We start from the raw sequence: 250,078 nt of genomic DNA, 5'->3' as shown, positions 1-250,078 counted from the left end.
TTTGGCCAGGACCATTCAATCGATTTTTATAAATATCGAACATGTGTTGCGGGGGTGTGACCCGCTCCCCATGTACAGTATCTTTGGGCTTGGGGATTGCTGGGGTGTCCCCTGCTTCCTCAGAATTGGAGGCAGGGGACAAAAAAAAAAAGAAAATGACTTAAAAGGGAGTCAGAACCGGCGAACGTTAGAGAGACGGATCTGACACCGCAGGGTTGCAGAGGGGAAGCGGCAGCGACCAAGCAGTTAAGTAGGGGAGGGGAGTGAAAGGTACATTTTGGGTTGTTTGGCTGAAGTGTGAATCAATTTGCGGTGAAATTGACTACAGTCAATTCTGCCGCAATTAATCACACCTCGGTCAAACAACCGAGAACCCTATTCAAGGCAGCTGGCGTGCGCACAATATGCACTGCAGCTCAAGCTAGTGGAAATGCGCCGGTCACCTTTGAGAATAAGGTGGCCTGCTCATTTCCAAAAATGGGTTGTCTAAAAATAGCATATCCTCGGCTCTATTTTTAAAAGCCCCATTTTTTGAGGATCTGCGTCAAAATGTACATTTAAAAACAATGAAAAAATTGTCACACTTTGAGAGGGAAAGGAGAGAGAGAGAGAGAGGGAGAGAGTGATGGTTGAGATGTGAAGTGAAAGGCATGAAAGCAGAGGGAGAGCAGTGGGTCATAGGAGGAAGCGCTGCACAAGAAGTAGTGATGCGGTGGGCCAGAATTCTGAGAGCGAGCGGAGGCACAGAAAGTAGTGGGAGCATGTGGTCAGTGTCACACCGCGGCCGTGGAAACTCTGGGCAAGATGGAGGCGGTATTAAGCCTCTCTACAGGTCCGCTTGACGCTCTAGTCGTTTTGGGCTGGCAGGTATATTAGGAGGCCACGCCCCCTGCGACTCGCGTTGCAACTTGCATTCGTCGGTCTTCAGACTTTCGCTTTGCTGCAGTGCCCCACTTCAGAGTTTTCCTTCGTAACTTACCTCCTCTTAACCCTGGTCTTCCCCTCTCGTGCAGGTCCTTTTGTCTCCTGTTCAGCTTCTTTTACGGTCTTCTCGTTCCTTCGGTCAGCCTCTCCACGGCCGTTTGTTTCCCGACTAGACTACACTTCGATTGTGCTTTCCGGTGTCGGTTTCTTGATATTCTACCTTGGGGTCTAGTGGGCTCGATTTCCCTTCCGCTGTATCTACGGAGCGGTCACCTTCTTTTCCGTGTTTCACCAACGTTTCTCTCTCTCTCTCTCTCTCTCTCTCTCGCTCCCTTTCTCTCTGGCTTTCTCCGGTACACTCTCGTGCTTGGTATCTTCATCTTATCGTTTCCTCCAGATTTCTCTGTGTGGCTATCTCTACTTATTCAGCCTCCTGCAATCTTACCTGTTTTCCTTCTGTTTGGAACAGTTCCTTAATTTTCAAGTGTGCAGCCGATTCCCCATTCTCATACAGAGCTTTGCTTAGAGCGAACCCTTATCCAGGAGGATCAGTCCTTTATCTGACTTTTCTGTGTTCTTGATACAAGACTATACCAGCCTCTCCAATCTTCACATCAGGATCGGCCAATACCATCTGCCAATACACAGGGTTTTTTCTGCCAAATCTGGCTTTTTCCCTGTTTGAAGGGACGGACTCCCCTGGGTTCACCTGACTGCCAGATCCATAGGCGGGCAAGGTGGCCTCGGGGGGAGACCGTCCCTATCTCTTCGAACGCAAGAAGGGAAGAAGGACTATCCAGTCAAGTGACGAAGGAGAGAATCCCACAAAGGGAAAAAGAAGGAGACCGAGGACACCAAACCCCACTGAAGACCCAGGTGAGGACTCTCAGGGGGAAGGAACTTCCGCATATTCTGACAGATTGCAACGCCACCCAACCGGCATGGCCTCCTTGGAACAATACCAGGAGATGGTGACTGCTATTCAGGGCCTTCAGGCCGAGGTTCAGAATCTCCGAACCGAGAACATTAACCTACGCCAACAAGTAGCGGCACGAGAAGATTCCCGAGGCGATCTACCTCCCCTGACCTTTTCATTCGGGAAGTATGATGGCAATCCGAAACTCCTAAAGGAATTCCTGAACGCCTGTATGATTTATTTCACCTTTCGACCAAGGGCATATGAACTAGATAGAGCTAAGGTTGGGTTTCTTGTTTCCAACCTTACTGGCAACGCATTGGCTTGGGCAACTCCGCTGATAGCACACTCAGATCCTGCCATAACCGATTACTCTGTTCACTCAATTGATGCGTTCTAGATTTGAGAGACCAGAAGTCCAATATTCTTCCTATGAAGCCCTTCTAGATTTTCGTCAAGGCAATCAAGATGTACAGACATATGCCTCTACATTTACCAAATTGGCCACAGACTCAGGATGGCCAGACTCGGCACAACAGACCCTTTTTCGTCGAGGCTTACATGATGAGCTTAAGGATGAGCTAGCCAGGATGGCGCGTCCTACTTCCTTTCAAGAGTTGGTTACGTTGTCCCTGCAATTGGAGTACAGACTGCAGGAACGGAAGTTAGAAAGAAGGAGGTTCAGACTTCATCCCTCAGGAGGGATTCCCACTGCAAGTTCTTCAAACCGAACACAACCGGAAGAGCCTATGCAGATAGGGACAACCCGAGGTCCTTTGACCCCCGAGGAACGCAAGAGACGCCGAGACCTGGGTCTCTGCATGTACTGCGGATCTTCGAAACATTTGCTTCGGAATTGTCCAGAAGTACCCCCGAGACGCTCGGGAAACGCGCCTCCCCGGTCTTGAGCAGGGAAAGGAACCGGGCAGAATCGACGAATCCCTGCAATTCCACCCATCAGGATCCTTCTGCTGATTCTCATAGCCTTATGGTGTTTACTGTGCGCCTTACATTTGAATCCTCTCCATCTGTAGAAGTCTTAGCAATGCTGGATTGTGGTGCGGCCGGAAACTTCATTGATATCCAGTGGGCTCAAGAACAAGGCATACCCCTGCGTCAGAAGGCCTGCCCTTTGCCTGTAGAAGGGGTAGATGGAGCACCCCTTTCCTCCGGTCCCATTATTAAGGAGACAGTCCCGGCTAACATGTCCTTGTCTCAGCACCAAGAACAGATCATTTTTGATGTTATTAGAGCAGCTCATTTCCCAGTCATCCTGGGCATTCCCTGGCTACGTAAACATAATCCCAGGATTGATTGGTCGGCTAATACTGTCTGTTTTTTATCACAGTACTGCTCGAAGGAATGTCTACCACAAGCCCCTCCTTTCATGAGGAAGGGGGTAGCACTCTCGACTTCGACGGCAGTGGCCAAACGATTCCGCCGTATTATCAAGAGTATGCTGAAATCTTCGAAGACAGACTACCCCGTACTTTACCTCCACATCGACCTGAAGACTGCAATATCGATCTAAAGCCTGAGACATCTGTTCCTTTCGGTCGTATGTACCCTATGTCACTTCCGGAAAGAAGAGCTTTGAAGGAGTACTTGGATGCCAATCTTCAAAACGGTTTAATTCAAGAATCCCATTCTCCGGCAGGGGCCTCAATGTTCTTCATCCCTAAGAAGGGTACCACGGAATTGAGACCGTGTATAGACTACCGTGGGTTGAACAGCCTGACTATCCGGGACAGGTACCCTATGCCCCTCATAAAGGAGGTACTTGAAGCAGTGGAAGGAGCCTCAATCTTTACCAAATTAGACCTTCGAGGTGCCTATCATTTGTTGAGAATAAGGGAGGGAGATGAGTGGAAAACGGCATTTAGAACTCCTCTGGGACACTTTGAGTATAGGGTAATGCCCTTTGGACTTGTGAATGCTCCTGCCGTGTTCCAACGTTTTGTAGACAAGATCTTCTCGGATATGTTATATAACACAGTGGTGGTCTATTTAGACGATATTCTGATCTTCTCTTCCTCCCTCTCTGAACATCGCAGGCATGTCAAGCAAGTCCTTCAAAGGTTGAGAGAACATCAACTACTGGTTAAACCCGAGAAATGTGTTTTTGAAGCCTCCTCAGTATCCTATTTAGGGTTTATTCTTTCTAAAGAGGGGGTGCAGATGGATCCTGAGAAGGTGAAAGCAGTTCTTCAATGGCCCACTCCAAGAAATCCCAAGGATATACAGAGATTTCTGGGACTATCTAACTTTTACAGAAGATTTATTCCTAGCTTCTCGGAGATTGTTTTACCAATCACCCGTTTGCTTAAGAAAGGTCAGAAGTTCGAATGGGATAAGGGGGCAGATCAGGCCTTTCAACTACTTAAGAGGACATTCACCACCGCTCCCATCCTAGGGCAACCTAATCAGTCTCTTCCTTTTGTGGTGGAGACGGATGCTTCCGGAGGTGCCATTGGAGCTGCTCTTCTACAATCAGACAAGGAGGGAGCAGAACATCCGGTAGCATATTATTCCAGAACTCTTACACCTAGTGAGAGGAACTACTCTGTATTGGAACGGGAATTACTGGCGATTCGTCAGGCATGCATTGAATGGAGGCATTTACTGCAGGGGGCTGCCCATCCTTTTCTGGTTCGCACAGACCACCGGAATCTTAAGGTTTTGCAACAGATGGAATGTCGCAATTCTCGTCACGCCCGATGGGCGTATTTTTTTTCCCAGTTCGACTTTGAGATAACCTACCTTCCAGGAAAGGAGAATGTCCTAGCGGACGCTCTGTCCCGCAGTCTGGAGCCCGAAGACAATCAGGGCCTGGGTGAGATACTCTCTGGTAAGAGAATCCTAGGAATGGTCAACTCCTTCATACAAGAAGTAGAGCGCTCTACCAGTCTCTCTGAAGTCTCTCCAGACCATATACCCCTCATGGAAAGGAGAGGGAAGCTATACTTTCATCGAGGATCACTGTATTTACCATCTGAGAAGCTCCAGACGCAAGCCTTGTTCTGGTGCCATGACCTTCCGTCGGCAGGTCATAAGGGCCATGGGGCAACACTACATCTGATCTCCAGATATTTCTGGTGGCCGACTATGGACCAGGACATCAGAACGTATGTAATGGCTTGTCCAGTATGTGCGGCTAATAAACCCGTTACTCATCGACCCATGGGCCTGCTCCAACAAGAACCTCTACCATCACAACCCTGGGAACACATTTCCACTGATTTCATCGTGGATCTCCCTCTCTCTATGGGGTCCACGGCAATCATGGTTACAGTGGATACATTGAGCAAGATGGCTCATTTCTCTCCCTTGTCTGGCCTGCCTTCTGCACCCGAAGCAGCCGAAGTATTCCTGAGAGAAATAGTGAGATTGCATGGTCTACCTCGGACCATTGTTTCCGATAGAGGGTCCCAATTCACCTCCCGATTCTGGTCAGCTTTATGTAGTGCTTTGGGTATAAAGAGAGCTTTATCCTCAGGTTATCACCCCCAAAGCAACGGGCAAACAGAACGCCTAAATTCCACTCTCGAACAATATCTCCGTTGTTTTTGTCATCAGGAACAAGATAAGTGGAAGTCCTTTCTAACTTTGGCAGAATTCACTTACAACAACACCAAACATTCGGCAACTGGCTTCAGCCCCTTCTACTTCACCTACGGATATCATCCGAGACATATACCTCTCTTTGGGGTTCCTCCAACTTCAGTCCCTTCGGTAGATCAGCGCCTGTTTGATCTATGTTCCATCCAGAAGGAGGCTACTCAGAAACTAGAAGCAAGTAGGATTCGATACAAGAAGTATGCCGATAAGAAGAGATCTCCTAACCCCAAATGGGAAGTGGGAACTAAGGTCTGGTTGTCAACCAAATATCTCCCACGTTGGGTCCATCCTGGTAAATTCTCAGCCCGCTTTATAGGCCCATTTCCCATTTTATCTCAAGTAAACCCGGTGGCCTTTCGATTACGACTGCCATCCAGTCTGAAAAGGATACACCTTGTCTTTCATACCTCCCTCCTGAAGACCTTTCACCCAGATCCCATGGGCCGTCGTATACCCTCCTCCTCTATACTCCAAGATCCCGAACCGGAAGAATATGAGGTGGAGAGGCTGGTTGATTCACGTTACAGGCATGGCACTGTACAATATTTGGTCCAGTGGAAGGGATACTCTGTTGCAGAACGATCTTGGGAGCCCAGATGTCATATCCACGCCCCGCGACTTTTAAGACAGTTCCATCGCCTACATCCGGGAAAACCCGGGGGAGAGTCTATGAAGAGAGGGCATACTGTCACACCGCGGCCGTGGAAACTCTGGGCAAGATGGAGGCGGTATTAAGCCTCTCTACAGGTCCGCTTGACGCTCTAGTCGTTTTGGGCTTGCAGGTATATTAGGAGGCCACGCCCCCTGCGACTCGCGTTGCAACTCGCATTCGTCGGTCTTCAGACTTTCGCTTTGCTGCAGTGCCCCACTTCCGAGTTTTCCTTCGTAACTTACCTCCTCTTAACCCTGTTTCTTCCCTGGTCTTCCCCTCTCGTGCAGGTCCTTTTGTCTCCTGTTCAGCTTCTTTTACGGTCTTCTCGTTCCTTCGGTCAGCCTCTCCACGGCCGTTTGTTTCCCGACTAGACTACACTTCGATTGTGCTTTCCGGTGTCGGTTTCTTGATATTCTACCTTGGGGTCTAGTGGGCTCGATTTCCCTTCCGCTGTATCTACGGAGCGGTCACCTTCTTTTCCGTGTTTCACCAACGTTCCATTCTCTCTCTCTCTCTCTCTCTCTCTCTCTCTCTTTCTTTCTTTCTCTCTCTCTCTCTCTCTCTCTCTCTGTCTCTCTCTCTTTCGCTCCCTTTCTCTCTGGCTTTCTCTGGTACTCTCTCGTGCTTGGTATCTTCATTTTATCGTTTCCTCCAGATTTCTCTGTGTGGCTATCTCTACTTATTCAGCCTCCTGCAATCTTACCTGTTTTCCTTCTGTTTGTAACAGTTCCTTAATTTTCAAGTGTGCAGCCGATTCCCCATTCTCATACAGAGCTTTGCTTAGAGCGAACCCTTATCCAGGAGGATCAGTCCTTTATCTGACTTTTCTGTGTTCTTGATACAAGACTATACCAGCCTCTCCAATCTTCACATCAGGATCGGCCAATACCATCTGCCAATACACAGGGTTTTTTCTGCCAAATCTGGCTTTTTCCCTGTTTGAAGGGACGGACTCCCCTGCGTTCACCTGACTGCCAGATCCATAGGCGGGCAAGGTGGCCTCGGGGGGGAGACCGTCCCTATCTCTTCGAACGCAAGAAGGGAAGAAGGACTATCCAGTCAAGTGACGAAGGAGAGAATCCCACAAAGGGAAGAAGAAGGAGACCGAGGACACCAAACCCCACTGAAGACCCAGGTGAGGAGTCTCAGGGGGAAGGAACTTCCGCATATTCTGACAGTCAGTGAGCCAGAAAGCAGAGAGGAAGTGGTTGGCCAGAAAAAGTCAGTGAGCTGCAGATTGGGAAAAAGAATGAGGGAAGAGTGCCTTAGAATGGAAGAAAGGATGCAAGATGCAGAAGCAGCACAAAAGAATGAAGGACTGTATATTGCTGGAGGAAATGAGTGTAAGGTGTGAGTTGGGAGTATGATTTGAAGTGTGGCAGGGGCTGGGGAGTGCAAATTGTGACTTGACAGTGACATAGCACGTGAGTATTTGTATGACAGAGGTTCAGGAATACAAGTTGTGATGGGGAGCTGGTGAGCTGTGTGTTGATGAGAGAGGTGTGTTGGTGTTTGGGGGATTGGAGAACATAGAAGGGGAATATTTTCAGCATTTCAACTGATAATGATCAATTTAGTTAATACTATTAAATGGGCATGCTTTCATGGCCACTGGTCATGGGCCAGTTACTTCACATCCTGCAGGGTCCCAATGGACCCAGTCTTGGCGCCTATGGCACCAAGCTCATTACACTGCACACAGAATAGGGAAAACATGTGCATCTTGCCTGGGCGGGGCCCTACCAATGCATGGAAGGCACGTGCAGAAGACAGGAGGAGTGGCAAGGTGGGGCCACAAGGCAGGGCCTAAGGGGAGTGGCTGGTGCCAGGTTATAAAAACCGGCCCACCCGCATGCTGGCGCTTCACGTTAGTCTGCTAGAGCAGCGTAATGCTTACCGCCATTCAGTAGACCCTTACCTGATTCAGCCCGAGCATCTTCAGTCTCCGGAACCCTCCAGCACCTTACCTGAATTCAGCCACGCCATCACTGGAAGCATTGCTATCTGCTTCCCCCTCTGCAGCTACCGCACGCATCTTACCTCGAGGTAAGCCACACCATCGCTGGAAGTTCAGCTACCTGCTTCTAACTCTGAAGTCTACGCGCGCATCTTACCTGAGTCAGCCACGCCATTGCTTGAAGAACTGCTATTCGCTTCCGACCCTGCAGCAGCCGCACGTATCGTATCTGTCTTGTCTGGTCCTCCGCGGGTGCCGCCTAGCATCCTTACCAGTCCCGAACTCCCATCTACACAGGACCTTCTTCCGACACAACATCTTCGCGAATCTTCATCTCCGGCAGCCTGCAGGAGTTTGGAAACCGCTCACCAGCGAACACTGACTAGCTGCACCTGCAAAGGGAAAGGGAAACACAAGGTTTGCAATTGCATAGACTTTAAAACGCTAAGCAGCGCAACTCACGAACGGGGGTGTAACTTCTGGAAAGTCTACTTACCACTAGTAGGTCCTCCAGAATAGATTTTATCATCACGCGCTCCTGGGCCATCTTCATACCTCAGAGAGAGAAAGGACAATATAAGGTTACGGACAATAATCATTGAGGAAAATTATCACGAAGAATAAGGACAAGAATCATAGTTATGAAAACCCACCTTCAAGACGGAATGTTCGCAGCCGGTCTGGACCTCCACGTTAAGGATCAGTGACACAACTAGGTCCATCCACAGCGCCCCTGCTGAAGAAAACAGGACTGAGAGCTCATCCTTACATCAAAACAGGTGAGCTTGCATGGGCAAACTCTTGCTCACTACTTTTTGGCACGAAAGGGTTGAGGGGAATCCCGACGCCACCACGCCATTCTCACAGTCTCACATCTTCTCTCAGGAACAGTGCCGGCATCCGGGGTCAACAATAATGCAGCGGCTGGGGGAGAAAGTCGATCCAAGGGAGCCAGGTCCTGGGAGGGCTCCAACTGTGCCCCAACGTCCCCGCAGAGACCAGGTGAGCGTAACACATGCTCATTAAACAAAAAATGGAGCCAAATCAAACACTGTTCTGCCAAGCCACAGACATCTGGGACTCCTCCTATTAAATGAATACAAAAGATACATAATAATGATACCCTGGCATGCTTTTAGCCTTGCACTCTGCCTCGTTCCTGCAATGTGGCAATCTTAAACCCTCTAGTTAATAAAAAATGTCCTGCAAAAATCCTGCAATAAAGATTTGTGCCGCAAAATTTGCCATTTCATGTCGCAAAATTTGCCATTTCATGCCGCAAAATCCTGGAAGGTCTGTTTAATACAAACTGCCTTACCAAGTTCTGATGACTACTGATGGTAATGTGTTGAGCATTTCTCTAAACTGATATGGTTAGTATGTCAAACTGCTTTAGTAATATTCATGATTTATCAATGTAGACAATACCGGCAAATATGATACCATTTAATAAAATACATAATATTTATTACACTTCAGAATTGCCTTTTGTCGCTTCAAGACATACTAGACCATTTGTTATTACATTTTATAAAATCAATGTTCTTACTGTTGGTGTCATTCATTACACATACATCCTCACTTTTAGATATGTACAAACAAGAAGGACCAGGCATAAAATACAGGCTGTATATTTATAAACCAGCACTTTCTTCAGGGCCCAGCTTCGTGGCCATTACACTGAGTGCATAGAACGTAGGCATTTAGCCCATCATTCGCCCTATAAGCATTCTCGTATTCTTGCATATGAAGGAATTGTTAACACTAGCATTAGGAAAGGTGACTCGCAGCCCCTTCTTTCATATTACAAAGGTATTTTAGCACACCCAGGGCACCGCTTTACATGCTAGTATACCAATAACTTCCTTTCTTATAAATGATAACCTCAGGCACATACTAAGGCATAGTGATCATTTAAAATATTTAAAGGGAGAAGAACGGTAAAGAAGGTAATTCATCAATTAGACATCATAAAACACGCTTACATAATGGATGAAGCGAGACATTTTAAGAAAATGAGGACAGAGGCTACCCCACATGTCTGACACTTGCCCGGGATGGATCCAGCACACTTTTAACAAAACACAGTACGTGGTCTGTACATAAGAGAGCACCCAAGCTGCATGTAGTACAATATCAACTTTTTATTTTTGTGAATTAAAATAGCAACACAAGGCTATCATCAAAAGACTTTTCCCTGCCCGTGGTTGCCAAGGACAAACACTGTTTAAGCTATTACATGAACCTCTATACAATTTTATAAACAAAACCTCATCAATTGATTCTTTACATTCAAATTTTCCGCAGCGTGAGTTACTACACAAGGTGACTGGCAATGTGGTCGTTATGACCTAACGTCTATCTAGTCTAGTATACAAGGTGATTGAGAATGTGGTCATGGTGACCTAACATCTGTCTGGTCGACACACAATGGTGTTTCTGGCACATAGTGGTTGCTGCTGGTCTAGTGCCGTCTTCAAGCCAATTGCAGTAGACTGTGTGGTGTCACGGCTGTACCGTAATGTTGATACATCTAAAATTAAGAAAGTAAATTAAAATCAGAACGTTGGATGGGTCTCTTTAGGGACATAAGTACCTAGTGGGTGTGTGTGCTGTGCATGATCCTACCTATAGCATTGTTTTCAGTGTCACAGGCTGTGCAAGAACATCCGGGTCTTCACAGAAAGCGCCTTCAATGCGCTTTGTATCATTAGATCTCGTGTTGCTTGGATCTGATCTTCAGCTGAGTAGCTGTTAAAGGAAAAAATAATTATCAGGCTGAGCAGTACCAACTTATCTGCGCATCTATTGTGTGTGCATGCAGCGCCAAAACTGTCTATGGTGAGAAAGTACTAGAGCCATAGATTATCATAGATTATCAGGGTGAGGAGTCTCTGTATATCTATTTGGAGTACTTCTACTGCCAATGGTGGCCGTGGGAGTGAGTTACCACTCGAGTGTGCTATAGGGATGTGGTTTATTAGCAGTACCTATGGGTCTAGTCCGCTGGTCGGCTCCAGGCGGTGTACGTGCTTCGTACACCGTAGCTACTTCGTGCGCGCTGTGTGGGGTGGAAGGACAACACCGTGAGGGATGCCTGCACTGGTACTCCATGTGCATAGAAAAAGTGCTCCCTCTAGTTCCCGCTGGGTGTTACTCTCGTATTGACAGAGGACCGCTTGGGAGAGCTGTAGTCTTACCTGCGTAAATGCCTAGCAACTGCTCGCCATGGAACTGGCAGTGTTAGTGGCTCTGCACACGCGTGTTAGCTATTTAAGTTCGCGTAGATCGTGTCTACGCGACCGTCTATGTATTGTGCGTGCGTGATTAGTGTCACTGTATTAGGGAAGAGAAGCGTCTCAGCCCGCTGGATGTGCGAGGATGCCTCAATTTGTGTGGACGTCTGTACTCAATGTGATACTGAGTGAAGAGAGCATGTATTTAGCGATTGTGATATACACTCTTAATTGTCATCGCACTGTTGGCAATTATTTATACTGCCGTGTTTTGTCATTGATGAAATGGTTAGGCATTAATTGTTCACATTTGTAAACAAAGCACTGTACCGCCCCACACACCGTGCATGAAGTAGCTATGGTGTACAAAGCACGTACACTGCCTGGAGCCGACCAGAGGACTAGATTTATAGATACTGCTAATAGACCACATCACTATAGCACCCTCGAGTGGTAGTTCACTCCCACAGCCACCATTGGCAGTAGAAGTACTCTAAATAGATATACAGAGACTCCTCACCCTGATAATCTATGATAATCTATGGCTGTAGTACTTTCTCACCATAGCCAGTTTTGGCGCTGCATGCACACACAATATATGCGCAGATAAGTTGGTACTACTCAGCCTGATAATTATTTTCTCCTTTAACAGCTACTCAGCTGAAGATCAGATCCAAGCAACACGAGATCTAATGATACAAAGCGCACTGAAGGCGCTTTCTCTGAAGAACCCGGATGTTCTTGCACAGCCTGTGACACTGAAAACAATGCTACAGGTAGGATCATGCACAGCAAACACACACACCCTGGGTACTTATGTCCCTAAAGAGACACATCCAATGTTCTGATTTTAATTTACTTCCTTACTTTTAGATGTATCAACGTTACGGTACAGCAGTGACACCACACAGTCTACTGCAATCGTCCTGAAGACGGCACTAGACCATCAGCAACCACTATGTGCCAGAAACACCATTGTGTGTCGACCAGACAGATGTTGGGTCACCATGACCACATTCTCAGTCATCTTGTGTACTAGACTAGATAGATGTTAGGTCATAACGACCACATTGCCAGTCAGCTCTTGTACTAACCCACACTGCAGAGAATTTGAATGTAAAGAATCAATTGATGAGGTTTTGTTTATAAAATTGTATAGAGGTTCATGCAATACCTTAAACAGTGTTTGTCCCCGGCAACCACGGGCAGGAAAAAGTCTTTTGATGATAGCTTTGTGTTGCTATTTTAATTCACAAAAATAAAAAGTTGATATCGTACTACATGCAGCTTGGGTGCTCTCTTATGTACAGACCACGTACTGTGTTTTGTTAAAAGTGTGCTGGATCCATCCCTGGCAAGTGTCAGACAGGTGGGGTAGCCTCTGTCCTCCTTTTCTTAAACTGTTATTACCCCTCATGACACAGGCCCCCCTCATCAAAAAAGAGTGCCACATACACCCCTTTGTTTCAGACATGAAGCGGGACATTGCAATTAATTCTTGACTGAGTGAACATCCGAGCATCATCACATACCTCGCTATCGTTGCATTCCCAGGCACATCAATCAATTCCCCTTAACAGTGAATTTACGCTGGCTCCAGCTATCATTTTGTTACACCTATCACACTTCAACCACAATTATTTCTTCTACATATTGGCTGGATTGTCACTGAATGCAACATATCTTCTTTCCACTGCTTCTTTTATTTGGCCAGATGTTCTTTTCTAAAAACCCATTTGCATTTTCTGGGCCATTTGCACCCATTTGAAAACGTGTGGCTTTTTCTGTATGTTATATACCAATTTTATATATCCTAGAGAAAGAAAGCTTTATCAGAGGGTACTGCATCCTACTTACTGTAACATATACCTCCTTAAGTCTATCCTAAATCGCGGAACTATCAAGCACTACCATAAAGGTGGGCAATAATGTTAGACAGTTTTGAAGGTTCTGACAATAGAAGATTGACAGAGATGCATTCAGTTGCAAAATGAGCTCCTAGCGAGGCCAGTACTCGTTAGATATTGACAGGACGATGCTTCAGTATTTCTGAAATGCTGAAGGTTCAGAGTGGAAGAAAATTCCAGTGAGTGTTTTCCCATTTGAGGAACATTTAGGGGGCATACTCAATCACCCTCAGGCCTACTCAGTGTTAGTAACATTGGATAGAATTGTGGTCACTGGTGGATAAAATGAGTTTCCTTCTCACTAAAGTGTTTTGCCACATTTAGTGCACTGAAAAGCTTTATCACTCATATTTCGTCTCTGGTGCAAATACATCCCCCCCTCTTGGTGGTCAACAAATTCAATAGCCATGTCCTCAGGCCTTCTCAAATTTTCCAGTGGACATGAATGCACCTCTGTTCTTTAGTATGGTATCAGAACAGTGACATGGGAGTCAATTAAAATTTTCCAGAAAAGATGCATTTTAACCAGCAGCATTTTCACTGAATTCAATCAGCAGTGATTTATTTAAAAGGCAATTGAAGCATGCTCCACGCGTTGCCAATGGAAAGTATGGAATGCTGGGGATATAAGGTCTTCATGGGGTGTTCTGCTCAACAGCTTTCCCAATATCAATCTTATTACTATTAGAAATAAGAGGTACCTCCTCACTAAAGCCTTTTCTATTCTCAGGGCAGATGTGGATTTCCACATATGGTTTCTGGTGATAAAAAAGTACCCCTCCTCACTGAATTATTTATTGCTTTCAGTTTATCGGTGAGGATTCATAACTAAGGGCCTCATTACACGGTAGGCGGTGAACCATGCCGCTATTAGCGCCATGGTTCATGCCGGTAAAATACCAGCACCGCCCTGGTGGAAAGGGGAATTACCGCCCTGTTCCAAGGTTGGCAGGGCGGTAATTCCCCTTCCCCATTCCCATTTTTGCCCCATTTGGCATAATGGGAATGGGGAAGGTGCTAATTACGGCACCGCAAAATTGCGGTACCGTAATTAGCTCCCTGGTCCCTTTGCGGGTTGGTTTTAACGCCTGCAAAAAGCAGGCGTTAAATTCCCCAACCCGCAAAGGGACCTCGTAGTACGGCGGTAAGGGTTAACGGTCACCGTTGCCATTAACAGTGACCGTTAACCCTTACCGCCGTCCGTGTAATGAGGCCCTATGTGTTTAAAGGTTAAGTCCTTTCTGACTGACACATTTCCCACATTCAGTTCAATGGTGAGGTTTCTCATCTGTACGTGTGCTATGGTGATGAATAAGAGTTCCCTTTCCAGGAATCTTTTCCCAAATGTAGCGGCTGATGTTTCTCACCTGTATGTGTTCTCTGGTGAAGAACATGATCACCATTTTGTCAAAAGATTTTTCAACATAGAGAACACAGATTTGAAGTCTCATCTGTACATGCCCTCTGGTGATAAATTCGAGATCCGCTCTGGTTGAAGCTTTCGCTACATTCAGCGTACACATAAGGTTTTCCACCTGCCTTTTCTGAAATAAAATCACTGAAGTTTCTCCCACTTTCAGTGAATTTATGAAGTTTCTCTCCATTATGTATTCTCTTGTTTGAAAAAGAGTTGTCTTCTCATGGAAGCTTTTACTGCATTTAGTGCACTGATGTGGTTGTTCACCTGTGTGTGCGCTCTGGTGGCAAACAAATGTTTACTTGCAACTAAGGGTTTTCTTACATTCAATTCACTGATGAGGCTTCTCACCTGTATGTGTTCTCTGGTGGCAAATTAAATGTCCTTTCAGACTGAAGCTTTTCCCACATTCAGTGCAATGGTGAGGTTTCATACCAGTATGTGTTCTCTGATGGTAAATAAAAGTTACCTCAGTCTAAAGCTTTTCCCACATTCAGTTCACTGATGAGGTTTCTCACTGGTATGTGTTCTCTGTTGAAGAAGAAGATGACTTTTCTGACTGAAGCCTTTCTCACATTCAGGGCAATAGGGAGGTTTCGTACCCGTGTGTATTTTATGATGATTTTTTAGATCTTTTACAATTTAATCTTTTCGAACATTCAGTACACTGATGAGGTTTCTTACCGGTATGTGTTCTCTGATTGTAAATAAAAGTTCCTTCAGACTAAAGCTTTTCCCACATTCTGTGCACTGATGAAGGTTTCTCACTAGTATGTATTCTCTGGTGCTGAATTTATTTATTACATTTGTTACACGCCCAGACCCTGAGGTATCACGCCGTGGTTACAGACAGCTTAGTCATCGATAGTCAGGTAATTGCATGCAGTTGGACAGTAATGCAAAGACTTTATAATGAGAATTTACAAACAAAGGAGCAAACAGTGCGAGCATCATTATTTATATGTTCTAGCAGTTAATAAAATTGGTTGAATAACCAGGCTTTTAGCAGTTTTTTAAAGCGATGAAAAGATTCCTTTTTTTATACTGAGAGGGAGGGAGTTCCAATGTTTAGGGGCCAAAAACTGGAAGCTGCTGCCCCCAGCTCTGGTATTTTTGTACCGGGGTATATCCATGTGCCGATTGACGTTGGATCTCAATGATCTGGTGTATTCTTTCTTAACTATGGCATTTTTCAGGTAGATGGGTGATTTTTTTTATAAAGGCATTTGTAGGTGATGCATAGTGTCTTAAAGATAATTCTGGCTTTGATGGGCAACCAATGGGAATCCGTCCTAATCTTAGTGATATGGTATGATTTTTTTTATTCCTAATGCAGCCCATAATGCTTTATTTTGCATTAGTTGCAGTTTGTTGGTGTTGGACGTCCCTAGTAATAGCACATTACAATAATCTAACTTTGATCAAATCAAGGCCCTGGCCAAGGTGATGCAGTTGGTGGGTGTTAGAAATTGGCGGCTCAAGGCAATGAATTCTGAGGTATAGGAAGTGGATGAGGATAGAGCACTTATATGTTTGGCCATTGTGAGGTTGGCCTCTAGGTAAACTCCTAGGGTTTTTACTTGCTTGAGTACTGGTATCAAAGTGCCATCAATGTTGATAGCGGAGTAGTTCGAGTGGAGGGCACCTATTTTGACTAGGGATCCCACAATGATGATCTCTGCCTTCTCATCATTAAGGCAGAGGCTATTCAAGCCATCCTATTCTGAATAATGGCATACGTTTTCTTGATGGTCAGTGTATCCTGGGCATCGTTTCCTTAAATGGGTATGAGGTTCTGGGTGTCATCTGCAAAGTTGGTGTAGATGACAACCATGTCGTCTAATACTGAGAAGAGAAGTTTCGTGTAGGCATTATAGAGGGTTGGCGAGAGACACAAACCTTGGGGTACCCCAATAGGGACTGGGATGGGATCAGCAGCTTCTTTCCCTATGGAAACTCTAGAAGTACATTCGGCTAGGAAGAATTTCACCCACATGGTGGCATCTTTGGAGAAGTTGAAATCGTTAGCTAGAGTAGTGCACAGTTTGTCGTGATCCACAAGGTCGAACACGGCAGCCAAGTCTAACAGCAGAAGGATGCAGAGTTTTGTTTTCTTGAATCCCTAATAGTATCCATCTGGATTTTCAGATCAAGGAGAGCCGTTTCTGTACTGTGGTAGGGCCTAAAGCCAGATTGTCTACTTCCCAGGAGCTGGTTTTGTTCCAGGTGAGCTTGCACTTGTGTGTAGGCTATTTTCTCTATGATTTTGAGCGGGAACGGGACCATGGTTATTGGTTGGTAGTTCGTGGGTACACTTGGGTCCAGCATTGGATTTTTAAAAGCGGGGTGACTCGGGCTTCTTTGATGCTGGCTGGAACTATATTGGTGTTAAAGGAGGCATTGATAAAATTGGTTATAATAGGGGTGAATAAGAGTTTTCTCCTCTAGGAGGTTTTTCCCACATTCAGTGCAATGTGGTTTTTCACATGTGTGTGTTTTCAGATGAAGAGTAAGATTACCTATATGGCTAAAGCATTGCCTGCATTCTGTACATTGGTTTGGCTTATCACCTGAATGTGTTCTCTGGTGGTAAATTAAATTTCCTTTCCCACTGAAGCTTTTCCCACATCCAGTGCACTGATAGGGTTTCTCTACAGTATGTATTCTCTGGTGGTGAATAAGAATATCCTTCTCTAGGAAGCGTTTACCACATTCATTGCACTGATGCTGTTTTTCTCACTGGTGTGTGTTTTCTGATGACGAATAAGATTACATTTCTGACTAAAGCTTTTTGTGCATTCTGTACATGGGTAAGGCTTCTCACCTGTATGTGTTCTCTGGTGGAAAACTAAATGTCCTTTCATACTGAAGGTTTTCCCACATTCAGTGCACGGATAGGGTTTCTCTCCAGTATGCATTCTCTGGTGATGAATAAGAGTTTGCTTCGCTAGGAAACTTTTACCACATTCAGTGCACGGATGAGGTTTCTCACCTGTGTGTATTTTGTGGTGAAGTACAAGATGTGTTTTCAGACTGAAGCTTTTCCCACATTCAGTGCACTGATGAGGTTTCTCGCCAGTATGGATTCTCTGGTGATGAATAAGCGATTTCTTCTCTAGGAAGCTTTTCTCACATTCCGTGCACTGATGAGGTTTTTCTCCAGTATGTATTCTCTGGTGATGAATAAGCGATTTCTTCTCTAGGAAGCTTTTCTCACATTCCGTGCATTGATGAGGTTTTTCTCCAGTATGTATTCTTTGGTGATGAACAAGAGTATTCTTCTCACGGAAGCCTTTACCACATTCAGTGCACTGATGAGGTTTCTCTCCAGTATGTATTCTCTGGTGATGAATAAGATTATTCTTCTCGCTGAAGCTTTTCCCACATTCCGTGCACTGATGAGGTTTCTCTCCAGTGTGTATTCTCTGGTGATGAATAAGAGTTTTCTTCTCTAAGAAGTTTTTATCACATTCATTGCAGTGATGAGGCTTCTCACCTGTGTGTGTTTTCTGGTGAAGAACAAGATTACCCTTTTGACTGAAGCATTTCCCACATGCAAAACATTGATGAGGTTTCTCTCCGGTGTGTGTTCTCTGGTGGTAAATTAAAGTTCCTTTCCGACTAAAGCTTTTCCCACATTCAGTGCACTGATAGGGTTTCTCTCCAGTATGTATTCTCTGGTGATGAGTAAGAGTTTGCTTTGTTATGAAGCTTTTCCCACATTCAGTGCATGCATGAGGATTCCCACCTGTGTGTGCTGTCTGGTGAAGAATAAGGTGTCTATTCTGACAATAGGATTTCCCACATTCATTACACTGATAAGGTTTCTCACGTGTATGTTCCCTTTCGTGGTACATACTTTCATTCTTACTGAAATATGTAGCACCTTCAGTGCAAAGAAACTGCATTTTACCCATTTGAAGTCACAGGGATTTTATAAAACCCTTTCCAAACATTTGCATTCTAATCAATGTATGATCACTTAATATCACTGAATGTGGTCCATCATGAATAGCATGTTAAATAATTGGCTTTGCTTACAGTACTTATATAATGACAGTAGTTTCCTTCACTGTCAGTTTGACATACATCTTTACGTTCATCTGATTAATCCACGACTCTATATAGTTATTGTTTCTCTGAGCTGTAGGTCTCATATTCAGTAGATGGCTTCAATCCAAGTTCCTGAGTACTCTGCAGTGGAAAATGGCTTCTTGAACTGCAGCCTGAGATCTGAAGAAATCACTTTATCCACCAATGAATCTTTGCACTGTTGTAGTGCTTAATACATTTTCACAGAATCAATGTTAAAATCACTGTTGTTGCTTTTCAGGTCATCAACCACCTATTGAAAGACAAGAAGATTCACATTATTAGTTGACACATGTAAACATATGAATTGGACGCTGTCTGGGGCCTTTGAATAAGTGGATTGGACTTAAAATGTTAGTAGAGTAGTTCTGCCCCAACTGGGAAATGTAATTTAAAAGTGATAGGGAGCAGATAATACGAATTTCATTTTTATTTACATTCTACTTTTACTATAAGCAATCATGATGAAGGGTAAAAGAAGAATTAATTCCAATACAGACTGAAAGAAATAAAAACAGCATTCTTAGGGAACACTTCATCAATCAGGAGTAAGCATTTAAACTCTGCAATTTTATTTTTTGACAATGCACAATCACATGAATGAAAGATTTGAGTGCCAATGATATACAAAAAAGAACAGATACTCTGCACTTGGTCAGCAGTACAGCAGTCACTACACATACTTTGAACGTCCCATCATGTCAGCGGCTAAGTGATTACCTACCTATGAGAAATGTACATTGCTCAAAACAGCACTGGCATCCTTATTGAAAGACTGATTTGAAGTTTAAAGTGAAAGCCATTCATCTCCCTTTCAGTGAGCACTGTACGGGAAATCTTGAATTACCATTGCCTATAATTTTAGTAATGGGACAGCATTACAGAGGACTGATAATACAGTGAGCTTCATTACTAGTTTGGTGGTAATCCGCCGGTGCTACCAGCGGTGTTGCCGCCAAACTCGTAACACTGTGTCCACCGCTTGATATCCCGTTGCCACCAGGACATTACACTGTCAGGCGAGGGAAAGTGTAAGTCCCCATTCCCATGGAGTCCAAAAAGACTCCATGGGAATGGGCACATGGAAGCACTGCTAAAGTTGCTAACAGTGTCAATGCTTCCATGACAAGTCTGCCTGCCGGGACCGTTGCGCCTGTCAGACCAACCTGCCGGATGCAAAGGCCCCTGCAGGCAGACTTGTGGTGTAGCAGTCCGGAAAGTGTGTCAGTACATTGCTTCCGGCACACTTATTTCTGGACTACCACACTTGTAATGAGGCCCAATGTATTTAAAGAGCCCCAATGATTCAACATGTAAACACTGTGACAAAATGTCTCCTGATCTGCATGAGTACAGGGATGATTATTGATACCTAAACACTTACTCAGCCCGACAATACTACTAAACCAGCAGTGATCTCAATCATAAACAGGCAGACGATGAACGATACACATCCTTCACAGTAGCATGGGCTACAGACAGGGTAAACTTGTCATCAGTGGTGTGAGCAAGCAAGAAAACATAAAAACAACAAAATTTACTTTTATACGCAAAATAAACAAAATGCCCAAACAAGGTTTTATAAAACAGAGTGGTCTATAATCAATTGAAAAATATAAACTATAAGCTTCAAAAACTAACAGCCCACAACTGTAAGAATACACAGAATCTGCAGACTTGTCGATGTAAGGGGATATTTAGGTATGAAAACAGTGGTGTTTGGGCAATTGTCCATGCAGCAATATTTCATTTCAAAGCATACTTCATAAGGAAATGTCTGCAGGACCCTTGAAACCATGCCAAGGGGACAGTACTACTAAAAGTACATTTTGGTCTTTTTCGGTGGAGGGGAAGCATGGGGGAGGGGGCTTGATAGCACTGGGCAAAGCTTTTAGTTGCTTTTGACTGGGTCGGATCAGTGTCAAGTACGAAGTGTCAGGGGTTTACCAATGGTGGAGTCCATATAGAGACGGGGCTGCCAAATGGGCCCAGTCGTCATCAAAATGGTTCGAGGAAATTGCTTACAATGGGTCGAGTTGTGTTCAGGTGACTTGAAAATGGCATAAAGATATTCAAAGGGCATAGAGGAACACTCTGTTGTTCTAATGTCAATTCCGGTAGGAAGGAGTTAATTTCTTTAATACCCTGCCACAATATGTTGCGTATGCATTCCATGTGCAGTCAGTCTCTCACCGTTTTGCTATGCAGATTTCTACATAGATCTGATTCGCCACACGCAGAAGGTGTGTACTAGCAGGTCAGTGCACGCTTACGTTGCCTTCTGCCATTGCTCAAGCTGTGACATGCATGTGGTGTTTTCAGTATGGCACTCGCAGAACAGAGTCACCGAATATGAAGTTTCTTTTCATTTCACTCATCAGCACTGCAATCTGGTCTGGTTGTGCATTGTCACTGGGTATAATGTGCATTGTACATAGCTGGGACTTGATTTGTTGTATTTTCTAGTCAACAGGGTTGTTCAGTCCATTATAAATTGAACTGCAGGTCTTTTTTTCAGACTCAACTGTTGCAACCCGTGACCTCAGATGGGGTGTTTTTGTTTGGTTTTCTGAATATGTGAGAACTTTGTTTGAATACCAAAAGTATATTCTACAAGGAAAAGCCTTGAGATTTTACTCTGTTCAATTAAATACTTGTGTTCTTGGATATAAGCAGATTTAGTCTACACATGGAAGCCATAAAGTATGGCACTAAACAGATCTTTGTGTTTTAGTCATTTGTTTACAGGACCTCTTGAAAACCTCCACTTGTCTTCTTTCATCAAGACATGTTTTTGTGGCCCCGAAGAGGGCTTGGATTTATTTACTAACAAGGCATTTACAAGTTGAAACTCTAGTTGGAATCCTTTTCCATTGAAGGCATTATGTCAATTGATCCATCAATACCACTCCATGCTTAATTCCAGAGGAGATTATAGCCAGATTTGGGCCCAATGATCATATTTAACGTTAATACAATGAGACGTGTGTCTTCGAGGGTGAACACATGAGAGTGACACTAGGTTTAAACTCTATTAGGAGTGCAAGAATTGCGTCCAGTCTGTTTCTTTTTGTGCATGATCTCTATTCACTCACCATTTTCTCTTTTGTTCACACAGTGATGGTCTTATTGTTCACGTAAACTCTTTGGAATTAGTCTTCTTTCCTCTATCTATACATACAGTTGTGATTTCCCTTTTTTGAAAATATTCAGAGTATAGATTATTTGTTTGTTTCCAACATTTTATGCTTTCTCTACAGTTTGTTTTAAACATTTAAATAATGATTGTTTTCAAATAAACTGTATATTAGATTAACATATCAAATATACATTTTGTTTTAAAAAATGGATGACTGTAATTAATGATATTACGTTACGTACGAGACTGCATCATAGGAATCTAGGACCTGGTCTACTTTTTTGGTAGATACTCTGTTGTCCTAAAGCAGAGCGAAAAAACTCAAAAGTGGTTGAGTCTGCTGAAAACTGGTCAGAGCCCACTGATGTATCTTAAATCCTGGGTACCTGGGGCCCTTTGCAAGGTCTCATAAAATAATGTATCATTCTTTAACCATTCCAAGCCAGGAAGATAGCCAGGAAGGTTGCCAGACAGTATTTGTAGAGTCCTAGGTAGCAATGTCTCAGCAGCAAGCAAGCCTCGTCCAGCACCAGGTCACTTCAGATGTTCCTCTGAAGTATTGTATAATGTTTTTTATTGATCTAGCTGATTACATTAACTTTTCGATAACATTTTTTCAGTAAAACTTTACATATATATATATATATATATATAAGAAAAACATAGAAAACAGAAAAACATGGTTGGCTTAGTTAGCATCACAGTATATGTTGGCAGCAGCCATTTTACAATACTATATATCCTCCTTGCTGTCTATATATTGTTTAGCTGTACTTACTAACTTGGCATATACACATATATATATATATATACATATATATATATATATTCCTAAAAATAGGGGTCTTATTGCACATCTACTTGATTATAGAAGCACAAGGGGTGCAAGTTAAATCAGTTAAAATGAGTGGAAAATGCAATAAAATTGAACAAGAAGGAAATAAGATTGCATGCAGAGCAATTCGATTGCATGTACATTGATTCATCTCATAGTCAGTTATACAATTATCATAAAGCTTTTTACTCTGTCAGTTTTTACTTTTACTTCAACTTCAAATGGCTAATAAGTCTAATTTGGTCTACGATTAAGAGCCGGATTAAACTGGCAACTCACCTTGATTACAATTCAGTGCTTCCAAGTAATTCATCACAGCTATTCTCACTTGCATTCTATCAGTTGCAAAGATTAAAGACCAAAAGGTGTCTACATCTAAAGTTAGGTTGTAAGTACAGCAATCTAAATTACAAGTTACATTTATCACTCAGACAAGGACATTCTGCTATCAGGTACTTCAGCCTCTCGACATTGCCCTGACTATGCTAATGGCAACACTCGTTATTGAGCAATGTTAATTTGCATCTATCCACAGGTACACAATTAACTGCTGGTAAAGCATCTTGATACCCCTACCGCCACTGCTGAAGCCTACGGCAATGCTGAGATGCCTTTCTCTATATATTGTTTATATACACATTACAATGACGTTAGCGAATATATAATTTAGTATTTGTCTACAGGTACACATTAAATGTGTTACATCGATACATACAGATTCTGATCATGTATGGATGACACCACCCAGATGGTGGTCCTACTATAACGTTTGATGCAATTGCACGGTAAGTTTAGAATTTCCAATCTCTTTATAGATGTAACTCATCCACGCAGCTGAGCTTACAATTACCTTTGTCCCGGCCACCTGACCCTAATATACCTCTTCATTCATTTGTAGATACATATCAAAAGCTGTAAGGAATCCATACCACAATTCACGTTCTGATGAAGGCTGTCATATTGAAGCTATTCAAAATGCAAATCGGCCAAAACACCATAGTGTTGACTTCTTTGTTTTGTTTACTGTACTATACCAAGATGGCAAAATGCACCTGATGTTTCATTCCTTGTCTTCTCACTGTAACCTTGTCCGATCACATGGCTGTGCAATTCGCCACTAGAGTTTTGTAAAATGTATCAATTATGATAACTGTGTATTCTAGGTTATGGATGTGTAAGATTCAATATACGTTGTCTTGATATACTATATACTTTGAAAAAATACACAAGAATCATTCTTTTTGCTCAAAGTAGATATGTCAGTGCGTTATTCAGTGGGGTTCTATTCGGGTTCGCCCTGACCAATTGTATTTTTATATTTCCTGGATTGCCTGGTACGGTCAGGGAATAGCCAGCTCCCATTATTGCTATCTTTATTTTGACAAGACACCAAAAAGACTGCCTTATTTTTCATTTGATGGATGAAGCTTGCTCCCACCTTAGATTTATGTTTAGATTAGGCCTTTTCCAACGTACATACTGTATAAATAAACACCCTTCAATCGTGATCACTTGTGTCTGTCTTTACTGTTGCCACCAGGAGTTCCTTACAGCAGCCATGACAAAGCAGGGTTTGTGAACACAGGACTCTCTTAGGATTTGCATGTGAAAGCTGCTTTCCTCTTTCTCCCTGCGTCCCTTAAATGAACACACTTCCTCATGGACTGCCAGCCTTGTGCTCCTCTCCTTCTGCTACTATTGCCAGCCTTCTGGTTCCTGATCCAGCTCCATTCTCCGTCCTGCTGCAGCTTTTTATGCCTCACAGGTGGGGCAATTAAGTTCAGGTGCAGGCACCTAGTGTTAATTGCCTGACCTTGGCAAAGGCTGTCAGGCCTACTTGTCTGCCCTTCATTTCTATACTATAAATGAATCTAGCAACAGAATATTGTAAGGCCAATTGTGTACGTTGATACTTTCAAACGCTGTAACTCCATTTTGTTTTTAACACATCACAGAAAGAATCTTTTGGAATCACTGGTGCCATGTGTCACTGTCTGTTTCCCTATAGAAAGCGCTAACATTTCCCTCAAGAATTAAGGTTGTCCCTAGTGTACAAATCAGTGCCACCTATCTAGAAAAGTGGATAGAAGAAACATGAATCCACCTTTTAAAACATCATGTGAATATCTTTAAGCAACCAGTGCTATCATAACCCAAACATTTGAGAGAAAAAAAGGATGGAACAGCAAGGATAATGTGCCCTTTATTGTTCCTTTCTCTGGGGCCATCAATAGTGGATTAAAAACATCAAAACAATTTTTTAATTTATTTTTAAAATTGTGTTGTGGTGGCAACAATGTATGGAACTGATTCTCCAATGGTATCACAGCTTAATATTGGATATCCCTCGAATATCTGTTGACCGGTTTCAGTAATATGTTATTGTGCCACTTTCTTCAGGGTGTGCTACTAAGATGTGTGGCAGCATCTGAATTCGTTTGATGGTTAAATATGCCATGATTATTTCCGTGAGTCACGCAGTGTGGCATCTTTATGTCTGAAGGAGAGACAGAAGAGAGAAAAAAGGGTTTCTTCTCTAAGCGAACATTTATATAACATTATTAAAGAAACACGTATTCTTCTTCTTGAATATTATAAGAGAGGCATGGGGGCAAAGTACCTGCCCACCTATTGTGGGTTCTATGTCGTAATAGCACGATTATTTGTCATCCAACAGCCACTGCGTTGGAGAGACAAGAGGAGAAGATGAGGGGAGAATTGATATTAGTAAAATGCCAACGTGTGTAGGCAACAGACAGTTGGACTTAACACATACTATTATTACCTGGAGGTGACAATCAAAGAGGCTTCTTGGCTCTGTGGTAGAAAAGGCTAGGTGTTTTCACTGCAGACACTGCTATTTAGTATTTTATAAGTTTCGTAAGCATATGTTCAGGCCGCCTGCCTGTGATGATGTCACTACGTGAGGCCATATGACTCCATTAATTGGGTCACCATCTTAGCGTGGTGCCGTCTGTGCCAAAACTGAGGAGTGCCTTCATACAAATTATAAAATCTCTAGTTGGAACAAAATGCTTACATGGAGAACGTACAGTCTTTTTTGATAGTATAAACGATGTTTGAGGGCACTAAAGGTCAGGTGTTTCAGTCACGGCCACCATTAATTGGTATTATGAGACATTCAGGAGACAAAAGCGGTCTGCCTCTGTTTGATGTCACCACATGGAGTCGCAGGACTCCTGGTGAAGCTGCATCTTACAGTCTCCATCTTAATGTGGTGACGTACACTGAAAAATCAGTGTTTGGTTTATGATTAATATAGGAAACACAGATGATTTTGGAATACATGACTGTTATTTAATAAAGAACATTTTGAGCGGTCCTGTCTTTTTTTCTTTTTAAAAGGGGCCCATGGGGGTCAGGTGTGTGCGAGTTCCTTTTTCCAACTACCAAGCCTGGAACTGAGTAAGACTTTAGTTCTTGGAGTTGAAGGGGGAAAAAAGGTTCTTTTCTCATAAAGCAGCCAGATGGTGCCATGGGATGCCCTCATTCAGACCATATAGATCAGATTTTAATCTGAAGATCTAGCGTTGTTCTCGTCTTAAAGGTATAGTAATGATATCTCCTGCTCTTCCAAAACTGTTTATTTGAAGATTCTCTCTGAATGTTTTTCTTTCAGGAAATGTTCCACCATTGGTGCGTAATATTTCCCGGTCTGTATGTAGGATTTACGTTCAATTATCTGCTATTTTACGGGTCTATTGGTCATGCTTATGTACCGGAGGCCACATGGACCCCCAATGAGGTCAATTACAATGTTGGAGTTGCATTTTGTAAATGTTTTTTTGCATTCATGGTGTTTTCCAACCTGCATCAACCATTTTGCTTTGGCATGTTTCTTTGCAGACTGAGCAGGAGCCACAAGGCAAGGACTATGCCCTATGCCCCATGGAAGAGACCAGAGTCTGTATTGGTCATTTGCCTGTCAAGGGTTTCCTTGACATGAGTGAACTATAGCATTTTATAGATTTTCTGCCTTCTTATAGCGATTCTTGATTTGTAGATCTGTGTGGACCCTACATTGAGAATTGACAATTTTTTATTTCTCATTTGATCTTATTGAATATATATATTCATTTTTAAAAATGGATAGCTACAATTTTTGGGATAACACAGGTTGTTTAAATACATAAAGGGGCTCATTATGAGTGAGCCGGTCCAGTAGAAAATGCCATAATACATGCTGGTAAATCCTGCGCAGGCAGTTCTACTGGAATGGCTCACTCCAGGTCTGCCGGTACGGGCTGTGATCTACCGGCAGGCCCGACCTGAGAGCATCAGGAGTAATCTCCCCATCACAGTAGTGATACCCAGAGAGCCAGGAGTCACAAGTACATCGGGACTAATCTCCCTTGTTACAGTAACCCAAGTAAGATTAAAGAGGATACTAGACAACAAGAGCTGTCTGGAAGACATTTTTATAAAGTTACAAGACAGGGAAGCATTTCTGGAACTTTAAAGAAAGCTTTCAAAGGCCCTTGGGAGGAAGTGAAAATACTTTTGAGGACTATTGCAAAAGACTATCAGAGACAGCCCTCAACTGTGCAGGATAGGCAAGGAGAAGGGAGTCAGTTTCCGGACTATACTCTTTGTTGAATCAGAAACTAGTACAAAGGATTGTTGGAAAAGAGATAAAGACTGGGCCAGTTCACCAGTTTTCCTGGTACTCTTCTCATTTCGATGCTGAACCCTTTTGTAGATTAGTGGTAAGGTAAGAGGACAGGATGGACATTTTTGTTTGGACAAATATCCTGATAACGAGCACCCAAGTTCATATTTGTTTAGATAGGAATAACCCTTTAGAAACAGGGAGAGGTTGTTTTTTTTTCTTTATTTCTTAAATAAAAATGTGTTGAAACATGCCACCCCTTTGTCTGACTCCTTACTCCACCACATCACACAATGCAGTCCATGGAAAAGAAGCTCACCAAATGGAGACAACAGGACCACACGATTCAATAAAATAACCATTGATAAGCGAGCTACTATTAAAGACGGATGTGTAACATATGTGTATCTGACTGACAAACCTTTTTGAGAAGTCATCACAATATCGGAAGTGGCTGAGAACAAGTTTGAAATCAGTGCAGCTTGCCACAAAGAACAGACAGCACGGAACGTGTGTAGGTCCTCTTCTATAATCGGATCGGCCATACCACAGAGCTGTAGGTCAGCAGTGTACCAGGGACCAGGGTGCCGAGCCTGGAGAGGTTTTTGAAAATCCTGCTGAATCCAGTGGAGCCTCGTTGGAGCAGGCGTTGCAATGGTGGGGGATGACAGGAGGGTGGGTATTCAGGGGTTCTCCGTGGGCTGTTGAAAGTCAGGTTGCTTTGGAGGAATGATGATTGAGTCTTCTGGCCTGGCCCTTCTTTAGATCATCACAACCCTAGGTCCCCTAGACTCCGTTTATTATCCATGTTTCGTGTTCCTTTTAGTGTGCTTTTAAATTTCAGTTACCAGTCGGGAAGGTTTTTGGTATCTGTACAAGTCAGTGCTATACTGATTTAGTACTGCTAAGTAAAGTGTGGTTGAGTGTGAGCCGAGTGTGGAGGCAGTCATCGGCAGTCTGCGGTAGGAAGTGGTGCTCCAGTTTGTGTGAAGAGTGCGGTTCTCTAAGTATATCCAAAAAGTGATTAAGAGAAACAGAACGTTTCAAAGCATGAGTACGCTTTGAGCAGAGCCACACCAGAAATGTCTCATTTGCCAGATGTGCTTTTGGGGATGCAAGTGACTAACTCTTTATAATCTATGCTACCATCAGAAGGGGTGGTGAAGGAGCTGGTGACCAAAATACCATCTGCCAGTGAAATTACATTAGCAATGCCATGTGCAACCATAGAAACCGATATCTCTTTAGGTGACTGACAATTCTATGTTGGAGGCTGTGACAGATAGAATACAGGGCAATAAATTGACGCAATTGCTAATCGAACTGGGAGAAACCCATATCCAAGCTTCATAAGAACATGTGCCTGATAATACTATTGTATCAGGGTTTCTTACTTGAACTGGTCATTCACGAAGGTCAGACTTCTCCCATCCTCCTTCCCTTTATGCCTCAGAGCACAAAGCTCTTTACATCATCAGCTTTCTCTTATCAGCCAACACCACTGCAACGACTGATAGATCATTTAAATTCATCACATGAGGGAGGGGCATCAGACTCCAACTCAGCTATGAATGCACTACATTTTGCTTTAACATCGCTAGTAAAATTATATGAGATTAGAAGAGCAGATTTTAAATCTCAGGTGCATACCCTCACATCATGGCACAGTGGACCTTTTTAGAGTGTGTGAGACAGACCTTGTATCAAGAGAGATGACACAGACAACAAAGGTATATTTAAACCAGGTTTTATTAATTATCAGGATAGTGTAACGCCTAACTAACCTAATGCTATGGCAGGATTATCCGGCCTAAAGAGATCTAAGGAAAGTCTGTCTTCCAAGTCCAAAGCAAAAGTCTGTCTGTGTCAAAACCATGTGCACAACTATAGCACAACTAGTGGGGGAAATAAGTGTTCTAAAATAAATGTTCTACAATTGGTAAAGAGTTCTGATTCAAGCTCAATATAGTTCCAACATAACCTTTTCTCACTGACTGATCAAGCTCTGTTGCCTTCTTCAGATTAACCAATATCAGTTTTCATCACTTAAACTATCCCTCTCCCCGTCGCTCTCACACAGCTTCCTAATAATCTACAGACCCCCTGGCTACGATAGACAATTCGCAAACAACCTCTGCAACTCTATTGCCACACTTCAACTAAATCATCCCAATCTCACCCTTCTTGGAGACTTCAACATATGGCTCGACATCCCCACCAACCCTATGACACACTCTCTGGTTGACGGTTTAGACGCAATGAACCTCCAACCCCACATAAATGGCCCGACTCACTATAAAGGACACACTCTTGATGCCATCTTTGGTTCCAACACCTGGATTCATTTAAACCCACCCACCCCTAACATCTGGTCCGATCACTTCATTCTCTCTTTCACCATTCGCTCACCTGACCCCCTTTGCGTACTCGAATCCGAACCTCCGAATCTACGCAAATGCTGGAAAAAACTAATAATCGTGCCGGACCTAGCCAATGCCCTCGTCCAGTCTCCACCACCTACCTACCAACTCAATAAACAACTAACCCCTGACGCCTTTGACTCGTGGCTCAATGCATCTCTGATACGGCTCACTCCCTCTTGCAAACCATCAACACGCCTTGGCCTTTTCCCCGGATGGTTCACTCCGGAGCTGAAGACCACTAAACAACTATATAAATACCTAGAACGCAAATAGCAGAATAACAAAACCCAGGAGAGCAAGGCCACCTTGGCCAGACACCTCTATCAGTACAAGGACGAAATCCGGAAAGCAAAAAAAGCCCACTACAACTCCCGAATCCTAAACTGCAAAATTCCAAGCAAAGAACTCCACAAAATCATCTCCGAATTCACCAAACCCCCTTGCACCACCACCGTCCCGACCCCCTCCCAATCACTGTGCGACTCACTCTCCCTCCACTTTTACACCACAGCTCTCGAAAGAACAAATACTCTAGCCAGCAAGCTAGCTCTCTTACATCCACCAGACAATAGTTCCCCCATACCGCCCAGTCCATCGGCTGCGACCACTACCCGACCAACGTTCGAATCCTTTAGTCCAATATCGCCAGAGCAATTTCTCAAACTTCTATCTGCCCGCAAACCATCCGGCTCTCCACTGGACCCTTGCCCCAGCCACAACCCCCAAAGAAATTTTCGCTTCCACCTGCGCAGGTGAACACGCAAGATCCATCATAAATGCCTCCTTATCCTCTGGTATCTTTCCTGACGCATTCAAAACGGTTCATGTCAAACCTCTAATTAAAAATCCTTTGCTCAACCCTCTCAAGCCCAAAAACTACCGCCCCATCTCAAACACCAGGTTCCCTGCCAAACTCATTGACCGAACCGCCTACTCCCAACTAAATGCCTTTGTTGAAGCCAACAACCTCCTTGATCCCGCACAATCAGGTTTCAGAGCCCGTCATGTAACTGAAACCACCCTAACCTCAATCTGGGATGACCTTAAAATGACAGCAGACTCTGCGGGATGTGCTGCACTAATCCTTCTTGACCTATCCACCGCCTTTGACACAATCAACCACTCGTCCTCCTAGACCGCCTCCACTCCCTTCATTTCTCAAAGATAGGTACCAAATAACAATACTCTCCACCTATACCTCCGAAGCCAGACCAGTCGACACAGGAGCCCCACAAGGAGCATGCCTATCCGCCCTCCTATTCAATCTCTACTTGATCACCCTCCCACCGATAATTCGTTCACACAACATCCGGTGCTACAACTACGCTGACGACACTCAACTAATTCTAAAACTCCTGAACTCAAAACCCAACTCCCGACCTGACCTGGCATCCTGCCTCCTTGACATAGAACTCTAGATGTCCCAAAGCCGCCTCTTGTTAAACCCCTCCAAAACGGAAATCATGGTATGTGGCAACTCAGAACTTCTTCCGCACCCGCTACCCTGGCCATCCGCCATGGGCAACTCACCGACCCCCTCCAACTCAGTGAAAAAACTTGGAGGCACCCTTGACTCTGAAATGTTGTTGACTTGGCACGAGAGTGTTAGATCAAAGTCCTGCCACTACCACCTTAAAACCTTTAGCTGCATCTTTCCATATCTCTCCTTTCCAAACAGACTCTCCGCAGTCCAATCAATCGTTATATCAAGACTGGACTACGCAAACCCCCTATACCTCGGAGTCCACGCGTACCAACTGAATAAACTCCAAAGGGCACAAAATGCAGCTGCCAAATTGCTACTTGCGCTCGGCCCAAGCGACCACATCTCCCCAGCCCTTACGATGCTGCACTGGCTCCCAGTAGCCCGAAGGGTGACCTTCAAAACCATATGCATCTCCCATCGAGCACTGCATAAAACTGTACCTCAATATCTTCATGACAAGCTAAAACCCTATCACCCCCCCCTCGCACCCTCAGATCAAGCTCAGCCGGCCTCCTGGTCATACCAAAGACAAACTCAGTCAGGTTAGGTGGATCATTATTCTCAGCCTTGGCGCCCTCGCTATGGAACTCACTCCCATCCCACATCCGCCTAACCGAGGCTTTAACGTCTTACCGCAAACTGCTGAAAACCTGGCTCTTCCCCTAAAAACCATCCTGTACCAAATAACCCAAACAGACTAACAGCAACTCAATGACACCAATCCAACAAACTACCTGATGCAAGAAATTGACCGCCAATAATCCCCAATATAAAATAGAACGACAACCAGAATTAAACGAATAAAGTAGATCAAAGCAGTGAAATGGTTAATAAGGGTAAATCTTACGGAATCAGTAACGAGATTTAAACTCCTGAAATGGACAGAATGCATGACGAGTGAACAAAGTGAATGGCATGGATGAAACAGTTAGAACAGATGAAGCAGGTGAAACAGATGAATGCGCTGAGTGGAAGAATGCATGAATGGAAGAACAGATAAGGAACAAGTTACTTACCTGTAACTGTTGTTCTCCAGCATGGGTCTGGCATGGATTCACATGCTCATGAATATTCCCCGTCGTCAGGCTGGGAATCCTCGGTAAAGAAAAAATCAGTATCAGTTTTGTTTCTGATCTGTCTTTCGTAGTAGTAACCAATCACTGATCTCTGCGTCATACTGACCACAGCCAATGACTGCCCTCTACCTAAGCCCCGCCTCTGGCAGCCATCTTCAGATTTGGCAGCACGTGAAGAGGCAGTATGACCAAGCGAAGAGCCGCAGAGGGGTAGGCGGGAGGGTTCGCATGTGAATCCATGCCAGACCCATGCTGGAGAACAACAGTTACAGGTAAGTAACTTGTTCCTTCTCCAGCATGGGGTCTGGCATGGATTCACATGCTCATGAATATAAGAATAAATAGCAGGACACACATGCACAACCACGGGGGGTGGCAAAAGGCTCAACATTAAGCAATACAAAAAAACTCAACATTAAGCATCTCTTACCTCCTCACCAGGCTCACCTTAAGCGAACAGGTTGCGCAGCACTGCTTGGCCGACCCTGGACTCCTCCCTGGAATCCCGATCGACGCAGTAGAATCTGGTGAAGGTGTGAGTCGACCTCCACGTAGCAGCCCTGCAGATGTCCAGCAGGGGCACACCAGATAAGAACGCCGTAGTAGCAGCGATCGCTCTGGTCGAATGGGCTCTCGGACGGCCTGGCAGCGGTCGGTTAGCCAACCAGTGGCAGTGCATGATGCAGCCGGAGAGCAATCTGGAAATAGAAGACTTCGAGAGAGCCTTCCCTTGATTCACAGGTCCAATGTTTACGAACAGCTGTGATGTCCTACGGAAACTCTTTGTGCGGTCCACGTAGAACTTCAGCGCTCTAGCCACATCCAGCGAGTGCAAAGTCCTCTCCGCCGGCGACAAAGGAGACGGGAAGAAAACAGGTAACACCAAGGGCTCGTTAAGATGGAAGTCCGACGGCACCTTGGGCATAAAGGAGGGGTGTGTCCTAAGCACCACCCTCGAGGCATGGAAAGTAATGGCCACCAGGAATGCAGTCTTCCACGACACAAACTTCATCGGTGTGGAGTGCATCGGCTCGAATGGGGGCCCCATGAGCCTGGTCAGCACAACGTTAAGTTCCCACGCTGGGGCCGGGGCCTTCACCGGCAGGAACGACCGGAACAGTCCTTTCATAAACTCTTTTACCAGTCGATGGGACCACAGGGACGTCCGTCCTGTGGTTCTGGTATATCTGGAGATCGCCGCCAGTTGAATCTTAATGGAGGCATGGGCTAGCCCAGCCTTTGCCAGCGATAGCAGGTACGGCAGCACTTGAGGGGCCGTAATCCGTAGGGGGTTGATCTTCTGTGCTCGGCACCAGATAGAGAACCTCTTCCACTTATGACCATAGCATTTGAGAGTCGAGGACGCCCTGGCCTTTGCAAGAACCTCTCTGCAATCGGCCGTTATATCGTAGCCTCCAAACTCTAGCGCTGCAGGTGCCAAGCCTGCAGGTTCAGCGACGCCGGGTCGTGGTGGAAGATGGTGCCTCCTTCTCTGGAGAGTAGGTCCGCGTCTGCCGACAGCTTGATGGGAGGGGACGTTGACCGGTCCAGAAGGTCCGGGAACCAGATCTGCCTCAGCCACGCCGGTACGACGAGGATCATCCTGCACCGGGACCTCTTGAGCTGGCTGATGAGTCGAAGCAGCAACTGCAACGGAGGGAACGCATACAGGTATAGGCCGTCCCAGGGGAACGAGAACGCATCGCCCATGCTTCTCGGCTGGGGAAACCTGCTGTCGAACCTCTTGCACTTCGAGTTCGTCGCTGTTGCGAACAGGTCGATTTGGGGTTTGCCCCATCGTCTGAAGAGTTGATCCACCTGATCCTGGCGCAGTTCCCACTCGTGACACGTGCGCAGCTCCCTGCTGAGCGAGTCGGCGGTGGTGTTGCTTTCTCCTGCCAGGTGGAAGGGAACCAGGAACATCCCCTGTGTGACAGCCCAGTGCCACAGATCCTGTGCCTCCTTGGATAGGGCTGGGGATCTGGTGCCTCCCTGCTTCCGTATGTAAAACATTGTCGTGGTGTTGTCCGTGAAGATCCGCACCACCTTGCCCATGAGCGACGGGAGGAACGATTTTAGAGCCCAGAACACAGCTCGGAGTTCCAGGACGTTGATGTGCAGGAGCCTCTCCTCCGGGAGCCAGAGGCCTCTTGCATGGAGATCTCCGGTGTGGGCGCCCCAACCTTCCAGGGAGGCGTCCGTCGTCACCGTCTCCTGGTACGCCAGCGTCTGAAAGTCCTTGCCCGCCGTGAGGTGCGCTCAAACGCCCCACCACTGAATCGCCCGCCGGAACAACTTGTTGAGGGGGACCCTGTCTTCGAAAGTGCCCGTCGCCTGCATCCAACGGGCGTCGAGAAATTCTTGAAGAGGGCGCATCCGTAGTCTGCAGAGGCGCACCAGGTAGATGCAAGAGGACATCATCCCCAGGAGGGACTTGATGGACCTCACCCTGGCCACGTCCGTGGCTAGCAGGCGCTGCACTTTGCCTAGAATGGTCTTCGTCCGTTCTTCCGACGGGGCCACCAGGCGCCTCACTGTATCGAGCTTCGCTCCCAGAAACAGGGCCACCTGCGACGGCACCAGGTGGGACTTTGGGTAGTTTATGGCAAATCCCAGGTCTGTGAGTAGCTGGACGGTCCTCGCAGTGTGTTCGACGGCGAGTTCCCTCGTCCTTCAGCAGATGAGCCAGTCGTCCAGGTAGGGGTAGATGTGAATCCCCTGCAGGCGCAGCCGCGCCGCCACTGGTGCTAGGCACTTGGTAAAGACCCTGGGGGCCGACTTCAATCCGAACAGCAGTGCTCTGAATTGGTAGTGGAGTCCCTGGACGACGAACCTGAGGAACTTTCGGTGACTTTTGAGGATGGGAACGTGGAAGTATGCATCCTCCAGGTCCAACGACGATAGAAAGTCGCCTTCCTCCAGCTGTCCCAGTACGTGCTGGAGGGTGACCATCCTGAACTTTTGGGATCTGATGTATTTGTTCAAACGACAAAGGTCCAGGATGGGGCGCCAGCCGCCCGTCTTCTTCCTGACGAGGAAGTACCTTGAGTACACCCCGGAGCCTCTTCGGGACAAGCTCGATGGCGCCTTTCCTGAGCATTGCCCGTACTTCCAACAGCAGTTGCGGGACGTGATTTTCCTTCCTGGCCACAGGTGGGAGGTGAGGGCACTTCTTCAGGAATTCGATAGAGTGTCCTCTTGCCAGGGTATCCAGCACCCAACGGTCGGTGGAGATGGACTTCCACACGCCGATGAAATTCGTCAGCCGGCCTCCCACCGGGGTGCTTCGGTGGGGGCCCGAGACCACGGCCGGTTCAGTCCTGCTTGGAGGTGGTGGCCTTGCCGCCCTGGCCACCTTGCCGAAGGCGGCGAGGCGCTCCCTGCTTGCCGCGACCCCTGTAGGCCTCCTGAGATGAGGAGCGTGCCACCTGGCGGTAGGACGACGAGCCACCGCTGGATCCCTTGGAGGCACCCTGTCTGGCTCCGGAGCTCCGAAAGGGCCGTCGTTGCTGAAGGGCTCCTAGGGCGCGGGCCGTCTCCGTGTCCGTTTTTATGGGTTGGAGGGATTCGTCCACCGCCTTCCCGAACAAGTTGCTGCCGTCGAACGGCATGTCCAACACCCTGGTCTGGAAGTCCAGACGGAAGTCGGTCGCCCGGAGCCAACCCCGTCGTCGCAGGCAAACACCGTTGCCCAGCTGGCGGAACCCGGTATCGGCAATATCGGTTGCCACCGTTATGGCGTGGTCCGACGCCACCTCGCCCTCTTGCAGTATTTCCAGGGCCTCGGACCGCTTGTCGTCCGGCAGGAAGTCCAATATGGGGGCCAGCTTAAACCAGAGCTCCCTGTCGTAACGGGCCACGATCGCCAGGGCATTGGCCGGTTTGATCGTCGTCGCCGCCGACGAAATGACCCGCCGCCCCATGGCGTCCAACTTCTTTCCCTCGCTGTCTGGCGGGGAATTCGACGTTGAGGCTCCCGATCCCGCCGCTTTCTTCTTCGCCGCCGCCGAGACAACCGAGTCTGGCGTTGGCTGGGCCCTGAGGCACAGGGGAGCGGTTTCGGGGACCCGGTACTTCTTCTCGTACCGGTCCCGTTTGGCTGGTGCCGTGGAGGGGTTTTTGAGAACCGACAGGCCCTCCTCCCAGATGTCATCGATTAGAGGCACCGCGATGACAGCCTTCCTCTTGGCCTCCCGGCGCTGATAGAGGAAACCTTCCTTTTTCTGCTCCTCCGGGCAGAGCTGGAACAATTCGGACGCCCTGGCGATCATGGCGGGGAATGAGCCAATCTTGTCGGGCGGCGAGGCCTGTGCGACGGGAGACGGGAGACCCGTTCCGTCGCCCTCAGAACCCGTCGTCGAGCCCAACGCACCGTCATCTCCCGACTCGTGGGAGGATGAGGAGGGAACTGCAGGCCTTACGGGGCGAGCGGAGGAGAGGGTTGGGTCCTCCGTATTTTGTTCTGAGGACTTCCCGACGGGCCAGGTTGCGGGTCCTCCGGCCTGGGCCGTGGGAATCTCGTCCTTATCTCAGAGCATAAGGACTGGATCGCAGACAAAATGGCCGCCGAGCCATCCTGAGCCCTAGGTTCCGGCTGCGCCGGAAGGGAAGGCTGCTCTTCCTCGCCATCGTCGTCTTCCTCGGTTATCTCCCGAGGATCTTCCTTACGGGATCGAACCTTCTCGAATTGGACTTCGAGGTTCCTCATGGCCTCGGTCAGTTCCTCCTCCGAGGCTGACTCCGAGCTCGAGGAGGCTACCGTGCCCCCCCTCGCTTCTTCCATCATGGCGGCCACGACGATGGGCTGAAAAGAGGATTCCCTCCTTGGCGGCAGGGAAACTGTAGTCCCGGAGGCAGTCTCCGCTGGCGGGGTCTCTGCCGGCTTGGCCAGAGTCGCCGCGATCGCCTCGATAGAGGCCTTTGCCTGCTGGGTAGGGGCCTTCACCACCTTAGGTGTGTCCCGGGCCTTCTCCTTCGGGGGAGGGGCGACGCCTCGCTCCCCCTCTTCCGAGATCGGACGGGGCTTCTCCGGAAGCTTACCCGGGGTCTCGGACTTCCTCTTCCCCGAACCGGAGCGCTGGCTCGTGGTTGACGGTGCTGGGGAAGGTGCGCCCTGCCTGGCGACCGAAGAGCCCGACCTTTCGGCGCTCCCGGAGCCAGCGGACTCGCGCCGCTTGGCCTGGTGTTGGGCCCCCATCACCGGGACGCCCGCACAGGACTTAGAAGCCCGCTCGGACACTTTCTTCTTCTTCTCACCCGTTGAGCCCTTCTCCAACCAACTGGCGAGACGGGATTGACGGTCCCTCATGGTCCGCTCCGACAAGTTCTTGCAGAACTGGCAGTCCTTCTCTACATGAGTCTTGTCCCCATGAAGACAGTAGAGGCATCGCGAATGTTCGTCTTCCTTAAACACATTCTGCAGCCCGCATCCAGGGCAGCTGCGAAACAGCTTGGGTCCGGGCGACGAACTCGCATCCTGGGGCATCTCGAAGTAGGCCGCAAATCTTCTGGAATCCTCCAAGAAGTTGATTCGATGAAATCTTCACCCTTGAGGGGCGTAGGAAAATCCTGCAACGGGTAGCCGTTAACGGGAGTAGAAACGGTGGAGCGTGAGGCTCTATTAACCGAAAAAATGTGAAAATTCACCTGAAAAAGCGCGAAACATGCAGTAAAAGCTCGAGAGCTAAGCACGAGGACTCCCAACACTTGAACGTGCGGTAAAAATCTGAAGATGGCTGCCAGAGGCGGGGCTTAGGTAGAGGGCAGTCATTGGCTGTGGTCAGTATGATGCAGAGATCAGTGATTGGTTACTACTACGAAAGACAGATCAGAAACGAAACTGATACTGATTTTTTCTTTACTGAGGATTCCCAGCCTGACGACGGGGAATATTCATGAGCATGTGAATCCATGCCAGACCCCATGCTGGAGAACTATATAGTTCGAATGAATGTGGAAATCGAATGAAAATGTAGATCGGATGAGTGTATAGAATGGATATACTTATTTAGCGGACGAGCGTGTAGAGTGGATAAGTGCGTAAACACAGTGAAGCGAGTAGAACGCAGGAATACGTAAGCCTGATGAATGTGGAGAACGGATGAGCGTAAACTGGATGAGTGCATAGAACAAACGTGTATGTGGGGCGGATGAGTATGTAGAGCTCACAAGTATGGATAGCGGATGAATACGGAAGCGTGGAGTGTGAAGATAGCCGCAGCAGATGAATGTATAGGACGGCTGGGTCTATGGGGCGCATGGGTGTATGGAGAAGATGAAGGTATAGAACAGATGAGTATATGAGATGAATATATAAAACAGGATATTGCTGCTGGTTACGTGAAAAACACGAGTTCTTAAAGCGGATGAGTGCGAGATGGGATGAGTGCGCTGAGGGGGTGAGTTTGTACAGAGGGTGTACAGAGGGCGTGAGTGTGTACATAGGGCGTGAGTGTGTACAGAGGGGTGAGTGTGTACAGAGGGGATAGAGAGGGGGAATGTGCAGCGCGGATGAGTGCGTAAATCTCAGAGAAGTGAGTAGAATGCAGGAATGCGCAATCCAGACGAATATGCAGAACGGATGAGCGTAAACCGGATGAGTGTGTAGAACAGATGAATATGTGGAGTGGACGAGTATGTAGAGCCCACTAGTGTGGATAGTGGATGAATGCGGAAGTGCAGAGTGTGTAGATCGCCGGAGCAGATGAAAGTACAGACCTGATGAATGTATAGAGCACGAGTGTATAGAGCACATGAGCATATGGAGCAGATTAGGGATGTAACGGTATTACGGTATACCGTTAAAGATACCGTGAACCACTTAATTGAACAATAATAACCGTCACATTGTTTATACCGGTATACCGTTCATACCGTTAAGTGTACTTTTCAATCTGATTTGGAAAGGCTGCAGTAAGCAAGTGCTGTGCAGTCTTGGTCTTGCAGTCTTGGATGTGCCGTCTGCCAAGTAGTTTCAGTTGGAGCAATTTTTAAATGCCATTCCATAAACCACACGTGCCTGACACAAAATCAATAGGTTAGCAATAGGAAGAATAAATACAGTGCCAAGAAGGAAAAGGGTTTATTTTGGGTTGGCGGCTTTGCGGTTTATATATTTATAATGGATAAAGTTTTCTAAACATATGACAATGGGGGATTTCCCTGGTTCCATCATTGAATTTACATATAATAAGTCACACTGCGAAATTTATCTCTGTGGGTATTCCCTGCTGCCATACCAAGGTGTAACATGTCAGTGATTACTGAACACCAATTGGCCCGCAAGTAAACTAAAGGCTGTAACGTAAAGAGAGAGTGCGTGTTCGTGTGTATGCGCACAAGCGTATACTACCATCAGACTCCATTGATCTGTGGCATGCAGGTTATCAAAATGGCAACATGTTCACCAGTAGCCAGTGGGGGGGGCTGAAAGCCTAAATGACCACTTAAGAAAAGCCATTCAGTTTGCTTTGCCAGTCGCAGCAGGGCTCCCCCCGCCCCTCCTCCTCTCCACACATGTGTTTGAGTTTGGTGGAAGCAAGGGGTGGCATTTCAGTGGAAAGTATATCGAAAAGCCCAATTCAGGCCCTGGGTGCCTGGTTTTGTTTGTGATGATAAATCTGACAATGTATGACCTTTTAGAAAATATTGGTTAAGATTAGTTAACTCCACCTGCTATACCGCGATAACCATGATATACCGTCATTTGGCAAGAAGGTTATTGTATCGTCATAAAACTAATACCGTGACACCCCTAGAGCAGATGAGTGTAGGGAGCGGATGAGTTTATGGAGCTGTTGAGTTTATGGAGCTGTTGAGTGTGCACAAGAGGGCATGCGTGCAGCAGACAAGAGGGCATGCGTGGGGTGGACAAGAGTGCACGTGCGGGACAGACTAGAGTGCGCGGGGCAGACCGGTGTATTGGATGGACTGGAGCACATAGAATTGCATGACGTATATAGTATGGCTTAGAATGCAGAGAGCGTTTAAAAGAGCATATAACCCCTCATATCACACCACCACGCTTACTCTTGCCTTTACATCACCGCTCAACTAGAACACAGAGATACTATGACACCATTCGGTATAACTGTTCTCATACCAACATCAGCCGCTCACTGCACATCATTCTAAGTAAACGCTGCTGGTTTCACACCCCCCCCCCCCCCCAGCCAGGCGTTCTCCTCAGGCCTGACGCCACAGCCGTTCTGGATAAAACCCGCCAGAACTAACACATTCTCCTGATCTCTCAACCACCACACCTACCGCTAAGAAGCAGCTATTACACGAATATAGCACGAGCTGCACACATACCCGGTGCTCACATGCACCTTTGACTCTTTCTACTGATCTGAACTTCGGTTCCCAAGGGCGTTCAACCTACCAGCGCCTTCAGACCATACCAATGGTATATAAGGCGCTATATAAGTGCAAAATAACATAACGTAACTTGCTGGTCTCAGGTCTCCCTTCCCAGAGTTTGAAAGGGTAATATAGTTCTCACAACAATGTGAGCTTGGGCTTCCCATCCCCCAAGAGAAAGCACACAAAGTTCACACAATTCGGTGGTCCTGGGAATCCCTTCCCCAAGACAAAGGCAAAAAGTTTCACACAACACTGTGGTCTTGAAGTTCCCTTACCCAGGAACAACTTTCAACCATTGAATTGCTCTCCTCTGCTTCACAAAAAACCTCAGGTCTACTTGAGCCTTTCTTTGGTTATCTTAACCAAGGATTCACTCCTCTTTGCTGCTCTCTGACTTCTGGTTGCTTTCGGTCTAGGCGCAGTTAGCAGACAACACGATCCATCCATTACAGGTCACACAACCAGCAGCCACACATCCTCCTTGTGCTTTAAATCTTGATGTTGAAACACCTGCACTAGGAAACTTCCTGGTCTAGGCACAGTTGACAGACCACGCGCTCCACCCATTACAGGTCACACAAGCATAGGTTTCCCCAAAGCTGGTGCTGAATAGTTTCATCAGACCATGATTTCAATCCACTGAAGGATTTTCATATAACTAAGTGCTGGCTGACAATGGGGCACTTGCTTTCCCCAAGATGTGATTATGATTGTTATTACTTCACAGCTTCCCCTTGAGTAACATCTTTCTTGTCATTCACTTGGTTTCAGTTATATCACACTTTTCCCATGGTTCAACATTCAATATATACACAGCTTTGTGTGAGCTTAGTTTCACTTGGTTCAGGCTCAGCAGCCTCTTTCAGAGTTCAGAATTCAATAATGGTGGATTTCACTTTGTACAGGCACACTAGCGCGTTTGGAGCACCCAGAGCCCTTCCAGAGCATTACTGGGTTGCTGCGCTTCACTCGGCGGCTTCTCTTTTACCGTGGAAACACTGCTCGCCGGTTTGCCGGATGCTTACCTCCAGGTAGGCCGTCCTTTGGCTTCGCTTCTCCACGGTGCCTGCTCGCCACCTTCCCTCACAGAGGGCTCCCGGTCTCGTTTGCTTCACTAGGCAGGACCCCCGGGATTCTCAGCAGCATCTGGCCATATTGCCCCTCAGCACGGCCATATCCTGGTCTTCTCCTCGCTCTGCTGCACCTGAACCGCTCGTACCTCTCTGCTGTCACTTCGGACTTCCAACTTCTATACTCTTTTTCCATTCACAATGGGCTGCAGGTGAAACAAGGTATCTCCAATTGACTATTAGTGTGACATGCCCAACCTCTTCTTTGTTTCAGTACCAGAGTGGTACTTGCAATAGGAAATCTATATTGCTCCTAGTTGACTCTTCCTCTCCTTGGTACTTAAAAGAAAGGCATATGGGATAATGGACTGAGACTGACAATAGCCCATAAAGGCGAATGGAGGGTAGGTCAGTACTAGGAAAGGGGGGGAGAATACCATGTCTTGCCTAGAGGTACCTTCTCTCCAATCTCCAAAGACCCCCCCACTCAGGTAATCCTCCCTCGCTTGTCCACCCCCAGGCTCAGGATCCAAGAGGATGACATTTGCCTGGCCACCTGAACAGAGGATACCAGGGGAGTAGACGTGAGAGTACCCTCGGGTTTCTCACAAGGGTTATATCTATGTCAAATCTAATGAGAGACTGGACTTGGTTATGGAGAGTGTTGGACTAAGAGAAATGGGGCATGAGGTGATTTCGGCAGCAATGTCTCGAGAACCTTCTGTTATAATTGTGGACACTGTTCATTCTGCTGCAGTGGGTTCCAATGTCTATACTGCAGATGTTAATGGAGTGGCAGTGACCGAATTGTCATGAACTAGCTGTTTTACCAGTTTAGCTTGATTCTCCTACCCTGCTCCCCCTGGCCCCTCTCCAGCCGTCTTCTGCAGGAGTCTGCCCTAATGCATTCCGGTTTTTCACCATCAATGCTGGATTTGACTTTTTATGGACTTCATTGATTCATAGTGTGTCACCCTTTCTTATGGTGGACCTGAATCATGCTGTTCCCATCTTCATCTTGTATCCAGGCTTGCAACATTATGTGTTACTACTGACTTCTGCAATTGTATTCGCTCTCCCATCTTGCTTCTCCACTATTCTATGCACTTACTCTATCAGAATTGTCCCTGGTCCTAGTATGATAGGAACCTCATTGGGGTTCTCCCCCCTTCCCTTAATTCCCCCCCCACACTATCTGAAATGTCATCAGGCCTAGTCACTTGTTTTGTTCCTCCCCTTCCTTTCTGCACCCCTCTCCCTCACCTTTTGTTTTCTCCAGCTCTACCAGAAATGCTGTCAGGCCTAGTAGGGTAGTCGCCTGTCTGTTTCCATTTCCTTCCCACTCTCCCTCTCCTTCCTTATCTATGTCTTAGCTCTTGCACTAACTGAAACGTCGTCAGGCCGAGTACGATAGTTAATTTCACATCCTTACTGTTCATGGCCTGTAAGAATGTCATTGGCCCTCATTACGAGTCCAGCGGTAACCGTGCCAGTAAAACCGGCAGGTAGCCGCCAGACCCGTAATGAATTGCTGCCGCCTGACTTGCCAGAATAACTGGGGCATTACAGCCCCGGCGGTCCGGTTAAGTCAGGCAGCAGCAATTGTTACTCCCCATTCCCATTTGAGTCCCATAGGCTTCAATGGGAAAGGGGAGGGCGCAAGCACCGGCACTGTAAATAAAAGTGGCAGTGCTTTCGTCAAAGTATACGGGTGGTTGCCATACCGGCCGTCATGTCATCTGGCGGGCGGGACGGCACCTGCCTGCAGAACACGGAGTGTGCTGGTCCAGTAACAATGGTGCCGTTAAGCTTACCGGCGCCATTGTTACTGGACAGGCATGCTCGTAATGAGGGCCATTCTATTTTCCCTTGTTCCTTCACTTGCCTTGAAGCGCTTTGATACACATTGTGTATAGGCGCTATATAAATAAACTATCATATCATATAATTAATGTTCGGTGTAATAAAAAGAAAATAGAACAATTTAAAAAATTGTGTTAAACCTAGGTTCAAGGACATTTTTAAGAAGACTAAAAGCTTCATTATTTAGGACAAATAAGGACCCTGAAGCGCTGGAAAGAGAGAAATAGGAAATGGAATCACAGTAGAGGAAAATGCTTCTCAACTGGCACTGCATCCTAAAAGGAAAGAAACATGGAAGGAAAGCAGAGAATAAAGGAAATAAAGTATGGAAGGGGAAAAATGTGATTATACATTTCCCAGTCGGTCAAGAGAGAAATGGATGAATGGAACTGGGTCGTAGCCTGTTGACAGTACATTCATGTGAAATGCTGGAGTCTAATAGGGGCAGGATTACAGAATGATGATGTCCAGGAAGAGGCCCCTGGGGTGGTGCAGGGGGTTGGAAGTGAATTATATATGAGGGGTTCTTTGGGGATTCGCAAAATCTGCTTAACCACTCACATAGTTGATTAGATTTTATGAAGGGTGAGTACCATCTGCAGGGGATGTTTGAATCTTTTATGTAACATTTACTTTGCTTTCAATAAAGTGCAAATGTTGCACTGCGAATGGATGGCCACTGGGTGGCACCAGTGTGCCAAACAAAGACTATTTTTGGCGACATGTGCCATTTTACTGAAAGGGCATTTACATTTTGTTGTCATCCGTTACCATGGGTCAAGTGCATTTCTCTTAGGTCGAGTAGGTAAACTAAGTTACTCGATTTGCAGGTTTAGGGGAATTTGAAGGCTTGGCTCATCTCACTATCTTATTACTTCAGCGGTACACAAAAATGCTGTATTGATGCTCATTTTATGTCATGGGTACAAATACCTTCTGGTGACATTACAAATACTGCTAATCAAATAAGGTTGTTTGCTAATCCAGAAACATGTAATTGTTAAACTCTGCTCATCAATTTTTTAAAACAAATTTTTGCCTTGGAAATAGTTGTCGGCCATTCTCTTTGAGTATTTGCTACAGAACCTCAGACTTGTCAGGCCATGAATAAGGGATCTTCAGCCTCTTATATTTTTCTGGAAAGAGTCTTTGATGAGCGTAATTCTCCTCTAAACATACAAAATATGTTGCCACTGTTTTATGAGATACCACGGTTACGCTCTATTGTATCTCAGGGTATAATACAAGTGGAATTTATATATGAACAGTACTTGGGGTTAGTGAGACTTGCTTTGATATCTAATATGGCACCCTGCCATCCAGACCTGGCTCTGTGCTGTGAACCTCCAGGGCTTCAAACCCCGTATGACACCTGGCCAAGTCGACAGACAACTCCTTCAAGGATCACATAGCAAGGAAGAAACAAATGATGTGGTACCAACTTTCTCTCCTGCAGAAATTCAAGCCCTTCATCTCAGTAAACAACTTCAGGTCGGCTGTCCTAAACATCGTCCCCTCCCACCTGGATGGTGGCAATGCCCTCTTGCAAGGCCTTCCGGTGTCGCCCCCTTGTACCAATGAGATATGTCCTGTATGCTGCAGCATGATTCAAATGACTCCACAAATGTGACCACATCGCCCAGACCCTCATTGAACAGCACTGGATTCCCCTGCAAGCCTGTATCATCTTCAAATCCTGCTTCATCATCATCTATAAGTCCATCGGCCTCAAGTACCCGAGATACCTTGCTGAGAAACTCAAAAACTCCAGAGGTCTACGATCCACCAGAATGAAGGAGATGAGCAGACTTAAACTCTGCCGATCTGGAAGGGAAAGAACCGGAAGTCATGCCTTCTCTGTCTGCTCCCTTATACTTTGGAACTCCTTTGTCAGTCCCAGACTCGCCCACTCGCTTCTACATTTAAGGCACAAACCTCAAGACCCTCCTCTTCAAGGAATGGCTTCTCCTTAACACCTTGCTCCACACCTTCTATATTTCCTGCTTTAGCCGAAACTGGGCGATCTGCACCCAGTTTCATCCCCTGGTTGATTGAAAATTCCTATCTTTCAAAGTGCCTGCCCTCCCTCATTGTTATCACCCCAGTGCCCTGTATGGATCCCTTGCAATCTGCATCCCTTGCCGTGCACTTCCAGCAATAACTTGTAAAGTGATCTGTTTCTTCCCAAAGCTAGGTCAATGCTCAATAAATACCCCAATGATGATAAGAAAAATTCTAAGGGCCTCATCACGAGTTACGCGATATCTGGGCGTAATTACCATCGAGCGTTATTAGCATTAACGTCAGGATTAATTGCGCCAAAAAAACGTTGTATCATGAGTCATCGGACACGTGCACTCGTCCCCGGCATTAACACTAATACTGCTAGACCCAATTAATGCTAGTCGCCGAAATACCAGCTTAAATTGCGATAGCGCCATCTGCACTGCATGTTAGCACTGCACGGTAAAAGCGTGCATGAAATGCGTCACCACCGGAACAGGAAACGCTGCGGCAGCCAATTTGGAAATCACAATCCATAAAAAATCAGAACCCCTGGTAGCCATCCAAAGAAACTGAATCACAAACATGTCACAGGAGTGTGCAAGGGGCAAGTCAATCCAGGATTGGATCCGTAAACCAAACTTTATGGAGTCTGGGCTCTATGTCCTTGTGGAGGAGGTGGTAGGCCATTATGAGGATCTGTACAGGGCCTAAAACAAAATAAAAAAAAGTAACTCCAATTACTGCAACCACATCTGGGGCGCCATCCGCAAGAATGTGTCTGCAGTTGGCCGTGTCCCCAGGGATGGGGAAGACTGCATGCCTTGCTGGGGTGGTCCTCCTCCCTCCTCGTGCCCTGTGCCCTGGTTGTCCAGCATCTGTAGCTCCAGGCGCAGCATATGGACTGTTAGGGAGAATTCTCCAGAACGGCTAATTTGCCTTACCTTTTGAGTCCCTCAGCAGCTTTACTGGATTTCTAGGATTCATTTTTTTCACCTGGTAAGAGTGTGAGCCTTTTTTCCCCACTCTTACATGTGTTTTGTTGTGTGTTGTACATTTTTGTGCTCATGGACTATGGAGTCTCACCCACTCCATTAGCATTATCTTTTTACTGTGTGTCACACAGCACCTTTAGTGCAGTGACAAAGGGTTGTCTTTTTAGACTTCCCACTTTAAACTCCATTTTCTGGGACTGACTACTGTCTCCCAGAACATGTAAAGTTGCCATTGACTTTACTAGTCTTTTTAAATCTACAGACCCAGTACACCCTATATTCCCATAGAGTACTGGAAGGGTTAAAAGTTATCCCTTTTTGTCTGATTCTCGTGGAACATTTTGTTCCCCTTTCTCTAAGTTTGGCTGGTGGCAGTGGTATCTACCTTTTTATTTTACCGCGAGCTATGAAAATAGCCTCAGTATTGTTAGAGGCTATGGTGGTAGCCTCCAACTGTAACCCTCTGGACCGCTTTTAATTTTATTTGGTTCCGGTCGAGTTTATTCGCCATTTCTTTTTGTAAAGGTTTTCTCGTATTTTACTCTGCGCACCACACCAGGTTTGGTTCCTTTGTTCGCCGTCCTTTTGGTGGGCTTCTGCACAGAAGCTCTCTTAGGCGTCAATGTCTAGGTGGACAGGATGTGAGGGAGGGGTTTGAGGCCCTCTGCACAGGGTCTCCTTGGAGACCCAAGTCGCACTCTAGTTTGATTGGCTAGGTGGCTGTCCTTTTAGGACAGCCACCCTGCTGTGTGATTGACAGCCAGGCTGTTTGAATGGGAGAAAACTGCTTAAAAGCAGGTCTCTGGGACTTGGAAGGCAGAGTTGCCATTGGAACAAGAGAACCAACGAGGAGCTGAAGGAAGAGGAATGCTGCAACTACTGGACATCCCCGTGAAGCCCTGCTGCAGGTCTACATCGCCCAAAACTCCGACGACAGAGAATATCTGCAAGGAATCTTCTTACCTTGCGCTTGGTGCGACCAACCGGCTCGCCAAATACCAAACACCGGCCTCCTTCTTCTGGTGGTCGAATTTTCCGTACATTGCTGCAGTGAACCGGATAGCCAGGAGGAACGGAACCTGTTTGGGTTTTAAGGAGCGCTCCTTTTATTCGACGCTTTGCTCTGCTGCTGGCTTCTTCTCTGGGCAGTGCAGGACCCTCCAGTCTTCCTCCTTCCCCTCACCTCGACAGTCGCTTCAGGAACAGTGAGCCTGCAGGAACAACTGCATCAGCTACAGCATTCTTCTTCATTTAAGGTACTGTGCAAATCCAGTTGTTCGTCCCGTCCAACCGCAATGAAAGTGTTTGAAATCTTTCGCCAATCCGAGGGCTTGTCCTTCTCTTCTCCTATGAATAATTTTTCTACTGACCAACTTCGTTTTGAACTCTTGGCAAAGACTTAACCGCGAACTACTCTGAACTGTGAGATCCTCTGCGAAGACTCTGAACCATTAACATTGGCCCAGGCCTATTGACTTGAATCCTAGTTGTATTAGCCTTTACTAGATTGCCCTGCCTATAACTTGTTGGTGCTGATTGATTTTGAATAACCTTGTCTCCCCCCCCCTCTTTAAATTGCTGGAGTGCCATTTTGCTCACTCTTCATTTTGAGCCTAACTTGTCCAGAATTGACTGGGTGCTATTGTAGTATATTAAGATTGTGATTTTCTGCTCCTTTATATTAGTGAACTGTTTTATAACTGATGGTGTAAATAAATGTATATTCTTTTACTCAGAAACCTTGAGTCAGTGTCTGGGGTTTCTGTTGGTACTCTTGTTCAGAGGAGAATTGCCTAGCATTTCGGTGCTGGACTGCCCCAGGGCAGGACAAAGACTGATATGTCTGGGATATTTCTTCTTTGTGAAAGATAGTGAGCTAAAGACTCTGGGTAAGTCTCTCGTAACCAGGACTAATGTCTGGCAGAGGGACTCCCAGGACCCCCCTTGTTAATCTGCATATTTAAGTAACTTTGGGTCTCACCCTAAGTTACTAGGGGAATCCAGACGTGGACCCCTTGCTCACTATTCTTAGAGAGGCACAGATCCACCCTACTGATGAGGTCCAACCAGACCGAAACATGTGTCTGGGGTTTCTGTTGGTACTCTTGTTCAGAGGAGAATTGCCTAGCATTTCGGTGCTGGACTGCCCCAGGGCAGGACAAAGACTGATATGTCTGGGATATTTCTTCTTTGTGAAAGATAGTGAGCTAAAGACTCTGGGTAAGTCTCTCGTAACCAGGACTAATGTCTGGCAGAGGGACTCCCAGGACCCCCCTTGTTAATCTGCATATTTAAGTAACTTTGGGTCTCACCCTAAGTTACTAGGGGAATCCAGACGTGGACCCCTTGCTCACTATTCTTAGAGAGGCACAGATCCACCCTACTGATGAGGTCCAACCAGACCGAAACACGTGTCTGGGGTTTCTGTTGGTACTCTTGTTCAGAGGAGAATTGCCTAGCATTTCGGTGCTGGACTGCCCCAGGGCAGGACAAAGACTGATATGTCTGGGATATTTCTTCTTTGTGAAAGATAGTGAGCTAAAGACTCTGGGTAAGTCTCTCGTAACCAGGACTAATGTCTGGCAGAGGGACTCCCAGGACCCCCCTTGTTAATCTGCATATTTAAGTAACTTTGGGTCTCACCCTAAGTTACTAGGGGAATCCAGACGTGGACCCCTTGCTCACTATTCTTAGAGAGGCACAGATCCACCCTACTGATGAGGTCCAACCAGACCGAAACACGTGTCTGGGGTTTCTGTTGGTACTCTTGTTCAGAGGAGAATTGCCTAGCATTTCGGTGCTGGACTGCCCCAGGGCAGGACAAAGACTGATATGTCTGGGATATTTCTTCTTTGTGAAAGATAGTGAGCTAAAGACTCTGGGTAAGTCTCTCGTAACCAGGACTAATGTCTGGCAGAGGGACTCCCAGGACCCCCCTTGTTAATCCTCAGTGTTTGTTTGAACCATAATAATTACTGTCCTTTGTGTAATCTCTTGTACTGCTCACTTTACCCTTGAGATAAATCTGGCTGCTCAGCCACCGCTACCAAATTTATGTGTAGTACAGGCTTGTACCAAAGGTGATTTTGTACTTAAACTTGTAGTCTTATTGTGTGTAGTGTTCCTAAGGGTACTGCATATGATTCTGCCTAACAGGAACCGCATGTAAAAGCTCCTAGAAGAGAATGGCAGCATGGTGTTGAAGTGTGCTTGGGGCCTGGGTTGGTCTTTTGTAGCCCTCTGGTCTGCACAGTATGCACCTGTAGCTTTATTCTTGGCACTGGTTTCATTTACCTCCAGCTGGAGGAATTCCACCTGCATTATTGCTGGTTTTCGCGAGGTAATACTGCTGGAAATGGGGGGTGGGGTGATAGGTCTATGAATTTGCGCTGTATTGGCAGCTGTAATAACATCGGCTGTGATACCGCCAGCTGCATGTGGCCGGTCCCTTTTGGGTTTGGCGATATTTTTGGAGGGTTGTGATCGGGCGGAGCGGTATTCCAGGGGGTAATACTGTTACGGCTGCATTTAAGGGCTGCCACCCAACTTGTGATGAGGATCTAAGTGTTCGAAATAATTACTTTCTGTCCAATATGGATTTCTTAATGAACTAACAACTGTTTTATCATTGACTGAGTGCCAGTGATTAATATGATAATATTAGGTTGTGTTGACCAGTATTGTGGTCATTGGAGAGCTTAAGGAATGTCAGGGTCAGTACATTTATTTATGACGAAATGTAAATGAATGATTGGCCCTTACCATATACATAGATAATGAGACCCATGCAGGAAATGATTCACAGAAAAAAATGGATTGTGGGTAATTTTGAGTTTACTGGCCCATTATGCAGGATTGGGTACGCCTGGAGAGCTCATGGGGATGTTTGGAGATTGGCCATAGGGGGAGATAAGTTGGGTAGTTGTGTGAGACTGTAGTAGTATGACTCAGATGGCCAAAAAACGACAGATGCATCTTCCAAATTACAATGCTGGCATGTATGCATGGACTGGGTGTCCCACTTACCCACAGACACAAAGACTCCGGTATTCAAAGAGAGCTCAGTGGGTTGTCCGGGGCAGTAGTTCAGTAGGTTACCAGATCTATCTGCCTAGATACCCAAAGAGGCTACTGAGCCTGTTATGTGGCCAGGCCCAATGACCTCTTTAGCCCTTGCGGTAGGTAGACCACTCACCGAGATCTGTATGGCCTGGCCCACTGGCCACTGTATCACCACTGTAGGTCTGTAGGCCACTAGCCATGGCCTGTAAACATCGCCAGTGGGCACGTTGCTTAGGCAATGTTCTGCAATATTCTAGGTCATACAAATCCACCCAAAGTGAGCAATGGGCCACTGTGGATCCATGGCTAGTGCGCACTTTGCCCAGGGCATACCCACATTGTAGGGACATGGGCCACTGGTTATGACCTGCAGTGATGGCGATTGGCTACTATTCAAACACAGTCAGGTGCAATGGCAACTTCAACCCTAAACCTGGTCTATCTGCCACAGGACATCACCCCCACCCACTTGCCCAGGGGCATGGCCTTCAACCATGCCTCAGACCTCACTAAGCCTCCCAAAGTACATGGAGGACAAGGTTCTGCTAATGGTGTGAAGAAAATACGTCATTAACATTGAATTGAACCTCTCCCACCATAGGTAACCCTACATCTAAAATAACTAGTAAATGTGTTCGTTTTTCTTTAAGCGAACATTAACAGGGAAGAACGCAGGAAGGCTGGACTGAGCAGGTACCTGTTGTAAATTTGTACGCTGAACAAAAAAGAAAATATTACAGATAATGTTATGCTTCAACTCTAATGAATGCCTTGAATTACTTCTGAGCTGCAAGGCAGTCGGATAAGTGTTCCAGACTATCTAGCCCGACATCCATAGCCAGGTACATATGGGGGTCCTCCTCATATGATTGACAGCCCAAACGAAGGAGCTACTGAGATGCAAGGGACAGTGCATATTGATATTTCCATCCAGAGGGCACAGGAGTGTCTCCTCCCTCGTTTACCCCAGCTCCAGCAGTATAGAATCCCTGCTGGGCCCCACTGCAACAAAGAACATTACATGACCAAGATTCGTATTTTGTCTGAGGACCTGGAGAAGCTGCCTCGAGGGTGTGCCCGGCCCCACGACGAGCTGATGGGCCAGCTGGTGTTAAACTTCTTACCACTCTGACCAACACTCCCAGGTTCAACTGGGGTCCTTCCTCTCCACTATCTTTTTCTCCACCTGTGGTGTCCCCCAGGGGTCTAACCTCTCTCCCTAGCTGTTCAACCAATACCTGGCACTCCTTGCCCACCGCATCACCGCTCTCTGCCCCAACTTTGAGTGCTATGCAGATGACACCCAGCTCATTTTCAGGCTACCCTCGGCCTCCTCGTCTCCTTCCCTCATCTCTGACTGATTGTCCGCTATCCAGGAGTGGGGTGCCGCCAATGACCTCTGCCTTAATGCCAGTAAGACTGAGATTCTCCTCATCGGCACACCCGCTCCCTCCTTCCCTGTATCTCTCTGGCTGGCCTCTCTTGGTCCCTCTTCCTGCTCCCACCTGCAAGGCTAAAAACTTCAGGGTCATCTTCGACTCCACACTCTCCTCTCCTCACATCTCTAAGAAGTCACACTACCAACAGCACCTCCTCAGAGGTATTCTTCCTTTCCTCTCCTTCCCCCAGAAGCTCAGTCTCCAGAGCTCTGGTTCTCTCTAGGCTGGACTATTGCAACAGCCTCTTTCTAAATCTGCCTGCTTCTATTCTCCGCCCTCTGCAACTTATCCAGAACAGGACTGCGAAACTTGTCCTTGTCCTCAAGCCCAGGGATCGTATCTCTCCAAGACTGAAATCTCTGCACTGGCTTCCAGTGGTTGCATGGATTAAGTTCAAAACCCTCTGCATCATCCACAAGGCTTTCTGGGGCATGGGGCCTCAAATCCTTCAACTCTCTCTTCCAAAATATCTTCCTTCTCAAGCTCTTCGCTTATCTGCCTCAAACTCCCTCGGGGTCAGTGCCTTCTCCAAGCAACAAGTTGGTGGTCGATCTCTTTCGTCGGCTGGTGCCTCCCTCTGGAACAGCCTCCCTTAAACTTGAGGAGAACCATCTCCGGTTCCGGAAGCACCTCAAAACCTGTTGTACAGCCAAATGCTACTACTGTTCTGCCAATTGATACTACTGCTATGCCAATTGATGCTACTGCACTGTCAAATGTTATTACTGCTAGGCCAAATGCTACTACTGCTCTGCCAATTGATACAACTGCTTTGCCAAATGCTATCACTGTTATGCCACATGCTAGTATTGTACCCATCCCCACATCCAATGGCAGTACTACAACTCAGCCAAAAGTGATTTCTGCTGCATTTTCCAACATTCGCCATCCTGCCATGCCCATTGCAAGTAATACAGAGGGCACAGGAGTGCCTCTTCCATCCCCTTCACCAGCAGCAGAGACCCTGCTGCCCCACCCTAACTACTTACATCTCCCACAACTCTCTGCAGTGCTCCCTCTCTTCAGTCTCCCACAACATCAACCTTGCTCTTATCAACGCACATGCCCTTAACATCCCCAATCTACTCACTGTGAACAACCTAGATGCTCTACCTATCACCTAAACTTGGTTGCACACCACTCCCAGCCCCTCACTATCTCTCGCTATCCCCTGAGGGTATAAAATCCTTAGAAGCGACAGACACAACACTAGAGGAGGGGGAGCGGCCCTTATTGCCAAAGACCACCACTCCATTACACAAGTCCCCTCCGTCCTGAACAATAACAGCAACATCCTCTCAATCAAATGGTCCACCTCCTCCCCACCTCCAATACGGTCACCATTCACCTCATCTAACGCCCATCAGGATCCACCCTCAACTTTGAAGAGGACCTACTTCTCCTTCAAACGAACAGCCTCAAGCCCACATCCCAGGTAATACTCTTGGGGGACATCAACTTCATGCTCCCCTAGCTACATCGCTAGCCACTGCCCTGTCCGATCTTGGCTTCGGCCAATGTTTCTGCGGCCCCTCGTATTTAAAAGGACAATCGCTAGACTGGATCGCTTACGCTAAGTGCCACATTTCTGTCAAAAGTAACTCCCCATGCCCATGGTCAGACCACCACATGATCTCCTTCTCTCTACCAGCATTCCCACCTGTCCAAACCTCTACAAGCTTCCATCCCCCTACTCTTGCCCGTAGCTACCGCAAACTCACCAAGGAGAACCTCACCCCATTTCTCAGCGCACTCAACCCTGACCGACTGGAGACTAACGACCCGGAGGCCTTACTACTACACTACTACCCTCACCAATGCCGTTGCCACAATTGCCCCCCTGACAGCGAAAAGAGCCAAACCAACTATCCACACCAATAACTGGTACACCACTGAACTCGTCACACTCAGAGTGGAAAAAAAGACTAGCAGAATCTAGATGAAGCAACAACCCCTCCCTATCTTCTAAATAGGCCTTTTCTACTCAGTCTAAGTTATACAAGAATGTCATCATTCACGCCAAGGCCGTCTCCTTCGTCACCAGAATTGCTAATGCCAATTCTGACTCAAAAGACCTATTCACTATTCTCAAGGAACTAGAGAATACTATCCTCCATGGGTAACACTCCACAAGCACTTGACCTGGTGCAACTCTATTCAAACCGCCCTACTGCACAAAATCGATAAGGTACAAGTGAAAATCCAGGAGGAAAAAGTCTGCATTCAGCAACAATCATTTCCCGTGCACATGCCTATCAAAATCAGCGTCGATGCCCCACTGTTTAACTTCAAGGAAGTTACCACCCAATAAACGTGCTGAATCTTAGAGTCTAAAGCCCTCTAGATGCAAAGGGGATATATGCCTGGTAACCTTAATTGCTGCTCCCTTGAGATTGCCCCTTTTATCACGTCGAACATCAATGCCTCCTTCAACTCGGGCGTAGTACCCATTTGCATCAAGGAAGCATGGGTCCTCCAGCTATTGAAGAAACCTACCCATGACTCCACCATAGCGAATTGCTACCATCCCATCACCACTGTATCCTTCCTCCTTAAAATCCTAGACGGAGCCGTCTACCAACAAATTCAATGCCATCTAGAAACCAACCTGATCTTAGGCATACGCCAATTGGGCTTCCGCCTTGGACATGGTACGGAGTCAGCACTCCTTGACATAAAAATCCAGCTGGACTCTATCAGGGATGAAGGAAAGTTGGCGATGTTCCTTCTCCTTGATCTGTCTGCAGCCTTCGACTTAGTCGACCAGAACATCCTATGTCACCTTACCTCTGCTGCGGCCTGGATAGCCTCCTTCCTCAAAGGATGAGTGATGGAAGTCTTCTCCGACAGCGCTTGCATGTTCTGCTCTCCCCCCCCTCCATAAGCTGTGGGGTCCTCCAAGAATTTTGTGTCCCTCCCACGCTTTATTACATCTTCAAAAAGCACCTCTTCCACCTCCTGGACGTCCTCAGCATAGCTTACACTAACGATGCCAATGACACACAGATACTCCTCCCACTCTCAGGCTCCTACCACATTGACTCTGCCAATCTCAACTCCACATATAGCACATATGGCGACCCATGGACTGTGCCTCAATGATGAGAAAACTGAACTTCTCATTGCTGGTCCATGAGCTGCCCTCAAAACACTTGACTCACTATATTCTGTAAGAGGATTCAATCCAGCACTACATCTAAGTCAATGCCTAGTCTGGGATACTGAATGGAAACCCTTATTGATATATCTTTATGTCCAGTTCATGAGTTCTGGATGACTACCCCTATATAACACCCCTCTCTTGGAACCCCCCTGACCCCACTGAGCCAAGAAGTAGTTCTGTTTTGCAAGTTTAAACGGTTTATTTGAGAATGTAAACAATATATATATATCACACTTTATAATAAATTAATAATTAATATCACACTTCAGAACATGAGCAGTTAACAACAATGGGTAATGTTCTACTAATAAACTGATTTGATTACCAAGGAGTAGTATAAAGGATGAGGTAGCACGCTTGGGAATAGGAACAGAAGAATAAGGTGGTAGAGAATGCTTTATCTAGTTTCAGATGGATGCAATGTTGAATGAAAATGCAATACAGAAAATACTCAATATGATTTCAACAAAACAATGTAATCACTTTTCTCTGGCAATCCACTCCCCCCGTTATGCAATGTAAGGAAATGAAGAGGAGAGCACACAGTTCTTAGAAATGCAATCAAATGTAATTCAGTTCACCCCAGCAAGCTTAGACTACAGAAGTTTGAAACACAGGCCCACAATGCTTTTATATGCGCTGGCAATGAAGTGAGGAATATGCTGAAAATGGTTTTAATTCCCTCTAGGAGGTTCAGGGTGAGTGAAATATACTTGGGATGAGTTCAGGCTTACTTTAGCAAGGATCTAGGAGTAACTAGCAGATTAAATGAATTTTGGCAAAGGAAAGCAAGGAAGCTGCTGTTTTCACACGTGGCTGGATTTTTAACCAAATCGCGAATCGCGGCAAAATTCACGAATGCGTGAATCACGATTACGGCAAAAGTATAAGGAGTAGCAAGTCGGTTCTAAGCTTGTTGAAAAGCTGAGATTCTAAGCTTTCAGAGGAAAGTTAAACCAAGTTCCAAACGGTTCCAGAGATACGGACGATTAAATAAAGGTAGTTTTTCGGATTTGAAATTTTAAAAGTTCAAAGCGACAGGTTACAGCTTGCAGCTAGAAAATGACAGGTGACAGCTTTGCAAATGACAGGTGACAGTTAGGAGGCAGTTCTGGTTAGATTAAAATAGATTGAATTATATTATTTTAACTAAGAGATTGGTTCTGCACAGTTCTGCTAGGTACTCACAATGTATTTTGAAATAGGCCTCCCCACGGATCTGGTCAGGTTTTGGACTGGACTCCGGTTCTGGTCTCGGCACTTCACAGTGATCTGGGTCAGCTCTCTGGTTCTGCTAACAGCGGTCTGGGTCACTCTGGATCTCTGGCCTCTGGTTCTGGATACTGCTCTGCTTTCTCTGGGTACAGCACTGCTTCTGGATCTTTCTGGCACAGGGTTTCAGGCCAGAATCAACACCTGGGTCCGGCTGTGAATAGCCTGCAAATGATTTTTGGGCCTGCTGACAAATACTTTTGCTTGCAGTGGGCCTTCTTGGTTCAAAGTTCTGTAGTCTCTGTTTAGCTTGGAAGTCTAAGTTTAGGATCTCTGGATGTGAAGTCGTCGGTCAGCATGCTCCGCAGCAAATGGAATTGAATGTCCCTACCTGTCCCAGCAGTCTCTTTTTATGTGTTTTGAAAGTGAGTGGAGAGGCTAGCTTTCTAGGCCCAACCCCTTCAGAGTTCTGATAGGTTGGAGAATTCTTTGCGTTCTCGCTGGAGAGCAGGATTGTGTGTCAGAATGATGTCATTTAATGGCTTGCAGAAAGGACACTCCCCTGTCAAATTGCACACAAATCTATATTTGTTCAAAATACACATTTCTCAAATACATAGTGGTTTGTCATTGCATGTACATATTACCTATCACATGAGGTATACTCTGTTGAAACTCTGCTCTTCCTGAGGGCTTGCATTCAAAAATGGCAACTTATTTTCGATTTTAGTGGGTTATGCAACCTTGGTTCTTCATTAAAAATTATACACATATACACGGCCTGTCCTTACATACTCCAGTAAATTCCCATGTCTCTAGCTTAAACACAGAGTCTGTAGTATCCATAAATAGCGGGGTTTTGCCCCAGAACATCACACAAATTCCCAACGCGTCTTAAAACGTGCACAGAAAATTCACAAGAATGATGGTATCATTTAAATAATTTTGACAAGTCCGCACTGTGAGTTATACATCTTTCTTAGAATCATATTCTGGCCAACAGGGGTGTGTCTTTTCAGGTCACATGGTGTAGAAACCAGTTTATCCAGTTTCTGCCAAGCTCAGAGACCCTGCCCCTCCCAGCTTCTGCCAAGAGGAAGCTATTTTACGGTCCCCCTAATAAACCATCTGCCTGGGCCCTGGAAGGCCCATTGTTCAAGAGGAAGCCATTTATGGCCTCCCCCCAATAAACCCTCTGCCTGGGTCCTTTGTTTAGTCTCTAGCAGTTCCTTGGTAATTCAATCAGAGAGGGGTAACCTCCCCTCAGAATGCAGCCAGGCCTGAGAACTGCTGTGGATCCAGTTTCACTCCAATTGGGGGGAAGTTGTCGGGCAGAATCCAGTTCCTTAAGCCAGGCCCCAGCTACTGTCACTTTTAGTTACCCAGTTTTCTGCATTCAAATAAAACTAACAATTTTTACACATGCAGCTGGAATGCTGATTCTAAGTTCAAAACTATGACATTTTAACAGTGACAAACTATGTGGCAGTCACAAGACTGTCCCTCAGTTTATTTACACATTTCGATTTTTGGTAATTTTAAATCCAGTTTCAGTTTAAGCCGCTGCAGACCTGCAGAGCTCAGCCAGTCTTGTTATAAACCTTCAAGTCACTTCAGAATATAACTTTACATTGTATCCACCTCTTAGTAAGTCTTTCTTTGGCCTGCTTTGGGTTCATTTATTCAGTTTTACACAAATGTCTGGTGTTGTTTTAAAACGCCGGCTTTCTGATAGTGGTGAGTACTGGTAATGCAACCATTTTTGGGATTTAAGAAAATGAATTCCCCACAGTTCTAGGTTGCTTTTGGCAATCAGCATTGCCATTCCCTATGGTTTCAGGCTACTGTGTGAGTAGCCCATGTTGGTTTTAGGCAGTGCCCTTCTGTGCCCATAACATCGGCAAAAATGGGTGGCAGCCTATTCTTCATGCATTTCTCTGTTCATTTTCTGGGAAGCTCTGGCCATCATGATGTTTTCAATGCCAGTAATGCACAGTTTTTTTTGGTAGGGCTCGGATGCATGGGTAAAAACATCCCACAAGCCCCCCTCTTGTAATGGCCATTCTGTTTCACTGATGGAACTCGCAAGATCTGGGATGTTCTCCTCATCTTCTTCCGGTAGATGGCACAGTTCAGCATCTTTTTCTCCATCCGGTCGGATCGATCGGTTCTCCTCGCCGGTCCTGATGGGAAGATTGGGCGTACCCCGGGCCCCTCGGATCGTCCTCCAAGTCTCCGGATCGTCCTCCTTGGCCAGTCTCCAGGTTTTCTTTCTCCTAGGACGACAAAGGAAGAGTGGCAATACCTATTCACGGACATTTCTCCCCCACCATTGATATAGTGGGGTGGCATATATATTTTAGAACTCAACAGATATGAACAGATATGAACATGCACATTTTTTTAAATTAAGAGACAGGAACACATAAACTTGAGAAACACAGAATTTGATAGGCTATATGTATGATCTTTTAGGGTTGGAATTGAATTACTCTGGAGCGGTACCCTCTGGGATTGCAGAGGACTCCTCCAGTTGCTGCAAAGTGTGCCTGGTTTATGTGGACCCACTTGTCTTCCCCCTCTGCCAAACCGCCTTTGGGGATGCGGATCTTGTAGGCCACAGGGGAGATCTTGTCTATAATCTCAAAGGGTCCCTTCCATGTAGGCAAGAATTTTCGCTGTTTTGCCTGGTTTCTTTGGAAGTTGTATAAATAGACCCGGTCCCCCACCTGATATTCCTTCCTGGAAGTTTTCAGGTCATAGTGGGTCTTCATACTCTCAGCTGATCTTTCTAGATTCTGCTGAGCATAGGCAAAAGCATGTTGAAGGTGTTAACTTAAATTCTCCACATACTCATGAGTTGTGGAGGCATTTATTAGTGTCTGCTCTTGGGTCCTGTAGAGCAAATGCTGCGGAAGCACCATCTTGCATCCAGTCATCAACTCGAATGGTGACATTTTGGTTGCAGATGAAGGGGTAGATCTGATGGCCATTAGGACCAGAGGTAATCGGATATCCCAACTTGGCCGAGAATCTGCCACAAACTTTTTTAATATGCTCACAATGGTTCGGTTGTATCTCTCAACTGCTCCAGAAGAAGCTGGCCTGTAAGCAATGTGTAGCTTCCTTTTAACCCCCAGTATCTCCCACATCTTTGTCATTACTTCACTGGTGAAGTGGCTACCCCTGTCTGACTCAATCCTTTGAGGTAGACCGAAACGGGAAAAGATGTGGTTAATCATCAGGGCAGCTGCAGTTTCTGCCTTGCAATTTGGGGCTGGGAGACATTCCACCCACTTGGTAAACAAGCATGTAACGGTCAACATGTACTTGTTTCCTCTAGTCGAGCGAATCACAGGGCCTACAAAGTCGATTTGCAAATCTGACCATGGCAGTGTCATCCCCCTCTTTTGGAGAGGCGCACGGTGTGTGAGGGATGATGGCTGACATTGTGCACACAGAAGACACCCCTTCAAGTATTGGTCGAGGTCCTGTCCCATGTGTGGCCAGTATGCAACGTCTCTTAAGATTTCCAGTGTTGTGTGAAACCCCCTATGACCGGCGGTGGCCGCATCATGGGCGTGACTTAACATCAGGCTTCGGAATGAGGTAGGAACCACCCACTGATCATGGCCAGCTTGGGATTTCCTGACCAGCAAACCGTCTTGGATCCGGAACATTTTTGGACATTTCATCAACACTCTTAGGTCCTCTTTCCCAATGTAATCGGTATCCGTCAGGGGAAAGTTCTCAGGGTCCTCAATGTGTTGGTAAAACTTACCAATAATTGGATCCCCCTTCTGAGCTGTAATCAAATCAGCATCAGGGGTCTCCTTGCTCCATTGGGCAGTTGAAAGATCACTGTGAGCATTTGTTTGGGACCTAGTGATAGCAGTGACCTGGATTTCCCCCAACAGGGACTCTATTTCTATTATATCCCCTTGGATGGCCCCGGTTTTGGCCAGCTGATCAGCTAAGTCATTTCCAGTTTTGTCTGGTCCTTCTACTTTGGAATGACCCTTGATCTTTTTCCAGTAGATGGTCATCCCATTCGATGTGACCAGATCATCAATGTTTTGGATCAACTTCCCATGTTTCAAGGGTTTGTTGTTAGCACATAACATGCCTCTGGTTTTCCAATTAACCAGGTGCTCCACGAACCCGTTCCGTACATAATCAGAATCTGTGATTATGACCAGTTCGTGGAGTTGATGCTGGACAGCAGTGAGGATGGCCTGATGCACAGCCATCAATTCTGCCACCTGACTACTTCGGGGACCAATTTTGTATCCAGCGGAGGGTTCTGGGGACTCATTCACCCATGCATTCCCTACGCCGGCCACCAGTTCTTTCTCCCTGTTGTTGTCAACATGGTAAGAGCATCCATCCACATAGACAGTGGGCATTCCCTCATACTTGTCCTCTTCAAAGACTTTGTGTGGGGAATTAAGGTATGCCTCCATGTTGTCCTTGATTTTTAGACTTTCGTCCTCGAGACAGTTTTCTCTGGCACAATCATGCAAGTCAGCCAGCCCTTGCGCGAGGGGACTCTTCTTGTTTTGGCCATATCGGACCTCTACAGGAAAGCCTTGCATTGACAGAATCCAGGAAGTAATTCGGGAATTACTCACATTTCCGGCCCGGATTCTGTCACTTTGGAGATATTGCAGAGGCTGGTGTGGAGTCTCCACTATGATGTGTTCCCCCTGGATAAACGGGCGGTAATTCTTCAATGCCCACACCGTTGCCAGGAGTGCCTTCTCACAATCGTTGAATTTTTCCTCCACAGAGGATAAAGTTTTGCTCGCATAGGAGATTACATTATTGACCTTGTCATGCTTTTGGTATAATACTGCCGTCAAGCAGGTATTAGAGAACCCCGTCTCCAGGAAGAACTCCTTGTTTCTGACAGGGTAAGCTAGGCAGGGCGCTTGTGAGAGGCTTCTTTTGAGTTGTCTTACTGCCTCGGCTTGTTCTGGACCCCATTCCCACTTGACCCCCCCTTCAGGAGATGAATCAGGGGTCTGGTGATCTCTGCGTAGCCCTCAATGAACTTTCTGCTGTAATTAGTCAGTCCAAGGAGGCTCCTTAGTTCCCGCAGAGTTGTGGGGTCTTTCAGTTTCTGAAGTGCTTCCACTTTCTTTTCCTGGGGACAGAGACCCTGAGGAGTAATCTCATGCCCCAAGAAATTAACACGGGTTCTACACCACTGTGCTTTCTGAAAGGAAAGTTTTGCTCCGGCGGCCCTCAACTGGGTCAGAACATAACGGATCTCCACTATGTGTTCCTCCTCAGATGAACTTTTGATGAGGACATCATCTACATAAGCCAGGTTACCCCTTGCACCCAGGTCGGGCATGGCCTTGTGTAGGAAAATGTTGAATTCATTGCCGGAGTTGAGGTATCCGAAGGGAGTCCGGGTCCATGTGTACTGCTGGCCCCCAAAGGTAAAAGCCAGCTTGGATTGGTCCTCCCTACTGACAGGCACAGTCCAGTATCCATTGGTCAGGTCTATTGCAGTGAATACCTGTGACCCCTGGATCTGGGCCAGCCCTTGGTCAATGTAGGGCAGAGGCCATCGGGAAGTATGGACCCGTTTGTTGAGCTCCATGAGGTCGGCGCAGAGTCTCCACTGGCCGTTTGGCTTCAATATTCCCAGCACCGGATTATTGAAGGTGCTGTGAACTGGACGGATTATTCCCCGAGACTCGAGGTTCTTAATTATTTCAGTAAGGGACTCCATGGATTCGAGAGGCAAACAATATTGCTTCACAAACACTGGAGTCATGCCAGGGTCCGTGGGGATTGTTGTTGTGTGGATGTCGGTGCGGCCACAGTCATATGAGTCTACCGCAAAGAGATCTTGGAAATCCAAGAAAACTTGTTTCAACTTTTGCTTTTGTTCCAGAGTCACACAGGCATCAGCTAGGTTGACTCTCTCTTCCACCATCTGCCTGAAGCCTGGAAAGACTTCTGGTTTGGCTATCTCAGCGGCCTCCTCCAGCTGGGTGGAAAAGTCCCTGGTCAGAGTGCTGATTTGGACTGGAGGCTTCAGGTGGGAAAGGCAACCCTCATGGACCTGGAAAATCACCTCATCCCTCCTGAAGTCACAAGTCACATCTTCCTTACCATAAGGGCAGGAAGTGTACACCAGGAAGTTCCCCCCATGCCGGGTACAAATCCTGTCTGGTGTTGTATTGTCCTCACTGTCACTGTCAAAACAGTCCTTGGGGATTGGTCCTAACAGTTCATTTCCTAGATCAATGGAAAAATGTTGGTCATCAACCGCCATTCCAATAATGGTGCCTGCGGCTAGAGTAATACTCTTTAAGTCGCTGTTATCCACCTCTATTGGAATGGTGTCATGTTCTATGTTCACTAATGGAGTTGGGTTTACCCCCAACCCTTGCTGTTGGAGAGAAGCATTTAGATGTATATGTCATCGGTAAATGGAATGACCTACCCACTTCACTAAAACTTGAACCTAACTATCTCATCTTCAGGAAAAAACTGAAAACCTTACTTTTTAAGTAAATCCTGGAAACACACTGTACCACGTTAAATTAATCCAGGTCTCTTCCGCCTAGTCCCGTCTTCATTCTTTGTTGTCCTGTCTATATGTAAGCGTTCTGATGCCCGTGGGCTTTAACGCTATATAAACAAATAAATAAATAAAATAAATAAATATAAGCATCAAGGTTTTGCAAATATTGTCCTCTTAACTTTCACTTCCAGGGAGAATTGTCGGGTCCTTTCTGGGATGGTGACTTCCTCTTTAATCTGAATTTCAACTGCATAAGGTAGCAATTGAGCTGACCTAAATGCTTTTTCTGTATCATCAAAGCCCATGGGATTATCCGCTAATCGGGACCAAGCTTTGAAGTTTATTAGGTCCAAACTAATGGCAAAGCGATTGAGAATGTCACTGCCTAAGTAAAAGGCGGCAGGGACGTCTCGCACGACCCAACAATTATGGACTATGCTCTTGTTGCCAATGGAGATTTTGAGCATACACCTGCTTGGCAGGAGCTGTTTGGAATTAGGTGCTTCCAGGTCCATTTCCCATTCGTCTATCAGTTTGAATGTGGGAATGGCTGGATCTTTTGGGAGTTGGCGGAACATGGCTTTGCTGATGAAGCTCTTACCGTTGTTCACGCACACTCGAGCGAGAACAGAGTCCTTCCCATCATTTAACTGAACAGGGATGAACAACTTCTCTCGAATTTGCTGAATATCAGCCAGGCTCTGAGCTGATTTCACATCTTTCTGGACTATAGGAGTGGGAGATTCTGATTGTGGATTAGTAAAGAATTTCAGGGTGTTTCCTTCCAGTGTGGAATACCACTTTAAACTGGAAGGAAGGTTGATTTTCAGAAATAGAGAGGACTCCCCATCACCAGTCTGTTGTCCTACTGCTATTACTGTCACGTCTGGAATTTGGTTGTTCTGGAAGTGAAATTGTACTTGGTCAGATTTTTGTTCAACCATGTGGCTGGTGCTGTTTAAACTAACATGGTTGACACTCTGTTTTAATTTTATCGGTCGGCTAGTCTGGGTCCAGAGGACCTTGTTTACACAATCTATTAGGGGTGACAACCTTCTCAGGAGGTCATTCCGTAGTAAACAAGGGGTGCCCTCTGGAGTCACTACTATGACCAGGTGTCTCACCTTGTGTCGCCCAATTTTAATGTCCAAGTCTGCAGTCCCCTCAACGGGAATTTCCTTCCCGTCAAAGTTCTGCAGTTGTCCAGGAAGAGAGGTGAGAGGAATTCGGTAATTCTCCCCCCTTCCTGCATTTAGTTCCTCAAAGGCCGTTTTGGACAGAAGGGTATCTTGGGATCCAGTGTCCACCAGTGCCAAAATACCCTGCCTCTGTACTTGTACCGGGGCATAGTATCTTCCCTCCTTCTCCTCAAGGGGGCACAGATAATGCACATTTTTGGACAACTGGTGGGCTAACTTTCTGGTTTTGGACATGGCGAGAGAAGAGATTTGGGCAGAATTCTGTGGAGAGCCTTGGGAATCTGAAAGAAAAAGTTGGCAACTGGAGATCAGAGCCATTGTGGGTTCCCCTGGTTCCGTTCTGGGCCGCCCCGCCCTTTTTGGAGGCAGTCATCAGGATGGGTTTGAACCAGGGGATTTCGGTATTGTGGGTTCTGGGATGAGGTGATGGGCGGCGGTAGCTCAGTCTCCATATCTCCCCAGTCTGAATTCACATCCCTTGGGACCCATTTTTCTTTGGGAGGAGTTCCCCCATCTCTGAAGGAGAAGATCCTTTTCCCAGGATCTTCTGAGGATCCCTCTCCCTCAAATTGGAAGACCTGAACCTCCTCCACAAAGTGGGTCTGTTTGGGTCCTTTGTTTCTCCTACCCCCCCTCTGCTCCTTGGGAGGCAGGCTTTCAGGGGCAGGAGATTTTGTTTCCGGTTCCTGGTTTTCCAGGGGCTGTTTACAAGTTGGGAAGGAAGCTTCCTCCAAGGCTTTACACCCCCCTTCCCATTGTGCTTCCTCCCTGGGAACCGGTGTGTTATCGGGGTGCTGCCCTCGTCATTGTTCTGGAGCACCAGGTCCAGAGTTTGGGGCATTCTGTGGTGGCATGCTCATCTGAGGGTTCTGTTGAGCCCTCAGTATGTGACCCAGATCTTGTGCCATATTTTGGACCTGGCGCTCAAGTTGTGAAACCTGCTCAGGCTGATACGGGGCTCTATTTTCTCCCCTGGGCTGATCCCGGGAAGGGTAGCTATCCCTTCTCTGGTAGTACCCCTGGTTGGGAAGATTTTGGTACCCCTCCACCCTTGGCCTCCCCTCTCCCGGATTAGGTTGTCTGGGCTCAGGGAATTGGGGAAAGAAGGATGGATGATTTTGGGGCTGGAAATTGGGCGGATACCTGGGGAAAAAGTTCTGCCCAGGATTTGGAGAATTTCTGCCCTCCTGGGGGAAGTTAGGAGGGAAGTTCCCCGGGTCAGGTACTTGGCTGGACCCCCCCCCCTTGGGCTGGAGGAGTCCACACATAACCCAGGATTGGTCGGTTTCCCTTGTAGCGGGGATTTACATAGTCAGGGGAGCGGGGGACCCCATTTGTGGGACTACCTCCTCTACTCCCTGTCTGTGACTGGCCCGAGGGATTTCTGGGTTTAGGATTATTAGGTGCAGGTAGATTTTTAGGCCCCCCCATCTCCAAGTCTAAAACGGGGGCAACCTTTACCTCTGCCACCTTGGCAGCAGCAGGGGTGCTGTTGGTTTTGGGGTTTTTGGGCGCATTATTTTTATTTTCTATGGGCTTCTGCACCTCATAGATCCGGGTAGCCTGTTCAATGACCCAGTCTAAAGATCTTTTTCTCGTGAAAATCGCTCACGAGCTGGGTCATTATATATTTAGGGAGAGCATGGAAAAATGTATTGACAAACTCTTTGCTGTCTGTGCGCACCCTTCTGGTGGTCTGCGCAAAATCACGCTTTAATTCTTGCACAAACTCTTGTGGGGCCTGATCCTCCCCACACTGCAAACTGTAGGCTGCCTTGCGAGCCTCTTGGGGATTTCTGTGAACAGAAAAATGTTTTAATATGGCCGCCCTATAGGTGGACCACCTTGAATGATTTTGGTCCTCCAGCCCCGCAACGAAACTGGAGTACTCTGGGGAGAATGTCCACTTTACATATTGGATACAGCTTTGGCTGTCCTTCAAATGAAAAGTCTCCATCATTTGCTCATAGAGCTCCAAGTGTTCCCAAACAGAGTACTTGGCGTTCTTATGATAAGGCGTGATGACACTCCTGATTGCCTTAATCTGTTTTAATGGGTCCTTAAACAAGGCCCTTTTTGCCTTATTGGCCTTTTTGGTTCGGGTAACCCTGGTCCATTCATCCTCTGACTCAGAGGCACTGCTCCCAGAGGTTCCTGTCTGATCTTCCAGGTTTTCCCGGATTCTGCGAGCCTGGGAATGGCTGGCAGAATGTGGGGACCTGGTCTCCTGTGTCCTGCGCCGTTCAGAGGAGTCTTCAGATTCCTCCTTGCTGCCAGGATTTGATGGGTACCCCCCCACTGACCTAACTGGGCAGAAGTTTTCAGGATGCCCTTAATGGGCCTATTCTCCTGGGGTTCCCCACTAAATTGCACTGTGCTTGGGTGCCCATACCCGGATGCCCGCCCATCCATTCCTGGGAGGTACTGGCCTATGAGCCCCATGCTTCTGGCTGGATAGTAATCTGCCATCCCTGTGGCCTGGTGCTCATGTGCGCCAGGGGACATGGGGGTGGCAGAGTCCAGGGACTGAGAGAGATAAAGGCCTCTGGTACTAGGGCTCCTGAGGTTATGCTCAGGAGTCTCCCTCTCCCAGCGAACCTGGTCTCTATCCGCCCCTGCTCCCTGTTGCAATGCAAGAGCCTGCACTTTCAGTTCCTCAGTTAAGGCCTTACTCAACTCTATCAGTCTCTCCTGCATCGCTACCTGTTGCTGGAGCCTATCATTGTGCTGACAGAGAGCCTCATTTTCTCTCTGTGCCTCCTGATTGGTCCTGGAGTACTGGGCCAGTCTTTGCTGCAGGAGGGTTACCTCCTGAGTCCCTTCCCTACTGGCCTGCTCCTTTCTTGCCAGAGCCTCCTCCACCCTCCTGGTGTGCTCTAGCAAGTCCTGGTGTTTTTTTTGGAGGTCACCTAGTCCCTGGTGGGCCAGGTGATTTTCTTCCATTTTTCTTTTTAAGTGGCAGACTTCCTGGCCTAAGGTGTCCCTTTCTTGACTAAGAGTCTGCATCTGTGCCGTCAGGTCGTCCCTTTGCCTTTGGAAGGCACCAGTTTTCTTGCGCTCCTGGTCCAACTCTGCCTGGGTATCCAGGTCTTTCAAAATCAGTTTATTGCTCTCTGCCTTCTCCCTATCTAGGTGGCTTTGCAGGGTGACTACCTGCTCAGCACATGCCCTATTGAAGTCTAACTGTTGCTCCAGCTTTTTCTGGCTCTGCAGTAGGGAGTCCAAACCTTCTTGGTACTCCTTCTGCAAGGCCAGAAATCTGGTATCCTGGTCCACCTTTTCCTGTTGCAGCACATCCATATCCTCCTTTATTTTAGTGATGTACCGTCTGCTGTCATTTTCTGGCTCCTGAGCAGCCTCTGCTCAGAAGAGTCCAGATCAGATTGGGCCTTCTGTAGTGCCAGCAGTTGCCTACTCGCCAGATCTTGGCCTTCATCACATTTGTCCTGCATGGCTCCCATATGTAAATATAAATATGCCGCTACCCTGGCAATCTTGTGGTGCTCATCCTTGGCCTTAGGGGCCATATATAGTTCACTCAGGGCCACATGTAGGGGACCCTGATCTCCCCATATATCTGACCCTGTTTCAGTGACATGTGGCGCGATTGCCTGCAACCAGACCGTTTGGTCCTGATGAGTCCACTCACCTCTCACAAATAGCTTATGTAAGAAGTGTTCTCTGGCTATTTTCATATCTACCAAGGTCGTCATTCTGGAATTGGAGTTCCTTCCTGACTTACAGAAGTTTGTATTTTATTTTTGCAAAACAGACCTTTTCCTTAGAGCGTTCCTTTGAGGAGTGCTTTACAGCGTAACACAGCGTGGTGATCCGACCGGATATGTGTATCTGGTCAGCTGGCACACTGTATTAATCTGCACAAGTGATAGATCTAACCCAAACGTCCGGCTCGAGCCCCCACTTTGTAAGAGGATTCAATCCAGCACTACAGCTAAGTCAATGCCTAGTCTGGGATACTGAATGGAAACCCTTATTGATATATCTTTATGTCCAGTTCATGAGTTCTGGATGACTACCCCTATATAACACCCCTCTCTTGGAACCCCCCTGACCCCACTGAGCCAAGAAGTAGTTCTGTTTTGCAAGTTTAAACGGTTTATTTGAAAATGTAAACAATATATATATATCACACTTTATAATAAATTAATAATTAATATCACACTTCAGAACATGAGCAGTTAACAACAATGGGTAATGTTCTACTAATAAACTGATTTGATTACCCAGGAGTAGTATAAAGGATGAGGTAGCACGCTTGGGAATAGGAACAGAAGAATAAGGTGGTAGAGAATGCTTTATCTAGTTTCAGATGGATGCAATGTTGAATGAAAATGCAATACAGAAAATACTCAATATGATTTCAACAAAACAATGTAATCACTTTCCTCTGGCAATCCACTCCCCCCCCCCTTTATGCAATGCAAGGAAATGGAAGGAAAGCACACAGTTCTCAGAAATGCAATCAAATGTAATTCAGTTCACCCCAGCAAGCTTAGACTACAGAAGTTTGAAACACAGGCCCAAAATGCTTTTATATGTGCTGGCAATGAAGTGAGGAATATGCTGAAAATGGTTTTAATTCCCTTTAGGAGGTTCAGGGTGAGTGAAATATACTTGGGATGAGTTCAGGCTCACTTAAGCAAGGATCTACGAGTAACTAGCAGGTTAAACACATTTTTGGCAAAGGAAAGCAAGGAAGCTGCTGTTTTCACACGTGGCTGGATTTTTAACCAAATCGCGGCAAAATTTGCGAATGCGTGAATCACGATTACGTGATAAGGAGTAGATAAATAATAAGGAGTAGCAAGTCGGTTCTAAGCTTGTTCAAAAGCTGAGATTCTAAGCTTTCAGGGGAAAGTTAAACCAAGTTCCTAGCCCAAACGGTTCCAGAGATACGGACGTTTAAATAAAGGTAGTTTTTCGGATTTGAAATTTTAAAAGTTCAAAGCGACAGGTTACAGCTTGCAGCTAGAAAATGACAGGTGACAGCTTTGCAAATGACAGGTGACAGTTAGGAGGCAGTTCTGGTTAGATTAAAATAGATTAAATTATATTATTTTAACTAACAGATTGGTTCTGCACAGTTCTGCTAGGTACTCACAATGTATTTTGAAATAGGCCTCCCCACGGATCTGGTCAGGTTTTGGACTGGACTCCGGTTCTGGTCTCGGCACTTCACAGTGATCTGGGTCAGCTCTCTGGTTCTGCTAACAGCGGTCTGGGTCACTCTGGATCTCTGGCCTCTGGTTCTGGATACTGCTCTGCTTTCTCTGGGTACAGCACTGCTTCTGGATCTTTCTGGCACAGGGTTTCAGGCCAGAATCAACACCTGGGTCCGGCTGTGAATAGTCTGCAAATGATTTTTGGGCCTGCTGACAAATACTTTTGCTTGCAGTGGGCCTTCTTGGTTCAAAGTTCTGTAGTCTCTGTTTAGCTTGGAAGTCTAAGTGTAGGATCTCGGGATGTGAAGTCGTCGGTCAGCATGCTCCGCAGCAAATGGAATTGAATGTCCCTACCTGTCCCAGCATTCTCTTTTTATGTGTTTTGAAAGTGGGTGGAGAGGCTAGCTTTCTAGGCCCAACCCCTTCAGAGTTCTGATAGGTTGGAGAATTCTTTGCGTTCTCACTGGAGAGCAGGATTGTGTGTCAGAATGATGTCATTTAATGGCTTGCAGAAAGGACACTCCCCTGTCAAATTGCACACAAATCTATATTTGATCAAAATACACATTTCTCAAATACATAGTGGTTTGTCATTGCATGTACATATTACCTATCACATGAGGTATACTCTGTTCAAACTCTGCTCTTCCTGAGGGCTTGCATTCAAAAATGGCAACTTATTTTCGATTTTAGTGGGTTATGCAAACTTGGTTCTTCATTAAAAATTATACACATATAGACGGCCTGTCCTTACATACTCCAGTAAATTCCCATGTCTCTAGCTTAAACACAGAGTCTGTAGTATCCATAAATAGCGGGTTTTGCCCCAGAACATCACACAAATTCCCAACGCGTCTTAAAACGTGCACAGAAAATTCACAAGAATTATGGGATCATTTAAATAATTTTGACAAGTCCGCACTGTGAGTTATACATCTTTCTTAGAATCATATTCTGGCCAACAGGGGTGTGTCTTTTCAGGTCACATGGTGTAGAAACCAATTTATCCAGTTTCTGCCAAGCTCAGAGTCCCTGCCCCTCCCAGCTTCTGCCAAGAGGAAGCTATTTTACGGTCCCCCTAATAAACCATCTGCCTGGGCCCTGGAAGGCCCATTGTTCAAGAGGAAGCCATTTATGGCCTCCCCCCAATAAACCCTCTGCCTGGGTCCTTTGTTTAGTCTCTAGCAGTCCCTTGGTAATTCAATCAGAGAGGGGTAACCTCCCCTCAGAATGCAGCCAGGCCTGAGATCTTCTGTGGATCCAGTTTCACTCCAATTGGGGGGGGAAGTTGTCTGGCAGAATCCAGTTCCTTAAGCCAGGCCCCAGCTACTGTCACTTTTAGTTACCCAGTTTTCTGCATTCAAATAAAACTAACAATTTTTACACATGCAGCTGGAATGCTGATTCTAAGTTCAAAACTATGACATTTTAACAGTGACAAACTATGTGGCAGTCACAAGTCTGTCCCTCAGTTTATTTACACATTTCGATTTTTGGTAATTTTAAATCCAGTTTCAGTTTAAGCCGCTGCAGACCTGCAGAGCTCAGCCAGTCCTGTTATAAACCTTCAAGTCACTTCAGAATATAACTTTACATTGTAGCCACCTCTTAGTAAGTCTTTCTTTGGCCTGCTTTGGGTTCATTTATTCAGTTTTACGCAAATGTCTGGTGTTGTTTTAAAACGCTGGCTTTCTGATAGTGGTGAGTACTGGTAATGGAACCATTATTGGGATTTAAGAAAATGAATTCCCCACAGTTCTAGGTTGCTTTTGGCAATCAGCATTGCCATTCCCTATGGTTTCAGGCTACTGTGTGGGTAGCCCATGGTGGTTTTAGGCAGTGCCCTTCTGTGCCCATAACATCGGCAAAAATGGGTGGCAGCCTATTCTTCATGCATTTCCCTGTGCATTTTCTGGGAAGCTCTGGCCATCATGATGTTTTCAATGCCAGTAATGCACAGTTTTTTTTGGTAGGGCTCGGATGCATGGGTAAAAACAGGCCACAATTCCAACTTTAACATCAACGGCTCTTTGATCCCCGTCTCCTCCTCCTCATCATCATCATTAAGGGGGCATGGTCTGCGCGCATGGTGTGAAGCCGCAAATCCGCCGTGCTCCTGCCCAAGGTCCTGAAGCCACCGACACTACGGTGGCAGAATCGAAATAGCAGCTATAAAAAATTAAGAGGCACATAGAGGAACCTTATTGCTCCACGCGGCCGAAATCCCAGTGGAAATCGGAGCTGGCAAAGAGGATAACGGAGCGTTTGAAAAAGCTCCCCTATGGCATCCAAGATGGCTGTGGAGGACCGCGAGGGCCGGACTGGGCGGAAGCAGATGAGATTGTGAACGTTTGCCCTCCGGATCGAGATGCACGGCAGAGACGCGGAGTCCTGGGCTGAGACCCCACGGGGTAGAGCGACCCCCGCCGGAAGCCTGCCGAGGAGCTGGAGCAAAGACGAGATAGACGGAAGGAAAAAAGCCTACCCCTTCGGCGCTGTGAGGCGAAGAAGATCGAGGTGACCGGGGTCAGTCGACTGGGGCGCCAAGATTGCTGGCGGCTGAGGAGTGGGAACGGGCAGGTACACGAGCAGTCCCGAAAGGCTCCACACAGCACAGGGTTCCCTATCACACACACACAACTGGGCCCTTACCTCGCACCTGAAGGGCAGACAGCGGAACTGGGATTAAGATTAAGACCTGCAGCCCGCCCTGTCCATCTGGAACCCTCCAACGGGGCCATGTCGCCTCCTAAGAACAGATCAAAGGCCGCCACGATGGACGCTTTCACAACTACATTCCCGAGGCAGCAACTACCGCATGAAGTAACCCCGGCGGCAGACCCGCCACCCTCGGCATTGGACCCTCGAGACGCTCAAACCTTGCAGGCAATTGCAGCGCTACGCACATCTATGGAAGGCATGATCGGAGAAATCAGGTCAGATATACAACTGATGAGACAAGATGCCCCCAACCTGATGGAAAGGGTAACTAGAACTGAAACGTCCCTGCAAGAAACCAGTGAAGACACACGGGAGCTAAAGGCGAAGGTCCAGGAACTGGAACGGACAGTGGCTAGACTAGAATCCCGCTCAGAGGACGCGGAGGGACGGGCCCGCCGCAGCAATGTCCATATCCTCGGGGTTCCGGAGGACATGGAAGGCCCAAACCCCACCAAATTCATCGAAACGCTGCTGCTTCAAGAAATTGGGGCAGGCTGACTTACCCAGGGGTTCTCAGTGGAGCGGGCCCACAGATCCCTCCAGAAAAGACCGCCGCCGGGCTCGTACCCACGCCCGACAATTGCAAAAATTCTGAATTTCCGTGACAGGGAGGTGATATTGCGGTTCTCAAGAGAAGGAGGGGTGATAAAGAGGAATGGCTCCGTAATAGTTATATACCCAGACTACACCCCCACGGTGCAACGATCGCGGAATTGCTTCATGCCTATAAAGGCCAGGTTACGGAAACTCAACCTGAAATAAATGTTGTATCCGGCGAGACTTAAGATACTATATAAAGGGAAGGCAGTCTTCCTAGAAACCCCGGCTGCCGCTAATATGTGGCTTGAGCATAATAACCTGGCCGACGACACCGAAGAACCTGAGAAGGGGTCCATATGACTAAGGAATGACTGAATCTATGGAAGGGACCGCACCAACAAGCTGGAGATAAGGTCAGCGAAACATCACTTAACGCTGCAACAAACTGAAGTCTTGATTGGGCAGGAGCACGAAGGCCCAAGCGCGAGACCGTCAACGACCCACCCCGCCTAGAACAGTGCAGGCCAAATGCCTACACGCCACCCGCACCGAAAGGCCTGGAGAGGCCCCCGAGACTCGGGAGCCCCTGAGCGTCGCGAGTTCAAAACGACTGCTGGGGGCAGTTACTTGTTTTGTTTTTCGGTTAATGCATCCTCCATGTTGGAGGATGTGAAGGTTAGTAAGTCTCCGATGGTTAAGCCTACGACAAGGGACGGGAGGACGGAAACTCTGAAGATATTGGACATAAGCCTATTACAAACGGGGTGTGATGGGGACACAGCCGCATCAGCATACAGCCCTTGCAGGAGTGGGATTGCTCCCAGACCCCCTAAGAGACTACCATGGTTGTACAAATTAAGATAATGACGTGGAATGTGCGGGGCCTGGGCACATATCTCCGCAGAAACAGAATCAAGTCCTACCTGCAGCGGAAGAAGGTGGACATTGCTCTACTACAAGAGACACATTGCTCTGCTGAGTTGGAGGCGAAGCTCAACGAACACTGAGTGGGACAGGGTTTTGGGGCCTCCTATTCCAGATTTGCAAGAGGGGTCTACACCTGGATCGGCCCCCACGTACCTTTTCAACTCACTAAAATGCATAAGGATCCTGAAGGCAGATATGTGGTACTATGGGGGACACTTGAACAAAGGGAAGTGTGTATAGTGAACTCATACTTCCCCAACAACAATATCCCACTACACCTGAAAGATCTGAGCTCCAAAATGCTACAGTACAGAGATGCCTTCTTTTTATGGGGAGGGGACTTTAACTGCGTCCATGATCCAATGCTAGACAGGTCCAGCCCCACAACGAAGGGCCCTTCAACTGCCACCACATCCCTGAAAACCACAACCAATGATTTGGACCTGGCGGACGTCTGGCGGGAGCTGCATCCAGGTGAGAGAGGTTACTCGTTTTACTCGTCTCCACATGCCCTCCATACCCGGCTAGATTACCTCTTTGTGGGCAGGGAACATTTAACTCAGATGGGGAGTGCGCAATATCTGGGAAGAACTATTTCCGATCATTCGCCACTGTTAATTGAATGGAATCAGACCGGCCCGAGACCACCCATCCCCATGTGGAGGATGCCTGCGGAGGCCTTGGGGGACCAGGCGTTTAAGGATGAGCTACACAAGTCCATAGACAATTTCATAACCGAAAACACTGGGAGTGTAGAACACGTCAGCACGCTATGGGACGCCCTGAAGGTAGTGGTGCGGGGGGAAGTCATTGCTAAAGCGGGCGGAATTAGGAGACTTCTGCGCAGCGAGCTAGACGAGGGAGAATTGAAATTCACGGCACTGGAGGCAGCCCCGATAGACACCCCAAAGAGAGAAGAAGATCTTAGAACTTTGAGGGAGAACTGCAACGATGCATGGAACAGGCTATCAAAATTCGATTTTATTACTAGAACCAATAGGACACACGCCGAGGCAGACAAACCCGGCCGACTGTTAGCTTGGCTTTGCAAAAAAGAACACGCCAGACATATAACCACTGTATTGAAAGACGAACTCGATGAAACTCACAACACTCAACAGGGTGTCAATGACACCTTTAAGAATTTCTACGAACAATTATATTCCCATGCGGGCCAGATCCCCCGAGATCAAATACAGGACACTTTAGATGAGATATGCTTACCCAAATTAACCCCTGCACGTTCTGAGGCTTTAGATGGGGACATCACACCCGATGACATTACGGAGGCAATTAGATCCCTGGCGACGTGTAAGACCCCGGGCAGCGATGGGTTGCCCCCAGAGTTTTACAAGGCATTTGAACCCTCCTTGACGCCACTACTGCTTGAAGTCTTCCGAGAATCCTATGAATGTGGGACCCTCCCCGTTAGCATGAGAGAAACTTTGGTTGTCCCCATACTTAAACCCGACAAACCCACAGATAGGTGCAACTCTTACTGCCCGATTGCGATGATAAATTACGATGTTAAAATACTTACGACAATCCTAGCCAACCGACTAGCCAGAGTAATTGGAGACTTAGTGCATGAGGACCAAAACGGTTTTGTACCCGGTCGTAATACGACCATGAACCTGCGTAGGCTCCAACATATAATAACCCATACCGACACAAGCAAAGAATGCTATGCACTACTGTCCTTAGATGCTATTAAAGCATTTGATTCAATATATTGGGTGTGGCTGGTGGTGGTCCTGGAGCGGTTTGGTTTCAGTCAGGGGTTCATTAGATGGATCAAAATACTGTACAATGGACCGAGGGCACGAGTAAAATCTGGGAGATATGTATCAGAGTCGTGGGACATCTGCAGAGGTACCAGGCAGGGGTGCCCACTCTCACCCATGCTGTATATACTGGGCCTGGAGCCCATCGCTCTCTTTTTTAGGCAGCAATTCTTAGATGCAGGCATTCGGGTTGGAGGGGTAGACCACATCATCTCCTTATATGCCGATGAAGTGCTGATATATGTCAATAATCCCCTTCTCAATGTACCAACAATGCTGGACGTTTTAGACAATTACGCCAAGGTCTCGGGCATAAAATTCAGCAGAGCCAAGTCCTGCTTGTTCCCGCTCGCGGGACTGAAGGGAAAGGCCATTACAGAACTTCCTCTGGTGGGCATAACCTGGCAGACCACTTCATTCCGATACCTTGGGATTCAGATTCTACACACCCCAGAACTAATGCACGATCATAACACTAGAGCGAAGATCCCAGCGCTACGTAAGTCCATGGGGTTCTGGTCTAAGCTGCCTTTATCCATGATGGGCAGGGCCTCCATAGTCAAAATGATTGTCCTCCCCAGGTTCCTGTATGTGTTCCAAAATGTGCACTTCTATATTACTAAACCTTTCTTCCGTTTGCTGGATACAATAATCCGGGATTTCCTATGGGGGAGGTGCAGGCACCGGGTGGCCCTGTCCACATTAGTCTTACCATACAAATCGGGTGGGATCCAACTGCCTAATTTAGAGAAATACTACCTGGCTGTCCAGTTGGGCTTTATATCAAAATAGTTAGCAGACGAGGTCACTTCAGAGACCCCTCTGTTGCAGTCCATGATCTCCCCGTTACGCTTAAAGGAATTGATCTGGGGCCCTCAGACCCTGATAAGCAACCCTCCCTTCCTGGTGACCATGGGTAGGAAAATATGGTACAGAACCTCAGTGATTATGAAACTAAAGCAAACATATTCCCCGGAAATGCCACTGCTCTCGGGGTTGAATAAGACCGATACCGATCTAAATGGTGTCAGGCTCTGGGAGGGAAAAGGAATCTACACGTGGGGAGACCTGTATGAAGGGGGGACCTTTCGAGAGTTCTCCGAGTTACAGGCGGAGTATGATATTCCCTCCAGTCAATACCTATGGTATCGGAAGATTAGACTGTTTGCCCGAACGAATTGGGAAAATTGGCCAGAGGAACCAGACATGAACCCCTTTATAACGCTGCTTTATAGTTTGGGAGAGGGTGGAAGAGTGGTGTCCCAAATATATGGCCATCTAAGTGATACACCTAACCCCCGAAGCGCAGAACTACGGACCACATGGGAAACTGATACAGGGCGGGAACTAACATATAGCGAATGGGACAGGGCACTGTCATTCTCTGCAGAGGTCTCTAGAAATCACCGATTTCGACTGATCCAGATCAACGTGTTATACCGCACCTATCTGACCCCGAGTAGATTGGCCAAATTCAATAACTATGTGCCGCCAAACTGCACTTGGTGCGGAGCTGATAACGCGGACTTAATCCACATGCTATGGACCTGCCCCAAGACCCAGACTTTCTGGTCCAAAATAAAACAAATGTGCGAGGAGGCGGGTCACACCAAGTACGAATGGACCCCACATGAGTGTCTCCTGGGCACCTATCCTAGGTTAGCTAAACTCAAACATTCAGTCAAACTAATGGATTTGGCATGCATAATGGCGAAAAGGACTATGGATATGTCATGGAAAAATCCTGCAGGTCCGATTTTCACAGTGTGGCGCAAAGAACTTGAGAAATGGGCAAACGCCGAAACAAAGGCTTGGGAAGAGAGCGTAACCAGGTCTACTGAAGACTCGAGTATGGCGCAGGTTGCATGGAAAGATACCATGACAAAACTGTTCCACTCCCCTGATGATAAACCTCCTTGAATAACCCGCAGGAAGCACACCCGACCACTGCGGAAAAAAGACACCAGCTTCAATAGGTCCATCGTGAGACACAATGACCCCCTGGTCTGGTCCATGTCCCCCCACCTTCCCACGACAGGAGCATCCGCCCTGTCGGTCATCAGTGAAACAGGACTTGGCTCGACACCGGAGACAGTTACTGTTCATTGTTGTTTGAACTTGTTTAACATGTTGCTGTATAAGCATGCATACTTGTTTATTGAGACTGAAGCTGGCACCAGAAAGAGGTGCAGTGTTTGTGAATATAACAAAATGCCAATAAAATCATCATCATTAAAAACACTGGGTGTCCACCTCAACACCACCCTCTCCCTAACACGACAAGTGCTATCTCCTCGGCTGCAGCCTACACAACAAAATTACTCACAACGAGGTCAGACCCTTCCTATCAACTGACAACTGCCTAACTGTTGCGTGGGCAGTTGTGGGCGCGAGGCTAAACTACTGCAACGTCCTCTTCGCTGGCACCTCAAATCGGAATCTAAAAAAACTCCAACCCATCCAAAACAATGCCTTATGCACTGCCCTCAATATCCCATATCCCATGGACAGATCACATCACCGCTGCCCGTAGAGCCACCCACTAGCTAGCCATTAATTCTCATTCACCCTCAAATGCATCTCTAACTCAGCCCCTCTTTAACTTACACAGAAAATTATCAAAGTGCAAACCAACAGGCCTATGAGAACACCCTACACTCACAGGCTGGTCCAACCCAGATTCAAATGAGCTAAAGCAGGAGGATCTAGCTTCCCAGTTCTTCCCAGTTCTGGCTACTAAGTACTAGAACGCCCCCTCCCCCCTGCCCTCAGAGCCAAAGAATCTTACTGGATCTTCCGTAAAACCTTAAAAACCTGGCTGTTCACCTAGTCCAACCCCTATGTACTTGGTATGTACATTGATGATGTTAATACTAGTACTTCTGTGTTGGAAATTATATCTATGAAATAATCTATGACTTGCCCTCCTACGGGCCCCCTGTAACTGGTAAAAGCGCTCTGATGCCCAATGGTTTGTGTGCGCTCCACAAATGGAAAAATAATTAAATAAATGGGTGACAAAATGAAACCCTGGGTTACACCACACTTACATATGTACTAAGAAGTTAAATGGCTCCCAAGGAGCAGAGCCGAAGGCCCTCTTTCGCAGGAAGGAAGAAAACCACCTCAGTGACACCAGGCCGCATCGATGGTTCTCCAAGAAATAGGACAATATGATGTTGCTCAACAGCACAGAATGTCACAAGGCTTTCTGCGGCCTGGGTCCAAAATACCTTCAACTCTCCCTCCGTGAATACCTTCCCACTCGAGCTCTTCGCTCATTCACCTCCAACTCCCCCAGAGTCAGTCGCTTCTCAACGAGTTGGGGGTAGGTCTCTCTCCTCGGCTGGGGCCTCCCTCTTGTACAGCCTCCCTGCCATTCTAAAACTTGAGGAGAACCACCTCCGGTTCCGGAAGCACCTCAAGACCTTCCTCTTTGCTTCTGTCTTCGCTCGCCCTCTTCACCCGCTGATCTGTCTGCTTCGGTACCCTGCATCTGGTTTACCCTCTGACTTCGGGCCCAGGTCCCTGCCGACCCATCCACTCAACCACACTGCCTCCTGGCAACCCCTGCACTTTGGTCTGTATCTGGAACACTACAGTCCCCTTACCGGCACTTATCAGACACCCCTGGTCTGAGTGTTAAACCCTAAACTGCCACCCTGCTCGCTGCACTATCAATTGTTGTTGTTTTGATCCCTTGCTTAGCACTTTCCACTTCGCCCTTCCCCTCTGCACTTTCACACTTCCCTCTCTGCTGCACTTGAGCGTTCTCAAGGTCACTGGCCCTTGTTTCCTCTCCCTTGCCCCGTGGTGCTTTGAGACACTTGTCTATGAGCGCAATACAAATAAAATATAACATATCAGGAGGGACCAAGAGCACCAATAAAGATGCCACCTCAGAAAAATCCCTGAACAATAGCTTGGACCCAAGCCTCAAGCAGGGCAGGTCCTGCACCATATCGAAGCCCAACAACTGACTGAGAAAGCCAGAGAAGGGGGTGTTCTCTAAGTTGACCTTGCAGTCCTACCCTTTCCCACTGCAAGGCTACAGCCTCCGGGGGAGAAAGCTAAGAGAGCGGTAGTTACCATGAACATTGGGATGAAGGGAAGATGCTAGCTCAGCACTTTATACACAGTGGTGGGCGCATCACAGCTTTGCAGCGAGCCATTACAGATATCCAATACATACAGGGATATGCACTCAGCACAAGACTGCAGAGCCCACCCGGAATCACATCAATGGCTGGGTCTGAAGTTTTCAGTTTGCTAAGGGCTTGAGCTAAAGCGGCTTCCCATAGGTTGGGGGTTAAGTGAAATCAGGGGGACAGGAATCCTTTCAGGTAATAAAAAGATTAACAGGTCCTGACTGAGTTGAGCAAAAACAAGAAGGAATTACTTTGTAATGGACGGACAAAAAATGTGTGTCAATGGCTGATCTTCTGAAATAAATGTACGGCAGCTAGAGGCTTCTATAGCTGCCTGGGGGCCACATCATCATAGAAGGAAGTGTGCAAATTTGAAACGTGCGGTTTTATGGTATTAGCATAACAACGCGTTCAATGTTTTAAGATGACTAAATAGCAGGTGATGTGAAATGCTACCACAGAAGTGAAATTATGTGCACCTGAGCTCATTTGCTACTCCACTGCAGAATTGTGACAACAGACATGCGACTCACACAGGCTGCCCCTTACAAGAAACCTGATAAGATGTGCTCAGGGACAGAATGAAGTCAACACTCTAGCTACAACCAACCTCCCAACTCCACTCACTCAAAACCATTACTGGTACCATTCACTCCATTCTGAAGAACACAGAGCAACGCTCCCACCAACCTCATTCCCTTAATCTGAAAACAGGCAACCACCACAGTACACTCTCAGTTTGGTTGCAGGCCCACAGCAGACACACTAAGGGAACCAGCCCAACCACAACAACTCACATCAATGCCACAACCTTCAAACTGAGTCATCTGTGGTGCGTTGAACTGCAACGCACCTCTACACCATAACAACACCAATGTAATTCAAAACAAATGCACTAGAGGACAGAGCACAGGCACCCACACCTTCCTGCCAACAGGCGGAAAGGACCATTCTCTTAAAGATGAAGTGTCCAACTCCACAGGAGCACGGGCTGGAACCCCCCCCCCCGAAGTGCGGGTGTCCACCACCCCAACTCCACTGAATGAAAGAGGTACGGGTCCAAGACCCCCCCAAAAGCCGGGTATCCAACACCCCGGACGGACCATGGCCAAGTCAGGCTCTACAGCAGGCACTGCACCACCAACATAACTCAGTCATGAAACTCTACAGTGGACATAGAACTGTAAAAACACAGACAAATAGGGTTGGGCCGCCACAAACCCTAACAAGTGGTTTGCTAGGCCACTAGTCGGGTTTACAACATAAGACGTACCACATATAAGGCCTCTCCCCAGACATATAGGCAAATTGAGCATTAAAGGCTTGGCAAACGAGGGAATCCTACTCTAATCGAGTCCAATGGCCCTGAGCTCCAAAGTCCTTTTACATGGGTGGTGCTGTGGAGACACAGATGTATGTAACAAAATTAAACATACATTATACAAACATTTCTGCCAGAATGGATGAATTTCTGATATTGCCTTTTACACTTTGGCAAAAAGAAATTACAGAGGCCACGACACACATGCTGAAGCTCACATCCAAAACCAAAACATATCATCATGGAAACAAACACAGCCAAATTCAATTAATCAGGCCTCGTATGACAATGCACTAATAACACAATAGTACTCAGAAGTTAAAATACCAAAACTGAATAACTTTTGTCTCACTGAGATGAAAACACATTTCCTCGCTCAGTCAATACACCAGGGGATCACAATGCCCAGCACAGTACATAACCTGGGCATTTGTCCATAATTACGCCAACATCATTGCTTATTCCATTTGCTACCCATGCCACCCTCTTTTGTAAAGGTGCAGTAGAAGACATCTTTCTTTTGTTGGCATAAAAGGCTGCAGATTTATTTTCACAACATTGTTAAAAACTACATGCTTCAAATCACTGCAAACCAAACTATGTGAAAATAGTTCTCAAGGTGCGGCGACCAGCCGACTGTTCCGTGTCCAAACCTTGCTTCCCACTTTTCCAACCAAGTCCCCTCTAGGCAAAAGCTCCCCCAACCATTCTTGTCTGTGTCCCACCTGCCAGGTGTTCCTGAGCTTGGCAAGTGCCGTTTTGCCGGGGGAAGCCAAGCCCTCGTCGATACCTCCAGAGCCCTTTCCGATAGGCCTCAAAGGGGTGCTGATTGCGAGAAGAGCGAAAACCCTTCCCGCTTTCCCACAGCTCGTTAGTAGTCTCTACAGTGCCACTGGTCTCAAAAACACTGCCCCGCCACAGCAGCGTCCACGCTCTCCGTGGCTCCCCCCGTCCTTGCTTAAAACTCAAGCAGCTTTGTGCACAGGTTCCAGAAGAACAGCTCCATGCCTGCCGGTGACAAATGCACACTGTCCCTCTCGTAGTACTCGGGTGACTTTAGGTTGATCAGGCCATGCCTGACCTGAGTGAAACCTCTGCCCCTGCAGAACATGGCCATTGCCCCATTTAACTTTCTCCTCGATTTCTCCATCGCTGCATGCCTTTCTGCTGCCCTCCAGTCTTGCCTTGGAATAATCTCGGACCAGATGATCTTCATGTCTCCCAACCGAGAGGCCAATTCCTGTAAGGTGCTCATTATTTCCCTCATTAATGACCCTCTGCCGAAGCTTGTCAGGTCACTTCCCCCTAGATGAATAATCAACATGTCGGGCCTGTGATGCCTGCTTAACAATTTATCCATGTGCCCTTGTAGCTGTGCCCATCTCATCCCGGGTGCCCTGTGCCACCAGATCCGATACTCACCGGCGGTCATCCTCTCGCTTTCCGTCATCCATTTAGCCTTGGCCACAAAAGAATGACCCACCACCCAAACAGACCGTCTCCTCCTTCGAGCTGCTGTTATTTGGGAGGAGATGAGAACGTGGTATAGTAACATCACATCTTGTTCGGCTTTATATACCTCTTGAAACAGCCAGACTTCCAACCCCCGTTTCTCCTTATTGCCTCGGGTCTCATGCCCAGCTCTGCCGCTGATGTGGCTGCTCCGATTCTAAATGAGTGGGTTCCAAAAAAAAAAAACTCTGTCAGTCCCATGGCTTTCAAAGCCATGCCCATCACGCATGAATTGGAACCTGCTCAAGGCCGACCCATCCCTGTGCAAAAATAAAGGTGACCCAGCCCCCGCAGGCTGCCTCTCTTGAAGGTAAGCAGATAGCCCATAGACCGGACAAACTGTGCTTCCCTGGATGCTATAGAGGGTGATCGCTCTCCCTTTCCCTTTTTGATTTGTCTTAGATCTCCTTGGGAGAATGTGCATACGATCCCCCCGTCAACTCCACATCCTCCAACCTCAAAAACCCCGAACCCCGGCCCTACCTATTCTCTGAGACCAGCTTGCTCACTCTGAAAGCTCCAAAGAAGACCAAGGTGAATGCTGCTGTGAACTGAACCCTCTCCCAATCACTCAGGCAAGTTTTAGGCAGAGTTCCAATTAAACGTGTAGTTTCAGAATATCTATGGGTTGCCTAAGATCGGGCCTCATCTCTGTGCGTTTCACCCAACCTTTCATTGCCATTGTGAAGTAATGATATGATATGGCATTTATAACAAGTGTTTAAATGCTCTTTTGTGGGGTCAGGCTTCCCCCCCCAGTTTGTGGCAGTGTCCAATGGCTGCCAAGTGATAAGCTATCCAGGATCTGGTTTTCCCGTTCTGCCAGCCCCAACTGACAAAGGCACATGTCCCCATTAGACCATTTCTCTTTTCTATAATAAGGCTTCTCCTCCTGTGCTTTATCCCTGCTTTCCTTTGCTGGCACCATCTTCTCAATGTGTCCTGTCACATTCACCTCGTCCCATGACATGGCCGGCCAAATCTGAATCTTTAACCTGAAGCCGCTGTCGTATTTTAACCATGTCTCCCTGCCATTGGTCAAATAGGCAGTCTTGATGTACTGCTCATATGCAAATAGTGCCCCTGCATGCTGCGGAAACTTCTCTATCATAATGGACGCCAGCATTCTGAAAGCCGTCAAACAATTGTGAATGTCTCTTCTTTCTTAACCCCCTCTTTATCCTTCTCTTTTTCTGAAATCTGCCGCAGGTCAATCCCCACTGGTTCTATCAAGCAAGGCAATAATATCAAAGTACTCCTTCTGCCAACTCCTCTGCTTGTATGCCATAGGGATATGCCACACTAATGCGTTCCACTCCGCCCGCACTGGTGCAAAGCCTGGCATCCCTCTCCCATACAGTATACCATAACACAAAAACATGCCTTGCCCCTGACTGCTGGCGGGCGTTGTAGTCGCCTGCTGCAGCTGACTGACCACCCCTAGAGAAATCTCTCTAGGCAAAGCGCTGGATTGCCCCTGAGTGCCAGGGCTCATGGCCCCCTCCAAACTGCTCAGCACCCTTCTCTGGACCTCCCCTGCTGGTGTACTGCCTCAGCATGCCTTGCATTGGCATTCTCAAATAACAATTGTCCATTGCCAACACTGGGCCAAGCTCGCAAGTACTGCATAACCATACCTTTGACTTGCTCCAAGGATGCAGGTCCCTATGATGCCACTGCTGCTGTGTTGCTGCATGCGTGCTGGGTCCACTGACGCTACACCTTGGATCCTCTGCAGGCAAGGCTGCCAGATTGGCAACAACCCCTGCTTCTTCCCTCTGTCTTTGTCTCCCCCTGCTGCTTTCTGTGTTTTGGTTGCTTCAATCTGCTGCCTATTCGCTTTGGCTTTTGCAGTCAATGTCCTTCTCCTTTTGGATACCGGCTCCTCTTCGTCAATGGTCCCAGTTTCCTCTTCCTCAATGGCCAATAGTTCCTGCATAGCCTCTTCTGTGTATGTGGGGAACAACAAAGGGGACTGTGACCTGTTGCTTGGCCCAGCCACTTCCCCATAGTTGCCACCTCCTACAGCCAATTTGCCCCATGCCTGGCAGCTGCCATCCGTGCCGTCTGCATGTCTTTCTCCGGGCAGCTTGCTCCTGGTATGCCTCCCCCTTGTGTGGATATCATGCATTCCTGCAGCGGCCCTTAAAGCACACGCACCACATAGGTTTGCTACTCATCCTTCTACTTCCAGTGCACGTCACACATACTGTTATGCAGTCCCTGCAGCAGCCTTTCAGGCACATGCACTGCGTACTTTCAATGCCACTACCTTATTTCATTTCCAATCTTTTTGCCTATTCCGCTGTGGCCTGAACCTATTTCCACAATGTAATATGCAACGGAACGGCCCCCTTATTGGCAGCTTCCGATCCATTTTGTATTTTCTTTTTCTTTTGTAAAATGGGCACTTTCCTCCCCACCGCAGCCCTTTGAAGTCTAACAGCTGAAATCAAGCTTTTTCACTGTCGCGGCCCGGATTGCCTGGTTCTTTTTTCAGTGGGAAGAGAGGTTTGCACCGTTCAAAGCAGGACACTGTCTCGCGATGCAGCTGTGCCGTGGCGAGAGGGGCGAGCGGTCAGCTGCTCTGTATCCCCCTTCCTCTTCCTCGCTCACCTCCACGTCCCGCTCCTGCTATCAGCTGCTAGCAGCAGCCTCCAAAATCTGCTCGCTACCTACTATCTTCCGGCGTCTTCTGGTGGCAACACTGATGCTGCCAGTCTCTGTGCTGTATTTATCCCCCCGGGCATGCTCACCTCCTATTGTTTGTCTTTTGCAGGCTTCCAGCCCCTTTGAGTCTTTCCCGGGATCACCCTCCAGCTTCCTGGGCTTTTGCCGCAAACTCCTCCCCCATAACCAGGGTGAGGAAGGAGGACGCTGCCCTGTTGTCTGGGTGCCTTCTCAAGGGTTCCACCCCGTCGACACCTCCATAACCAACAGATACTGGATGCCACCTGCAGCTGAAATGGACAGCAGAGTGTCTCTCAAGTGAAAACAGTTGTGTGATCAAAGTCGAATGATGGCACCAGCAGCATGGCACACCATTCCATGTAACTTAGCAGTGTGCACAGCGGCACTCCCCAAAATGTTCCGACCATGCCAGGGCACGCTGAAAGGAGGGCCTGTAAAAACTCAACCATACCCAGCAATGACACCGCTTCCCCCAGCTTAGCACCACAGTACCTCATTTCTTGACAGTTCTCTGAACGCTTGCCACAGTAACATGCCAGGATGCCACAGCACCTCGACCGATACGCCTTCCTTTCTTTTCATCATGCGACACCAGCCGCACTGCCCCAGACCCCGTGCGGCACAAAGTGCGGCACGATAGAGGGCCTGGGGGGTTAGGCGCAGGATGGGGGGAACCAAACGGCGTGAATAGTAAGGGGAGGGGCAGCCAAGCGGCGCCTCCACCCGCGGCATAGCCAAGGCAACCCAAACATTCAGGGGAAAGGTGTTAGAAATAACAACATGGGGGCAGGAGGAAGTCCTGCCCTCAGCAAGCACAACAATAGGCCACTGGGGTATAAATACCCCTGAGAAAGAAGGCCAACTACAGACAGGTAAGGAGCTCACCTACTACGGGTAGGCTCCCAGGGCCTGGATCAGGGGGAGAAAGGAACGTTTTTTCGTTTTGCCTCTACGGGCTTTTCCGGATTTCGTTTCTTCGTTTCTCCCCCTCTGCAGCGACGCTAGCCGGAGCCGCGTGGAGAAGACTGGTGTCGGGAGCCGGAGCCGTGTGGAGAAGAGGACCACGAGCGGACAGCAGAACAACGCCGGAGCCGCGTGGAGAAGACTGGTGTCGGGAGCCGGAACTGCGGGGAGAAGACTGGCGTCGGGAGCTGGAGCACAGCTACGAGTCGTTTGGAGCCGCGTGAAGTCATCAGGAGCCGCAGGTTTTCCAGGAGCCGCGGGCAGGACTCAGAGGGCTGAGAGCACTGACAGACCAACAGGAGCAGCGACGGGAAGACGACGAAGGTCCTCCAGCAGAAGCAGCAGCCGGCGGCAGCGGCCGCGGAGGGGCGGAGTTTTGCAACAAGACGAGTCGCGTCGGAAAGACGCAAGTGCAGGATTACAGGCGCCAGTCTCCGTGGCGCAGTCAGTAAGAGACCAGTGGCGCAAGTGATAAGTGCTTGAACTTGCAATGCAGGCGACCTGAGTTCTAATCCCACGATAGGTGTGTCGTTCTTGTTTTGGCCACTTTGTCACTTTGGGAAATATTTCTGCAGAAGCATGAGATTGATGCAGAATTGGCACTCACAGCTTTAGAGTTACTAACACAGGATTGCTCTTTACGAGGCACGAGCAGCTCGGTTGGAAGAGCATGTGACGGACAATCTAAAGGCCCCTGGTTCGATCCCGGATTGCGGCATGGGGTCATATTTGTGAAAGGCCCGGCGGAGCACCCATGCTATGCTAATAACCCCCGCTGGTTTTTTGTTAGGCACGCTGGGAGCAGGAAGTGTTTGGAAAAGGGGCAATTAGCATAGTGACCAACAGCCCGGGCAGGCTCCACACAGAAGAGCATCATTGAGAGGAAGATCTCAGGACAAAAAGAAGAGCAACATAGAGAGGAAGATCTCAGAACAAAAAACGTGCGAAGCAATGGCTGAAGCAAGGGCAAGAAGAGCGCAGGAATTTAGCGCATGGGCTAAAAAAGCAGAAAAGGAATATGGAGCACAATGGGTACTGGAGCTGATGCAGAAGGAGGAGAAGGCAAGGGCAATGTCGCCTTTGCTACTAGAGGTGTCCAGCAGCAGCGAAGATGAGGCAATAATACCACAAGGCCAGAAGCGGGCGAGAGAAGTGGCAGATGGGCCGCAGGAACAGCCGGAGGAGCCCAAGAAGAAGCAAAAGAAAACCAACAAAAAAGGTAAAGAAAAAATTGATAATAACATTGGTGAAAAAATTGTCAAAATGTTAAAAGAATGCATCACGGTTCAGGGTAAGTCGCCCAGAGCTCAAGAGGGTAAAGAGAAAAGACGCAAAAACCACAGGGCCGAGCAAACGGCAGTAACATCCGACGAGGAGGAGAGTAGCGAAGATGAGGAAAGAGAGCACTTGAAGGCTTGGGTGAGATGGAAGGGGGTAATACGCAAAGATAGGCAGAAGAAGACCAGGGCAGAAGGGGCTGGAGGCGGTCAGGGAGCTGATGGATCAGGCACAACAGGCAGCGAGGTACCCATCCCACAGGGGGATGGACAAGGGGTGCTACCAGGAGCTACCCCTCAGGGGGCGAACACCAGCATACCGGTGGCACCGACCGGGCTCACGAGCATAACAGTACAAGAACCTGCCACAGTAATGACAAAATATGGCAGGGCCATGGTTGGGAAGGACGCACAGGGACGTTCGATGAAGGCCCAAGCATGGTACATTAACGAGAAAGTGAAGGAGAAGATATGGAGGAAAGAATTTATAGATATCTTTTCATTGCTAGATGTACAGAAGAGAGGTCAGAATGTAGCACTGGAGGATATAAAAGAGGATGAGAAAGGATTACTGAGGAGGGCACCGGTAGCTAGGAATTTCGATAATTGGACAGCGGCTTTCCAAATTATGTCCACCATTATCCTGCAGAAATACCCAGAAGACGGGTTGTCACTGGTAACATACCAGCAGAGGGTGTTAAAAGTTTACAAAGCATTTGGGGGGGATGCATGGAAAGAATACGACCATGAATTTAGAAAGGAAATGGATTGCTTCCCAGACATAGTTTGGGACGAAGAGAATTTCAATCTGTACATATTTAATGTGCTAAAAGAAAAAGGGGACACCAGGGAGCAGAGCAGTTCGGGGGGTTATCAAAGGAGGCAATATTGGCAGAACGATTCTAGAAACGATTATAGATACGGTAACAGAAGATATGAGAGCAATTATGACAGATCAAGAGAGCAGAGTTTTCGGAGCAGGCAATACAACACACAGAGAAGTTGGCAGAACAATATATTGCCAACAGCACAAGGGGGTGGGAGAAGTACCAATGGGCCGAGTAGGACAGAGGCGGCACAATGTAGAAACTTTGAAAACGGGGTACCATGCAGCTGGGGCAAGAAATGCAAATTCAGCCACAGATGCGAAAATTGTAGGGGCGAACATAGTACAGCAAAATGTACCAGAACAACATGCAGCACACACAGGGTTCTGGAAAAACAGAGTTGAGAAAAACATGGAGAAAGGGGCCACACCAGTTAAAGTTGAAAGAATGGAAAAGTGGCTAGAGGTGTTCCCAGACAAAGAAATCGCAAAGACAATCAGAGGAGGCTTCCAGGAGGGCTTCAAGATACCTTTTGAGGGTCATGGTTCCCAGAATATCCCGAAAAACCTGAAATCCGCCTTAGAAAACAGAGTGTTAGTGGGCCAGAAGATCAGGAAAGAAGTAGAACTGGGAAGGATATGGGGACCATACAGGTCTCCCCCATTTGACCAATATATATGCTCACCATTGGTACTGGTCCCAAAGAAGGAACCAGGCGAGTTCAGGCTGATACATCACTTATCATACGCCCCTGGTGCATCGGGAAACAACGGCATATCAAAAGAGGCAGCATCAGTGACATATGCAGATTTTCAGGTTGCAGTACAGGTGGTCAGGAAAGCAGGGAAAGGGGCATTGATGGCGAAGGTAGATATAAAATCAGCTTTTCGCTTACTACCAGTCAACTGGGAATCACAAAGGTGGCTATGCATGCACTGGGAGGGCGAATATTATGTTGATAAATGCCTACCAATGGGTTGCGCTATCTCGTGTGCATATTTTGAGAAAGTGAGTTCATTCTTACAATGGTCACTCACAAAGGAGCTGGAGGAGTCACAAGTAGACCACTACTTGGATGATTTCTTATTCGTGGGACCACAGGGTTCCGAATTATGTAGGGCAACCTTAAATAAATTCATGACATTAACAGAGGAGTGGGGTTTCCCGCTGGCAGAAGAAAAAACAATGGGCCTGTGGGATGTTTTTATCCATGCATCCAAGCCCTACCTCAAAACTGTGCAGTACTGACATGGAAAACATCATGATGGCCAGAGCTTCCCAGAAAATGCACAGGGAAATGCATGAAGAATAGGCTGCCACTCATTTTTGCCGATGTTATGGGCACAGAAGGGCACTGCCTAAAACCACCATTGGACTACCCACACAGTAGTCTGAAACCATTGGGAATGGCAATGCTGATTGCCAAAAGCAACCTAGAATTGTGGGGAATTCATTTTCTTAAATCCCAAAAATGGGTGCATTACCAGTACTCACCACTGTCAGAAAGCCGGCGTTTTAAAACAACACCAGATTTTTTTTTTGTGTGTAAAACTGAATAGATGAACCCAAAGCATGCCAAAGAAATACTTACTGAGAGGTGGATACAATGTAAAGTTATATTCTGAAGTGACTTGAAGGTTTATAACAAGACTGGCTGAGCTGTGGATTTCAGCAGTTTAAGTAAATTTGGACTGAAAGACACTAAAAATCTAAATGTTTAAAAGAAATGAGTGACCTACTTTTGAGTGTCACATAGGTTGCAATTGTTTAAATGTCATAGTTTTGAACTTAGAATCAGCATTCTAGCTGCATATGTAAACATTGTCTTGACTTAAACTGGGTAACAAAAAGTGACATTAGCTGTGGCCTGGCTTAAGGAACTGAATTCTGCCCACCAGCTACCCCCGACAGGATATGAGACTTGCACAACAGCTGTGTTCCCAGGCCTATCTGCCTTTTGCTGCTCCCACCAAAAGGGATATGACACTTCCCTGATTGAATTACCTGGGCTCTGCAGGAAATTGAACAAAGCCCTGTCCTGACTCAGGCAAATGTTTTATTATGGGGGCCGTAAAAGTAGCTTCCTCCTGGAAGGAAAGGGGAGGAGCACTGCCTGTGAGAGCAAGCTGGCTTGGCAGAACTGGAAAAACCAGAAATTCAACCTTGTACTGGGGGGGAAACCACACCCCTGCAGCCAGAATATGGTTTTAGAAAAAGATGGATCATTCATAGAGCGGACTGGTGAAAATTATTTAAATGATACCATAATTCTTGTGATTTTTCTGCCCACATTTTAAGAGGTTTTTAGGACCGGTGGTATGATCTGAGGGCAAGCTAGCAGTTAAGAGGGTATTACTTAAAATGTATGCATGTTAAAAATCTGACACTTCATCAAGTAATGTCCATATGCCTTGCACACATTTGGGTAAATTTGAGTAAGAATCTGATATTGGTAACCTGACCAAAAAGTGAAATATGTTGCCATTTCTGAATGCAAGCTCCCAGGAAGAGCAGATTTGGACAGGGTATACCTCCTGTGATATGTGAGGGGTGCATGTAATTTTAAACAAATGTGTACCTGTGCAAATATGTCTTTCTGAGCAAATATAGATTGTGTGTAATTTGACAGGGGTGGGTTCTCTGTACCATAAACAGACCTCATCATGATGACACTTCATTTCATTCCCCCAATCAAGGGGAAGAGGATGAAGTGGCCAATGACAAGTGGAGAGGGGTAGAGCCTAGTGATGCTGCACACACACCCATTTTCAAAACACATAAAAGCAAACAGTCAGGACAGATAGGGACAGTCAATTCCATTTGCTGCAACGCGCTCTGCCGGACCATACCACATCCAGAGATCCAGACAGTCAATTCCATTTGCTGCAACGCGCTCTGCCGGACCATACCACATCCAGAGATCCAGACTTCAAATCTATCAATATCCAGAACCAGAGGCAGAGCAGAGCTGACCCAGACCGCTGTTAGCAGAACCAGAGAGCTGACCCAGATCACTGTGAAGTGCCGAGACCAGACCGGAGTACAGTCTAAAACCTGACCAGATCCGTGGCGAGGCCCATTCTATTTCTAAATATATTGTGAGTACCTAGCAGAACTGTGCAGAACCAATCTCTTAGTTAAAATAATATAATTCAATCTATTTTAATCTAAGTAGAACTGCCTCCTAACTGTCACCTGTCATTTTCTAGTTGCTAGCTGTCACTTGTCTTTTTTGAACTTTAAAATTTCAAATCTGAAAAACGACCTTTACCATATCGCTCATATCTCCGTGACCGTTTGTCCTAGAGACTTGCAGTAACTTTCATCTGGAAGCTGAGATCCTAGGCTATCCTAGGACCCCAAAACGATAGTGCTAGTCCTTGTAGTTCCTCTGTGATCGCGAAAAACGCACTCGCGAATTTGCCGCGATTTGCAAATTTCTCCACGTGTGAAAACAGAAGCTTCCTTAGTTTCCTTGCTAAAGATTCGTTTGCCTCTTAAGAACCATCCCTGAATCTTTGCTAGAGTGAGCCTGGACTAATATTCACTAGATACCACTCACCCTGAATCTCTAGAGGGAATTAAATGCATTTTAGCATATTTTTCACTTCATTGCCAGCACATGTAAAAGCATTTTGGGCCTGTGTTTCAAACTTCTGTAGTCTAAGCTTGCTGGGGTGAACTGAATTACATTTGATTGCATTTCTGAGAACTGTGTGCTTTCCTTCCATTTCCTTGCATTGCATAAAGGGGGGAGGGAATTGCCAGAGAAAAGTGATTACATTGTTTTGTTGAAATCATATTGAGTATTTTCTGTATTGCATTTTTCATTCAACATTACATCCATCTGAACTTATATAAAGTATTCTCTACCACCTTATTCTTCTGTTCCTATTCACAAGTGTGCTAGTGCCAGACTATCCATTATTGATTACTGATCAGATTAAGTGTGATATCCAATTATTAATTTATTATAAAGTGTGATATATATCTATATTGTTTAAATTCTCAAATAAACCTTTTAACTTGCAAAACAGAACTACTTCTTGACTCAGTGGGGTCAGGGGGATTCCAAGAGAGGGGTGTTATATAGGGGTAGTCATCCAGAACGCATGAACTGGACATAAAGATATATCAAAAAGGGTTTCCATTCAGTATCCCAGACTAGGCATTGACTTAGCTGTAGTGTTGAATTGAATCCTCTTACAAATTGGGGGCTCGGGCCGGACGTTTGGGTTAGATCTTTCACTTGTGCAGATTAATACAGTGTGCCAGCTGACCAGATACACATATCCGGTCGGATCACCACGCTGTGTTACGCTGTAAAGCACTCCTCAAAGGAACGCTCTAAGGAAAAGGTCTGTTTTGCAAAAATAAAATACAAACTTCTGTAAGTCAGGAAGGAACTCAAATTCCAGAATGACGACCTTAGTAGACATGAAAATAGCCAGAGAGCACTTCTTACACAAGTTATTTGTGAGAGGTGAGTGGACTCACCAGGACCGCATGGTCTGGTTGCAGGCCATCACGCAACAGGTCACGGAAACAGGGTCAGATATATGGAGAGATCAGGGTCCCTTACATGTGGCCCTGAGTGAACTATACATGGCTCCTAAAGCTAAGGATGAACAAGACAAGATGGTTAGGATAGCGGCGTACCTGTACCTACATATGGGAGACATGCAGGATAAATGTACTGAAAGCCAAGATCTGGCGAATAAGCGACAGATGGCGTTAGAGAAGGTCCAATCTGACCTGGTCTCTTCTGAGCAGAGGCTGCAGGGGAGCCATGAGTCAGAAAATGAGAGTAGACAGCACATCATTAAAATAAAGAAGGATATGGACATCCTGCAACAGGAAAAGGCTGACCAGGATACCAGATTTCTGGCCTTGCAGAAGGAGTACCAAGAAGGTTTGGACTCCCTACTGCAGAGCCAGAAAAAGCTGGAGCAACAGTTAGACTTCAATAGGGTATGTGCTGAGCAGGTAGTCACCCTGCAAAGCCACCTAGATAGGGAGAAGGCAGAGAGCAATAAACTGATTCTGAAAGACCTGGATACCCAGGCAGAGTTTGATCAGGAGCGCCAGAAATCTGGTGCCTTCCAAAGGCAAAGGGACGACCTGACGGTACAGATGCAGACTCTTAGTCAGGAAAGGGACACCTTAGGCCAGGAAGTCTGCCACTTAAAAAGGAAAATGGAAGAAAATCACCTGGCCCTCCAGGGACTGGGTGACCTCCAAAAAGAACCCCATAACTTGTTAGAGCACACCAGGAAGGTGGAGGATGCTCTGGCAAGAAAGGAGCAGGCCAATAGGGACACAGCTCAGGAGGTAACCCTCCTGCAGCAAAGACTGGCCCAGTGCTCCAGGACCAATCAGGAAACGCAGAGAGAGAATGAGGCTCTCTGCCAGCACAATGATAGGCTCCAAATAAAGGTAGCGATTCAGGGGAGACTGATAGTCTAGTAAGGCCTTAACTGAGGAACTGAAGGCACAGGCTCTTGCATTGCAACAGGGAGCAGGGGCGGATAGAGATGAGGTTCGCTGGGAAAGAGAAACTCCTGAGCATAACCCCAGGAGCCCTAGTACCAGAGGCCTTTATTTCTCTCAGTCCCTGGATTCTGCCACCCCCATGTCCCCTGGCGCACATGAGCACAGGGCCACAGGGATGGCAGATTACTATCCAGCCAGAAGCATGGGGCTCATAGGCCAGTACCACCCAGGAATGGAGGGGCGGGCATCCGGGTATGGGCACCCAAGCACAGTGCAATTTGATGGGGAACCCCAGGTGAGTAGGCCCATTAAGGGCATCCTGTAAACCTCTGCCCAGTTAGGTCAGTGGGGGGGGGTACCCATCAAATCCTGGCAGCAAAGAGGAATCTGAAGACTCCTCTGAACGGTACAGGACACAGGAGACCAGGTCCCCACATTCTGCCAGCCATTCCCAGGCTCGCAGAATCCGGGAAAACCTGGAAGATCAGACAGGAACCTCTGGGAGCAGTGCCTCTGAGTCAGAGGACGAATGGACAAGGGTTACCCGAACCAAAAAGGCCAATAAGGCAAAAAGGGCCTTGATTAAGGACCCATTGAAACAGATTAAGGCAATCAGGAGTGTCATCACGCCTTATCATAAGAACGCCAAGTACTCTGTTTGGGAACACTTGGAGCTCTATGAGCAAATGATGGAGACTTTTCATTTGAAGGACAGCCAAAGCTGTATCCAATATGTAAAGTGGACATTCTCCCCAGAGTACTCCAGTTTCTTTGCAGGGCTGGAGGACCAAAATCATTCAAGGTGGTCCACCTATAGGGCGGCCATATCAAAACATTTTTCTGTTCACAGAAATCCCCAAGAGGCTCGCAAGGCAGCCTACAATTTGCAGTGTGGTGAGGATCAGGCCCCACAAGAGTTTGTGCAAGAACTGAAACGTGCCTTTGCACAGACCACCAGAAGGGTGCGCACAGACAGCAGAGAATTTATTAATACGTTTTTCCATGCCTTGCCCAAATACATAATGACCCAGCTCGTGAGGGATTTTCACGAGAAAAGATCTTTAGACTGGGTCATTGAACAGGCGACCCGGATCTATGAGGTGCAGAAGCCCATAGAAAATAAAAGCAATACCCAGAAAAATCCCAAAACCAACAGCACCCCTGCTGCTGCCAAGGTGACAGAGGTAAAGGTCACCCCCGTTTTGGATTTGGAGATGGGGGGGCCTAAAAACCTACCTGCACCTAATAATGCTAGGCCCAGAAGGTCCTCGGGCCAGTCACAAACAGGGAGTCAAGGAGGTAGTCCCACAAATGGGGTCCCTCGCTCTCCTGACTATGTAAGTCCCCGTTACAAGGGTAATCGACCCATCCTGGGTTATGTGTGGACTCCTCCAGCCCAAGGGGGGGGGGTCCAGCCAAGCACCTAACCCAGGGAACTTCCCTCCCAACTTCCCACAGGAGGGCAGAAATTCTCCAAATCCTGGGCAGAACTTTTTCCCCAGGTATCCACCCAACTTCCAACCCCAAAATCCTCCACCCTTCTTTCCCCAATTCCCTGAGCCTAGACAACCGAATCCGGGAGAGGGGAGGCCAAGGGTGGAGGGGTATCCAAATCTTCCCAACCAGGGGTACTACCAAAGAAGGGATAGCTACCCTTCCCGGGATCAGCCCAGGGGAGAAAACAGGGCCCCGTATCAGCCTGAGCGGGTTTCCCAGTTAGAGCGCCAGGTTCAGAACATGGCACAGGAACTGGGTCGCGTGCTAAGGGCTCAGCAGAACCCTCAGATCGGCATGCCGGCGCAGAACGCACCCAACTCTGGACCTGGTGCTCCAGAACAATGACGGGGGCAGCACCCCGATAACTCACCGGTTCCCAGGGAGGAGGCACAAAGGGAAGGGGGGTGTAAAGCCTTGGAGGAAGCTTCCTTCCTCACTTGTAAACAGCCTCTGGAAACCCAGGAACCGGAAACAAAATCTCTTGCCCCTGAAAGTCTGCCTCCTAAGGAGCAGAGGGGGGTAGGAGAAACAAAAGACCCAAACAGACTCAGTTTGAGGAGGAGGTACAGATCTTCCAATTTGAGGGAGAGGGATCCTCAGAGGATCCTGGGAAAAGGATCTTCTCCTTCAGAGAGGGGGGAACTCCTCCCAAAGAAAAATGGGTCCCTAGGGATGCAAATCCAGACTGGGGAGATGTGGAGACTGAGCTACCGCCGCCCACCATCTCATCCCAGAACCAACAGCAAGAAAATCCCCTGGTTCAAACCCATCCTGATGACTGCCTCCAAAAAGGGGGGGGCGGCCCGGAACCGGAGCCAGGGGAACCCACAATGGCTCTGATCTCCAGTTGCCAACTTTTTCTTTCAGATTCCCAAGGCTCTCCACATAATTCTGCCCAAATCTCTTCGCTAGCGATGTCCAAAACCAGAAAGTTAGCCCACCAGTTGTCCAAAAATGTGCATTATCTGTGCCCCCTTGAGGAGAAGGAGGGAAGATACTATGCCCCGGTACAAGTACAGGGGCAGGGTACAATTTTGGGACTGGTGGACACTGGATCTCAAGCTACCCTTCTATCCAGAAGGGCCTTTGACAAACTGAATGCAGGAAGGGGAGAGAATTACCAAATTCCTCTCACCTCTCTTCCTGGACAACTGCAGAACTTTGACGGGAAGGAAATTCCCGTTGAGGGGACTGCAGACTTGGACATTAAGATCGGGCGACACAAGGTGAAACACCCGGTCATAGTAGTGACTCCAGAGAGCACCCCTTGTTTACTGGGGAATGACCTCCTGAGGAGGTTGTCACCCTTAATAGATTGCGTAAACAAGGTCCTCTGGACCCAGACTAGCCGACCAATAAAATTAAAACAGAGTGTCAACCATGTTAGTTTAAACGGCACCTGCCACATGGTTGAACAAAAATCTGACCAAGTAGAATTTCACTTCCAGAATAGCCAAATTCCAGACGTGACAGTAATAGCAGTAGGACAACAGACTGGTGATGGGGGGTCCTCTCTATTTCTGAAAATAAACCTTCCTTCCAGTCTAAAGTGGTACTCCACGCTGGAAGGAAACACTCTGAGATTCTATACTAATCCACAATCAGAAACTCCCACTCCTATAGTCCAGAAAGATGTGAAATCAGCTCAGAGCCTGGCTGATATTCAGCAAATTGGAGAGCAGTTGTTCATCCCTGTCCAATTAAATGATGGGAAGGACTCTGTTCTCGCTCGAGTGTGTGTGAACAACGGTAAGAGCTTCATCAGCGAAGCCATGTTCCGCCAACTCCCAAAAGATCCAGCCATTCCCACATTCAAACTGATAGACAAATGGGAAATGGACCTGGAAGCGCCTAATTCCAAACATCTCCTGCCAAGCAGGTGTATGCTCAAAATCTCCATTGGCAACAAGAGCATAGTCCATTATTGTTGGGTCGGGCGAGACGTCACTGCCGCCTTTTACTTAGGCAGTGACATTCTCAATCGCTTTGCCATTAGTTTGGAGCTAAAAACTTCAAAGCTTGGTCCCGATTAGCGGATAATCCCATGGGCTTTGATGATCCAGAATAAGCATTTAGGTCAGCTCAATTGCTACCTTATGCAGTTGAAATTCAGATTAAAGAGGAAGTCACCATCCCAGAAAGGACCCGACAATTCTCCCTGGAAGTGAAAGCTAAAAGAGGACAACATTTGAAAAACCCTGATGCTTACATACATCTAAATGCTTCTCTCCAACTGCAAGGGTTAGGGGTAAACCCAACTCCATTAGTCAACATAGAACATGACACCATTCCAATAGAGGTGGATAACAGCGACTTAAAGAGTATTACTCTAGCCGCAGGCACCATTATTGGAATGGCGGTTGATGACCGACATTTTTCCATTGATTTAGGTAATGAACTGTTAGGGCCAATCCCCAAAGACTGCTTTGACAGTGACAGTGATGACAATACGACACCAGACAGGATTTTTACCCGGCATGGGGGGAACTTCCTGGTGTACACTTCTTGTTCTTATGGTAAGGAAGATGTGACTTGTGACTTCAGGAGGGATGAGGTGATTTTCCAGGTCCATGAGGGCTGCCTTTCCCACCTGAAGCCTCCAGTCCAAATCAGCACTCTGACCAGGGACTTCTCCACCCAGCTGGAGGAGGCCGCTGAGACAGCCAAACCAGAAGTCTTTCCAGGCTTCAGGCAGATGGTGGAAGAGAGAGTCAACCTAGCTGATGCCTGTGTGACTCTGGAACAGAAGCAAAAGTTGAAACAAGTCTTCTTGGATTTCCAAGATCTCTTTGCGGTAGACTCATATGACTGTGGTCGCACCGACATCCACACAACAACAATCCCCACGGACCCTGGAATGACTCTAGTGTTTGTGAAGCAATATCGTTTGCCTCTCGCATCAATGGAGTCCCTTACTGAAATAATTAAGAACCTTGAATCCCGGGGAATAATCCGTCCAGTCCACAGCACCTTCAATAATCCGGTGCTGGGAATATTGAAGCCAAACGGCCAGTGGAGACTCTGCGCCGACCTCAGGGAGCTCAACAAACGGGTCCATACTTCCCGATGGCCTCTGCCCTACATTGACCAAGGGCTGGCCCAGATTCAGGGGTCACAGGTATTCACTGCAATAGACCTGACAAATGGATACTGGACCGTGCCCGTCAGCAGGGAGGACCAATACAAACTGGCTTTTACCTTTGGGGGCCAGCAGTACACATGGACCCGGACTCCCTTCGGATACCTTAACTCCGGTAATGAGTTCAATATTTTCCTACATAAGGCCATGCCCGACCTGGGTGCGAGGGGTAACCTGGCTTATGTAGATGATGTCCTCATCAAAAGTTCATCTGTGGAGGAACACATAGCGGAGATCCGTTATGTTCTGACGCAGTTGAGGGCCGCCGGAGCAAAACTTTCCTTTCAGAAAGCACAGTGGTGTAGAACCCGTGTTAATTTCTTGGGGCATGAGATTACTCCTCAGGGTCTCTGTCCCCAGGAAAAGAAAGTGGAAGCACTTCAAAAACTGAAAGACCCCACAACTCTGCGGGAACTAAGGAGCCTCCTTGGACTGACTAATTACTGCAGAAAGTTCATTGAGGGCTACGCAGAAATCACCAGACCCCTGATTCATCTCCTGAAGGGGGGGGTCAAGTGGGAATGGGGTCCAGAACAAGCCGAGGCGGTAAAACAACTCAAAAGAAGCCTCTCACAAGCGCCCTGCCTAGCTTACCCTGTCAGAAACAAGGAGTTCTTCCTGGAGACGGGGTTCTCTAATACGTGCTTGACGGCGGTATTATACCAAAAGCATGACAAGGTCAATAAAGTAATCTCCTATGCGAGCAAAACTTTATCCTCTGTGGAGGAAAAATTCAACGATTGTGAGAAGGCACTCCTGGCAACGGTGTGGGCATTGAAGAATTACCGCCCGTTCATCCAGGGGGAACACATCATAGTGGAGACTCCACACCAGCCTCTGCAATATCTCCAAAGTGACAGAATCCGGGCCGGAAATGTGAGTAATTCACGAATTACTTCCTGGATTCTGTCGATGCAAGGCTTTCCTGTGGAGGTCAGATATGGCCAAAACAAGAAGAGTCCCCTCGCGCAAGGTCTGGCTGACTTGCATGATTGTGCCAGAGAAAACTGTCTCGAGGACGAAAGTCTAAAAATCAAGGACAACATGGAGGCATACCTTAATTCCCCACACAAAGTCTTTGAAGAGGACAAGTGTGAGGGAATGCCCACTGTCTATGTGGATGGATGCTCTTACCATGTTGACGACAACGGGGAGAAAGAACTGGTGGCCGGTGTAGGGAATGCATGGGTGAATGAGTCCCCAGAACCCTCCGCGGGATACAAAATTGGTCCCCGAAGTAGTCAGGTGGCAGAATTGATGGCTGTGCATCAGGCCATCCTCACTGCTGTCCAGCATCAACTCCACGAACTGGTCATAATCACAGATTCGGATTATGTACGGAACGGGTTCGTGGAGCACCTGGTTAATTGGAAAACCAGAGGCATGTTATGTGCTAATAACAAACCCTTGAAACATGGGAAGTTGATCCAAAACATTGATGATCTGGTCACCTCGAATGAGATGACCATCCATTGGAAAAAGATCAAGGGTCATTCCAAAGTAGAGGGACCAGACAAAACTGGAAATGACTTAGCTGATCAGCTGGCCAAAACCGGGGCCATCCAAGGGGATCTAATTGAGATTGAGTCCCTGTTGGGGGAAATCCAGGTCACTGCTATCACTAGGTCCCAGACAAATGCTCACAACGACCTTTCAATTGCACAATGGAGTAAGGAGACCCCTGATGCTGATTTGATTACCGCTCAGAAGGGGGATCCAATAATTGGTAAATTTTACCAACACATTGAGGACCCTGAGAACTTTCCCCTGACGGATACCGATTACACTGGGAAAGAGGACCTAAGAGTGTTGATGAAATGTCCAAAAATGTTCCGAATCCAAGACGGTTTGTTGGTAAGGAAATCCAAAGCTGGCCACGATCAGTGGGTGGTTCCTACCTCATTCCGAAGCCTGATGTTAAGTCACGCCCATGATGCGGCCACCGCCGGTCATAGGGGGTTTCACACAACATTGGAAATCTTAAGAGAGGTTGCATACTGGCCACACATGGGGCAGGACCTTGACCAATACTTGAAGGGGTGTCTTGTGTGTGCACAATTTCAGCCATCATCCCTCACGCACCGTGCGCCTCTCCAAAAGAGGGGGATGACACTGCCATGGTCAGATTTACAAATCGACTTTGTAGGCCCCGTGATTCGCTCTGCTAGGGGGAATAAGTACATGTTGACTGTGACATGCTTGTTTACCAAGTGGGTGGAGTGTCTCCCAGCCCCAAATTGCAAGGCAGAAACCGCAGCTGCCTTGATGATTAACCACATCTTTTCCCGTTTTGGTCTACCTCAAAGGATTGAGTCAGACAGGGGTAGCCACTTCACCAGTGAAGTAATGACAAAGATGTGGGAGATACTGGGGGTCAAAAGGAAGTTGCATATTGCTTACCGGCCAGCTTCTTCTGGGGCAGTAGAGAGATATAACCGAACCATTGTGAGCATATTAAAGAAGTTTGTGGCAGATTCTGGGCCAAGTTGGGATATCCGATTACCTCTGGTCCTAATGGCCATCAGATCTACCCCTTCATCTGCAACCAAAATGTCACCATTTGAGTTGATGACTGGGCGCAAGATGGTGCTTCCTCAGCATTTGCTCTACAGGACCCAAGAGCAGACACTGATAAATGCCTCCACAACTCATGAGTATGTGGAGAATTTAAGGAAACACCTTCAACATGCTTTTGCTTATGCTCAGCGGAATCTAGAAAGATCAGCTGATAGCATGAAGACCCACTATGACCTGAAGACTCTCAGGAAGGAATATCAGGTGGGGGACCGGGTCTATCTATACAATTTCCAAAGGAACCAGGCCAAACAGTGAACATTTTTGCCTACATGGAAGGGACCCTTTGAGATTATAGACAAAATCTCCCCTGTGGCCTACAAGATCCGAATCCCCAAAGGCGGTTTGGCAGAGGGGGAAGACAAGTGGGTCCACATTAACCAGTTGAAGTGTTGCCATCCCAGGCACACTCTGCAACAACTGGAGGAATCCTCTGGAATCCTAGAGGGTACTGTCTCAGATTAATTCAGTTCTAACTTAAAATATCCTACATATCGCCTATCAAATTCTGAGTTTCTCAATGTGGGTGTTTTGGTTTTTGAATGCAAAAAGAAATGTGCATGTTCATATGTTTTACTATAAATATATATGCCACCCCACTATATCAATGGTGGGGGAAAAATGTCTATGAATAGGTATTGCCGCTCTTCCTTTGTCGTCCTAGGAGAAAGAAAACCTCGAGACTGGCCAAGGAGGATGATCCGGAGACTGGGAGGACGATCCGAGGGGCCCGGGGTACCGCCCAATACTCCCATCAGGACCGGCGAGGAGAACCGATCGATCCGACCGGATGGAGGAGAAGATGCTGAACTGTGCCATCTATTGGAAGAAGATGAGGAAACATCCCAGGTCTTGCGAGTCCCATCAGTGAAACAGAATGGCCATCGCAAGAGGGGGGCTTGTGGGATGTTTTTATCCATGCATCCAAGCCCTACCTCAAAACTGTGCAGTACTGACATGGAAAACATCATGATGGCCAGAGCTTCCCAGAAAATGCACAGGGAAATGCATGAAGAATAGGCTGCCACTCATTTTTGCCGATGTTATGGGCACAGAAGGGCACTGCCTAAAACCACCATTGGACTACCCACACAGTAGTCTGAAACCATTGGGAATGGCAATGCTGATTGCCAAAAGCAACCTAGAATTGTGGGGAATTCATTTTCTTAAATCCCAAAAATGGGTGCATTACCAGTACTCACCACTGTCAGAAAGCCGGCGTTTTAAAACAACACCAGATTTTTTTTTTGTGTGTAAAACTGAATAGATGAACCCAAAGCATGCCAAAGAAAGACTTACTGAGAGGTGGATACAATGTAAAGTTATATTCTGAAGTGACTTGAAGGTTTATAACAAGACTGGCTGAGCTGTGGATTTCAGCAGTTTAAGTAAATTTGGACTGAAAGACACTAAAAATCTAAATGTTTAAAAGAAATGAGTGACCTATTTTTGAGTGTCACATAGGTTGCAATTGTTTAAATGTCATAGTTTTGAACTTAGAATCAGCATTCTAGCTGCATATGTAAACATTGTCTTGACTTAAACTGGGTAACAAAAAGTGACATTAGCTGGGGCCTGGCTTAAGGAACTGAATTCTGCCCACCAGCTACCCCCGACAGGAGATGAGACTTGCACAACAGCTGTGTTCCCAGGCCTATCTGCCTTTTGCTGCTCCCACCAAAAGGGATATGACACTTCCCTGATTGAATTACCTGGGCTCTGCAGGAAATTGAACAAAGCCCTGTCCTGACTCAGGCAAATGTTTTATTATGGGGGCCGTAAAAGTAGCTTCCTCCTGGAAGGAAAGGGGAGGAGCACTGCCTGTGAGAGCAAGCTGGCTTGGCAGAACTGGAAAAACCAGAAATTCAACCTTGTGCTGGGGGGAAACCACACCCCTGCAGCCAGAATATGGTTTTAGAAAAAGATGGATCATTCATAGAGCGGACTGGTGAAAATTATTTAAATGATACCATAATTCTTGTGATTTTTCTGCCCACATTTTAAGAGGTTTTTAGGACCGGTGGTATGATCTGGGGGCAAGCTAGCAGTTAAGAGGGTATTACTTAAAATGTATGCATGTTAAAAATCTAACACTTCATCAAGTAATGTCCCTATGCCTTGCACACATTTGGGTAAATTTGAGTAAGAATCTGATATTGGTAACCTGACCAAAAAGTGAAATATGTTGCCATTTCTGAATGCAAGCTCCCAGGTAGAGCAGATTTGGACAGGGTATACCTCCTGTGATATGTGAGGGGTGCATGTAATTTTAAACAAATGTGTACCTGTGCAAATATGTCTTTTTGAGCAAATATAGATTGTGTGTAAAGTTGACAGGGGTGGGTTCTCTGTACCATAAACAGACCTCATCATGATGACACTTCATTTCATTCCCCCAATCAAGGGGAAGAGGATGAAGTGGCCAATGACAAGTGGAGAGGGGTAGAGCCTAGTGATGCTGCACACACACACCCATTTTCAAAACACATAAAAGCAGACAGTCAGGACAGATAGGGACAGTCAATTCCATTTGCTGCAACGCGCTCTGCCGGACCATACCACATCCAGAGATCCAGACTTCAAATCTATCAATATCCAGAACCAGAGGCAGAGCAGAGCTGACCCAGACCGCTGTTAGCAGAACCAGAGAGCTGACCCAGATCACTGTGAAGTGCCGAGACCAGACCGGAGTACAGTCTAAAACCTGACCAGATCCGTGGCGAGGCCCATTCTATTTCTAAATATATTGTGAGTACCTAGCAGAACTGTGCAGAACCAATCTCTTAGTTAAAATAATATAATTCAATCTATTTTAATCTAAGTAGAACTGCCTCCTAACTGTCACCTGTCATTTTCTAGTTGCTAGCTGTCACTTGTCTTTTTGAACTTTAAAATTTCAAATCTGAAAAACGACCTTTACCATATTGCTCATATCTCCGTGACCGTTTGTCCTAGAGACTTGCAGTAACTTTCATCTGGAAGCTGAGATCCTAGGCTGTCCTAGGACCCCGAAACGATAGTGCTAGTCCTTGTAGTTCCTCTGTAATCGCGGAAAACACACTCGCGAATTTGCCGCGATTTGCAAATTTCTCCACGTGTGAAAACAGAAGCTTCCTTAGTTTCCTTGCTAAAGATTCGTTTGCCTCTTAAGAACCATCCCTGAATCATTGCTAGAGTGAGCCTGGACTAATATTCACTAGATACCACTCACCCTGAACCTCTAGAGGGAATTAAATGCATTTTAGCATATTTTTCACTTCATTGCCAGCACATGTAAAAGCATTTTGGGCCTGTGTTTCAAACTTCTGTAGTCTAAGCTTGCTGGGGTGAACTGAATTACATTTGATTGCATTTCTGAGAACTGTGTGCTTTCCTTCCATTTCCTTGCATTGCATAAAGGGGGGAGGGAATTGCCAGAGAAAAGTGATTACATTGTTTTGTTGAAATCATATTGAGTATTTTCTGTATTGCATTTTTCATTCAACATTACATCCATCTGAACTTATATAAAGTATTCTCTACCACCTTATTCTTCTGTTCCTATTCACAAGTGTGCTAGTGCCAGACTATCCATTATTGATTACTGATCAGATTAAGTGTGATATCCAATTATTAATTTATTATAAAGTGTGATATATATCTATATTGTTTAAATTATCAAATAAACCCTTTAAACTTGCAAAACAGAACTATTTCTTGGCTCAGTGGGGTCAGGGGGATTCCAAGAGAGGGGTGTTATATAGGGGTAGTCATCCAGAACGCATGAACTGGATATAAAGATATATCAATAAGGGTTTCCATTCAGTATCCCAGACTAGGCATTGACTTAGCTGTAGTGTTGGATTGAATCCTCTTACAGGCCCCACTCAGAGAATACAATTTCTGGGTATAGAAATAGACTCACGAAAGGGAGTGTGCAGGATCCCGGAGGAAAAGGTAGCAGACCTCTTGAGAATAATCAAAAGCCTAAAAGGCAAAAACAAGGCCACGGTTAAGGAACTACAATCACTGGCAGGTAAACTAAACTTTGCTGGAAGGGTTGTACCAGAAGGCAGGATATTTCAGAGAAGGATCGAACAGCGAACAAGAGGGGCAAAAGAAGGTCACCACAGAGTCAGAATTGGCGGGGGAATCAAGAAAGATTTGGAAGTGTGGGGTGTATTCCTTAAAACATTCAACGGAGCGGTGATCTGGCGCTCACCACTAAACGAAGAAAGCAATAGGGTGCTATTTACAGATGCAGCCGGGGGTTTTGGTTTTGGGGCAATATTAGGAACAGACTGGTGCGCAGAAAAGTGGCCAAAAGCATGGCGGGAGGCATCTTGGACGAGTAATATCACATTACTGGAGCTGTTCCCTATCTGGGTAGCTCTGTGTGCCTGGAAGGCAGAGCTGAATAGCAAGGAGCTGAATGTGTGGTCAGACAATATGGCGGTAGTGCATGTAGTAAACAATGGAAGCACATCATGCCCGCTGGTCTTGGAATTGATGAGGGCAATTACATTGGAGTGTCTGAATAATAATGTGGCATTAAAGGCGAGGCATATCGCCGGGGAAGGAAATGTGGTCGCTGACGCCTTGTCTCGTTTCCAGTGGGACAAATTCCGGGAGCTGTGGCCGGACGCAACCAGGATAAAAACGCCCACGCCACTAAAGGCATGGGTCCCATTAGAAGTAATGGAGAAAAAACGGTCAGCTACAAGGTTGGCTCAGAAGAGGAAGTACAAGGCCAGGTGATAGAAAGATTGGCCAGGAACGCCATAACATACAAGACTGGTAAGCAATACAAGAAGAATGTAAATAATGTGTTAAAAGAAACTGGTTTACAAGATGTGTGGGAGATCAAAATCTCCAAAATGTGTGAATTCCTGGAGAAAGCATTTGCGCAAGGGAAAAGAAAAAGCTGGGCGGCAGCTCATTTGGCCGCTGTCACATATACCGCTAAGGTGGCAGGGGGGACAGACCCAACATGATGCCCCCGGTAAATACGTCCAGCCAAGAAGAGGGAGGGGCATCTACACATCCTGGACACGAAGTCCCCAAAAGCGAGTTAGTGTCATTTATTGCTTGTCATGTTATTATTGGTGCTATTTTCTGTAGAAAATAAAACAAGCCTACGGCCATAATTTTTCCACCAACAAAAAACTCTGTCTGTTTATTACTGCAGTATCTGGGGACCAGGGTTAGGGAATCTGAGCGAAGGGGAGCCCACACTACTCAGCCTAATGCCGTTTCAGTCCCACATCACTGGCATGAGTTCCTGAATGCGGTTCACTAAGAAAAGAGTACCCAGCTGCCTGCAATTTCATTCATGCAAACGTCGGAACGTTTACTGACGTTCCAATACGTCATCATAATATCCCTGTAACGGGGATGAACGCCACATTCATGGAACTTCAAGGGGCACTCAAACCACAACATTCCACCAGCTAACATTGCAGCATGCGTTCCATCAAGCACACATTCATGCAGGACCAGGGCAAGGGAGACACAAGACACAAACAACCCTTTGTGGTCTGCTTTTATTCTGGATGATGGCCTTACATGTTTCAGAGCATCAAAGGTAACGGAATCAACTTAGTGACAAGAATTCAGTAAGAAACATGCTGTGCGCATCCTCCCTTTGATGAGCTGGCCCCATGTGGCTGAATCATACACTAGGATCCTGTGAGCACTTGCTGCGTTTCCTGCAACTTCTCTCAGCTTGACTAGCTTTCTCTTTTAAAGGCTGTAGCTCATTGGTGAAGCGTGGATGGAAGGGGCCTTGCTACCTACTTTTTCTTGGACAGATTAGCATGTAGGCTGTGTAATTCCCCACTCTAGCTGATACATTCAGCCACTGACAGCAGGTACCATGGTAAAGTATTGCTGAGGAAGGAGTTGTATGCAGTGGTGGAAATGGAAAAAATGTGAAGGGGGATCCCACAAGGGCCAGGATGGGGGCGGCGTTTAGAGGAGGGACAGAGTTCCGAGGTGGCAGAGCACAGAGGGGGCGGAGCTGGCAGTTGAACTCTGATGGAAGGATGTTCGAAATTTAGCTTAAAAATTGTGTCATTTCTTTCATGGCTTGAAAAGTACACAGACCATAGTAAGATATGCACTATCGTACATTACTATTGTTTGCGCACTTTTCAAGCCATATTCAAGACTAAACATACCAGAAACTATTTGGGAAAGGCAAAGATCACTGCGGTATCGATAATGTAATCGGCTCTGTGTGCAGAGTGTGCTCGCACAGAGTAGATTACATTACCGAGCCCACAAATCTGGGGGTTCGGTGATCATTGCGTTTTCCAAATGGATTCTGCTGTGTGTGCACAGTGTGCGTTGTGCTCTGTAACAGGGTCTTTGACCCTCGGCGACCCTGGGGGTTGTCCCCAGCAGGGGAGTATCCAACATTGCAAGAATGGGGGGGGCAAGCTATGAAAAAAGTCCTCCTACTTTTACCCCTAAATGCAGTGGCACAATTCCATATGTCTCATTCTTACCCCCAAACCGGCCACCCTGGCCCCATTCTACATTTCTGGTAACATTAGTGGCAGATGGCAGTTTAACAGATAACAAAAGAAATAAAACTGCAGAATCATTACAGATGGAGGACACTCATCTATAGAGGGCTCTGTCCAGGTGCTCTGGGGCAAAATACATGCACAGCTACTAATTTGCATATGGATTGCACCAACAGAAGTGACTTTCCAGAAAAGGACATTGAAAGGAGCATCATCAATCGTTGATACTTGGAGGAACCATGGAAATTACTTTAGAATAAGTTGCCATAAGTAAGCCAAGTGGCAAATAACTTCATGGTGCAAAATATCTAATTTGCACTATTAGTATATATGGAGCACCTCTATAGTCATTAGGCTTTTTTTTATAATATCATGATATATTAATATAAGCTATGACGTGAATCAGAATCACTTTACAGCGCTGCAGATAAGACAGTGGGCCTCATTACGACGCTGGCAGAACGGGTTAAACAGCGCTGTAAAAGGCTGCGGCGCCGTTCAACCCGTTCCGCCACATTACGAGGTCCCCTCGCGGGACACGTTAAGCACGCCTGGGAAAACCAGGCGTGCATACCGGGTCCCGGAAGGGGAAGAGGGAGCAAACAACGGGCCATCTCGTAATGGCCCGTTGTTTACTCCCTCTCCCATTCCCATTCAGCCCTATTGGGGCTGAAATGGGAATGGGGATGAACCGTGTCCGTGTCCTCGAGTGAGGAATTACCGGGCCATCCGAACTCGGAATGGTCCGGTAAGTCCTCATTCCGAGGACACGGACACGGATGCAGTTTTGCCGGCAGCCATGCCGCCAATAGCGGCATGGCTACCGGCATACCTCGTAATGAGGCCCAGTGCAATTAAATGACTTGCCCAGGATCGCACATGGTGAAACCGGGATGTGGACAATTTAAAGCAAATGAGCACATCTTCCCAGGTTTAGCTGATATACTTATTTATTAAGGTTTTGCTTTGCATTTCATGTGCTTAAATAAAACTTTATAGCAATGCCTTAGAAGCAAACCACAATACATAATAAACTAGCCTTTCATAGTAAACTAACTATACACTATATACATTGTCATAGAAATAAGTTGAGCATTATGAGTATGGCTTTAGTTTTAGTCTCCCCCTCCTGCATTCAAAGTGAGCCTAACAAATGCCCCTTGGGTTTTAAAGCCAAAGTCATAATTTCATAAAGCATGCAACATTATTCACACTTATCCCTCCCCATTCACATTTCTAAAGACTAAAGTCCCTGCTAATAGTCCCACCTTCATTCCATCAGTGCCTAATAGCTCACATCTGTTTACACAAAGCAACGTGACAGCCCCTCCTCTGCCCGGAGCTCCTTGGGACATTTTCCTGGCAGCGGGACACCTCTCCAGTTCGCAAAGGTGAAGGTGTCCTGCCGCCAGGACAATGAATGCACTGAGCATGAATTGCTCAACACAGATTGCCCTGCCAGCGGGACACCTTTCCTGTTGGGCACCCCCATTGAGGTGCCCAACAGGAAAGGTGTCCCACTGAAACGTCCCACAGCTGCTCCCCCTCAGTTAGTCACTGGGCCTCCGTGACATAATGTGCGCTGTGCGAGCGCACTGTGCACACAGGGTCTGTGTGCACAGTGCGTTCGCATAGAGCAGATTAGATAACGTGCAAGCACACTGTGCACAGTTGTTTGTCAGGGCTGGGGCAGAGGAAAGCTGGCTCCCGAGATCTGGCTAGAGATCTATTTTTTTTTTTAAATGTATTTTCAATTTAAACATTAGAACATCACATCGATCAATTTAAAAATAACAGAACAACTATATACAAAATTACAGAGTAAAATATACACCACCCCTCCCCCCCAGTCACATAGTCCACATCGTATAATTCAAATGAATCAATATAAGGAAAGACATTTTCCCCAAATCATCTTAAAAATCATATTCTTGCCTTGTTTCCTGTATAAGGACTTTTCCATATTAGCTATTTTCCTATCATGGCACCCCTTAACAACCACTTCTTTTGGCATTGAGGAAGATCTTCCAAGGTCTCATAATCACCCAACACCAATGTTCTAAAATCAAACCCAATCCTTTCATCCAAACGCTTCTTGAAGATGGCACATATATCCATCCAAAAACCCTGCACCTTTCTGCAGTCCCACAACATATGTTCCAATGTACCCGTTTCATGAACACAAGCCCAACACTCTGGATTATCCTCCATAACCTGTCGGGTGTCCAATAAATCTGGTTTAGTACCTTAATCTGTCTCGCTCTTTCAAATTTTACATTTGTACACATTTTTGTCCATGACTCAACTGATATGTCCACTCCTCTCTCAACACATCATTGCCCTTATAGTTGTTCACAATCAATTTGTATATTCGACTAGCTAGTCCACCTTCCCCAACCATTGATGCTCTTGTGATTAGATCCAGATCCATTTTAGCTTTCGAATCAATCACACCAATAGCATTCTTTAATTTTCTATAGTCAGAGTCTTTGAAATTCTCAACAGTATATTGGTGCTGTATTTCTCTAGCATCCATCCATCCACCCATCCATCCATCTCCCTTCTTTAAAAAGATCAATCCAACTAACAGCTCCCAAAAACCACTCCGGCCAGAATAAAGTTTTGTTATCCATCTTAATGGATGGATTCATCCATATTGATGCACCTAGTTCTTTATATGTATTCACACCCAGCAATCCAATCAATTTTCTCCATGATTGTCTCAAACAGACAGTCAACAGATCTTTCACACATCTCTTTTTTGATTCTATGGTCAACATTGCTCTTGGCGCCAGAGGACCAGTTGTCTCTCCCACAACCTATTCATCTGGCCACGGTGCCAGGAACTTAACTACAAAGTCACAAATAAAGGCCAGATGAGAAGCCCTAAAGTTTGGCACTCCCAGCCCACCCTTCTCTAAAGGTAATTGTAGTTTCCACATTTTTAACCGAGGTGGCTTGTTATCCGAAAGGAAACCTTGGATACAAGTCTATCCAACTCATTCCAGTATTTAGTGTCAATATTTAGTGGGATCATACTCAAGATATAGTTGATTTTAGGGGCTGATATCATTTTGAATGCGTTCACCTTACCCCATAGTGAAAGATTCAGTAAAGCCCAACGTTCCAAATCATTTTTAAAAGTCATACAAATCGTATTCATGTTTGGCTTCACTAAATCACTGACTTTTGGAGTTATCCAGATCCCAAGATATAGCATTTTATTTGGACACCATCTAAACCCCAGATTGGTTTTAAACCGTTTAGCACAGCAAGGTACTAGGGGCAATGCCTCTGACTTTGTCCAATTTATTTTATAGCCAGAGGACGTGTGAAATAACGTCAAGATATCCATGAGAGCCGGTAAAGACTGTTCCAAGTCCCTGAGAACTACAAGCAAGTCATCTGCAAATAGCCACAATTTTTGTTGCAACCCCCAGCATGACATTCCTTGTATATTTGGGTCGTCTCTGATCAGAGCTGCCAGGGGTTCGATTGCAATAACAAACAATGGAGATGGAGGACATCCTTGTCTTTTCCCTCTCTCTAGCTTGAATGAATCTGAGCGTAGGCCGTTAGTGCTGACATCTGCTGTTGGTTTTGAGTAAAGTAATTTTATCCATGACCTAAATTCCTCCCCCAATCCCATTTTTTCCAGGACGGAAAAGAGGAAGTCCCAATCCACTCGATGGAATGCCTTTTCTGCATCCAGTGAAAAAACAGCAGCACCATCCAAAGGATCAGTCACCTTAGAAGTCGTGTGGAATAGCCTCCTAATGTTACTTGATGTTTTCCTTCCTTTCACAAAACCTGACTGGTTCTCATGGATCAAGCTTGGAAGAAGATTTTCCAGTCTTATTGCCAAGACCTTCGCGAGGATCCTATTGTCCGTGTTAATAAGGCTGATTGGCCTATAGCTTGCTGGAATCGTATCATCTTTCCCTTTCTTAGGAAAGACAGATATCATTGCATGTCTTGTAGTATTCGGCAATAGACCGTTCGCCAGAGAAGCCGTGTACATGTCCTTCAGTAATTCAAGGGCCGAATTTGGTAACAATTTATAGAATTCCATTGGAAAACCGTCATGACCAAGTGACTTCCCTCCATTTAGGGGCCGATTCATGGAACAAACGTGTGCCGGAAATCTACGCGCAAGCAGGCGCAAGCGGAAAAAAACAGGCGCATGCGCACGCGTGCGATTCATGGAAGTCCCTGCGCGTGTACACCCCGGGATGTGCGCCAAACCCGTGCATGGCGCACAAGTCACTGCAACATCCCGAAAGGCGTGCGCGACGCGCACAGTGAAAGCGCACAACCTCGGCACATACACCAGAAAGTGGGCGGGACATGGGGCGTAACGCGCGGAATGGGGAACAACGCGCAAAAATAAGGGCGTAACTGGGGATGTACTGCAGGGAAGCAGACGGAACGCCCACACGCACTCGAACCACACGTATTCATGGAATCGAATAGGGCAAAGCCACGCACAGCCAAAGACACGCACAAGCCGAAACACGTCCGCCACACGAAGGCAGGCGGTAGCGTCCCTGCGCATTACAAAAGTGGCAACATACAGCAATTGGGCCTGTGAGAGCGGGCTACGTGTATTTCAGGGGTTCGCGTGAACTTTTTCACGCGATCGGGCCTGGGGGAGCGGGCTACGTGTATTTCAGGGGTTCGCGTGAAGTTTCTCACACGATCGGGCCTGGGGGAGCGGGCTACGTGTATATCAGGGGTTCGCGTGAAGTTTTTCACGCGATCGGGCCTGGGGGAACGGGTTACGTGTATTTCAGGGGTTCGCGTGAAGTTTCACACGCGATCGGGCCTGGGGGAGCGGGCTACGTGTATTTCAGGGGTTCGCGTGAAGTTTCACACGCGATCGGGCCTGGGGGAGCGGGCTACGTGTATATCAGGGGTTCGCGTGAAGTTTTTCACGCGATCGGGACTGTGCGAGCGGGGCACGTGTATTGCGGGGGTGCGCGGGAAGCAACACACGCGATCGAGCGGGGTACGTGTATTTCGGGGGCGCGCGGAAAGTGACACACCCGATTGAGCGGGATACATGTATTTCGGGGGCGCGCGGGAAGTTACACACGCGATTGAGCGGGGTACGTGCATATCGGGGGTGCGCGGGTAGTTACACACGCGATTGAGCGGGATATGTGTATTTCGGGGGTGCGCGGGAAGTTACACACGCGATTGAGCGGGGTACGTGTATTTCGGGGGTGAGCGGGAAGTTACACACGCGATTGAGCGGGGTATGTGTATTTCGGGGGTGGGCGGGAAGTTACACACGCGATTGAGCGGGGTACGTGTATATCGGGCGTGCGTGGGTAGTTACACACGCGATTGAGCGGGGTACGTGTATTTCGGGGGTGCGCGGGAAGTTACACACGCGAATGAGCGGGGTACGTGTATTTCAGGGGTGCGCGGGAAGTCACACACGCGATCTCATCAGGGTACGTGTATTCCGGGGGTGCGCGGGAAGTTCCACACGCAATTCCATCAGGGTACGTGTATTACAGGGGTGCGCGGGAAGTTCCACACGCGATATCATCAGGGTACGTGTATTTCGGGGTGCGGGGGAAGTATCCCACGCAACATCAGCAGTGTACGTGTATTCCAGGGGTGCGCGGGAAGTTCCACACGCAATTCCATCAGGGTACGTGTATTACTGGGGTGCGCGGGAAGTTCCACACGCGATATCATCAGGGTACGTGTATGACAGGGGTGCGCGGGGAGCAGCACACGTGAATTGCACGTGTGGGTCCTCCCAGGTGTTCCCTCTACACCCTCCACGGCCCCTGCAGGTGGCTCACACCACAGGGGCCTACCCAGCACATGTCATGCAGGCACCCCATCCACCATGGCCATGCCCACCAGCCAACCCACATGTCAACTTGCACTACTGCCCACCAACGCATGTCCCCCTGCACCCCCAGCCACCAGGGGCACCCTCCACCAGGCCCCCACCCATGTCTCCCACTACCCCCCAGCAGTGCAGGGGCACCCTCCACCAGGCCCCCACCCATGTCTCCCATCACCCCCACCCCCCAGCACTGTGGGGCACCTGCCAGCAGGCCCCACCCATGTCTCCCACCACCCCCACCCCCCAGCCACCAGGGGCAGCCTCCACCAGGCCCCCACTCATGTCTCCCATCACCCCCACCCCCCAGCACTGTGGGGCACCTGCCAGCAGGCCCCACCCATGTCTCCCACCACCCCCACCCCCCAGCCACCAGGGGCAGCCTCCACCAGGCCCCCACTCATGTCTCCCATCACCCCCACCCCCCAGCACTGTGGGGCACCTGCCAGCAGGCCCCACCCATGTCTCCCACCACCCCCACCCCCCAGCCACCAGGGGCTGCCTCCACCAGGCCCCCACCCATGTCTCCCACCACCCCCACCCCCCAGCAGAGCTGGGGCAGCCTCCACCAGGCCCCCACCCATGTCTCCCACCACCCCCACCCCCCAGCACTGTGGGGCACCTGCCAGCAGGCCCCACCCATGTCTCCCACCACCCCCACCCCCCAGCCACCAGGGGCAGCCTCCACCAGGCCCCCACTCATGTCTCCCACCACCCCCACCCCCCAGCACTGTGGGGCATCTGCCAGCAGGCCCCCACCCATGTCCAACTCATGTTCCCCACCACCCCCATCCCCCAGCCACCAGGGGCAGCCTCCACCAGGCCCCCACCCATGTCTCCTACCACCCCCACCCCCCAGCAGTGCAGGGGCACCCTCCACCAGGCCCTCGCCCATGTCCCATCCATGCCCCCCTGCACCTGGGTCCCACCAATCCCCAATCATGTCCGTAATGGCCATCCTCCCCTGCCAAAAGGCCCAACCAACTATCACATCCACCCACATATCAAAGGCAATTACATGTAACACACCCAATGTAAATAATGCAAATGAACACATGTCTGTCACACACAATGGCTGCAAGCGAATGTTAAAACACCCAACATGACATGCATGAAAGCAATGCGATGATACGACACATTGAAGGATGAAAATATAAATGTATTTAAAATCAACTTGAATGGAAATGAAATGAGAAAAACCACAAAGCAAAACAAACAAAAGAAGATGAATGTCCATGAAAAAAATCAAAAACACACAGCACAATCAAAATAAATGGTGTCCAAAGTCACAGTCAGAAAAGAAATCCAAGGGTAAATAATAAACAAAAACCATTGCTCCATGGCGATGAAAAAAATCCATAAAAAAGAAAAATCCATTGAATAATATTCAAGATAATCCCGGGTCCATGAGCCCAACCAAATGAAACCTAACTATGACAACTAACTAAAAACTGAACTACATACAAAAACGTGGCGCATTGTCCAATAGCAACCAAATAAAAAAAATAAATAAAGGAAACCTAACACTAACTATATAACTATATACAAAGGCGGCAGGCAAGTCCAGCGGCTCACTCCGTGGTGTTCTGGGCCAGGGCATCATCGAACTCCTGTTCGATGTCCCGGAGGCGGTCCTGTTCCATGGCCCCGAGGGTCCGCAGGGACGACGCTGTCTCCTCCTCCAACACCCTGCGGATTGCCTCGAGGCACTCGGCCCGCCTCAGGGCCCACCGCATGGAGTTCTCCGCCCTGACCATTGTGAGCCGCGCCTCTTCCGCCCGACGCCGCTCCGCACCTATCTGCTGGCCCAACCGCTGCCACACAGAAGACACACCCCGTCCTGGGTCCACCTGCCCTCCGGCCGATGCCTGCCCCTCCGATGTCGAAGGCCCCGAGCCTTCATGGCTCCCACCATGTTGCTGCTGCTGCTGTGCCTCTGCCCGTGCACTGCCTCCTGCTGCCTGCACATCCTCCGCCGGCTGGGGTGCAGTTGTTGATGTGCCCACCCCTGCTGGACGTCCGACACCCGACTGTGGCAGGGATGCCTCCTCCACCAGCCTGGCCGCACCGTCAGAGGCAGCTCCACAGGGCACCCAGGTGACTGATGGGTGGGAAGATGGCACAGAGGACGACTGGCGCGTAGGGGGTCCAGTTGAGGAGGGGGTCGGAGCAAGCCCAATCAGACGGAGGAATCCGGCCTGGGTGACCTGTCCCAGCAGGCTGACGTGGTCAACGAGCCATTCGAGATGACTCGCAGTCTCTTCATGAAAAGACTGCAGGTCACCTCGCATGGCCCGTTGACGCAACGCCACACCAGCCAGGACAGGCTCAACCCGGACCTGGATAGCCACGTCCGCAGGCAGAGGAAGGCCAGTTGACGTGAGCTCATCCCCTGCCCGAAAACGGGTCTGGACGTCGGCATCCCTGCTGGTGCAAGATGATGCAGGGACAGGATCGGGGACAGGATTGCACACAGGCCCCTCTGCGGCGGCCTGTGCTGCCTCCTGTCCCTGGTCCTGCACTGCACCACTAGAACCAGTGGGATCCCCACCTCCAGACCCCGTCTCTGGTGCTTGCACGGCCTCCTCCTCCACCAAACCCCCCACCAACCTGGATGACTCCGTGCCATCTTCCCCAGTTGGGCCCTGTGGGGTCCCAGCTGCCCCTTCTGCTGCCGAGGAGTCCAACTCCAACCTCCGCCTCTTGGACCTCCCCCCGGCAGCTGCGGCCTGGGACGCGGCACCGGACTCCTCACTCCCCGACGAGATGACAACCTGGGAGGGGAGCCGGGCCTTGCGTCTCCGGCTGGCGGTCGGATCCCCGCCGCTGTGCTCCACAGCACCTTCTCCGCCCTCTTCATCAGTTGACGCTGCAGACAGGGAGAAACAAAACACAGGCATCAGGGCACTGTACAATGGACACATACACACATGACAGTTGTACATGAGTGGCATTGGCAAACCTCAGACATGTCATCACAATCCCCAAAACACATGTCATTACAACTCGCACACATGAGCCATACCACAGCCATATCGCAACTGCCACCACCATCCATACACATACAACAGCATGAGCAGCCAAAGGTGAGCCAGACATCACATGCAACACAGGAAGTGCACCACACATGTACACACACCACCACACTTGCATGCATGTGTACACCTCTGCCAAGTGTCGTACTGTTCAGACGGGCATCCATGTCACATCTGCCAATCAGGCTTCCACATACCGCTGTCACATGCATCCATGTTGCATCACTGTTGCACCCTTGTCAAATACACACACATGCACATGTACACAGTGCTGATACATGCAGCCGAAAACAACATACATGCGTGACATCACGGACATGTCTACTTACATACACATTCATCCAAACATGTGTGCCCACACAACTGCATATGGCATGCAAGCCTACACACACAAGCACCATCCATGTCTCACACATTACAGCCCTCGCATGTGTCAGCCCCACGGCCCTGTACACCCCCACCCATACTCGACCTCATACAAACAGATGTGCAACCTGCACACTACTGAATAATCACCACACGCACTGCTCACAATCAGGATGCATGTACACTCACCGCTCGACTCCAGACGGGTCTGCTTCTCAAGGACCTGGACGTGGAGCGCTGGGGATATGCGTTCCAGGACCCTCATCTGTTCTTCCGACAAGTGGCCCCGGCGCCCCTTGGCATCCGCTGCCTTCAAGAGGCGCCGGGCCTTGTTCAGGGTCCTGGACCTGAAGTCCTCCCAGCGCTTCCTGACATGTTGTAAGTCGCGGACTGCCACCCCCTCCGCGTTGATGGCAGTCACGATGTCAGTCCAGATCCGAGTCTGTCCTTCTTTGTCGGCGCGGGAACTTCCGAAGAGGGCATCATACTGCCCCAGGACTTGCTCCACCAGGACACCAACTTCGGTGGCACTGAAGCTGGTGCCCCTCTGCCTCTCTGGCCGGGGGTTGTCAGTGGTCACAGATGGTGTTTGCCCCGACATGACAACCACAGAGGCAGGAGTGGGTGGGCAACTGGGTCCTGGGGCTGGGCTGTGGAGCAATGGAATCCCAGTCGGGAGTCTTCGGTTCCAGCAGGGGTGGTCACAGCAACAGCACCCCTGGCTGATGTGCAGGCAGCAAATGGCAGGGCACGTGGGCAGCAGGCAGTCAGGCAGCAGCAGATGGCAGGTGGGAGCGTGCTCGGGGCTCTGGGGGGCAGTAGTTCGGCCTTCTGGGCAGGAGCGTGGTCTTCCGTGTGCTTACGCGTGGCCAGCTTGATACGGAGTGATTTGGCACGTGAAAAATCTGCACGTCAGCGTGTAATTCGAGGAAAGGCCCTTAGCGCGTAAACGCGTCTGCACGCATACGCATTTTCATTGGACAGAAGGCCCCTCAAGCGCAATCGCCCCTGTGACGTGACGCGTACAGACGTGCCTGGGCATTTCAGCGCGCGTGAAAAACTGCACGTCCGCGTGTAATACGAGGAAAGGGCCCATGCGCGTAAGCGCACGTGGAAAACTGCACGTCCGCGTGTAATACGAGGAAAGGCCCTTAGCGCATATGCACGGCAGCACGCATATGCGATTTCATTGGACCAAAGGCCCTTAGCGCGTGAGCGCGTCTGTGACGTGACGCGCGCAGGTGTTTCCCTCATTGCACGTGATGACAGAACACACGTGGATTTCCACCAATCGCGTGTGAAAGTACCCGGCACCCCGGAACACACGAACCCAGGCTAATCGCGTGTGGAACTTCCCCTGCACCCTGAAATACACGTACCCTGCTGATATTGCATGTGGAACTTCACGCGCACCCCTGAAAAACACGTACCCTGCTGAAATCGCGTGTGTAACTTCCCCTGCACCCTGAAATACACGTACCCTGATGGAATCGCGTGTGGAACTTCACGCGCACCCCTGGAATACACGTACCCTGCTGATTTCGCGTGTGTAACTTCCCCTGCACCCTGAAATACACGTACCCTGATGGAATCGCGTGTGGAACTTCCCGCGCACCCCTGGAATACATGTACCCTGCTGATTTTGCATGTGAAACTTCCCCCGCACCCCGAAATACACGTACCCTGCGGAAATCGCGTGTGTATCTTCCCCTGCACCCCGAAATACACGTACCCTGATGGAATCGCGTGTGGAACTTCCCGCGCACCCCTGAGATACGCGTACCCTGCTCACACTGGCCCAATCGCGTGTGGAAATTCCCGCGCACCCCTGAAATACACGTACCATGATGAAATCGCGTGTGGAACTTCCCGCGCACCCCTGAAATACGCGTACCCTGCTCGCACGGGGCCAATCGCGTGAGGTACTTCCCGCGCACCCCAGTGATAAATGTAGCCCGCTTGCTGTGCTGATACAGGGTTAGCGCAGCCCTTTGCGCTGGATTGGGTATATTGATGGCTTTTCCCTGCGCGAGAGGCGTTCTTGGGGGCGTAACTGGCGCTGCTGCAGGGTCGCTGCGCCACTGTGCGCCACGGCTGGTTTTGGTGGCTGGAATCCATGAATACGCTGTGCGCGGAAATGGATTTTAGCGCACGCGGCTGGCGCAGGGATTCGCACGCGCACACTGTGCACCAGCCGCGTGCGCCACTTGTGCGCTGAATTCTATGAATTACCCCCTTAGTGTATTAATTGCCCTTCTGATCTCATCCAATGTTATCTCCTCCTCAAGTAATTTTGAATCACAATCTGCCAGTTTAGAAACCTTCGCTTTCTCAAGAAAATCATTTCCCCTGATGGCTGTGTTAGATTCATTCCGATATAAATTAACATAATAATCTTTAAAGATTTTTTTGATCTCATCTGGATGAAAGGTGATTCGTCCATCCTTGTCTCGAATAGATGTGATAGATTGTTCCGACTCCCTTTTCTTGAGCCTATAGTCCAGCCATCGGTCACACTTCTCCCCTTTCTCAAAATACACACATTTCTGGTAATGGTATTTCCGTTCAACCCATTCTTCGATTATATTTTTCAATTCCCTCTTGAGTCTCAACATTTCTGTAGTACCATCCGAATTTTGTGGGTCTGCCATTGCTTTCTTTGACAAATCACTAATTTTCGTCTCAAGTTCCTTCTGTCTAGTGTCACATTCTCTTTTAACACCACACGTTAGACTGATCAAATAACCATGCATGGTACATTTGAAGGCCTCCCATATAATCTCTGGCCTTAATTCACCCTTGTGATTTTCTGACACAAAATATTCAATCTCCGCCTTTAACTTTTCTACTTCCTCGTCACCTTGTAAGACTGTGTTGTCTATCCTCCAAGTACGTTGTCTTTGCCTGTCACAAACAAAATCTATGCGCATAGTAACATGGGCATGATCTGTCAGCAGAATGTTGCCTATTTCACTTGTTTTATAGTTCTCAGTCATTTTCACAGCGGTTAACAACATATCAAGTCTTGAATAAACTGAGTGTGCACCTGAGTAACAACTATATTCTCTATCAAATGGATGCTCCTTCCTCCAACAATCTTGCAAGGCATGTTCCCTAAGCAGATTTTCCAGAGATAGATAATGACGATCTATCTGCTTACCATTCGTAGATGTACTTCTATCCAAGTTCTTGTTCATAACAGAATTAAAATCACCACCCAGAATGATATTATTCGTTCCTAAATCTTTTAACGTCTGAGCCACTTTCCTAAAAAATGACCCATCATCCACTGACTGGGCATATATATTATATAATGCAACAATCCATCCTTGAATGTTAACCAACAATGCCACTATTCTCCCCTCTTGGTCTGTTAATTCTTTTAACACCTTTATCGGAATGTTTTTCCTAATCAAAATTGCAACTCCCCTTGATCGTGAGGAAAAGGAGGAACCATATACCCTCCCCACCCAGTCCCCACCCAGCCTTTCTTCAGTGTTTCAATTTCATCTTTATGAAGATGAGTTTCTTGAATTAGACATATATCACTTTTCAAGTCTTTTAAATAGGTCATAATCTTCAACCTTTTTTTTTCAAATTATTTAGTCCATTAACATTCCATGTAACCACCCGTAGATCACTCGTCATCTTCACCACCTCACCTCTTGCGTCCAATTGTTCAAATAAAGGAAACTCAATGAAGCTGATAAACCGCAACAAATACTGTACAGATGTGAACGTAATCCCCCCTCCCCCCTGAAATAGAAGCAATGCACAAACAGATATAGTTTACCAAGTAAATATAACATTTCAATCAGTCCAGTGTCCTGGACACCTCTCCTATATACATGTGAACCTTTATATATTAATCTTAAATTTACCAAAAACCCTCACTTGAAACAAACATCATCCCCATCTTGTTTAGTTACAATCCATCCGTCTTCTCATTTTAATGCTAACTGAATCAAAATGTGTATAGCCCCAACCAGCAGTTCCACTCTCCTTGACAAGTTCAGCATCACATTATAATCAGCTGGCTACCTTGTACCGCATTCAGCATCATCTACCTCAAACCCACTACAAGTACCGCCCTCCAGACCTATCATATTCTCCATCTAAGATTTCGGAAACCAGTTGAGTAAAACCCATCAATATCCATGTGTAACACAGTAATCCACAATTTCATACTGACTCATCAAAGGAATCTTCACGTCCCCTTCAGTCACTTCCAAACCTGCATTTCCATAGCCTAATTTATACCAAAACCCAATAATTATAAATTGCACAGTATCACGAACAAAGGTTATTAACAACTTTAACAACTGTGATATCAGTGCTATATAAATGGCTTTCAAGACTAATCTTGCAGATTCTAATTATGGATCGTATGATATACATCAAGCGCAGTAAGTATTATAAAACATTAGGATTTGGAAATATAGCGCAAGTATCTGTGGGAAAATTATGAACCAATAGTCTTAACAGGTAGACAAAGGCTGGAAAATCATATATAGGTTTAGAGTCATCTGGTTGTGTATTACACTTAGGAAACAGCTATAGTGGCTGTCACCCATGATATCATGTGCCATTTGTCAGGTGAATTGCCTTTTTAGAAAGCGCCATAAACTGCGATCCACATTTTGTTTCCTAGATACTATTAGCTGGTTAGTCACAGAGCCCACACCCAGGACAGAAGCTTTAAGGGAATCACTCATCAGAGCATCACGCTATTAGCCATTCGTAGTCCACAGACCTCAGACCATCAATTTCTTCTGTTGTTCATTGTTCGCCCTGCAGATTCAGAGGGAAACATTGGGACAATCTATAAATGATGTTATAACCACTCGGCTCCGATTGATACCTATTACCCATGCGCTTCTCATGTACCTAAATATTGCACATCATCTTACATCAGGGCACCCCAACAATGACACCACATACCACCGAACCCATCCACACCCTGCATTCACACACGCTTCCCCTTCGCCCCCGGCCAACCCATCATCAACAGGGTATAAACTCTGTGTCTGTCCCCTGAGACTGAAAAACTGAACGACAGGAAGCATGTAGGCTCACAGACTATAACATTGAATACCTTGTTTGACTCCAGTCCAAGTGAAAACATAGCACATGTTAAGAAAAGTCAGTATTCAGTATTCCGGTAGAAAACAAGAAATTACACATTACGGCAGGCAAAATCTCTATAGTTATTAGACCTTATCATTTGTGCCACATGGGCTCGTTTTCCAAAGAAAGGAGAAAGACTTGAATGCAACATACTTCTCTGATCGCACCTGTCATATGCACCTCTGCCTTAGATCCACATACTATCAACAGCTCCATTTTCAACAAGGATTCAAATTGGGCATTTGTCTAACTAAAGACTTGGGTCAAAGAGCTGCTACAGGGAATAACTCAGGGAGGTTGAACCTATAAGCTTGCTTGCAGTAAAAACACCAGTTAACGTTATGTAATTACACAGCGCACTGCTGCCATTATCACAATCTTCCGGGTGTTCCTGTAGTTTTGTATATCACTATGTCAGCAGGGGAACCCAATTTAATGTTCATCATTCAACCGGCGCAAACATCCAAAGGTAAGTTAGCTCCACACTGCCTTTAAGATACGTTTTAAGCGAAATGCAAGTTGGGCTGTATGTTATCACATATGGCTTGTCTTGCGTGGCATGGTTACTGTGTAATGAGAGACCAGGGGAGGGCCTGTGAATTCACATCTGGCGTGCGAAGGGCTGTGAAGGGAAGTGCAGGTGAGGCGTTCTTAATTGCTCGGGGAAGCTCGCGTGCAACATTTCCATAAAAGTGAAAATAGCAGGTAGAGGACCAGCTGCTGCTGCATCCCAAGCATTGCAGCGTGAAGGGCCGTTTGTGATGGTCCTCTCCCGTACAAAGGAAACCTGTCATTGTGGGATACCCCTCCATCTCGTGCCGCCCCCGCCCGCCTCCTGTCAGTAAAACCCTTGAAAATAGTTGAATAACACAGCCAGGAAACGTGCCGAGGGCAGAGAAGGGCTTGGCTGGACAAAGAGGGCTTCTTTTATTACAGGGCGACGAGCGAGCACCTAAGATAGGGACGTGGGGGAGTAAACGCGCAAGCCTGCCACCAAGATTACAGCGTGCTCCTCGATGCACTCTTTGTCGGGGCAGGCTTGATGCCCTAGGTTGCCCCATGCCCAAGTCAGTGTGTCATGCACTGTGAGGCTTGCAGACCAGGTGCCAACTGAAATCGTAGTAAAGGGGGTCATTTATAAACGCAGATCTTTTCCTGCTACAATCCTGGCACGCATCCTTTATGTTAAACATAGTCTAATTCTCCACAAGAAAGAATGGTTAATTTTTGTTTTTGATGTTGTAATGCAGAATACCTGGCTAACTGCAGCTTTCTCTGTCACTCAGTGCGGAAGACATATCCCAACGGGGTGCTCTGATACATAATGTAAAGAATGTCTATTGGTGGTGTCTCGGCTACAACACTGCTGCAGAGTGTGCAGGTGTTTTGGGCTTCACGGGCAGCACCTGCAGGAATGTCTGCTGCTTATCCTGGCCAGAGAGATATTCCACCTGGAATATTCTATCTAATTCAGGTAATGCGCTTGCAGGTCGTGCAAGACTTATGGCAAATGCCAGAGCTGGATTAAATCATCCTTCATGGTCGTGTTGAATGGGTTCTCTGGTGCTCATCGCTCATATTGTGGGGACAGCTGAGCGCTTGGGCACAAATGAGCATCAGCGCCTGGCCTCTGGGAGGACTCACAACTAGTCTGACCTTAAGTTTTGGAGGCAGGGGGGTATCAGGCATCTCCAAGGTACTCACCCCACAGATGGAAGCGCTTCACTGGAAACATCTCCAACAGCACATCAGGGCCCGCTCAGTCAGTCAGTACTGTAGCAATCGGAGTAGATAGCAATGGGTTAACAAGTGAATTGCAGGGCGTACTTCCGCATACATAGCTTCCTGACTCACGTTATGGCATTGTTAAGTGACCTCAATTCAGCACTCCAACTAAGTCAATGCCTTGTCTGGGATTCCCAAGGGAAGCCCTTATTTATATATTTATATGACAAGTTCATAAATCTGGATGATAAACCCTTATATAACGCCCCTCTCTTTGAATCCCCCTGACCTCACTGAGCCAAGAAGTAGGTTTGTTTTGCAAATTAAAAGATTTTTTAAAAAATTAAGCAAGATATATATCACACTTTTATAAATAAATTAATATTTGATAGCAAACTTATGAATATGACAGTGATCAACAATTGATAATATTAAACCAGCACACTTTTTTAATTACTTAGGAGTTGGTATAGGAAGTATAAGGTAGCAGAGAATACTTTTATGGTTTCAAGGAAAAGCAATGATGGAAAGAATGCAGCACATAAATAAACTGATATGGTTTCAACAAGAGATAAGATGATCACTTTTTCTTTTGACAATTCACTCCCCCCTATGCAATATAAGGAGATGGAAGGAGAGCACACCGTTTTCAGGAATACAATCAAATGCAATACAAATTCCAGTTCCCCCCTAGCAAGCTTAGAGCAACCGGTATGCTTTTAAACAGTCAAAAATACTTTTAAATGTGATTTGCAATGAAGTGAAAAATATGCTAAAAATGATTTTAATTCCCTATAGGAGATTCAGGGTAGGTGATAGCTACTTAAGATTGGTTCAGGTCAACACTATCAGTGATTCATGAATGATTATCAGGTTGAAAACGGAGTTCAGCAGTTGCTAGCAAAAGACAGCTATTTTTGACAGGTGGAGAAATTGAGTCAAATTGCAATTTGCTGCACTTTTTCCGAGTGCATCGATCGCGATTACGGAAAAACTATAAGGAATAGAAGGTTTTGGGCTTGTGGAAAACTTAGGTTCTTAGCTTTAAAATGAAAGTCAAATCTCGCTTCTAGGACATGCGGTTCAAAAGATACGGACGATTTAGTGGAGGTAGATTCTCAGAAATAAAGTAAGATTCAAATGACAAATGACACTTTCACAGGTTTGAAATCACAGAATGGACACACGATTTCTATGCAGTTCTAAATAGGTTGAATTGGATGGATGAGATTATTTTAGACTAAGATTGGTTCTGCACAGTTCTGGCTGGATACTCACACTATAAATTTGAAATAGGCCATCAAGATCTGGTCAACAGGTTTAGACTGGACTTCTGGCGGGTGGTTCTGAAGTCACAGCTATCTGGGTCAGCTCTGCTCTGCTGGTCTGGATCTCTGGTTCTGGCAAAAGTTCTTGGCACTGCACAGCGGTCTGGTCTTGTCTGGTCTGCAGTTCTGGATACAGCTCTGCTTTCTGGGTCTCTGGTTCCGGCAAAAGTTCTTGGCAAAGAAGCAGAAACAGCACAGCCTGGCTGTTGAATAGTTTAGTTAGGTTGCTGGATTATGGGGCCTCTGAGAAGAGTTCAGCTTTTGGGTTTGGCCCCTGCTTCAAGTTCTGGAGTCTATCTGGAGTCTAGGTTCTGGATATGGTCCTTCTGGATATTGTCTGGTCCGGCAAAGTGCTTCGCAAGAAATCAGTTTGAAGTGGGAAGTGAATGTCCCTACCTGGGTCTCAGTGGCTCTTTTTATGTCTTTTGAAAATGGGTGGAAAGGCGGACTTTCTATTCACAACCCTCTGAGGATCCTGATAGGCTAGAGGATTCTCTGTCACCTGACTGGAGAACTGAGTTGTGAGTCAGAGTGATGCTACCATTTTACAATCTATTTAAGAAACGCCCCTTTGGTTTCACTTAGAAAATGATGTTTTCATAACAAACATGTTTCCCAGATACACACGTGGTTCATAATAGATGTACACATCACAGATTAATTAAGACAGGTCTCTGTTCAATGTTCCTGTGAGCTTGGGTTCAGAAACAACATTTTGCGCTTTTAGTGGGTTTTGCCATGGTCGGTTCGGCATCAAATTTTACACAGACCTGCAACCCCTCCCTGAGCACATTACAATAAGTTTTCAATTCTCTAGTGTAAGCACAGTGTCTGTAGTATTAATAAATTGCGGGGTTCGGTCTCAGAACATCGTACAGAGTCCTAACACCTCTTAAAATGTGCACAGAAAAATCACAGGAATAATGATATTATTTATATACTTTTGACAATTTTGTACTATGAATTATCCATCTTTTTAAAATTATGCTCTGGCCCAGATGGGCGTGTTTAGGTCCCAAAGCACATGGGGGAATCCCTTGTTCGTCCCCGCCTCCAAGCTCAGCTGGCTCACAGAGGCAGTCCCCCTCCCAGTTCCTTCCAAGAGGAAGCCATTTACGACCCCCTGATTTAGCAATTGCTTTGAGACAAGGGAAGCTCATTGTTCTGTTTCCCTGCAGACCCAGGTACCCCTCCCCCGATTCAATCAGAGAGGTGTGATCTCCTTTTGGTGGAGGCAGCAGAGGTTTCCCATGGACGGAGGCCTCTTGAACTTTTAATTCAATCAGACTGCCTTCTGGTATAGAGCCTAGGAACAGTAGGTGTGAAGAATTCTCATTGACCAGCAAGGCTTTGAAGTCCCTGCTGACTCGGGTTCCTTTTCAGCTCCTGAAATACAGATCTCCTGTCAGAGTTTAGATCGCTAGCGCCGGTCAGTGTCAAGCACCGGTACTGCACCCATTTTTTGGCAGCTGTCTTGAATTAATACATTTTTTAAAAAAAGGGGATTTTACTTGATAGCATATGATCCTTGCTAACATTGTATTGATGTAAATTCTGCAGTAGGGTAATGTAGAACACCCCACCAGAAGATGGATTTTTTTGTTTGGTGGTTTCATGCCCATGATTTTAGCAATTTTTGACATTAATTAAAATGGATTTTGAACAGCACCATATTCCTTTGCACTGATTTCGCTCTGTGTGCAGCCAAAGGATAGGGTCTGGCAATGGTCTCCTGTATTAACTATCTTGCAATGTTTGAAATATGCCTTGTGAGCTTGCATTCAGAGAAACAAAGGTGATTTCAAAGCGCTTTTTGAGCTAACAGGCACTGCTGTTTTTCCTTTGGCACCACGTTTCACTCATGGCGCTTCTGGCCCATCATGCTCGCACAGGTGGGTGGCAGGTCAGGCGACCATTTTGGTGTGCGCAAAACTGCGCGGTTTTCCTGGATTCTGGCGCAAATGTGGGCTTTTCGGCCATCTTGGATTTTCTAAGCCCACAGCACCAAATGTTGCAGCATAATAACTCGAACATGGGTCAATACACCTGACATAATGCCGGAGGGTCCTTTATTCTAATCCCACGGCGCTGCAAGTAGAACATCGATCTCTATTGCAGAACTTGATGAGTTGGTTAGTTTTCTTTTGAAAATATGAACAGTTCGGTTCTTGCAACAGTAATATTACATTGCCCGCATTTTAAAACAGTATAAATCAGTATTAACCAGTCAAATGTATATTTCCAAACTCAATGGGGAGAATGTTTGAAACAGTGAACCAGTTAAACATTTAAAAACATTTTATCCTTTAGTGGTTCCAGCCATTTCATGGCCTCCTTAGGGTGAGATGTGCTTCTCTCGCCAGCTGGTAGAGCCAGGGTCAACAGATTAGCTCTATTGATAAAAGCCTTGATGCCCACAAGCCTAGACAAATCCTTGAGATCTTTATATGATTTCCTGATTATCAAGGTTTCTCTGGTGTAGTCAGGATAAACAAATATCTGGTTGCCTTTGAAGTAGGTGCTACCATGCTTTCTTGCGGCTCCCAGAATAGTTTCTTTCATCCTGGTGTTCATTAGTGAGATTAAAATTTGTCTAACCTTTTGGCCAGATTTCCTTCCCCCTCTGTATACATTGTCTATATCTCCTGAGACTATTAGATCACATCCATAGCATACCTTCACTATATCCAGGACCAAGTGTAATAAATCTTCATTGGCATGTTCCTCAACTCCCACAAGTCTTAGGTTTTTATTCCTCATTTTCAAGTCCAGTTCCAGGCTTTTTTCTCTCTTCCCTTTTGAACTTCATCTCTCAAGGTGTTGCATGCTCTAAAACTTCCTGTAATTTCCAAAGACATAGAGGCAGAGCCGCTCTCCAGGATAGAAACCCTGCTGTTCAATTGAGAGACCTTCTTGGGGAGATCATCCATTGATGATTTAACATCACCCACATCTTGGACTACTTTTCCCAAGTCTTGGGCCATTTTAAGAAGCAAAGAGTAAATATCTTGAGTGCTGGGAACTTCACCCATCTCAGATGCAGGCTTAGATTTCTTTGGTATATGGTTCTCAGCAACCTCCATTTTTTTTCTTTGTCTTCATAATCTGATATTATCTGTAGCAGGAGAGGGCCAGGAGCTACAGGATTATGCTGCTGCCTTTGCTGCCTGCATTCCGGAATTGCCGATCTGGCTAGAGATCTGATGCCGGATCTCGGATCCAGCGAGAGAAGGCCCATTAGTCAGCACTGGTTATTTGCACAAGTCCCTCTTCAGCAAGACTTTACCATTAAACGCTGGCTCCCGGGTGATTAGAAAGGACAACTGACTTGTACCTATGAATGAGCCTGTTTAATGCCCCAGGACCATCCCCATAGCTGTATAACCTCCGGTTTTATGCCAGAGAAAATGGGTTTTTACGCTCTTCTCCTGCAAAGAGCATGGAGTCTGTGGTCTTTCTGCCGCATGCACAGTGTTGCTGCAGCTCCGCCCCGTCTGCTGAATGAGTCTCTGTCTCTGTGCCCATGGTGTGGTGCCCTGGCCCTGCCGAGCTGCTGCTGAGACAGAGGCACTCGAGAGATATCTTAACAGCGACAAAACTGAGCTTCTCCTAATTGGCTCCACTGAAATTCTAAAAAACCTTAATACTCAATTCAGTCATTTCACCCATTGACAACATCAAAATATCAGTCTCAAACTCAGTGAAAACGCTTGGAGTTTACTTAGACTCAAACCTCTCCATGACCAAACGCCTAAACACAGCCAGACACCTTCTATCCAAAGACAATTGCTTAACCATTGCTAGAGCCATTAATGGGTCTAGAATGGACTACTGTAATGCCCTTTTCCTAGGCATGTTAGCAAAAACCATGGAGAAACTGCAAGTTATATAAAACAGCACACTGCAGGGCAGCATTAGGCATCCCCAAAAGGGAACACATAATCACCGCCAGGAAACAGGCACACTGGTTACCCATTAAGGAGTGCGTCCTCTTTAAGACCCTTGCTCCAACCAACAAATGTGTCCACCAAACTGCCCCCTTTACTGGCACCAAAGAGTACACTTATCCGCATCCACAAGACCTATCAGAACTCCATACTCTAACAGGCTCACAGTGCCCAAGATCAAGCAGTCAGAGCAGGTGGAGCCAGCTTCCCCTACCTGGCAGCCCTGTAGTGGAACGCCCTTCCGCCGTCTCTCGGAGCCGAAAACTGACACATGGCCTTCCGTAAAGCGGTCAAGACACTACTCTGCATTTAAACCTTTACCATATGCTACACATACACTACACTGTCAATAGTACTTGCCTGCCACTTATACTACCTGCCTACTATGAATAAATGTATGCAAATAATCTGTATTGATTCCTAAGGCGTCTCTGATGCCCCCTGTAACTAAGTTTATCCCATGTAACACCGCCTCGATGCCCAAGGGCTGTTCTCGCGCTATATAAATCTAAATAAATAAAAATATCCATCATTCGGCCCTCGCTGCAGCTGCTTGCATCATGCGGATCTATGGCTATGCGTTTTGTTTGTCCCGTGAAATGACGGCATTGTATGTTAAAGGTTAGACTGGTACCATTTCATTATTTCTGCTTGTAAATGCTTAGTTTTGAAACCTTATAAGTTTGGCACTCAAGGTCTTTTATTTTTATCTCGGACTTTGACAGGTGTTTTAATAGCTGGGTAAACAATTGTGTAAATTCCATATACATTGGAATTTGAACACGCCCCTATTGTTGGACACCGTCCCATTTCTCACCCAAACTGTCCCTGTTTGAACCTGTTGCGGAAAGGATCGTGGAAGCCTTCGGTCACTGCAGCAGCCACCACCTACAATAGAGGGTTAAAAAAGTGCTTTGGCACAAAAATAACAAAACAAAAGCTTGTTGGGTGGAGAGCAGGCATTATTTCCTGCTTGATTGTGGGAGAAATGTTACATTGCTGTGTGTCTGTCCCGCTAACTTTTGTATGTGCTTGTGTGCCTCTGGATAAGGCTATTCTACCTGGTTTACAAAGCTACTGCGAGTGTCATAACTGAAAATCGGAATGAGCAAGGACTTTCCTAAATCCTGCAAACATCTGAAAATGATTGCTTCAGCTGGCGTTCTGCTGCACAGCTGCTTGCATGTGTGTGTGTTCTGCTTTTGTGTGTATGTGGGGTAGTGTAAGGTTTCCAAAAGCAAAAGGGCGCTGTGAAAATATCAAAAGGTGTTTTTTGAGGGCAAGGCTTCATTTGGTGCAGTTTTGTGCACAAAGCCGATCATATAATTTAAGGAAGTGGAGAATGAATTTAGTGCAACATAGGTAAATCACTTTATTTAGGGGAGGCAACTGTGTGGTGCATAGATTGTGATAGAAATAGGTTTTCTAATACTGCTATGGCAGCTACTGCAACATAGTGTATGTACACATCTACCATGTGGGAAGGGCATGTGGGTGGAGCCTTACACAATTGGGCAGAGTCTTGTGTGTCTATGGGCGGGGCATACATGGTAGGGTTTTTGATTTCAAATGTAGGCAGGTGTGACCACCCCACTCATCCACCCCCTTCAACAGCATTGTAGAGATATCACGAGAACTCGCGAGATCTCGGCCGCAAAGCGGAAGTGCGGCTCCCGCGCTCGGCACGCAGGAGACGCTGGGAGTAGAGGCACAGAGCAACATCAGCTCCTGTGTGCTCCTCCACTGGACTGGCCTTTGAGCCTCAATAGAGACAATATACTTACATTAGCTGCACCAGAGTTCAAGGGCCTATTGCCCTTCTGTTCTTATATGATTCATGATGCAGATTTCAAGTTGCTGTTGCAGCTTAATAAAGAAACATCATCTGCAGCTAAGCAGCCTCCTATCATTTCAGGAATTATACAACATAATTGGCGACGAGGATCACCACCGCAACCCACGCAGCGCCATGCAAGGAGCGACACCACCACCGCCTTTCCTGCAAACTCCAGGTAGGCATGCCATTGCGTGGCCACAATGGCAACCCTTATGTACTATGTACGTGTAGGCCTTGGGCGGTGCAGGCTACTCGGCAGCAAGACGCAGGGCGATGCTACTAAATGCCCTGGGTGTCGAAGGTCAAAGGGTGTTCGAGAGTCCCACCCCGGAGCCAGTAGCCGGCGACAACGATGATGTAATTAAGGAAGCTGTAAGAAGAATTGTCAAAAGGTTCGCCAGCAAGGAGAATACCGTCCTACACAGGATACGGTTTTATAGCCGCAAGCAGGAGGCGTCTGAACCAGTAGATGACAATGTTACCAAACTGTGCGAATTGGCGGCGTTGTGCAACTTTGGAAACAACACAGAGAGTATGATCTGTGACATGCTGGTGGTCCATACCAACAGCAGGAAGGTGCAAGACAAGTTCATTCTTGAGAAAGAACTACAGCTGGAAAAAGCCATTGAAATTGCGAGAGCTGTGGAAGATATGGCAGGCAGAAGGAAAGAATTTGCCAGTGGCTACAGCCCAGCTGAAGTGCAAGCAGTAGCTTTCCGCCCAAAGAAGGAGAGGCCGGTCCTCGACACGAGAGAAGGGAAATGGGTGAGGAAAGAACCGTTAAAATGCTACCGGTGGACCAGCATGAAGCACTTAGCTTTTGATAAAGAGTGCCCGGCAAAAGACAAGGATTGCTCAGTGTGCAAAAAGATTAGACATTTCTCAATTGTGCGCCGATGGCAAAACAAAAAAGTCACGAGCGTCAACGCTGAACACAATACGGAGAGGGAATCGTCCTCTGAAGATGAAGGGAGACCTACCGTCATAATGGTGAACAGCCCACGGGCCAGAAGGGGAAAGCCCCATTGCGCAATCAAAATCAATGGACTGGAAACAAGAGTCATGGCCGTCTCAGGCTCTTACCTCACCATAATACCCCTGCGCACGTACAAAGAGATGACGGGAACAGAGACGGTCCAAGTGCTCAGCACGCAGCACAGGCCCACAGTTTTCAGCGATGCGTCAGTAGACCTTCTGGGCTACATCAAAGGGAAAGTGGAGTTCAAAGGAATAGAGACTACTACAAAAATATACTTTAGTCAAGAAGGCCCAGCAGTACTAGGGTGGGACGTCCAGGCAAAACTGAAAATTAAGCTGGACCCCAGCACGGAGGACCAAGTACTGTCAGTAAGTTTGAGAGGAGCGCCAGTAACGAAAGGTGATTATCCAAAACTATTTTCGGAAGAGCCAGGACACATCAAGGGCTTCGTCCACAAAATACTACTTAAGACCAACGCAGTCCCGGTCAAACACAGAGTAAGACCAGTACCGGAGACACACTTAGAAGCCAATTGGACAGAATGAGGAAAGATGGCACCATCGAGGAAATTGCAGCTTCAGAGTGGCTGAGCCCGGTGGTACTCATAAAAAAACAGAATTCACAAGAGCTAAGGGTATGCATTGATTTCCCCAGTCTAAACCTGTAAGTAATCGCGGACAGCTACCCCCTGCCGAGCATCAATGAGTTAATGTTCATGATGAAGGAGGCCAGATGTTCTCGAAGTTGGACACGAGGAATGCTTACCATCAAATACAACTACACAAGGAGTCCAAGCCACTGACCGCTTTCATCACTCCATTTGGCACTTATCAATTCACAAAGAGGCCGTTCGGCCTATCATCCGCAGCCTCGGCGTTTCAACGCATGATGGACACTCTGCTACGGAACGTCAGGAACGTGTCCTATTTCCAGGATGACATCCTGGTATACGCAGGGTACGAGAAGACGCATGATGCCACATTAAAAACAGTCCTCACCAAGCTTCAAGAAGCGGGAGTATGATTAAGGTATGAAAAATGCGTATTCAAGGCAAAAGAAGTTGAGTATTTGGGGTACAGAGCAAGGTATAAGTCCCAAGCAAAACCTACTACAGGCTATAATTAAAGCTCCTGAACCCACCAACAAAGACTAAGTGAGGTCATTCCTCAGGCTGGCAGAATATTATGCCAAATTCATCCCCAAATTCTCTGAAACCTCAGCGCCGCTCCGCGAGCTTCTTAAAAAAGGGTCAGAGTACACGTGGCAAGAGGCCCAGAAGAAAGCGGTGGAAAGCATCAAACGACACATAGTGGAAGCGCCGTGCTTGCAACCGTTCAACCCAGATTGGAATACAGTCATCACCATGGACGCCAGCGCATACGGATTAGGAGCTGTTCTCACCCAGAAAAAGGGTGACACGGAACATGTGATAGCATTTGCCTCTAAAGCCCTATCGTCAGCTGAACAAAACTACTCCACCATTGAGAAGGAGATGCTGGCGTGTGCATGGGCTGTAGAACATTTCAGGACATATGTGTGGGGCACAAGGTTCAAGTTAATCACCGACCACAAACCTCTAATCCATATGCTCAGCCCAGGTGGCACCAAAGTGTCAACACCGAGATTAGCACGTATAGCAGCCAAACTGCAAGAATACACCTTCGAGGTACAACACATCTTGGGGTGGAAGAATTTGCAGGCGGACTGCAAGTCAAGATTGCCAGAAGGCAAGGACAATGCCACCACCTTCTTGCAAGAAGAATGCATTGTAGCATCCATCACAGATCTCAAGGCCACAGACTACCTAGAGCTAAGTGAGAGACAATGGATGGAAGAAGACGGAAAAGACCCCACCATGGTGAGAATTAGAGAATGGGTCAAGAACGGATGGCCAGATGAAAGGGCAGTGCCAGAAGGAATGAGACCATATTGGAAAGTGGCAGATGATATCTCGGAGGCTGACGGCATAATTATGAAAACTGACTAGGTGATTCCACCCACAGTTATGAGGAAAACCATCCTGTGCAGAGCTCATGCAGGCCATTTGGGGAACACCATGACACGTCGCAGAGTGAGGGAAGCCAACTGGTGGCTGTCCATGGGCCAGGAGATCCGTACCATGATTGAGAAATGCCATGAGTGTCTCAACAGTGATAAGTGCCTAAAGATCAGACAGACGCCCATGATTCCCACAGAAACCCCCGAAGCAGTGTGGTCAAAAGTGGGCCTGGACTTTATAGGACCATTGGAAGCAATGGCGCCCAAACATCGCTATGGTATAGTGCTAGTGGATTACTTATCAAAGTGGGTCGAGGCCGAGTTTGTCCCCAACATCACGACTGCCACCGTAATAGAAGTCCTCACTGCCATCTTCCAGAGGGAAGGACTCCCCAATGAGTTACTGGCAGACAATGGGGTACAACTAATATCCAGAGACATGGAACTGTTCCTGAAGAAGCTCAACATACACCAGAAAAAAACAGCGCTGTATCATCCCCCAGCCAATGGGCTCGTAGAGAGGGCCAACAGGTTCATCAACGGAGCCATCCAATTAGCTACCGCCTCAGGAATGAATCCCCTCAAAACGACCAAAGAAGCCATAGCAGCTCACAGACTGACTCCCAACGGGATCACCCAAATCTCCCCTTTTCACATGTTGAGAGGGAGGAGAGCAGCCTCCACACTAGTGCCACCATGGTTGGCCAGAGTAAGAGAAGATGAGGAAGTAGACATGTCGGAAGTGGTGTGGAGAATAGAGAACAGCAAAGCATGCATGAAAAGGTGGAGCGACAGAAGGACAAAACAAGGGTCAGACGTAAAAGGAGGAGTATTTTTAGTATTCATTTTATTTATATAGCGCACCAGGCCACAGGGCATCCGGCGCGTCACTTAGTTACAGGCATAGAAACAAGACAGTGAGCTATGTACAGTCATTACATTGGGAGAGGATATACAAAATATTACAAGTTATACAAAATATACAGGAGGAATACAATATATAGGCATTGTATAAGGGTAAAGAATACACATTAAGCAAATTGTGCAAGTAATAGACGAGATGCAGTATATATACAGATTACAGTAAGGTCGTACCAGAGGGCTGTTAGCAGAGAATTGTGGGTCATGTGCTAAAGGATCACAGTCCAGGTGGGTCTTGGGCAGACAACAAGGTTTTGACTTCGCGCTTGAAGGCCGGGAAGGTAGGTTTGGCTCTGAGAGGATTAGGTAGTGAGTTACAAAGTTTTGAAACTAGGACAGGGAAACTGCGACCACCAGATCTCTGGAGATTGAAGCGTGGAATTGCAAGGCAGTTGGTTTGAGCACTTCTTAGAGATCTCGGAGATGTGTGTGGTGTGAATCTGCTGGCTAGGTAGCTAGGGGCTTGGTTGGCAAGGCTTTTGTGAGTGAGTGCAAGTGCTTTAAAAGAGATTCTTTGGGAGACTGAAAGCCATCGAAGACTACGTCTGGTGTCAGAAATATGGAGGTTCCTGGGTAAGTTCAGAGCAACTCTGATAGCATTGTTCTGAATGATTTGTAATTTTTTAATGTTACATTGGTTGGTGCCCAGGTAGAGGGCATTACAATAGTCAATTTTGGATAGGCCCAAGGTCCTGGCTAGTGTAGTGCAGTTGGCTGGAGATAGGAAGGGACGGCATGCTGTGATAAGCCCGCATGTGTAGGAGGCAGCGATGATACTGCATTGGTTTGCCTCGCTAGCGAGAGGGTAGCGTCCATGTAGATTCCGAGTGTATTTGTGTCTTTAGCCACTTTATTGGTGTCTTTGGTGGGAGCCAAGGATGAGAAGCTCAGTCTTTTCGTCATTTAAACAGAGTTCGTGTTGGGCCACCCATGCCTGGATGACTTGATAAATGGCGTTAATGGCTAGAGAGTCGGCTTTGTGGTTGCCTGTGATAGGGATAAATATCTGGGTGTCATCAGCGTAGTTAGTATAAGTGACACCCAGATAATCCAAAATGACAAAAAGGGGTTTTGTAAACACATTGAAGAGTGTCGGTGAAACGCATGATCCTTGAGGGACTCTGCAAGTGACTGGTGAAGGGTCAGCGGTGGCGGTGGGGGAAAAGACCCTCATGGATTAGCAAGGAAGGAAGTAATCCAGGCTGTGGCTTTGTCTGAAAAGTGGGCTGTGATTTTGAGATGGCGGCATAAGATTTGGTGACTTACTAAATCGAAAGCTGCGGAGAGATCTAAGAGAAGAGAGCCAGTTTACCCTTGTCTTTTAGGTCTTCAATCTGGGTTTTGAGGTCTAAAAGAGCAGTTTCAGTTCTGTATCGTGGACGGAAGCCCGATTGCCTCAGTCCCAGGAGTTTATTAGTTTCCAAGTAATCTTGGATCTGTAAGTAAGCAGCACGATCCAGAATTTTTAAGAGGAAAGGGACCGTGGATATCGGTCTGTAATTAGTGGGTATATTAGCATCCAGAGTGGGTTTTTTGAGGAGAGGGATAACCCAGGCATCCTTAAGGTTGTCCGTGACAATCCCTGAGCTCAATGAGGAGTTTGAGTGTGGTGATAAAGGGCGCTAGGTTATGAGAGGCCTCTTTCATAATGGAGGCAGGGCATGAGTCACCCTGACAATTGAAAGGTTTAAGGTTATTAATAATGTGTTCAACTTCGATGATGGAGAGGGGGCGAAGCTGAATGGTTTCACGGATTCAGGGTTGGCGTTAATGTTAACCGGGGGTGTAGTATGGTGCAGGCTTTCCAGCAGACTGATTTTTTTTATCATTAATCTAAGTTTGGAGGGTTGCGATTTTTCCAAGGAGGGCCTTTCGAATGTTCGCACACCAAGTGCTGTCTTTGGGACAGGTGTCAGGTGGAGTGGCAGGGGATTCAAGTTCCTTTAAGATTCTGAATAGCTCTGTAGTGTTAGATTGGGCTGTTTTAATACGTTTATTGTAAGTCTCTTTTTTAGCCTGGGGTACGGCTTCTTTGTAATTTAAAGTAGCTACGGTGATACAAGCTTTGTTAGCTCCCGTTGGATTGCTTTTCCAACGAGCTTCGAGGGTCCTTTTTTCCTTGCGTAAGATTCTCAGCTGTGGCGTGAATGAGTTGAGGTGGGCCCGGGGTTTGGGTTTTCTAAGTTTGGCAGGTGCAATAATATCAAGGGCTTTCAGCATTGTCTGATTATACGCGTCTACTAAGACTGTGGGATCCGTGCAGGAGGATGAGAGATCATTAAGAGCAGGGAGGAGGAGTGGGAGTAATTTAGCACAGGTTATGTTGCGCTTGTTTCTGGTGGTGGTGGCAATATCCGTGCTAGTGTGGATGATCCTGGTTGGGATGCTGAAAGTAATTAGGTGGTGGTCTATCCAGGCACGTGGTTGGTTGGATTTGATGATAGTGTTGCAGTTTAGGTCAGCTATCCAATCGAGAATCCTACCCTTAGAATGAGTTGGTGAGGTGACCTGTTGTGTGAAACCAGCGTTGAGTAGCAGGTTGTTGATATCATGGCCAGAGGCATCATTGGGGTCTTGGTAGCCTAGATTCGAAGTCCCCTAGTACAATGATTTGGCACTTAGTCTTAGTGTTGTTAGCGAGGATGTGGGATAGATCCTCAGCGAATGTGGAAAGAGGACCAGGAGGTCTATAGATGATGTGGAGTGTAATAGTCTGGTTAGCGGTGATGGCTAGCTTGGCTGTGAGTAGTTCGGCTGAGGTGATTTGGCAGGGAGTGGCAAGGCGGAGATTGAGCGAGGTTCTGTGTATAATGGCTACACCACCTCCTTTGGATTGATCGGTATTACGGTCACTTCTAATAATAGTGTAGCCATCAGGGATAGCTAGGGATAAAAGAGGTCCAGAGGTGGCGTGGAGCCACATTTCAGTGACTGCTATGAGGTCCAGATCGTGAGTTATGATGAGGTCAGCCATGTCTAGTGTGTGTGCTGTGAGTGACCTAGTGTTGATCAGGATCAGAGCAGCCTTAAGAGGAGTGGATGGGCTGTGGTGTAAGGTACTTGAATCCGGGGTAATGGTGGAGGTAGGTATAGGTGTGTGTCGAGGGGCAGTCGGTGTTGTCTCGAGGCGTGATGGTTTGCTAGGCAGGCTAGTAGGGGTAGGACGGTGGGAGAAATGGGAGCGTCTGGAACCAAGTCTGAAGTTCCTCATGGGGTCTATGCAAGGTTGGTTATGTGTTGGTTTCATGGAAAAGTGTTTGAGCCAAAGGGACGGGTCATTGAGGTACAGGTTGGTATGATGGTCAACCGTAGACATTGAGGTAGTGTGTTTCTGCGGTGTGCTACCTGTAGTGCTGCTAAGGCAAGATACATGTAGGGTAGGAGGCATGTTGGGTGCGGGTTCAGATACACAAGATGAAGAGGGATGGGTGAGTAGGCAGGTCACTGCGGGTGAGGCTACAAATATGGTGTTACACCTGTTTATAAGTAGTACAAACAGTGCTGCTAGGATAAGGGTGAGGCGTGGGGCAGAGTGTGCGGGTAATGTTACTCTGGGCAAGCATAGTAGCTGGTATGGGCGGTGCCAGAGCAGGAGGGGTGGATCGCACTAGTGAGCCTCCAGGGGGGCGATAGTATTAGAGCACGGGGGCAGCCTAATATCAGAATGCAAAGGGTGGGCATGAATCACAGGGGACAGAACGTACAGGCAAAAATAGGATACAGTACTGTGATGATGGAATACTGGGCAAAATAGTTTGGATTGGAGATTGGATCAAAAAACGTTTGACGGCCAAGGATCAAATGACGGGCTCAAGGTACAGCAGACCCCTAAAGGTGATTCACAGAGGAACCAACCACGTCCGCACCGAAGACGGGCGCACATGGAACATGGAGAGAGAAGCCATGTTTGAAAAGAGGTAAGAGAGAGAAAAGACCCATGAGAGACTCGAAACCGAAGAGGTAATGGACAATGAGAGAGAAAGAGAACGAGAGCCGGAGACAGACAGAAGAGAAGTTGAAGGAAATGTGTTTGAAGAGGATGCACCCACAGTAGAGCAAGAAGATGACCAAAAGCAGGATGCCCATAGCGAAAGAGGTGACCGGCCGCGAAAGGATCAAAGAAGACCGGTGAGATACAATGACTATGTCCTGCAATAACCTGTTCTGCACTATCAAAGGGAGATGTGTAGAGATATCGCGAGACCTCCCGGTCTCACGTGATCTCGGAGGCAAAGCGGAAGTGCGGCTCCCGCGCTCGGCGCACAGGAGGCGCCGGGAATAGAGGCACGGAGCAACATCAGCTCCTGTGTGCGCCTCGACAGGACTGGCTTTTGAGACTCAATAGAGACAATTTACTCACATTAGCTCCACCAGAGTTCAAGGGCCTGTTGCCCTTCTGTTGTTATATGATTCATGATGCAGATTTCAAGTTGATGTTGCAGCTTAATAAAGAAACATCATCTGCAGCTACGCAGCCTCCTGTCTATCATGCCGGGAATTATACAACAAGCATCCTGCCAGCTTTACACAATCCCAGAGTAAATGTAAACACAGTGCGGGTTTGGCTGATTTATTTGGAAGTAAGGGAAGACCTTGCCAATGGAGGCTGATATGGAGGAACAGAAGGTGCTAATGCAACATAGAAGTATTTGTAGAATGCACGTTCACCCCCCCTGGGGTAGTTTGCAGCTATAGACGGATAACAGGTGTATTGCTTCCCAACTTAGTAGTGCTTATTCTGTCCACCTTGGAAGGATGAAAGGTTGAGGGGACACGGAGGGATTGGAAACAGCGATCAAGATGTCAAGCGTAATCTATAGTGGGAGCACTTGCCTACTGACCCACAGACCTGGACCCCGAATCAGAGATCAAAGGGACCCGATTGACAACTCCGGGAAGAGGCAGAAAAGGAGGAAGGAAAGAGGGGGACAAAAAGGGCAGGGAGACATGGAGCATACGAGACAAACTACTTCTGAATCAAAGAACAGCGTGTGCACAGGGGTAAAGTTAAACCACAGAAGTCACTTGCCTTTATATCCTGTGTGTCTCACATTTTCCTGAACACGACACAGCAACAGCTATTCAGGCCTGGAGGAAGCAACCATTGGCATATCATTAATGTATCCTTGATTTACAGCACATACTTTGAGCATTGCAAGACATCCACAGCAAAACAATCATGTGAATATACCAGGGGGGAGAATCCACCCCACTCCAACCTCAACTCAACGCCCCCACCAATTGTTTTCTAGTTCCACCACTGTGATACAGCCGAGCACTAAGAGACATTCGTAAAGATAAGGCAGAGCTAGTTTAACAATTGCCCTAAAACAAGATTACTTTCTCACTTCAAAATGAGAGTGGAGCAGCTCTCTGTTACTCACCAATATCAGTATATGCTGTACGTGTTCCTCTATAGTTTGCATCGCAAATGAGACTCGGGAAGCGGTCCGGAGAGAGGAGAATGAACATGTGCACAACTTAATGTCGGAGCGCATGCGCAGTAGGGGACTACGCCAGTGCATGCCCACCGCAGGCTAGGAATAGTGCATGCTATTTAAGGTGTCGCCAGGAGAAAGGATCCGAAAATAGAATCAATAACGCATGCGCAGCCGATGGAGACGCTCAGCGACAGACTCAAATAAACTAGGCACGCTCCGATCAAACACGCATGCGCAGAGAAGAGACACCAACCAGCAAAGCACCCTTAACAAGAGACAGCAATACCAAAATGCTCCTCCATCGAAGGTTGTGGCATCAGGAAACATGTGGCGCTCATAAAAAGTACACGATCCGTATGGAAAGTGACCGGCCGTCAGTGCTGCAAATCATCACTAAAATAAAGTGGACATTCTTGGAGAGGCTGATAATAACATGGGTGGCAGCCATCCCAACGTAGACGGGAGTCTCCAGATTTTTCAGTTATACAATATTGCTATTTTTCCCTTTCTCCAGCCTAAAATGATTCTAACTGCTGTTACCACCAGTGCTGGTCATTGGGCCGGCTCTCGGCAGATCTGAGATCCAGCACCAGATTTGAGCCGCCCAAGACCATGAACTGTGCTGGAATAGTATAAAAAAAAAAAAAAAAAAGAAAAAACGCACGCGACGGCAGCATTGCCTTTTACCGCCGGCTTTGGCACTCGTGTGCTCGGTACATGTACAACTGATTTAGTTGTACATGTAGCAAGCATTGTGCGTTACTCACCAGTGGCAAAGCCTGCAGTAAAAGGCAGTGCTGCTGTTGCAGGATTTTTTTTTTTTAACGTATTCCAGCATTGCTGGATGTCCACTACGAGCCCCGCCCCCTCTAGACCACGCCCCCTCGGGAACCGCCCCCCCCAAATTCCTCACCCACCCCAGCCCTTGTGTTGTGGGATCCCCCACCACATTTTTTCCATTTCCACCACTGGTTACCACCTTCTCTCTGGCTAGGTGGCATTGCATGGAGTGGGCAGCTCTGCCCTAAGGGCACAATTCACACTGAATCGTCAGAGGGCATAACCACTCTTTTTCCCTCTACATCTGACTGCCGTTTCCCGGGCTCTGCCAGCCCTTCCTCTTCCTCCCGTGACGTCCCTTTCCTGTCTCTGTCGTTACGGGCGTACCTCGCTTACGGTCGTTCCCTGTTACTTCACCTGCAACATCTCCCCCTGCTTAACATCCTTGGGGGAAGGGGAGGGGGGTCAACCCTCTGTGGATGGTTTCTGGGGGTCTCCGCGGTATTCTTCTGGAGTGTCCCTTAGATAGTTGTAGAGATATCGCGAGAGCGCGCGCTCTCGCGAGATCTCGTCGCGTACCAAAGATCCGCCCCCGCGCGCTCCGCGCGCACTACGGGACGAGCGGAGGACGCGACAAGGCGCGTCCTGCTGAGCCCTCCTCACACGGGGCCCGCTCCTGATAAATCTTGGACACAGACAAGAGGTAGCTGCCTCCCAGCCTCTACAGGCCCGTTGGCCTCTGTTATTGAAGCACACATGTTGTGTGCATCCTGCATAAAACCTGTGATAGAATAAATACAGCGTTTACAAGCTCGGAGACTCCTGTCTTCATTTCAAGCATTTTACAACATAATTTGGCGACGAGGATCACCACCAGAACTCACCGAAGAGCATGCAGGGAGCAACGCCACCGCCACCCTTTCTGCAAACTCCAGGTAGGCCTGCCATCCCTTGGCCACAATGGCAGCCCCTATTCACGACATATGTGGAGGCCCTAGGTGGGGCAGGGTTCTCAGCGGCGAGGCGCAGGGCCATGTTACTAAATGCCCTGGGAGTGGAAGGTCAAAGAATATTCGAGAGTCTCACCCCGATACCGGTGGCTGACGACAATGACGATGTTTTCAAGGAGGCAGTCAGGAGAATCATAAAAAGGTTTGCCAGTAAAGAGAACACAGTGCTCCACAGGATACGGTTTTACACGCGAAGGCAAGAAATGTCTGAACCAGTAGACGATTACGTCACCAAGCTGAGGGAATTAGCGGCGCGGTGTAATTTTGGCAACAATGCGGAGAGCCTCATATGTGACATGTTGGTCGTCCACACTAACAGTCGGAAGGTCCAAGATAAATTTATCGTGGAAAAGGAACTGCAGTTGGAGAAAGCGATCGAGATCGCCAGAGCAGTCGAGGAAACGGTGGGAAGACGAAAGGAGCTTACTGGGGCCCAGAGTTCCGCTGAAATACAAGCTGTGAGTTTCCATGCAAGAAGAGAAAGGCCGGCAACCGACACGAGAGAAGGGAGAGGGAACAGGAAAGAACCCCTAAAGTGTCACAGGTGCACCAGCACGAAACACCTGGCGTTTGACAGGGAGTGCCCAGCCAGAGACAAGGAGTGCTCCATTTGTAAACGCATTGGCCATTTCTCCAGTGTGTGTCGGTGGAGGAACAAGAAAGTCTCCAGCCTTAATGCAGATCGCAATACAGAGAAAGAATCATCCTCAGAAGATGAAGGAAGACCCACAGTCATCATGGTGAACAGCACAAGAGCAAGGAGAGAGAAACCTCACTGCATGATCAAGATTGATGGCATGGAAACAAGGGTCATGGCAGATTCAGGTTCGGATCTAACGATCATTCCCCTTCGCACATATAAGGACATGGTGGGAAACGAAAAGGTGCAAGTGCTTATGACGAGGCACAAACCCACGGTTTTTGGAGGGGCGTCAGTAGAACTGTTAGGATACATCAAAGCCAAAGTAGAATTCAAAGGAAGGGAAACCACAACCAGGGTCTACTTCAGTCACGAAGGCCCAGCAGTGCTAGGGTGGGACGACCAAGACAAGCTAAAAATCAGACTGGATCCCAGCACCGAAGATCAGGTCCTGTCGGTCAGGGTGACGAGCGGACCTGTCGTCAAAAGCGACTACCCAACACTTTTCTCGGAGGAGCCGGGGCACATTAAGGGCTTTCTGCACAAAATAGTGCTCAAAAGGAATGCGGCCCCTGTAAAGCACCGAGTGAGGCCTGTACCAGCCACGGCAAGGGACATCCTCAGAAGTCAGTTGGAAAAGATGAAGGTGGAGGGTGTCATCGAAGAAATCGAAGCATCTGAATGGCTGAGCCCGGTCGTGCTTATAAAGAAACCCCAATCACAGGAACTCAGAGTATGCATAGATCTAGGCAGTTTAAACTTGGAAGTCATCACAGATAACTACCCCCTTCCAAGCATAAATGAACTCATTCTGTTAATGAAAGAAGCCAGAATATTTTCAAAACTGGACATGAGGAACGCATACCACCAAATACAGCTACATGAAGAGTCGAAACCCCTCACGGCATTCATCACTCCATTTGGCACCTACCAATTCACTAAGATGCCATTCGGGTTGTCATCAGCAGCATCGGCTTTCCAACGCATGATGGATGTCTTGCTAAGGAAAGTTAAAAACGTGGTGTACTTCCAGGATGACATCCTCGTGTACGCGGAGGATGAGCAGACGCACGACGCCACGTTAAGAATTGTCCTAAACAAGCTACAAGAAGCAGGTGTGCGGTTACGGTATGAAAAATGCTTGTTCAGAGTGAAAGAAGTGGAATACTTAGGGTACAAGATTTCAGAAAAGGGTATCAGTCCCAAACAGAATCTCATGCAAGCAATCATTAAAGCACCGGAACCAAACAGCAAAGAGGAAGTAAGGTCATTTCTGGGGTTGGCTGAATACTATGCGAAGTTCATACCGAAGTTTTCCGAGACCACGGCACCCCTTCGCGACGTACTCAAAAAGGGCTCGGAATTTGTATGGCAAGAACCCCAAAGGACGGCGATGGTGAATATAAAACAGCACATCATAGAGGCCCCGTGCCTTCAACCGTTTAATCCGGCGTGGGTAACAGTCGTAACCACCGACGCCAGTGCTTATGGACTGGGAGCAGTGCTAACACAAAAGAAAAGTGACACTGAACATGTGGTGGCCTTTGCATCGAAGGCTTTATCGGAAGCGGAACAGAACTATTCCACCATTGAAAAAGAAATGTTGGCCTGCGCATGGGCGGTGGAACACTTCAGGACGTATGTATGGGGCACCAAGTTCAAGTTAGTAACTGATCATAAGCCCCTCATCCATATGCTCAGCCCGGGCGGCACAAAAGTATCCACACCCAGATTGGCACGCATTGCAGCCAAGCTGCAAGAGTACACGTTTGAGATCCAGCATATCTCAGGTTGGAAAAATTCACAAGCTGACTGCATGTCGAGACTGCCAGAGGGTAAGGATAAAGCCACCACGTTCCTTCATGGAGAATGCATAGTTGCATCCATCATGGACTTGAGAGCGCCAGATTACCTGGAACTCAGTGAGAGACACTGGGAAGAGGAAGATGGGAAAGACCCCACCATGGCCATGATTCGCAAATGGACCAAGGAAGGTTGGCCAACTGAAAAGGCGTTGCCTGAGGGCATGAGACCCTACTGGAAGGTGTCGGACGAACTGTCTGAAACGGAGGGTATAATTATGAAATCAGATCAGATTATTCCTCCCACGGGAATGAGAAGGATCATCCTATGTAGAGCCCACGCAGGCCACTTGGGAAACACCATGACCCGACGCAGAGTGAGAGAGGCTTACTGGTGGCCATCCATGGACCAGGAGATTCGTTCCATGAATGTCTCAACAGCGACAAGAGACTTAAGGTTCGCCAAGCACCCCTAATACCCACGGAAATTCCAGAAGCCGTGTGGTCAAAGCTTGGTATTGACTTCATAGGGCCTTTGGAAGAAATGGCACCTGAACACCGGTATGGCATAGTACTGGTTGATTATCTATCCAAGTGGGTGGAGGCCGTGTTCGTCCCGAACATAACCACAGCAACCGTGATAGAAGTACTCACAGAAATTTTTCAGAGGGAAGGCCTCCCCAAGGAAGTAGTTACAGACAACGGAGTGCAACTAGTCTCAAAAGACATGGAGGAATTCTTAAAGAGGAACCACATAAAACAAAGAAAAGTGGCCCTATATCACCCCCAAGCCAATGGCCTTGTGGAGAGGGCAAACAGGTTCATAAAAGGTGCCATCCAATTAGCAACGGCTTCGGGCATGGACCCGCTCAAAACCACCAAGGAGGCCATAGCGGCCCACAGACTCACTCCAAATGGGATCACCCAAATATCCCCGTTCAAAATGTTGAGAGGGAGGAGTGCGGCATCCACGCTGATTCCACCATGGTTGTCGAAAATACGAGAAGATGAAGTGGTGGACATGGCAGAAGTAGTCTGGAGAATCGAAAGCAACAAGTCACGCATGAAATTATGGAGTGATAGGAGAAGAAGAACCAAGCAAGCGTCCGACATAGGAAATGGAGACTTGGTAAAGATCCAGTTGCCGAAGAAAGATCAGGTCACAGGGTCTCGGTTTAGCCGACCCATCAAAGTGATTCACAAAGAAACAAATCATGTTCGCATGGAAGACGGGCGAGCGTGGAATCTTGAAAGAGTGGCACTATACCAGAAGACTCGCGGGAGAGCGAAGACCCCAGAAAGATCACGAACGGAAACCGAAAGAGACTACGGAGCAGGTGAAGAACGAGAACCAGAAGGAGACGACAGAGAGAGGGTGGAAACCGAGGTCGAACCGGAAGCACTGGGTGCAGATCCCGATCAGGAGCAACAGGAGAATTGCACCCGAACTGATGATCGGCCCAGAAGAGAACACAGAAGACCGGTGAGATATAATGACTATGTTTTACAGTGATTTCGCTGTGCATTGAAAAAGGGAGATGTGTAGAGATATCGCGAGAGCGCACGCTCTCGCGAGATCTCGTCGCATACCAAAGCTCTGCCCCCGCGCGTTCCGCGCGCACTACGGGACGAGCGGAAGACGCGACAGGGCGCGTCCTGCTGAGCCCTCCTCACACGGGGCCCGCTCCTGATAAATCTTGGACACAGACAAGAGGTAGCTGCCTCCCAGCCTCTACAGGCCCGTTGGCCTCTGTTATTGAAGCACACATGTTGTGTGCATCCTGCATAAAACCTGTGATAGAATAAATACAGCGGTTACAAGCTCGGAGACTCCTGTCTTCATTTCAAGCATTTTACAACAATAGTCCTTCTCCATCACATGTTCACCTTTCGGGCTTTTGTGTCAATTCCTGACCCCTATTTAACCTATAATATTCACTGACGCGCTCTTCTGCCATCTTCCTAAATTCTCGTGACCTGTCGCTTTTTCCTGGACTGGAAAACATCATGGTGTCGACCGATGGCATCACTTCTTTATCCTTGGTTTCACTCTCATTGGCATCCCCCGTTTATCATTAGCGTGTTGGACTTCCTCAGTTGTTCAATGTCATTTATCTCCCTAAGGGACAGGGTTTTGTTCTTTTTGACTTTGTCCTTGCACATTTTCTCTTCGCCCCTTTCTCCTTCCACCTTTGGGCTTTCCTCCTACTTTCTCGCCTTCGTGGTTTGTTGGGCTCCGTACTTGTCTATAATGTTCGTGATGCATGTACCTTCCCTCTTGCAACGCCACTTCAAGTACTTTCACTTTGCTGTCCTTGGCACCCTCTCTTCTTTCCATTTATTTACTGTCACCTGCCCCTTCTGTTGTTCGACTGCTTCTCTGCTAGCCAATGTCTTGCACTCTTTCCAACTTTGCGACTTTGTGTATGCCGTGAGGGTGCAGGTAGTTTTACGTCGGACGGTGGATTGCCCTTCCCTTCTGCTGTTGGTCTCCTCCTGTGATCTACGGAGGATTTCATGGGTCTGCATCAGATCTGTGTCCCAGTCATCCCTGTGTGCTGTGGTTCCTGCTTGTCCTGTCATGTCATCTTGAGGCACTTCGTTTTGCTCATTATTGTTGATGGAGGTCTTTAAAGTCCTGTCTGTGAGCCCTTGCCCACATGGATATGTCGCATCACTCGAGATCTCAGATGTGCCATGGTCCTTTGTGGTTTGATTTCCATGACCTTGCATCCCCCTGGACTCTGGCTTTTCTTTGGAGCTTGAGTCTCTCGGGGTGCGCTGTGGTGTCTCTCCCACCACATGTAGCATAGCAACTTTCTACTGTTCAATGCAGGCATGCTCCGTTGTTGCACCCTTGTATGGTGCATTTGTCTTCAACAGCCTTCCATTTCTTTGCGGTGTGCTGAGGGTATTTTCCTCTGACGTGCCTTTTGAGGGGTAGATTTCAAAACCCCATTTCTCACTCTCCATGGTTAGAGCATGTCTGGTTCCCTTGTCGGGAGAGGCGCTCTGGGCAGGTGGGACCTGTTTGGCCCCTTTCTCATGGCCGTATTGTTCTCAACCGCTCTGTTGTGGTGAGCTTGTCTCCCCTTGTTTTTTCGTTCCAATCCACCTGCTGATTTTGCCAAACTGGCAAGGGGCCATTGGTGGCCTTGTTTGGATCTGCTTACTTCTGACGACTTTTTGATATGTCTGGTGTCTGTGCCAGATAGAGGGTGTTTCCCGTTGGCGGGAGCCCTTGCATTCTTAGGAGACTCATTGCATGTTCGTGTGCCACTTCCGTTTGGGGTTTTCCTTTTGGCACTTCCCCTGCCAGTCCTGGGTGTTAGTCCTCCCTCCTTGCTGTTGTACCTCTAGGGAGTTCTTTTTGGCGTTTGTTTGGTAATCTCCACCCAGCCTAGGCATGTCAGGGCACTCTGTGAGCTGTCAATTTCCTTCCTGACCCTCATGCTCTTGTCTCCCTTCGCTCCCTCTGTAGTTTCCACTTCCCTGGTTGGGGTGTCAGCCTCATCATCTTTGCGGCCCACAAACCCTCCCATGTCCTGCTACTTGGGTCTCCTTTTCTTGGTCTCCTTCATGCTGTCTGGGGTGTTCAACATCATTGTTCCCTTGTCATCAGCCTCCTTCTGAGTCACTGTACATTTTCGATGTTCCAGGCCTGAAAGTGTGCCGTCTGGTGTGATGGCTTTGCTCTCCCGTGGGTTGTTTAGTTTTCCCGTCACCGTCCTTGGAATCTGCTTGTCAATGAGAATCACGGCACGAGAATCATTACCCCGTTCTTTTCCCGAGAGTTCATTCTGCGATGTCCATAGCTTTGCCAGGAATTGTTTAGTTGTATTCCCTTCTGTTTTTTTCTTTTGTCCTTGGGTATCGTTTGACTGCTTGGTGGCATTCAGCACGACGAAAATGGGGAGGCCTTCCTTGGTTGGATGTGTTTGGTACTTCGTGCTGACCATTTTCCTTTTCTTTGGCAGATGATCCTCTGGCGGTTTCTTGTGTTGACTCTTCTTTTCCTTGGCACATTTTCTTCCATGTGTCGGGTGGAGACAGCAGGCAGCCATGCTGGTAGGAGGGAAGGGACCCTCTCCTTTGTGGCGGTCACTGGGCTGGTGCGCTGTGTGTTCTTACTGGCACAACTAAATGACGCTAGCAGAGGCGTCCCTCTCTGCTGTGCCCTTCTCGACGTGATGGTGGGCCTGTTTATTGTTGTCTCCTATCTGTCATTTTGATCCCTGTTTTCCTGGGGACTTGTAGTCTGTGGGCCTCCTTTGACACGCTTCCTGTTATGGGATTCTGCAGAAGTGCCGCGGGTGCTGCCTGAGCGCTATGGCAGTGGTGTGATGGTGACTCGTGTGTCTGTAGGACTTGTTGGTGCCGGTGGGCGCTGGCTCTGTCTTGATGGAGAATTGGTGATGCACTGCTGCCAGTTGTTTCTTTCTTTGTTTCCAGTTGGTCTACAGCTCTGACAAGATGGCAGCGTTGTGGCCTCAGACTGCCTGTGCTGGTGGTGAAAAGCTGTGTGTGTGTCCGGCGCCCTGGGAAGTTAGCCTGTTTTCGTGCAAGGTGTGTATCAGCTGTGGATGTGACCGCATCCTCTCACTGTGGCTCGCTCCTCCATCTATATTTGTCACTGGTGTTAGTGGGCCTGTTTGTTCTTTGCAGTGCTTCTGGCAGGAGTCAAACATGTGGGGTCACCACTGCCCTCCTATGCTTAGGTGCTGTGTGTGGCGGCTTGCCGGATGGTAGCCAGGCTGATCAGGGGCATTTGGGGGCGCTGAATGGTGAAGGTTGGACCAGTCTGGGGTGTGTCAACCTAGCTGCGGTTATCGCCTTCTGGTTGTTGGACACACCATGGGATGTTGTAGGCCCCACCGGACAAGCAATGTGGGGTGGACGATCTCAACCACAACGTTTCCTGGATTGCCGGATTGTTGCATTGGTGGTGGCGGTAATGCAGGCCTGGCTTGCGGCCCCCAGGTCTCTTGTCTCAGGCCGCAGTGATGGCAGCGGGCTGTCGTGGGTCTCTGCTGAGTTAGCCTGCCTGTGCAGAAGTCCGGCTACGGCGCAGCATCAGCCTGTGCGGGGCGCTGACTGAAAACAGCGGGAGACCATTGTTGAGTATCTCCCTGTGTGTCAGACGGTTGTGGACCGGGTGATGGCCGTGTGATACTGGACCGGCGGATTGCCTCTTGTCCGTGTATTGTCTGATGGTGCACCCGCTCCACGGTATGCAGAGTTAAAGGGGCCACCCACCCGGGGGTCTACGTGCTCCTGCGCGTGCAGGCGCCCTAGCTGCTGGCAGGCTGCCGCGCAGCAACGTGGACAGCTTTATCCCCCGTTTCACACTTCCCGCACTGGATGGAAGAGCTTGCTGCACTGGGAGGTGGAGGGCGGCCCAGGAGCTGGGCCCACCGTGTCACAGGACCTGTTGTGGCCGCGGTTTGTATTCGGCCGTTGGAGTGGGCACAGAGGACATGATGTCTTTCCCTTTCTTGCCGGGATCGGCGGGAGGCAGAATCACTGCTGGATGCCGGGGTCGGCTGGATCTTCCCTGGATGCGAGGATCAACAGGATATTCACTGGATGCCGGGATCGGCAGGAAGCTGCGCAGGACGGCAGGATCGATGGAGTGTCCTTCATTCCGATGCCGGGATCAGCAGGACCTGTACTGGATGCTGGGATCGGCTGTTACACTCACCTTGTCTCTGCAGGGATGTCCAGAGCCTCGATACAGGAGTGATTGGTTGTGCGATGCACGGGTCTCTTCTCCCCCACTCTCCACGGAACAAACCCTATAGCAAGGGGAACAGGAATTAGAGTTAGCAGAACCTCTCCCAGTTTCATTTCTCCAGAGACTCTCCCCTTTTTCTTTCCCCCTGAATTCTGCTCATCTGGTGGTTTTAGTAGGTGAGCTCTCCATCCTGCTCCTCAGGCAGGGGCGCGATGTCTGTGCTTGTCTGTTTATTCGAACCCAGTTACTTCACTGTTACTGTGATGGTGGCCAGACCCAGTCCCGCTGTGGTGCTGGCGAAATGCTGACTTGGTGGTGGTTTAATTTCCAGTTCTTGTCGTGGTTGTTGTCACGATCTTCGTGCCGCCTTGGTTTCGCAGTATCTTTCTTGTTTTGGTTGACTTTCTGTTTCTTCTGGCAGGTTCGACGGTGTTTTTGAAGCGGTGCCGTCCTGATGCTTTAATTGGGATTGTGCCGCTGTGGAGGTGGTGCAATGGTAAGGATCTAACTCGTACCGCGATTAATGCAATGGTTCGCGCTGCCTTTTATGCTTGATTCTATTGCTTAATGTCTCTTACTTCTTCCTCCTGCAGGTTTCCGTTCGCACTGATGCAGCATTGAAACTGTCCAGGTGTGTAAGCGTGCGCTGCTCTCAATGCGCGGTATGGCTGCTTTAATGCTTACTTCTATTGTTTGATGTCTCTTTCTTCTTCTGTCTGCAGGTTTCCGTTCACACTGATGCGGCGTTGAAACTGCCACAGGTATGTGTGCTGGCGCTGCTCTTGATGCACGATGCAGGCGTTCAATTCTGGTTACTCACGGGAGCCGCCTTCTTGTAGAAGGTTGCGTACAGAGGATCGTGTCTGCCAGCGAGAGGTACGCTGACCACCTGATCTAGCTGTCAAGGATGCTGAGGGCTCGGTTCAGGTAAGTCACGTATTCAGGATTAATGATGTTTCCTTCTTCCACAGGTCACGGTGAGCAATTTTACATTGGAGAGAGGAGATTTTATTGGATAGAGCGTTTTGTATGTTAGTACACCATACCTTGTCCTTAGGGGCCTTGTCTACCGGTTGGATAGGGGATTCCAATTCTCGGAGGATGGTGAAGAGTTCTTTGTTATTGGAGTTGGCTTTGGCAATTCTATCATTGAAGGTATTCTTTTTAGTTTTAGTTATTTCTTTTTTGTACAGTTTGGCCAGTTCAGTTAGATTGTTTTTGTTGTTTTCAGTAGCGGAGTGACGCCAAATGGATTGGAGCTTTCTTTTTTGTAATCTTAAGGCTTTGAGTTGGGGAGTAAACCAAACATTCAAGTGTGCTTCTTGCCTGGCTTTGCGCAGTTTGACAGGAGCAATAATATCCAGTGCCTTGGTCATAGCATTATTGAAGGTGTTTACTAGTATGTCCGGGTTGGTGTTACTTTCCAGTCCAGAGATGGCTGGAAGGAGGAGAGGTATAAGTTTATCAGCAGTTATATCCTTTTTACTTCTGGTTGGGAGGGGGGGTACCATATTGTTAGTTTTAGGGTTGAGAAGGTCAAGTGTGGCGGAGAAGGTTATTAAGTAATGATCTGTCCATGGTTGCGGGACAATATCGGTGATGTCAATATTACAGTTAAGTTCAGATACACAGTCAAGGGTCCTTCCTTTAATGTGAGTTGGAGATGGGACTTTTTGAGTGGGACCATAATCACTTAGCAGGGCTGCTATTGATTCAGCATGTTTGTTATCTGTGTCATTGAAGCCAAGATTAAAGTCTCCCATCAGTAGTGTTTGGGAGTGGTCCTTTGTGTTGTTGGCTAAAAGACTGGTTAGGTCATCTTCAAAGGTGCCTAGAAGCCCTGGTGGTCTGTATATCAAATGGATTGTTAGTGTACGGTTGTTGGAGAGAGGCAGTTTGTCTGTGAGTGTTTCACAGCATGAGTAGGGTGCTGACGTGGCAAGTCTAATAGGAAGGGTCATTTTGAAAATGATGGCTAGGCCACCACCTCTGGCATTAGGCCGGTCTACTCTAAGCATCTGGTAATTGTCAGGTACCGCTAGCATGAGAGTTGGTCCTGCAGCCTCATGCAACCAAGTCTCAGTTATGGCCAATAGTTCCAGGTTATCATTATTTAGGATGTCTGCAATTTCAGCTACCACTGATCTTGCGTTAATGAGGGACCCTATTAGCGTTTGAGTACTATTAGATTTAGCTAGTGGTGAGGGTTTGGGTGAATTGGTCTTCTGGATCGCATGAGTCTTGGTAGGGGTTCGGGCACAAGAGTTGGTGGTTTGCATTGATAAGGGCTGAGAGATCTTGGGCTGGGTGGTGGTCTGTCTGTTGGCGCTGTTAGGGTAGTTTCTTTTAGGTTCGTAGATGCAGGGCAGCTAAGACCTGGGTCTCAGGTTTCTCTCCTTGGGGGGGGTTGTTTTAGTAACAAAGGCCATGATAGTGAGGATAGCAAAGGTGAGTAGTAGGGTCTGAGTTGATTTAGTGGAACGGGCATCTTCAGTTTATGCCAGGGGCTTATTATTGTACTAGCATTTAGGTATTATTTTGGAAGGAGGCAGAGTATACATTCGTACTATACCTTTCGTACTATTCGTACTTAATCTTGATTGCCTTGCCCGAGTGACAGCAACTCTTTGTCAAATGCTTGGCCCTGAGTATGACGTGCAAATAGTTTATTGAATCCTCGTTGAAAACCCATGAAATCCCGTTAACAGTAGATCATACCAATTCACTATAAGGGATCGACCAATCTGAAGCGACGTTTGCCTGGTCTGTGGGGAAATACTCCTGGTCTACAAAGGACGTGCAGGCGACGCTGGTTCATGAATGTGGCATATTTACTTGGCTCTCCCGTAAACCGCTTAGGCGGCGCCAATGGAACAGCTCCAGGAACAACAACTCGCACCGGTGGTGTCAGTAGTTCTTGTGCCAGAGGATTACTTCCGGGTAGCGGGGCTTGACCCACTTGCGTCTGAAGCTACTGCCTCGCTAATTCGTCCGTGCGATCCCTGTTTACCACCAGCTCCCTCCTCAGAGCATTGGTCTCTTGTCGTGCGGCATGCACCTCGGCTCGTAGTTCCCCCAGTACCTGGGCTAACTGATCTACATCTGAGGTCTCCATGATGCACATGCAGAGGTTCTGATGAGGCTTCACGTTCTGTTACGCTCACCTTATCTATTCAGGGACTTCCGGAGCCACGATACAGGAGTGCTTGGTTGTGCGATGCACCGGTCTCTTCTCCCCCACTCTCCGTTGAGCAAACCCTATAGCAAGGGGAACAAGAATTAGAGCTTAGCAGAACCTCTCCCGGTTTCTTTTCTCCAGCGACTCTCCCCTTTCTCTTTCCCCCTAAATGCTGCTGTCAGGTGAGTACAAAAGCAGTGAATATGGCAAAGGAAATGTGCACAAGATTACACAGTGAATAGCTTTGAGTCAAACAACATGCACACAGGAACCAAGACACATGTATACTAAAACCCAGGAATGCAAATAGAGTGTGACAACAATACAAATATATAAAAAAGTATATAAAAAGGGAAGTGGGGTAAGCCCATAGAAGCTCCTTATGGTTACAAGGAAAGTCGGCGAGCTCCTTAGCCACAATTGCCGTTACAGTTACTGACAGAGCTAAGCCCACGTACAGGGCAAGCAACGACAGGATCTGTGAGCTAACACTCTTGATGGTATTAAATAAGGTAATTTAAAAACAGTACTCGTGAGGACGAGAAATACCACTTGATTGTCAGCAAGCCCACAAACCCTGTTGATCAAACGGGGACCCAGAAAGGCTATAACAGCAATGGGAGTATAACTAAATACATAAGACTCAAGACAAGGTGCAAGTAGGAATACTAATTACAGAGTAGTGAGGAAAACATAGGCATTCACACAGGAGCTAGCTACAACAGTGCACCACACCTAATAATCAATGGGAAAATAAATGCAGAAGTGCAAGGGAAAACCTGGACTGGATTCCAAGAGAAAGTAAAGGAACAGGAGCAGAGAAAACGTAATTACAAAGGCAAACCTCCCCCACCCATCTAAGGAAAAAGGCAGGAAACTAAATCTATAAAGAGGAAAGACTAAAGCATCAAGGTTTATAGCAGCAAAGGGCAAAGTCAAAGAAATATAGAAAAAAGGAAAGCTCTGATAAATGCTGCCTGCAAACAGAGGAAGACAGAAAGGGAATCTAGAAAGCAGAAATCAATTGAGCACATTACCTTTCGAAATCCAGGGATAAGGAACAAGAAATCTGTACTGTCTCTGACTGTTCGTTGTGATCAAAATTGGCAGAAGGATGAGTGAACCCAGAGGTAGCATCGTTTTCCACATCAGCTTGAAGATCTACTTCAGTCTCAGCAGCTGGATCAAGAGCAGGGTCTAAGCCTACTGTAGTGACTGGATCTGTGTATGCCACCATTGTGGATTGTGTTGTTTGGAAATCAGAAGCTTGTATGTGTGCTAGCTCAGGGTTATGACGAGCTGCTACACCGGAAACCTTAGGTAAAGGAGTGCCTAGTAAATCTTCAGCTAACTGCCATCCCTGACAAACAGCAGGACAATTGTCAGAAACTTTGCCCAGATTAAGAGCTGTGTTAGAAGAAAGACTTTCCCGCCCAATAGATCTTACATATTGACAAATAACATGGTTTATAAAAGTGTCTGCAATCGGCGGCTGAACGGTGTTCACTTCATCAACATCAACGGATAAAGTCTGAGGTGTATTCAGTAAAGACTGCAAGGTTATATTCTCCTCTTGTAAAGAAATGAATTCCTGTCTTAACTCCTCAAGCTTAGCTTTTAGCATGCCCTGCATTAACTGTACATCACTATCAGTAGGCACAGTGGGAGGTATGGTGGCATCAGGGCTGGATCCTGCACTAGCAATCTGGATGTGCACCGATTGTACATTGTCATCTACTGCTTGCAGGTTCTGTGATCGATACTTTCTCTTACCAACTTGGTCTGTGTTACCCTTAAGCAAACTATTGACATCAGACCTCGTGGCATTAGGAACTACAGTATGTACTTGTGCAGAGGAGTATGCTATAGACTGAGGGTAGAAAAAGAAGTTATACAAGGATCCCCTCCGTTCTTCATGTTTGCATCATGAAACTTTTCAATCTGAGGTTAAGCACAACTGGAATCATGGGGTCCAACAACAGAGCTACTCTTGTGTAATAAGCCTAACAGTGTGTTGTTTTCGGCTGCTAAGGCCTGTGCTGACATAGAATCTGGGTCAGAATAAAAGACAGAACTAGGATCAGGCAATGTAAGATGGGCCATCCTGTGGGAAAAATACTCTGCACGTAAATGCCCATTAGTGACAAGGAGTTAATTTATGTCAGGACTAGTAATTTGATTGTCACAGGTAAATGTAGGGGAAACTTTCTGCACACACCTGTTACATGCTTTGCTGCCTTTCTTTATTAGATTTGTCAAATTCAATGGGAATAGTGGGCTGGTCATTCTGTCAGGTGAGTACAAATGCAGTGAATATGGCAAAGGAAATGTGCACAAGATCACACAGTGAATAGCTTTGAGTCAAACGACATGCACACAGGAACCAAGACACATGTATACTAAAACCCAGGAGTGTAAATAGAGTGTGACAACAATACAAATATATAAAAAGGGATGTGGGGTAAGCACTCAGAAGCTCCTTATGATTACAAGGAAAGTCGGCAAGCTCCGTACGCACAATTGCTGTTACAGGTACTGACAGCGCTAAGCCCACGTACAGGGCAAGTAACGACAGGATCTGTGAGCTAACACTCTTGATGGTATTGAATAAGGTAACTTAAAAACAGTACTCATGAGGACGAGAAATACCACTTTAATGTCAGCAAGCCCACAAACCCTGTTCATCAAACAGGGACCCAGAAAGGCTATAACAGCAATGGGAGGATAACTAAATACATAAGACTCAAGACAAGGGACAAGTAGGAATAGTGATTACAGAATAGTGAGGAAAACATAGGCATTCACACAGGAGCTAGCTACAACAGCACACCACACGTAATAATCAATGGGAAATAAATGCAGAAGTGCAAGGGAAAACCTGGAATGGATTCCAAGAGAAAGTAAAGGAACAGGAGCAAAGAAAATGTAATTACAAAGGCAAACCTCCCCCACCCATCCAAGGAAAAGGCAGGAAGCTAAATCTATAAAGAGGAAAGACTAAAACATCATGGTTACAGCAGCAAAGGGCAAAGTCAAAGAAATAGAGAACACAGGCAAACTGGGCTGCATCAAAAAGGAAAGCACTGATAAATGCTCCCTGCAAACAGAGGAAGACAGAAAGGGAATCTAGAAAGCAGAAATCAATTGAGCATATTACATTTCGAAATCCAGGGATACGGAACAAGAAATAGAAACTAGGAACTAGGCACAAAACTAAGAACCAGGAACAAGGAACAAGGGACCAGTCACAAACAGGAACACTGCATCAATGAACAGCGCTGGACTGAAGCAAACTGAGGCTTTTAAAGCTGCTTAACGAGCACACGCCTCAGGTGTGCTGCTTGCTGCACCTGCAGCCACAGGTGTTGCCTATCCTCCACCCAATCTTGACCTGGAAGGGTGGAGATGAATCAGTGGGCCAGGCATTCTGGGAAGCATAGTCATTTGATTAAAGCAGCATGCTGGCTGCTAAAAACCTGGAATGTATCCGGAAGGGAAGTAGCTTGGAAAATAAGGATTTAGCGCTCCCACTTCATCACAGCATGGTAGCATAAGGTTCAGAAGGAAAGTCCAGTAGGGAATGAACCCCAAATCATGCCCCCAAGTGGTGGGAACTGAGCTAAGGGATCAAATCGTGACAGCTGCTTACCTGGTGGTTTTAGTAGGTGAGCTCTCCGTCCTGCTCATCAGGCAGGGGCGCGATGTCTGTGCTTGTCTGTTTATTCGAACCCAGTTACTTCACTGGTTCGGTGATGGTGGCCAGAGCCAGTCCCGCTGCAGTGCTGCGAAATGCTGACTTGGTGGTGGTTTCATTTGGAGTTCTTGTTGCGGTTGTTGTCACGACCTTTGCGCCGTTTAGGCTGCACGGTATCTTTCTTGTTTTGGTTCACCTTCTGTTTCTTGTCTTGCAGGCTCGAGGGTGTTTGTGAAGCGGTGCCGTCCTGATGGTTTAATTCAGATAGTGCAGCTGCGGCAGTGGTGCAATGGTAAGTATCTAAATTGTGCCGCTATTAATGCTGTGTGCGCAATGGTTCGCGCTGCCTTTTATGCTTGATTCTATTGCTTAATGTCTCTTACTTCTTCCTCCTACAGGTTTCCGTTCACACTGATGCAGCATTGAAACTGCCCAGGTATGTATGTGTGAGCTGCTCTCAATGCGCGGTATGGCTGCTTTAATGCTTACTTCTATTGTTTGATGTCTCTATATTCTTCCATCTGCAGGTTTCCGTTTGCACTGATGCAGCGTTGAAACTGCCCAGGTATGTGTGCTTGTGCTGCTCTTGATGCACGATGTAGGCATTCAATTCTGGTTACTCACGGGGGCCGCCTTCTTGTAGCAGGTTGTGTGCGGAGGATCGTGTCTGCCAGCGGGAGGTATGCTGACCAACTTATATAGCTGTCAAGGATGCTGAGGACTCGGTTCAGGTAAGTCACATATTCAGGATTAACCATGTTTCCTTCTTCCACAGGTCACGGTGAGCGTCATGCTGCAGTTGCAGAATGACGCAAAGCAAGGCTCCAGGTCTAGGGTGTGGCTTATATAGGCAGCCACACCCAAACACCTCAAAACACTAGATCGCGTGTGCAGAAACTCTGGAACCTATTAGCCAACCATGTTGGGGGTCATTCTCCAGTCATATCATGAGCTTGGTGCCAAAGGTGCCAAGACAGTGTCCATGCCCCCTTCCTTTGCTTCCCCTTGATTTCCCTGGGCCCAGTACTGCTTACAGTTACAGTGACTGTTCCGGTTGCGGCAAAGCTAGTCTAGTGGCTGTGACAGCAGTGGGGTGCCCTTCATTTGCACCACAGGATGCCGGGATCGTCAAGCGGGTGAAGCACACATTTCTCCACCGGGGGCATGTGGGTGCGTTTCTCCTCATCGCCAGTTGTTACCACCTTCTCTCTGACTAGGTGGCATTGCATAGAGTGGGCAGCTCGGCTCTAAGGGCACAAATCACACAGAGTCGTCAGAGGGCATAACCATTCATTTTCCCTCTACATCGGACTGACGTTTCCCGGGCTCTGCTAGCCCTTCCTCGTCCTCCCGTGATGTCCCCATCCTGTCTCTGTCGTTACGGGTGTAATTCGCTTAAGGTCGTACCCTGTTGCTTCACCTGCAACACTAGCTCCAATGTAAGCCTATGGCAACATGTTTTTCTCCCGCTTTAAGTGAGAACATCTCCAAGGTGGTACAGAATGTTGGTATGGATGCAGCGTTCCTGCTGCACCTTCTTTACACATCATTGCATCTGTGGTGGAAGCTGTGAAGACTCCAACTCCCCCACCTGGTGTCCTCAATGCACAACACCTACACGACCACCCACTGTTCGCCATGTCTTTTGGAGGGGATCACTCCTCCTCCTACTCCAGTTGCACCAATGCGCCACCTGCTGTCAACAGCCACCCTGCTGACTCTTGAGAAATCCATCTCTGTTCCTTGCTATGGGGCACCGCAAAAGGCCGGACACCTTCCTGCGTACTGGCCATGCATGATAGGTTATTTATAACGCGCTTAATAGCAGACCAGGGGATCGATCCCCTGGTTCGCTTAATAAGCGCGGACCAGGGGATCGAACCTGTGTTGCTCCGTGTCAACTTGCTTTCAAGGCGAGTAAGTTGCCCCTGGGCTATCCTCCCAAGACATGGACCCAGGAGTCAGTGAGTAAGGCGTACAACTGCTGCATGGGGAGCTGTGCTGCCCTTTTATTTAGTCAATTACATCATGTGTGACGTGTCACTGCACAAGCCTCGGGAGGGGTCCAGACATTACATCCCATGCCAGGTATAAGTTAAAACAAAATGACATGATGCATGTGGTTACTTTGCTGACATTCAAACCCATTTGAGATGGGAGGGTGCCCATATAAAGGTAAAATTAAAGAAAGCTGCATATACAGGGTGAGGAACAGTTAGTTTAATGGAGCACAAACCTCATCCACTCAGCCGCTCTCTCTCCCCCCCGTAACTGAAACAGAAAGTGGCACCCTGGACACAAGTCCACAGAAAAAAGTGTTACATTAAAATGATCCACACCCCTGTGGATGGAAACAAAGGAAAGGAAAAGAGAAAAGACAAAGGAGAGAAAAGAACAAAGAAAGGAACACCTTACAAATAAAAACAGAGTGAAAAACAGCTCACTTCCTGGCACCCCGAAGCACATAGTCTTTAAACTTTATGGCAGGCAGCTTAATCCTTGAGGCGGGTTCATACCCCACTCCTTCCTCCTCAGCTGAACAAACTGCTCTTGCCTCCTCTCGTCCTCCACAGGTGCAATAGGAACAGAAACACCCCCCTGGCTCACGTACCCTTCCGCACCTGGGCTGGGCGCTTCCCCACTCCGCCAAACGCCTCCCCATTCACACCACTTCTCCCTCCCATGGTCACAGAATCGGAACCTTCACTGGGATCCCACTGCACAAACTGCTCCCTCACTAGACACATGTCTGAAAGTGACAACTGATCACCTTTGAACTACCAACCTCTTCTTGCTCCACCACTAACCGTCGTTGAACACAACATAACCTGCACCCACCTTTACCATGGTGCGCAGAGCCATGTACACACTGCAACCCTTGGGCACAAACCGCAGATTTTTCACAAAACACAATCACCAACCAAAACCTCAAGAGGCTTCCTGTCCAATTGCATACCTCTTAACTCACACGCTTTTGGCGGGTGTCACCCGCCACTTAGGCAGCTCTTTCACCCACCAAGCTCCCTACATTCCCATAGGAATCAATGGGCTTCCACCCGCCAAATACTAAATCATTGGGTGTTTTAACCCACCCAAGGGCCATGAAAGGTTGAGAACTATGCAAATGCCGGAATCTCACACTCTCCTGATGTAGGCCCACCCTCTACAACAACTCAGCCATATCCACCTCGGCGCAGACGCTCCCAGCAAGGGCAACAGTCGTAACCTCAAACAAGCCTTCCTACTTCTCATGAGTTCAAAAGGAGAATGTCTGGTGATCACCGAAGGTGTAGCCTATACACAGACAAAGCTTCAGACAACACTTCGGTCCAAAACAACCTGTTGGCAATAGCCAATTGGATGGCATCCTCAAATAATCGGTTCATCCTCTCCACCAACCCATTTGCCGAAGGATTATACAATGCAGTCCTGTGGTGTCTTATGTCCAAATTCCTCATAACATCCTGCATGCAACTCAACACAAACTGTACCCCATTATCTGTGACAGTACTAGCTGCAACCCCTTCCCTGCCAAAGATCTTACCTAGAAAATGTGCAATCTTCTCAGCCATGACCTTCTCCAGAGTTGTAGCTGCCACCCAACGTGAAGTGTAAGCTACCAGGACTACGACAAAACTCAACTCGCCCCTAAGCGCATCCATGGGCCCAACAATGTCCAAAGCCAGTTTCGACCACCCTTCCTTGAGGACCTCCAGAGGGTATAATGGTTGCGATTTCCCCACCTTGCTCTTAGCACTTACAGAATGCACAGCACAATCCTTCACCACTTGTTCAACATCTTCATCCATCCATGGCCACCAATATGATTCCCACCAACTCCTCTTCTTCAGGGATCTGCCCGGATGCCCTTCATGACCTAGGTTCATGAACCTGGACTTCAAACTGAGAGGAGGAACCAACCTGTTCCCTCTCGTAAGACCCCACGACCTATCAGACATTTTGTGCCAAACATGCACGTAACCCTTTCCTTCTCCTTTGCAGTTCAGCTCTGTCCAATCACTTCTCAAACCCTCCTTGATCCATGCCAGCTCTGGATCCACCACACACACTTTATCCCACTCATCCCCATCAACCACTGGAAACACACATGCATCCTGCATGTTTTCCTCAACCTCCTCCTGCAGCTCATTGCAGCCGCCAGGCATTTGGGATAGACAATCCACCACAATGTTCTTCAATCCAGAGAGGTGTTCCACCCAAATTCTTGTAGATCAGCCATCCATCTTGCTATCCTGGGTGAGACAGGCCCTATCCCCTTAGTAATCAACAGAAATGTGAGGGGTTTGTGATCCGTGCGGACCACATAGAGAATTGTTATGACCAGTGGTCAGGGTAATTATAAAGGATACTCTGGTAGCCAGCTGTGATCTTCAAGGTTACTTTAATCAGCTCTTATCACAAAGAGATTAGGAAGTACAGTACTAGGGAAACCCACTGGCTCCCACCACGCAGGCTACATCATTACCAACTGCCCTTGGTGGAATCCCATACACTCAGCATTTTAACCAGTCACACTCCAGGCATTCCATTCATGACCTCACACCTACAGAGACCCAGCATGCATACAGGGAGCAGGATAAAGCAGCAAGATAACATCTAATAGGAAAGCCATTCCTAACACCTCCCTTCCTTCCACCTAACCAAGCACACAACCTAACACACCTCCCTTCCTTCCACACAAAGCAAACATACCACAAACATGCGCAGAACCCTGTTCCAAATGCAAAAACTAAATTACACAAACAGGCGTAACTAACCCATTGGCAGAAGAACCTCACCAACCCAACTACCATCCCAAAATAACAGAACAAGACAAAACACCTTCTACTCACTGCTACCACCAGAGAGCCTCAAACCTGCCACGTTCGAGCACTACCTGCCCTTCTGGGCGACCAAACACACATCCAGAAACCCATCCAGCAAAACTAACCACCTTCTATCCACCACTGCCACTGATAGATCTTGGAGCTGCCACTCCCAAGCACAAACGCTCCCTATATGGACTGGCAAATAGTCTCACTGCACCAACACGAGAAATCCAACTAACTTCTGGGTACAACCAACCCTAGCAGATCTAACCCAGAGAAACTGGGGCACACACCCACATACATCCACACATGCACAAACCCAAACACACCCACACACACTCAGCACGCATGCAAAGACCCAACCGCACCACACACGCACCTGGGCAACAAACACGCACAGTAGAATCCCAACAAAACAAAATCCCTACAAACCCCAGTTTGCTGGCCATACTAACCAAGCCATAAAACACCTAGGATCTCAACAGAATCCTACACTACTACACAACAAAAGAAGCTACCGGCGACCTGCTGGGACAATAAGGTTGCCACATTCCCACAAGGAAAATACATAAATTGGCATTCACTGTGGGAACCAATAGAACGAATATATAATAAAAGAAACACTACATGGAAAATGGCGGAACAGACTCTTCCCCCAAAAAACGACTCCATCCAGACTACCTACCTCTGGGTCTACACATTACCTCACTTGGGAGTGGGAACACTTCCATCCAGCTAAACCCGATGGTCAAACCACTGGACACTGAAAAAACCAAACAACCGACATATGGGTGTGAAGGTGCCTCAACCACACCAGTACCAACAAAAAGGATGCAGACAGTGCACTGTCCCACACCCGTAACACAGCGATAGGCTACTCTTCTCACATATACTCAAAACATCATATACCAATAGCATAAAATGGCCACTACCAGCGTCGGGTTGAGCAGTCGGCCAATCGGCCCATGGCCGAACAGAATTAGAGCTGACTGGACTGTGGGCCGGTTTTCATTAGCACTTAGGGGCCAATTTATTACACACACACACATAATAAATCATGTTGATTTGACCATTTCCACTCTCAGCTGCCTCTCAGCCTGATGGCGCCAGCGGCCGCAGGGCTGTCTGGGTGGGCGTGGCATGGTGTTATTTTGTTTCCTTTCCTAAAAGTTACAACAGGGAGGCCGCCTCCGTGGCGTGCGCCCATGTGCCCATAGGGGGGAGAGAGCAGAGCAGGCCATTTGTCCGTCATTCGCTTCGTTTCCTTTTGAATTTTCCATTCAAAAGGAAGCAAGACTTTCGAGTGCTGACCTGTGGCCGAAGTGTGCAAGAGCGGGTGGGAGAGCGCTGCTCCTTTACTTTGTTTTTTTTGGTTTCACCGTTCCTATACTTAAAAAAAAAAAAAGAAAGAAACCACTCCGGAACGGATTCGATCTAAAATAAAAGTAGAGGAAGAAGTCGGAGCTTGCTGCTCTGTGGTATACTGTGAAGAGCTGTGGAGGCGCCTAGCAGATGGTCTGTTTTTTCTGCACGTGCGGCGTGCTCTCAGTGCGCATATGCGGCTCCATCAGGCACGTCGCTTTCCATTACACCAGCTTTGACCGAGCCTACCTTTGCACGTTGAGGAGTGTGGAAAGCAAGATGAAAAGTGCTCTGCAGACACATGGGTTGGTCAAACAAACAGGCAAGTTCGCCCGGCTGGTCGTAGCTTGGTGAGATCATGTTACTTGGTAAGCTTTCATTAGACTTTTACGCAGAGCATCAGGGGGATTCGTTAAGGATGAAGCCTCCCCCTCCAATTCCCAGGCACTTTCTCACACTGCAATTCATTCCTGAAGTATCATTGACTCTGCCTGCACAGTGATGCCCGTCCATTGCTATAAACCTGTAAACATAGGCATACAAATGTATCTTAGCAATATTTCATTTTCTGCAAAGTAAAAGCCTTTTCAGCAAAAGCAAATCTGTGTTGCAAGGGATCATTGCAAGTTGCAAGTGCTTTGTGCTTGCACGCTATACTATAGCAGCTGAGAGGGAAATGTTTGGGGTATTATAATTATTATATTCATTTTTAAAACCATTTCCCTATTTAAGTGCACTGCTTTTTAATGTATGCCATATGTCATGACTGGACGGCACCAGTGTGCTCGCTTACTGACGTAGATTTACTGCAAGAAAAACGTTCACAGTTTGTGAGATAAAAAAAAGCCTTTTGAAGTTGTTTTGTCATTTTGTGTAAGTAATCTTGTGATGCAGTTGCTTGCGTGGGGCTGTGTCCCTGAGATTACTTTGGGCTTTTTCCGTCTACATTGATTTGGTTATTGGGTAAATGCAGTGGTCGAAGTTTACGAAAAGAAGTAGTAGAACTATGTTCCCTGCTGGTCTGCCCCGCTCCCCACAAACCCCATCCCCGTGCCCCCTCCCACACACAATCCAAACCCCCCAAACAAACACACCTGCTATTTTTGGGAATGTGCAATGCAGTGCACTGAAATGCAAGCTTCAACTTCTTCCTACACTTTTATTTTAAAACGAAACCATTCCAGAATGGTTTCTTTTTAAAATAAAAGTATTGGAAGAGTGAAACTTAAAAATAAAAAGTATAGGAGCACCGCCATAGAATGCCTTGCTGTCAGCACACTTTCCAGTGGGCTGCATCCATTCCACGCCTGTCCATATCTGCACAGCGTTGTCTATGTTTCACATGATGTCTGCCAACAACAGGCCCTGTTTATTTCTTTAAATATATATTTTACAACTGCATATTTTGCTTGTAATAGCGCTGGAGTAGCAGGGTCATATATAACGGAAGATACGACAAGCTATATTTGAGAGGAGGCACAAACACAATTTAAGGGCCGCGGGTAACACTAAAGTTGCAGATTCCAAAAGCGCACAGCCCACAAAAGGCCAAGGGCATGCATGGGAATCGTTTTGTAACCAAACAACCCCTCAGTTTTGTTTTTGTTCTTTATTACAGAGAAAGGCATTTTTTCTAACTAGAATACTGTTACTCCAACACTTGTCAATTTTTGGCAGACATATTTCGACAGCATTTTCAGTTCTGATATCCCCTTTGCTTACTTCTCAACCTTGTCCGACTGCAGCGGCCTTTTTGTTATCTGGCAGGTCAGGTCAGACCTTACTGTGGGGATGGGATCAGGCTCCTAACAGTAACACTTTTAACTGTAATAACTTCACCGCAAGCCTCCCTGATACTGTTCAGTGCTTGTGTGAGAGTGTGAGTCAATGTAATTATTGAATGTTTCTGTGGCCTATTCTATTGTGAATACCAACAAACTCCAAGTTTTGATGTTGCTGTGTCCAGGATTTTTAAATAACCAGCTAAAGTAGGTATTATTTCCCACTTCTATGTATGGTGCTTCTTGCCAGATAGCTCCTGCTTCTTTGCGCTGTAACACTAGGTTTTACTACCAAATTTGATGGTACTCAATTTATCAACTTCAGAAGGATGAAGGGTTGTTTCGGCCCTGCTGAGATGTAAAATTGTATGGTATGTGTATGTGCATGCGAGACATACTGTCCTTCTGGAGACGTGGGTTCGACCAGCATTCTGTTGCATGCACCCTGAAGCCTGAAAAGAAGATGCACAAAGGTTTGTCATGCGGCCAAATTTGCACTAGACGTGCAGATGAACTTTACTGGTCTGCTGTTAAATCTCAGTTACCAGTTTAATGGTATCCACACCACACTACAGAATAATTGCTCAATTTACTATAGCCGATATGATAGCTCAGTGGGTTGAGGGCTCGCTGCTGCGATGAGTGTGTGATCTGCAGGTTCGAACCATCTCAGCCTTTAATCCTTCTGAGGTCAATAAATGAGTACCAACACAGGTTGGCTGATATTGTATGCATATTTGTTCTATCAAAAAGACCTAAAGCGTAAGTGCTATACAATAACATATTATCCTTTGACCTTGGACGTCTGCTTGCATTCAAAGTAATTTGAAAATATGGATCTATACACACAGATATTAATGATACATATGGTGATCCATTCTTGTATGAAATGTATATCACATTAGTGAAATCATAACCACATTTTTCGTACTGTACTTAGGAACAATGCTATTTGATGCTCCTTCCTGTTTTGTCAAAGGTTGTGTTCATGCCACCCCTGCACCTCAGAGCTGTGGACCTGCCACAGAACTGTATGCAAAGTTATGTTATTTTATGAGTTGTGTTGTAATGTAACAGACGCAAGAACCCTCCATAAGTAGCATTCTCTGGAAAGTCGTGAATTGACACAATTCACCAATCATGGATGATGGTTTGAGGGCCACTTTTTTTGAGGCACGGGGTGGGCCACTTTTTTTTTGGATCTCCGGCCCTATTTCTTGTCCCAGTCTGACCCTGGCCACTACACCAACACTACAATAACATGAGCATGCAACTCGCTGCTACACACATCAATGGGTCACTCTACTTACCCATACTCATACCAAACATCCACACATACACTTCAATGGGAGTCACACTCACCCATGCTCAGAGTCCTAGACATATTGTACTTTAGTCTACATTGTGCTAAAACATTCAGTTGCAAGATTCTCATAAAGCTGCTAAATGTCCATGCTGTATACGTATAGTATACAACCCTCTAACCACCTGCAAATCCTCAAGAACATTAGGCTAACGCTGTTACATCATTACCAGAATGTAGATTACTCATGCCATTTGCTGCTAAAAGTCCATGTTGCAACTCTGCAACGTAAATATCCTGCAAAGCCTCAAAATGTTAGTGCTAACACCACACACAGCCAACCTTATGCAAGATACACTACTTACTAACCAGAACGCGTTATTCAAAGCACTGTGCTCATATTTCCACTCCCCATGCCTAAGAAAATGAAAACCGGGTAGAAGGTACAACAAATAAACTCAGCGCTCCCAAAACAGCATAGCGTCCACAAAATACATTACTCAACTTGACTCAACAATGCCTTGCCATGTGGTGCAAAAACAAACCGGTAGTCTCATTGCAATTGCAGTGCCTTTTCCCCAACACAGCACTTACTTCATGGCAATTCGCTCTTCTTCTTTCCCCAGCGCCGCTCTTAATTCAATGAGCCCGCCGTCTACCCTTTACACAGTGCTGTGAGCAAATGCAGCCTGTCGTGTGCACCTTGCATAAGTGCCAAACCCAAGGGGTTGCAGAGTCAGGAACCACCGTCATACACAGGGATTGGAGTCCTTTGGCGTGGCCAGCCACTGGAGGGGCGCATGGTCTGTAAAGATGGTGAAAGACTGTCCTGCAAATAGTATCGGTTCCCCACCGCCTACTTGATGGCGAGGCACTCCTTCTCAATTGTGGAATATGGCAGTTCGTGGGGAAGCAGCTTGCTGCTGATAAAGGCGACGGGGTACAGACAATCCTGCGAGCCCTGGGACAGCACAGCACCCAACCTGCCACCTGACACGTCAGTCTGCAAGTAGAAAGGCTGAGCAAAGTCCGGACATCGCAGAACAGGGAGAGCTATGATGGGTTCTTTCAACTTTCCAAAAGCATGTATGGGCCGCCCATCCGTGGAGAGGTCAAGTGAATGGGACGCGTTAAAGGCATTGGTCAGGGGGGCCGCCAGGGTAGAAAATGGAGGAATGAAGCGCCGGTAGTAGCGGCCAGTACAGTTTTCATTGGGTTGATGTGAAGACCTGCAGCCTGTAGGGCAGGGACCACATTTCTTAGATGCATCTAATGTTCCAACCAGGTTCTACTGAAGACAACAATGTCATCAAGGTACGCAGAGCTGTAATGTGTGTCAGGGGCCAGTACTTTATCCATAAGGGACTGAAACGTAGCAGTGCCCTGTGCAAGCTCAAAGGTGAATTGGAAGTGCTCCCGAGGACTGTTGAAAGCGGTTTTCTCACGGTCTGTTTTATGTAAAGGGATCTGCCAATTTCCCTTGGTAAAGTCGATGGTATTCAAATATGATGCAGAACCTAGACATTCTAGTAGCTTGTCGGTCCTTGGCATTGGGTATGTCTTGTAGGTAGATATTGGGTTCAACTGGTGGAAGCCCATACAAAACCTGGTAGTTCCATCGGTTTCGGTAGGAGAACAATTGGGGAGGACCAAGGGCTGAGTGAGGGTTTGATAATATTCAGTGTGAGCATGTCATCCAACTCGGCTTGAACATCACTCCTCTTTGCCTTAGGTATCCTGTAGGGTCGAAACCTAACCATCCAAACCGGGATGATATCGATGCAGTCTTCGACTAGGGTTGTCCTTCCAGGTAAGCTGCCAAAGCATACGGCAGCAGCGTCTCATGTAGTTCTTGTAGTTTTTGAGGGTTCAGGGATTCGCAGTGCCTAACCTCTTGTAATCCAGAGGATTCCCGCAGGGGCAACTGCTCCACAGGTAGGTCCTCGGAGCACAGAACAGTTATTAGTCTGGGTGGTTCTCTCCAGGTTCACATGATAGTTCTTCTCTTTTTAACATCGATCCAGTTGATGTACTAAGTAGTTTACCGGTCCGGGGAAGGCTGTGATGGTATACAGGCCACTCCACTGAGCTGGCCTTTTGTTATGACTAGTCGGCAGCAAGACCAAGACATGATCTCCTGATTTGAAGGAACTCATTCGACTCTGTCGGTTGTACTCTCCTTCTGGACTAACTGTGCCTCTCCCAGATTAGAGCGAGCCAGGGTTCTCAGTTGTTCCATATGGGACCTTAATTCAGAAACATAATGGGCCTCATTACGACCCTGGCGGAATGGGTTAAACGGTGCCGTAAAAGGTGACGGCGTCGTTCAACCCGTTCCACCACATTACGAGGTCCCCTCGCGGGACACGTTAAGCACGCCTGGGAAAACCAGGCGTGCTTACCGGGTCCCGCGAGGGGAAGAGGGAGCAAACAACGGGCCATCTATTAATGGCCTGTTGTTTGCTCCCTCTCCCATTCCCATTCAGCCGTATGGGGCTGAAATGGGAATGGGGAAGGACCGTGTCCGGATCCTTGAGGGAGGAATTACCGGGCCATCCGACCTCGGAATGGCCCGGTAAATTCTCATTCCGAGGACCCGGACACGGATGCGATTTCAGTGGCAGACATGCCGCCAAAAGCGGCATGGCTACCGGCCAAACTCGGAATGAAGGCCAATGTCTTACGGGCTGTTCCTCTTCCTGTTCTTCCCAGTCATCCCAGACCAGATCAAGAATGATTATGGGCAGATGGCCAAAGAGTAACTCGAATGGGGTGAATCCCGTGGAAGATTGGGGCGTGTCTCTTAAAACCATGAGAACCCAAGGTAGGGCACAATCCCAGTTTTGGCCCGTGGGAGCTGTGACCTTTTTGAGCATGTGCTTCAGTGTCTTATTGTACCGTTTCACCAATCCGTCTGTCTGGGGATGGTAGACGATGTTCTGATCTGCTTGATCTTTAACTGTTCACAGACCCGTTTCATGATGGCAAACAAAAAGTCCCTCCCCTGGTCTGTAATGATTTCAGCCAGTATCCCAACCCTGGAAAAAAATGGGATGAGGTGGTTGCACTGGTTCCCCTCATGGGAAAGGCCTCTGGGTAGCGAGTAGCATAGTCAACCACGACCAGCCGATATTAATAGCCATGCTGGTTGGCTCTAAAGGCCTGCTATGTCCTTCCCTATTCGTTGGAACGGCTCTCGGATTAAGGGCATCTTCTGGAAGGGGGGATTGTGGGGTACATAGGGGCTAGTTTTCTGGCATGTTGCACAGACATGATAGTCTTGGGCAACATCTGCATACACGTCAGGTCAAAGTAATCGCTTCAGGACTCGTTCTTGTGTTTTCTCAACCCGGAGGTGTCCACCGAGGCTTCATTGTGGGCTAGTCTCATTACTACATTGCAGAAACCTTTTGGCACCAATAGTTGTTCTCTCTCCACGTTTCCAGGTTTTGTACTAACTCGATAGACTAAGCCTCTTTTCACTCTGAACCATGGTCCCAGGGGATCTTGGGGATCCCGGGAGAGTATGGCTCGTTCTTGTGCTCTCCGTAGCATGGGGACCGTAAGAGATTCATTCTTGAATGTAGCCACGCTACCCTCGGTAATCCAGTCTTTTATGCCCATAAGAGCCTACCGCATAGCCAAGTTCTGGTTCTCTGGCCTCACCTCCCTCCAACTCTTCACCAGTGAAGGAGGGTTCACCTCTGTACTTTAAAAAGGGGCTTCACCCCACTAAACTTCCTCCCGCATGCATTCACCAAGATTGGGAAAGTCTGTTCGCAGGTAGACCGGGCACGGCAAGGTAGGCATTATGGCAGTTCTGATATGGAAATCCTTGTTATCCATCCCCAGCTTAACTTCCCTGGAAGGATATGATTTGACATCTCCATACATGCCCTTTACTTGTATCACATGCCTTTCACCCTTCTTCACACCACTTACTTCTGGTCTGATTGCCGACTGCTGACTTCCACTGTCGAGTAGGGCTGGACAAGGTCTTCCATCTACAGTGACATCCACTGTTTAAGGAGCACGTCGTCTCTGGTACTCTTGTGACTGTAGAACCCTGACTTCCATGGGTTCAGCCTTGGGTCGCCGCAGACAATGACGTGCTATATGCCCCCATTCGCCACAATCAAAGCATTGCGGCTGTTTCGGAACATTGGGCCAAGGAACGCTCCTCATTACTGGTCGAAGGGGCTTGGATTCCAACTGACCAGGATGGGAGGGACCCAGTTTTAGGGAGTCAGGGGGAACATTTCTGGTGCTTGACTGTTTAGGGAGGCCGGCCTTCTGAAAAGCAGTGGCAATATTAATGGCTTCTGTGAAGGACGGCAGGTGGTGCTGTCTCACCCAGCGCTTCATCGGTCCTGGCAATGTCTCAATTAACCGTTCCAACCTGATCTTTTTCATTAATTCAGGCAAAGAGATGGTAGAGAGCTTCAACCATTTATCTGTTAGGTCTTGAATGCATTAATACAATTGTATAGGAGTCTCACCGCTTTTGAGGCGGGTTTCCCTCAAGGGGAGCTTGTAAGCTTCGTTGTGCATGCCCAGAACTTCTAGGATGCTTCGCTTGATTTCTGCATAGCTGGTATCACCGGAGAGGTTGGCGGCCTGGTAGGCCCCTTGCATAGATCCAGTTAGCAATGGAGCAATATAATGACCTCAACATTCTACTGACCATTGGGCATTGCGTTTGACCCGCTCAAAGTTAGTGAAAAAGAACCCGGGATCCTCGCCCAGCTGGTATGGATGCAAGACCGAGGTAGAGGCTACTGGGTGTCCACGAGAGGTCATCCTCACCTCCGTTATCTGCTTCAGTGCTTCTTGTTTTTTTTCTTGGGTGGCAGCTTGAATCTGGATAGCCTGCTGAAACGCTTGACGATCCGCCTGTGCTTGATGGCTTTGCACCTGTTTGAGCTGCTGCAACTGCTGTTGCCCCTCGGCGAGAGTCTTAATAATCCCCTCCATTGCTTATTGAAAATCCCACCAGTGTTACCACTTTTGTGAAAGAAATAGGGAATCAGCTTTGAGGTACCAAACAAAGGTTGATAAGTTTAGGCCCTTTCTGAATCTTGCTTCAGACTCTCTGAGCAGTTCTTCAAACAGACTTCAGGCAGGTAAGGATGTCGTCACCGAGAGGTGAGAGGTACATTAAGTACAATACAAGTTAAGAAAGTGCAGGAACTAGTAAGTAAACTGCATTAAGGGGAGACTAGATATGCAATTTTGCCAAGCAGGTAAGAGTGCCTGCAGCCAGGAAAAGCCTCACCTCAAGGAATGAGGGGCTACATCAGGCATGCAGGCAAGCAGTTAAGACTAAGCAGATATTAATGGCTGCAGACTGGAAAAGCCTCGCCTCAAGGAATGAGGGGCTACATCAGGCATGCAGGCAAAGAAATGCAACTAAGAAAACGATATTGGAGTGGATGATAAGTGCAGCATAGGACAGCCTCACCTCCGGGTAGGGGCCCACATCAGATAAGCAAGGCACAAGAAGGTACATAGCAACTTTGGAAAGCCAGACGATCAGATGTGACTAGTCAGTATGCGTAAATGCAGCTCTGGGAGAGCCTCGCCACATGGTCCGAAGGGCTATATCTGCATGCAGACGAAAGGCAGAGGAAACGCTCAAGTCAGTGAGTTGCAGCAGGGTTATGAAGATTCCGCTCATGGCAGACGAGATTAGGAGGTCGTCGGCAGGGTGCTCAGGCAGCGCAAGTTTGTTGCAAGATGGCGGGTGTGGATTAGACAAACTATATTGTAAGAGCTAACAAATCTCCACACATAAGAGCAATGGGAGGGAGTGCAAAAGTCAGGGCAGGTCAGAAGACTCGCCCCGCACAGAGTCAGAAGGCAGGTAAAGCAGTGGGGAATGCAGCAGTAGAAGGCTGTGATAAGGGGGGGTGCGGTGCTGTAATCAAAGAAAACAAGAGGGGAAGAGGGGGTACTGCAAACGGGCAGATGGAGAAAACAAACACTGGGAATTAACTCTGAAGAATTACAACGAGTAGAGGCCAAATACAATCAAGGCCGCAGTGAAGGCACCTTACCTCACACTTCAGGCAATGAAATGAAGAGTTGGCTCCCAAATAGGAAGGCAGATGGGCACAGGCCTAGACAGGGAGCCATCCTTACCGGGTTCCAGCTTCGCCTGCCGGCTCTCTACAATTGCAGGGTAAGAACAGTCAACGGCCAATCAGGTGATTCAGCAGTTGGGCAATTGGGCTGTGCAAGCCCCATCATCAATCCGGAACGTCACGTCTGCCATGTTGGAGAAGGAGCGGATGCTTCGAAAAAGGTAGGCACAGATAATCAAGGTCCTTGATCAAGGGGAGCTTTACCACCATGGCCAAGGTGAAATCAGGCTGCGTGGTGGTGGAGCTCAGGAGAGTGTACAGGACCTGTGCACCATCGCCGTGGCTGAGGAGTGAGGGACAGGCCAGACGGGGACCCATCCTTACCGGGGGTCCTTCACCGGGGACCGGCTTCACCTGCCGGCTCCCTCCAATTGCAGGGTAAGAATAGTCTATGGCCAATCAGATGATTCAGCAGGAGGGCAATTGGGCTGCGCAAGCCCCACCATCAATGCGGAACGTCACGTCCGCCATGTTGGAGAAGGAGTGGATGCTCTGAAAAAGGTAGATACACATAATCACGGCCCTCGATCAAGGAGAGCTGCACCACCATGGCCAAGGTGAAATCAGGCTGTGTGGTGATGCAGCTGGCAACCTGCGCCAAGACCCTTTGGTTCGACAGACATCTCACCTTCAAACAGCAGATAGCAAGGAAGACACAAACTGCTTTGTACCACCTTTCTCTCCTGTAGAAAATCAAACCCCTCATCCCATAATAAAACTTTAGATTCACTGCCTTATGGTCTTGCCTCCAGGGCAGCAGGTTCTGCCCAAAGGTGCTGCTTCCAGGGCATCATATATGGCGCAATGTTTGGGGTGTGTTAGGGTAACTTCTGGAGTCCGCAGAGCCGTACCTAGGGTCTGCTGACCTCCAGCTCACGGAAGGCCCTAACTCCTTCCAATGTCCCAATTAAGTCGAGCTCCACACAAGGAGCAAAGGTTAACTGCCTTTTTATTATGTCAAACGAGCAGGGACAACATACTAGGCATCAAGTTCCATCCAAGTACGTCTCAACAAGTTCAGGCTCGCAGGCCCTTTTTGTACATGCGTGACGTCACAATCGTGTTCACTTACCAAAATCCTCCCCTGAACCTAACGCCACACTGGGTTGGCTACCAGGGTGGTAGGTCCAGTATGGAGACATATAGGGTGCCTGATTATTGGTGGGCGCAAAGTCAGGTGGTGTTCTTGGTTCATCCCTAAAAATTGCTACCTGACAAATGTTACATTAGAATTCCTGATGATTGGCTGGAGATTCCGGCTGCCAGACCCTGTCCCCCAGTGTACTGATTGGTCAGGCTGCGGACCCCAAGCCTGAGACCATCGTTGTTCCCAGCCTGCGAGACACCTGCTCTCCTATAATGTGTATCAACAAGATGTGACTTATGTGGCAGTGTGTAACAATGTGGTCTTTGCTAATGCCATGAGAACAGTCCACTCCCAGCGTATTTTGATGATGAATTGTTGGAATTATGTGGCAAGGTTCAGTCTCAGACGTGGGATGGCTGCCTCTTCCCAGCTTCAGGGTCTTGGCATCATGTCAGGTCGGCCGGATCGCGTGTGAGGGGACCGCTAGGGAAGTCAAATTACTTTGATTTGTATTTTAGCTTGAGGTGTCCTGTCCTGTAGCTGGGTTCATCGTGGCACTGTGAGTGAAGAATGTCACTTGCAACATTATGGCCTCGGCGGTGGCAGTCCTTGGCAGGGCGATTCTGCTCTTTCAGCAGCTTGCAGCTTTGAGGTCTCTGCAAAGGGAGTTTAGTGTAATGGATCACTCTGAGGCCTACCTAATTTCTTGCTGTTCTTACAATATGATTGTTCAAGAGTTAAGCGCATGCAATGAGTGATCAGGTCCCTTGAGTGCTCCTGTCCATCATATGAGTAAATAGTGAGTAGCATCGGCAAGCAAATACATGAGCTCTTATGGCATCTTGCCTTTCTGCAGTGCGATAGCGACCTATATGAAAAATAACAAACATGCAGACAGGATGTGTGTCACTGTCCTCTAGCTCATAGAACTGTACGCAGATGTTGTTTGTGTAGATTGGTGTGTGAATGTCCCGATTGTGCCTATTGCACGTGTGCTTCCTGTCTAAGCGGCTATGTCGTCATGAAGTCTCTAACGACCTGCAACATGGTTTGCGGGGACATCTATCAAGTTGGTCCATATAATCATCTCCAGCTCGGTCTTGGTTACCATTGGTTGTGTTGGCTAAGACTCTTGCCATTGTGGGATTGAGCGGACGGATGGCGGGATGTTGATCGTGATGTGAGCTTGCATTGGTGGGACTGGGTGCAATCTCTGATAGTCGATAGTTGTTCTGTCGGGAGTGCTTCTTCCGGTTAGGGTCCCATCAGGAGGGAAGGGACACTCGGATTTTCCCTCTTCAGTCCCCCCTCTGGTCGACTTATTGACCAGAAAATTGTCACTTCTCTTGCAGTCTCTCAGGCGCAATACCTTTGAAATTCCTGCTAGATGGCCCTAGTGGTTCACGTTATCTTCAAATGACCAGTACATGTATACACATCCTCCTCCGGGCTTGCAGTAAAGCCATTTTCCGACATACATCTTGGGATTCCTTGGGTTTTCTAATTTCATTGATGGTGGGTACATGTCTGATTCCATTAGTTGTTGTCTTAGCCTCTCTCGTTCCATTTGTATTATGTCCCTTTGTTGCTTGTCTTCTGCAGGTAGGAGTAGCTTCATCCCAATAATTTCTTCTGCAGTTGTCTATGATTTTGCCATGCACACTTTTATTCCAAGTAGAGAGGCCAATCCCAGGATCAGGCCCCCCGCTAGTATTTTTAGGCCATCAGTGAGCCATGACCAGAGATACGAGAACCAGCTTCCGTCCTTCTTCGTGCCCTTTGATTCTTCTTTCATTTTAGCATGCATTTTTTCCAATTGCGATACTGCTTCTGATAACGTTCCGTTATCTTTGTTGTTTGCTGGTGTGAGGGTGCAGCAGGAGTTCCATATTGTTGTGCATACTCCTCTTTCCATGGCTGTGAGCAGGTCCAGCACGTACCTGTTCTGTAGGGCCACTAATCGTATAGCTCGGAGCTCTTCTTTTATTGCATTAAATCCGTTAACTGTTAAGTTTATCGTCATCATCAGCTCCCACTGGGTAATATGCAGCCACTTTGCATTTGCGTATGTCTGGAACCCTGGGTGTATTATTGCTGAGAAAAACATGGCAGCCCTGCTGAACAGCCGATGTGATGCTGGTACTTCGGCCAGTGCAGCTTCTGACTTGCCCCATAAGTAATTTATTTCCCTGCCTTTTCACTCTTCGTAATGGTGTCTCTTTGGTGATATCATTGTTGGATGGTAGTGGGGTAGGGGATAATGATCTTTTTCTCCACTTGTTATTTTCATCCATTTTAGGGAAGTCATCCATCTTGACATGTTTTTGCAGTACCACTAGCAAGGGTACATTGACATGTGCCAGGGAGCAGATCTCTCCCCAGTTAGACGGTAGTTTGTCGTATGCTTTTGTCCCACATGCCCAATAGTGGTCCATCAGTACCGCTGTGCCTGATCCCATATCTCCTAGCATCTCTAGTCTCCTGCATCCCTCGTTTGTCCCTACTTCAATATATCCGTCCTGTTGGTAACATAGCGTTGGTGTTGTGAGAGGAATGATTGTCAGTGGGCCGTCTTCCTTATCCAACCACGTCAGCAAGCTTGCACTCTTAGCCCATTCTTTGAGGCACTTATCGTTTTCTTCCTGGACCTTGTTCACTGCAGCTTTTGTTAATATTAATGGTTTGCTTCCCACCACTCCATCCACCCATCCTTCCTTTGTGTATACTTTTCCGTATATCAACATCTGGGGCGTTCCCAGCAACCAGGTTCTCCGCCTGTTTCTCTGGCTCTCCATTTGCATGGCAGGTAGTCTAACGTCACCTCCTTTGTCTCTCCTTTATCCGGCCCGTCAGTTATGTACCTGAGTGCTTGTGTGTGCTGTCAGTAGTTATCAAACATAGGTTATGTCTTTATGAAATTATCCTCGTACGGGTATGTTGCTTTTGATCTCCACTGGAGGATTGCCATTTTCCCTTGGAATCTCCCCGTGTTTGGAACAATGCAAGGTATAGGAGGCATTATGCCATTGTTGCTGGTACTTCTGTGGCTACAAAGGTTCTGGAAGCGCTCATGGCATACGGGATCAAGGAGCAGACATAGCAGCTATCCCGTGTTGTGTCCTTACCTATTTTTGACATGTGCTTGTACCACATGTTGTTTGTGACATGTGCTGTACCAGTGAGATATGTGTCAACCCCATTAACATCAGTGCCAATGTTACGCTTACCTCCCCTTACCTTCTCGTGTGTGCTTGTCGTACCACCTGACAAAGTGCTCCTTGCAGCTTGGGTGGGAGAAATTTTAGTATGCAGTGTTGCGGATACATGCAAGGCTGTGTACGTCTGCCAAACAACGGCAGCCACCAATCCGGTAGACAAGACTACCCATATTATTTTTATTACAATCTTTATTAAGGTAACCATTATTAGCACTTACCCTGCAGTCTTGTAGTCATTGAGATGATATAGTTTCCCACCTGAAAATCGCAGTAAATCGGCGTTAATCTATTAGTATTGGTAAGTATTTTAAGCCCGATGAACTAAGTAATCCTTTAATGTCCCGGAGAAAAGTTTCTACCAAATCCTCCTTATTGCTCTATTTCTGAGTACGGGTAGTGCGTGGTAGAGTTGTGGGCCTGATTGTGATATATATTCAATGAACGCGTTATAGTACATGCGTGGTGGCCTTGGTCTGGGTTGGGTGGGTCTTCTCAGGGCGTGAATATATTGGTGGGAGAGTGCTTCAGGGTGTTAAATGGGAGGCAACATCTAAATCAATTAATTGTTCAATCTATCTTCAACATTTATGCACATACATTTGTCAGACGCAGAACCCTGCATGTGTGAGACAATAAGGGAGAAAAGAGCATGCACAAATAGGGTAACACAATGTATTCCTAATGGTTGAGTGCATGCTGAATATCCCTATCTATATGGTAGTGTTCTTTATTTTGTACAACCAGCATTTGTATGATAATTCTACGTGTTTTGGTGATAACATCCAGTTTATTCTAAATCTCTATCAATATTTCTGTGGGAAGGTCAGATGTCTGTGAGCGCCTGACTTTGAGTGGCCTATGCGCTCTTGTTCATCCATGTCCTTAGAATTATCTACACTGGCAGGTACTGATAGTGGGACGTCGCTCTTGTCTAGTGTTTCCGTTGCTGAAGCGTTGGCCCTGTTGATGCCGAGGTGAGGTCAATGCTCTGTAGGGCTTGATGTCATGTAAATGCGACCAAACAGTTTTGACTTCTAATTTAACTAGTACATATTCAAGAATACATCACAGATTTTTGGCAGTCTAGCTTTCCCTGTCTCCTGTATATTACCTTCTCCATGCTAGCAAGGCAATTCATTTCTTCAATCCAATCAATGGATTGCGGTGCAGCTTGAGACTTCCAGCCTCTTAGAATCCTTTTTTTGCAGATTGATGCCTCTCTGAATAGTAATTTTCTTTCTGATGAAGAAAGGGCCTCTAGTGAATCATCACCCCATAAAACCATTGTTTTGAAATCTAAGGTGATATCCAGATCAAGAACCCTCAAGCACATTGCACAGACATCATGCCAGAATCCACATACTCGTACACAATCCCAGAGCATATGCTCTAAAATGCCCACATCATTTCCACAGCTCCAAAACATATCAGAATCAAGCAAATCTCTTTTCATTAGCCTGTCAGGGCTCCAGTATACTCTATTGAGGATCTTTATTTGTCTTCACCGTCACTCAGACTGAGTGAACAAAGATTTACATTTGCACACATATCACAGCACATCTCAGATGAGATCTCATACCCCAAGCTTCTACTACATTCATCTCTAAGATCTGTACTTTCTTCATATTTACCCACTATTTGTTTATATACTCTGCTTGCGACAGATTCATTGCGTGTTTCTCTTTCTCTAGTAAAGAGATCTAGATTAACATCCTTGCTCCATTCCACCTCTCCAACACATCGTTTCAACTTTCTGAAGTCTACTTCCGAATAATTAGCAATGTTATATTTTGCACACAGCTCTTCACTTTTAATCAATTTTCCATCTATGCAGATGTCACTGAACCAATTTACCCCAGCAATAAACTACTCTGGCCAGAATAGAGTTTTCCCTTTATCAGTAATCGCAGGATTCTGCCAGATTGAGGCATCCAGTGATTTCAAAGCATTTGAACCCAACATGTCATATAGATTTTTCCATGTTTCCCGCAAGAACTCAGTCATAGGTACTTTCTTATTAAACATGTTCGTTGTCATCAGAACCGCCCTAGGAGTAAGTGGGCCAGAAAGATTTGCTTCAGTTACAACCGAGTTATCTGGTTGGTTTCTCAAGAAAGGCACAATAAATCGACTTGGAAAAGCCAGATTATATGCTCTGAAGTTGGGTACTCCAAGACCTCCCTTCTCCACTGGAAGCTGAAGCTTCCATAACTTAAGTATAGGGGGTCTCTGATCCCAAATAAACGATTGTAGTAATCCATCACCCGTTTTCCAATAATGTTGTTTGATTTTTATGGGAAGCATGCTTAATATGTAATTGATCTTTGGAGAGTTCATCTTCAGGGCGTTCATTTTGCCCCAAAGCGATAAATGTAACAAAGACCACCTCTAGGTTAATTTTGAGATTTCGGCACACATCACCCATATTCTCTTCCCCACCAATCAAAAGTGTCAACCATATGCCCAGGTATTTTATTCTTTTTTCACACCACTGGAAGCCCCAGCTAGTTACTAAAACTTCATTACAAAAATGTGTTAAAGCAAAACCTCTGATTTAGACCAATTAATTTTGTATCCAGCAACCTTGTGAAATCTTTCAAGTGTATCCATCAGTACAGGCAATGACATTTCTAGATCTCTAAGCACTAGCAATAGGTCATCCGCATAGAACCATCATTTTTGTTCAACACCGCTAAAGTTTAATCCTATCAGACCCTGATCACACCTCAGAGCTAATGCAAGTGGTTCAATGGCTAAAACAAACAACAATGGAGATAAAGGACAGCCCTGCCTTGTACCTCTCTTCAAATCAAACGAACCAGACTGCAGTCCATTTGTTTTAACATCAGCGGTGGGGTGAGCATACAACAGAGCAATCCACGAAATAAATTCATCTCCAAAATTCATGATACGTAAGACTAAAAACAAGTATTCCCAGTTCACTCGGTCAAACGCCTTTTCGGCGTCAAGAGAAAATACAGATATGTCCTCTTCTGAGTTCTGGGCCTGCTACTGTTAAGATCTTGATGGTCGTGCAGATTAATAATGCCTCCGTCCCCAAGTACCACACAGACAATTGGTATAGAATGCCTGTGCAGTCTTTGAGGCCACAGGTTTTGTTTGTGAGCCGTCAGGTCTGGAACCGGGAACTGCCAGAAGGACCCCATGAGCGCTGTAAGGCAATGAGTGGTTATCAGATAATGTGCAATTGTTACAAGGTATACCCAGCAAGGAGATAAAGCACCTCTTACCTAGAAATACGGAAGGTGACACCCTGATGGAAGAGGCAGTGAAACCCGGGGCAGAGGGCTTGGTGAGCTTCTCGGTGTGGAATGTGGGTGGTATCCAAACCCTGGATGGCGGCACACACGTGGCTTGTGGTAATGTAGGTCAGGCAACCGCCTAGCAGAAGGCCAATGGCCAAAGTCACTGAATCCAAAAAACGAAATCCGTAAGACAGTCCAATTCCAAAAAACCAAGGTCGGGTAACAAAAGCCAGGGGTTGACAGAACAATCCAGTAAACAGAGTCCGAGGTCTGGTAATGTGTAAGAAGCAAGAAGTAGACAAAGCAGTCCGGTAGACAAGGCAATCCAGTAGACAATACCCAAGGTTGTAGTAACGAGATTCAAGCATGCGAACAAACGCCGTAAAGTCCTGAAGGTAAACAGCTGTGAAGCAACGCTATCGATTTCAGGATGCCCTTTTAAGCCAATTGGGAAGGTCACCTGACGCTGGAATGATCATATGACGTGCGGCAGGTGATGCAGTCAGGTGAGATGTTGTCGTCACGTGACGTTTGGCCCGATCACGTGACGTGTAGATCTTCGTTGACAACGTGTAGCGTTGCGGGCCAGCAGATGTTTCCCTTGTAGACGCCAGCGATGTGAAGGCCGGTAAACACCTGATCCACCATGTCCTGGCATAACGGGTGAGAGGCCGCAACCTCCGTAAGCCAGAATGTGTGCGTGGGATGCCCTTGTTTTGAAGTGTAGAGGAGTTGGTACGTATGGGGTTAGCACGTGTGCCTGTGGATTGTCTGGCAAGAACAGGGCATGTCGTGGGAAACGTAACAGCTACATTGTCATTAGCAGATTACGTATATTACTGGTAGTTCTACGGTTCTTAGCAAAGCCAGATTGATTATCATATATCAAAGTCTGTAACAAGTGCTCAATTCATAATGCCAGTACTGTTGCTAAGATTTTGTTGTCTGTATTAATGAAGCTAATTGGGCGGTAGCTAGATGGTAGAAATATATCCTTGCCCTTCTTCAAAAAAACAGATGTAGTAGCATGATTGGTAGATGCTGGTAACAGACCCTCCTTCCTAGACTCAATGAACATATCCCTTATGCTGACTCTGGTAAAATCTTGTAAAATTCAACAGGTAAGCCATCTGGTCCAGGTGACTTCCCAGTGTTCAATTTACTGATTGCATACCTGATCTCGTCAACAGTCACAGCATTATTAAGTTTAAGTTTATCCATTTCTGTAATCTTTGGAACCTCCAAATCACGGAGATAAGTTACTCCATGACCTGTAATAACCGACTCATTCTGGTACAGATTTGTGTAGAATTCTTTGAAAATATCATTGATTTCACTAGGGTTGAACGCGACAAGGCCATTAGCTCCCTTAACAGATGTTATCGCTCCTTCAGATTGTTGTTGCCGGAGCTGGTAGGCTAGCCAACAATCAAATTTCTCTCCCCTCTCGAAGTACGAGCACTTGATTCTATACAATTCTTTCTCTGACCTTTCAGTTAGAATACCATTCAATTCCTTCTTTAACTTACACCATTCTTTTTTCTTTTCTATGTCATTTGGGTCACACACTAGCCCATTTGTTATCTCCTTTATGCGTGTATTCAAGTCTAGCATGACACCCTCCATTTTCTTCCTTTTACTACTCGACAAACCTAATGCCAGTCCCCTCATGGCACACTTGAATGCCTCCCAAGTAGTCCTATTGCTCAGTTCGTCTAACCGATTCTCTGCTACAAAATGATCAGCCTCAGATCTAATCTTTTCTAGTAACTCGTCATCTTGTAGGATTGAGGTATTCATTTTCCAAATAAAAGATTTGTGAATTACAAAATCTAAATTCAAAACCAAAGACACCGGGGCGTGATCAGTGACCGTGATATTGCCAATCTTACTGTTAAAGTTAAAATTCTCTGTCATCTTGCCACCTGTAAGAAACATGTCAATTCGAGAATGCGTAGAATGTGAGCCTGAATAAAACGTGAATTCTCTCTGGTTAGGATGTTCCAATCTCCAACAATCCTTTAGGTCATAGTCTGTAACGAGTGATTGAAATGAACAGAAATGATAATCCTTTCTTTGAACTGTCCTTGTCCCACTACGATCAATGGTAGGGTCAATCACCAAATTAAAATCACCACCTAGAATAACATTGGGGGAGTCTAAGTCTTGAAACATCTGAGAGGTTCTACTAAAAAAAGAACCGTCATCAATCGATGGTGCATAAATATTACATAGGATTACCTTAACACCTTGAATTTCCACAAGCAATGTAATGATTCTACCATCTTTATCAGAACGCTCCCTCAGAACTTTCACGGAGCATTCTTCCGAATTAAAATTGTGTCCCCTTTAGATTGAGGAATAGCATGAGGCAAAGAAACTGCCTACCCATCTCTTTTGCAATTTACTTATCTCTTCTTTCAGTAAGTGTGTTTCGTGTAGGAAGTAAATGTCACTCCGCATGTCGTCCATATAATTGAAAACCTTCTGCCTTTTGATTGGATTGTTTATGCCATTCACATTCCAAGTGGAGATGGACAAATGACGTCCCTTATCTAAACACATTTCGAAATTCAGGATAAAGTATTTACAAGCACTAGTTTAAAAACTCTACAAATAAATAAAAAAAAACCCTCTCCCTCTCCCCCTGATGCAAAAGTTGGAACCCAACGTCAACAAGAACTAAAAAAACCTAACACCGCCGGCGCCCCTCCCAAATTGACTTAAGAACTCTAATTCAAATTCTCTGTAATAAAATAGTCATGAACCCATAGATTAATGCTTATAGCCTTCCAGTTACAAATCGTTATCATTTAAACTGTAAATAATCTGTATCAAGTAGTTCATCATTTCACCTCCGTTATATATTAGGATTGTCTCCGAGTAGATATTACTTCACACCCCTTCAAGAAATAGGCAGCGTATCCTCAGTTCTTATACACATTACTAATTTGCCAACTCTGGACCATGAATTCACATCTCTTTTGCCCTGAAGTGTGTTTGAAATCGCGCTTAGCATATATATGAGTGCACTAGAACATAATATGGAGTCCAAAAAGTTCATCTCCACCGTGTGTACACCCCAACTTAAAAAATGTGTGAAGACCTGCAGCCTGTAGGGCATCGACCACATATCTTAGATGCACCTAATGTTCCAACCAGGTTCTATTGAAGACAACAATGTCATCGAGGCACGCTGTCATGTAATCTGTGTCAGGGGCCAGTACTTTATCCATAAGGGACTGAAACGTAGCGGGTGCCCAGTGCAAGCCAAAAGGGGAAACAGTGAATTGGTGAGCTCCCGAGGACTGTTGAAGGCGGTTTTCTCACAGTCTGGTTTACGTAAAGGGATCTGCCAATATCCCTTGGTAAGGTCGATGGTACTCAAATATGATGTGGAACCTAGACCTTCCAGTAGCTCGTCGACCCTTGGCATTGGGTATGTCTTGTAGCTAGATATTAGTTCATACAAAACCTGGTAGTTCCAGCGGTTTTGGTATCAGAACAATTGGGGAGGACGAAGGGCTGAGTGAGGGTTCGATAATATTCAGTTTGAGCATGTCATCCAACTCGGCTTGAACATCAATCCTGTTTGCCTTAGGTATCCTGTAGGGTTGGAACCTAACCGTCCAAACCGGGATGATATCGATGCAGTGTTCGACTAGGGCTGTCGTTCCAGGTGAGCTGGAAAACACCAAAGCATACGGCAGCAGGGTCTCATGTAGTTTTTGTAGTTGTTGAGGGTTCGGGGATTCACGTTGCCTAACCCCTTGTAATCCAGAGGATTCACGGAGGGGCAACTGCTCCTCGGGTAGGTCCTCGGAGCACAGAACAGTCATCAGTCTGGGTGGTTCTCTCCAGGTTCACATGATAATTCTTCTCTTTTTTGCGTCGATCCGGGTTGATGTACTAAGTAGTTTACCAGTCCGGGGAAGGCTGTGATGGTATACGGGCCCCTCCTCTGAGCCGTTATTTTGTTATGACTAGTCGGCGCAAGACCAAGACACGATCTCCTGACTTGAAGGAACGCATTCAACTCTGATGGTTGTACTGTCCTTCTTGGATTAACTGTGCCTGTTCCAGATTAGAGCGAGCCAGGGTCCTCAGTTGTTCAATATGGGACCTTAATTCAGAAACATAATGTGTTAAGGGCTGTTCCTCTTCCTGTTCTTCCCAGTCATCCCAGACCAGATCAAGAATGATTACCGGCAGATGCCCAAAGAGTAACTCAAATGAGGTGCATCCTGTGGAAGATTGTGGTGTGTCTCTTAACACCATGAGAACCCAAGGTAGGGCACAATCCCAGTTTTGGCCCATGGGAACTGTGACCTTTTTGAGCATGTGCTTCAGTGTCTTATTGTACCGTTTCACCTGTCCATCTGTCTGGGGATGGTAGACCGATGTTCTGATCTGCTTGATCTTTAACTGTTCACAGACTCCTTTCATGATGGCAGACACAAAGTTCCTCCCCTGGTCTCTAATGATTTTGGCCGGTATCTCAACCCTGGAAAAAAAAGGGATGAGGTGGTTGCATACTTGAGTTGCACTGGGTCCCCTCATGAGAAAGGCCTCCGGGTATGGAGTAGCATAGTCAACCACGACCAGCAGCTATGGCTGGTTGGTTCTAAAGGTCCGCTATGTCCTTCCCTATTCGTTGGAACGGCTCTCGGTTCAAGGGCATCTTCTGCAAGGGAGCTTGTGGGAGTACATAGGGGCTAGTTTACTAGCATGTTGCACAGACATGATAGTATTGGGTGACATCTGCATACACGCAAGGTCAAAAGAACCGCTTCAGGACTCGTTCTTGTGTTTTCTCTGGCCCGATGTGTCCACCGAGGCTTCATTGTGGGCTAGTCTCATAACTACATCGTGGAACCCTTTTGGCACCAATAGTTGTTCTCTCTCCATGTTTCCAGGTGTTGTAATAACTCGATAGCATAAGCCTCTTTTCACTCTGAACCATGGTCCCGGGGGATCTTGGAGATCCCGGGAGAATACGGCTCGTTCTCGTGCTGTCTGTAGCATGGGGTCCGTAAGAGATTCACTCCTAAATGTAGCCACGCTACCCTCGGTAATACAGTCTTTTATGCCCACAAGAGCCTCTCGCATAGCCCAGTTCTTGTTCTCGGCCCTCACCTCCCTCCGACTCTTCCGACTCCTCACCAGGGAGGGAGGGTTCACCTCCGTACTTTAAAAAGGGGTTTCACACCATGCATTCACCTAGATCGGGAAAGTCTGTTCCAAGGAGGACCGAGCACGGCAAGGTAGGCATTATGGCAGTTCTGATATGGAAATCCTTGTTATCCATCCCCAGCTTAATTTCCCTGGAAGGATATGATTTGACATCGCCATGCATGCCCTTTACTTGTATCACATGCCTGTCACCCTTCTTCACACCACTTACTTCTGGTCTGATTGCCGACTGCTGACTTCCGCTGTCGAGTAGGGCTGGACAAGTTCTTCCATCTACAGTGACATCCACTGCGTCAGGCGCACGTTGTCTCTGGTACTCTTGGGACTGTAGAACCCTGACTTCCATGGGCTTAGACTTGGGTTGCCGCAGACAATGATGGGCTATATGCCCCCATTCGCCACAATCAAAGCATTGCGGCTGTTTCGGAACATTGGGCCAAGGGACGCTCCTCATTACTGGTCAAAGGGGCTTGGGTTCCAACTGGCCAGTATGGGAGGGACCCAGTTTCAGGGAGTCAGAAGGAACATTTCTGGTGCTTGACTGTTTAGGGAGGCCGGCCTTCTGAAAATCAGTGGCGATATTAATGGCTTCTGTGAAGGACGGCCGGTGGTGCTGTCTCACCCAGCGCTGCATTGGTCCTGGCAATGCCTCAATTAACTGTTCCAAACTGATCTTTTCCATTAATCTGGGCAAAGAGGCGGTAGAGGGCTTCAACATTTATCTGTCAGGTCCTGAATGCGGTAATATAATTGTATAGGAGTCTCACCGCTTTTGAGGTGGGTTTCCCAGCTTCGTTGTCCATGCCCAGACGTTCTCGGGAGGTTGGCGGCCTGGCAGGCCCCTTGCATAGATCCAGTTAGCAATGGAGCGATATAATGACAACCAACATTCTATTGACCATTGGGCATTGCGTTCGACCCGCACAAAGTTAGTGAAATAGAACCCGGGATCCTCGCCGAGCTGGTATGGATGCAAGACCGAGGTAGGGGATACTGGGTGTCCACGAGAGGTCATCCTCACCTCCGTTATCTGCTTCAGTGCTTCTTGTTTTTTTTCTCGGGTGGCGACTTGAATCTGGATAGCCTGCTGAAACGCTTGGCGATCCGCCTGTGCTTGATGGCTTTGCACCTGTTGGAGCTGCTGCAACTGCTGTTGCCCCTCGGCGAGAGTCTTAATAATCCCCTCCATGGTGTATTGAGAATCCCACCACTGCTACCACTTTTGTGAAAGAAATGGGGACGCAGCTTTGCGGTACCAAAAAAAAAGTCTTTTATTCAGGTTGATAAGTTTAGGCCCTTTCTGAATCTTGCTTCAGACTCTTTGAGCGGTGCTTCAAACGAGCAGGTAAGGATGTCATCTCCTAGCTGTGGTTCTCTTTGTCTTTGTATGCCCAGGTCTGGTCGTAACTTCTGTCGACGTTGATCTCCTGTGAAGAGAACTATACCTATGTGGAAGACCAGCAGGGCTCGTATTTACAGAGAGGACAGTGGACACAGACCAACCAGGTGTGTCGATAGTACCAGGCTTCCAGGTACAGCCCCTCGCCCCGCCCCCTCCACTTACAGTAGGAGACTGTGCCAGCCTTCCTGTGCCGTTCCCGGCCCCGCACCTCTGGCATGCAGACAAACGGCTGCCCCCGAAATCATTAAACGGATGTTGGCCAGAGCCCTATGCAGATGAGAGTTCATGGTTGCCATGACACCCAGGTTCCTGGGAATCAGCGGCTGGTGCCCCTCGGGCGACATGCGGGTCCATCACGGATGAAGGGCTAAGTCTGCCGAATGCGAAGTCCTGCTTTTCCGGCCTTCCCGCAGGGAAGAACTGGGGGTACGATACTCTGAGAACCAGACTGGCCCGCCACCGTACCTATAGAGTCGCCACTCCCATTTTCCTGTTGATCGTCCCGAACGTGGTTAGACGGCGTCCGCCCCATCACACGTTCTTAAAAGGTCTTGAAACAATCAGAATGTGCAAGTGCTATAGCATGAGTACAGGGGAGAGGGGGAAGGAGGGGAAATGCAGGAGGGGTTAGAGGTTAAGATAACAAAACGTTCTGACTAGGTTGTGAGCTGATTTGGAATGTGCAAGGGCTGTACATGAAAAAAGGAGGGGTGTTGGAGGGGGGGTGGGGCCGGCAGGGAGGAGGAGGTGAGAAGTACATTAAATGCAACACAAGTTAAGAAAGTGCAGGAACAAGTAAGTAAACTGCTTTAAGGGGAGACCAGATATGCAATTTTGACAAGCAGGTATGAGTGTCTGCATCCAGGAAAAGCCTTGCCTCAAGAAATGAGGGGCTACATCAGGCATGCATGCAAGCAATTAAGACTAAGCAGGTATTAATGGCTGCAGACTGGAAAAGCCTCCCCTCAAGGAACGAGGGGCTACACCAGGCATGCAGGCAAACAAATGCAACGAAGAAAACGATATTGGAGTGGATGATAAGTGCAGCATAGGACTGCCTCGCCTCCGGGCAGGGGGCCACATCAGATAAGCAAGGAACAAGAAGGTACATAGCAACTTTGGAAAGCCAGGCGATCAGATGCGACTGTTAGGCAGAATCCTGTGCAGTTCCCTTGGGGAACACTGCAAGAAGATTAAGACTACAGGAGTAAGCAGTAAACCCAATTGGTAGCAGTCTGCACCACCCAGATTTACCTGGTAGCTGTGGCTGAGCAGTCAGACTTCTCTCAAGAAGAGTAGGGCAGTATGTAGAGTATACATAATAGGGCCAAGAACACTGTAGAGCAAGAAAACACTGACCAGAGCTTTGTATCAAAAGTATAGAGTTATTTATTTAAAACACACTTTAGGCAATACACTAGCACTCTCAATCAAAAGTAAGTTAAAACACAGTCATGTAAAGTATAAACACCTCCCTTGATAAGTATCAGACAAGTCAGGGTTAAAGCACAACTATTTGTTAAGACAGATGTGAGCGCCTAACCTAGATGGCACTCCAATAGTTAAGTTTAAAGGAGAGAAAAGGCAGAGCATAAAATAAAACAGTTCCCAACACTTTGAGCAGTTCAGAGCAAGAGAATAAAGGCAGTGTACACTGTAGAGCCGAAGTTCATAGGCCAGGCCCACTTTAAATGGAGCAAGGCAAAATGTGCCCAAGATCACACAGTTAAGATCACACAGTTTAAGTTGCACTAAAAGACTTTGCAGGATGTTCAAAAGAGGTTGGGGTGATTCGAAAGATATAGTTAAAAGGTCTGGAGACAACCCAGTTTAGAAAGCCAAGGATTTAAGGGTCACCTTTAGCAATCTGTAGAAAGGGAGGCCAGGCAGGACACAGTACCTTAAAGAGAGAGGAAGCTCCAGCGGGGGCAGTTGTTCCTGGCAGTGGTTGAAGTTCGTGGTTCCGACCAGGGGAAGAGAAGATCTCACCGAGGAGGAAATGTGGAGTCGTTGCACTGCACAGGGATGAAAGCAGCTGCGGAGTTCCCGATTAAAAGGTGTAGTCCATTTATTCGCAGTCAAAGTGGTGAAGCTTGGCTATCCGGCCACCGGGGTGCTTGGCACGGGCGATTCGACCAAGAGACGTCTTTGGAAGGCGAAAAGGGCGAACTGGTTGATCCTACCTGCTCATAGGAAGAAGACTCTCCAGCAGAAGATCGTCTCTTGTCGTTGGGAAAGTAGTGAATTTGTTGCAGCAGGGCTCCACTGGTGGTGTCATTGGTTGCAGATGGTTCAGCTTCTTCCCTCTTCGGATTCTCAGGTCCTGTGGCGACTTCTGAAGTTCCAGTCCCAAAGGCCCTGCTTTTATGCAGAAAACCCCCCCTTCATCAGCCTAGCTGTCAATCACACATGCCAAGTGGTGAGCCGGGCGGCTCACCACTGGGCCAATCATAGTGGAGTGTGACTTGGGTTGTCGAGGCAACGCAGTCCAGGGTGCCTATTCCCCCCTCCACCCCTCCTGTGGAACCCAGACAGAGTGGCACCATTTGGAGGGCTTCTGTATAGAAGCCCACCAAAAAAGTGGAACAAAGGGCTCGACCCTGGTCAGAGTTACAGAGACAGACACAAAACGCCATTTTAGAAAAGAGTTCTGGCAAAAAGACCCAACCGGGGATTTAATATTAAATAAATAAACAGGCGGTATCTTTAACATTGCACCAAAAAGTGGTGCGTTTAAAATCAATGGGAAAATCCCATAGAGAATATTCCGGTGGAATATTTTGCGTGGTAACCACTGCCACCAGCCACAAACTCGACAAGGGGGGACTGGACAGTGCCCCCTTGAAAACAGACCCAGGGGCAACTATATTAACCCCTTCCAGTACTTCCACAATATGATAGTTTGTACTGGTTCTGTTCACAATTTAGGACTAGTAAAGCCAATGGTGACTTTACATGCCCTGGGAGACAGTAGTCAGTCCCAGGGTATGGAGTCTATGTTTGGGGGTCACTATGACACCCCTCTGTTACTGCACTGATGGTGCTGTGTAACACACATAGGAAAACAGATGATACCCTATGGAGTAAAAAGGCTACTGTCATGATGCCTGCCCCCGGGGCACCAGACCAGGTCCAGCAACCCCGGAAGCAGGCATCAAGTTATTTTGAGCAAGCCCAAAAACCCCTGCTAGGGGCTGTTTGGGTGCGGTCCTGGCGCATATGGCGCCAGGCTCATATGGAGAGTCATTCCTGGAGCCATAGGCGCCAGGCTCATAGAGTAGAACTTACCTGATGCAGACCATGCTGCAGAGCTCCATGCCAAATGTGGCTTAGAAGGGACTATTTTACCTTGGGACTATTTTTTACTTGAGTGGGGCTGGGGAAGAATACTTATCTGGGACTACTTTGGAGGCTATTTAAACCACACCCGAAGAGCAGCACACGCTTCGCGTTATTCTGCATCCAGCAGCGTAACGCTCACCGTGTCTGCAAGCCTGCATCCAGTCTTCTGCCACTCCCGCCTCGAGTCTACAGCTCCTAGAAAAAGGGAGGAACAGAAGGAGAAGAGGTTAGAATAAGACCAAAACCTTCGATCCTTACCTGAATTCCGGATCCACCGTGCCTTCGAGCTGGAAGAAAGAAGCATTTTACGCGCACCGCCTAAGCTCACCGGCCTTCGCAGCATCCTCACGATGCACCGCATCCTTCTGCACGTTCCTGCCGCACTCTGGCACCTAAGGGGAACACAAGAATAGCAAAGGTGAGCCAAGGGAATAAACAGAGGCAATAGTAACTACCCCCATCGACTTACTTGATTACCGCCGGGGGTACTATTCCTCTTCACGGGTCGGCGCAGTCTCCATTGCATCCTCGCCGTACCCCGGCCCCTAAGGGGAACAAAAGGACAACAAGGTGAGACAAAGGGACAAACAAGGGGAACTCTTCTCACCACAATAGACTTACCTAATTTTACCGCCGGAGGCATTATTCCCTGAACATCATATTTTCTCTCCACACCTGAATAAGGGAGCAAGCAACAGGTTACATTCTGGCCTTATTTTATTGAACTGTGTAGGATAAGCCAAATCCTTACCTGAACTTCGTCAGCTACACGAGGAACTCTTCGCTGGGGTCAAGCTGCAAACTGCAAGGAATCGGGCAAGAGTGAAAGTTAGACATGTGAACTCTTACGAACTACATACTTTTCGGAGTCAATATTGTTCTGGAACTCACCAATTCCTTCGAGCCAGTGAAGCAACTGGTTATCAACGCGCCCCTGCGCTCAATGCAGGATGGAGAGCTCATCTTTTCAAACCATCTGGTGAGTCTATAAGAGGGGACATCAAAGGTAATCTGTTGGGAGAACAGCGGGGTGGGGGGATTTACGCTCAACTCCACGGGTGGTTAATCCCCTTTCTCCATTTGCAGAAGAATATTCCTACGGGCCAAGCAAACAAAGCTAGGTGGGCCTGTCCAGTCCGTCATCTCGGCCCAACGCGTCACATTGGTGGAGACCGCAGCTGTCCAGTTCAGATCGATGCCTCTGTGGGAGCCAAGTGAGCGTAACAGCTACCCCATAGCACATGAACACATACTAAGTCAAAGACATACCTCAAATCATGCCTAAGAGTGGGAGGAAAATAGTCTCACTCTTAGAAGGAGAAAAAAACAAACCCCAAAAATCCATCAAAGCTGCTGGGGGACTCACTAGGTTTGGGAAATTAGCCTTATAAGAGAATTCTCCCTAACAGCGACTAGTCAGCATGCGTAAATGCAGCTCTGGAAAAGCCTTGGCACATGGTCCGAAGGGCTATATCTGCATGCAGACGAAAGGCAGAGGAAACGTTCAAGTCAGTGAGTTGCAGCAGGGTAATGAAGATTCCGCTCGTGGCAGACGAGAGAAGGAGGTCGTCGGCAGGGTGCTCAGGCAGCGCACGTTTGTTGCAAGATGGCGGGTGCGGATTAGACAAACTATATCGTAAGAGCTAACAAATCTCCACACATAAGAGCAATGTGAGGGTGTGCAAAAGTCAGCGCAGGTCAGAAGACTCGCCCTGCTCAGAGTCGGAAGGCAGGTAAAGCAGTGGGGAATGCAGCAGTAGAAGGCTGTGATAAGGGGGGGTGCGGTGCTTTAATCAAAGAAAACCAGAAGGGAAGCGGGGGTACTGCAAATGGGCAGATGGAGAAAACAAACACTGGCCAAATACAATCAAGGCCGCAGTGAAGGCACCTTACCTCACACTTCAGGCAATGAAAGGAAGAGTTGCCTCCGGAATAGGAAGGCAGAGGGGCACACACCCAGACAGGGAGCCATCCTTACCGGGTTCCGGCTTCGCCTGCCGTCTCCCTCCAATTGCAGTGTAAGAACATTCCATGGCCAATCAGGTGATTCAGCAGTTGGGCAATTGGGCTGTGCAAGCCCCATCATCAATGCGGAACGTCACATCTGCCATGTTGGAGAAGGAGTGGATGCTCTGAAAAAGGTAGGTACATATAATCAAGGCCCTCGATCAAAGAGAGCTGCACCACCATGGCCAAGGTGAAATCAGGCTGTGTGGTGATGCAGCTGGCAACCTGCGCCAAGACCCTTTGGTTCAACAGACATCTCACCACCCAAGCATTGTCCCCTCCCCAACATCCAAACACACATATGCCCACGAGTACTGGTCATGTGCACAAAATGACTATATAACCAGCAACACATACACGAGGCACACACCCACCAATGTGGCATGCATGCACCTCGAGCAATGTACCCCGTAACACACTCACATGCATGCACGTATCATAGCTATCTAACGGACCTGGCCATGGTCGACAGCCTTCCAGTCAAACTGACCCTCCCAAGTGCAATTGGGCTCTTCCCTCTCCTCCACCTCACACACTACTTGTGGCGACCCTCAAGGAACCATCCTATCGCCATGGCCCCTCAACATCTACATTGTCCCTCTACCCCCCTTCATCATCATCATCCCTCCTCACTTCCAGTGTCATGCTGATTACACACACCTCACCCACAAGCACACATCCGCTACCTTCCCTCCTTCCAATCATGATAGCCTGGCTGCATTCACCCATTGTGCACTGCCAACGATCACTGCCTTAATGCCAGTAGGAGAGAGAAGCTTCTCATTGTGACGTCTGCACCCTGTATCCCACCCACTCACTGGCCACCTTCCATGGCCCCCTCCGCTCATCCTCCTGTAAGGCCAAAAACCTTGGTGTCATCTTTCACTCCACCCTCTCGTCCTCTCTGCACCTTCCCCCAGAAGCGCATTGCCTGCAGAGCTCTGGTTCCCTCTAGGCTTGACTATTTATTGTATTTATTGTGCATTTGTATGGTGCTTATACAAGTAAATTGTGTTTCAATTTGTTCACTGCAACATCCTCTTCCTCAATCTACCCCTTTCCTTCCTTCGCTCCCCTCAAACCAACACAGAATGGGGCTGCTTTTTTTTGCCAGTGTTTCCGGGGAAAGCGCTGTTGTAATGCTGCCTTGTTTCCGGCACTGATTATGGAGGGTCTCGCTGTTTCAGTTCCCTGTGCTATCGGCAACGGCAAACCTAATTGTGTGAAATAATGGACTTTTTTATTTTTAATCTCGCTGTGCCTTACATTATGAATTTGGGAGTTCCTAACACATAGTGCGCTATTCAAGAAAGTCTAAATCATAGGTTAGTCTGTAGTGTTGCTACATATGCCTCACATTGATTCAGTCCTGGATGTCTAGTGCTTACCTGAAGCTATACCCTCCAAGACTGAATTCCTACTGCTGACCAACAACACTGAACACCCCCACATCTAGCCTTGGCTCTCTGCTATGAACCTCGAGGGCTTCACACCCCAGCTGGCACCCTGCGTCAAGTCCCTTGGGCTCGACAGACATCTCACCTTCAAACAGCAGATAGCAAGGAAGACACAAAGTGCTTGGTACCAACTTTCTCACCTGTGGAAAATCAAGCCCTTCATCCCAGAAAACAACTTCAGATTCACTGTCCAAGCCTTGGTCCTCCCTCACCTGGATGGTGGCAATGCCCTTTTGGAAAGCCTGCCAGTGACTACTCTGGCACCCCGGGGATGTGTTATGCATGCAGCAGCATGACTCATCACACCGACCCTTATTGAAATGAACTTGCTCCCAATGCAAGCCCGTATCATCTTCAAATCCTGTTGCATTATCTAGAAACTCAACATCCCTGGAGGCCTGCAATACACCAGAAGTAAAGGCATGTGTAGACTTGAAATCCGCTGGCGCAGGAAGGAAAGAACCAGAAAACAGGCCTTCTCTAGCTATATGTGTAGACATGGGTATTGCTGTAATGGTACTAACTAGCTATTTATGGTAGCAGGTGAGAAATGGTGGAGGCACCAGGATATTTGATAGCACTGCCTGTCAAATGCCTTTCTAAAACCTATCCACTTGCCAAAACAGTTGGCTTTACCAATGCTTCTTTAAACAGGACTTCAGTGAAGGACACACATAGTGCTTATAAATCGAGTGGCTGAAGGCGGGCCTGGTTGAGACATTTTTATTACAGCAGTAGGGTGTTTACATCACCGATTAACTTAGGACTATTGTCAAGTCTCCCCTTTACCATTGCCAGTTTACGTGTCTTGGTAAGTTCTTTTTACCCCACCTCAGATTTTTGTCCAGTGTCCTATTATGATTTGATACAATACCTTAAATTTCCCTTTAGGTGTTTAGAAGCACCACATACAAGATCCCTCCGGTTGGATTCTCAACCCTCATTTAAGAGGATGTAGTTGAAATGAATCAGGATATAATGATGGGTACTCCCAAATATTTTTTGTTCTCGGGGGGACAGGTCTGTAGACAGGGAGGGTAGGGAGGGTGAGCACAAGGTTACAGACTGACTACCCCTCTCTCTAAGGTCTGACGGCACAACAGGTGCAGGTGCTAAGGGGCTGATGTATGAGTCAACAGCAAAGTCTCAGAAGAGAGACAATATATAAACAGAACCGTAGTATTTGTATCAATTAATCTCTTTAATAGGATTTGTTAAAAGTATTATATAAAAAATATCTCTAAACAGCTTTATCATATCTCACTCATACCATTCATATCGGTGCAATCATTCTGTGAAAAACAGGTGCGAAACTTGAACAATTTCTTCAAGCATACCAATATGCTTGAAGAAATTGTTCAAGTTTCGCACCTGTTTTTCACAGAATGATTGCACCGATATGAATGGTATGAGTGAGATATGATAAAGCTGTTTAGAGATATTTTTTATATAATACTTTTAACAAATCCTATTAAAGAGATTAATTGATACAAATACTACGGTTCTGTTTATATATTGTCTCTCTTCTGAGACTTTGCTGTTGACTCATACATCAGCCCCTTAGCACCTGCACCTGTTGTGCCGTCAGACCTTAGAGAGAGGGGTAGTCAGTCTGTAACCTTGTGCTCACCGTTGAAATGAATCAGACAACACACACGTGTTGGTTGCCACAATTTTGGTAAGCCTTTAATACAGCTCTGATTAAGATGTTAACTACTGTGACAGACTGATCTTTTCTGAATTCTGGACGTATGGGTACCACAATTAGTTATTGCTGCACACATTTTCTCTTAGGGGGACCTGAGATAGACTGATTGATAATACAGGAACAGATGCATCCTGTAAATATTAGGGTACCACTATGAGTTAGTGTCACACAAAAGAAATCAGGTAAACATGTTATATTTTTGTAAAATATGTTGTCTTTTGTACAAACACTGTGAATAGCGTCTGAAATGCTTTTCTATTTAACTTTCGACGATATCCTGTACTAATGTATACCATTTAAAAATTCCTTTCTAGATATTGTTTGAAATTTGCGTATATGCCCCTGAAGAAGAGATTACTCTTCCTTACGTTGGGCCGCAAATAAATCATCTATGTATTACAAGAAAATTGATTGTGTCAGTTTATCTGATATACATCTAATTATATAAAAATGGTTTATTGATGTAAGCAAAAAGATGGGAAATCACATGGAAACAAATACACAAAGTACCATTAAATTACCTGGACTCATAATGTTTTGAGCCATTGATAGTGTGCAGGGGACGGGAGGACCCACATTGGAAACTTTATTGTTTTGTGATTCACATTATACAACCCATATGCCAGGGTTGGTCATCATCTCCTCTGCACCCTTACTTGTTTAATATTGTGCCAAATATTATTGCAACATCAGAATCTAAATTTATTGGAGAGCAACACAGGAGTGCAGGTCGATTTCTCTTACAGCACCAATTAAACCATTCGTTATTAGAAGATGGCTTTGAAAAAACCCTGGCAGGCACTTTGAGTGCAAAGTTTGATTTTAAGGCTTAATAACGCGAGCTCAATGAGACCCAATGAGGGTATATTTTGTGCGTGGATGGTCCAGAAGTGTATGGAATTGGTCATAGAGATTAGTGATGACAGAGACAGTCAATGGATGACCAAAAAACAAACACCACCAAGGAGTATTGTGCTCCTCATATTGCATCTCTCCCTATCTGTACTCCAATGTATTAGTTTCAACTTAAAGATGGTGCTTTAACTCCACCTTATAGCCAAAACTTATGAGATTTTAGTGGAGCACACATCAAGTTTTCTTCTGGAAAACTGCACATTAAATGACAAAATGCAATTGTTCCATTGCTTTCATGTGGAAAACAAAGCAATTTGTATTATTATGGTATTTATTGTGTGCGGACCTCGCTTTGAGAAGCAACAGAGCATTTTAAAGAGCTATACAAAAATACAGATGCACAACAGAGTACGTAGCAGAGGTATACAACAGTACAGATGCATAACAGACGCTTTTCCGAGGTAACAACAGAACAGATATACAGCGCAGGGTAGGATACAGCGGGGCACAGAGGAGGGGTACAGCTATACAGGGTGGCAGGGCCAGAAGGCGTCTAGTGAGTCAGGTGGTGCAAGGGGCGAAGTGAAGGCCTAGCTGTCGAGGAGAGACTCCTGGCAGAGGTGGGTCTTGAGTTATTTTCTGAAATTGTAGGAGCACAGGGTGAGTCTGGTGCTGACAGGGAGGCGGTTCCATGATCTTGGGGTCAAGGCAGAGAAGGCTTGTTTTCTGGTCCTTATCTTTTTACAGCAGTGGATTTCAAGTCTGCACGTGTCCTGGCTTCTGGTGGTGCGCCGGAGATGCTGGGTTTCTCTGCGAGGTTGCTGGGTGACTTGAGAGAGACTGGCTTATAGATGATGCAGAAAGACTAGAGGGTGATTCTTGCATGCAGTGGTAGCCAGTGAAGGTCGATGAGGGCCTGGGTGATCTGGTCGTACCTACGTAGACCCTTGATGAGGTGGGTGGCCGCGTGTAGGACACTACTCAGGGGCACAAGTGAGGATGACGGGAGGGCTTCGAGGAGGGCATTGCCCCCATCCAGGTAGGATACGGCCAGTGCTTGAACGGTGGATCTAAACCTGTACCAAAGGAGGAAGGGCTTGATTTTCCATAGGAGGGAGAGCTGATACCAAGCTGTCTGAGTTTTCTTTGAAGGAGAGGTGTTTGTCAATGTGGAACCCGAAGGACTTGATGCAGGAGATGACTCAGGTATGAAGCCCTCAGGTTTGATGGCTGATAGCCAGGTCTGTCTATATGGGTGTTCGTTGTTGTTTGATGAGGAGTAGAAAATCGGTCTTGGAAGGGTTGAGCTGCAAGTATGCACTGGACATACAACACTGGAGCTTAGAGAGGCAGGTTTTGAGCCTGTGGATCTCCTTGATGAAGTTGATCTTGAGGTACATCTGTGTGTCTTCAGTGTATTGGTGGATATGCATGTTGTGTGTGGGTAGGAGGGCTCCCAGTGGCTCCATGTATACATTGAAGATCACTGAGGAGAGGGTGGAACACTGTGGGACTCCACAGGTGATGGGAAGCCTTGGCGATCTAGAGGAGTCCATTTGAAAAAACTGCTGGCGGTCGGTGAGGTAGGACTTGCACCAGCGTGGGAAAAGGTTGCTGATCCTCATGTGCCGATGTAGGGTGTCTGTGGGAAGCTGGTGGTTTACTGTGTCGAAAGCGGCCAAGAGCTCAAGTAGAACCAGGAAGCAGTGTTGGCCGTTGTCAAGGATGTTGAGGGCGTCGACAGCTTGTATGTTTGCCGTCTCCATGCAGCATCTAGGTCTGAACCCGGATTGGTAGGTTTGGAGGAGATTGTTGGTGTCGATGTGTTGCTGCAATTGCGTGGCTCCCACTTTCTCGATGTTCTTACCTTGGAAGGGAAGATGTGTGATGGGCTGTTAGTTACATAGGTTGTCGGATCCAGAGTGGGTTTCTTTAGTAGAGGGAGGATTTGTCATGTCTTTAGGCTCGATGGGCGGGTGCCTTGAGTTAGGGAGCTGTTGATGATCTCCAGGTAGGAAAGGAGAGCTTCTGCGGGGAGGGTCCTGAGGATGGATGCTGTAATACGATATGTCTTTCACGACGACCAGGGCGTCTATCAGGTCCTCTGTAGACAGTGTCTTGAATGTTGTCCAGGGTGTGAATATTTTGCGAGGAGGGGTGAAAGGTGTGTCTGTGGATGCAGAGCTGGTGTCTATGTGCTGGTGAATATTGCTGATTTTGTTGATTAAAAAGGAGTTGATGGCAGTGTTTTTTCGATGGAGTGTGGTATGGCAGGGTCGGGCAGAGGGTTGATGCAGTGCTTGACCTCTTTGAAAATGGCTCTTCTTTTGTTGTCGGCTTCTGCTATGGTGTTCTGATAGTAGGAGGCCTTGGCTGTGTTGATTAGTTGTCAGCCGGTTGCTCGACGTTCCGTGAAGTGCGCCAGGTCGGATGCGGCTCTGGAGTGGCGCCAGGTTTTTTCTTGTTTCCGGATTACTCTTTTGCTGAGTTTGAGTTCTTGCGTGTACCAGGGTGCTGATGGTATTGATTTACAGGTGTGTTGTTTCAGAGGCACGTGTCAGTCGATGGAGGCTGAGAGGGTGGTGTTCAGTTCTTCCTGTAGAGAGCCGCAGTTCGGTTGTGTGGGTGTTCAGTCCATGTGAAGTGGAGGTTGGCAAAGTCTTCCACTGGGAAGTTCTTGAAGGACTTGAAGATTGTCTTATGGGTTTCGACTGGGAGTGCTTGATTGGGGTGGTGTGCAGAATGTTGAAAGGCACGGCGAGGTGGTCAAACCAGTCAAACGGTGTTGCTGCATCTCGCGAGACTCCATCTCCACATACCTCCTTTCGTTGAGCCGCTTGGACCTATTCCATCACAAAGTCTGCATACCTTGCTGGGTTACGTCACTCACTCTGGGGACAACTTCTACTCACTACACTGGGTGATGCTGTTCCTGGATTTTCTTCCCCACTACCCCTTGACTTCAAGATGTCCTCTTCACTTTACAGAACTTTCTCTTCTCTGATGCTGGTTCTTGACCCATTAGTCTGACATACGTGTTCAGATGAGTTATCTTCACATTGGATTTCCGTCTCTTCAGCAGTGCCTTCACTCCGCAAAATCTGTTGTCTTGCCATGGATTCTCTATCTTCAATTGACCTTCTTTGATACATGGCAACCCTGTCCAGGATCCAAAGCTTGCCATCCTGCGTGCATATATGATTTGTACCTGTTTGCACTACTTGGATAGGTCTGCTGAACCTGGATCCCGTGATGTGATCCTTCTGGGGCAAGCACATTTTTACCAAGTCCCCTTCACGTACATCTATTCTTTGGGCTGACCTTCCCCGTCATTGCACCTTTTTATTTCTTCCATATTCTTTCTTTTTCTCCACACTACATCCTCCATGTTTACAGCATCATCCTCCCTCACTTTTGTTAACCATGGAGGTACTAGTGTGGACGCTGCTCTTCATCCTCTTAGCATGTGAAAGGGTGACACATTTGTTGCCCCATTTGGGGTGAGAAGGTGAGCAGCCACAACTTCTTTTACGGTCTTATGTTCTTGCAGGGCCCCTTTGATGAACCAGTTAGTTCCTTCAACCATTGGCCTGTGGACGCTATAAAGAAACTTTGATCTGTTTGAAGTTGTTGTCGCACAGAAATGTTTCTATTTTGCGGGAGACCAATTGAACCCCATTGTCCATTACAATCTCTCTCGGCAGATCCTCTCGCTGAAACACCACTGTGAGCGCATCAATAAGAGTTGCGGTGGTGATGTCGGGTACGAACTCTGCTTCAACCCATTTGGATAGGTAATTGATCATGACCAATCCGTACCAGTGTTCAGGTGATATGGCTTTGAAGGGCCCAATGAAGTCTAACCCCAGTTTGCGCCATACATCTCTCCGGGATCTCAGTAGGCATTAGGGGTGCTTCTCTCACTTTCAAACTTGTTGCTATTGATGCTTTCATGGCAGCTCTCCATCATAACTCTGATATCTTGGTCAATGCCCGGTCACCAGTAGGACTCCATAACTCGACGTCTTGTCATGTTACTTCCAAGGTGCCCCGAGAGAGCCCTGCACAGAATTATTTTTCTCATCCCCAGAGGTGGGATGATCTGATTGCCTCAGATTAACAATCCCTCTGATTCGAATATTTCTTCTGCAACTTTCCAGCATGGCCTTAATCCTTCAGATATTGCCCTCTCACTACGCCATCCTTTCTTAAACCATTTAGTTAACTTCATGATTGTGGCATCTTTAGATGATTTTTCCCTCCAATGGCCTTTGCTCATTTCTAGGAACTCTTTGCTACTTAAGTCTCTTATTGAAGCCAACACACACATCTTTCAAGAATGTGGTAGTTGACTTCCTTTGTTCAGGCAATCATGACATGTTTGCACCTTCTTCCATCCCGCTATGTGCAATATTTCATAGGTGTATTCTTGCAATTTCAACATTATTCGTGCTAATCTGGGGCTGTACTTTTCGCCCCACCTGGGCTCAGCATGTGTATTAAGGGTTTGTGGTCGGTAACCAAATGGAATTTTGTGCCCCACACATCTCCTGAAATACCCTACCGCCCATGTGCATGCTAGAATTTCTTTCACAACGGTAGAGTGGTTGTTTTCAGCTTCTGACAGTACTTTGGACATGAATGCCACTATGTGTCCGTGTCTCCCTTCTTCTGGGTCAGCGTTGCTCCCAACCCATACGCGCTGACATCCATGGTAATAAAGGTTTCCCATAGTGGATTGAAGGGCCTTAGATTTGGGGCACGCATTATCCATTTCTTAATGTCCTCAAAAGCTTCTCTTGGACCTTGGCACCATTTATATTCACTCCTTTCTTCAACAATTCTCTTAATGGCGCTGTCGTTTCTGAAAATCGAGGCACAAATTTGACGTAGTATTCAGCGAGTCCCAAGAAGGATATTAGTTCTTCTTTACTGGATGAGGCCGGGCCTTTCACTATTGCCTGCAGTAGGTTTTCCTTGTGCCTGATTCCTTCGCTCGATATCTTGTATACGAGATATTCCACTTCACTTGCTCTGATCACACATTTTTCATACTGTCGCCTTACCCCTGCTTCTTGCAGCTTGTTGAGTACTTTCCTCAACACTACATCATGGGTGTCAATGTCTTCAGCGTATATGAAGATGTCGTCCAAAAGTAAGAAACATTCCAATGTTACGTAACAAGGAGTCCATCATTCTCTGAAATGCCGAAGCTCCCGATGACAACCCAAATGGCAATCTGGTGAACTGAAATGTCCCGAAAGGAGTGATGAATGCTGTCAGTGGTCTTGATTCTTTGTGCAAACTGATCTGATGATATGCATCCCTCATGTCGAGTTTGGAAAAGAATACATGAGGATTAATGAGTTTATACTGGGAAGGGAATGACTGTCTGTTATCGCTTCTAAATTTTTATCAGCACCACTGAACCCAACCATTTAAATGATTCTACTGCCTCTATTGTGCCCTCTTTCACCATCTTTTCTATTTGCTGGGACAGGTCTCACCTTATGCTTGATGGCAATGGTTTTTGGTCTCAATCTGATCTTGTGTACATAGTTCTTTAACTTCTCTGGTCCTTCCGATAATAACCACAGGAATATGTTTCTTGACACTGGCACTCCTCCTATTCTGACAGAGTACTTGGTCCTGTTTGCTGGGGTCAATCCTGAGGTCCAACTTTGCTTGGTCATCCCTCCCCAATACTGCTGGACCCTCCTCTGAAAAGTACACTCTCATTTTAGTATTCCTGCCTTTAAACTCGACGGTGCCATTGATATAGCCCAGCAGGCGAACTGAGGCACCACCGCACACTGTGGCCCTGTGCTTTTTTCTTTTGACCTCAACCGTGGTACTACCCACCCTGTCTTTGTAGGTGCGAATGGGCAGGATTGTTAAATCTGACCCCAAATCGGCCAGCACTCTGGTCTCATTTCCATCCACCTGGATAAGGCAGTGTGGTTTTTTCTTCTTGCAGTCGAGCTATTCACCATAATAATGGTTGGTCTGCCTTCTTCAGACGACTTGGTGCCTCGTGTCACCCACTACCTCGATCAGCGACACTTTCTTTCCTCATGACCTGCTTGCAATCGCAATGTGACTAAACCCCCTACAGTTGGAACATACTTGGCTTCTGGTGGGACACTCTTTGTCGTTCGCCAGATGGTTGGTGCTGTTGCGCCTATGGTACTTTAATGGTTCTCTTTTCCCCCTCTTTCATCTCTGCCATAATTCTGGTGTTTTTCCTTGCCACCTTTGTGTTGGATGGTATGCACTTCTGCAGCTTGTAGGCTTCCCGCCAATTCCTTACACCTGCACGAGGTTTCCACGACGGCTCTGGCAATCTGCATCACCTTGTCCAAGACCAGTTTCTTTTCCAAAATATCCTGGACTTTTCTGCATGTCGCAAATCATGTTCTCTGTGCTTTCGCCAGTCACATAGTGCAGCCATTTCCCGCGTTCTGGTGACATAATCGTCGACTGACCCAGAATTGTCCTGCTTATATTATTTTATTTATTGCGTTTGTTATATGCCTAAACCCTAAGGTATCACAGCGTAGGTTACAGACATCTTGGTTATATAGTTAACGTATAGAAAGAAAAAAACATTACATTTCACACATATTAGTTAATAATTCAATTAGGCATATATTTGATAACAATACATGTGGCAGAGCAAAATAAGGATACGTACAATTTGTTTAGAATTCATATTTATCAGCAGTGGCAATCGCAGTGGGGTGGGGGCAAATGTGGGATAGTCAGTTGCCTCTCAAAGGATGAAGAGGTGCGATGGGTGAGGGCTAACAATGTTAGAATTTGTTAAAGAGCCAAGTTTTTAATGGCTTCTTGAAACATTGGTGGGATTGCTCATTTCTCAGACGCGGGGGGAGGGAGTTCCAGAGTTTCAGTGCCATGACTGGGAAGCTGCTGACCCCTGCCCTCAAACTTTTAAAGCGAGGGACGAAGAGAGGTGTGTTATTATTCGATCTCAGAACTCTCGTAGTCTTATTTAATTTGACAACATTGTTAATGTATGTCGGGGCCTTCTTGGCGAGACATTTATGGGAGATGCAAAGTGTTTTGTAAATAATTCTAGCTTTAATAGGTAACTAGTGGGCTTCCCTCCTGGTAGTAGAGATATGGTCAGATTTATTTAAGCCAAGGACTGTTCGTAGGGCTTTATTTTGCAGCAATTGGAGTTTGATCAGGTTGGCATTCGAGGAGCCTAGCAGCAGGACATTACAATAGTCTCATTTCGATAGGATGAGCAAGCGTAGTACAGTTTTGCGGCCTAAGGAATTGTCGACTTAGAGCAATCATTTTGGATGTATACGAAGTGGCTGATGAGAGGGCGTTAACATATTTGGTCATTGTTAGAGTTGCATCTAGGTGGACACCTAGGGTTTTAACCTGGTTGTGGATTGGGATAGGAGTCCCATTAATGGTCATAGATGCACCATCGGTGTGGAGGGCATTAATTTTAGCAGGGAGCCCACAAGGAGGATCTCAGTCTTTTCATCATTGAGGCATAGGCTGCTGATAGCCATCCAGTTTTGAATTATGGCGTAGAGCTTATTAATGGTCATTGTATCCTGCTCATAGTTACCAGTGATGCAGATGAGGATCTGGGTATCATCAGCAAAGTTTGTGTAGATGACACCCATGGCATCCAGTGCTGAGAATAGCAGCTTTGTATAAGCGTTATACAGGGTAGACGACATACAAGTACTTTTCCGTACTCCTAGCGGTACTGTAATGGGGTCTGCTGCTTCCTTTCCAATGGTGACTCGAGATGTGCGATCTGCAAGGAATGATTTGACCCAAAGGGTGGCTTCTTGCGAGAATTGGAAGTTCTCTGCTAACATGGTACAGGGTTTGTCATGATCCACCAATTCAAAGGCGGCGGACAAGTCTAATAGGAGGAGGATTAAAGTTTGCCAGCATCTCTTATGGAGTCCATCTGGATTTTGATTAGGCCAGAAACCGGATTGTCTCGCTACTAGGAGGTGGTTTTGTTCAAGATGGGTTTGTATTTGTGAATAGACTATTTTATCAATGATTTTCAACAGGAAGGGAACAGTAGTTATAGGGCGGTAATTTGTGGGAACTGTCAAGTCCAACAAGGGTTTTTTAAGGAGTGGAGTGACCCACGCTGCTTTGATACTGACTTGAACAGTATTTGTACTGAGAGAGGCATTCACAAATTTGGTGATAATGGTTGAGAGAGTAGGGGCGCCCAACTTGACTAAATGTGGGGGGAAGCGGTCTCCTTTGCAATTAGATGGTTTTAGTTTTGAAATAGTGTCTAACACTTGGTCTTGGCTTACTGGTGTAAATTTGAATTGTGAGCTGGAATTATCAAAGATTCTATATTTGAGAGGTGATGGTGAGTTTTCATTAGCCAGTAGCTTTCTTTTAGGTGAGGTTTTTCCTTAGCGCGTAACTATTTTTGATGCCCCAGCGTTCTGGATGGTGGTGCACCAGTCTTTACTCGCATTGATCGGAATGTTAGACGGGATAGGGTTTTCCAATTCTCTAAGAATAGTAAAGAGTTCTTTAGAATTCGAGAAGGCATTACTTAGACGGGTGTTCAAGGCGTTAGCTTTATGCACTATGATGGCTGATTTGTACATTTTATTGGCATCCAGGAATGCTTAAGCAGAATTGATGGTTAGAGAATTTTTGTGGATATTTTCCAGAGATCTTTTGTTTCTCTTAAGCAGCACAAGTTCCTCCTTGAACCAAAAATTAGAATATTTGGCTGGGCACCACATTTTGGTTGTGAGAGGGGCTACGGAGTCAATAGTGGTTTTGAGACAATAATGATATATGTCTGCTAGAAAAACAGGATTTGAATTAGAAAGTGTGTTAGTGGAGAGGGTCTCTAACAGGACAGGTGTGAGGTTATCTACTGTTAGGTTACAAATGTTTCTTTTTACAATAGTTTCTGGCATGGAAGGGGTGAGCATGAGTTTCTCTTTACTGGTTAATTTGAAGCTGATCAAGTGATGGTCAGTACAGTCGACTGCTGTGATGGTTTCTATAGAAATATGGACATTTAATGTAAGTATCCAATCTAGTATCCTGCTCTTGTCATGTGTGGGTGCATTAACTAATTGGGTAAAATATATATCTGCAAGGGAAGCATGGAGAGCACTCGCTTTGTGGTATTGTATATCGCTAAGGCCTAAATTGATGTCACCTAGGATTATGAATTTGGTGTTTGGCTTGATGTGCAGAGTGATGAGCACTGGGATATCCGATTCCAGATGGTTGCCGATGTTAGGCGCTCTATAGATGACAAGGATGTTGGTAGTGGTTTTAGCGTCTGTTGTAATTTTGAAAAGCAGTAATTCATAACCTTGTTGAAGGTCAAGTGGGCAAGATCTAAGTTGAAGGTTAGTTTTGGCAATAATAGCCACACCTCCTCCCAGTGCATTTAGTCGGTCTTCCCTAAGGATTCTGTATCCAGGTGGGATCGCTAAGGCTAATAGGGGGCCTGAGGCTTGATGCAGCTAGATTCCAGTAATGACTAATAGGTCCAGTTGTTTATCAATCATTAGGTCATGTGTCTCGATGGCATGGGCTCCAAGTGAACGTACATTAAGGAGTTCACCTTTAAGACTGGGAGGGGGGTTCTATAGGAGGAGGTGGGGGGGCTATTTCCTGAGACTGGGAGGGTCTAGGTGGTGTGCAGTTTGGTTAATGGGCTATGTTGGGGTGTGTGTTTGGTAATAGGATGTGAGAGGTTGGCAGCAATAAGCTTCTTTATGGGAGTGACTGTCGGTGGATTCTGCAGTTGTATGTGAGGTGTATACTTAGTAGTAGAACTGCCAAAGTGGTAGTGGGAGGTTCGTGTTTCTAATCTAATTAATCTGGCCATTCCTAAAATAGGGAGCGTGATAATAGAAAGAGGTGATGATAGTCTGGAACTGGGTGGTACACATGGTGGTGACATAGGTGTGTGGGTAGTATTACACAGAGAGGTTAAGTTAATCTCCTTACAATCAATTTTGGTAGTCAGTGTGACGATGCCGCTGTAGTTATTCAGGGTGTAAGAATAGACTGATAGAGGCGGAAAGGGGGAGGCTTTGGGTAAGAAGGGGAAGGGCATGAGAGTGGGGAGTGCCTCTGGCAACCGCAAGACCTTTACCCAGGGGTGAAAGCGCCTTCCGTACAGTGTATTGAATCATCTCTGAGCCGGTATGGCTTCATATTAGTTGGAGTCGTACTTAGGTGGCTCAGTAAATATTTCCAAGGCAGCAGAAAGTTGGAAACTCCACGTTCCTTCCCATAACAGTTAATGACAAGGAAGGCAGATGCAGAGCCTTGCGTGTTCGTCATCGCGCTGGCCAACGTTCACACGGCCTCTCACCTAATGTATCTGGAAGGAACGCAGCAACAGCAACTCCTCGCGTTCCAAGCTTCGCCATTAGCACATGCATTCCACTCCACGTCATCATGTCGCCTGACAGCACCAATAGAGCGGACCTCGCAGGTGTCGCATTTCCAAACGTCATTTCACATATGCATTAGGTGCGTTGCCATTGCTCATGCACGTTATCCGTTTGACTTTTTCTGTAACGAATGTCATTAGCCCTCACTGCTGGTACTTGAAATAACTCACGCTCTCCACACTTAATCATAAAAAATATCCAGATTCTGCTGAGCCAGAGAACGGACTTTAAATAAATCCATTATATGATGTTGAATTTTCACATGTTAACACATAACATCTCCATTCATAGAGCTTCACGGGAAACTAAATACATCAATTAATCTCCGTAAACGAATTCCAGGTATCACTGATCAAAGTTGATATTACTCAAACACATGGCACTTTCCTATCTACGGCGTTTCCCATATTTCTTGATAGTTGAATGGAGCACAGGCGCCATCTGCTGGTCTTTTGTATATTGCGCCCATAAAGACTTAATTGTTCTTTTTGTGTACTGAAACGTGCACTCCCATGTAACCGGCATAATTTTTCTCCATATTTCATGACCATACTCCATAATAAATGTAGATGTATCCTCTCATCTTCCTTATAATGAATTCCTGGTATATGTTTAAACTGAATGAGGGCCTCCCCCCAGGAATCTTTTGCCATATTTTATTTTATATTAGCTGGGCAGGATGGTTATATTTAAGTCTTTGGGGGAACGGTGGGTCACTCTTAGGCTGCTCCCCCCCCACCCACAGCTCTCCTTACTGTACTTTATAGTTGCTGCAGCTCCTCAATGCATGCTGACCAGTCCCTTTCTCCATGGCCTTTTATTATTTCAGGTTTATCCTCATCGCCAATGTTGTAAAGCCTTATGCTAGACATTCAGGATGCATCACTGAAGTACAGACCAGCTGTAGTCTAGGTTTGGTTCCAGGTTGGCTGTATTCACATATGTACAATCTGTACTGTTACTCTTCATATATTTACAGCACGCGTAGACATAGATAGGAACATAGGAAGGTATAAACATTAACTTGTAAAGGAGCTGACCCACCGGCCATCCATTTAACCCAGCTCAGCCCCCCAACTGACACTCACAGAACATCCACACACAGATCCACCCAACATTCTCCTGAGCTGCATTCATGCACCAACATTCTACAGCAAGCACCCAGGCCACTGGCAAGACAAGACTACATTACAACAGACCGCTCCAGTGGCTGCTAAGGTGTTGGGTCACCAGCCCAGGATGAGGAATGGGTCCCAAGCTCGGGACAGGACCTTTAACTAGGCCTTCGATGTTGGCCGGCGTCTGCCTGCCGGTGGACCATGATTCTTTTTTCACTAGTGTCGTCAGCGTCGTTCCGGATGGTGGTTGCTTCCTGCAGTAAAATGTTATCCTATTTAGCTCTGTATTTCCTTTATTCGAGAACCACTTGACTATTCTCCTATGGCCTTTTGTACACATCATTGTTGTCATCTTTAACTATTTCCGGTCTCAAACCTACAAAGATCCTATGACCTTCCACCACCATGGCATTGAGTAAAATGGCTTTCTTCCTTGCTGGGGCAAGAGGTCAAAGTGGGTGGGAACTAAAGTGAACGACGTTGCCTTACTTTTTTAGGAAATCAGTGTCAGTGACCGTTCCCTTACTTTATTTAACCCGGAGCACCGTTCCAGGACAGCAGTGATGGACACCTTTATTTATGTCTTTAGTAACTTCTTCCCTACTGGAGATTTGAACCTCGGTCACACTCCAGTTGTACACCCTGCTGAGCTATCTTGCAGATGCTGTGTTGCTGTTGTTCCTTTGTATAGATTGCCTGGGACATAACGCTCATTGTCAAGTAGTCACAAAGCCCTGTTCTCTGCACTATGTGCCTTCTGCAATTAATCATGGATTGCTGCAAAGTGTCTGTACAGATAATGGGGAGGGGTGTGTGGCTATAGCCCTAGGCGTGTCCCTTAAGATGTGGGAATGATGGGCGATTGAAGAGGGGGGCTGATTTAAGCTGCATGCTGTGGGGGACAATGACCAACTAATGGCTGTTATTTAAATGCTGCATTTTCTTTTGTTGTGTTCTCGTCTGTCTTAATAGTACTGTAAACACAACAGTGCAGGGTGCAGTGGAGAAAAGGAAGGTATGGTGTTTGCATGGTGGGGGGGTTCAGGATGGGGTCGCTGGAGAGTGACAGGCAGGTGGACCACTGGCTAGGGCATAGTCTGCTTCACCATGTGCATCTAAATATGTGACGAACAGAGGTTCCCACTGGGGCCATGGTATGGCGGGCTTACCTGGGGACTGTAGAAATGGTGGTGGCGTCACTCCTTGCATCATGGTCATGGTCATTCTGTAGCTGACTCCTCATTTCGAATTGTGTTGTGGCTTAATCTATGACTCCACACAGTCTGAATTATTGCTTTATTCAGCAGGCTTCACAGTTACTTCACTACCTTTAATGATCCCAGTTCCAACGCTTGCAAACCGTAGTGAAGAGGCAGGCCTGGCTTTGCCGCTAGTTCAGGAGGAGCGCCGAGGTGCATCTGTTTGTGGCACTGCCCCGCGCTTGAACTCCGGCTGCCGGGCTCATATTCTCACGCGTACGTTCGTTCAAGAGGAAGACACAAATATTTCCCCCTTTGTAAATGATTGGCACATCACCGATCATTTCTTTACAAATACCCATGTACGATATGAGCAGTTGCAGTTGCTTCTCTCCCCCACTCGCTGTGCCAAAACGAGTTGGGTTGATACTAGATCCCATCTGAGAAACGGACCTTTGGTGATAGGCCGTTTCTCAGATGTACATTTCCCACAATATAAAGCGAAAGGAGTGATCGAAGATGTGCAATTTATAAGCAGACTCTTTATGAGGCACATCCACAATACAGTGCAAGCGTGTGTTTTGAAAGGCCAAAGCTGGAACTCACCCAGGGGCTGCAATAATTAGCTGCATTGTCTTCTGCTGGTATATTCAGCCTGCTGCAAGTCATGACCAGGGGTATAGCCATGGGCAAGGAAGCTATGGATAAATACACAAAATCTACCCCCCGAAGACAGGGAGATGCCCCTGAACAAGCTGGGCGCTTCCTCCCCTCCGAATTACAGCAAATGCTAGAAACCATGACAAAGGGGTTTGCTGCTGTGATCAAGAAGCTGGACGATATCACGATCATTATCACCACCATCAGAGTGCAACTTGCTAAGGAGGTCCTACGGATAAATGAAGCAGAAGAACGGATCGGGCCTCGGAGGATACGGTGCACGACTTGCAATTGACTGTGATTACTCTGGTAAAGGATATGAGGTACGTGAAGTCCAAATGCAATGATCTTGAATCCCGCTTCCGGAGGAACAATGTCAGAAAAGTCAGAGTTCCGGAGGAAAAATTGAACAAGTGGTGGAGCAGTTGCTTAGAGAGCTGTTAGGGGAGCCACAGCGATCGCATTTTTTTGCAGTCAAAAGAGCCAAAGGGCCATGACCCAAAAGCCAAAGCTGGGTGATTTTCCAAGACCTTTACCAGCCAAGATATTGAGCTACTGCGACCGAGACTTGCTTCTGAAGCTCGCGAGAGATAAGAAAGAGCTCCAAATGGGATCTCAGGTGAGCCGGATTTACCCCGACTTTTCTGTGTCAGTAAAACAAGAGCGTCGTCAATTCTTGGGAGTCAAAAAGATGCTGAGGGAGTGCAATGTCCAATATGCGAAGATGTTTCTGGTTTGACTGCGCTTTCAATTTCAGGGCAAACTATATTTTTTCACAGTCCCGGAAGAGGCGGTAAAGTTCATCGAGGCCAATATACCCGTTCAGCGCCCACTTGGCGAGTCCCAGGAGGGATTGCCTAAGACAAGAGTCCATCATAACTTGTTTCTCCTAAGGGAAGGCAGTCCTTAAATCTGTGTTGATGGCATTGAGTTTACAAGTTATTACTATTGTGCTGGACGTATCCTGTTAGTAACCTGAAATGAGTGCCCGGAGTGACGACGGAATGCCCCTGTTGACATAACACTTAGGTCGCTTCTGTTGGGAAACAGCCTGGAAGTTACGGCTGCACAGTTGTGGGTTAGTGATGAATGGGAGGGCATAGATTACACTGCTGGTTGAGGGGAGGCAGTGAGGGTGTGGAGGGTGCAAATTCGAAAAGGCTTGGTGTTGTATAATATGTGTGCAGTGTAGTACACAGCATAGAGACGTTTTGTGTTCTGTATCTCGAGTAAGCATGAAATGCATATCAGATGGCATGTTGGGATGATTCAGGCCTCGATCTAGATTAAATTATTGAGCTGGAATGTCCGTGGGCTGATTAAATGTGTTAAAACTCAGAAAATCATAGCACAGGCTAATAGATTGGGCACCAATATACTATTCTTACAAAAAACTCATGTCGTGGACTCAGTCGCTCAACAGGGTGGCCAGTCTTGGGGTGGACAGCGGTATTACACGTTATACTCCACCAGGGTGTGGGGAGTGATGATTTCAATTCACAAAACACTTGCACGCATGTGTCAGGATTTGGTTGCGGATGAAAGAGGCAGGTACGTGTTGGTACATGGATTGCTTTGCAAGAGAGAAGTGGTCTTCTTGAACTTTTATGCCCCAAACATAGATGATCCAGATTTCTACACACAGGTGATAAATCTCCTGCAGGGATTCTCGAGAGTGGCCTCATATGGGGATGTGATTTTAACACCATTATGGATGTGGCGGTGGACAAGTCCACTTCTGGTCCACGGGACCTGACAAAGGCAGAACGGGTTCTTTGGTCTGGGGTGCAGGATCTGAATATTGTGGATGTCTGCCGACTCAGTCAGGGAACTGAACGTGGATTCACTTATTACTCTGCGGTACATAATATGCACTCCCATATAGAAATGTGGTCTCTCTCTGATGATCTCCTCCCTAAGCTGTCTGACTGTGTAATGTATCCAAGAACATTCTCGGATCACTGCCCGTTGCTTTTGGTTGCAACTTGGTCTAAGGAGAGTCACCCTAAACTCTGATGGTGCTTTAAACCTGAGGCAATAAGGAACCTTACCTTCATGCAGGGATTATGAAAGGGTATTGATGTCTATTTTTCACAAAATTTGGGGTCGGTCACAACACCGGCTGTGTTATGGCAGGCGTTCAATGTTCTTTGACTCCACACTCTCCTTTTCTCCTCATATCTCTGACGTCTCTAAGAAGTCAAACTATCAACTGCACCTCCTCAGAGGTATTCTTCCTTTCCTCTCCTTACCCAAGAAGCTTACTGTGTCTAGACCTCTGGTTCTCTCTAGGCTGGACTACTGCGACAGCCTCTTTCTAAATCTGCCTGCTTCTACTCTCAGCCTTCTGCAACACATCCATAACAGGACTGCAAGACTTGTCCTTGACCTCAAGCCCAGGGATCATACGTCTCAAGCACTGAAATCTCTGCATTGGCTCCCAGTGGCTGCAAGGATTACGTTCAAGGCCCTCTGCATTGTCCTCAAGGCCTTCTGGGGCCTGGGTCCAAAATACCTTCAACTCTCCCTTCGTAAACACTTTCCCATTCAAGCTTGTCGCTCCTCCAACTCAAACTCCCTCAGGGTCAGTCGCTTCTTCAAGCAACGAGTTGGGGGTAGATCTCTTTCCTCGGCTGGGGCCTCCCTCTGGAACAGCCTCCCTGCCACTCTGAAACTTGCGGAGAACCATCTCCGGTTCTGGAAGCACCTCAAGACTTTCCTCTTTGCTTTTGCCTTTGCTCTTCCTCTCCCCTGCTGATCTGTCTGCTTCAGCTCCATGCACCTGGCTACGCTCTGACTTTGGATCTAGGTCCCTGTCCACCCAGCCACACACCCGCACTGCCTCCTGGCAACCCTTGCACTTGGGTCTGTATCTGTAACCATACAGTCCCCTTACTTGCACTTAACAGACACCCCTTGTCTGCGCTTTAAGCCTTGCACTTGCCCTCTTGCTGGCGGCACTACCAGTTGTTGTCCTTATCCCTTGCTCTACACCTTCCACCTCTCCCCTGTCCCTTGCACTTTCTCCCTTCCTTCTTCCCTGCACTTGTATGTGCTCAATGTCACTGGGAATTGTAAGATCGTTGTTTTGTTCTCCCTTGTTTCCCTCTCTTGCCTCTTCGTGGCTATGCCTTAACAGGGAAAAATCTGAAATGTTTCTGTTGCCTAGGTTTGGACAGAGGCAGTGAGAAGGCCATGGGCTACGTGTGGTGACAGATTCCTTTAGATACCTAGGCATTATGGTTCATACATCAGCGAAGGAGACAATAGCCTTAAATTATACGGTGTACATGCAACAACTGGGGCCTAAGATGGAACGCTGGAGCAAGGTGCCAATGTCGTTGCTGGGGTGCCTCATGACAGTTCAAATGCTGATACTTCCAAAGCTTTTATACTTATTTAATAATATTCTGATTGTGCCGTGCAGGGCTTTTTTTTAGAGCTGCATTCAATGTGCACATCTTTCGTGCGGGGTAATAGAGGGGTCAGCATGTGTTGAAAGGCCATGACCAGGCCCTGGGAGGAAGGAGGCCACAGGTCTCCCCATTTTGAACTTTATTATTTGGTGGCACAAGCACAAGCACTCTTTGCCTCCTACTGGGAAGATCACCATTACCCCCTGCCCCACGTAGCACTGGAAAGGGCCGTGGCAGTTGCAGTCGAGCTGTGCACTTTATTGTCCGGTTCTGTATGTGTATCTCAGGGACCTCTAGATTCAATGGCTGCTGCATGTCTGGCATGGAGGAAACTGCGGCGTATGTTAGGCTGGGAATATCCTTATGATAGAGGGGCTCCTTTATGGAGTCATACAGGGATGACTCCAACGTTTGATCGTTCCATATCTACTAGCTGGAGGGCCTCTGGCAATGTCGCTATGGGATGCATGTATGCGCATGATCATTTTATAGATTTGGAAGAATTCATAAACTACGTAGATGATTCCCACATACAGAGGCTACCCTACTTGTGGATCAGAACTGTGTTTAAGTTGAGAAGGCCGGAGTATCCATGTGAACCTGAGATAAACCCAGAGGAATCATACATACACAGCGCTACGGTCGGGGATTCCACAAAGCGGGTGCCAGTGTTGTATGACCGACTGCTGAGTACACTGTCACATAGGGGCCCAGGTGTGAGAAAGAAATGGGAGCAGGATTTATGTACTGAATTTACAGACGAACAGTAGGCTGCGATATGTGGGTTAACTAGGAAAATGCCATATAACTCTATATTCCTCCTGGTTCAATTCATGGTCCTGAATAGCCCACATTACTCCCCTGCTAGGATTGAGCAGTTTGGGGGCAACAGCTCTGCCAGGTACCCCAGGTGTACAGAAGAGGTGGTCAATCAATTTCATATGTTCTATGCCTGCCCCTGTCTGTGAACCTACTGGGACAGGGTTTTCAATACACGGTTGGTAGTGACAGGCCATCCTCAGCCACTTTCTCAAGTTTCTATATTGTTAGGAATCACTGAGCCAATGGTGGAGGAGAGGCGCAGGTTTCTAAATCTTGGACTCTTATTGGCTAAGAGGCGGATTTTGTTCAGCTGGAAGCAGCCTACTGCCCCCTCGGTGAGAGTCTGGCTCAGTGACCTAATATGGGCAAACGATATGGAAGAGCTGTATGGAACGTTGGTTAACCCCATTAACAGACCCAAGGATATCTGGTCCGACTTTCGCTGTTATCTCTCTGATCGGGAAATCCCTGGGTCTGAGTATTCTACTGTTACAGGCATACCTGCTGTATAACATCATTAATGTGCAATGGATTACTCTATGGTTGTTTATGATAATGCTCTGCTATGTTTATTTTTCAAGTTGTCACCAAGCTAATTAAAATAAAGTCTGGAAATAAAAGGAGAAAAACATATAATAAACTAAGCAGTGTTCCAAAATAAAGTTCTGAGAATCTTCCAGTTCTTGACTTACTTTGCAGCTACCCTTCCCCAAGAAGACAACGCAGTTCCAAAAAGAGGCCTTGAGGTTCCCTTCCCCAAGGCGGCAACCATGTCCATAAGGTCTCAGGTTTCCCTTTCACAAAGCATCAGCTTGCACAGATGATCTACTGGTACTTAAGTTCAGTCTCTCAATAGTTAAGAAGAGTTCCAGGTCAACTTTACATTCCTTTTAGTTCTTGATTCATACAGATTGCTTTCTCCTGCTTCACTTCAGCCATTCCTTTCATGTACTGTTATTTACTCTCTTTATTTCTGTACATTTCTTTAGCTTTCACTGATATGGTGTACCCGGTCTAGGTGCAGTTATCGGACAACACGGTCCACCCATCACAGGTCGCGCAACCGGTCACCCTAGGCTTCATCGCCCACACAGGTTTTTATGTAACTGCCCCTGTGTTCTGGTTCACACTCACTTGGCTGTCTCCTTGCCAACCATTTGGCTTTACCACAACATGGTTTCCTCTTTGCCCATCTCTTGACTTTGCCACAATTAGTATTTTTCATACAGTTTATTTTGTGGTGTTCGTTTCCCTTCATCACACGTTGCCACAATGCTCACACTCCTCAGTAATGTTTCATACTTGCTTTACATTGCAATTCGTAGAATTTGTTCTTAGTGTTCAATATATTGTATTAATTCTTGTCTTTCAATATATTATGTGTGTACTTTAGACCAGCTTGTCATCTGTTCATAAGATTATCAAAAGCTTTCCTATGCTTGTCAAAAGCGTTCTTTAATTCAGTATTCAATAGTTCACAGTTCGTATTCCTTTTAATCATTGCTCCTCTGATTTGTAGTAATCATCACAACACATTATGTGGGTTCACTGCAACTTAACCTGCATCTTTAGTTCATTTGGCATTCACCTTTGCCATGCAATAGCCCCAGGAGTGGCCCTGTTTGAGTGTTCCCTTTTCTCACTCACCGGTCCCTGGCATCTCCGGGAAGCTGTCTTCTCACACTCTGCTTTGTATGCACATTCTCAGTGATTCGTGAGCCCTGCTTGCAGTTAGCTTCTCTCTCTCTGGGTTGCCGTCTGCTCTGCTCGCTTTCCGCAGACGCTGCCGCTATCGGATTTCTTTCTCGGCCTGCAGATCCAGCTGCAGGCCCTGACTAGTGATGCTCCCAACACTGTGGACGTCGCACAGCTCCTCCACGCCACAGCACAACAGTTCCTTCGTTATTGCTGGCATCGTGATTTCTCAACTGGACCCTCCTCGGACGCCTTGTTTTCGACAGGGATTCTCCTTCTTCCGGCTTGCAGTGCTCGGCCCGGCTTCTCGACTGCTGATCTGTCTCCTTCTGGTCTCACCTCCTTTTATACACCTGCAACCATTTGACAGGTTGCAGGTGCGAGTCCCCAGGTACAATTGCCTGACCATAGTTAATGGAATACTCGGGACATGCCTGACCCTTACACCAGTCTGCAGGCTTCTTCCTCGTGTCAGTACTAGAGTGGTGAAATGACATATTAATGTGTACTACTGTTAGTGGCCTATTCCTTGTTCCAGTACTATAATGGTATGAATGCAGTGAAATGAGGGAAAATGGTTTACAATAGCCTATAAAGGCAGGGGAGGGGGGGGGGGGGTTGGCGCTCACAAGGAAAAGGGGGACACCATGTCTTTCATGCAGATATCCTCTCCCCAATCTCAAATTACCCTCCACTCAGGTGATCCTCCCTTGCTCCGTCCCCCCCCCGAGGGTCAGGATCTAAAAGCAATGGCCTTTCCCTGGCCACCTGAGCAGAATATCAAGGGGGAGTAGGTGTGAGGATACCCTCAGGTTTCTCACACTGCTCAGAGTGATAGAGTGTTATATTAGGTTCATGATGTCTTATATAGCGCGGTCACCCAAGGGTATCCTTGTGATTAAGATGGAGAACCCACAATGGAGAGGACTGAAAGGAAACAACAGAGTTTACCTGGGAAAAAGAAAGGTTTTCAGTGATTTCAGATGAAAAGGCTGGTGTATGGGTCTTCCATAGAGAGGGGACTGTGACTGAAAACGCTTTACCACCCACTGACTTCATTTGGAATCTTGGAACAGTGAGGAGGCCTACATTTGAAGAGCATAGAGTTCTAGTTTGGGAATAGTTTTTTCTCAAGGTATAAAGCACCCTGCCTATGTAAGCAGGTGAGTCAAACATAGAGCTTTGATTTTAATCCTGCTTTCAAATGGGAGCCAGTGAAGCTGAGACAGGATGGGAGAAATGGGAAGATGTGTGTATATTTACGTGAGCTGCAGGATGTTTGAGGATTAGAAGCCTCTTAGCATAATAGAAAGTGGTGTGAGCACTAGGAACTGGTGGTTGCTGTGCCTTACTTCTTATGAAATACCAGGTTTCATTGTGCCTGCGGCCGGTTGTAGGAACATTAAGGCCTGTGCTCTGGTGCCCCAAGTCTAGGTTAGGTAGGTTTGTGTTGGGTTCCTACATAGATGACACCTGTATAGATCCTTATATGCGCTTGCTATGCTCACTGTAAGTCATGATAGGTATAGTCCACTGTGGGATGTATTAATTCACTTATGCTCTTCCCTGCGGCATCACTGTGTGCTGATGGTGCCAGAATTATCAAAATGGTCGCAAAACCCCTAGGCGCGCCAAAACCTATGGAAATCGTGCTTTGCAACACGAAAAGATGGCTGCCAAATCTACCATGCATGTTGTCAGTGGTGGAACAGAGAGCGCACTCCTGAAACATGTCACTGGGCTGCCCAACAAGTAAAAATGGAGCACAGATGAAAAGCAGTGCTTTACTGAAGGAAATCCCGAATCTTGTTTCCAAATCTTTTTCTTGGTTGCTGAAAATACAGAACGCCGGTCCAAAACACCATCAAACATCCAATATTTTTGCTGGGTGTTACAAATCACTTAATTCAAGAAATCATTATGAACATACAATGTCATGAAAAGCGGAATTTGTCATCAAAACATTCACAGCAAAAATGTGCCTGCCTGTGAAATCGGTCAAAATCTGGGCGCAGTACCAGCGGCCGCCTGCGTGACAGCTGTCAGTAGCTTGCATCATAGTAACTAAACTTGTGCTACTGAAATCTAATGTCTGAAAACTAAGTGACCTATTATAAAGAGCTATTAAAACCAAGCTCTTAGTATGAAACGTACCTGACTGCATTCTGTAACTGTACTATGAATATCATGCTTCACCTGTAACTATGCTTATAGTTGTGTATCCATAAAACCTCTGGTCACCTGCATAACTGCTGAATTAAGAATCCAACATTTACTTGTAACAGCGCCCCGATGCCCACGGGCTGCAAGTGTGCTATACAAATGTGAATAAATAAATAAATAAATATAGTCATAATCTAACATAAGAAATCCCATTTGTCTTTTGAAAGCGTTTCCCTGTTTTCCTATTCTTGCGCCTATCTCAGAAAAACGACCTCCACTAAAACATCCATAACTTTTTCTCAATTTTCATGCTAGAAACGAAATTTCAACTTCTGCTTGTAGCTCACACCCACCGCTTTCCATAGAACCAAAAATATCTCAAATCCATATAGTTTTCCCACAATTGCGATTACCGCGCACGGAAAAGTTTGCAGCAAATTTTGTTTTAGGAAATTTCTATCATGTGTAAAACACCTTTTGATTGCACCCAACCTCAGTTTTAAGTTTTTACATAGCTTATTAGTGTCAAATCATTGCTAGTGTTCGTCTGTAACTATCTAAAGTGGCTACCATTAGAATTTAAACAATTTCAGCAATTTAGTCCACATTTAGTGTTTGACCCAATCCGTTCTCAGATAACTTTTAAACCATTTTGACAGTTTGCCAATCAAGTCGGTTTCTCTCTTGTGTTTGCTGGTGGGGGGGAAATTGGGATTGACATTTTGTTTGAATTCTGCATTCCTGAAACCTGTTCTCTCTCCTCCTACCTTTTTACATTGCGTGTTGGGGGGCTGAGGGGTGTGCAGGGGGAAATAGTAAACACATTGTCATTTGATTTGAACACACACCAAAGTATTATTTCTGTGCTGAATTGTTTTGCTCGCTATTACTCCTTGTGATTAAAGAGATTGCTTAGTGGTACCTCACCTCATTGGTGATCATTGCATAACCATTAAACATAGTGTGATGATATTGTGAACTACATCAATAAATCTTTAAACTTTGCAAACCAGCCTGATTCCTGGTTCAGTGTGAACGGGGGGCTGGGGGGGCAGTCCAAGAGTGGGGCGTGATATGAGTGGTACATCGTTCAGAATAAAAGAACTTTTAGACACAAAATAAATAAGGATTTCAGTTGTGCATTACACGCTAGGCATTGACTTAGGCGAAGTGCCGGATTGAAATCACTTACATCACGCATTTAATTGTGATATCACAGTGGATTTTATTTATCACCATGGGTGTCAACACGTGTTTCGACCATCTGAAGGTCTTTATCAAGGCTAGAAAATTAGGTGTCTCATGCATAGTGATTCTCAGCAGGAAAGTGGCCCTGGGTCAGTAAGATCACCTGATTCGGTGCATCTATAGAAAACGGTGCTTGTCAACACTCGGATGGTCCGCGGGTAGATCGGTTCAAGTCACTTTCTCCTTTCCTTCCATCTCACCCTCTCTACCCCTCAGGACAAGCCAACTCCAGCACTGCTACCTTACATAATACATTTGTTTTATACTATGCTGATGGATTATTAGGTTACCTTTCAGCAGCTTGATTTGTCAAACATTAATGATGACCTTAGAGGAGTGGGAGGGTGTTACATTCGTTCGTCCTGCTCCCCCCGATACTAGTGCTCATCTAGCTCCCTCAAACCGTCTCAGGAATTCCAGGCACTCGGACACAAATAATATGCAAAGCCAGAGGTTTGGGTGTAAAAGCTGTAATGTTAACACACACACCAGGCTCTGGAGGGCTGCATCGACTCTGCCCCCTCCCAGGCCTGGATCATACTTATGTACAATGCAAAGCTACTTATTACTCTCCTCCCATTAGCTGTACGTATTCATAACAACAGGTCATTTCGACGAAGAGAGGGAATCAAGTACAATTCAGATTGTCTTTGCAAAGCAGGCTCTTATCGACCTTGGGACTTCAGCCAGCAGCTTGAGCTTCAGCGCTGTGTACTTCTCAGAAGAGAGGGCTGTTGATGCCCATCTGCGAGGCCTGGCTGGCAGACATTCCACAGCTAGCTCGGCTGGTTGTGCTCTGGTGGTTCTCTGCAACAACTGCTTTCATGGCTTAGATGTTTAGGCCAGTCCTTATGCCAAATCATTAGGCCAGTCTTCCTGCTTCAGATGTGATGTATCTCAAACCAAAAGAAAGTGCAGAATCAGAAATGTGCCAGGTAACAGAGGGGGCCAGGAGGTCCTCCCACTGGGTGCCACCATTAATGGGAGCTGAAGAGAAAGGAGAAAGCACAGCAACCATATGAAGAGTCCATAGGTCTGGCGAGGGAATGACAAAAAGGATGTCGGTGAGGGTTTGCCTGGAGGAGACACTGGTATGGGTGTTGGCGATAGGGAGGCCTGGGTTGGAGACCACGATGTCCTTTTTAAACTTCTTCCTACCAGATTTAGTGAGGAGAGCAGGATAGCCAATAGAGAAACAGATAGGAGAAACAGAAAGCACCATAGAGTAGGTAGGTAGAGGAGAGAAGAAGAAAGGGAGTTGGAGAGGGGAGAGGGGAGGCACTAGGGAAGGACACTAGGGAGGGACACAGGTAGGGGTGCAAGCAGATGAGACAAAGAGGGACGAGACAATAGTAGACAATTGATAAATGCGACAGGAGCTCAGACAATAGTAGAACAGTTTGCTAAATGAACGATTTGCTAAGAAGACAAAACCAAAGACAACAGGGACAAAGTAGTTGGCAAATGAGAATCTGAAGGAAGGAAGAGTGCAATGGAACACACAGCAGTACAATATCGGGACAAGGGCTGTCAGTGAGGCGAAGACAAAACCACAAAAATACAACACAGGAGAAACTGGAGAACTGGAGAATGCAGACGTAGATGAGGGAGGAATATGAGGAGAAAAACAGACAGTGTAAGCGGAAAAAACAAAAAAGCAGTGAAGAATGATGACCTAAGTAGGCAAGGAAACAGCAGAAAAACAGCACAGTAGGACAAACAGGGATCAGGGCAATCAGGCTGGTCAGAGGGCGCGCGGGAGCTGGGGAGTGAGGTGGAGGAAGCGAGGAAGAGCGCGTCACATGCAGTTGGGGAACACGATGCAGCGATACGGGAGTTACAAGGAACCATGCAGTCAAGGATTGCGAGGGAATACGCAGGCAGCGCGAGGCAATGCACGGGGCACGCAGTCAGGGAACACGAGGAAGTAGCAAGGACACGCAATAAGGGAGTAGGGAGGAACCATGCAATCAAGGGTTGCAAAGGGTCCACACATGTTAGGGCGCAAGGCATGCGTGGGGCGCGCAGTCAATGGGATCGCGGGAGGATGAGAGGACACGAATCAGGGGGTTGTGAGGAAGCACGCAATCAAGGATTGCCAGAAGCCACGTGGGCTGGGGAGCTGGGCAAGCATTGGGCACGTGTGGGGGGATCGCGAGGAGGGTGCGAGGGCCCGCAAACAGGGAGTAGCGAGGAGCCACGTAATTAAGGATTGCTAGGGCCCGCATACAGGGAGTTGCAAGGAACCATGCAATGAAGGATTGCGGGGGCCTGCAAACAGGGAGCTGAGAGGGACATATGTGATACGTCATTTATAACACACCTATACATAAGAGTTTCAAGATGTGACAAGACAAGGGAGGGAAGACAGAGGGAGGACAAGACAAACGATATTACTAGGCCATGCGTCATTCAGATTGTGCAAGTGCGACAGTGCAAAGTGCAGTGGGAATGGGGTGGGGGAAAGTGCCAGGGAGAGGGAATGGGAAAGTGCAATCAGGCCAGCATTGCTCTGAGTAAGTGCAGCCAGATCGGCATGGCTCTGAGTAAGTGGCAGGAGGCAGGGTACAGTAGAGGTTGCAGTTACAGCCCCTAAGTGCACGGTAGGCCCAGAGGCAGTGCAGTGGAGACTGATCATGGAGGAGCCTGGTACCCAGTGGGACTCTGAGGGTAGACAAGCAACCAGTCGGCCGAGCAACAGGTAGGTCAGCAGGGGAGGGAGAGAGAGAAAGCACAGGAGAAAAGAAAGGTCTTGAGCTGCTTCCGGTATTTCAGGTGGTCCGGCTCAAGTTTGGGAGGGGCAGGGAAGGCCATTCCAGAGGGAGGCACCTGCGAAGGAGAGACAACTACCCCTCTCTGTCTGCCTGGAGAAGCATCTGACCCTTAGAGAGTTGGAGGTAGCTGAGCAAAGGGCATTTTGGAAGAGAGAGTTAGATGAAATGCAGGCCCTGCCCTCAGAAAGCCTTGTGGACGATGCAGAGGTTCATGAATTTAATCCTTGATCCCTGGGAGCCAGTGTGGAGATTTCAGTGCTGGGGAGATACGTCCCTGTGCTTGAGGTCAAAGATAAGTCTCGCAGTCCTGTTCTGGATAAGTTGAAGAGGGCGGATCTTAGAAGAAGGCAGATTGAGAAAGAGACTGTTGCAGTAGTCCAGACTAGAGAGAACCAGGGTGCACCACTCCTGCATCACAGATAGACAGTCAGGAATGAGCGAGAAAGGAGAGGAGGCTGAGGGGATCCTGAAAGAGAGCTGAGTGGCATCCACCTAACACCGAAAGAGGAGAAGGTACAGATCAGCTGGGCCAAAAGTGTCAAGTAGACATTGAAAAGCCAGGGTGAGAGGGTAGAACCCTGAGGAACACCACATGTGCAGAGAGAGGTGGTGGAGAGGAAAGACCCAAGTGAGACCTGGGAGGGTCAGTCTAGAAGGAAGGAGGTCAACCACTCCAGGGCCTGATCTGTGATGCCCAGGTTCTCGTGGAGTCGATTGATCATGATGGCGTGATTGACCATGTCAAAATCAGAGTAAAGGTCAAGGAGGATGAGGACAGAAGGAAGGCTGGAGTCAAGATTAGAGAGCAGATCATCACAGGTATTCAGGAGAGCAGTTTGCGTGCCTCTGGCTGCTCTGAAGCCAGACTGATGGTCATGAAGACATCCAACAGATTGGGTGTGGAGATTAAGCTGGGAAATCGCCAGATTTTCAGGATAGTACAATTACACCGATTAAAAAATGTCGCCCAGTACTAGAACTGCAGCTTTGCGCAGTTAAAAAATCCTGAGCCCCCCATTACTGAGACTAGGGGTAGTGGGGCATGCGGGGGTGTCCCCCACTCCTCTTAGTTGGTGTAATGGGGGTCAGTGCTTGTGGGGGTGTCGCCCGCTTCCATTAAATGGAAGCGGGGGACAATTAAAAAAAGAAAAGTGAAAGACAAAACGGACTCTGTGTTATAATGTTCATTTGTGGTCATTCAAGCTGGCACTCACACACAGACCTGCTGTGGAGTCTCAGGTTGATCCAGGAAAGCTTTATTCTACAGGGTGTACAGTATATACATAATCCTGTTACTCTTGTGGTAGATACAGTGACGTGAAGGAAAGGACAGGAACAGGGATATGCCTTCTTCTCTGCAGTTATAAAAGGAAAGGAATCCAAAGAAGTGCAGGGTGATGAGGAGTCGCAGATAAAGTGAAAATAAAGAATATATTGTTTGGTAGATGTCTGCTGACAGGCAACATGGTGGCAGTTGCTAGGAGCCCCCCAGAAGCTCGAGGCCAGGCTTTAAGTAGGCTTTCAGTGGGCCATGGCTAGCTCATGTGCGAGAGCTTCAGGGTTAAGAAGAACATGCTTTTTCTCGATGATGATGGCCATGGCACCTGCAAGGCATCCCTTTATTCAAGCGATACCCATGGGCCAGTTCCACCATTATAGAAGAAAAGGTGAGGCTGTTGGAAGCCAAGGATGTTTTATCCTAATGCCTGAAGCTCCTGCTCGTTTGCGGGAGCTTCATGCTTTAGGAAAAATAGCCTCAGCTTTCAGTGGCCTCATCTTTTCTGCCTTAATGGTGCTGCTGCCCCTTGTCAGGCATCCCCTTAGCTGAGATGCAGCGATTAAAAGGAATGCTTGACGAGGGGCAGCCCCCCCATTAAGGCTGAAAGCATGTGGCTGCTGGCCCTCGCAAGGCATCCTTTTAGGTAATAGAGGCTGAGATCAGCAATCTCTCCCCCATGAGGGAGAGGGCGTTGATCTCTTGAAAGGGCTGCCTGAGATGGAAGCTAATACAAATCATGGGTACGCCTTACCACTAGTTCTTTTAATTTTTACACAGCGTACCTTTATTTCAAATGCTCAAGAAACATGTTGTGGACGCTCCCGAGTCAAATATAGAATCGACTCAGGCCGGTCAGCATCCGGGGCTCTGCAGGTCATTTAGGTGCTCAGGTTGCAAACACATTTGTTTTATCAGTGGCAGAGCCTTTCATATGCATGTTTGAACATGTCCAACTCAAACACACCGCAAAGCACCCGTTACTTTGCAAATCTATTATCAACACAAAGCACCCATTTAAAGATTTATTTATATCCATGATGACTAGTATCTTGACCTGCAAAAAAGAAAGTCATCATGATAACAACGAGCTGCACGTTTGCTCAAAGAATCTGCATATCTATCTTTGTTTATTACACAACTTCTTTTATTACATATCTTTAATCACTGAAAGAGGTGAAGGAGGCGTATCTACAAAACCTCAAGTTTGTCCGCGGAGCAGAACGCGGAGTAGGGCGCAGAGTACAAGCAGTCTGCAGTCCCTGTTCTCCCTGCAGTCTCTCGTCCATTGATGCGTGAAGGAGGCGTATCTACAAAACCTCACGTTTGTCCGCGGAGCAGAACGCGGAGTAGGGCGCAGAGTACAAGCAGTCCGCAGGGCCGTAAGGGGCTCAATGCCCGATGCCCCCCCCCCTGTCCCTCCTCCTCTGATTCCGGACTCTGAATCCAAGAGAACTCTTCGTAGTAATGTGCCACAAGCCACAGGTTTAGACAAACAAAGACCCTTCCCAGTCCAATCACCAAAGAAGATGAAGCCGAAGGGAAAAATTGCAAAAATGAATGTACCTTCGAGCCTGATGAGCACCGCCGTCATCCTGGCGAGGCCGAGCTGCCTTTCTGACCCGCTCTCTGCAGCCACGACAAGCACCTCGCCGGCGCTCCCTCTGCCGCGGTCACCAGTGCCACCGGCCGTGTCTGTACTCGAAGTGGCGGCCTGCTTGGCGGCCTCACCCGGCACGGGACACAATCACGCCGACCGAGGAGACCGGGCCTGGAGAGCTCTCAGCGGACACAGGTCAGTGCAAAGCTGATCCCTGAACAGGAAGTCATCCGCTCGCCTGAGCCACAGTCTCCCTCTGAGGATCCGGCGGTTTCTGTTTCATTGCGTTGCACGTCTTCCCGCGGCTCAAGGACATCAAAGGCTTCGGGGGACGCGGACTGGAGCATGGGCGGAAGACCCGCCTCGGCGAGAGGGATTTCCTCCGGGGCTGTCGGAGTTCGACCCGGGAGGGCCCTTTCTCCTGCCCCCCCTCCAGTCTGCCAAAAGTCAGCACTGGAAGTTGCTGGTGCAGCACTTGCCGGGATTTTCCGGCAAGAAAATCAAAGGGCCAATTCAACTGGAATGGCCCAGCCACTGCAAGACTCAGGTGCTTCGCAGGATTCGTTGACAGCAAAGCTCCCTCACAACTTTGCAGCTATTGCCCTGATACATGCTGAATCCACTCCGGAGGAAGTCGCACCCCTTGAGGGTATGATACAGTAACAGTTCCTCCTGTGATGAGCCACCAGTCCCAGGACATCACCCTTTCAGCGTGTACTGATGCCACAACGAGTGAGCTATCCACTTCAGCAAGTACTGCAATAGTAGAAACCACCCATAAAGGTGCAGATGCTCAAAGCCAAAAAGTTCATTTAGCCATAACACATCCTCTAAGAAAAATTGCCTACAATAAAAACCAAACTGGAAAAAAAAAGTAGGGCAAAGACCAACGACATAACGCGCGCAAGCACAGAGTCGGAAATGCAAGTAAAAAGAAACTAAAAATCTCTGTCACCCGACTCTGGAAATTCTAACCAATCTTCAGCGAAAAAAAAGGCAACGCCATTTCAGCAATCAACTCCAAATACTCTTTTCAACCTATTAAAAAAAAAAACAATGCAAACGTAAATTCATTGCTGAAATGGAACTGTCAGATACAGAAATTCTAGAAGTGCAGGAAAAATCCTTTTCGGATCCAAAGACAAGCAATTTGTCTGCAAAGGACAGATCCTCAGAGAAATCTCCGACTCAACCACATATAGTCCCCGCAGAGATCCCTCAAATAAGCATTCCGTTGTGCAAACGAGCTTCACCGAAACCTCAGATCCAACCACCTGTAGCTCCCGCAGAGAACGCATTAACAAAAAACCTGCCTTGTCTTTCCCAGCCTACTACGTCATGTCATCTGGGCTTGGGGGCCCAGCAACAAGACAAATCAAGTACAAAGATACTGATGGAACCTACCGTGCCGGAGCAATCCAAGACGCTGGAGCAGAGTAAAAAAACATCCAGATCCTGCATTTTTAGATCACCTCATAAAGGAAAACGTTTCGACGGGGCACATAGTCAATAACAACGATCAATCAGTCATAAACCTTACCAGCTCTTCTGTGGAAGAGACGTCTGATATCACGGCCCAGAGCTCATCGGATAAACGCCATGATGAGGAACGACCAATCACCCAAATGAGTTCACAACCATGGGCCAACATCCACCTGGATAATCACTGTTTGGGCAGGTTGTCACTACCAGCGTGCTCACACTTTGGCTCCTTCAATCCCAGCCGTGACGACCTGCAAATGTCACCAAAAATTCGAAAACCTCCGTATTGCCATTCCTTTCAAACGGAAAACGCACCCGAGATTCAACCCCAATCGAGGGATCAAAGGGACCCAACGTCAAAAAAAAGGATATCGTCAGAGACTTCAGTAGGCTCAAGCAAAGGGTCGTCCAAGAAAAGGCCGGACCTGACTACCATAATGTCGGCCCTCACCATCGCTCTCTCACCCTTTTGCAAACTTTATGAATCATTAAATGACACCGCCAAAGACAACACCTCAATATTGGCAACAATTCAGTCAAAATTGACTTTTTTAGAAGGGTATATAATGGCGATTGAAACCAAAGAGGCGGCAAAACAGCTAATCCTGGAAGAAAAGTTAGCTTGGATGGAAAAACAGCTAACCAAAGGTCCAATTATCAACAAGGAAAAACCAATGACGACTGAAAAGACATCTCAAACAAACGAACTTAACAAGCTCGACAACGTCGCACCACTTTTCCAGAAACCTCAAAGAAATGCTCTGAGCAGGATTTCTACTCCCACAACTAGCTCAGTGGAAGCAAAAACATGCACGGGTCTCTTGAGAAAACTAAACCCTGGTTTTAAACTGGCTAGCAAGAATTCCACTTCTCCTACAAACCAAAAGCAATTGGGGCAAAACAAACAGGCCAATAAAGAGGATCAAGAATCGCTCAAAAATCGACAACGCAAGCTTTCTCAACCTGGTGATCTTACTGCAGGCCAAGCTTTCATTGACTTAAGCAATTCACCTCAGTCAACAGCCGACTTTCAGGCTTCAAGCAGTCTCATGGATCTGACTCAACATTTAGACACAGAAGATCGCCCTCTGATTGAGACGATACAGAGCAGCCCAAAAACAGCCTCAAGTGCCAATTGGGAAAACTACCACGAACGGAGACCCTTCCCTACTAGGAACAAATCCCGAAGTCGTAGTGGATCAAAAGACAAGAAGCAGGCAAATGTTGCATCTGATAAATCTGTTGACCACAAGCACCCATCATCAGACGCCCTGCAAAAACTCTTGATGGATGAACCTTTGAAGACAATGCACTGAAGTTCTCAAGAAGAAGTAATCAAACGAAAAATGCAAGTTGAGTCTTTACGAAGAAATTCCAACAGCTCTATCCAAGGCACCCGAATTTTCAAGTTGGAACAAACTTCACATAAGTCGGGATATATGATCCTGAACAGGAAAATGGTGCTAAAAATCTTGAGCAAAACTAAGTCATTAAGATCCCTAACCACGGGAGACTTCTGTTTAATTGAGCCCTATCACAGAGAACAGAGGGCTAAGGCATATTTGCATATAAAAGCACGGGCTCTATAAACGGGCATGGAAGAGGCGTACAAAAAGCTCAGTCAAACTGGCCTTTTGCTAACTGAACTAGAAGGACCAAAATTGATGTCGGAGAAATTCAACAGGGAGGACAACAGATCCTACAAGTCTTCTTATCGTCAGAAAGCCAAAGATCCACACAACATAAATAACGGAGAAACAAAATCAACTAGAACAAGAAACCAACTAAGATCACACAGAGACCTCCAAACGGAACGTACGCCATCTAATAACTCAACGGTTTCATGGAAAGCCTCTGATAGCTCTTCATCATACAGATCAAGCAAAACTGAACACAAACGACGCCTTCAATGTGATACCACACCACCTAGAAAAACATCCAAAGACGAAATCCATCATAAGGACTTGTCTCCAAGTCGCGACTCATCTCGATACCCAAAAGACCCATGGGAATGGCTCAAGACTGCAGTAAATGGGAAATCAAGCAGATAGCAACCAGGTTGGGCTAATAACACGCTACCCCAGGATTTATCGGAGATTCGTACCCTCTCCATGGCCTCTTGGAACACCAGGGGCCATTTACACTTAACAGACAGCAATAATCAGACACTGGTGGGTTTCGATATTATCTGCCTCCAGGAAACCTGGCTTACGGAGAAGCCCTCATTGGATGGCTACGAGATTGAACTTTCAGCCACCAAGCAAGGCCTATTTGGGCGACCATCATCTGGCCTGCTGCTTGCAGTAAGAATTGGTTCAGGTATTAAGATCCTAAAAAAACTAGCAGAGAGCTACGGAATGGTGGCAGTCCTTACGTCATGGACATATCAGGATTTAAGGTCCAAAAAAACAACACAGTTGATCTGGCAATATTCAACTTGTATTGGAATCCCCAACAATCAACAACACTAAACTTCTGTAAGGAAGTGACTGAGGTGATCGATAACATCAGAATCGATTCAAACACAGAACATGTGATCATCCGCGGAGACCTGAATGCAATATGCGTACGAGATTTGGCCAGTCGGTCCAGACATAAACTATCGTCTGAAGAGAGAGGAAAAGCCTGGATGATCGCCATGAACTCAAGGAATTTCCACAATTTAGCATGGCTTAAATCTTGGGATAACATCATCCCTACTTGGGAACGGGAAAACTCTCGGGCTACACTCGATCATATCTTCACATCAAACAACTTACTGCCTCTGGTGAAATCATTTAAAGTTATAAGGACAAAAGAGAGTGACCACAATTTGCTTGCAATAACATGGTCATCATCACATTACGAAAACAAACTTTCTCTTCCTGCAATAGAAGCAAACACTCAGCGCACCAGACTTCGCTTAACTGCCAAAAGCATCAATAAGATTACTGATAATTACCGAAAATGTATGGAATGTAAATCAACAGAGTGCGAGAGACCAGACTATCTCCCGTTTCTACTACAGTTTAAATCAAACCTTAAGAACAACAAAGGCCAAATCTGAAAACACTGGCATGTGTTTGACCAAGCCTTAGTGGACAGAAGAAAACTTCTGAGGAAAGCTAAAAGAAGAGCAGCAATCGAACAATCTGACTCTGCCAAGGCTGACTGCCTAGTGGAAGTCAACAGCTATAAATCCTGGCTAATGAGTCGCAGGAAATCAATCTATCAAAACGACGCGGAAAAGATGCTTAGGACATTAAGCACCAAGAAATCTAGCGACTTTTGGGCCCTTATTAAAACGTCAACGAATGACCGGGAAAGTGAACTGGCGAACTCTGTCACAGAAGAAAACTGGACCAATTACTTCAGAACCATGTTCGTGGCACCAAACGGTTTGCTCGAAAGCCAACCAGAAAAGACAAGTGACAGATGGATCAAGCTCTCTGATGAAGAAGACATTATCAAAGTCATCAAGCATCTTAAATCCTCGAGAGCCCCTGGTCCGGACGACCTAAGTAACATAGATCTCAAGCAATATCCGGAAGCATGGGCAAGATTCCTAAGTATCATATTCCAACATTGTGAATAACTCAGAACTATACCAACAACATGGACTCACTCTATAATTGTCCCGCTGTTCAAACGCGGTAATAGGGAAGAACCACAGAATTACAGACTGATTGCCCTATTGGATATTATTGGCAAAATATTCGCAACACTACTGCTCAAACAGTTCCAAACTTGGGCTAAGGTCTCTCCAGCACTTGACCCCTTTCAGATGGGTTTCCTAAAAAATGGCGGAACTTCCGTAAACATCTTGATGCTAAACCTAATCAAAGCAAAAGTAAAGCAGGCCTTTGATAAAGTGGACAGGAGCTTGCTTTGGTCCAAACTACATAAATGGAATTGCCCAAATGAACTGCTGAACCCCATCAAAGCATTACACACGGATAACAAACTGCGAGTTCGACTCAACAATCACGGAACCCTATCAAACGAGATTCCAGCAGAGCGCGGGGTGAAACAAGGGTGCCCTTTAGCACCAGCACTCTTCATCAGCTTTCTCAGAGACTTTAAGGACACTGAAAGCTCAGTCCGAGCCTTTCCGCCGAAAAAAACGCAACACGAACACATCTCGCCTGCTGTATGCGGATGACTTAATTCTGCTAGATCAGACAGAGGTTGGATTACAACGCCAATTGACCAACTTGGCAAACTATATAAAATCCAATAACTTGGAAATCAACAAATCGAAAACAAAAATCCTGATCCTAGCGAAAAATAAGTCCCACAAGAAACGTCAGAGAGGATGGTTCCTAGAAAATACAAAGATTGAAACAGTCGAAAGCTATTTGGGAGTAACAATAGACAATTCAGTACAGAAGACAACCATGCAATCGATGCTATGGGGCAAAACCAGGAATTTAGCAGCCCAGATGAGATCAATCGATAAGAGATATGGTAAATTCTCTCTGGAGCCTGTAATCCAATTCTACAGAGGCAAAGATGTCCCGGCCCTAACGTACGGAATGGGCGCACGCCTATCAATGCCGACCGCAATCTGGGCTAAACTCGAAGGCTTACTATGGCGCTCAGTTCTGGGCCTACCAAATTCGGCCGCAATTGCAAACATCAGGTGCGAGTTAGGGCTGCAATCCCTACTCGCAGCAGTAGACCAGAACGGAATGCAAATTTATAGAAAAATCATCATGCTGGAAACCCTTTCGATATTCAAGCTGATAGCAGAAGAGCTTACAACTGGCCGTCTTAACATCTTAAAAAAATGGTCGCAAAAACAAAAAGCAAAATTGGATGAAATAGCCTGCACGGAAGAAGAACTGATCGGAAACCCCCAGAGAATAAAAAGAAAAATGGACCCCGTGGATTGGATTAATACAGTCGACACGGCCGAGGTAACAAATTGACCAGACATCTGCCCCCAACTTTTAACCAACTGAAGGTACCTTTGCCATATTGTTCGAAATTTCTGGACAAAAAACTAATGCAGACACTTTTGAGAGCTTGTCTGAATCTAATGCCTACACATGAAATTCTCAACATTAGACTCCAGTCTTGTCTACAGAATGCAGATTATGCAAATCATTAAAGGAACCTGAAAACTTGAAGCATTTGCTGCTACACTGCAAGGCGCTCTGTCAAGAAAGAAGCGCCTATTTTTCGCCTCTTGGGATGCTGGCCTCAGTTTTAGACGATGTCGGGAGAAAAGATCAAATGGACTATTGTGACAACAAAGCTTCTGACAATCGCATTTGACCAAATGAAGGAAAGTGTAACATAAAGGAGGGAAGGTCGAAACAAACAGAATAACTCCATTATCATCTCCTTTTCATTGCGTATACTTCTAACTTTATGAAGATCAATTCACAACATACCCACTCGTCTTTGTAAAAATCACAAGTTGATTATATGCAACAAAAAAAAAGAACAAAAAAAATAACCACTGAAAGTACAGTGGGGTTAATTCGATTTTTCCAGTTGGCATTATCTTGCATTCTGGGACTTGTTTTACCATTCAGGATGTGAAAATGAAAGCCACAATTGTATTATTTTTGCTTAACATGTTGCTATAAGAATTTGCATGCTGTCATGTGGGTTTGAAATGCAACTATTTGAGGCAAAGTGTGTGATTCTAGATCCCTGGAGATGGTGGTATTACTAGTCTTAAATAAAGCATTTTACCAAAAACTGGCTACGATCTGAGCACACTGGATTTTACTCAGATATATTAATAATAAAGTCTGGAGCCCTGTTCTCTGTTGTGAGATCCCGGAAATACAGAGTAAGAGAGTCAGGCTCCTCTAGGAAGCGAGGCCAGGAGGCTGACCAATCAGGATATCCTGAAACCCATCATCCATAGCATAAATCTGCATAATTACAATCTGTTACTCAAACATAGAAGGTTTATTTTTCTAAAAAGTAGATAAATTAACTAGGTTTTTTTTAAAACAAGACGTTCTAAGGTTGTAAGTAGTTTTAACAATAAAATCGTATAGTAAGTAAATCTTCCTATGTTTTTGAGGTTACAACATCCAAAGCTAACCTTTGCAGAAAGCACTAATGCATACACGTTAATTGTGCTTCTTTCGTCAGCCGGCGGTTTACAGCACTTCGTGTGGCTGTAATAGCAGGCTATAAACTCAATTTTTGAAGGGCCTGACGCATGTTCACGTGTCTGAGGCCGACATACTCAGTAAAAGGAAAGATCCTGTATAGCATCCTGTGTTAAACGCGGGCACTGGAAGATGGCAGGCTTACCACGTGACCCTCCACGAGCCCTAGGAGGGCCAACAGGTAGGGTGACTAGACGTCCGGGGAAATCACCGGACGTCCCGGGGTCCCGATAGTTTTTTTTTATTTTAAAATCCCCGTCCGGGGTTTTGGTCATGGTGCCTTCGGAATCCCGAAATCGGGTCCCGGCGCACCTCTTCCTGCGCGAATGGGGGCGTGAATTGCTTTTCACGCTGGGGGCGTGAATTGCTTTTCACGCCCACAATTTCCTCCCCCCCTTCGCCTTCCCCTCCCCGGCGGTCTCCCCCAATGAGAGGAGTGTGCAGGTTAGCGTACCCCCTCCCCGCCTCCCCGCCTCCCGCAACGGGCCAGCGACATAGAAGAAGGACTAAAGTTATGTGCATTTACTTTAGTCCTTCTTCTATTTCAATGTCCCGTCCGTTTTTTTTGTTTTTCTAAAATCTGGTCACCCTACCAACAGGTCACAACACAGTGCGTACAGACCTACCACGTGACCTTCCACGAGCCCCGGGAGGGGGGGTAGGGGGGGGCTTCAGGTCACAACAGTGCTTACAGATCGTGAGTGAGTTTATCTGGTTTTCGCTGCAATAAGAAATGGCCGGTTTCACTTGCGCGGACCTTTGTTTCTAAATCGCGCGGAGGGCTTTGCGGCCGGTGTTGTGTAATATCTGGAATCCCGTACTGTTCCGCTATCCCTGGTCTTCACTATGTTCGTTCCGCTGATTGGCTGCATTAGCCTGAGTCCCTTTACCCGTGAGCCTGAGCGCCGTCTATCCTTTCTGCTGGATTCTACTTACAGGGACCTCTAGCAGCAGACTCTGGGACTGCAGCCTAGAATTTCCAATGCTGGCGTCCACTTACAGCGACCTCTAGTAGCAGCCTCTGGTACTGCAGCCTAGAATTGCCAATGCTGGAGTCCACTTGCAGGGACCTCTAGTACCAGACTGTGGTACTGCACCCATGAAATGCCAAAGCCAGAGTCCACTTACAGGGACCTCTAGCGGCAGACTCTGGTACTACACCCTTGAATTGACAATGCGATGACTTGATTCTGTTAAGACGCCACGCCAACCCGCCAATCGGTCTTCAGCGTAAAATGAATGCAGTAAAATGCTACGTGGAACGTTGTTAACGGTCTACTCATTAACAATGTAAAGAGTGAAATATTAACGCTACAAAATTGTCAAACAGATCACCATGGAAACAAGAAAAAATTCAAATGGCACTTAGGAAGCGAGACACTAAGTACTGTCGAGACCACCAGATATCTTGATATGCAGATCAGCGCAAATATAAATGATGGTCCCTGGATGGTGACTGCCAAAACAAAATGTCGACAATTTGCCTGCCAGGCTTTGATACTGAACAAAAAATATGGGAAGTTCTCAATAAAGCGGTGATAACCTTTTACCAACAGAAAGTGGCGCCAGCCTTAATATATGGAGTTGAAAACGCTTTTGGATGTCCAGAAGAATTTTAGTCAACTCTGGAACACACATTTTGGGTAAAAATACTTCACTTACCCAATAGTATTTCAACAGCTTGCTTACGATACGAGCTAGGCTTGATTCCCATTAAAGCCTGTATCAGTTGGAACACTCTTGCTCTGTTTAGGAAAACCATCTTGACAGAGGCCACCACGCAATTCAGAATCTTAAATAAGCCTGGCAGCGGTAATCCCAAGTGTCTATTATCCCTATGGAGCAAAAGATGTGAGGAGATGCTGACCATGTATGAAACTGACCCAAAAACGCTCCAGGAAAATCTGTATCTGGTGAAGAAAAAGATTTGGGAACTAGACTGGATTCTGACTGGTGAAGAAAGAAGGGCGGTTAAAATAATGAAAGATGTGCCTAGTGAAGCTAAAGCGCACAACAATATACAAAACTATGTAGACCTATTCCCCGACAACATGAGGAGATCCACATACATGTACTTTCGTCCAAATCTGATCAAGACCAAAGACCGAACTAAGAACTGGGCTGGAAGGGATAAGACGAATGTAGTCTGTAGGTTTTGTGACTCCTGTGAAGAAACAACTTAACATCTTGTCCTATTTTGCCCATCATTCCGAACATAAAGAACAAAATGCCTTGACCCCTTGATGGAAGGACAGGCAATGACGAATGCAGAAGAGTGGTGGCACTTGATGTTCATTGGAGTGAATAAGAAACTGACAATTGCACTAACCTTGTTTTTGGACGAGATTGAAACATTTCTTGAAACCACGGACAGTGAAGCACAAGGGTGAGTTTATAGTGCTCAGTTTTGTATCCGGACAATTGTAGTAAATCACTGATTACTGCCAAGGATAGCCTGGTCAAGGATGAAGGAGACTTGTGAAGTAGATGAAAAGTTTTTTTGCATGTAATTGATGTGTTGAAATCTGATTTGTTTGGTTTGTGTTTTAATGACTTGTATAAGCCAATAAAATAAAAAAATAAATAGAATTGACAATGCTGGATTCCGTCTGGAGAGACCTCTAGTAGCAGACTCTGGGACTACAGCCTAAAATTTCCAACGCTAGAGTCTGCTTACAGGGACCTCTAGCAGCAGACTCTGGGACTGCACCCTTGAATTTCCAATGCTGGAGTCCACTTACAGGGACCTCTAGCAGCAGACACTGGTATTGCAGCCTTGAATTTCCAATGCCGCTTACAGGGACACAGTGACCTCTAGCAGCAGAATCTGTGACTGCACCAATACATTTCTTACAGGGACCACTAGCAGCAGACTCTATGACTGCACAATTGAATCTCCAATGCTGGAGTCTGCTTACAAGGACCTCTAGCAGCAAACTCTGGGACTAAACCATTGAATTTCTTACTGGACTGCACCATTGAATTTCTTACAGGGCCCTCTATCAGCAGACTCTATGACTGCACCATTGAATTTCCAATGCTGGAGTCCGCTTCCAGTGACCTCTAGCAGCAGTTTGTGGGACTTCCCCCTTGAATTTCCAATGCCGAAGTCCGCTTACAGGGACCTCTAGTAGCAGACTCTGTGACTGCACCATTGAATTGCCAATGCCAGAGTCCACTTCGAAGGGCCTCTAGCAGCAGACTCTGTGACTGCACCATTTAATTTCCAATTCTGGAGTCCGCCTCGAGGGACCGCTAACAGCAGACTCTGTGACTGCAGCCTTGAAGGTCCAACGCTGCAGTCCGCTTTGAGGGACTGATTCTGCTTACAGCAGCTGTATTCAAATTGTGGGGCGTGCCCTTATGGTGGCCCCAGCCTCATGCCCAGGGGGGGCGCGCATCCACAGCCTGAAAAGCTACCGGATAACAGATTAAGGAGCCTGCTGTGCAGGTGAGCGCTCCTCTGTCATGTCCGACTGCTGCTCTCTGCCGTCAGCGATGCGTTCGGAATATGCAAACAAAGGAATGCATATGCCAAACACAGCGTGTGAGATGCTCTGGAGTCACACAACCTGCGCCCCTCATTCTTTGTGTTGACAGCCTTTCAAGTGGGGCAATTTATAAGTGATGGCTCATTTAACAAGCCATTGTTTTCATACAGTATATGTTTAACATTTAAGTGTTAAGAACTAAACATGGGTCATTTTTATTCACCAGGCCAGGACAAGTATCAATTAGCTAACCAAAAAGCTATGCAAAAGAGAATTAACGTGCCACACAGAAAAGTTTCAAACGATATTCTTTATTTTCGCGTCTCTTCATTTCACACACCAAAACCTTTTTTTTTAATATTACTTTTTAGTTGCAAATGGCGCATCCTTGGAAAGGTTAACAGTCATTTTACTGCTTAAGTATTCTAGTGGCTGCTTTGGATCATGGACTAAATGCATCTTCTCAGCATCAAAGGTCTGTTAATTGTCTAAACAAGCCAGCCACTGCCTAGCAAACACACCAGATGGCTACTCGATGTTTCTTGGCACCTTGATTAGGAAAGTGGAGCTCCTTGTGTGTCACCATGCAGGCAGTAGTCCATGGCAAATCAATTCACTGATGTGTGCAGCAATGATTTGTGCACTGCACAAGTCGCCACCCTGTTGGTTAATGGTGTCTATGTGGTGCTCCCTTATGTAACAGCACATATACCTGTTATTGTCTGATGTGCCCAATGTCCATACAAGAGCACACTGGACTGTTTTGTATATGTGACTGACGAGCATGCCATACTGTGCCCACACTTAAACACATAAAGCATTCAAAGAAGTTGCCTCAAATTGTAAATCCACGTGGCCAAACGCCCCTTCCACACTGCCACACCATGATTTTCTCTAGCTGCGGGCCAGCACTAATAAGAGATTCTAATGCCAGCTCGGTTAGATAAAGCATGGGGCTGCTCTTTTTTGCCGAAACAACCCCTGAAGCCTGTGCAATGGTGAGGAGGTAGTGGCTGAGGAACTGTGGGCCCTTTACAACGTACCAGAAGCCAGTTTTGTTTAAAACGCTTTATCAACGTATTACTGATCAGGCTCACGTTTGAAAGAGGTACAATCCTTTCTGTGCAGCCTTTCTGTGCATTGTTTATTGGGTCTCTCTTGTGCTGGTATCCTGCCATGTCTGTATATATAATTCCCTAAAGATGTTTCTGTATTGGGGTTAGGCATGCCCAAACTAAGACCCAGCCCTTCCGCCTATGAAATTCTTCAGAAACAAGAAACAAAAGAGCCCTTGTACGCCATTTGAGTACCTGATGTTGCAGCCATTTTATACTCGCATCCAAAAACGTAAGCTGTCCAAATGAGCATGCGTGGTTCATGGTTACAAACATTTTAATGTTAGGTTGAGTATTGGGAACCGTGATGTGAGCACAAAGCTATGGATCAGTTACGCATTTAGAGATTCACACATACAATCTATTTATCACAGACTTGTTTATCAAATGTAGAGATCTCTGTCCCATTTCCCACTCTCAGAGAGGTATTTTGAAAGAGTACAATAAGAGTGTACCAGACTGTCCATCTTGGAATGATAACCTTCCATCAGAAAATAATTCATACGGTTAGTCTAGTATTGCCCCTTACGAAATACAAGTGAGGTGGTACGAACAGAACACCTGCAACACAGGGACAGGTCAGAGGGCTCTCAGATCCCGATAGGCTGTTCACACCGCAGTGTGCCAGTAAGGACAGTTTGAAACTGCATTCAGGCAAGGCCTATCCTAAGAGCAGGCGACAGAAAAAACATGTACTTGTGCAGCAACATCTGTGTTTTCACATTAGAATTCTACTGTAAAGTACTTGAATTACAATGTAATGAAACCAGCTTAGTTTATATAGCAATTATGTATTCATATTGAGGAGGGGTTTTGTCGCACGACAGAGTTGTAGTTTGGGAGTGACGTGTGCCAGTCAGTGGGGGATGCATTCTGATGTTTCTGATGTTTCGTCCTGGGCACCAGGTTGGCTAGAAACTGCCCTGATTACAGCACATACCTTCTTTTGCGGGGATGACCAGCCCCTCCCATCTGAATGCAGAGCAGGAAATCAGACATGATGGCTCATTAGTGACATACTGCCTTACTTTCAGATGGGAGAGGGTGGTGGGGGGTCAACTGCCCCCAAGTTGCCAGTCAGAATTCATTTAGCTCAGAAATGTATTCAGTTATCTGTTCTTTGACCTGGTGCTTAAAATGTGCGCTTTGCATTACAAGATGTGTGCCGCAGACTGGTTCCACTCTAAGCAGGGGTGAAATGAGGACTGTGGGGACTCTGTACAAGTGAATAGAACAAAGACCCCATGGTCCTCATTTCTCCTGCAGCAGCAGTGGCCAGAGAAGGTGCCAGGGCATTTCATCCTTTTCAAATCAGAGTTCCCAGGGCAATTCAACTTTTTCATATGAGGGGTCTTCACCGTGCTGATAATCCCAAAATTCTCTTTAATTTTATGCAAAATTCCATTTTATTTTTACAAGGTTATTTTACTCACTGAATGCTGATCAAGTCACCTAACAACATTAAGGTCCAGCTTTGAGATGGAATTGTAATACACTACCACTAGTTCTTTTAATTTTTACAGAGCGTACCTTTATTCCAAAAGCTCAAGAAACATGTCCTGGATGCTCCTGAGCCAAATATACAATCGTTTTATGCCGGACATTGAAGCACTGTCAGTTTCCCAAGTCTCAGCTATGCAGACACACACACAGCATCTGGGGCTCTGCAGGTCATTTAGGTGCTCAGGTTGCAAACACATTTTTTTTATCAGTGGCAGAGCTTTTCATATGCATGGTTGAACATGTCCAACTCAAAGACCCTGCAAAGCACCAGTTACCTTGCAAATCTGTGATCAACACAGTTCGGCTCTTCTGAGTCTAGGCGTTTTTCTATAGTTGTTATGAAGTTTTCTTGCAAATCTATGATCAACACAAAGCACCCATTGAAAGATTGATTTATATCCATGATGACTAGTATCTTGACTTGCAAAAAATAAAGTCCTCATGAATAACAACAGGCTGCACGTTTGGTCAAAGAATCTGCATATCTATCTTAGTTTATTACACAACTTCTTTTATTACATGTCTTTGATTACTGAAAGTGCAGTCTGGGTCTTATAATTTACCATTCAGGATGTTAAAGCCACAATTGCATTCTTTTTGCTTAACATGTTGCTATAAGGATTTGCATGCTGTCATGTGGGTTTATTATTCAATTTGTTTTTTTGTAAGTAAACTCTATAGGCATTATTACTGTAGAACTTGAAATCCAACTATTTGAGGCAAAGTTTGTGATTTTCGATCCCTGGAGATGATGTCACTAGTCTTAAATAAAGCAGCTTATCAAACCCTGGCTACAATCTCAGCATAGAGGGTTTACTCATATAAATATATATTTTTTAAATAAAATGGTATAGTTTAATTTTTAACTTTTCATTTGTCGCAGTTTTCAAGAGATTTTCGTTAATGTGTATTTCTAATGTTTGGTATCTTTGTCCAACTCTAGTATTTCTTGAAGAAATTGGCATATCGTGAAAATCAGTTTGTTTGATTTGCCATTGAGCACCAATGCCCATCTTTCCTCTGCATCCATGTTCTGTTCAGAGATCTTAAAAAGGGCACTGAATCGAAGCCTTTGTGCTGAGAGGTTGTCGCATTCCATCAAGAGATGGTGTAATGTTTCTGGTTTCTGTATCTCTGGACAGAAGAGACAGAATTGTTCTGTAGAGGGGATCAGCCTTGTTTTTGCTAGGTAGAAGCGAGTAGGTATGGTGTTCATCCGTATTTTGGAGTATTTTCAGATACGTTGCTCGAATCTTGTTGTCTGGGAAAATAGTCAAATATGCTGGAAGGTCGTTGATTGCCCTATGTCCGTTTTGCATTGTAGATTCAAACTGTACTTTCTTTTCTGGTTACTTGTTTTTATCCGATCATTTCTCATCAGCTTTCTCTTTGCTTGTTGGGGGCGCAATGTGAGCATTTCGTGGGAGATGTCTTCGTCTATCAGGTGCTGATCAAGGTTGTCTTTCCATTTGTGTAGGTAGTATTGTTCATTGTGTTCAGGTGTGATGTTAGGATTTGGATTGCTGGTGTTTTTTCATCCGCTAACAGCTTACGATATAGATCAAGCTTCTTCCATAGGATGATCGAGCTGATTGATTGTGCTGCTATTTCATGTCTTATTCTGGGCATTGGAAATGAAGGTGGACGTTGCAGGATCTTGCGCCAGAAACAGGCTTCCAAATGTGTCCAGTTATATGTGCTGGCGTTCATCATGGCTTCAGTTCCATATACAATGATTGGGACCACTTTTTACTTCTAACACATCTTTATAGGTTTTGATGAGTATTTCCCATACTTGCCCTGTATTACGCATCCTTGTCTCGCTAGTGATTGGATTTTTTCTTCTAGTTTGATGGTCCATTCCTTTTCTGATTTTGATTGATTTATGGTAATTCCCAAATACTTGAATGTGGATACTTCGTCTAGCTGATTGCCCTTTAGATGCAGTGTTAGTCGTTTCTCCTTCTTGTGGTAAATTTTGGTCAGAGGCATGACATTCGTTTTCTTTGTGTTAATAGTGAGTTCATTGAGGTCCATAAATTGGCCTAGTTGTAGTAGACTATTTTGCAGTCCAGAAGTTGTTTTTTCTAATAGGATGATATCATCCGCATACATCATGATTTTCACTGGCGTTGAGTTGATCTTTGTTGGATTCAGGGCATCTAGTTGGAAATGGGTCTCAATATCTGCTGTAAAAAGGTTGTACAGCGTGGCTGCTAGAGGACAGCCCAGCTTTAGACCGTTTGAGGTGGGGATGTTCGTTGTCGTTTGTCCTTCCTTGGTTAGTCTTATTGTTATTGAGGTGTTTGAGTAAAGTTGTTTAATTGGTCCTATGATGTCATTTGGGCATTTCCATGTTTCTAGTTTATCCCATAATTATTGTCTGGAGATACCATCGAAGGCCATGTGCAAATCTATGAAAGCTGCATATATGGTTGTATTTTTCTCATTTGCTTCATGCTTAATCAAGTTCCACAGGAGTAGATTGACGTTCATGCCAACGTTTGGAGTGAAGCCAGTTTGTCTGGTTGCAAAACGTTCAGTCGTGGTTACCCATTTCTTGAGTTTTTTCAAAAGAATAGGTGCAAACAGCTTCCCCAAAGGATCTAGTAGTGCAATTGGACGAAAGTTTGCTGGGTCGTCTCTCGTCCTTGTTTGTAGATGGGTACTATTGTTGTGGTTTTCCACGGTGAGGGTATCTGGTTCAGGTTGTTTATGAGTAACAGGATGTTGCTCATTAGGTTGGCCCATGATTGAGGATCTTTGCTGATTGTTGCGTTTGAGGTCCCGTCAGGTCCAGGGGCGCGGGATATGTTTAGTTTTTGCATCTTTGCCATGATGTCCTGGTTGTTGCATAGTACCATCCACTTTGTCTTCTTAGTCAGTATTTTGTTGTCCTTTTCTGGGTGTCGAGTATTGGAGTAGTGTTGGATCCATCTTTGTTCTGTCACGTTTCCAATAAGTTTGTGTTGATTAGCTGAGTTGTTATTCAGTATGTTCCATAGCTCTCTAAGATTTTGAGTCTTATATGTTTCTAAAATGGCCTCTGCATCGGTTTGTAGAAGAGTCACACAATGTGATTTGGTCTAATTATTGTAGTTTTGTTTTGCCACTTTGATTTTTATGGCTGTGTCTTCATTTTTCATTTTCTTTAGCCGTTGCAGGGTCTTTCTCAGGGTGTTTTTCTTCTCAACTAGTTCTTTGTTATGCATGTGAAGATGGGTTTTCGCTGGTTGTGGTGTCATCTGCTTGTAGTAGGGAATTACTATCCATTGATAGTTTAGTTTTTGCATGCCAGGCATTGTTGTTTGCTGAAATTGTTTTGGAAGCATGTCAGTTGCTTGTTGGGTTATGCAAAGTGTTCTGCCTGTTGTGCAAATTTCTAGTACGGTAATTGTATGAGGCTGTGATTGTTGCACCAAGTCTCGGCCATGTATAATGAGCTGATTGTGGTCATTTTTTGTTGTTTTGTTGATGCTAACTTTTTCTATGGAATCACCTATTTCTTTTGAGAGATAGATATAGTCGATGACAGATGACAATTTTCCGCGGGACCACGTTGGTATTGCCTTGTTTGACTCGTCTATGGGGTGGTCAATGAGTGAGAGGTTGCGGATGCTAGTTTCTTTTATCCATCTTCTGGCACGTGATGTCAGATCTTTGTGTGGGATAATTTGTCCGTCTGGACGCCATAGGTGAATGTTTAGATCTCTGCATATCATGAATTCAATCGATTTATATTTGCTGATGAGCTTGTCTATTGTTAGGAAGACACCATCAAGGAAAGTTTCATTATTTATTGCTGCCAGGTTCCAGTAAAGGTTCATGATTGAGATCATTCTTTCTTGGTGTTGTTTTGAAAGGGTGGTGTTCAAATTCCTTTTTACTTTTATGACAGTGTTTTGTATCCAGGAGTTGATGTTTTCAGAGAGAATAATACTCTATGTCGGATAAGTCTTGATTAGGGTTATTAAGCCTGACGTTGGTCTTCCTTTAGATCTTACAGGTGCCGGGTTGAGGAAGGCTAGAAAGCTGTCGCAGCAGCGGGTGTGAGTGAGCCAAGTTTCTTGCAGACAGATGATCTGGTGCAATTCGAGTTCAGGTGATGGATGATTGAAAAGATGGGCATAACCCCTGGTGTTCCAAGAACACAAGGTCCAAGTGCATTTGGTCTTGGTTGATGGTTATAAAATATTACTCAGGTTACTGTCGATTGCGTTGTGTACGCTGTCTTCCGTTTCCTATTCTCACCTAATCTGGCATTTGATGTCTGTGGCACTGTTTTGGCTGTATTCTCTTTCAAAATTGCGCCTGATTGGGTGCGTATTGTGTCCAGGTGATTTAGTTGAATGGTCATTGTTTGCATCGGTTGCTTGCAGCTTTGTTTGCTTTGTAGAAAGCGATTCTTTCTGGATAGATGCCGCAGGTCTGTTTTTCTTTTCTGATTTATCAGTTTCTTCTTTCTTTCGATTTCAATCGAGGGGTGCATCTGAAGCCAAGTTTGTATAGTGACTCTTCCATTGTTAATATGTCTTCCATAGTTGTTTTTTCGCGTAGTTTCAGTGATATTTTGTCATTACACAGTTTGTCTTCAAAAGTAACCAGCTCAATGTCTACAGTGCGTATTTGATTCAATTCTGGGATTGCTTGGTAGAGTAGTAGTAAATGTGTTCTGTTCAGTACCAACGGTGTGGGCCTATGGATGATATTCTCTATCCACGAACTGTGATTTTGTGTTTGTTGAAATGGATTGGTAAATATGGGTTGTGATACTTCTGTTAATTTGGGCCTGGGATTGAGGAATTCTCTGGGATATTTCTCGCAATGATCGTCGCGCAGAAGTTATAGATCTGGTGGTATTCCTTGTTTAGTTGGGCAGGGAAATTGTTGAGATTTCATCATATGTTTTGTGATCTTTTGTGTCTTCGTTAAAGTATGTCAGAGATCCATCTGTGATTTCTTCGCATGATAGAATGGAGATGTCAGATTGGCTAGGTATATATTCATCCATTATTAGGAGGCTCGAATCGTTTACTTGATTTTTTGTTTCCATGGCTTCTTGTGTTGACTGATCCTTGTGCGTTGTTAGATTAAGTAGATCATCTAATGTTGGAGTAAGATCTTCGTTGTTTATGGTGGGAGCCAGTGTTGTCTTTCTGACTTGTTTAGATGGCACAGTCGGTATGTATTGATTCGGTGCGTCAGTCTTCTGTCGATCTTTTGCTCTGTTTTCTGCAATGGGTTTCGGGATTGTCAGGTTTTGTAAAAAGGCTCATGAACAGGTTTGTTTCGATGAATGTTTGGTTGTCTTTTTGACACATTCCTTAGAAGTTTTCTTTCCCTGTGCAAAGATCTGGAAATTGTCTTTCGTGCTCATTTTTCCTGGGGCGGCTATTGTGCTTGTGTTAGCTGCCTGAACAATTGAAAAGTTTGCAATTTTGTTTGATGAGGAGGCCTTTTCTATTGTTGGGGGGGGGTCTCTGTTGGTCGAGGTTAAGTATTTCTGGTGACAAGCAATCAGGGGCTGATCAATCGCCGGAGTCTGTATTGGTGGTGTTTTTTGTTGTTGAGTTTTGAGCCATGCCATCAATTCCTTGGTAAATTGAGTTTCTCCTCTCTATCTCCTATTGCAATCTCAAAGAGTCTTTGTTGCCAGACATGAGATTGTTCGGCTTCTGAGTCTAGGTGTTTTTCTATAGTTGTTATGAAGTTTTCTGTGTATATTTGCTTTGAGTGTATCATTGCTAGTAATGTTGCTTGGTCTCGTATGTTGTCTTTAATTGTTTCATGTAGTTTGAGGAATGGTATCATTGATTGGGAGACTACTGCTAGTAGCATGTTTTGAATTGCTAGCATACTTGTTGGTATCCTTTGGTTGTACATGTCTTCATGTGTGCCACTATTCTGTTTCGGGGCATCTGTTGTAGGAATTGAGCGCTTGCTGTCGTTTTCCTGCACTGGGGTGTGGAAGGATTCTTCAGGTTTATAGATAAATTGTGGTGTGATCTGTTGCTTTTTGACAATCGGATGTGCTGGATCTTATTTTGTACAATGTTTAGCGCTAGTCTCTGCGTTGATGTTTTTGATCAGAGGTGTGGAGGTACAGTTCGGTGTTGCTGATTGTATCGAGTCCCCAAATATTTATTTCCTTCTTTTTGCACTGTTCATGATGGATTTCAGTAATATCTAATGATAGACGCGCAACCTTGTTTATTGTGGCATTGGGTTGGTGTGACAGAGGTTCTTTAAGGAGTTTTTCAGCTGTGTGGGTTTGAAGCCACTGAAGCTTAGCTAGTTTAGCTTTTTCCTTCTTTGCCATCCCGGCTGTCGACGATCTTGGGGTCTTGGTTGGGCTTGTTGGTTTCAGTGATTTCTCGGATACAAGATTCGTATTTTGCATTAGGTTTCCTGATATTGGATCAGGAGATGTATTGAGCATTTTTTGTTTGATTTCCTGGTCATTGCGGAGCTCTTTTATTGGCGGGGATGATGAGTTTGTGGGGGGTATTGTCAAGTTAGTTTCCGCTGGCATCTTGTTGGAGAGATTGGTTGTATTTGATGTCTCATATTGGGTGCTGGCCTGGCAGTCAGCAGGGTGTTTATCATTAATGTCTCTGTGGTCTTTAGGGATAGCTTCATCGGTTGTTCCACAATGTTTTGTGAGTTGTAGGTTTCCAGATAGGTCCCATTCATTAGTGATGTTGTCTTCTTCGCGTAGTTCCGGAGTATTTACCTTTTCCAACTCGCCGGGTCGTTTGCTGGATTCTTGCTTTGTGGAATCTGTTTCAGTTTTGTTTGGGAAGGATTGGTTGTCAGGGTCAGAATTGTTTGGTTTCTTCTTTTGTATTGCTTGTTCCATTGTTAGTTGTGTTGAGTCAATGGTTATGCCGAGTTTTCCTCTCTGTCTTGTGTTTGGACCTGTTATCTGCTTGTTTTTCGTCAGGGTCGATATAGGCATTTTCCGAACTGCTGATCCAATGGGAATGGCCCTTGAAGTCTCCCGTGTCGTGGTTCAGTGCCAGTGTTGGATCAAAGGGGGGATACTCCTGCAGTCTATGACGCTCAGTTTGGTTAGAGCAGTCTACATTGGGATTCAGTGGTTGTCAGGGGCGGGTGTACTGAGATGTTCGTGCAGCGCTGGACAGGATCAAAGGGGAGAAGGCCCCTGCAGTCTCCTGTGTTCTGGTAGGTCAGAGTAATTCATACACTGGAAATGGGTATAATGAAAAGGTTGGAGCAAGTTCTGATTCCTTTTTTTGAAGCTTTATTTAATTCAATTGCTCGTGTCAAGGGTTGCTCATCAACTTTGGGCAGGATCAAAGGGGGGAGACCCCCTTCAGTCTCCTGCGTTCCGGTAATTCAAGGTAGTTCAAGCACTGAAGGTGGTTATAATGCATTGGTTGTAGCAAGTTCTGTTTCCGACCAGTTATTTAAAATTTTGCTATGCGCTGGATGCGGGTAAAGTAATATGGTAGAATTGCATTTGACTGTTTTCATAGATTTATGGGCCGATTCATGGAACAAATGTGCGGCGAAAATCTTGGCGCAAGATGGCGCAGGCATGAAAAAGCAAGCGCATGTGCGTGCGATTCATGGAAGGGCCTGCTCGTCTTTACTCCGGGATGTGCGCCAAATCCGAATGTGGCGCGCACGGATGCCCACGCATGCCCACGGACGCCCACGTCACACCCACGTCACGCCCACGTCACAGCAACATCCCGAACGCGGCGCGCACAGCAAAAGCGCACAACATCGGCGCACACACCAAAAAGGGGACGTACACAGGGCGGAACACGCGGAATGGGGAACAACGCGTGAAAAAGAAGGCGTAACGGGGGAAGTACTGCAGGGAAATACATGGAACACCCACACGCACGCGAACAACATGTATTCATGGAATCTAATACGGGAAACCCGTGCATGCAAAAAGACGCACACAGGCGTCAACACGTCTGCCACACGAAGGCAGGCGGAAGCGTCCCCGTGCGCAGTATAAAAGTGCACGCAAACAACAAACACGTATATACAGCTACGATGAATGCCCCATTTGTCACAGCACTGATCGTGGGACACCGCAGGAGGAGGAGAATAGCCAGACCTTGCATTGGTTTGCCCTGAACCAGCCTTTTTGGGCTGCCTGACGACCAGGTCTATGGCAGGTATAGGTTTCCACCTTGCATCATCCTAGACCTGGTCAGGGAGTGGGAAGATGACCTTACATCACCCACCCTGTGCTCCCAAGCATTGAGCCCCTTGGAGAAGGTGCTCAATGTCCTGAATTCATTGGCCACTGGGTCATTTCAGCAGACAACTGCCATAGTAGGGTGTCTCACAGGCCACGCAGTCACGCTGCCTACACCAGGTGTTGGCAATCATGACTGGCGCCCCTCAGTCCGCAGGCACATATACATGCCCAGAACACCCGCAGAAAGGCAGGCCGTGGTCCAGGACTTTTACAGGGTAGCACACTTCCCTAAAGTGCTCGGTGCTATAGATTACACCCATGTGGCCCTACGTCCACCTAGGGCCACTGAGCACATCTATCGAAACCGCAAGCACTGGCATTCCATCAACATGCAGGTTGTATGCGATGCCAAGGGAATTATCACCTCTGTCTATGCAAACTACCCTGGGTCTACCCATGACAGTTTCATATACAGAATGTTCGCCCTGAGCCGGGCCCTGGGAGCTGGGAAGCATGGCAACACATGGCTCCTAGGTGAGTACAAATGCCTGTGCACATGCATGCATGTCACACACAGACAAATACACAAACCCAACTAATCACAACCATTATCAACTCCCCAGGGGACAGTGCCTACCCTCTGAGCAACCACATGATGACGCCAATCCGGAACCCCACCACACCACCCCAGGTAAGATACAACGCTGCCCATATTGCAACCAGGGGCATAGTGGAGCGCACATTCGGAGTGCTCAAGTCACGCTTCTGTTCCCTTGACCGCTCTGGCGGCCAGCTACTATATGCAACCCCAGTAGTGTGCAGGATCATTGTGGCAGCATGTGTCCTGCACAATGTTGCAACACGGCGGGACGTACTAGTGGACATGGTGGTGCCCCCACATCCCCAACAACACATGCACAGGCGCTGCCCATGGGAGGGGAAAGGGCACATGGCGAGGCAGCCTGGATCCAGCTCGTGGCCACATTTTTCACCTAAACTCCCACCCCTGTGGAGTGCACACAGGCTTGGCACATACCAGGTGACAATCGATGATGATAAAGAGACAGTCAACTGTCACAACCTTACCACCCTGAGAATGTTGCCACGGAAGTGCTACATTGTGTGCATCCCTAGCTACTTAAACATAACCAATCCTGTGTGACCAAAATGAACACATAAAAGGTGTGTATCACGCCACCCCCTGCAAAACAGGCCATGACAATCACTGGTATGTCACCCAAACCCTCCCAACCCACATCACCCTTGTCTGCCACACCATGACATGGCATGCAACAGCAAAAGCCCAACACATGACCAATTACATACGAAGTGACATGTGATAAATGGAAAGAGGGCCGAGACAATCACGCTTGACATTGAATCAGATGAAATGACTGACCAACAACCTCCCACTCATACCAAGTCATACACAAATGCTTGCCACCAGTGGTAGCATCAATAAAAGACTGAATGCCTGTTCACATGCACATTGGCCAAGCCAAATCTGCTACTCCCTAACCTGTGTGCTGGGTGTGTCTCCTGCAACACACTGCTCAGCACACAGCACAGTGAGCAGCCATTGTGTTGGGGATACACCTTGAGCATCACATAAAAAGGACAAACAACAAAAATACCCTATTGACAGATGTACACTAACCCAAATGGTAATTGATCATGCGCTGCAGGGACACAGTGTGCCAGAGAAGGCAATCTGTGTGCACCTGCGGGTATGGAAGGGTGGTTGTACGTGTGGTGGAGCATTGTGTAACTGTGTGTGTCAGTAGGCACATGCACTCAATATATGCATGTGAAATCAAGTGACCCTCAGTGTCCTGTACACATCACATGCAAACAGTGCCCATGTGTATACCCCAGCATGTCAAACCACAACAATCCCCATACAGCTAAAAAGTAAACACAACATAGGAACAGCCATTGACCAGCAGAACACATCATGTACATAGTACCCCACAATGACAATCTCAGAGAGTGCCCAAACACTGTAGCCCAAGCTTACTGTCCAACAACAAAAGGTCCTCCCTCATTTACACATCACGATGACCTTCTGAACAACTGTGTCTGGGGTATGTAGCCTTCTTCCTTCTAGTCTACCTGGCTACAGGATCCCTCTACCCCTTGGTCTCCATGTTCCACCTTGTGTGTAAATAGGGTCCAGCCCCCTCAGAAGCCACCTTGACTGGTACAAATACCAAATTGCAGAGAACTCCAAGGAGCCAAACCCCCAAACCAGGGAAAAAGCCTGTAGCCACCAAAACACCCTGGAAGAGTCTCCAGTAGATGACTTGAAGTTGTAGAAAATGTCCAAGCACATGTCCAAGCAGAATGATAGAACAACCAAGGTAGCACAGTTCAACAATGGTTCAACAGGATGGGTACCATTTTCAGTACACAATATACAATGAGGATGCAACAACTGATGGGTAGTGTCACAGCTCCGGTCTCCAGGCGCAGGAGTGGCACGAACCAATCACCCCCTCTGTGGTCTGGGCGCCTGCAAGGTAAAACTTACACAGGCCACGAGACCCCGGCGTGGAAAGAGGGTCAGGGATCCATTGCTTGGATAGGCATTGGTATTCAGGATAACCGGAAAGAGGGGCAGGAGAGGGGAGTTGGATTGGCAAGGGAAAGTAGGCAACATACAAAATACAACTATAGACAATAACACATACTCAATCAGAGAAACCATGTTCTTCATGCACATTGTACAAAATGAGTCAAAAGCAAGCCAAAGAGAGACTTATCTCTGGGTGAGTGCTGGCCTCCTGCCTGCGCACTCCCAGGTCCGGTAACAGGAGCAGTTCAATGCTGCAAAGAGAACGTGAGTTACTAATCTGTGTGTGTTTTCAACACACACACACAACACCATTCATGCCTCAAACTAAGTATCTTCTCCACAAACAAACACTCATGTTTGCTGCTTTGTTCGTATACTTTAGCTTGCCCCCGTGATGGTTAATACACTGTCAATGCAGTAAGACAGGCGCACGTGGCCGTGCGGTAAATGGAAGACCAATGTGTCAAGAATCACACATGATAGAATGGTCCCTGAGTGAGCTGCAAGACGCGTATGGGGAGGTGCGACTTCAGTACAAGTCGTGTTCTGCCAGCTGCGGATTGCAATAGGTAGTGCACGTGGCAATTTGCCCATGCAAATGATATACACTGCACTCGAGTCTGTGCCTCGCTGGGTGCCCCCGTGTCCTGTATTAGTTTCTGGCTATGAACGCTACTGCGCTAATAACTCCGCTTCTATGGAGCAGGGGGGAATCGAGGATATGGGTGACAGCCCCTGCGTGTGCCCCTGACAACTTGTAAAGCTACTTGGCATTTGTTCCTCAATGCGTCTTAGCTATACTGTGCGCTTCTTCCCCAATGCCTGGCCAAGCTCCCCAGCAATGGTGCTACTTAGCATGCATGTGCAAGGGACCTGGTGGAAGGTTGGCTGGGGTGTGTCCTCTTGTGCTGCTCACCTTGCTTGGAGCTCCTGGAAACGCATCTGCTTCTGTCGGACATCTGAGAACAAGCCCTGTGCTTCTGCTTGCGCATGCATACGCACGTGTGCACCACCTAACGGGGCCAGGTTTCAGTAGTTCTTGGCCCCGTGTCTGCTGGGAAAGGTAGTCTGGAGGCTCATTTTCCTGCAGAAAGGGCATAAAAGATATTAATAAGGCTGGGAAGTTCCCTGTGTGTGTGTCTTCATGCTGGTTGTCACTGGGACATGTTTGAGACCTGCATCCGAACTCCTCCCACCATCAGTGTTACTTTGACAGCCAAAGGGTGCAGGCTACTGTCTACAGCATAAAGTGCACCAAGCACATATACAGGCAAGAAAAGAACATACATCACAATCAACATCAATAAATGGACATATCAATCATGTACTCACCAAAATTGATTGCAGACATGCCGTGGAGAAAACCTAATTGATCCCCACTAGGGGTGTTAACACAAGTAGTACTGATCACAGAAGAGGAACTCCATGGTACAGCAGGAACGGAAATGGAGCAGTAAACTAAGAATAAACCTTGGAGTGTTCCCGTGTTT

General features: G+C 46.9%; 1 pseudogene; it reads right to left on the bottom strand.

Moving 5' to 3' along the window:
- Positions 1 to 15,383: 15,383 nt before the first annotated feature.
- Positions 15,384 to 139,949, bottom strand: LOC138511234 (zinc finger protein 84-like; annotated as a pseudogene).
- Between the last annotated feature and the right edge of the window lie 110,129 nt (positions 139,950 to 250,078).

This window comes from Ambystoma mexicanum, chromosome 6p (genome assembly GCF_040938575.1).
Source record: "Ambystoma mexicanum isolate Mex_15411 chromosome 6p, UKY_AmexF1_1, whole genome shotgun sequence".
NCBI classification, from domain to species: domain Eukaryota; kingdom Metazoa; phylum Chordata; class Amphibia; order Caudata; family Ambystomatidae; genus Ambystoma; species Ambystoma mexicanum.
The sequence above is the reverse complement of the archived record's forward strand: the minus strand, read 5'-3'. Positions and strand labels throughout refer to the sequence as shown.